At 45.4% G+C, this 288,358-nt stretch overlaps 2 protein-coding genes and 1 non-coding gene across 13 annotated transcripts; 2 read left to right on the forward strand and 1 right to left on the reverse strand.

Moving 5' to 3' along the window:
• Window positions 1-3,511: 3,511 nt before the first annotated feature.
• On the forward strand, window positions 3,512-100,387 carry scel (sciellin). Of its 10 annotated transcripts, none has more exons than XM_078221622.1 (27): window positions 3,512-3,651; window positions 20,693-20,811; window positions 28,822-28,915; window positions 32,326-32,397; window positions 34,482-34,547; window positions 38,795-38,869; window positions 40,239-40,304; window positions 43,241-43,339; window positions 47,944-48,009; window positions 53,439-53,471; window positions 55,472-55,519; window positions 56,252-56,311; window positions 61,504-61,593; window positions 63,675-63,743; window positions 66,095-66,169; window positions 68,008-68,091; window positions 69,896-69,982; window positions 72,266-72,337; window positions 74,996-75,079; window positions 76,762-76,845; window positions 78,079-78,165; window positions 79,190-79,267; window positions 82,970-83,056; window positions 84,555-84,626; window positions 87,408-87,516; window positions 91,968-92,070; window positions 97,904-100,387. In XM_078221622.1, the coding sequence occupies exons 2-27, from the start codon at window positions 20,754-20,756 to the stop codon at window positions 97,918-97,920; spliced, it is 1,935 nt and encodes a 644-aa protein (XP_078077748.1). In that variant the 5' UTR covers window positions 3,512-3,651; window positions 20,693-20,753; the 3' UTR covers window positions 97,921-100,387. The 10 variants fall into 10 exon arrangements, with proteins under 10 accessions (XP_078077748.1, XP_078077750.1, XP_078077751.1 ...); XM_078221624.1 differs by having other exon boundaries at window positions 43,265-43,339; XM_078221625.1 differs by having other exon boundaries at window positions 43,268-43,339.
• An 8,037-nt stretch (window positions 100,388-108,424) lies between these two features.
• slain1a (SLAIN motif family, member 1a) lies at window positions 108,425-230,336 on the forward strand. 2 transcript variants are annotated; one of them, XM_078222739.1, is made up of 7 exons: window positions 108,425-109,125; window positions 143,732-143,871; window positions 200,920-201,069; window positions 203,170-203,502; window positions 211,201-211,332; window positions 223,292-223,574; window positions 230,094-230,336. In XM_078222739.1, exons 1-7 carry the CDS (start codon window positions 108,758-108,760, stop codon window positions 230,110-230,112), a joined length of 1,425 nt encoding a protein of 474 aa, XP_078078865.1. In that variant the 5' UTR covers window positions 108,425-108,757; the 3' UTR covers window positions 230,113-230,336. The 2 variants fall into 2 exon arrangements, with proteins under 2 accessions (XP_078078865.1, XP_078078863.1); XM_078222737.1 differs by lacking the exon at window positions 230,094-230,336 and adding an exon at window positions 227,098-227,754.
• Window positions 143,041-143,113, reverse strand: trnar-ccg (transfer RNA arginine (anticodon CCG)). Its single transcript has one exon. It is a non-coding gene; the product is annotated as a tRNA-Arg (tRNA).
• Window positions 230,337-288,358: the final 58,022 nt, after the last annotated feature.

Below are 288,358 nucleotides of genomic sequence, written 5' to 3' on the forward strand. Positions count from 1 at the left end.
TAGAACAGGAGAAACTATCTTACGCAGAACTGTAAGGCTGTGGAACTTGCTTCCAGGATTATAATTGAGGCAGACATTAAATCAACATTGAAGATTAGGTTGAGGTAAAAGGGATTAAATTTGGAACAGGGGGGCAAATGTGATTAAACCAAATTACTCTCACGGCATGTGAGAGTACTCTCAGCAACAGGATGGGCCAAATGGCCCTGTTTCAATGTTACAACTCCAATCCATGAATTCAAATGTGAACCACAATCTGAATGCAAAGCCACAAACATTATACACTAAGTGTTACACTTCAAACCATAAATGGAAAGATGGGTAAAGATTACAAATTCCTTGTAATTCAATCATGTCATTGAAGACCTTGCTTCAAGAAACAATAAAAGATCCCAAGAAAAAGAAGCAGGAGTAGACCATATGGCCCATCAAGCTTGCTCTGCCATTCAATACAATCATGGCTGGTCTTCAGTTTCAATTCCACTTTCTCTATGTCCTATGTCTCTCAACTCCCGGAAAGAACAAAGGTCTGCCTACCCGTTCCTTAAATATATTCAATGATGGAGAATCCACAGCCCTCTGGGGTAGAGAATCACAAAGATTCACCGCTCTTTGAGTGAAGTAATTTTTCCTCCCTTCAGTCCAAACTGATCAGCCCCTTATCCTGTACCCCCATGTTTTAGATTCCTCAACCAATGGGAACAATCTTCCAGCATTTACCCTTTTAAGCCCCTTCAGAATCTTATAAGTTTCAATGAGATCACCTCTCATTCTTCTGAACTCCAGTGAAAATCGGCTCAATTGTTTGAGCCTCTCATCATAGGACAACCCCCCCCATCCCAAGTTATGGGATCAATTTATGGAAGTCTTTGCTGTATCACCCCAATGTAAGTATATCCTTGTTTAAACATGGAGACCAAAATTGCACACAGTATTCCAGATGTGGTTTTACCAACAACACTCATAATTCATCTCCTTCTCATTGTGGCAAATCTATCTGTCTTCACTTAAATCAGGAATCTGATTTTTAAAAACTTGTTAACATTCATTGCATTGGGCAGCAGTTTGCACCATATGTTAAACTCTGTTTAGATTTATGCCTATTTCCTCGGGTGAATGGAGCGGTAACTAGGGGGCATAACTATAGGGTTCATGGTGGGAGATATAGGAAGGATGTCCGAGGTAGGTTTTTTACTCAGAGAGTGGTTGGGGTGTGGAATGGACTGCCTGCAGGGATAGTGGAGTCAGAAACTTTAGGAACATTTAAGAAGCTATTGGATAGGCACATGGAGTACTTCGGGATGATAGGGAGGAAATAGCTTGATCTGGGCTTCAGACAAAGCTCGGCACAACATCATGGGCCGAAGGGCCTGTTCTGTGCTGTACTGTTCTATGTTCTATGTTCTATGTTCTAGATCTAAATCATGGGATCCCTACAGTGCAGAAGGAAGCTATTTGGCCCATCGAGTCTGCACTGATTTTCTAACGGAGTAACCCACCCAGGCCCTATCTCCGCAGCCCCAGATATATACCTCGCTAATCCCTTTAACCTACACATCTTTGAACACTAAAGCGCAATTTAGCATGGCCAATCCACCTAACCTGCACATCTTTTGGATTGTGGGAGGAAACCGGAGCACCCGGCGGAGACCCAAGCAGATAGGGGGAGAAAGTGCAAACTCTACACAGTCACCCAAAGTCGGAATTGAACCCGGGTTCCTGGTGCTGTGAGGCAGCAGTGCTAACCACTGTGCCACCGTGCCGATCCAAATGTTACCTATTTGTTCCTATATTGTTTCCACTTGAGGATGGCTCATTTCTAAATGGCCATCGAGTAGACAGCACTGGTATAGAGTCTCAGTCCACAAATACCTGTGAGCAGAACTGCACCTGTACCTACAATAGGGTAAATCAAAATTCTCACGGGCAGTGGGGAAGAGAGGCATTCCCTCCCCTCCTTTCCTACTCTTTGCTTTCCAAAGCCAGAGGCCATTCAAAGGCAGGTTGCCCCAAGAATGGCAGCATGCAAATCCACGTTGAAATTCCAGCATGGAAATTGTACAAGCCAGCCCAGTTTTGCAATTGAGTATCATTCCTTTGCACCATGACTCGCGTGTTGAATTTGTACTTTCTTGAGAGCCGAGTGACTCACCAATTGATAATGTATGATGTGTTATTAAGGGAGTCAAGGTTCATGGGTGTAGGCAGGGAGGTGGAGTTATGGCCAGAATCAGATCAGCCATTGCCTTATTGAACGGTGGAGCTCAATGGGCTGGATGGCCTACACCTGCTCCTATTTCTGATAACCTTAGAATGCAGAAATTCACGCACCATCTGCAGAATAAATTACACAACTGTGAACTTTGATGTGGAATATATTTGTTGAATATGTGTTCTACACGAGTAATAACCATCGCACATAACGAAAGCCCTTCAAGGTCGGGTGCTTTGAATGGCGAGGCCGGATCTACTGTGGAACCCCTGGATGTCTCCTATAGAACCCCAGGGTTCCATGAAGCCCATTTTGGGAAACATAGCCCTCGGGGATTTTCAAATCGCCCCTTGGGCGGGATTTTCCTCCCCCTCTGTGGCGTGTTTGTGACGGTGGGAGGCGGCGTATTGCTCACTGGTTGTGGGATCTTATGATCCTGCCATTGTCAATGGAGTTTCCCACTGAACGCACCCCTTGTTGCCGGGAAACCAGTGGCGTGGGTGCAGGGTCAGTGGGACCGTAAGTTCCCGCCGGTGTAAATGGCAGCAAGATTTTGGCGATCTTTTCCTCTGGTTGGCATATCAGTAGCGATAGGTTCTAGATTCCGGGTCACTATCAAATAAGCAAAGGGGCGGTAAAGGGAGATTGTTTTTTTTTAGTTGGAGAGGCCATTTGGATATGGAATGCTTGAGCAGAAATTATTAATCGATCAAATACTATAATGTCATTGAAATTTGAATAGGATAGGTAATCGAAAAGGCGCAGCATGAATGTATTTGGGCAAAGGGCAGGGAAATGGAGGTGGATAGCTCTCATTAAAAATCTGGTATTGGTAACATTTGCTTCTTATTGAGGCAAACGTGCAAAAAATCAACGGCTTGTAATCTTATTTTAAGGTGCAGCTGCCTGTTTAACTGCTCCTTCTGTCTCTGACTTGCAACCATTTTTGGGTATCCATTGTTCTCTTTTCTAGTTAAAGATAGCAATGAGGCTCTGTCAGGGAAGAGGTTGATTCTTGTTGTACCTCAGTGACAGGTGTATTCGATAGCTACACTGCAAATATGTTTGGGTGGTGAAATCCGCTCAGGTGGAGTTGCACTGATATGGAAGGAATGCAGCTGAGTTGACCTGAGAGGGAGTGGTGGAATGTGGAAACTCTGCGAGCTGCCACTCTAGTTTTTTTTTAAAGGTGCTTTCTGCTTGCCGGAGATTGCAATGTACCCTCCCTTTTCTCCACCCAGAGGGAGTGAGAGTGTGAGTCAGTGGCACTGGGGTGGAACCCTGTCAATACAGGAACAAATAAGCTAGGGGTTAGCTCTGCCAGCGTTACCTTCACCATTCCTCTTGTCCGCTGACTGGAGCTCGGCAGTATTCGGCATCCTCTGGAAGCAGAGAAGAAACTCCAAAGGGATTCCTTCAGAGAACAAAAAAGCAGACAGGTGAGTACAAGATATTAGTGCTTGTACTTCTCATAATCCAACCTGACACTTTGATAAGATTTGCTCAAAGTTCAATCTGTTTATGCCCTTTTAGCTTGGCTTTAAGTGCGTAAGATATGAAAATGAATCTTGACACCTTTGAAGTGGCTCAAATGACAATATTGGTTTGTCAGAGGAAACAGTGGGTAGTGTCAATGTTAATCCAGCACCTGCTGCTGGATCATTTACTCTGCTGGTTGTAAAAGGTATTTCCCCCTTTTTAAAAAGAAAGGTCATAAATTTTTAGATAAACTTGAAAGCTGTGAAAACCAATGAAGTTATGGAATTCTTAGGACCAGAGTCCTATGTGCAAAACAAATATTTAGTGTAGATGTTACCAGTAGGCTTGTCGAGGAAGCAAAATTTAATTTATCTTTGTGATTGCAACTTCTTGAACACTTTATGGGGAGCTCCATGTTGGAGTCCTTGTTCAGTAGAATAGTATGACTGTAGCCACCTTTCAAATAAGTCCCGTCATGGAAAAGCCTCTACTTTCACATTGGTATTTTCTTAGTCATTTTGGACAGTTGAGGAAATAATTGGAAAGACAGGTAGATAATAGCGGCTTGTGAAATAGTCAGAGAGCTAAAGGTGTTTTTTTATGTGCAGGTGTGTCTGTGGTTGATAAGGCAGAAACAAAAATGTGTTTGAGGACTTTTTTTTTGTGCTGATGATTCATCATGGATTGAGTGGGCATGCACAAGATAACTCAGGCAGAGATGATTTGGGCAGTCAGGTGCCTAACGTGCATTGACAATTGTCATCATGCTTAGAGTCTCCAAATCAATCTGCTGGGAACTCCAGGAGAGCTGAGTTTTCATTTGCCCAATGTGGAGTTAACACCCTTCTTCTGTAGTGGCATGCCTCACCTATCTCTGCTCAGAGATTATAGGCACAGCTGCAAGTAGACATTTCACAAGGGGGGGCGGCATGGCGGCACAGTGGTTAGCTCTGTTGCCTCACAACACCCGGGACCTGGGTTTGATTCCCAGCTCGGTTCACTGTCTGTCCGGAGTTTGCACATTCTCCCCATGTCTGCGTGGGTTTCCTCCGGGTGCTCCAGTTTCCTCTCACAGTCTGAAAGATGTGCTGATTTGGTGCATTGACCTGAACAGGTGCCGGAGTGTGGAGACTAGGGGAATTTCACAGTAACTTTGTTGCAGTGTTAATGTAAGCCTTACTTGAGACTAAAAAATAAACTTTACTTTACTTTAACCTCAAGCGTATAGCAAAGGTACATTAACCATCTAAAATCACATGGCTTGCTGATAAATTCCTTCCTGATTGCTCATCCATGATCACCATATCTGTTTTGGAGTTAGCTTACAGGATTGTATTTGGAACGAATAAGGAAGAATTTTAACTGCAGTAACAACTCTGCCCCTCCAAATCCCAACATTGAGATGGTCAACCATCCTGGAGTGCTGCTTACCTGACTCCTCAAGTATTGGCTGACTGAGTGTGTCACTGAGTAACAAACTGGTTGTAATTTTCTATGACAAAGTCACACCATCTTGGAGCCAACTTGATCCCAAAGTAATCCCATCAGTTACATGTTGAAGATTTATCTTCAGCAAAGGACCTACATGCAGGACGGCTTGTGACGTGTCAGCCACCTTGATGTTGTGGATGGCCAAGTCCCGAGGCAGCGACAGGTTTGCACATCAACACCTGTTCATGATCAAGGACCATATGGAAGAGGCTTCCACCATGAGGCAGATCTCCCACCGGAGCACCGAGAGAAAGATCCGTTCAGATCATCGACCTCTCCCCCTGAAACAGCCTCCAGTTTTGACCATGACTTCACTTCACAACTTGCTTCGCAAGGACATCGATAAACCAGATGGGTCTTCACAACAATTAGATTTTAAATTTCAGATTTTAAAAATTATTTCAAATTTCACCATCTGCCATGGTGGGATTCAAATCCCAGCCCCCAGAGTATTACCCTGGGTCTCTGGCTCTGGGTGCCGGGTGATCCGGTTCCTTCCCACAGTCCAAAGATGTGTAGGTGAGGTGACTAAAAAAGTAGGTCTGGGACTGAGGAGCTGAGAAAGAGGTGCATATTTTTAGGACTAAATGATACAGGCTGTAATTAATGGAAGACTTGTGTTTTTGATTCATACCAAAATGGTATTTTGCAGTCCACTCCTGACAAGGGTTCCATGCCCTTTTTTTCAGTTTAGATAAAACATCATCAACATCACTGCGAATGAGATGTGCTGTGAAACAAATGTAGGTTTACCTATTCCAGAAGAACCGTTTTGGACTTTAGAAGGGTGGAGTATTTTAACTCCTCCGTGTATTGAAAATAAAATACAATGGACACCTAGGAGGCAGTGTAGTTATTCATTTGGTTGGATCCCATTGGATATCAGTCCATAGCCAAACTGTTTTAAATTTGCCAAGTGAGAGGGGAGTGGGGAAGGAGAGGGGAAGAGGGAGATGGAGGGGTGTGCAATCATTTCATAGAATCCCTACAGTGCAGAAGGAGGCCATTCGGCCCATCTGCACCGACCACAATCCCCATAACCCTATTTATTCACCCTACTAACCACCTGACACTAGGGACAATTTAACATGGCCAATCAACCTAACCTGCACATCTTTGGACTGTGGGAGGAAACCGGAGCACCTGGAGGAAACCCACGCAGACACGGGGAGAATGGGCAAACTCAACACAGAGAGTGACCCGAGCCAGGAATCGAACCTGGGTCCCTGGCGCTGTGAGGCAGCAGTGCTAACCACTGTGCCACCGTGCCGCCCCGTTGGGTGCAGGAGAGAGAGGGGATCAGTGGGAGGCGGAGAAGTGGGGGGACACTGGTGGCTACTAACGTGCTGCAGCTCAATGGGCTGTTCTCTTGCTTTTGAGTCCAGCTGGTTGTGGGTTCAAGTTCCACTCCAGGACTTAACAAGCAAATCAAAGTTGACAATCCAATGTGGTGTTGTATTTTGGGTGGGACATTAAACCGAGCTCCTCATCTGCCATGTCAGGTGGGTGTAAAAGATCCCTTGGACTATTTTGAGGAGTTATTTCTGGTATCTTGGCTAATATTTATTCCACAATCAACATCACAAAACAGAGACATTATCACATTGCTTTTCCTGGAGGCTTGCTGTGTGCAAACTTGCTGCTGCCTTTCCTACATAATAACAATGGTCACATTCCAAAAGTCCCTCGCTGGCTGCAATGTGCCTCGGGATGTTCTGTGGTTGTGCACTAGGTGCTATTTAAATGCAAGTCTTCCTTTTTTGACACCATTGTGTTTGTTGATGAGTTGGAGGTGGGCCGAGACTTACAACTAATTGTACTCAAGAGACAGACAGTGCATTTTATAGTCAACAATTTCCATTTACAGAATCTATTCATGAACAGTTTCCATGAACCTCAGCAAACAAAACTATTGTGTAGAATCAGTTCCAGTCATTTCTGGCCGTGTAGTCTCCAGACGTGATTGAAAAGGAAATTATCCATTTGGCTGGAAATAGGTAGCCCACACAACAGGGGTTTCTAATAGCCAATCTCAGGCACCTTCTCTTTCTCTCTCAAGTGAATTGTAAGCATCCAGTAGAAATTCTGATCATGATGCAGATGCATGTAAGGGACAGAAAGGGTTTTTATTCTGTTGCTGGTAGACTAGACACTTGTTGGATAATCAGAAAATAATATAGCTCCAAATCGGAGAATGGACGAGAGATAGATTGATGGCGAAAGATTATAAGAGTAGAGTACCATATTATGCCCAGTATTTAGCTATGAATGTAATCATATTGATTGGAATCCTGTTTCCTTCCTCCTGTTCAAAGATATGCAGGTTAGGTGGATTGACCATGTTAACTTGCCCCTTAGTGACCCAAGATGTGTAAGTTAAGAGAATGGGGCAGAAGGTTGGCCTGGGTAAGATACTCTGTCGGAGAGTCGGTGCAGACTCAATGGGCCGAATGGTCTCCTTCTGCACTGTAGGGATTCCATGATTCTATGATTCTGTTGGGTAGTTGCCAGTTGGCAAGTTTCACTGTAAACTTATATCTATTAACACTACAATGAAGTTACAGGGGAATTTCACAGTAACCTCATTAGTGTTAATGTAAGCCTACTTGTGACACATCAATAAACCTAGATCCTGCCTACTGTTTGCCACACGGTGGCTAGTTGAAGCCTTGTGCGGAGATACAATAAACATGATGGTATGGAAAATGCAGAGTTTTTCACTGGTGCAGGAAATGTTGGCCTAGATTTCAAGCCTGCTAGCTTTGTCTGGAAGAGAGTGGAATAGTGTACTTGGCACTTGGAGCTCCGCTTGTCTCAAAAGGGACTTAAATGCTGGTTGGACCAAACGCAGTATATCTGGTATAATTCTACATACATATAATACCTGTGCAACTGATACTAGCACTGAGTATTCAAGATAGGCAAGTATCCTGCTTATCTTATACAGATATCTCTTAAAAAATGAACAGACATTTATACAGTGCTTTTTATGACTTTAAAATTCCTGAAAGCTTTTCACAAACAATGAAATACTTTTTGCAATTCAGGAACGACAGTGTGCATCACTTATTTCTTTCCTGTTTGTATCCACAATCCAGCAACAAGATGAATGTCCAAATGATCTGTTTTGGTGGTGATTGATCAGGGATAGATATTGCCCAGGACATTTCAGTAGCGTTCTCCTACTCTTTGAGTAGTGCGTGGGTTCTTCTACATCTGCCTCAGATGACAGTAAGGGCTTCAGTATAGCATCTTCCACATCTGAAAAACGGTGCAATTTTAAAATATTATTCATGAATGTTGGTATCACAGGCAAGGCGAGCATTTATTGCCTATCCCTAATTGCCCTCCTTATTTAGTTTTGTTAACTCCATCCTTAAAGTTACAAAGCCAGTGCTCAGAGTGGACTAGGCAAACACAAATCCATTCCTTGCTTGCTCCAAAAAACAAATTCAAAACCCAATTGAATTCAGTAAGAAGTCTCACAACACCAGGTTAAAGTCTAATAGGTTTATTTGGAATCACGAGCTTTCGGAGCGCTGCTCCTTTCAGGTGACTCACCTGATGAAGGAGCAGTGCTCCAAAAGCTCGTGATTCCAAATAAACCTGTTGGACATTAACCTGGTGTTGTGAGACTTCTTACTGTGCCCACCCCAGTCCAACGCCGGCATCTCCACATCAATTGAATCCAATTCGTGGTGCCCATAAAGTAGACAAACAAAATCCAAGCTGACAAGATGAGGCATTGCACCCCATCTTCGGCTTGATCTGACACAAAAAGGCTCGAATTGTCCTTGTGAAGGCCAAGGTAAGCCATCGTTTGACAGCTCAGTGGCTTGCTAAGCCATTTCAGAGTGCAGTTAGAAGTCAACCACATTGCTGTAAGTCTGGAGACACATGTAGTCTGGTGGGTTTCCTTCTGAATTGGGACACTGGTGAAGCAGATGAGTTTTTACAACAACTAATGGTCACCTTCACTCACCAGCCCTGCACTCGACATGTATTGAATTCATTTTAAATTCCCCCAGCTACTGTGGTGAAGTTTGATCTTTGCCAAATCAACAATCCCACTAGTCCAATAACATAACAATTATGTTATCATCCTTGACCCTTTCGAAAGATAAGCATGGTTAAATCTGCTGCAATTAGAAATACACAGCTGATAATGAACTTAAAAGATATAGCAGGGAAGTGTTGCATTATGAAGCATTTCAGTCAAAACCCTGTCAATTTGTAGTTTTAATTAATCAATGTTCCTTTGTAATTAATGCAAACACATCCAACTTACCTCCTGATCTTTGGCCACCAGGTGCGGAGGGAGGGAGAAAAGAAGATCTTCTCATGGGCCTGAACAACCTGGTCATTAATAGGTCCAGGGGATCATCCATCCTGACAATCTCCCTCTCCTACATGGGTGGCACGGTGGCACAGTGGTTAACACCGCTGCCTCACAGCACCGGGGTTCAATCCCGGCCTCGGGTCACTATCTGTGTGGAGTTTGCACGTTCTCCCCGTGCCCGCGTTGTTTTCCTCTGGGTGCTGCGGTTTCCTCCCACAGTGCAAAGATGTGCGGGTTAAATTGATTGGCCGTGCTAAATTTCCCCTTAGTGTCAGGGGGATTAGCAGGGTAAACGTGTGGAGTTACGGGAATAGGGCCTGGGTGGGATTTTGATTGGTGTAGACTTGATGGGCTGAATGGCCTCCTTCTGCACTGTAGGGATTCTATGGCTATATCAATGCTGGGTGTCCCTAGAAAGGGAGCTCATGGTGTTTGCTGGCACGGTCGAGGCCTCCGTACCCCCAGTGGGCACTATGGGGTGGGGGGGGGGGGGGGGGTGGCTGGGGTGCTTTATCAAGCTCTTTAGTCACACATTGTTTCGCTGTTTTAAGTTTCCTTTGCGATTCTGTTTACTTTGATGCAATATCCCTTTAAGGGAGCTGCCTTTTAATTTTACTCCTTAATTTGTTGATTTAGTATATTTGGTTCATCCAGAAGAAGCACAAATTACCATGATCCAAGCTGAGGACAAACCCAACAGAATTTAATAACAGGGTAATAATAACAGAATAAAAATCACCAAGTTGATTAGAATTAATGAAAGAATTGCATTGGTTATTAGAATAGGAGAATAAAGGTGTAACCATGAGCGCCATTCAGGTGTGCATACAGCCCCACCCAAAACTTGCACAACCGGTTTAAATAATTTGCAAACACACACAAACACCCTGTTTTAAGTTTTCATTTTAAAGAAGCAGCTTCTTCCCACCCAGATAACTTAACAGCAGCGTTACTCATATTAATTGGATGTAAGTAAAATCCCTCAATTTGATGTCACTGGCTGGAAGGAGTTTCAGGTGAAACCAGTCCTGAAGACAAAGTAAGATATGTGAGCAGCGCAATGAGTCTTAAACGTGTGTTTTAAGTGTCAGCGTATTAACTAATGAGCCTTTTCCAATATTCCTCGGGGTTTAAGAAAATGAGTTTCAGGTTGTGACTCCTCAACACAGTTTCACTTCCCTCTTTTCAGTGTTTTTGTGCGCCTCTGATCCTTCTGCTATTTATTTAAGCAAGCTTATATTAACACTGCAATGAAGTTACTGTGAAAATGTCCTAGTCGCCACACTCCAGTGCCTGTTCAGGTACACTAAGGGAGAATTTAGCATGGTCAATGCACCTAACCAGCACGTCAGACTGTGGGAGGAAAGCGGAGCACCCGGAGGAAACCCACCCACACGGGGCAAACGTGCAGACTCCGCACACAGTGACCCAAGCCAGGAATCGAACCCAGGTCCCTGGCGCTGTGAGGTGGCACTGCTAACCACTGTGCCACTGTACAGGGGCAATTGAAAGTGACTCATGTTTTCTCTGCTTCTGATTCCACTTTGGATTATTGGAATATTAGCTCCTTGGAACCATTGAAAGTGCAGATCTTCTGAATCCTATATCGAGGCAAAAAGCTCAGGGAATTTAACATTATTTTTCATGAGAGGTAAATACATCTTTAAACACAAGCCATTGTTCTACGTCTTGCCCTAGTTTTAGAGTTGACAAACAAAGCTATTTTTAATCTAAAGGTAGAGGATCAATTGTTCAACAGTCTGGTGATACAGCAAAGGCAAGTTTTAAGTTTCAGTTCTCTTAAGTGTCTAAGATCACTGCCACTCTATTCAAAGAACAATTAATTACTGTAAGTGTCATCCAGGTTTTGTGATGGAGAAACATTAACTCGATACGTAATGTAATGCAGAACTGTGTTATAACAATGATAGTTCCTCTTAAATTGTTTCATTTGAATGTTGAACATTTATACGCAGTGAATTAGATTGTTGAGGCAAATGTTCCTGCAGTAGGACGTCATAGAATCCTACAGTGCAGAAGGAGGCCATTGAGCCCATCGAGTCTGCACTGACCATAATCCCACCCAAGCCCTATCCCTATAACCCCATGTATTTACCCTAGCTAATTCCCCTAAGGACACACTAAGGGCCAATCCACCTCACCAGCTCGCCTTTTGGACTGTGGGAGGAAACTGGAGCACCCGGAGGAAACCCATGCAGACACGGGGGGAACATTTTGCGGCATGTACCATGAGTTAGACATTTTCCTGCTTCAGCTTGCCAAACTATGGCATTTGGGTAGTGTCTTTAATGTAATAAAGTGTCCCAAGGTATTATAAAACAAAGAATAACATTGAACCATTTGAGGAGATATTAGGCCATTTGACCTGAGACTTGGTCAAAAAGGTAGGTTTTAAAGGAGTGTCTTAAAGCAGGAAAGCGAGGTAGAGAGGTGGAGAGGTGAAGGAAGGGAATTCCAGAGCTTTGAGCCTTGGCAACTGAAGGCATGACTACCAACAATAGAAGAATTATAATTGGGGATGCGCAGATATCTCGGAGGGTTATGGGGATGGAGAAGATTACAGAGATAGGGAGGGGCAAGGCCATGGTAGAATATGAACACTCAAACTAGTAATCTCAAGCATTATTTGAATTTGCTGGAAGAGCGAATGGATAATGATACAGTGATGGCATCCAAAGATGTGCAGGGTAGTAGATTGGCCATACTAAATTGCTCCTTAGTGTCCCAAAATATGCTAGTTAAGGGGATTAGCGGGGTAAATGCATGGGATTATGAGAATAGGGTGGGGTGTGGGCCTGGGTAAAATACTCTGTTGGAGAATGGGTGAGAACTCGATGGGCTGAATGGTCTCCTTCTGCACTGTAGAGATTCTATGATTCTATGGCACCTAGAACCTTGAGGCACAATGAAATCGGCAATCTATTCCTTTGTCTAATATGATTTAAGGATTGGGAAAAATGACGGATATGGAAATAGGGGTGAACTATTGTCAAATGAGGTTTACAAAGAGAAATAAAGTGAGTGGAAGAAGATTGGATGAAGAAAGAGAGAAAAAAGAATTACAAGGAAAAAGTAAGAAAAAATGTAAACCATTCAAATATTGAGTTTCTAAAAATCTCTAAGGATTTGCTGGAGTCAAGTTTAAATGGTTCCCTTTCTGGATTGGAGAGATTGATTGCGATGTTAGTAACAGTGACCATGTTACGCAAGCGGTACCCATGCTGTTCATGATGATCCGTCACCTAATGTGACGTCTTAATGGTAATTAATGTACAAGTGTTGCAAGTTCTAAGGGGGAGACACCAATGTGCATGAGGCCATTAACAAAATGGCATAAATTGACCAGAAAATTTGAGAGGTTTGCAATTTATGGAATATTTCTTATTCCCCTGAACTTGCTAACAGTTTTATGCATCAATAATGGCATATGTTATGAACTCAATGTTATTTTCTTCCAGAAACTTTGTCCCATCCAGTAATATCACCATCATCATCATGTGTGCTCTGCTTGGAGTTCCTTGGCTTGTAGTAACCTTTCCATGTCTTTCTATCCTTGTGCCAGTCCAAAGATGGGTGGGTTAGGTGGATTGGCCATGCTAAATTGACTCATGTATCGGGGGAATTAGCAGGGTAAATGTGTGGGGTTACTGGAATAGGGCCTGGGTGGGATTGTGGTCGGTACAGACTCGATGGGCTGACTGGCCTCCTTCTGTACTGGAGGGGTTCTATGATTCTTCTTTGATGATTTTCATTTTTCAATAACTTACTTCAGTTGACAAGCTACCCAACAGTGATATTCTCTTCCTTTCTCTTCCTCTTTTTCTTTGAAGTCTTCCTTCCATAATGTTTCTTACTAATCTGCTTCCTCTCGTGATGTGCCCACCCAGTCTCAGTGCTTTTTTGCTGATTGCGTTCAGCAAATTCGTTTACTTATTCTCTTTGGCACCTCATCATTTGTCACTTTTTTCTGCCCAGATCCGTTCCATTCTCATCTACATTTCTGAGCTGTTTAACTTCTCTTTCAGTGAAGTCCAAGTCTCACCCCCACACAGAACAACACTCCAAATCAGGTTTCTTCACCAGTCGCTTCTTGAGTTGTGCATTCAGCTTTCCGATTAGTGACTGTCTCATCTTACCAAACACAGTATCTCCCACAGCAATACTCGTTCTTGTTTCTTGTTGTGCCTTCCATCTTCAGATTTACTTATTAAATACTTGAATTCTTGAACCTTTTCTTGTCCTTTTTCTTGCAATGAATTTATGAATATTTTTTGGGAATTTGTAATTTGAAAAGGAGTTTGACAAGAGGGTTATTTATCACCAGTCCTCTTCAATGTGTATGCAGAAGCAATGATCAAAGAAGTGATTGAAGACGTGAAATCTGCCATTAAGATTGTGGGAGTGGAGGGGGTGTTGGGGATGACAACATCGGTTAGATTTGAATATGACTAGCAGCAAACAAGGAAGAAGGATTACAAGAACCAATAGATAGATAAGTAGCAACAAGCATGATCCTTGGAATTAAAGTGAATGTTGACAGAAACTAACATAGAAACAGAAACACAGAAGATAGGAGCAGGAGGAGGCCATTTGGCCCTTCGAGCCTGCTCCACCATTCATTACGATCATGGCTGATCATTCAACTCAATAGCCTAATCCTACTTTCTCCTCATAACCTTTGATCCCATTCACTCCAAGTGCTATATCCAGCCGCCTCTTGAAAACATTCAATGTTTTGGCATCAACTACTTCCTGTGGTAATGAATTCCACAGGCTCACCACTCTTTGGGTGAAGAAATGTCTCCTTATCTCCGTCCTAAATGGTCTACCCAAATCCTCAGACTGTGATCCCTGGTTCTGGACTCCCCCACCATTGGTAATATCCTTCCTGCATCTACTCTGTCTAGTCCTGTTAACATTTCATAAGTCTCTATGAAATCCCCCCTCATTCGTCTGAACTCCAGTGAAAACAATCCTAACCTAGTCAATCTCTCTTCATAAATCAGTCCCGCCATCCCCAGAATCAGGCTGGTAAACCTTCGCTGCACTCCCTCGAGAGCAAGAACACCCTTCCTCAGAAAAGGAGACCAAAACTGCAAATTTCAAAATCAACAAGAAATATTCATATGTTCATGGTGGAAAAGAACCAGGGCAAGTGTAATTGCTGGAATAATTCAGTTTCTATCCAAATCGAAGCCTTATAAGCAGGGAGAGGATTGGCGACACCAAGTTGAGTATTTGATTGTCAATTTCACCGAGGAGTGAAATGTCATTGTGTAAAGGTACATGTGTAAATGATACAATTTATAACCTCCACCTAGAAACTCTTTTCTTAACCGATTGCATGGAACTAGAATCTGAATCACTGCCCTAACTGGTTTAGATATTGACAGTTTATGATGTGACTCAGAACTTCTCACTTTGTTTCATGGGCGACAGAAAAGTTGGCCGTGAGATTCACCTGGGACAGTTGTGCAACGTGAGCAATAGTGTCTCAGCAGCCCTTATGACACAGGGGTTCCTTATCCGCTGACGGGACATGGAGAAGTAAGAAGGGCAGAGTATAAAACTGGCTGCCCATGCCCTATAATAAAAGCCAAATACAGTGGATGTTGGAAAATGGACATCTGGAAAAACCCAGCAGGTCTGGCAGCATCTGTGGAGAGAGAAACAGAGTTGATGGCTGGAATTTTACCACCCCGCCCGCTACGGGAATCGGAGTACGCAAGGGGTGGACAAGGGAAAAGTCCGTTGACCTCGGGCGGGATTTTACGGCTTCGGGATGAGTGAAAATGACTCTTCTTCAGAATCTATTCAATTCAAAGTGTGAACTCCATTTCTCTCTCCACAGATGCTGGAGTATTTCCAGCACTTTGGCATCAATGGCTAAACAATTTTCACCCGCTTCTTAAATAATTCAGTCTTCCTTATCCACGCAAACGATAAACCGTCCATTATTTAGTCAATCTCTCTTCATAAATCAGTCCCGCCAACCCCAGAATCAGGCTGGTAAACCTTCACTGCACTCCCTCGAGAGCAAGAACACCCTTCCTCAGAAAAGGAGACCAAAACGGCACGGTAGCACAGTGGTTAGCACTGCTGCTTCACAGCTCCAGGGTCCTGGGTTCGATTCCCGGCTCGGGTCACTGTCTGTGTGGAGTTTGCACATTCTCCTTGTGTCTGCGTGGGTTTCCTCCGGGTGCTCCGGTTTCCTCCCACAGTCCAAAGATGTGCGGGTTAGGTTGATTGGCCAGGTTAAAAATTGCCCCTTAGTGTCCTGGGATGCGTAGGTTAGAGGGATTAGTGGGTAAAATATGTGGGGGTAGGGCCTGGGTGGGATTGTGGTCGGTGTAAACTCGATGGGCCGAATGGCCTCCTTCTGCACTGTAGGGTTTCTATGATCTTAAGCTGGACAGCATCTGAACAAAGTAACAAAAGTTGAGTTTCCTTTGAGAGCATGTAATCATTTCACGATGAAAGGTGAAATTGATCTTCAGTGGCACTGCAAAATAAGCAATGATGCATTAATAGCTCACGTCATATTCCACCTGTTATTCTCCATTGATAAAAATTGCAAGTATTTTAAGTAGTGAAACGTAACACAGTGCAATACTTCATTCACACCAGCCAGGAAAATAAAACATTCCTGCTCTTTTAGTTGATTTCTTTAACTTATATGTTTTTCAATAGCCTGTTTAAGTCTGAACAATGATTAAGTGAGTGCTGACGACAGCTTGCACGGACCGCAACATAAAACAATCATGTAATATAATGAGGAGAGAGTGACATGTTCTTGATATATCCATTAATTCAGCTACCCATCTCAACAGAATTCCTCATTGCCGTTTGATTACACATCTCAATGTTGAAACAGGTCAGGTTTTTGTGAAATTCAGCCCTGGGGTGTGGGTATTGCTGGCAAGGCTTATTTTTGCCCTCCCTGGTTGCCCCGCAGTGGTTTCCATTTTTACAGTCTGTCTGTGTGGGAGGAGGGATATTCTTAGGTAGGGAATTGCAGGAAGTTGACCTAGTTTGACAATTGAGGAACAATGATACATGTCCCAGTCAGAAGAGTGTGTGACTTGTAGAAATTGGAGTTGATAAGTCTTCTCTTGCCTTGTCCTTCCAATGTGGTGGAGGTCACTGTCTTGGGATGTGCTGCTGAAGAAGCATTGGTAAATGTCTGCAGTGCATCCTGTAGCTAGTACACACTGCAGCCATTATACGTCAATACTGGAGGGAATTGGTGTTAAAACCAATGTATGGGGTGTCAATCTATTTGATTGCTTTGTTCTGGATGTTATTGAGCTTTTTGAGTGTTGTTGGAGTTGCACCCATCCAGGAAAATGTGTGTACTCAATTACACTCCTGGCCCATGCCCCCTGTATAATGAAGGGGCTTTGTAAAGTCAGGAAACGAGTTATTCATAGTGAAATTGTGAGTCTCTGATCTGCAACAATGTCCAGGCATTAACATGGATTTGCAGTTCAGTTTTCAGTCAAGGGTGGGTTCTTGGATGTTGATGGCTCCAAAGCCACAAGTCTTCATGAGATCCAGAGTCAACGAGGAGGACTATCATCAGACTGTATGTCGCTATGCTCCTACTGTTTGTCCTGCTGGTGTGATAAAATATAGTAAGAGCTTTAACAACACTAGGGTTAAACTCCACATCGTGATAAAATATATCCAGGGATGGTGATGAAGAAGTCTGAGACATTGACTGATTCTGATGTCAGGTTAATATTGACTAACTTTTGAGGGACCTCTCTCTCAACTTTGGAGCCAGACTCAAATGTTAGTGAGCAGGATTTTGCGAGATCGCCTTGGCTGAATGTGCTGTCATTGTGTCTTAATTTGATACCAAGGTTGCAGCCAAGTGATCTGCCCATTTTTATTCTTATTCTCTTTCCTAGTGGTTTGATATGACTGAGGAGCTTGCTAGACCATTTCAAAGGAACAGTCAACCATGCTGGTGTGGGGTGTCAGCCTCATAAAGGCCAGGCTAGTTAAAGATGGGAAGTATCCTACCCTAAGGGACATGTGAAAACCAATTTTTCAGTATGAACCATCCAGTTTATAACTCAAGTGAACCATTCCCTTGGTAATTGTTTCACCCTTCTGCCCCTGAGTCTGCTCCTATAAGATGGGTATAAAGGGTTGAGCAGAAAAGGATACAAGCATTTTTAGTTGTTTAATTGGAAATGTCAACCTTACATTTTGTGTTGTGGGTGACAGCTTGCTATGTGAAGACTGGTTACCAATGTACGTTGTTTCTACTGACAATCAATTCATCATTATCCAACTACTTTGTCCAACAGGACAGTCAGAAAAAGTTTATCACCTTAGATCCATTACGAGAATTTATAATTATTAACTGTCTTCAAAATACCGTGGAATGAATTACTGTATCTATTCTTCTTCTGTCCATTTCAGCATTAAAATACTACTCTGACTCACATTAATCCAATAACAAAAAGGATATATCAAAGGGAATTGAGTCAAGGAAAGACATACATTTCTGCAGCACTTTTTGCAACTTTCCAATGTCCCAAAGTGGTTTCCAGCTAATTAAATACTGTTGAGGTATAGTCACTGTTGTAAGGTAGGAATGTAGCAACTGAATTACACAGAGCAAACTCCCTCAAACAGCGATGTGGTAATGGTAATACTCTGTTTATTGTTATCATGATCAGGATATAAATATTGGCCAGGGCACGAGGAACAAATCCCCTGTGCTTCAGAATAGTGTCATTGGATTTTTTTAAACATCCTCTCATTTGAAAATGGGCTCCGCTGACAGTGCAGCACTGGAATGAACCGGAACTGTCAGCCTAGATTTTTGTGCTCAGTACTTTGGAGTGAGACCTGAACCCACAGCCTCCTGACTCAAAAGTGAGAATTCTACCAGTTGAACCACAGCGGAGACTAGAATCATAGAATCCCTATAGTGCAGAAACAGGCCATTCGGCCCATCAAGCCTGCACCAACAACAATCCCACCCAGACCCTATTCCCATAACCCCAGGTATTTACCCTGCTAATCCCCCTGACACTAAGTGGCAATTTAGCATGGCCAATCAACTTTGCCCCCACATCTTTGGACTGTGGGAGGAAACTGGAGCACCCGGAGGAAACCCACGCAGACACAGGGAAAATGTGCAAACTCCACACAGACAGTTGCCCGAGGTTGGAATTTAACCCGGGTCCTTGGCGCCGTGAGGCAACAGTGTTAATCACTGTGCCACCGTGCTACCCTAGAATCGTAGAATCCATTAAATCCCCATAGTACAGTCAGAGGCCATTCAGCCCATTGAGTCTGCACCGACTTTCCAACAGCGCACCTTACCCAAGTCCATACCCCACCCTATCCCCGTAATCCTGCGCATTTACCATGACTAATCCACCTAACCTGCACAACTTTGGACTGCTGCAAGAAATTCCTTTTAATGTATTTTAAGGGCCAATCGGAGGCTCCCCAAATGTTAGATCTCTATGTGGTTCTTCTAATGTCATGCACAAGAAATGTGTTTGGTTGAGACTTACTCCCATGCACTGAGCGCTTGGGCACATAACTAAAAAGGTTTTCTGAATGCTTTTGACACAATGCTTGTACATTAATTCTGAAAAATCAGTCAACATGGGCAAACATTTGTGTGCGTATCAGACATACAGAATTGCAGTGATATTTATCCAGGACTTGTTGCATTACCTAGCTTGAAATTGACGTGTAAACTTTGATTTCCGGAGTTTTGCAGAAACATATACCTTTGTTTGTGTTCAGAATATCCGGTCTGTATGCAAAACACTGAACAGTTTTTTCATGACATAGAAAGGGTGATTATATGGATAACATTTGAGTATTGGACTCTGAAGGTACACAGACAATATTGGAAACGGGAGATAAAATTGAATAACAGTCACCTGATGTTCTTCCTGTAATGTGATATCATAGAATCATAGAATCCTACAGTGCAGAAGGAGGCCATTCAGCTCATCGAGTCTGCACTGACCACACACTCATCCAGACCCTATCCCCGTAACCCCATGCATTTACCCTAGCTAGTCCCCCTGTCACTAAGAGGCAATTTAGCATGGCCAATCCACCTAACTCACACATCTTTGGACTGTGGGAGGAAACCGGAACACCCGGAGGAAACCCATGCAGACACAGGGAGAATTTGCAAACTCCACACAAACAGTGACCCAAGCTGGGGATCGAATCCAGGTCCCTGGCGCTGTAAGGCAGCAGTGCTAACCACTGTGCCACCGTGCCACCGTGCTGCCCACAGAGATATACAGAGATAGTTGGCAATGTATCGCGACACCTCAGGTAAAACACAGGTAACTCTCCAAGAGTTCATACAATGCTGCCTAAAGTTCAGACAATGCTGACATTATAATTCAGACAATGCTAACACTCCCTAAACAAAATACAGTGCTGATGCCCCAAACAGCTCAGTCAATGCATAGCATGAACTGCCCAGCCATTTAGACAATGCACAATTCTAAATTTGGAAGTAGTAACAATCAATGTTAACAGTAGAGGCACCAACACTGCTAGCACACAGTTAGTCATTAGAAGCAGCTGCCTGCCTATGCCAGCTTGAGTCCCAACCATATTGGGCTTTGGCTCAAAGAACTATTGTGTGTTTTCCAAAAGCCCTGTGTACTGTCTGCAGCAGTTGGTAAAGGAAATCTTAATGGTGACAGAAAAGCTGAATCGTTGTTCACAGGGGAAACATATGACCAGTACTACTGTTGATGCTGACGTGTTGTTCTTGCTGGAGGAGGTTGACCAAAGTAGACTGTGGCCAAGAAGACCACTTTTCAGTCCAAGTATACATGCAAGGCTTCCCTTCAACAACTCTTAACAGATTATAAACCCAAATTTATCTAGCATGTAAATTGTGATTCCATAGTTAGAAATGTGTTTCCTCAAATTTGCGGACTGTTGTGCAAATCCTCTTTCACAAAGACAATTCCCATTCCCTACAGCTGTTTTCCGTTTTTCTCTGCAATCTCAACGCTACCGTGGACATTGTCCATTTGATTTGTTCTGATATTATTCCTCCAAATTGTATCCTGTGATTAATAAATTGAACAGGTGATGAACTAGGAATTTTATCTAAACTTTGCCTCTTTTGCTCCTAGGTGAACCTGTTGAAGATTTCATCTTCATTGAAGAAGTGATAGCCAGTTCAAATCATTGGAAATGTCATTCTTTCGCAAACTAGCAGACAGTTTCTCAGATACGCAAAATACTCGTACAGGTTTGTGACTTTGATATTCTTGCTGGGATTTATTCGCAGATAAACAATAATTCTATTCTTGGATCCAGTTGGAAAATGCTGAATGTCTGTTTACTATTGACCTCCAATGAATGTCAGTAGGGATGTCATTGAATGATTAATTAATGATGACAAAGCATCTCGAAAGTGATAGTAGGACTCACCATTTACTGGATTGTGTGAACACTGATGCACCCAATATTCTTTTGTTATCCATCTCTACAAGGCGGCACGGTGGCACAGTGCTCAGCACTGCTGCCTCACAGCGTCAGGGACCCGGGTTCAATTACGGCCTTGGGTGACTATCTGAGTGGAGTTTGCATGTTCTCCCCGTGTCTGCTTGGGTTTCCTCCGAGTGCTCTGGTTTCCTCCCACAGTCCAAAGATGTGCAGGTTAGGTGGATTGGCCATGATAAATTGCCCCATAGTGTCCCAAGATGTGCAAATTAGATGAATTAGCCATGGTAAATCTGTGGGGTTACAGAGATAGGGCGGGGAAGAGGGCTTGGGTAAGATAATCTGTCAGAGAGTCATTGCAGACTCAATGGGCTGAATGGCCTCTTCTGCACTTTAAGGAATCTATGATTCTTATTTATGCACAGAGTTACATCACGGGTCGAAGAAGTACATTTTACCCCTACAATAGTGAGGTGTGTTTTAAGGATAAATGAAAAATAAAAGCTCCCTTTTTTATTTTTGTTGATCTATCTTTTGTGAAAACTTTTGCCCACTGACACAAACAGAATACTATACAAAGCATTGTGAAAGGATCCCAAAGAGATTCCTGTTGTAGGGAATCAACATTCAAAAATTATGGGCTGGACTTACAGCCTCGAGGTAGGTACTGAGAGTTAGAAAAATTATCAGCTCACTCTGGAGAAAATTCTCGCCCGCCTCTGGAGAAAATTCTCACAAGGAAATGGTTTTCATTGTGTAGGGCGGGAGGTGGGGGGAGGTTGTGAGTTTCAGTGTCACCAGTCAAGCGGGGAAAGAGTTTGCAGTCAGCCAGAGGGACTGTCGGGTTAAAGTTTATTTATTAGTGTCACAAGTAGGCTTACATTAACACTGCAATTAAGTTACTGTCGCCACACTCCAGTGCCTGTTCGGGTACACTGAGGGAGAATTTAGCACCTAACCAGCATGTCTTTCGGACAATGGGAGGAAACCGGAGCATCCAGAGGAAACCCATGCAGACACGGAGAGAACGTGCAGACTCTGCGCAGACAGTGACCCAAGCTGCGTCACCGTTTACGCTCACGGTGAACGTGGGCGCAAAATGACACCCTATGTGTTTTATTTATTAAGAGTGGCACATGTGTACATAAATACATGGATATAAAGCTTGAGGGCATCAGCAGCAGGGTTTTACTCCAGGCCAAAGTGAAACTGAGGCTGGGTTACTTGATGTGGAGATGCTGGAGATTGGGGTGGGCACAGTAAGAAGTCTCACAACACCAGTCACCTGATAAAGGGGCAGCGCTCCGAAAGCTCGTGCTACCAAATAAACCTGTTGGACTTTAACCTGGTGTTGTGAGACTTCTTACTGGATCACTTGACACACTTCCCTTAAAGTGATAGCATGCTGCCATCCCTTAAATCCCTTAAAGCATCCCCTTTCTTATGCTCACTCCCCCCACAAAACTATTATGTCCCTGTTTTGTTTCCATTACATAAGTGCATAAGACTTGTGAATCCATGAATCTATGAGGCATAGAGGTAATCTACTGATATGCCCAGATGTGGTGATGGTAACCTTGTCTGGAGGTTTCTTTACTTGTTCCCAGTAATCTAGGGATTGTCATTCTTGCATGTTGTTCCTGGTTTAATTTTGGATCTTGTCCTAAATGCCACAAGACTGCACGATGGTCGAGGAGCTGGAATGGATCTGATTTGTCTTTGGTTACTCCGCCCCATTGTGTCTTTGTGTGTGATAATGTCATAGATCCTTGGTTCTGAACAAATCCTTATCACCTCAGGTGGTTACCATGTAGCTTTTGTGGAATCCTGGATGTGAACTTCTTGTCCCAACCGTAAACCTGGCAATTCTGTACCTACATTTTTCTCGTGGGCATTGGTGATCCTCTTTTGCAGTTTTAACAGTTTTTCTTGAGTTCCTGAGGGAGTAGAATGGGTTGAGAGGAGATAAATTGGTCCACACTGGTCTGCCAAACATGAGCTCTGCCTGTGATTGAATAGTTGCACTTAAAGGTGTCGCTCTACAACATTGTAATGTGTAGACCTGGTTTGGTCTATCTACGTTCGACAATTCACCATGCAAATTATTCATTCGGCCTTCATGCCATAGGAAAGGCCTTTCTCAACAATTCCCTCAGTGTTTGGATGAAATTGGTAATGTATGGATACAAGAAATTAACGAGACCCGGGCATCTTTGAAGATCTTCCTTATGTTGAGGAGATGGCATGGCTTTAATATCTTCTACGTTACTTGGATTGGGACATATGCCAGCGGCAGAATAAAGGGAACCTAAAAAATCGATCTGCTGCACATTGATGGCACATTTCAGATGGTTCAGCTCCAAGCCTTCATCATGTGCTGCTTACATCAGTAAGTGAAGATTATGGTCATGTTCTTCCTTTGTTCTTCCCACAATGACAGCAGCAATACAGATGCACCCTGGCACAGTGCATGTGTTGCTGCTATTGAAAGAAATTTTGGTTAACAGCCCAAAAGGAAAACACTGGAAACAGTATATGATGTACTAAGATCCTGGGACTTTTCCGTGAGATATACTGATCAGTCGTCATGCTTGGCATCATGCTTTGAGAACAATTTTGCACCTGCAAATCATGGATTTAGCTCTTCTAATGTGAGTATTTTGTAAAGATGATGCTTCAAAGCTGTGTTTAATCATCATGGATTAAGGAATACTCTCAATGATCTGTCCTTCTTATGACATGTAACTGAGCTTCACCAGTCTGTGTGCTCTTGTGCTCTTCCAATGATTTGGTCTTTCTCCACTTTGTCTAGTTCAACCTTCAACTTGTTTTGTAAGTGGATGCTGTGCTTATTTGGTGAATCAATGGGTAGACTTGCATTCTTCTAAAAGTGTAACATTGCAGCCAGTTTGGTTGCAATATTCTGAATATTCCAATGTTAGGTCATGAACTGAGGTGTTAGGAGTAGTTTCTGAGTTTTGTCTGCCGTACGAGATCTGACTAATTCAGTAGATTACACTAGTGTGAGGTCACAGCATGCTAGTAGACCTGTGATTGCCGAACCTTTAGACGCCATGATATGAAACATTGTGGCACCCAGGAGGATTGATTTTACTTGGACTGCCAGACTATTGAATCTGCATACGGAATTAATAAACTATTGTAAACTGAAAGTTTCACAATGGTAGGTTTCACCATGGCCTTCCATATCTTTTAGAATTCACAGGGGTAGTATGTTGGCACTTGCCTGTGTCAATCTTGGCCAATCATGAGTAGTTATCCACTTTCTTAGGCTCGATAAGTTTAATCTTGGCATACATTTTGGTTGATGTAATGGCAGCCATGTTTGCCATGGTATTGATGGTGTGAAACATCTGTTCACTGCTTTTTGGCTCATTATGCAGATCATCATTAGTTTCTGGGTTGTCAGTCATCTCGAATATATGTTTCTGACAGGATACCGAATACTTTACTGCTTGTAGGTACGGTTGTGTACAGTCTGTGTGGATCACTGTATAGCTCTTTGTAGCCTTTGCTCCAGTGCATTGTCACTGCCAATGGCCCTTTCTGCCATGTGTTTTGCATTATTGATAGGGAGATGGGCATATCCTTGCTGCCTGCAGAAGGTCAGACCTTCCACATACCTTGTTAGGTTTTGATAGGTATGTCAATAATTAGGATTGTATTTAGGACCTGTCAGCTCTGTCGACCTGCGAGGATCATTGCATGCTTGCATCTATCCTTGAATAGTTCTCGATGCTCTATGTTATGGGCTTCTCCAGCAGATCTTGCTGGAATGATTCCAATGGAGTGGATGCCATCAGCAACTCAGTAATTCTTTTTGCCAGTTCTAAAAAATCTCAGTGCTTACTCTTTTGTCTGCATCCACGGACGAAATGTTCTCTGGATTCTGTAGGCTGTTGTTAAACTGACGTGAACTCTAATCGTTGGATACAGAAGTTTAACCTGATTCTGAACCGGTCTTCCAATGTAGTTCACGACCGGATTCTCCAGTCCCGCCAGCAGCACAGCCCACGGGTTTCCCGCCGGCGTGGGGTGCCTCAATGGGAATTCCCATTGACAGTGACGGGACCAGAGAACCCTGCTGCGAGCAAAAAACGCGCCACCTCCCGCTGGCAGGAAACACCAGATGGGAGAACGGAGAATCTCACCCCATCTCTTTTGGAGATCAATTAACTCTTCTGCTGTCAATCCTGACGTGTCCAATTTGTGCATAAAGAATTCTGCAAACACACAGTGGGTTCATGCATTCGGAACAGGCACATGTGAACATGGATCGAAAGCTTGAAAACATCAGCAACAGGATTGTATGTCTGTGTTCTGTCCCAGGACAAAGTGAAACAGATGGCGGATGACATGACCCACTTGCCTTAAAGTGATAGCATGCTGCTACCCCTTAAAGGCACTTTACAATAATCCCAACTCAAAGCCTAGCCCTATATATTTTATTACCTGGGACTTCCACTGTTAGGATAAAGTGATCAAGACTCAAAAGGGATAGTTGTATTAGGAACAGTCACAGATGTTGTATTATTATTGAATAAGTTAAGATATCACCTTCCATAATTATTGGCAAGAATGTTAACTTTAACTTCAGAGCAATTGATTTTCAGAAGTTAGGAAGAAGTGATTCTCACCTATCACCTTTTTGGGCGGATTTTAATTCCTCCTCTCTCAAGATTTGATCAAACAGCAGCCATGCTCAAAGTGAAAACACGCCAAGGGATCAATCTCTTCAATTACTTCTTTGATCAGAATTTATATTCGTATTTATATTGATTATAAATAATTGGAAAAATAACTGGACTTACTTTAGGTGGGTGTGCAACAGGGCAGGTAAATCTGACACTTGTACTTTGATAGCTAAAGGGTAAACATGAGGGTGGCATGGTGGCACAGTGGTTAGCATTGTTGCCTCACAGCACCAGGGACCCTGGTTCAATTCCCGGCTTGGGTAACTGTGTGGAGTTTGCACGTTTTCGCTGTGTCTGCGTGGGTTTTCTCTGGGTGCTCCGGTTTCCTCCCGCAGTCTGAAAGACGTGCTGGTTAAGTGCATTGGTCATGCTAAATTCTCCTTCGGTGTTCCCGAACAGGCACTGGAGTGTTGTGACTAGGAGATTTTCACAGTGACTTCATTGCAGTGTTAATATACGCCTACTAATAAATATATGTAACTTGGAGCACAAGGATATTGGGCAGATTTTATGAATTACTGCTTCTGGCTCACCTAGATGACATATTGGGAATCTGGGGCTGGAATGCTCCGGTCTCACATGCCCCACTACCGCTGCCAGCGAGAACGGAGAACTTGGCGCTCAGCAATGGGACTGGAGAATCCCAGTGAGGGCAGAGAATTCCGGCCCAGGTAGACAGAGCAGTGCGGCCTACAAGATTTTCCCACCATTTTATCTCGGTTCTGATTTTGACTTATTTCCCTCTTCCACATTCTTGTTGATTGGACTTTTCAGGGCTGGCCTTATGATTGAACTCTTAGGCCGGAATTTTCCGACCCTGTCACGGCGGGACCCAAAAGCGAACAGTTATCCTAAACCAGTGCAGCACATTTGGAGAGTCAACACAAAACATGAAAGAAGAAACAGCTCATAGATGCTACAAAAAGATCAGAACACTTGAAGATCGGCCTTTTATCCTGAAAGGAGCTGTTGACAACATGTCTGCCTCTCATGGCAAAACTGCTGAGATAAAAGCATTCATTTCATCGAATCATAGAATCCTACAGTGCAGAAGAAGGCTATTCGGCCCATCGAGTCTGCACTGACCACAATCCCACCCAGGCCCTAACCCCGTAACCCTACATATTTACCCCGCTAATCCCTCTAACATATGCATCCCAGGATACTAAGGGGCAATTTAGCATGACCTAACCTGCACATCTTTGGACTATGGGAGGAAACCAGAGCACCTGAAGGAAACCCACGCAGACACAAGAAGAATGTGCAGACTCCACACAGACAGTCACCCAAGCCGAGAACCGAACCTAGGTCAGAGGCCAAATATATATTATCATTTACTCTGACCCTTTTGTGAACAGTGGGGGTCTACCAACATCCTGGACGGGTCAAAGCCAAATAAAATAACTTATTTTATGTCCCTTCAGGGACAAAAAAACACAAGGCACTTTTGGGCCACTTGGCTACTGGAAAGAGGCAATCTTGAAAGACTGATATCTCGATGAGAAACTTGTTTCTGGAATTTGAAGTCTGGGGAAGGAAAAGTGATGTGTAGCTGCCTTCTCTCAAGCATAGTCTACCTGATGAGTTCCCAAAGGAGAAAGTCTATCCTAATGACTAAACATTTTTTATTATTCATTCACGGGGTGTGGGTGTCGTTGGCTACGTCAGAATTCATTATCCATCCCTAATTACCCTTGAGAAGTTGGTGATGAGCTGTCTTCTTCAACCGTTGCCATCCATGTGCTGTTGGTACATCCACAGTGCTGTTAGAGAGGGAGTTCCAGGATTTTGACTCGGAGACAGTGAAGGAATGGTCGATGTATTTCCAAGTCAGGATGGTGAGTGGCTTGGAAGGGCACTTGCAGGTGGTAGTCTTCCCATATATTTGCTGCCCTTGTCCTTTGAGATGGAAGTGCTCGTGGGTTTGGAAGGTGCTGTCTAAGGAGCCTTGGTGAGTTCCTGCAGTTCACCTTATGCAACTGAAGCATTAAAAACCAAATCCTTATCCTGTGGTGCTAAAGGGGCTAATGGAGCGTGTTCACAAAGTTTTAGAAGTTATGGTAACTTTCTGGTAAGACCCCATATGGAATAATACTTTCAGTTCTGGCTACTATACCTCAGGAAGGATATATCGGCTGGAATTCAACAGCCGTTCACACCCTGTCACCGCTGCCAGCGAGAACGGAGAATTGGGTGCTCAGCCAAATCTCCGTTCACTGCAGCGGGACCGGAGAATCCCAGCCGCGGGCGAGGTCAGCGAATCCAGCTCATCATCTTTAGAGGGGGTGCACCTCAGATTCTCCAGAACGATACTGGTGCTGAATGGGTTAAATTATGATGAAGGATTGCATTGACTATCCTCCTTAGGTGGATTGGCCATGCTAAATTGCCCCTTAGTGTCAGGAGGACTAGCTAGGGTTAGTGCATGGGGTTATGGGGATAGGGCCTGGGTGGGATTGTGGTCAGTGTGGACTCGGTGGGGGCTGAATGGCCTCCTTTGGCACTGTAGGATTCTATGATTCTATGAAGATATAAGATTAAGGGGAGATCCAATTGAAATGTTTGATCGTATTAAAGTATTTGATATTAAAGGATAGATATTTCCTGTGATGGAGATGTTCCAAATAAGGCAATGTAAAGCCTTAAAATTGGAACGAGGACCATTCAGAAAGCACTTCTTCATACAAAGGGTAATGCGTGCTCCCGAATCAGGAATTCTTTCCTCCAAAAGGCTGTTGGGGCAAGACCAATTGAAAGTTTCAGAACAAAGATTGATAGATTTCTGCTCGGCAAATGTTTTAAGGGTTACAGAACTGAAATTGGGAGATGAGGTTTAGATCCTGGTTGAGCCCTATCTTACTGAATGTTAGAACAGGCATTCCAATGTTCCTACTAAGGTGGAAGAATGGCAAAATACAGAAAACAGAAAGGATAGGAAATAAAAACTTTTGGTGCAAATGAGGACCTGAATGGGATAAACCTGATAATTAAATGGCTTTTTCTTTTACCGACCTTGTTACTTTCTGATGAAACACCTTTGCTACCCTTTGTGATGTGTCTTCAACCATAACTGTTGACAAACTGTAAATCCTCAATTTCAGATGAAGACCGCGATCAGGTCATTCGGGAAGCAAAAAAGAGGACCCGCTTATTGAATGATAATGACTGGATTAAAAGCAAACCAGAAGAATCTCAGTAAGTGTTGAACTGAGTCCTTAAAATGATGCTTCAAAAGGAAAGGGACCATTGCGTCAACATGTGCCACTTTCAATTCATCGTTTTGATTGAATTGAATGTCTTGTAAATGATATTGATTGATTAAATTAAAGGAAATTCTGTATTTTTAGAGTGAAATAAAAGAAACATGTGTATGCCTTTGACATAAATTTTCCTGAGATGACAGGATTCCTCAGATTGGCTCCTTAGCCCCTGCATAAACTATAGCCAAGAGGGCTACAGACTGAATGGATGGAGGAGTCAGTGCGCCAGCATCTATCAACGGTAGCCAGTCTTTGGCAAACGCATGTCAGTAGCTCATGCTAAATGCGTGAGGGTTACAGGGATAGGGCAGGATTAAGATGCTCTTTCGGTGAGTTGGTGTAGACTCGATGGGCCGATTGGCCTCCTTCTGCAGTGTAGGGTTTCCATGGTTCAATGGTGACTCTGAGTCCAGTCACCTAGCACTCCTCCTGAGGACACGTCTGTCCTTTACTCGACATCACTCCACAGCAACTTATTCGGCCTTGGCATCTCAACTCATTTTCTTACACCTCACATAAAGAGATATACAAGGGCAGGTATGCGTGAGGGTTGAGGAAGAGGTTGAAGAAGTTTGGGTGGGAGAAGGATTGGCCTGCTCTAAGAGACAGGGTATTAGGAAAACAGGGAGGCAGTTGAGGCAAAACTGGCTGGTGAGAGAATTCCGCAAAACATGGCTGAAGGATCTGGGTCTACTGGGGGAGCTCAGGTGGTGGGATCAAGCAGTAGTCTGGAGCTAGAAGTCCCAAGGGTGTAGGGCTGAAAAATATCTCACAAGCATCATGGGGTTTAGGTAATGGAGATGGTGGAAGGTGAGGACAGGTGAAAGCACACACAGCTAGCCCCATCATGGAGCTTTGGAAATGGGAGATACATCAGAGACCACAGTTGGATGGGCAAAATTTAAACTGATCAGTGTGGCTACCAGTCGCATGTAGGGGATTTTCACACTAACTTATCATAGAATCATGGAGTATCTTATCATAGAATCCCTATAGTGCAGAAGGAGACCACTTGACCCATCGAGTCTGCACCGACCACTATCCTACCCAGGCCCTATTCCCACAACCCTTCATATTTACCCTGCTAATCTCCCTGACACTAGAGTCAATTTAGCATGGCCAATCAACCCAACCCACACATCTTTTGGACTGTGTGAGGAAACCAGGGCACCTGGAGGAAACCCACACAGACAGAGGGAGAATGTGCAAACTCCACACGGACAGTGACCCAAGCTGGGAATTGAACCCAGGTCCCTGGCGCTGTGAGGCGCGGTACTAACCACTGTGCCACCATGCTGCAACTTCATTGCAATGTTAATGTAAGCTCACTTGTGACACTTGGAAATAAACATTAAACTCTCGACGGTGAGAATTCAGGTCCATAAGTTTCTTTAAAAAAAATTGATGTTTTGATTAATTAATACAAAATCAGACAGGTGGCAACCAAATTATTTTCAACCTGTGGATAAATGGAGTTTAACAATGAGCCAATGTGTGTGCAGTAGTTTCATTAGATTGAAGTGGCAACCTGGACAATTCACCCACCTGCTCTGCTAACCCCCTCTACCCCACCTGTACCAGAAACTCTGGGTCAAACATTGGACTCCTCAGTCACCTGACAATTCATTTTTAGTGTGGAAGCGAGTCATCCTTGGCCCTGAGGGACTGCCAAAGAAGAAGAAGATTGAAGATGCTCATCTGGGATTCATGGACCTTCGGTGCCATTATAGACAAATACCTCTGAACATTGTTCTCCTGAAATAGTTGTGGGCGGCATGGTGGCACACTGGTTAGCATTGCTGCAGTCACAACTGGAAAATACCACCCAAGGTCGATTCCCAACTTGGATTAATGTCAGTGCGGAGTCTGCATATTCTCCCCATGTCTATGTGGGATTACTCCGGATGCTCCAGTTTCCTCCCACAGTCTGAAAGACGTGCTGGTTAGGTGCATTGGCCATACTAAGTTCTCCCTCAGTCTACCCGAACAGGTGCCAGAGTGTGGCAACTGGGGGATTTTCATAGTAACTTCATTGCAGTGTTAATGTAAGCCTACTTGTGGCACTAATAAATAAACTTTAGTTGTGTTTTCAAATCACTCCAACTTGTCTGCTAATCTTCCTCCTTCAACTCAGTCCCACAGACACATATCATCTCTCCAATTTTATTTATTTACTATGTCAATTACCTCCTCAGATCATTATCCTATTCACCTTTTTGCCTCAGGTTCCACTCTACATATACCAATGTCATTCCGATCATGTGCATTCACTGTATACATGTTCATTTCATCCTCAGTGCAATATTGCTGCACACTGATCTTTGCCACACCCTAGTATAGGGCAATGAAAATTCTGTTTCACCTAATACTTGACAGTACAATTCTTTCTCATCCATCATGAGTGTAAAAACTCATTTCTTACTATTGACAGTTCCTTCACTGTGATCATTGGTATGTTTGGATTTACTATCAACTCTGACCACAAATGGAACTTCCACTTATCCATCGCTGAGGCTTTAAAAATAGTCTGCCAATAGATGACGGACCACCTTGTAGCCATCTTCCCCCCCACCCCCTGGCCACACCGCTAACCCACTCTCCCCCTGCCGAAGTTGTGCATCAAAATTGAGGGACAACTTTTATTTTGAGGTGTGCATATTTGATCTGATCTGATTTTTTATTGTCACATGTATTGGGATACAGTGAAAAATATTGCACTAAGCAAAACCTACCATTCATAGAGTACATTGGGGAGAAGGAAAGAAGAGGGTGCATAACATAGTGTTGCAGTCACAGATAGAGTGTAGAGAAAGGTCAGCTTGATATATAATAGGTCCATTCAAAGGTCTGATGGCAACAGGGAAGAAGCTGCTCTTGAGTCGGTTGGTATGTGATCTCAGACTTTTGAATCTTTTTCCCAACGGAGGAAGGTGGAAGAGAGAATGTCCGGGCTGCGTGGGGTCCTTGATTATGCTGGCTGCTTTTCCGAGGCAGTGGGAAGTGTAGAAGGAGTCAATGGATGGGATGCTGGTTTGAGCGATGGACTAGGCTACGTTCATGACCCTTTGTAGTTTCTTAGGGTTGGTTAGGTTGATTGGCCAGGTTAAAAATTGCCCCTTAGAGTCCTGGGATGTGTAGGTTAGAAGGATTAGCGGGTAAATATGTGGGGGTAGGGCCTGGGTGGGATTGTGGTCGGTGCAGACTCGATGGGCCGAATGGCCTCCTTCTGCACTGTAGGGTTTCTATGATTCTATGATTCTTGTGGTCTTGGTCAGAGCAGGAGCCATACCAAGCCGTGATACATTCTTATACTTATTCAATGAAATATGTGTTCTTTATTAACAGATATATGACAAGTGATGTCAACCACGGCAAAACTGCACTAAAGGGAGCTAAATCTGAAGAATACCTGAACAGGTAGAAATATTTCACTGATGGACATTTTGCATCAGAAATTCCAAGTGGAAAAATGCTGCTTATTTTCTGTAAATGGCTTTAATGTATTTTGTAACTGATTCACACATGAGAATTTGTGTAATTCTCCAGGTTTTTGTAAATTGTTTTCATGTTTTTTATTCTGTTATTCTCTGTCCTTTTCTTTCTCAATCTGAATTTTGTCCTTTAACCTTCCTGCTGATTGACATTAGATTGCTGCGGCTTTGCTTCGAGGTGTACTGCAAACACTTGGTAAAAAATACTTCAAGAAACTGACCTTGGTGCACATTTAAAGGAGTTATATGTTACTGAAGTACAAAACGAGCACTATCCACGAAGATGGGTTCCCTCTGGGTGCTCCGGTTTCCTCCCACACATTCCAAAGATGTGTGGGTTAAGTGCATTGGCCGTGCTAAATTGCCCCTTATTGTCCCAGGATGCGTAAATTAGAGAGATTAGTGGGGTAAATAGATGAGGTGACGGGGATAGGGCCTGGGTAGGATTGTTGTCGGTGCAGACTCGATGGGCCAAATGGCCTCCTTCTGCACTGTAGGATTTCTATGATTTCTACGATGAAGATGAGTTATGAAATACTGTGGCATCTTCAACTAGCATAAATATTAATCATCATTTAATAGTATCAGTCTGGTGCTATCTGTGCTTTTTTTCTATTTATGGAATGTAGGCATCACTGGCTGGCCAACACTTACAGTCCTTGAACTGAGTGGCTTGCTAGGCCATTTCAGAGTCAACCACATCGCTGTGGGTCTGGAGTCACATATCGGCCAGGGTATTGGCCAGAATTCTCTGGCTGTTCATGCTGGCGGGGTTCTCTGGGTTTACCGTCAGCTTGGGGTGGCTTCAAAGGGAATTCCCATTGACAGTGCTGTGACCAGAGGATCGCATTGCCAGCGGACAGCCTCCCCCCCCCCCCCCCCCCGCTGAGAAAACACTGAGGGGCAGCCAGAGAATCTTACCCATTATATTAGTGAATTAGATGGGTTTTTACAACAATGGTTTTACAGTCATTAATAGACTTTTTAAATTCTAGATTGTTATTAAATTCAAATTCCACCATCTGCCATGGTAGGGATTCGAACCCAGGTCACCAGTGTACCCTGGGTCTCTGAAGTACTTGTCCAATGACAATACCACTACACCACGACCTCCCCTCAATCGGACAAAGCTAACGAATTTAATACAACAATCTCAAAAGTGTAACATTCTACTGCTTATTCCATTGACAAAAATCAGACCATCTCAGAGACAGAGGGAGGAATCTTCCCATCCCGTCTGCCAAGGAATCATAGCAGGTGGGGGGCGGGGGGGGGCGATGGATGAGGCAAAGGTCCATTGATCTTGGGTGGGATTTTCCAGTTTTGAGGCAAATGCGGCAGGAAAACCGCACCCAGAGGGTTGTTTTTGCTTTGCGTCATCATTCTTTGAATGCTTCCTGTTTAACACCATCATCGGTGAAAAGACCCGAGAGTCATCAGCATTTTTATCAATAAAAATATCTTTGGCCCACCGAGGATGGTGAGCCAGGCTCTATGTATCCAGTTGAGGTTGCAAACATGGAGTTCTGCCTTGTTCAGTCAGAGAAAGGCAAAAGGACTGACTATGAAACGTAGTTACTTTTATTCAAAGTTACTGTGTGCTTTAGTTCTCCTTGCTGTCGAACCCACGTCTTGGATCAATTTCAACAAATGCAGCAGCAAATGTTCATTCAATGAAAATAACTTTAATTCTTCCTCCTCTTTTTTGTCTTTGGTTTAATAGCATGGCCCCAATAATATGCACATTGACAAAAATTCCATACCACATGTCCCTTATGAAAGACACTAATAGAAACATAGAAACTAGAAGTGTGAGTAGGCCATTCGGCCCTTCAAGCCTGCTCCGCCATCCATTTTAATCATGGCTGATCACCGAAATAATTATCTCATTATGATTATGTGTTTTAAGATTCTATGTTCTCTTTTGCTTCACTGGATAGTGTGTAGTACTTTGGTTGCATTATGTTTCTCTTCATGCTTTCTCAACCTACTTTTATCTTGTTTATTCAGTGGCTCGGGTAAGACTAGCAGCCTGAGATCAACTACAAAAGCAGATACCATAGATGGACGAAAACGGTATGGCTTTATTGCAAGTTTTTCCAGTAGCATATATATTGCAGTGTTTTCTTTTAAATAAACAAGTTGTCACGTGAGAGTGGCTCTGTCAGTGTAAATGATGAGCAACACAGATTTCAGCTTCAAAATCCAGGGCTATTGTCTCATGTACTCACTTTCTCAAGTTGAATGAGTTCCCACAGGGAATTCCAAAACCTATCATTCCCACATTGAAAAATGGAATTAATCCAACTTCCCCACCGGAATCATGACTCCTGCTGGGAAAAGGTAGTATAATAATAATGCTGTTCGGACGAAGAAGTCTGTGGCCTCGAATATCTTATCTTCCATTAGAAATGAACAGAGAAGAAAATTACTCTGGTAATTTTGTTATTACAGCCCATTAATATTTTGTGCTCATGAATTTTGCTGCACCCAACTCTTCTCAGATGTGAGTTACAGTGCTGATATTCATTCTTGTTTTAATAAAGCTGAATATACACTCCGACAGACAGCATGGCATAATCTACAAAGACTGACATTACACTTTCATTTGCGGCTAGCCCAGTGAGATGGAATAAAAGCACCTGTCTTCGGGCTGGAAGTCTAAATGTGATTGTTCAATGCCAAGTTGACAGCAATCATACTATCAATTCCAGTGGGTGGTAGGGGGAGCAAAAGAAAATAATTTGGCAATTTTTGCTACATTAACACGAGGGGAATGACTTCATGTTTCGCCAGTTGATACACCAAACAGTCAGTGATCTTAAGCCCAGGCCGGTCAGCAATAAACAGCTTGTTAGACGCAATCTCTTTGTCAATAGTTGTTCATTGTGTAGAATGTCCAGTTTGAAACCCAGCTCCGCAGAAAGAGATTTGGCACTCAGAACTAGCTGAACAGAATTATTAATGCAAATAAGGTTTCTCCAGCCATTCACACCAGTGCTGCCAGCGAGAACGGAGAAGTCGGCCAAATCTCTGTTGGCTGCAACAGAGGGTGGCACGGTGGCACAGTGGTTAACATTGCTGCCTCACAGCTCCAGGCACCCCGGGTTCAATTCCCGGCTTGGGTCACTGTCTGTGCGGAGTCTGCACGTTCTCGCCGTGTCTGCGTGGGTTTCCTCTGGGTGCTCCAGTTTCCTCCCCCAGTCTGAAAGACGTGATGGTGAGCTGCATTGGCCATGCTAAATTCTCCCTCAGTGTATCGGAACAGGCGCCGGAGTGTGGCGACTAGGGGATTTCACAGTAACTTCATTACAGTGTTAATGTAAGCCTTACTTGTGACAAATGAACTTTAAAAAGGATTGGAGAATCCAACCCAAAGTTTTAAGATCGGAATCCTTCCATCACTGAATTCAGTGGAACAAATTGATTAAACCATATAAAGAAAGGAATATTTTATTTGTCGCATTGAAGAAGATGTACATTTCAAATGTTACTTTGTCTGTCCTTCCTACAGATGTTGCCTGACCTTCGTGTCCCCAGCATTTAGGGAAAGTGCAATTTTGGAGGATATTTCAAATCAAAGTTTATTTTAGTATATGAGGACGGCAAGAAAGGCATTTGAGGAATGCAATAATGGTTTTATAAGAAAATAGTTTGGGTTTTTACTGGGAGTGGCGAGTTGAGTGCGGTTTCGATGGAAAACAATTTATATTAAAGCAAAATCTGGAATGGCAGGTTAGACAAAATAAGGAAAAAGCATAGCTGGTTGAACATTGTTTAACAGCAGGCTTTTCGAACCTTCTTAACGTAACGCAGAAGGAAATCATTATGAAATTGAGGAGGTTTCTGAAACTCAGATGCAAGTATAGCCAACTGGATAATATTATGCTGCTTTTCATTCTTTCGTGGTTCATGAGCATCGCTGGCAAGGCCAGCGTTTGTTGCCCATTCCTAATTGCCCTTGAACTGAGTGCTCATTCCAGAAAGGCACAGTAAGAAGTCTCACAACACCAGGTTAACTCCGGAGCAGCGCTCCGAAAGCCTGTGATTCCAAGTAAACCTATTGGACTTTAACCTGGTGTTGTGAGACTTCTTACTGTGCCCACTCCAGTCCAACGCCAGCATCTCCACATCATTCCAGAAGGCAGTTAAGAGTCAACCACATTGTAGTGGGTCTGGAGTCACATGTCGGCCAAACCAGGTAAAGATGGCAGATTTCTTTCCCAGAAGTGCACTGGTGAACCAGATGGGCTTTTACAACAATCGATGATGGTTTCATGGCACCAACTTTTGGTTCATTATACTTAAATTCCACCAACTCTCATGGCTGGATCTGAACCCATATCTCTAGATTACCAGTGACATTTCTCCTTGCCATCTCCCCCTATTGGCATTAAAGTTGCCAGCCTGAGCTGTAAAAGATGCTGTAATGGGTGCTGAGGAAGATATCACACGGTTTTTTGAACATCGCTCCACAGATTCATATTTTAAAATCACATAAGATATGAAAAAATACATCTGAAGCTGGGTATCATCATTTGTATGATGAATCTTGTCATAATTTTTCCTTCAATCTGGAACCTTAGTTAAGTCAAAGTGCGGGAGACATTTAGTTAAATAAGGGGTTCCAATGCAGATCAGAGTTACTTTGAAAGATGGTTAAAGCAGGGGTGAATTCTTCTTCAATACCAAAAATCAATTATAAGGAACGTGCAAAAAAAAATCCAAAGATATTGTATACTTAATAAAGTCAACCAGTTCCAAAGCTTCAGTGAGTGGAACCCGATGAGTTAGGTCTACACAGGGACTTAATTTATGCTGAATTGTACATTATGCATTCCAGTGTGGTGATAATTAGAGCTCAGGTTCCAGGAAATAACTTTGGAAGAGGTAATTATTGGAGAGTATTCAATGGCTGGAGGATATATGAAGATTTTCCAGTGTTTATATCCATTACATTTCTGACAGTTAAGCTGTTTTTAAAAATATTTCCTCTTTCTTATGTGAAGGTAATTGAAATGGAAAATGTTCAACTCCATTGACATTACCTTTCAGTGACTGGGTTCACTGGGGTTAAACTATGTGTTTTTTAATGTTCATTATGAGGTTTTAACTTCCCTCAATTCCCCACATCTCAGGTACTATTGCTAATTGGAGCCGCCCTGTTTGACGTCAACACACACAGTGCTGAAAGCTGGGATCTTCCTGTTTCTGTTTTAGTTGGCTTATTTCCACCCTGATCAGTACATTCGCCATCAGAGCAGTTTCCTCCCTATTATTTGAAAACAGTGGCTGGACTTTGCAGTTTTCAGCGGGGTAATGGAGGCTGAATGGCAATGGCTGCTCGCTCCTGTTCCGCCATCTCAGCTCAGCGAGTCAGGTATCACATGGCCAATTAGCGGCTGTCTGGCAGGAGGGCGGACGGTTAGCGATGCAAGTTTGTGGGTCTCCACGGCCAGTTGGAGTGCTGCGAACAGGAAATCTGTCACGGCAACAAATTTAAAGATCCTCTGTTCTCTCAATCTCTTTTGTTTTACGATAAGAAGTCTCACACCAGGTTAAAGTCCAACAGGTTTATTTGGGATCACGAGCTTTCGGAGCGCTGCCCCTTCCTCAGGTGAGTGCGTGAAGGAGCAGCGCTCCGAAAGCTAATGATTCCAGATAAACTCGTTGGATGTTAACCTGGCATTGTGAGACTTCTTACTGCACCCAACCCAGTCCAAAGCCAGCTTCTCCACATCTTTTTTTTTTACTTATGGCAGGCTCAGAAATATTCATAAATGAAGTCCAAAAACATACAGGTGGTGAGATGGTGACACCAGAATCTGCTGCCCCATGCAGCCATGGTACCAGTGCAGGGTTTTCCTTCTGCCTTTTGTGTGCCACCTCCTCATATCTGGCATAAAACACTCCGACGCCCACACATAGGAGTGGGCAATGAAAAATTACAAACAACTGGCTCTTTAACAAGCTGGATAGCTTGTCAATTGGCTATTTCACCGTGGTAGGTGGACTTCCAATTTTGGTGGCTGCTTACCCACTGTAATATCTGAGACTGGCATGATGATGGTGAATGTTATGTCATCACACTATATTTGATGTCTTGTTGCCATAAATTCCGGCCCAGTGAAGTAACTATTGTGTAAGTAGTGTTGAAACTTTTTATTGAGGGTTTGGTGATGGAAAAAGCCATTACAAAAAAAACTACTTTAAATGTTGCGTTATTGACATTTTAACAAAAGCCCAGATTCACTCCATCAAAGGTGACCAGGGGTATTTTTTCTGTTAAATGCGTTTTAAGGCAGAAATGTTCTCTTTGCCAGCAGCACTTGGGTAATTAATGGTGGCCGTAGCAAAGTTGTTCTCAACCGCTTCAGATCAGAGGAGTTCCTGGACAGGTAGAAATGCTGGTGATACCACTACAGTCGACCTCCACTTGAGTGGCATTGATACACTTAAATTCCTGAAGTGATTTTGTCTTTCCCAATCACCTTAAATCAGCATAATTTCGTCGGATGATTGCTGCTCGATCAAATGAACTTCTTTCCAAACATTTAATACAATGGCTAGTTTCAAACTGAGCCTTCCAATCACACTTACTTGTTGATTTGTCCTATTTAAGACAATTCCCTTCTGTTCAAAGTATATCTAACAAGAGTAATTAATGATCTTTAAATTAATTGAATGAATGTTAAACATAAAATCTTGCAAAATTCGCAACATGAATATCTTTGGCTCAGAACACTTCATTGTGAATGTAACTGGATTAATCTGCTTTTATTTTGGTTAGAATAGGGCTCAGGTAAGCAAAATAGCTGTGATTACTGTGTCCCATTTTGGAATATTTGGAGATAACTATATTTGAAGTAAATAAACTTTATCTTTTTCTTTGTTAGATTAAATAACTTGCATAAGTGTTTGCCACGATCCTAAAACTATAAGCTCCCATAAATGCAGAAAAATAGCTTTTATTATAACATTAATTCAAAGAAAGCATCTGATTTTCTATTGGTATTTCTTGGGGGGTGGCAAAGTGGAACAGTGGTTAGCACTGCTGCCTCACAGCGCCAGTGACCCGAGTTCGATTCCCGGCTTGGGTCACTGTCTGTGTGGAGTCTTCACGTTCTCCCCGTGTCTGCATGAGTTTCCTCCGGGTGCTCCAGTTTCCTCCCACAGTCTGAAAGACCTGCTGGTTAGGGGCATTGGCCATGCTAAATTCTCCCTCAGTGTACCCGAACAGGCGCCGGAACAAAACAAAGAAAATTACAGCACAGGAACAGGCCCCTTCGGCCGTCCATGCTGCCCGGTGGGGATTTTCATAGTCACTTCATTGCAGTGTTAATGTAAGCCTACTTGTGACACTAATAAATGAACTTTTAAAAATAAACTGCAAACAGGCATGGGGAGAACATGCTAACTCCGCATTGAGGCTGGAATGTTACCACTGTTCACGCCAATGGGATTTGCCCATCTGGCTGCAGTGTATGGAGATTTGGTTGGGTGCCAAATTCTCCGCAGCCGGAGCGTGGCGTGAACAGCAGGTAAGGTGGCACCCAAACAATTACCCGAGGCTGGGTTCGAACCCGTGTCCCAGAAAGTTGAAAGGTTACACCTGAAATGATAACCTGTCTGACATAAAATAGGTTTTCAGCGTATCGGACTTTTTCTTTGTTTGATGACTCCAGTTTGCAAATCTAATGAACTAATGTGAAAACGTACGAGCATCAAAATCTCCTTTCTAACGCTGATAGCTTTATTTTTGCACAGGGATACAAGCAGCACCAGTGACCTCAGCAAGACACAGCGGGCTTCAACTCTGGATAGACCTGCAAGGTGAGGTCACAGCAGCAAGTGTAATAATACTGGGCACAGCAACTGTAATAATACTGGGCACAGCAACTGTAATAATACTAGGCACAGTAACTGTAATAATACTGGACACAGGAGCTGTAATAATACTGGACACAGTAACTGTAATAATACTGGGCACAGGAGATGTAATAATGCTGGGCACAGCAACTGTAATAATATTTGGCACAGGAGATGTAATAATACTGGGCACAGGAGATGTAATAATACTGGGCACAGCAACTGTAATAATACTGGGCACAGGAGCTGTAATAATACTGGGCACAGCAACTGTAATAATACTGGACACAGGAGCTGTAATAATACTGGGCACAGGAGCTGTAATAATACTGGGCATAGCAACTGTAATAATACTGGGCACAGTAACTGTAATAATATTTGGCACAGGAGCTGTAATAATACTGGGCACAGGAGCTGTAATAATACTGGGCATAGCAACTGTAATAATACTGGGCACAGCAACTGTAATAATATTTGGCACAGGAGATGTAATAATACTGGGCACAGGAGATGTAATAATACTGGGCACGGCAACTGTAATAATACTGGGCACAGGAGCTGTAATAATACTGGGCACAGCAACTGTAATAATACTGGGCACAGGAGCTGTAATAATACTGGGCACAGGAGCTGTAATAATACTGGGCATAGCAACTGTAATAATACTGGGCACAGCAACTGTAATAATACTGGGCATAGCAACTGTAATAATACTGGGCACAGGAGCTGTAATAATACTGGGCATAGCAACTGTAATAATACTGGGCACAGCAACTGTAATAATACTGGGCATAGCAACTGTAATAATACTGGGCACAGGAGCTGTAATAATACTGGGCATAGCAACTGTAATAATACTGGGCATAGCAACTGTAATAATACTGAGCACAGGAGCTGTAATAATACTGGGCATAGCAACTGTAATAATACTGGGCACAGCAACTGTAATGATACTGGGCACAGCAACTGTAATAATACTGGGCACAGCAACTTTAATAATACTGGGCACAGCAACTGTAATAATATTGGGCACAGGAGCTGTAATAATACTTGGCACAGGAGATGTAATAATACTGGGCACAGCAATTGTAATAGTACTGGGCACAGGAGCTGTAATAATACTGGACACAGGAGCTGTAATAATACTGGACACATTAACTGTAATAATATTGGGCACAGGAGCTGTAATAATACTGGACACATTAACTGTAATAATACTGGACACAGGAGCTGTAATAATACTGGACACATTAACTGTAATAATATTGGGCATAGCAAAATGGAGGTCAGATTATGAAGCCCACATGGTTATATCCCATTGTACTGGACTGACCCAATAAATCTGGAGTGAAAGATTTCACGTGAGTTATGGTCACTGGCACCTGTGGATTAAATAGAAGTAAAAGTCAGGTCTGCAAGTCTTGGGAGATAGACCACAAAAAGTATGATAACCATTGGAGGTATGAATGGTTTATTCTTTATCCACCATCATTCTTGGACTTTTGTTCTAGTTTGTCAATATAAATTATTGCTTCAAAGACAAAAAATGCAATTAACTTTTTGCTATTGAAAATTTAGTATGAAGCTGTAGAGAAGCCTTAGGAGGACATCATGTACATGGGTTCACAGTATAAAAATCTTAACTGTTCATTCTTTATCCACTTGAAATTCTTCCCTTCATGTCAGAAATGAGTATCAGGGGAAAATAACATCTGATTTATATAGCAGTTCTGAAAAGGTACTGGTTCTTTTGCTGACAAACGTGCCCTGTTACTGCAGAGTGGATACAACAACAGCAGAGTATCTATGCATATATATATAAGCATTGCCGGTGTCCTTTTGGCTGTAACCTTCTTTATTGTTGTGAAATGGGCTCTATCAGCCAGCTATAAATAATGATTGTGACGTTGGCAAGTTTCACTTGAGCTGGATCATCCTCCACACGATCAGAGGCATGAAATGATGCCTTCTCGATATCCCTCCGTCTGCCCACCTCCTTCTCTTCCTTTAATACTCTCCAAAAAAATCCACCTCTTTCACCAAGTCGTCAGACATAACCCCCTCTCGTACCATTTTTTGCTTGGAGGGTGATTTTTTTGTCTGATTATTCTTCTATGATGGGCCATGGGCTGTTTTGCTATGTTAGTGGTGCTATACTAATTTTATTTTAGTCATTCATGGGATGTGGGTGTCGCTGACTGGACCAGCATTTATTGCCCATCCCTGAGGGCATTTAAGAGTCAACCACATTTCTGTGGATCTGGAGTCACATGTAGGCCAGATCAGGTAAGGAAGGCAGATTTCTTTCTCTAAAGGACACTAGTGGACCAGATGGGTTTTTCCAACAATTGACAATGGTTTCATGGTTATCTTTAGACTTTTAATTCCAGATTTTTACTGAATTCAAATTTCACCATCTGCCTTGGTAGGATTTGAACCCAGGTTCCCAAGCATTACTCTGGGTCTTTGGATACCTAGTTTAGCAACAATACCACTACGCCACCGCTTCCCCTATATTAATGCAGGTTGTTGTTGTGGAGGCATTCTAAATGCCAAGATGGCAGATCCAACCAAAGTGCGAGTGTCAATACCCAGACAAGCCTCCTTGAGTAAGGTTTGGGTGACTCGTACGGCATGTTGCATTGCTTATTTTCACAGGGTTGTCTTTAAAGCATTCGAACCAGCGAAGGTGATCTGGTAATATAATTGCCTATGAGGGAAGCTTTGCTAATGCCTGGTTTTCAGTTAATGTTAATGTGGTTTTTACATAATGCAAGACGACAGATGTTTTGTCACAGCGGGTGCAACGAGGTGAAGACTTGCATCATTCCGATCTCCATGGTCAGTGCAATGTGAGGTCTGAACCTTTGAGTAAATGTGTTTAGCTTTGTATGTTTCAGGTATAGAACTGTTCTTTGTGTTAGCAGTTCAGAGCCAGCTCATGGGAACCATGAGAACGTTACGCTCAGCCGATACAGATCTGAAGAAATCCTGAACAGGTAGACATTGTAATGCTGGCCAGCTCCATCTGAGCTGCAGGCCAGGCTCCTGCTCATGATTAAATGCAAGAAATTGTCCCAGCAGTCTGAATCACTTCTGAAATAGAGACTATGTGGTGAAAATGATGGAAACATGTTGTTTATTATATGAGTACGATGGCCTGACATTGCAGCATCTTCTGACTGCTCATGCTGTATGCCCGCATCGTTGGATAATAAACAACATGTCACTCCCACCGCGAACAATATACAACTGGTGCTTTGTGAAAGATGTGTTTTTAAGATGTTTTCTTTCTAAATAAACTCCTGCCGAATTCTGAACTCTGATGTATTTGAGGCACATCTGCATCATTTCGGAGATCCAGCACTGATTCAGTAGCATGCTAGGCAATTTCCTTACCCTTACCCTTTTTCCCTTCCCCAGTTAAGGCAATAGGGGAGCTGAATGCTTCATGGATAATGCATGAGCTGTGATTGCGTTTGACCTCCATTGGGGGGGTGGGGGGGGGGGGGGGGCGCTGGATCTTTAAGGATGGCAGTGGGCTGGGAGGGAGAAGGGCAATCCCAAAATGTTGTACCGATGACCTGTTGCCTCCATCCCAGACCCAGGCAGTTTTCATGAGGAGAGGGTGGAGAGTGGGTAGGGTTGCAGTACAAGGGGTGTGATGAGAGAGGGGTAGCCGCAATTTTATCACGCCGCATGCCATAGGAATTGGAGAGGGCGAGGGGCGGAGCATGGGAAGGTCCTTTGACCTCAAGCGGAATTTTACGGTTTTGGGATGAGCGAGGCCATAAAATCCCACCCAGTATGTTACCCTGAACACCCTCATAGGTTCATTGATCTTTTTCCTGGCACCTATCAGCAGCTCTGGGGATGCGAAGCTGCCACTGCCATCACCTTCCACATGACATCAGAGATCTACAGCTTCCTCCCATAGACGCCTATCAGTCTTTCCCTCTATCGTGTCATTTTCTCAGGAGTTTTTGAAAGATAATCTCATTGGAATCTATGAGTACTTCTTTCATATTTACCACAATGTCTTCTTCCCTTCTTTAGATTTTTTTTCGTTTATTTGTTAGCATCATAAGTAGGCTTACACTAACACTGCAATGAAGTTACTGCGAAAATCCCCAGTTGCCACACTCCGGTGCCTGTTCGGATACACTGGGGGAAAATTTAACACAGCCAATGCACCTCACCAGCACGTCTTTCGGACTATGGGAGGAAACCGGAGCACCCGGAGGAAACCCACGCAGACACAGGGAGAACGTGCAGACTCTGCACAGTCACCCAAGCTGGGAACTGAACCCGGGTCGCAAGCATTGTGAGGCTGCAGTGCTACCCACTGTGCCACCATGCCGCTCTTTTGGTGCCTCTTTCAGGTCTCTCAGAGAACAGCCCCCATCACTCCCCTCCCTTCATAATCCCTAGTCCATCATCCAAATGGTTGCATGAAATTTTAGGCCGCAATTTTAAAGTTACCCACGAATTGCGATAACATTCTTATCATATTGGAGTGCAGTAAAGTGAAAGAGTTTTCAACACAAACACCAGTTGTATGAATCAGAGTAATTTGATCATTGGTTTTAAATCAGTGTGTGCACTTTTTCTGGTCAATATTTATATATGATAATGTAATTGATAATGCTTTCCAGTGACATTTACTTGTTGATTTGAGCTACCAAATTGCTTTCCTTCTGACAGGAATTTTCATGACATTGGCTGATAATGCACTTGTTGAAGTGCAATAGGCCCAAGAGCAGGCCATTCGGCCCTTCAGGAATGGTCTACTGTTTTTCTGTTAGCCACTGGAGCTTTATCTTTTGATCTCATGTCCTGAGGACCATTACTCCTCGAGCAATTATCTCTCTTTCAAATCATAGAATCATAGAATCCCTACAGTGCAGAACGAGGACATTTGGCCCATCGAGCCTGCACAGATAGCAGTCCCACCCAGGCCCTATCCCCATAACTCCACATATTTACCCAAATCCCCCTGACACTAAGGAGCAATTTAGCATGGCTAATCCACCTACCCTGCACATCTTTGGGGTGTGGAAGGAAATTGGAGCGCCCGGAGGAAACCCACGCAGACACGGGGAGAACCCAGGTCCCCGGCGCTGTGAGGCAGCAGTGCTAACCACTGTGTCAGCGTGCTGTCAAATCCTTCAACTGACTTGATATCTGTGGCTTTACAACCACATCCATTTTAACCATGAAAATCATGCACAGTCGTGCCAGTAAATTTTGACATCTTCTGAGAAACCAGACAGAATTACTGTTTGCACACCTCAACAAATGTTAATGTTGATGCTGTTGCCGAACATATTTCCCGTCAGAGCATTATTGGGAATATCAGTGGGAAGATTCCTTGGGGGCGGGACGGTGGCACAGTGGTTGGCACTGCTGCCTCACAGCGCCAGGGCCCCGGGTTCAATTCCGGCCATGGTCATTGTCTGTGTGGAGTTTGCACGTTCTCCCCGTGTCTGCGTGGGTTTCCTTTGGGTGCTCCGGTTTCCTCATCCAAAGATGTGCGGGTTAGATTGATTGGCCATGCTAAATTGCCACTAGTATCAGGGGATTAGCAGGGTAAATATGTGGAGCTACATGAATAGGGCCTGGGTGAGATTGTGGTCAGTGCAGATGTGATGGGCCAAATGGCCTCCTTCTGCACTGTAGGGATTCTATGATTATGTGATTATGTGGAAACAAATACCATTAAACCTCAGTCACACCTCAAGGAGGTTTAAACAATGATTTCATGTGAACATTTTAACTCAAAGAACTTGCCAGCAATGAGAACGAGTTTACAATGTCATGGAAATACCTGCAGTGTTCTCAATAATTCAAATTTTATTTAATAAAGTAACTCTCAGTGATGGCCAAATATAGTTTAATGAATTGATATTCCGAACAGCAAATGGGATCGGCACCTGTCATGCATCAGTTGATTTTACTGTTTGTCAAGGACTCGGTAATAAAGTTCTGGAGAGATTCAACTGGGAATTTAAAAAAATTATTGTAATAAACTCAATAACCTTAAATACAAACCAATAATGTGGTTTGGATATATTAACAAACTATGTTCCTCTTGATCTCATAATGTAGTTAAGTTTGCAACCATGTTTGAACGAGCAAGCTAAAATGTTTATTAGAAAGACAAAACAGAAGTTAATGCAGATTAACTACAAAAACCGCCCTCAGGAAGTCCACCCTGTTGAGTCCGGACATGAGCGGTGAATATTTTTAGTTAGTGGCTGTAGCTCCATTTCAGTTTCAGCGCTGCTTTGCTTTTGGTCAGCTGGGTGTCTTAGTACATTGAAACCCGATACCACGGCCGGGATTTTCCTGTCCCCCCGCGGTCTGTTTTCCTGCGGCAGAGGCAGCGCACCATTAGCCGCTTGTGAGATCTTCCAATCCCGTCATGGTCTATGGCGTTTTGTAAGGCACGCCTGCCCTGCCACCAGGGAACCTGTCGCGGGACGTCACCTTTTGTGGGACTGGAAGTGGGAAGGGCTGGAAAATCCCAGCCCATGTTTAAGAATCTCCAAATCACACAGCTGAGAAACCTACAACAATGTATTTCTTTAAACTGGGAATTTAAACTGGTATTGCTTTAAGCTGGAACACATGTTGAAGATGCTTGCTGGGGGAATTTTTGAATATTTGACCCTGACCCAGCTAAAGAGTGATTAGGACAGATGACCAAAAGTTTGGTCAAAGAGGTAGGTTGTCTTAAATGAGGAAAGCAAGATAGAGAGGTAAAGAGTTTCAGAGAGAGAACGTCAAGAGCTTAGGATCTAGGCAGCTAAAGACATGTCTGCCAACAGTGGAACGACTGAACTTTGGATTTTCAAGAAACTAGGATTAGAGATTTGCAGGGCTGGAAGAGATTACATTGCAAGAAAGGGGTAAGATGATGTAGGGATTTAAAAACAAGGATATGAACTGTAAACTTTATTTGGCAGAAACCAAGTGCTAGCGTTGGGTGAGTGAGCACAGGAATGATGGGTGAAGCGAATTTGGTGCAAGTTAGGACAAGGGTAGCAGAGTTTTAGATGATCTCAAGTTTGTAGAAAGAGTCTGGGAGGCCTGTCAGGGGTGCATTGGAATAGTCAGGCCTAGGGGTAACTGAAGAGGGTTTCAGTAGCAGAATGTGGCCAACATTCCCCATTGCAGCGTCCAGTGAGTTTTAGTTAAATCTAGGGTTTTTGCTCCAGTTGACAATCCATTCTACAAAGTGATCACTCTTAGCCTGAAATGAACCTCCTGTCATCTGTCCTTAGATTTCATAGCTGCTACCATTTACTGTGTTATGGATCTCTGCAAGACCACATCTCGGATGCCTTCTTTCAATTCAGTAGAGCACAAAATTTTGCAGTATGAATGATTCTAGCAAAGTAGAAAACAAAAATGATCACATTTAATCAATGCTGACAGCTTCCCAATCAAGATGCTTTCTAAATTTCATGTCTTAGAATTGTGCTTTGCAAATCTTTTTGACTTTCGTTGAAAATTTCCATGAATGTCGTGCTAAAAGAATATTGCTTTATTTTCATATTAACTGATTTTTTTCCCGCATTCTTGTACTTGTTTAACACAGAGACCCAGGCAGCACTGACATCAGCAGCCCTACAAGCAAGTATTCAAGTTTGGATAGAAAGACCAGGTAGGATGGAAATTCCACAGCAACATGGAATATATTTTCCCTTAAAATGGGACTTACTTTAATAACACATGACCTAACATTTATAAATCCACCAAGTTTAACACTTTGATCTTTGGAATTAATATTAATAAAGGGAGTTCATGTCTGGATTATTATTTAATAAGCATGAATCTAGCAGAGGAGCTCCGAAATCATTATAAAAATAAATGCCTGATTTCCATTGCTGTTGACTTCAGATCACCTAAGCTTTCCCAATGTTTTCACAGAATCATAGAATCCTACAAAGCAGTCAGAGGCCATTCGGTCCATCGAGTCTGCACTGACCACAATCCCACCCAGGCCCTATCCCCATTACCCCATGCATTTACCCTAGCTAGTCCCCCTAACAATTAGGGTCAATTTAGAATGGCCGATCCACCTAACCTGCACATCTTTGGACTGTGGGAGGAAACCGGAGGACCCGTAGGAAACCCACACAGACACGAGGAGAATGTATAAACTCCATGCTCTCTTTAGCAAGTGGATGAATGGAATGCTGTACCACCAGGCTGAGCTATATTGACTTATTTTCTATTTTCCCTGCTGGACGATGCTGCAACACTCACTTGACAAGTCCCTCTGCTTAGTACCACGTCATTTTTGAAACTTCTTTCATGTGAGATGGATGTCGCTGGCTAGGTCAGCATTTATTGCCCATCCCTAATTGCCCCTGAGAAGGTGATGGTGAGATATCTTCTTGAATTGCTGCAGTCTATGTGATGTAGCAATACCCTCAGCGCTGTTAGGAGGGAGTTCCAGGATGAGTAGCCACTCACCTGATGAAGGGGCAGCGCTCCGAAAGCTTGTGATTTCAAACAAACATTTTGAACTTTAGCATGGTTTTGTGAGACTTCTTACTGTGCCCACCCCAGTCAACACCAGCATCTCCATATCTGCATCTACCCTGTTTTTCCCCATAAGAATTTTATAGGTTTCTATGAAGTCACCCTTCATTCTTTTAAATTTTAGAGATACAGACACAATCTCCTCAAACTTTCCTCATATCATAATCCCGCCATCACATGCATTAGTCTGGTTAACCTCTATTGCAATCCTTCCATAGCAAGAATATTCTTCTGAAATGACTGCTCAGAGGCCAGTGTCCCTTCACCAGATTCCCACTATTTACAAATTCTATTCCACTCCTCGAGTGCTTCAGGTACAAAGTCAGAATCTGGAGTGTTAGTGGATCTGCCACTCCCATATTTATACACAGGTGAGGCTCCCTGATTGGGCAGGCAATTATGAGCTCAATCAGGGAGCTCATACTCTAAGAGCAGAACCTCGTGGGCCACATTGAAGTCATTACATCTTCCTTAGATAAGGAGACTAAAAACATGCTAAAAATATGGATGTCGCTGGCTAGGTCAGCATTTTTCACCCATCCCTAATTGCCCCTGAGAAGGTGACGGTGAGACATCTTCTTGAATTGACACTTCCACCTCCCCCCCCCAAACGCGTCCCCCACCCTCACCCTCCCACCCCCCCGACTGACCGATGGGACAAATCGCTAAGATCACTCCCTAAGATATTTTTTCAACCATGTGGTAGTCTCTCAAAGTGAGGAGGACGTTTGCCATGGAATACGTTCTGTGGCAAGAACATGCACATGCAGTCTTTTAACATGGGGAGGCTGTTGCATTGTAGCTACTACACACTTCTCGCAGATCAGGAGATCCTCCCTCTCTTAGCACTTGCTGAAGGTGTATGGGTAGGATTTGCAAGTTTTTAAAAATACTTTTCCAATTCAATCAAATCAAATCCAATTCAGAGTCTCAACAAGTTGAGACATTTCAGATCCAGGCTGACAAGATAGGACGGGAGACCAAAACCACCCTGTCCTGGGCCTGATCTACATGAGTCAAGCTGATTGGAGAAGGGGGAGGATCCTCCTCCAAGACTTGAGCTCATTTGCATCTTAGCCAAAAGGCCGAGATGCCGCTTTTAAAAATTGCTTCATATGAAACATATGAAGCCTCAGCGTAACCTAATGACCTCAACCAAGTGCAGGCGATCCATACTACACTTGATCTTAGCCAAAAGGCCGAGAAGCGAAGGGTAGGATTTGCAAGTTGATAATCAAACTCCTTGGCCACATTATGAACACACCTTCTGTGGCCAAAGTCCCTGAGTGGGATTCAAACCTATCACTTCTGACTCAAAGGTGACACTCAAGGAGTTTATTTCTTCTGTACTCCTGGGCTTGTTCTCATATTCTCTTTAATATGGCTGTCAACACATTCAAAATTAATGAGTAAACAATCATATTATAATAGTTCGGAAAGAATTTAATGGAAATATGTTAATAAGTGAGGTAAAAATTAAGAGGTTAACCTCCTAGTTCTCAGACATTACTCAGCCATTATGTCAGGCTGCCACATATTATAGTTTTAATTTGTTTTTTTTTGCACCTGTGACCTCTAGGATTATTTTTAGAAGTGTTTGCCTTTTTCAAGTCAATTAGCAAACAGCAAAACTTATTGAGAATAATTTTGACTTTGGGCATAAGTGTGAAACAAGCAATATTAGATCACTCATCCATTATGCAATTCTCCCATTTTTAATCTTCAATAATCATTAGTGACCGAAACCATTGAGCAATAGTAATGAATTTTCCCCTTATGATATAATTAATTCTTGCCTCTTGTTGCATAATAGCTCACAGGTCACCAAGTCCATGGACCCAAGTTTGGTAGCCTATGATGCAGTGTTAAGGCAGACAATTAATTAAAAAGCCTCATTAAATAACAAGTAATTAAAATTGGATACAGGAAAAAACCCATTTAATCATACTGATCAACTAGCAATAATAAAGAATTATTACCCTCTGTTGTCATTAAGTCTTGTCTGTTGCCTGAACAAAAACTGAGAAGAAGCATTTTCCACTTATTAAAGTAAGTGTCGTTGAAAGTCCCTCTGAAATCCATACTGAACTCAGCGCTCACACTATAAGCAGTAAGTGATTTGCTCCTTGGGATACATAAGTCAATGTGGCCGTGCAGCGGTTCAAGAAGCCAATGCACTCTCACATCATCAATAATTTATTACCACAGCCATCAATCATGGTCAGGTTTTACAAACATATCACTGAATTACATTTTGGTAAGTCGTGTAGGTGGAGGTCTTCTGGGTGCAGAGGGTAGTGTCCCGACCTTTGAGTCAGAAGTGATAGGTTTGAATCCCACTCAGGGACTTTGGCCACAGAAGGTGTGTTCATAATGTGGCCAAGGAGTTTGATTATCAACTTGCAAATCCTACCCATACACCTTCAGCAAGAGAGGGAGGATCTCCTGATCTGCGAGAAGTGTGTAGTAGCTACAATGCAACAGCCTCCCCATGTTCAAAGACTGTATGTGCAAGTTCTTGCCACAGAACATATTCCATGGCAAATGCCCTCCTCACTTTGAGAGACTACCACATGGTTGAAAAAATATCTTATCTCTTAGCGATCTTAGCGGCTTGTCCCATCGGTCAGTCGGGGAGGGGGGCGGGGGCGGGGCGGTGGGAGGGTGAGGGTGAGGGATGCGTTTGGGGGAGGTGGAAGTGTGATGTCCAAGGCAGTGGGGGGAGTGAGGTATCTCTTAGAGCACAAACTGTGTACTCTTGTAAACTGTTACTGCACTGGAGATCAACGCATGCACAATGGCGTCCTCTAGCTGTCAGCAGCCGGCTTCTCGGCGAGAATAGATTCCATCCACTCCCCTCTACTGGCATGAATCACACTTTGCTTCATTGTTTTGCACTAAGTGACATAAGATTGCCTCTGGGAGCTCGCCCAAAAAATGGGAGTGATTCTATCCCGTTTTCACCCTCATTTGGTACTTTTTTTTAGTAAGATTACCCCCACAGCCTTTCATAGATTTTTAGTGTTAAAATTCCTGATGTACATTGAAATCTGTCCACATATAAAAAGAAAATTATATACATCTATATATAAATCTAAAAAAATTCACTTGTAAAAATTTGGTTTGGTAATTCCAAATGCAATAGCTCGTAGCTGACATTGTCGAGATAAAGTGCTTCAAAAGTTAACACTCGCACACACCCCAGGGCCAGCAAAGCACTAACCTCTCTGGTCTTCTCAAACATTACACCAAAAAACACACAGACCACAGCAGCCACAACATTGTCCGTCCTCCTTGTATGTCCTTCTATTATCTAGCATAACAAGAGTATGGCATTCCCAGGCTTTAACTTGACAGTTTATTTTCACATCAAATCTGTGTTAAATTGGTAAGATATTTGAGAAGTCATTAACGTGAAACAGTCTTATGCATCTTAATTCTCTGCACAGGTTAAATTTAGCCCTTGAAATCTGTACATAATCCTGAATGTCCCAATGTTACCATCCCAGTAACTTGGGTTGCTTTGTAAAGGTTTTTACTCCAAGATTCCACTAGAGGGTACTGCCTTCTGAAGTCTCACAGTAAATGAACTTCACTGACTTTAAATTTTCAACCAAGCTTTCCAGCAAATTATTTGTACTTCAGCTTTCCTTATGAATCATAGAATCCCTACAGTGCAGAAAGAGACCATTCAGCTCATCAAATCTGCACTGACAACAATCCCACTCAGGTCCTATCCCCCTAACCTCACATATTTACCCCACTAATCCCTCTAACCTACGCATCCTGAGACACTAAGGGGCAATTTAGCATGGCCAATCAACCTAACCTGCACATCTTTAGACTGGGGGAGGAAACCAGAGCACCCGAAGGAAAGACACGGGGAGAATGTACAACCTCCACACAGACAGTGACCCAAGCCAGGAATCGAACCCAGGTCCCTTGAGTTGTTAGGCACCACTGTGCCACCCCTTCACGAGATTTCTCAATTTATGGTGTTAGAGTGATTTACCCAACCAACTTGGCGTGGGCTTTCCAGCCTATCCTCCAGACTTTCAAAGTTATCTGATGAGACTAAAAGAATTTTATTTGAAAAGTGATGAAGTATGATCATTTTCAATATGAATAAAACATTTGAATAAAAGATCAGTCCTAAATATTAAATTGAAGTGTAGCTCTAGGATTATCTATTGATCTACTGATTTGAGTTGAGGATTATATCAGATCAGTCATGATCTCATTGAATGGCAAAGCAGACTCAATGGGCCGAATGGCCTGCCTCTGCTCCAATGTCTTATGGTTTTATACCGTTGCCATTTTTAATTCATTTAATCTGATTGCAACAGGTTGGCAAAATTGTGAATTGAGCTTTTGATAAAAATGATCTCAAGTGGTTTGGGGCCTATTAATACTTATACTCTTTCTAACAATAAGCAATGCTTTTGTAATCAGCATTTTACGTTAATTATTTAAATGTTACTTTAATGATTGAAATCAATAGAATTAATGACCTGAGAGCTTGCTTCTTTTTTGTACTAATTGCAGGACGACCTACAAAACAGATGATTTGCCAAAGATGTGAGTATTTGGTTTTTGTCTAAATACACCTAAGCTAAAAGAATGTGGGTAGAACTTTACAGGGTTGGGTGAGGTTGGAGGTGTGGGGGTCTCATACCACAGCCATTCAATGGCTATCAGAACATTATTTTGCTTGCAGCAGGACTCACACCCCGCCATCTGAGAAGGAGGTCCCATCTCTGAAAGCTATTGGCCCATCAAACGGCCTGCATATCTCTGTTCCTTGCAGCGCCACTAGGAGTGGTGGCTGCCACTGGGACTGCAGCCGGCCCTGGTGAAACTGTTCATCAATCTGAACCTGGGGGTGGTGGGTTGCCAGGGGTGGGAGGAGAGGGGAAGCATGCTGTGGGATGACCTTAGAATCATAGATTCCTCCAGTGCAGAAGGAGGCCATTCAGCCCATTGGATCTGCACGACCACAATCCCACCTGGCCCCTATCTCCATAACCCCATGCATTTACCCTAGCTAGTCCCCCTGACATTAAGGGGCAATTTAGCATGGCCAATCCACCTAACCAGCACATCTTTGGACTGTGGGAGGAAACCGGATCACCCGGGGGAAACTCATGAAGACACGGGGAGAAGGTGCAGACTCCACACAGACAGTGACTCAAGCCGGGAATTGAACCCGCGTCCCTGGCGCTGTGAGGCAGCAGTGCTAACCACTGTGTCACCCATGTTGGGAATGTGGGGGGTGGGGGGTTGTCCTGATGGGCAAGGGACATACCCACTACTGCTTAAATGACCACTGGTTAGAATCTTGATGAAACTTGATGAGCTGCACATTTGCCCCCACCATGGTTAAAATCCCGCTGTCAGCAGGAGGCGGCCCTTAGGTGGCCATCAATCGGTTACTTAAGTGCCCGAACTGGTACACAAACACCGACCCTGCCATTGGTAGAGTTGCAGTGAGCTAGGGGTGAGGGGCTTGGCGCTCCACGCTACAGCCCCCTTCCCGCCCCCATCCCAATGGCCTGTCAATACCCAGTAAGCTGTAATACCCAGCCCCATGAGTCCATTAATATTGACTTCCTAGAGACCATATTAACTTGTAACATTATTAGTCATCACGACTTGACTTTAATAACTCACAGTTCTGTTCACTATGATCTCAACTGTAAAGTTATGCGGTCTGATTGATCACATTGGCGGGGTAAAATAACCTTATCTTGAATTTTGATCTTATATCAAATCCCACGACTTATGAACCTTTCCCCACTCGCTGATCCACATTAATTATTTTACTAAACTGCAGTCGTTGCCTACTGCATTCACTAATTATTTAATTACTGTGAATCCGTCTACACGATTTCCAATTGCTTGTCCTGCATCCTACTTTTATATCATCGGCAGACTTGCAGATTTAGCTAATGGCACTCTCACCAAGATATTAAATTGTATATTAAAAGTAACAATATTCTCTCCAGCTCACTGATAAACTGTCTATTGGAACATAAGAACAGAAGTAGGCCATTCAGCCCCTCGAGCCTGTTCTGCCAGTCAATTCATGGCTAATTTAATTTACTGGTATCCATCATTGATCTATATCCCTCGATAACTTCATCTAACAAAAATCTATTAGTCTCAGTGCTGGGAGATTCAAGTGACTTGAAGCATTTGGAGGAGAAAATTTCACAATTCTCCTGCACTTTGTGTGAAGAAATGCTTCCTGATTTCACTCCGGGACGGCTTGGCTCGAATCTTAAGATTAGGTCCGGGATTCTCCAATCTCACATGTCCCATCCCCGCTGCCAGCCAGAATGGAGGATATGGCATTCTGCCAAATCTCCATTCACTGCAGCAGGATAGGGAAATCACAGCCGCGGGCGAAGTCGGAGAATCTTGGTGTAAGGCCACATTATTGTGGATTAGGAAATGTTTCTAAATGATTGATTTCCCGAGCCACCATTTGCTCATTTTGAGTTTTGTCAAGCATGTTTTGAAAACTGAATTATTTTAGTTTTGCAAATGCATCTTCTCTAACTTCGTTTTTGTTGCAGGACCATAATTTCATCTGAATCAAAACTGGAGAGTCCAAACAGCAAGAGGTAAGGTCACAACTATAACATTCAACTGAAGATCATAGAATCACAGGGCGGGATTTTATGTCTCGCCAGACCCGAGACTGTAAAATCCCACCCAAGGTCAAGGGACCTTCCCATTGTCCGCCCCTCGACCGCTCCGATCCCCGTGGCAGGTGGGGCACTAGAATTCCGGTATAGAATCCCTACAGTGCAGAAGGAGGCCATTGGGCCCATCGACCCTGTACTGACAACAACCCCACCCAGGCCCTATCCCCGAAACCCCCCATATTTACCCTGCTGATCTCCCTGACACTAGGGGGCAGTTTAACGTGGCCAATCCACCTACCCTGCGCATCTTTGGAGTGTGGGAGGAAACCGGAGCACCCGGAGGAAACCCACGCAGACACAGGGAGAACGTGCAGACTTCGCACAGAGAGTCACCCGAGGTCGGAATTGAACCCGGGTCCCTGGTGCTTAAAGGCAGCAGTGCTAACCACTGTGCCACCGTTGTGGAAAGATTGATGCAATAATCTTGTTGTTTTGGTGCACCTGCCTTAAAAATAAAACTCAAGCCATGCCAACTCTTTGCACACTATTCAATATTTTCTGCTTGATCTTTTGACGTCCATGGTGACTTGGGGAATTAACGCTGTTTATGTAGTAAGATTCAGGAAGTTTAACCTCAGGAGCTAAGCTAGAACGTGAACGTGTTTTACACCATGTGCCAAAGATCGCTCTGTTTTTCTTCTTTCTTAGCCTACAGAGCAGACCCAGTCCTGATGGTCAAGTAACAACACAGGAAAAATCCCCTACCAAGTAAGCATCGGGTTCTGATCATTGAAGAATTTGTTTCACAAAACCAAATATATTCACATTTTTGTTAACTTGCAATTTAACCTCAAATTCCTTGTGTTTATGAAGCTTTAGGATGGTGCTTGGATGTTTCTACAGGAAGGGTTTAATTTATAATATTGTCTTCACACACTGTCCTCCATAGAGCCACCATTTTAAGTGCCCTTGCATGTTTTCTCCAATAATTAGCCCCTGACAGGACCAGGCTGAGGAGAAGGCAGTTGGTTTGTTCACTACATTTATTTATTTATTTTAAGTTAAATTTGTGTAAAAAAATTGGAGGTTTTTTTTAAAACAGGAAGTGGGCCCAGCAGGAGTCTGGGAAGGTTTTTGGAGGGTTTAAAAGTAGGCCGCACTTTTGAGCGGGCAGCGTCGTTAGCGGGCAGCAGAGTGAGCAGGAGGCAGAGTGAAAGCTGTAGGGCTTTGGCTCACAGGGCTTGAGTGAGCAGGGGTGAGTTAATTCATTTTTTGCTGTTTCTACCTGGTACTGGCAAGGTATCTAGAGGGGATGGGTGTGAAGGCAGTGCAATGTTCCTCTTGCACTATGTTCGAGGTGAGGGACGACGTCAGTGTCCCTGCTGATTATACCTGTGAGAAGTGCATCCATCTGCAGCTCCTCCAAAACCGTGTAAGGGAACTGGAGCTGGAGTTGGAGGAACTTAGGATCATTAGGGATGCAGAGATGGCCATAGACAGAAGCTTCAGGGATACAGTTACTCCGAGGAATGAAAATAGATGGGTGACGGTGAGAGGGGCTGGGAAGAAGCAGTCGGTGCAGGGATCCCCTGTGGTCGTTCCCCTTAGCAATAAGTATTCCGCTTTGGATACGGTTGAGGGGGACGACATACCAGTGGTGAGCCGCAGTGAGAGGATCTCCGGCACTGAGTCCGTCCCTGTGGCTCAGGAGGGTAAGGAGGAGAGCGGGAGGGCAATAGTTATTGGGGACTCGTTAGTTAGAGGGATAGATAGGAGGTTCTGTGGCAGCAAAAGAGACTCGAGGATGGTTTGTTGCCTAGCGGATGGCAGGGTCCGTGACGTCTCGGACCGTGTTTTCCGGATTCTTAAGGGGGAGGGGAAACAGTCACAAGTCGTGGTACACATTGGTACCAACGACATAGGTAAGAGAAGGGACGGGGATTTAAAACAGGAATTTCGGGAGCTGGGCTGGAAGCTGAGAGCAAAGACAAAACATGTGGTCATCTCTGGTACGCTACCGGTGCCACGTGATAGCGAGTTGAGGAACAGGGAGAGAGTGCACTTAAACATGTGGTTGCAGGGATGGTGCAGGAGGGAGGGTTTCAGATACGTGGATAATTGGAACACGTTCTGGGGAAGGTGGGACCTCTACAAACAGGACGGGGTGCACCTGAACCAGAGGGGCACCAATATCCTGGGAGGGAAATTTGCTACGGCTCTTCAGGGGGATTTAAACTAATTTGTCAGGGGAGTGGGAAAAGGAGTTGTAGTCCGGAAGTCAGTGTTGAGGGTGGTGAGATATTGGGGAAGGTATCAAGGTCAAGGGTGGGTACCGGTAGACAGGAAGATGGGTTGAAGTGTGTCTACTTCAATGCAAGGAGCATCCGGAACAAGGTGGATGAACTTGGGGCGTGGATTGCTACTTGGGACTACGATGTTGTGGCCATTACGGAGACGTGGGTAGAACAAGGACAGGAATGGTTGTTGGACGTTCCAGGGTATAGATGTTTCAGTAAGTGTAGGGAAGCTGGTAAAAGAGGTGGAGGAGTAGCATTGTTAATCAAGGATAGTTTAACGGCTGCGGAAAAGCACTTTGAGGGGGATATGCACACTGAGGTAATATGGGCTGCAATTAGAAACAGGAAAGGAGCGGTCACGTTGCTAGGAGTTTACTATAGGCCCCCAAATAGTAATAGAGATGTGGAGGAAGAAATTGCAAAGCAGATTATGGATACGTGTGGGGGTCACAGGGTAGTTGTCATGGGGGACTTTAACTTTCCAAATATTGATTGGAACCTTTGTAGGTCAAATAGTTTGGATGGGGCACTTTTTGTGCAGTGTGTGCAGGAGGGTTTCCTGACACAATATGTGGATAGGCCGACAAGGGGTGAGGCCACATTGGATTTGGTACTGGGAAATGAACCGGGCCAAGTGTTAGATTTGGTTGTGGGAGAGAACTTTGGAGATAGTGACCACAATTCGGTGTCTTTTGTTATTGCAATGGAGAGGGATAGGGCCGGACGGCAGGGCAAGGCTTACAATTGGGGGAGAGGTAATTATGATGCGATTAGGCAAGAATTAGGGGGCATAAGATGGGAACAGAAACTGTCAGGGAAAGGCACTGATGAAAAGTGGAACTTTTTCAAGGAACATATACTGGGTGTCCTTGATAGGTATGTCCCTGTCAGGCAGGGAGGAAATGGCCGAGTGAGGGAACCGTGGTTCACAAAAGAGGTGGAATGTCTTGTGAAAAGGAAGAGGGAAGCTTATGTAGGGATGAGGAAACAAGGTTCAGATGGCTCGATTGAGGGTTACAAGTTAGCAAGGAATGAGCTGAAAAAGGGGCTCAGGAGAGCTAGGAGGGGACATGAGAAGTCCTTGGCGGGTCGGATCAAGGAAAACCCCAAGGCCTTTTACTCTTATGTGAGGAATAAAAGAATGACCAGGGTGAGGTTAGGGCCGGTCAAGGACAGTGGTGGGAACTTGTGTATGGAATCAGTAGAGATAGGCGAGGTGATGAATGAATACTTTTCTTCAGTGTTCACCAAGGAGAGGAGCCATGTTTTTCAGGAAGAGAAGGTGTTACAGGCTAATAGGCTGGAGGAAATAGATGTTCGGAGGGAGGATGTATTGGCAGTTTTGAATAAACTGAAGGTCGTTAAGTCCCCTGGGCCTGATGAAATGTATCCTAGGATTCTTTGGGAGGCGAGGGATGAGATTGCAGAGCCTTTGGCTTTGATCTTTGGGTCCTCGCTGTCCACGGGGATGGTGCCAGAGGACTGGAGAGTGGCAAATGTTGTTCCTCTGTTTAAGAAAGGGAATAGAAATGACCCTGGTAATTATAGACCGGTTAGTCTGACTTCGGTGGTTAGTAAATTGATGGAAAAGGTCCTTAGGGATGGGATTTACGACCATTTAGAAAGATGCGGATTAATCCGGGATAGTCAGCACGGATTTGTGAAGGGCAAATCGTGCCTCACAAATTTGATAGAATTTTTTGAGGAGGTAACTAGGTGTGTTGATGAAGGTAGGGCGGTTGATGTCATATACATGGATTTTAGTAAGGCGTTTGATAAGGTCCCCCATGGTCGGCTTATGATGAAAGTAAGGAGGTGTGGGATAGAGGGAAAGTTGGCCGATTGGATAGGTAACTGGCTATCTGATCGAAGACAGAGGGTGGTGGTGGATGGAAAATTTTCGGACTGGAGGCAGGTTGCTAGCGGAGTGCCGCAGGGATCGGTGCTTGGTCCTCTGCTCTTTGTGATTTTTATTAATGACTTAGAGGAGGGGGCTGAAGGGTGGATCAGTAAATTTGCTGATGACACCAAGATTGGTGGAGTAGTGGATGAGGTGGAGGGGTGTTGTAGGCTGCAAAGAGACATAGATAGGATGCAAAGCTGGGCTGAAAAATGGCAAATGGAGTTTAACCCTGATAAATGTGAGGTGATTCATTTTGGTAGGACAAATTTAAATGTGGATTACAGGGTCAAAGGTAGGGTTCTGAAGACTGTGGAGGAACAGAGAGATCTTGGGGTCCATATCCACAGATCTCTAAAGGTTGCCACTCAAGTGGATAGAGCTGTGAAGAAGGCATATAGTGTGTTAGCTTTTATTAACAGGGGGTTGGAGTTTAAGAGCCGTGGGGTTATGCTGCAACTGTACAGGACCTTGGTGAGACCGCATTTGGAATATTGCGTGCAGTTCTGGTCACCTCACTATAAGAAGGATGTGGAAGCGCTGGAAAGAGTGCAGAGGAGATTTACCAGGATGCTGCCTGGTTTGGAGTGTCGGTCTTATGAGGAAAGGTTGAGGGAGCTGGGGCTGTTCTCTCTGGAGCGGAGGAGATTGAGGGGAGACTTAATAGAGGTTTATAAAATGATGAAGGGGATAGATCGAGTGAACGTTCAAAGACTATTTCCTCGGGTGGATGGAGCTATTACGAGGGGGCATAACTATAAGGTTCATGGTGGGAGATATAGGAAGGATATCAGAGGTAGGTTCTTCACGCAGAGAGTGGTTGGGGTGTGGAATGGACTGCCTGCAGTGATAGTGGAGTCAGACACTTTAGGAACATTTAAGCGGTTATTGGATAGGCACATGGAGCACACCAGGATGGTAGGGAGTGGGATAGCTTGATCTTGGTTTCAGATGAAGGTCGGCACAACATCGTGGGCCGAAGGGCCTGTTCTGTGCTGTAATGTTCTATGTTCTATGTTCTATGTTTGAACATGCGTAATGTCTTAACCCACTCGCAAAATCATGAACCACCTTAATTTACTGGCTCTACTCAGCAATCTGTCACCTTGTAATATTTAAACTTCCAGGAATATAGTTGTAGCAGGTCAGAGGCTAGGAATTCTGTGGCAAGTAACTCACTACCAAAGCCTGTCTGCCCTCGACAAGGCACAAGTTGGGAATGTGTGACGGACCATTCCCCACTTGCCTGGATGGGTGCAGCTCCAACAACACACAAGAAGCTTGACACCATCCAGGACAAAGCAGCCCATGGACAGGAGCGGGGGGTGGGGGGGGGGGGGGGGGGGGGGGGAATTATCTCCAGGGGCTGCCCTTTGCAGATGGCAGGCAGCACCCCTCAGATTGAATCCCCCCTTTCTTCCTGCCTGCTTGCTACATGAATAACACCACTGCCAACCCCCACTGCCCTTCTTCCCAAACTCTCCCTGTCCAAGACCCTGGACTTACCTGGCTCCAGGGTCCATTGGGCCTTCTTCCTTCTGGTGGCAGTCTGGTAGTGCGCAGTAATGCGCCCTTGGTGCTGGCGGAACTGATGGAACCACCAGTCAATCGGTTTGGGCCAGCAGCTCCTGAGGGCAGTACTTTCACCCATATTATGACACTCATATCAAATGTATATATTAAATTTGAAATAAAGTAGCTTTACACAATTATAATCTCTTCTCAGATTCAGAAAGTGACATTTTGATATTTTCCATTTACAGGCCAATTTTGAAATGGGGCAGCCAAAAAGATGAAACTTCAGGAAGTGGCTATGTGCCAAAGTCTTCAACACTGGATCGAAATAGATCAAAGTGAGGAGACAAAAAACCTTTTTGAAATTGTTTGTTTTATGCTGCTTATCCTGATTGATAATTGTATTACTGTATGATTATTGTGAGTGGGTGTCATGTTTTCACGAAAACAAGATGGTGCCTTTTTCACACATAACCTCTGTGGGGATTAGGTTGGGGAAGAGGAGAATATGATCTTAAAGGAAAAGGCTGTTCTATAAGAAAACTTTTTATTTAAAATATTCCCCCAATGACGCTCTGTGCATGTTTGTGTACACTTGTGTGTGCGTGTGTGTGTGCATATAAATATTTCCTAGCCCAGTCAAGTCTTAACAAAGAACAAAGAAAATCACAGTACAGGAACAGACATTTCGGCCCTCCAAGCCTGCACCGACCATGCTGCCCATCTGAACTAAATCCCCCTACTCTTCCGGGGACCATATCCATCTATTCCCATCCTATTCATGTACTTGTCCAGACAGCCCCTTACAAGTCACTATCGTATCTGCTTCCACTACCTCCCCTGGCAGTGAGTTCCAGGCACCCACCACCCTCTGTGTAAAAACTTGCCTCGTACAACTCCTTTAAACCGTGCCCCTCATCTTCCCGACACTCTTCCCTCCAGACTGCTCTGGTTGGGTCATGGTGTTGGGTGGAGCTGCATGTGTCCCTGGCCCATTATCCTCACTGTTTTACATTTCAGAATGTGAGGTTGATTGATCTGCGACTGCTTGTCTATACTGCCTGTCAATGTAAACTCAGCAAATTACCATTGTTATGATAACAAGATAGGTAATTATGGATCAAGAAAATGAAATTTCCCTCTGTCTGCACCGTGGGTGATTATCCCACCCCATGCTCTTGTCAAGCTGAGCCGCTAATTGAATAAACTCCTGGGGCTGAGAATTTGGGCTTTGTTAATGCTGGGACAAAGGTAGATGGAGCCTGAAAACTACAAGGCCAATAGGCTTGCAACCTTCCTGCCCCCATTCCCGACATTGGCCATTTTGATCAATGTGTGTTCTGGCTCCAGGAAAGCTGCTCAGCCCCAGTTGTCAGGCAGGGAATCTGACTCAGTAAGAGCCTTGTTCAGCAGGGATTAAGTTTCCTGATGGACTGGGGTAGTGGTGGTGGAAAGGGTAATGGGGTGGCATGGTGTGGGGGCAGGTGCTGAGCAGATCAATTGCCTTGAGATAGGCACCTAGTGGCAGGCTGGAGTGCCAGCATTTCTGGCAAGCATACCAGCCTTCTCTGGATGCCTAGTGGGCATAAAGCAAAAGGCCACTCTATAAAAGGGAAGGCTTCCCCCATTCCCACATCCCCATCCCCTTCTTTCCATAGTTGTAACCTGATTGATTTAAATATGATTTTAATTAATATTTTTAGAAAGTGGCAGAGAGGACCCCTTCTTGTTGAGTACTGGCATGATAGGACCAACCTGGCATGGTAGGGTGGCACGGTGGTACAATGATTAGCACTGCAGCCTCACAGCATCAGGGACCCGGGTTCGGTTCTGGCCTTGAGTGACTGTGTGGAGTTTGCATGAATCCCCCATGTCTGCATGGGTTTCATCCGGGTGTTCCAGTTTCCTCCCACAGTCCAAAGATGTGCTGGTCGGGTGGATAGATGATGCTAAATTGTCACTTAGTGTCCCAAGATCTGTGGGTTAGGGTGATTAGCAGGATAAAATACATGGGGTTACAGGGTAGGGCCTGGGTGGGATTGTTGCTGGTGCAGGCTCGATGGGCTGAATGGCCTCCTTCTGCACAGGGGGAATTCTATGATTCTATGATAATGCAGTCGGGCACCCTCATGAACATCCTCACCAACTTTAATCAGACAGGAAACCCATCTCTGTGCCAATTAAGGGCTCATCAACATGGAAATCTTGACTTTATTTAGTTTCCCATGTGAGGCGGGTTGGGAGTCCCAAAAATATTCCCGAATGCTCTTTCCTGCCTTTGTGGGGAAGAATTCAGCCCATGGAGTCAACTGGAACAACAGCGAGAGTAAGTCTGACACTGACTTGCAGTGAGACTGACATTGACCTGTACTAAGTACCAGGAATTTAGCTATAACTCAATTTCCTCTCCTGTTTAAAGAACATCAACTAAGACTGAACCTGAAAGTCTGATTGACCTGACACCTACTACTGAGAGTACAAACAAAAGGTAAGTGCCACATTCCCTCATCCTGTGGCTAACATTTTGGTGGTGGGTTATTACCAACGCCACATTTAACAGCTTCACAAATTAGCTCAGGCCCAGAGCTTTCCTCTTTCAATTCTCTTGTAGACAGACCTCTGAACATGTATCCTGCTTTCAATGTCAATTGCCCAATACTGCTGAAAAAAAGACACACGCTGTCAAAGTTTTTCTTCTTGCACTCATCTGGACAGATGCAAGAATGCCAAATTTCAGAAAGGAGCAGCAATTTATACTGAGTGAAGAAAAAGGGTGCTAATACGTTGGCAAGTCAAGTCTGATTGATGGAGACGTTGCCATGGAGAGTGCACCAGCGAGATATTGTTACCCATGCTTTGGTTTAATTCAAAAAAGAAGCAATGCCTGGGCATATCCTTTATGCTTGCAGATGGCATATATTCAAGCAACTAATGGCCCAATACTTGTTTCGTGTTATGTCCTGTTGCACAAAATGTTAATTCTTCTACCCCACAATTTTCTGTTCCCTTCTCTCCTGAAAGTATTTCGTATTGCATTTATCATTGCACTGCCCAATCTCTGGTCCCTCAAAGAGAGGCAATTCTTCACATGTGAGCTGTATGACTGGGCAAGCAATTTACCATGGTGATGTTACCTAAATACAAGATCATCCAATTCACCGAGGTCACCCTGTTTAGGGTACACGTCAGTTCTGTTTCGAAATGCAAATATGACACCAGTTTTTTAAAAATTCATTTATGGGATGTGGGCATCACTGGATTGGCCAGCATTTAGTCACCCTTCAGAAGGTAGTGGTGAGCTGTCTTCTTGAACTGCTGCAGTCCGTGAGGTGTAGGTACACCCACAGGGCTGTTTTCTTTGAGTTTGAGGGATGGTGTTGGATTTGAATTGAGTTTGAGGATGGCGTTGAGGGTTTGAATTGAGTTTGGGGATGATGTTGGGTTTGAGTTGAGTTTGAGGATGGCGTTGAGGGTTTGAATTGAGTTTAGGGATGGTGTTGGGTTTGAGTTGAGTTTGAGGGATGGTGTTGGGTTTGGGTTGAGTGTGAAGGATGATGTTGGGTTTGAGTTGAGTTTGAGGATGGCGTTGAGGGTTTGAATTGAGTTTGGGGATGGTGTTGGGTTTGAGTTGATGTGAGCGATGGTGTTGGGTTTGAGTTGAGTTTGAGGGATGGTGTTGGGTTTGAGTTGAGTGTGCGGGATGTGTTGGGTTTGAGTTGAGGGTGAGGGATGGTGTAGGGTTTGAGTTGAGTGTGAGGGATGATGTTGGGTTTGAATTGAGTTTGAGGATGGTGTTGAGGGTTTGAATTGAGTTTGGGGATGATGTTGGGTTTGAGTTGAGTTTGAAGATGATGTTGGGTTTGAGTTGAGTTTGAGGGAAGATGTTGGGTTTGAGTTGAGTTTGAAGATGGCGTTGAGGATTTGAATTGAGTTTGGGGATGATGTTGGGTTTGAGTTGAGTGTGAGGGATGATGTTGGGTTTGAGTTGAGTTTGAGGATGGCATTGAGGGTTTGAATTGAGTTTGGGGATGGTATTGGGTTTGAGTTGATGTGAGCGATGGTGTAGGGTTTGAGTTGAGTGTGAGGGATGGTGTTGGGTTTGAGTTGAGTGTGAGGGATGGTGTAGGGTTTGAGTTGAGTGTGAGGGATGGTGTTGGGTTTGAGTTGAGTGTGAGGGATGGTGTAGGGTTTGAGTTGAGTGTGAGGGATGGTGTTGGGTTTGAGTTGAGTGTGCGGGATGGTGTTGGGTTTGAGTTGAGGGTGAGGGATGGTGTTGGGTTTGAGTTGAGTGTGAGGGATGGTGTTGGGTTTGAGTTGAGTGTGAGGGATGGCGTTGCAGGTTTGGATGTGGGCTCACAGTTACCATACTCTCCCACAATTGAATACAACTGAATGGCTTGCTAGGCCATTTAATAGTCAACCACATTTCTGTGGGTCTGGACTCACATGTAGGCCAGATCAGATAACGACCATAGGTTTCCTTTCCTAAAGGACATGGATGAGTCCGTTTAAAAGTAATTGACAATGGCTTTAGATTTTTGATTGCAGATTTTTTTTTTAAATTGAGCTTAAATCCCATCATGTGCCATGGTGGGTTTTGAACCTGGGCCCCCAAAGCTTTACCCTGGGTCTCTGGATTATTAGTCCCGCAACAATGTCACTGCCTCCCCAATAAAGAAAAATGCTTATATTCTTATGTAATTCAGCAGCCTGTTAAATCAGTCTGCAAAACAAACTGGGAGCGGGGGTCAACTGGGAGCTGTTGAAATCGATGGCCAAATATATATTGCATGAATACTGGAATCTGTGGCTGTAACACAGCTTATTTTCTGTTTTCAGATCTGATTTTCCATCAACTGTTGGAAGCAGAAGTCTAATTGATCTTTCATTCAATCCGGAGAAAACAAGTACAAGGTAAGATCACCAGTCTGGCTAACAGAGTGGGATGTGTCAGTGAACGTTGTACAATTGAGAACATTTCGCATTTTCCTTGTTTCTGAAACTCATTCTTGAGAACTTTCCGAATTCTTCCCATCTCTCAGACAAACGTCCCTACCCTCAAACGTCATGGCCATATTTCTTACACTATTTGCTTTGCCACCACCCTGCTCCAAGCTAACTGTTAATCACCAATTGTACATTGTAATGTTAATGTTAGACCTGAAAGTGTGCTCATAATGGCCACCCCAACTCTGCTAATAATAAAACTTAGCAGCAGCTGAGCAATGAATGATTATTTCCCACTGGGGTTTTCATTTGCGTCTCTTTATTGCTTCGATGTGTGTGGAGTTATTCACAACAGCACATTTTTGTTGACACATACATGCAAAGCTCCTAGAATTTCTAAACCTGGTAGTTTGCATAAATCAGCCATTTCCAGCATGTTCATCAAAGTCCCTTACGCCAAAACCTTGCTGCCATTTATTCCGGCGGGATCTTATGGTCCCGCCAATGGTGCACCGCCGCCCCCCACCACCCCCCCCCCCCCCCCCGACCCCACCCCCCCGCCACAGATATCCCAGCAGCAAGGGTGCGTTCAATGGGGAATCCCATTGACAACAGTGGGACCACAAGACCCCACCGCCAGCAATGCAAAACATTCTGCACATTTGAGGGGTTTGGCAGAATACAATTGGCTTTGTAAAAGGGAGCATAGATCACAAATTCGGGCAAGATATGAGAAACTTGCAGAAAACACTGGTTCGCCCCCAGTTGGATCTGTGTCCAGTTGTGAGCACCATACTTCAGAAAGCATGTCAAGGTGTTGAGTGAGTGTAGAGGAGAATGATACCAGAGATGAAGGATTTCAGTTTGTGCTGATTGTCCCTTTAAGGATCAATCTGCAGCGTAAGGGTTACATGACCCAGGGAGCCAGTCGGGGAGCAGGGTGGGGGTTCATTCTGATTAGCGAGGGGTTCAAAGCCATCTCAGGAGCTGATTGCAGCCACGAGGCTGCACGCCTCTGCATAGTTTAAACCTGTAAATAAAAGAGTTGTGTTTTCCTTAAACTGGTGAATGAACATCTTTACACAGTTATTTGGGGAGTTTGGGGAAATTGGGATTACCCTTTTTCGGGCAGAATAAGTTAAGGAGAGTTTGAAAGGTGTTGTGCAACATTATAACAAGCTTTGATAAGATTAAATAAAAGAAACAATTTCCACCGGCAAGTGGAATTCCCAGGGGGATTTCTCAGAGGATAGATTTAAGGTAAAGTTGACAACAAAAGAAACCAGGCGGGTGATGAGGAGAACATTTTTATCCATTGAGCGGATTGTCTGAGAAAATGGTGCAGGCAGATTGAAAGGCAACTTTCAAAAGGGAATTGGATAAATTCATTAAACTAAAATAAGGACTTGGGGCAAAGGGTGAGGAAGAGAGACTAACATGAGAGGAACTTAGGAGCTCTTCCAGCTAGCCTAGCACAGACACGATGGGCCAAATAGCCTCCTCCTCTCCTCTATGATTTAGTGATTCTATGCTATGATTATATGACAGGCACTTCATTGAATTTTACTTGGTAGACAGTACCTTAGAGAATTTCTGGCCGGAATTCTCTGACCGTTCACTGTTCCCGCTGTAGTGAATGGAGAATCGGTTGAACATCAAATTCTCCGTCCTCGCTTATGGTGGCGGAGAGGTGTGAACGGCTGGAGAATCCCGGTCACTTTCTCCTCTGTAATGTTGAATGAGAATACCAGAACTTTGCAATAATGTTGGAATTGTGGCTTTTGCCAATTCTGCTCTTGTTTAAGAAGTCCGGTTGCTACTCCAACTACTCCAGTTAGAACTTCAAGTCTGGTTGATCTGTCACCATCCCCGCCAGCCAAATTTAAGAGGTAAGTTCAGAAGTGCCCTTCCTATAGCTGACATTTTGGATCAGGTAGTTGGCACTCCTTCATAGTCCTTCAAATTCATGTTTACGTTATTGGTTCCGTGTCACTCTTGGTAATCCTCCAATATGATGATCTGTTGATGACCTTCTCATTCTTTATAGAAATTATAGAATTATAGTGCAGAAGGAGGCAATTCAGCCCACTGAGTCTGCACCGACAACAATCCCACCTAGGCCTTATCCCTGTAACCCCACATAGTTACCCCGCTAATCCCTCTAATTTATGCATCCCGGGACACTAAGGGGCAATTTAGTATGGCCAATGCACCTAACCAGCACGTCTTTTGGACTGTGAGAGGTAACTGGAGCACCCGGAGGAAACCCACACGACACGGAGAGAACGTGCAAACTCCACACAGGCAATGACCCAAGCCGGGAATTGAACCCAGGCCCTTGGAACTCTGAGGCAGCCTAGTGCTAACCACTGTGGCACCGTGCTGCCCATTCTTGTGCCAGCCCTGGATATAGTGGTTAGAACCATTGTCCCCCATTTTATTTTTGCTGAATTGAGGCAGCAGCTGCACCGGAATCATGCAGCATGGTGTACCTGCTCAATGTTAATCTGGTACCTTGCTAACAGGGACCAGACACCTAACAATATGTCTGCCTACTTGTGGGCAGGTGTATTGTTAGTATTTATGTATTAGGGTACTGAGAATTATTAATTCAAAGTCAATAATTATCTTTTAAAAATTGATATAGTCTGCAGTGAAGTCTTAGAAACAGTCTTTAATTTTGTGCAGGGTTGATTTGATTTGATTTGATTATTATCGTCACATTTATTAGTATACAGTAAAAAGTATTATTGCGCCACATACAGACAAAGCATACCGTACATAGAGAAGGAAAGGAGAGAGTGCAGTGTATAGTGTTACAGTCATAGCTAGGGTGTAGAGAAAGATTAACTTAATGCGAGGTAGGTCCATTCGAAATTCTGATGGCAGCAGGGAAGAAGCTGTTCCTGAGTCGGTTGGCACGTATCCTCAGACCTTTTTATATTTTTCCCGACGGAAGAAGGTGGAAGAGAGAATGTCCAGGGTGTGTAGGGTCCACGATTATGCTGGTTGCTTTGCCGAGGCAGCGGGAAGTGTAGACAGAGTCAATGGTTAGGAGGCTGGTTTGCATGATGGACTGGGCTTTGTTCATGACCCTTTGAAGTTTCTTGTGGTCTTGGACAGAGCAGGAGCCATACCAAGCTGTGATACAACCAGAAAGAATGTTTCCTATGGTGCGTCCCAAAGATCGGAAATTCTTACCCAAGCTCAGCGGACCTTCCATGGTCCACCGAATTTTGCGTCTCGCCCTGCGGCTGGCGAGACGGGAAATTTTCGGCCTTTCTCTTTTTAACAGAAGTGGGACAATACCAGCTATTCGACAACAGCGGGCATAAAAACAACCTTTGACCCAACTTCAAAGAGGCCCAGCTATCCTATTATATAAATGTGTCCTTTAATACAATTAATTCTGCCTAAACCATGTAACCAATTGCCTCATTCTTTGAATGGAATGAAAATCACTTGAGATCTATAATGGGTTGGTGATCCGCTTCCCAGGTTACCACCCTGTGATCCTGGATCACTCTTGTGGTCCTTCTCGGCAATGGATCTTCAGTCAGTAATTTTGATCAGGTAAAAAGGTATATGATAAGGGGTGTCTATTTAGGGGCAGGATGGAGAAAAATAGTAAAGCATGAATTTTTAAATGTCACTAAAGCATGTGGTGCATTTGAAACAATGTTTTTTTAACAGGAACACTGAAGATTGGGACAATTCCAACTCGTACACCACTACAATCACTACAAACACAAAATCAACACTTAACCCAAGGAAATCCAGGTACTGTGACAACAAATTCAACACAGTAAAGCTAGATGAGAAGATTTTCTTGTATTTGCCCAAGAGTGTGAATCAGTGTAAATGTGCCTCCCAACATTGGAGCAGTATTCAAGACTGGATGGATAGAATGGCCTTAGACTTTGTTGACCAATTGGTGCAATCTTTGAAGCTCTGAACCAAGTGATGGTATCACAGAATTGTTACAACGCAGAAGGAGGCTATTTGGCCCATTGCGTCCGTACCAGCTCTCCTGATGAGCATCATGACTTAGCACCATTCGCCTGCCTTTTCCCCGTACCTCCTGCACATTGTTTCCATTCAAGTAACCATCTAATGCCCTCTCGAATGGCTTGATTTCCAGGCAGTGCATTCCAGACCTGAACTGCTCGCTGAGTGAGAGAGTTTTCTCTCCCCTCGTATTTGCTTCTTTTGCAAATCGCTTTAAATCTGTGCCCTCCCGTCCGTGATCCTTTTATTGAGGGGGAACGGTTCCTCCCTATCGACTCTGTCCAGCCCCCTCGTGAACCTAGAGCTCGTATCTATGTTTGCTGATGTTCTGAATTCATGATGGCAGCTGTTATGTTGGGACTAACGCAGACAAATATGTTCCCAAGGGGGGGGGGGGGGGGGAGTGGCGGAAGTCGTTCAGTCAGTTGACCCAGCCTTTTATTGTGAGTTTCCAGAGAGCAAGTATAAAGAGCATGGGCATGCTGTGGTGTCATATTGTGTTGCATAGCAGGGCTGGAGTGACTGTAGGAAAGGGATGAAGTCATTCATTTTAAGTCACTGCGCTTTTCAATGGGCTGTCATTAACACTGGCCTTATTCTTCTCTTGGTAAGGACAACAATGTTGTTTGGGACAATGCCTGATGTGGTTCTCGCTCATGTCTACACATGTATCATTGAATGATTATCAGATGTAGTAACCCTGGCTGGATTCACCCTCTCCTGTCCGAGAGTGAGGGACCAGCTGAAGCAAGCCCAGCTTCTTACCTAGATAAGATCTTTTGATATATTTTTAACCTTTGATGGGGAAACAAAGGTTTTTTTTTAACCTTCACTGATACAGAAGTAAATTTTTGTCTTCTCTCCATGCTGAGTCACGCAATGGACGGATTATCTGTCTGTTAGGGAACTCGCAAGGAACCAGGCTGATTCCGGGGATGGCGGGACTGATGTATGAGGAGTGATTGACTAGGTTAGGATTGTTTTCGCTGGAGTTCAATGAGGGGGGATCTCATGGAGACCCATAAAATTCTAACAGGACTAGACAGGGTAGATGCAGGGAGGATGTTCCTGATGGTGGGGGAGTCCAGAACCAGGGGTCACAGTCTGAGGATTCAGGGTAGACCATTTAGGATGGAGGTGAGGAGACATTTCATCTCCCAAATTCGTTACAAACCAATTGGGAAGCGGATCACCAACCCATTATAGATCTCAAGTGATTTTCATTCCATTCAAAGAATGAGGCAAATGGTTACATGGTTTAGGCAGAATTAATTGTATTAAAGGACACATTTATGTAATAGGATAACTGGGCCTCTTTGAAGTTGGGTCAAAGGTGAGCCTGTGGAATTCATTGCCACAGGAAGTAGTTGATGCCAAAATATTGAATGTATTCAAGAGGTGGCTGGATATAGCACTTGGGGCGAATGGGATCAAAGGTTATGGGGAGAAAGCAGGATTAGGCTATTGAGTTGGATGATCAGCCATGATCATAATGAATGGTGGAGCAAGCTCGAAGGGCCAAATGGCCTCCTCCTGCTCCTATCTTCTATGTTTCTATGTTTCTTGTTTTATTCTTTGCAATCAATGCGGGGGAAGTCAGGCAAGCTGCAGAGTGGCTGATGATCCATTTTTCAGATCACCGGCTGTGCAAAAGTAACTCCCCCATGACCCTACCTTACTCTTGTGGCCCTCTGTAATGGTGCGCTTTTCAGAGATTTTATTAGTGCACAAAATGGGATTTATTCCATAATCTTCAAAAGCTACATGTTTGCAGCAAGCTCTAAAATACCTTTGCCCTCAGAGAACTCCCCACTCGGAGCACCCCCCCTCCCCCCACCCCGCATACTCTGCTGTGTTGCCCTTAAAGGAACAATCAACACGCCCTCCTGAACAATTGGCCTCCAGTCATGATTTGACCAGCTAATAGTGTGCGACTGGGAGGCTTTGAGATGGGAAGAATGGTGGAAAATAAATGTAAATCGTTAATTGTTGGAAATTGTTACACTTTGCAGCATGGTATTTAAAACGTCTTTGTTTCTTTTTCACAATGCTTAGTGGAGACTGGGATGAACTCAACTCAAGCACCACAACAAGCACTAAAACAACCTTTAACCCAAGAAACTCCAGGTACTATGATGCGCAACATTGTCCGTTAATGCAGTTGGTTCCTGCTAAGGAAATCTGCAGTTTGTAACGAAATTGCATGCACTTATCAAGATTGCAAAGGAAAGTGTTCAGGACATTTTCTGTTCACATGTTTGGTCATTTCCTCAACATCTTATGTTTTATATTGGTGTTTTCTGATTTTTGTCCTCTCTTCTCTGAAAGTTGCCAGTCTTTGCTCGGCAGCTGTTCCACTGCGAGTGGGACTCCTTCACTTTCTTATTCAAGTGGTTGGGCTTTGAGTTAGCGACAAGTTGGAGGACTTAAAAAAAAAAGCCAAGCCCAGTCCCTTCTCCAGCGCAGAGTGGGAGCCTTGCTTGTTTTCCCATTGCTAGCCCAAGTTTAACCAATTGTATTGTCTTGTCCACACCATTTTTCCATAAAACCGTAAGATATAAGAACAGAATTAGGTCATTTGGCCCATCAAGTCTGCTTCGATCGTGGCTGATATGTTTCTCAACCCCATTCTCTTGCCCTTTTACTTTGATTCTCTTACCAATCAAGAACATTTCTATTTCTGTCTTAAATACACTCAAAGACTTGGCCTTCACAGCCTTCTGTGGCAATGAATTCCACAAATTCATCACTCTCTGGCTGAAGAAATTCCTCCTCATCTCAGTTCTAAAGGGTCGTCCCTTTACCCTGAGTCTGTGCCCTTGGATCCTAGTCTCTCCTACTAATGGAAACATCTTCCCCATGACCGCTCTATCCAAGCCCTTCAGTATTCTGTAATTTTCAATGAGATCCCCTCATCTTTCTAAACTTTATTGAGTAAAGACCCAGAGTCCTCAAAAGCTCCTGATACATCAAGTTTTTCATTCCCGGGATCATTCTCGTGAGCCTCCTCAGGACCCTTTCCAAGGCCAGCACATCTTTCCTTAGATATGGGGCCCAGATTTGCTCACAATATTCCAAATGTGGTCTGACCAGAGCCTTATACAGCCTCAGCAGTACATGCTTGCTTTTGCATTCTCGTCCTCTCAAAATAAATGCTAACATTGCATTTGCTTTCCTAACTATCAACTCAACCTAAGACAGCTGTGAATTTCCATCTTGACCTTGTCCATGAACATTGTGGGCCAGGGAGAATCATTGGTTGAATTTTACAGCCCTTCCTGCCAGTGGGATTATCCCGTCCCAACAGAGACTTTTGAGTGGCTCGCCGTACTTTCCGGCCCCCTGCATTGCGATGGGGCCCTCAAATTCCATCCCATCTTTCTCCATTTTTCAAAGACATGGTTGTGTTGTTCCTCTTAATGTTCAACCAAAAGGTACAACCTTTCATGGTCCAAGCCTAGGTTCCTCCATCATCTGTCAACATTAGTATCCTCACTCATCTCAGAGGGAGCTATCACACCCCCTGCATTCCTAACCATCTCTAAGTGAACTGTGTTGTTTTTTTAATGATGTGGAGATGCCGGTGTTGGACTGGGGTAAACACAGTAAGAAACCTCACAACACCAGGTTAAAATCCAACAGGTTTATTTTGCTACCAAAGCTAGTGGATTTTGCTACCAAATAAACCTGTTGGACTTTAACCTGGTGTTGTGAGACTTCTTACTGTGTTTACCCCAGTCCAACACCGGCATCTCCACATCATGACTACCATCGACACCGCAAACTGCCGGCTCCAAGTGGAGAGGATCTCCAAGAAGATCACGCATATCAATGTGGCTTTTGCTACCAAATAAACTTGTTTTTTTAAGCCAAATACTGCTTTCCCTTAAAAGCTCATTATCTATTCTTTAAATCATAGAATCCCTACGGTGCAGAAGGAGGCCATTCAGCCCATCGAGTCTGCACTGATCACAATCCCACCCAGGCCCTATCCCCATAACCCTACTTATTTACCCTACTAACCCCTTGACACTAAGAGGCAATTTAGCATGGCCAATCAACCTAACCCGCACATCTTTGGAGTGTGGGAGGAAACCGGAGCACCCAGAGGAAACCCACACAGACATGAGGAGAACGTGCAAACTCCACACAGACAGTGACCCAAGGCGGGAATCGAACCTGGGGCCCTGGCGCTGTGAGGCAGCAGTGCTAACCATTGTGCCACCATGCCACCTTTACATAAAGACCAAGATCATCAAATACTTAAAAATAAAAGTTCCCATTTCTATTCAAGCCAAAAAGAACTTGCACGTGTACTGCAGTTTTAAAATGCAAACAAGGAGCTTGTCTTGTATCTTGTAAGGGGGGTGGGAGTCAATGTCAAGGTTCCTCCAAATTTGGGAGCAGAGTTCAGGGTTGGATGAATTGAATGGACTCGAGCTTTGCAGATCTGTTGCTGAAATATTCTGAAGCTCTGAGATGTTGAACCCATTGATGGTAGACCCTGGAGCTCATGTCTTGTGATTACCAACCTCCTGAATTCCTGAACTCAGCTGATACTATGGGACCCATGGAGAGGAAATATGTAGCCAAGAAAAGGGAAACTTGTCACTCTAGCCTATTACTATGAAAGTCCTGCAACCCCAGGTATGGGGAACGTGATAGTTGAAGGTGTAGAACTACTTGCTGGGGGTGAGACTGTCGCGAAGGGAAATGAATACCTCCTTTTTAAATCACCACACTCTTACAATGGGCTGCTTTATTTTTGCTTTCTCTTTTGAACAGCAACAATGAGGACTGGGACAATGACAACTCTTACACCACCACAAGCACAAAAACAACCTTTGATCCAAACTCAAGAACCTCCAGGTATTGCACAATCCAGCCAAGGTAGTCATATCAAACAATATCCAATGTAGCCAATCTTGATTTTTTAAAAATTAATTTAGCTCAGTTGTTAAGAACACATGATGGGGAAACATTTTTCTCCATAATTTTCTGTATAATTTGGCTTCAATGAAAATAAGAATTGGACAGGCTGTTAATTGACTGTCCCCTCTTTTATCAAAATGCACAAAGTAAAAGAAAAACCTTTGTTCCCTTTCTAAATGTTTCTCTCCTCCTCTAAAGGCGTTGACTTTTAATGAAATGTGATATCTGGAGATCTTGTGGTGCATTGGTAGTGTCCCTGCTTGTGGCCCAGAAGCTCTGGGTTCAAGTCCCACTCCAGGAAGATCCGAGCCTATAGATTCTTCCAATATGCCTGATGGCAGGTGGTAAGAGTGGGAGAGTTTCCTGGTCAGCCAGACTGCAGAACGTAATGGCAAACCGCTGCAATACCATGCCAAGAATAATCATGGACCAATCCAATGGAAATCCATGGTCACCATCGTCCTCTTTAGGGCATGGACGAGGAATATGATTTCTTGGGCATCAGCATTGATTCAATTCTTGATTTGGAGGATTATTTTCTGAGTTGATGAGTCTATTTGTTGTTTGTTAGCAGGAGGTTGGTCATGCAGAGGGCTTCAAAACCAAACCCAACACTGTCCTCAAAACATGCCCATTCATGTCCACTGTTCAACAGAAGTCACTGGTTAATACTGTAGAGTAGGATCCAATTCAGGTTACAAACTCTGGATGACCTTTCCTGTCCCTATTGCCAAGGCACTGTGTCAATTTTAGCCTTTGGCTGCTCCCCTAGCTGAGATTTTGCGATTATCTTTCAAGTTATCTATTGGGCGGCACGGTAGCACAGTGGTTAGCACTTCTGCTTCACAGCTCCAGAGACCTGGGTTTGATTCCCGGTTTGGGTCACTGTCTGTGTGGAGTTTGCACATTCTCCTCGTGTCTGCGTGGGTTTCCTCCGGGTGCTCCGGTTTCCTCCCACGGTCCAAAGATGTGCGGGTTAGGTTGATTGGCCATGCTAAAATTGCCCCTTAGTGTCCTGGGATGCGTAGATTAGAGGGATTAGTGAGTAAAATATGTAGGGATATGGGGGTAGGGCCTGGGTGGGATCGTGGTCGGTGCAGACTCGATGGGCCGAATGGCCTCTTTCTGTACTGTAGGGTTTCTATGATTTCTATGAAGTTAGTCTTCTCCATGAGCTGTGGTGGGAAAATCAAATAAATATGACCTAAAAAAAAGTATTTCAATTGCCCTGAGCATTATAAAAAATTTGTCCTTAGGCCTTATTTAAATAATTGCGGCTAGCAACTGGAACCTCTCACCCCTACAGACAAGCTCGCCCAATGAAGGAATCAAATTTTGGCCAGATATCATAAGCAGTAGTTGTAAGGCTACGAACACCAGTGGCTACCAGCTTGGACCCTGCTGGAGTTCGCAAGGCCAATCAAGGGGCAGATATTTTATAGCAGACATGTGGGAGCAATTTAGCATGGCCAATCAACCTAACATGCACATTTTTACTCTGAGGCTATCAGGGAAGCAGCAGGAGACTCTTTAGTAGTGCTGAATGGAGAATTCTAAAAAGTTGTATTCTTATAATTTATGCTACACTGTTTGAGTTGCACCTTGTCTCCTTTTAACAGAAAAAGTGGAGACTGGGAGAATGTCGAATCTACCACCACTACAATCACAAAATCATCTCCTGATTCCATTCTGAGAAGCACCAGGTATTGTCTTGCACTGCAAAGCATTTGTTACAATTCCATTCGCTATTCAATGGATGTCTCAAGTAGGTTGAATCCTACCACTTTCATGGCGGAAGAACAGTGCCAAAATGAGCATGGTCAAATGAGCAGAAATCTCTATATGATCAGGGCTCAAGGAAAGTGAGGGGCTTCTGCAATATTTTGTTTTTTTTTATGCTGGAAGATTAAACATTTGAAGCCCAGCAAAAAAAAGATCTTTCCGGAACAGGCTTAAGAAATTCAATCATGGAGGCCTTTCATTCTTTAAAGTTACTCATTCTGATGCCGTGGAAATGCTTTCAGCGACAAAAGGAACAAAATGGCAGTCTCAGTGAGGAGCAATGAAACAATATGATGGCACAGTGGTTAGCACTGCTGCCTCACAGCTCCTGGGTTCGAATCCCAGCTTGGGTCACTGTCTGTGCGGAGTCTGCACGTTCTCCCTTGTGTCTGTGTGGGTTTCCTCTGGGTGCACCGGTTTCCTCCACAGTCCAAAGATATGCAGGTTAGGTTGACTGGCCATGCTAAATTGCTCCTTGGTGTCCCGGGATGCGTAGGTTAGAGAGATTGGAACAAGCTGCCAAAGGTAGTAGTAAAGGCAGGTACAATTTTGTTTTTTAACAAGTGTTTAGACAGGTACATGGGTAAGATGGTATGGAGAAAGATGGGCCAAATGCGGGAAATTGGGACTAGCTTAGTGGTTAAAAAAAGGGGCAGCATGGACAAGTTGGGTCGAAGGGCCTGTTTCCATGCTATAAACCTCTATGACTCTATTAGCGGGGCAAATATGTGGGGTTATGGGGATAGGGCCTGGGTGGGATTATTGTCGGTGCAGACTCAATGGGCCAAATGGCCTCATTCTGCACTGTAGGGATTCTATGATTCCATGACATCACCATGAAACACCAGAAATATGAGATCGGATCATGCTGAGACTAAAATTTGTTTATAACTGACCTAAATACAGGAAACTCATGTTCCCCAGTCTTTGGGATGGGGGTGGAATGTTGCAATTAAACAGTAGAGCTTTAATGGAATTGGTGCAAAAGACTGTGGGAAAAGCAATGTAAAAAAATGGGTCCAAGTGTCTTTTGCACTGAAAACCAGTGTTTCACAGGATGTACATTGATGCAGGATAAAGTATCAGAAAATGGCAATTAAATTGTATAAACAAAGCTACAGAATAAATCACTCATTGTTTTTTTTTAACCTTAGGTCCACGATCGAGCAAGCTCTTCCCAAAGATGAATCTTCAGCCTATAAGTCACCAACCTCTTACACCAAAACAAGCAGGACCTCCAGGTACTTAATGTGCATCTCTCTCAACATTTCATAGGGGGCCAGCTACAACCAACCCTGTCTTCATTATGGTCTAAAATGAACTAATTAGCATGTGTTTCAAGAACAGCAAGTTAAAGCTTAACTTAAAAAGTGTAAAATCTATATAGAGTTTAGTTGTACTGTAATTTGGTGGTGTTGGCAATTTTCTTTGGCACAAGATAAAGGTGTAGGTTCATTCCAGACCTGGCCAGCTCCATTGTCACAATTTTCATGGAGTTTGGCCAACTGGAACACTCATGGTTCATGACCCCTCGAAAGAGTCACACACCACCGTTTAGATTCAAGCAAGTTTAAAAGATTTTTATCCATGTCCCTTCTATACCTCCATGGACTCCATGTCACAATCACGCCAACTCCATGCCACCTCCAAATCTTTCCTAACCCCTTCACTGCCTCCATGTCATCTCCATGGCATCCATAGCCCACTCATCCAATGTGCACTATGTACCAATGAGCCATTTAACAATGGGAAGTTTTAAAATTCTGAGGAATATAACACTCATTCAGAAATCTGCTTTGAAGAAAACCAATGTTCCTACAACCCTTTAAAATGTCTATCAGATGGACTTTTTTGGGGAATAGAAGCTTTACTTGCTTCATACCTTTTAATCATTAGCCATTGACAAAAGAGATCACAAAAAGAATAATGTATTGTAACTTCATAAAGATGTCAATCAAAGTAAACATTCCGATTCATTTTGTCCAAACTAATGAGCTAAAGCTTTTGTAAATCACATATGGGGGTAATTTTAACCATAATATAATTTTTATTATTCTAACTCTATTATATGCCCTCAGTTAATCTGATATCTTCCATTTCACACAATTGACTGAAGCTAACATTACCCCTCAGACTCTTGGTAAATCCTTTAATAATTCAGATGTGGGATGTGGCGACACTTCATCAGTTTATAGTAAATGTGTTCAGCGAGATGTACACATGCAATTAGCGTGGAAAATCTTCATGGATGCTTATCTGTTTCAGCTCTAATTCACTCAATGAAAAAAGCCCAATTGCAGAACCAGAACAGAAGATTTCTCGGTCATCCTACAAGGAAAACAGGTATTTATATCAATCCCCATCTGCTATTTCTCCTCTTCTCTCTGTGTGCCTTCTCCATTCTGGGCTGTGTAAAGACATAGGTGGGGTGAAGGAGTCGTGCATTACAGTTAATCTTTTCTTGATGAATAAATGTTTTATTCCTTGTTAAAAGTCAGTTGGCAGTCCGGTAACGATGTTAATTTACATCTCTAAACAAAAAATATGTGTTACGGTCAATTGAGCCAGGGTTCCATTCTGGGACCTGACTGGGATTATAACATACCTGTGTATCTTCATACCAATACAGCCCCATCCTTTCTGGTGGATCAGTGGTTTTTGCTGAGTCAGCAGACTGCAGCCGGAGTGGTGAAAACCTCATTGTCCCTGGGATGCAGAAAAATCCTGCGTGTGCCCGATGACCCCTTGATATGTCAGCTTCTTGGGCGGCACGGTAGCACCGTGGTTAGCACTGCTGCCTCACAGCAACAGGGAGCCTAGTTTGATTCCAGCCTTGGGTGACTGTCTGTGTGCAGTTTGCATGTTCTCCCCATGTCTGCATGGGTTTACTTCGGGTGCTCCGGTTTCCTCCCACAGTCCAAAGATGTGTGGGTTAGGTTGATTGGCCATGCTAAATTGCCCCTTGGTGTCAGGGGGATTATCAGGGTAAAAACATGAGGTTACAGTGATGCGGCCAGGGAAAGATGCTCTGTCGGAGAATCGGTACAGACTCGATGGGCTGAATGGCCTCTTTCTGCACTGTAGAGATTCTATGATTCCTGATCAGTTTTACTCTCAGTACCTCTGCACGTAGGAATAATCTTGATGACACTCATTGGTTAGACTCACACATGAAGAATGGCCACTGGATTGCCAATAAGACCCATAAAATGCTTTGTTTCTTGTCAGTTCAACCCACTGTTTTTTTTTCTTACGACATTAGAATCCAACTAATGTCTTAGCAATGGAGGAAAGTGTAAATAGAATTTTGGGCTCATTAATGCTTCAAAATTCTGTTGAAACTCTTTATTCAAAGCTGATACCATGTTCGGCTGGATGTTCTTTCTGTGGAGGTAAATGTTATAATCATTTAATATTGCTGATGAGGTGCTTCACAAAATGGGTATCTACATTTTGGGTATCTACATCTTAGAGATTACTTGACATCGGTCATCATTTCACCAGTACTGGTGTTAAGATCACTTAAGTATATCGAGGAATGTGTGGTGCACAAAACAACGAGCTTGGGTCCATCCACCTTTCCTAGTGTAGACTGAAGTTCTGTATGCCTGTATGGTTTTGCTAATGTGAAGATACACAGGTAATGTTATAATCCCATGTGGGCGGCACGGTAGTTAGCACTGCTGCCTCATAGCACCAGGGACCCAGGTTCGATTCCGTCCTTGGTCACTGTCTGTGTGGAGTTTGCACGTTTTCCCTGTGTTTGCGTGTGTTTCCCCCGGATGTTCCAGTTTCCTCTCACAGTCCAAAGATGTGCAGGTTAGGTTGATTGGCCGTGCTAAAATTGATCCTAGTGTCAGGGGGATTAGCAGGGTAAATGTGTGGGGTTATGGGAATAGGGCCTGGGTAGGATTGTGGTCGGTACAGACTCGATGGGTTGAATGGCCTCCTTTTGTACTGTAGGGATCCTATGATCTATGATCCCAGCTGAAGTTAATCCTGGACAGTCAGGTCCCAGGATGGAATCCTGGCTCAGTTGACTGTAACTTATATTTTTTGTTTAGAGATGTAGATTAACATAGTTACCGATCTGCCAACTGACTTTTAACAAGCAATAAAACATTTATTCATCAAGAAAAGCTTGACTGTTATGCACTACTCCTTCACCCCACCTATATCTTTACACATGTACACAGATTTGAATAGATAACACCAGATATAAAACATATCTTAAATTCTAATGTTCTCAGTAAATACACAGTCCATGTAAGCCCATAAGTGAAATGTGGTCAGACACACCACACTCTGACAGGTGCCACTCAATGCAATTTGTGCAGATCTTTCATCAAAATCCCTCCACCAGAATTCTTAACACACTGAGCCGACTGGTTTCCCTGGAACTCTAACTTCCACACAAGTGTTTCCAAAATCCACTCTCAGAAAACCAAGCCTCAGAATCATTTCGCAAACAAAGCATTCTCTCAGATGCCTTCACCAAGGATCCACTTCCAGGCCTTCAATCCCTCCTTTCTTTATTCCTATGCTTTGGATTACCATGTGCTTTCAAGCTTCCACACAATCTCTCAGGTACCCAATCATACCAATGGAACACTCCTGCTTCACAGGCTGCATTAAGATATCACCACACTTTTGATTTACCTCAGATGCCTGGCTTTTTATTTTAAATCTGGGTCTTGCAGCTGTCTCTTCAACTCAGAGCAATTCCTTTGCTTTTTACTTTAACTTCACCCAACAGGACCTTGTTCAGCTTCTTTGTTCCTTTATCTTAACTGTCTTCCTGAGACATCTTTTGTCCCAACTCACTGGTTTTTGGATTTTCCTTTGTTCTTTCGGGAAGTTTGATTTTTGCAGCTCCCCTGTCCTGTCCCAGCTCTTTCTGGGTCCAGCTTAAAATTAAACTCAAAACTTCTTTCTAACATAGGGTGCCTTCTGGTTCCTAAGCAACAACCTAGTTTTTCTTTAAATCTTATTTTTTTCACATCGTAAACTATCTATTCACAATGCAGGCAATGTTTAGAATCATAGAATCATCATAGAATCCCTACACTACAGAAAGAGGCCATTCGGTCCATTCAGTCTGCACCAACCACAATCCCACCCAGGCCCTATCCCCATAACCCCACATATTTATCCTGATAGTCCCCCTGACACTAAGGTGCAATTTAGCATGGCCAATCAACCTAACCTGCACATCTTTGGACTGTGGGAGAAAACCGGAGTACCCAGAGGAAACCCACGCAGACACGGGGAGAATATGCAAATTCCACACACACATTCACCTGAGGCCGGAATTGAACTCGGATCCCTGGCGCTGTAAGGCAGCAATACTAACCACTGTGCCACCATGCCACCTCACGTTTAAAGTGACCAAGTCCTACAAACATGCAGCACCTTGGTTTAACATGAAACTAACTAAAGTTTAACCCTTTCTTACACATAAACGCAAAATTAAACTTGCTTAAAGCTATACCTCGTTTCTCATACTCACAAATACAAATGTAGATGATTTAAAGCTACTTCTGTTTTCTGGCAGTAAGCGGCACCAAAACTGACAAATAAACAATAAATGGTGGAAAGAAAGCAGCACGTAGAAGTGATGAATGTCAAACAAAATAGCTGAATGGTTGATGTTAAAGATGCAACGTTCATACTGTAACAATTCCATTGACTACATTGCAGGAAGACTGTGTTATACTTACTTCACTCAGGTTGTTAAGCACACAAGGCAAAACCCAAATAGTTCTGTGGAGGGAGGGATGGAAGTTGGCATCCTATTGCAATGGCTGACTTGTACCATGATACACTTTGATTTCTATGCATAACCGTGTCTGAAGATTTGTCGAGGTAAAATTACCAATTGTGTTATCAGCTGAGTGATAAGCAGATAAATATTAATGAGGTGAATCTGGTCTGATATGTTGAAAACATTAAAGACAAAGAAAAATATGCGAATATGAAAGGGAATACTGAGCAGAATATGTTTTACTGAGACACAACAAATTATCAATTATGTTTATATCGCAGCCTTCCAACTAAGCAAATTGCTGATGCTGATGAACCACCATCCTACCAAGCACCGAGTTATACTCAGCAGAAGAATAGGAATTCCAGGTACTCCCTTTGTTGGGAATTCTTTACGCCTTAAGCATCTAACTACTTTAGAATCTGAGATGCCTACACTTCATTTCTGATCAAAAAGCCAAATACGTTAAAACGTCCTTGCAATGCCCCACAGAGTGGAAGCTTGACAAAGAGCGGCAACTGGCCATTCCGAATGGAGTTTGTAGTAGGATTTAATGACACAGAGGAATTTATCGCAAATTAAAAGTGCCATGTTGATATTTCTCATCTAAAATGTGTTTCTAAAATGACATTTAACGCTGCCATATTTCTTGGTGAAGTTTTTTTGCCAATGTGTCTGCTCAGAATTTCTTTAGTACCAATTTCTCCCTCAACCCCATCCCCCTCTCTGAACCTTGCAATACCTCCCATCTCACCCCCAAGACTCTCAGTCCTTCAATTGCCGCAAGGGCACTAGCAACGGCCCATTTTTTCTGCCTTCGCATTGGCATCCCCCCCCCCCCTCTCAGCACTAACATGATGGCAATGAGTTAAAGGGCCCAATATTTGGGATTTCTCCAATCACTCCATTCTGGTGCAGCCTTCCAGGTTTCTTGGCCACTAAACTCTCTTGGAGATGGAGATAATTCTAGACAATTGATAATAGATGGTTGTGTGCATTCAGGAGGTCAGAGTCAGAGGAATGGAAATTCCTTACAACTGGATCTTGTTGCACCTGTTTTTGGGTGTTCAAGGTCCCGATTTCTCAGGCCAATGCCCACTGTCCCAAACAAAACCCTAGAAAATATCCGATCTAAAATTGAACCAGGGCATTTCACATGTCTGGCTCCTCTCAGGACTCTACAGCCTTTGCAAATAAAGGAGTGAGCCACCAATTGCCCCAACAGTTGGGCGGCACAGTGACACTGTGGTTAGCACTGCTGCCTCACAGCGCCAGGTACCTGGGTTCAATTCCTGGTTTGGGTCACTGTCTGTGTGGAGTTTGTAAATTCTCCCCATGTCAGCATGGGTTTCCTCCGGGTGCTCCGGTTTCCTCCCACAGACCAAAGATGTGTGGGTTAGGTGAATTGGCCATGCCAAATTGCCCATTAGTGTCAGGGGACTAGTTAGGGTAAATACATGGGGTTATGGGAATAGGGCCTGGGTGGGATTGTGGTCGGTGCAGACTCGATGGGCTGAATGGCCTCCTTCTGCACTGTAGGATTCTATGTTAACTTCTCTAACTGTCACCAGCCACCGCAATCCCCCCACCCCTCACTCATAATCCCATCCTCTACGTCTGCCCCTCCATCATCTACCCACCTACCTTCTAACATTTTGGCTGCTGCTGAGGGAAGCAACCTCTAGCAGCTGAATTTCTAACAAGACCAAAGGCCTGGTTTTGTACTAACCTTGTCTTTCTTGATGGGGATATGTGCTGCCTGCAAGGTGCCAGATGTAGGTCCAAAAATCGGCTCGTGAAAAAGAAATATAGATCTTAAAAGATAATCACACAATAACTAATGCAATTCACTGTTTTTTTCTGTAGCTCATCTCTTTCAGATGGCAAGATTCCCGCAAAAGTGATCAGTTTAACTACTGCCTTCACCAGCGCTGAACAGTAAGAAAGAAAATCATTATTATTGAACACTTCGATTTTGTACCATCGAGACTTTGCCCGATTTATTGACGTGCTTGTTCAATGTTCTGACCTACTTCTCTATTGCTGATAAGAATATAATTTATGGTCCAGTGCACAATCACATGTAAATGAAGGTTGTCTGAGTTTAACTCATTGGAACGAAAGTTTCATGGGGCACTTCAGATTTTAAAGGCTTTCTTCCGGCCAATAGATGCAAAAGCACCAACCATCCCTTTCGAAAAGGTCATGAAACAAGGGTGAAGCAGACTTAGTCTGGATTTTGAGCCCCCTGCATACCTGTTCCCCAGTTCCAACCTGCCTGGGCCATTTTCCCAGAAGGAATTGAGGAGATGGTGGGACTGGGATTTTCCAGTTAATCTCTAGGTTCCCAGAGATGGTGGAGGCCAGTTTTTCTGCTGGAAGATGGCAGACTGGAGGCCAACACTCCCGGCAGGCTTAGAGGTTCCTATATCTGCCCGGATACATGCCGCCCGATAGAAGGGTTTCCCCAACATCATTTTTTATTTCAAAGTTTTAAAAGTTGGAGAGAGGATGTCTTGGTAACTTGCTGTTCCTTCCAAGCTGGAAGGTCTCTTGGCCATCCAGCCCAACCAGAAAACAACATGTGACCATTTGGTTCTCCAGGGAAGGTCACATTGATTCACAGCTTCCCACACAATACGGGTTTCTGATCCACACCTAATGGCAGGGTTCTGAGGCCCACTGGAAAAATCCAGCCCCAAGATGTTTCCATCTGATTAGTCATCAACATGGATTTCAGGCAGGAAGGAACAGAATTTATGTCCCCTTACCCCTTCTGCCCCCAAATCCTCGCTCCCTGGCCAAGCATGTACCCTGGTGCTGCCCTCCCAGATCCACGATAGCTGTGAGAATCCTAATTTATACTATTTTGTGCTTGTTTAGATAATACCTGGAATACAGCTTCCGAGCACGTGGAATTATTTTTTGTTAAAATTATTGGTTAAATTGCAGTGATTGGTACTTTGGGCTGGATTCTTGCGGAGTCATGAGGTCTCTGGAGCCATTTAAAAAAGATTGGCAAGACCCGATTCCAGGAGTCCTGTCTCCTTCTCGCACTGTCAATTTTCACTGGTGCAGGATAAGTGTGTGGATAATGACCCCAGTACCTTTACATCTCAGCTGGACTTCCCCATTGTGGAGGGAGGCATCTCCAAGCACCCACCCCTCTCGGGAATTTTAGTAGTCGGGCAGCTTCTCCATGACTGATGGTTTATAGACCTCAGAGGACTTATAAACCATAGTCTAGATTTGGGGAACTTTTGAGAGCTAACTTCAAAAGCCTTACCTATGCTTGTTCCATGCCAACTAATGGTGCCACCCAACAGCTCCTCACTATAGCTGCTTAGCTGAGGTGCTCAGACTCTTAAAAGGATTAGGTAAGTAGAGTTTGTTTCCACTGCCTAAGGAAATTAATAACTTGATTGACATCTTTATGTGGTTATAAAACGTTATGTGTCTTGTGGTCTCTTTTGTCAATGTCGTAATGCTTATTTGCACATGATTAAGAGATGTTAAGTTTGTTATTGATACTTAAATGGATACTTAAATGGATTTTTTTACACTGTTATAGGGTTATAGATTTATGATTTGGTGGTATTTTTAACCATTTTCATACATGTCATTGTCACTATAGACTTCATTGATTTGATACATAATGTATACTGGGTTGATGGCATGAAAGGACCGTAAGTTGGCATGGACAGTATGAGAGGCCATTGGGGGTCGGTGGAGTCTTAAGTTGGTATTGATTTGGGATGGGGGTGATAAGTGGACATTGGGAGTGACATGAGTTGGCATGGATGCATGAAGGTGGCATAGGAAATAGGTGGGGGGTGGGATGATGGAATGTAACAGGTTAGGGTTAGACAGCCTAAAATGTAACCAAATAACTGGGATGAAGCACCAGAAAACCGAATCAGGCCTTGTAATCAAACTGCCTCGGCCAGTGGCTGCCTTTGCTCTGCTTCCCGGGGGAGAGGGCCTGAATCCATCCCGCCCTCTGTCCCCAGAGCAAAGGTCACGCCATCTGGGGCACTTTCTGCTGAGGTAAGTGTGGCGAGTCGGGAAATTTCCTGGCTTGAGTTACTGGCCTCGGTGGCGAAAATTCAACCCTTTGCCATCATCAGGTGGATAAATTTGTCTTCAGTTTTCCGGATTTTGTTTTTACTTCTTTCTTCTTTGACTGCCTGCAATGATGCTTGTGACTGACATGGCTGGCATATGATATATACCAGTGCTGCTCTCTGATCAGAGAAGTCAGGGACCCCCGAAGCAGGATTATCCCACCCCATAGTTATTTTTTCCCTTTGTTCTTTGGTTGGCAAATGTGGCAGTCTCTGCTTTGCACTTGCAGCTCAGACAGGGGACTGTCTGAAGTAAGATTCAAATCTGTACCCAGCATGTGGCAATGGCAAATGCACGGTGCCTATCTGTGCCAGTTTCATTCTCAGCCACATTTCACAAAACGATTTGCGGTTTGTAAATTTTTCACCCTAGACTACAAAATGTGTCTCCACACGGGATAGCAAATGCGATCAGAAAAAGATAAAATTATGCTTCACCTTCACTTTTTTCTCTCCTTGATCTTCTTGTCTTGGAAGCAGGTGAATTGCTTTGAGTATAAGGGCAGGCACCAATGGTGATCTTCCAGTGCCTTGCCAATAACTTTGAAGTCATGTTTGATTGTGCTCGTATTAAACTCTGGTGTTTGGTTTGCAGGAGATCCAAGGATAAAAACCTATGCAGCCATTGCTACAAGCCCATCAATCAGACTCCCAAAATGATCTTGGAGGAACTGAACATTAATTGCCATGCAACGTGCTTTAAGGTACAAGATGGTGTTGTGGAATAATAAAATTGCTTCTTATAGATTCACGTGCTGTCATAGCTAACCCTCACTAACAACTAATGTAATTTTTGAACTTTAACATTGTTTTCAAGCCCAGCACGATGTCACAGTAGTTAACACCGCTGCCTCACAGGGGCCTGGGTTCGATTCCCGGCTTGGGTCACTGTGTGTGCAGAGTCTGCACTTTCAATCCGTGTCTGCGTGTGTTTCCAAGTGCTCCAGTTTCCTCCCACAGTCTGAAAGACGTGCTGGTTAGGTGTATTGGCCATGCTAAATTCTCCCTCTGTGTACCCGAACAGATGGCGGAGTGTGGCGACTAGGGGATTTTACAGTAGCTTCATTGCAGTGTTAATGTAAGCCTACTTGTGACACTAATAAATAAACTTAAACTTATTTGCCAAGTAGTGCACAGCAATATGATGAGATGTGCTCACCTTTTCCCAGTCACTCCATTGGGAAAATGAAGGATATCTACTCAGGATTAATCAATCCCTCCTTCAAAACTTGGTCACTATCGAGAAACCACCATGTGTAGCGCCACAGACTCACATGTGAAGTATAACATTTTGCATAATTTTGACTTTGGGCTCACAGTATATCACAAGAGGCAGAATTTGATCCAAAGTCAAAATTAACCCCTTTATGTCTGTTTAACCATCTGCATCAGGATTGTTCCACGTTCTTGCATGGAGTGGGGGGGCAAGGGGATGGGGGGGATCACACTTCCATTTTTTTCTCATTCAAGGGGCCAATGAGCAGATTTTGGAAAAATATGAACATAGGAAGATACAGGATTTTTAAAAAAAAGTTGACTATAAGGAAATGAAACAACTTGCTGAGCAAAAGTAAAGAAACATTAAAGCAATGAATTGATAATTTAAAGAAAAGAATAATGAATAAAAATGACCATTAAAGTAAGACGGTGTGTGTGTGGCACCCCCAATCTCAGGCCACAGTCTGGGCTGTGAGTTAGATACGCCTGATCTACATGAAACAGTTGCAAGTCAAGCGTACATCTGTCATTCCACAGGCATTAAACTGCAGGCATGATTTTGACAAAAGTGTTTCCCTGAAGAGAAAACAAGCCAGGGATTTCCTGACTGTTCTTCCTCACTTTGATATCTAATCACTTCCCAATAGACTGAGTTTGGGGAATTACAAGCATTTGCCAATCTGTAAATTCTCTTCCCAATTGTTAACCAATAATTGACATCAAGTTTATTTTTATTTTTTGATGCATCATCAGCAAGGCCAACCTTTGTTGTCCATCCATAAGTGGCCTTGAACTGATTGGCTTGCTAGGCTGTTTCAAAAAAATAATCGAATCGTAGAATACCTACAGTGCAGAAGGAGGCCATTCAGCCCATCGAGTCTGCACCGGCCACAATCTCACCCAGGCCCTATTCCTGCAATCCCACATATTTGCCCTGCTAATCTCCTGACACTAAGGGGCAATTTAGCATGACCAATCAACCCAACCCGCTCATCTTTGGAGTGTGGGAGGAAATTGGAGTACTCGGAGGAAACCCACGCAGACACGGGAAGAATGTGCAAACTCCACACAGACAGTGACCCAAGCCAGGAATTGAACCCGGATCCCTGGTGCTGTGAGGCAACAGTGCTAACCACTGTGCCACCGTGCCGCCCCATGCGGTGTTATGATGATGTGATATGTGCATGCAGAATATTAATATTTAATTTCATCGGCTGGTCAGATACACATTAAACTATTTTAACGAAGTTTTGCCAAGCAAGGCACTAATGTTTAAAATGGCTGTAGAAATCATCTGACTTATAGATTGGTCAATTCTGTAAATGTCTGAATGTGGATTTGCCAGGAGATATGGCAGTTATCCTGATGGACTTTACTCTGTCCATCTGCATTCTCTCCGAAACAGAAGGAAATGGGACATTATACTTTTTGACTACAGAAACTGCCAGGAACAATGAGAGATTAGCAAAGCTTTAATGCAAGAAGGATGTTTAGGATCCCTATCTGCTATAATCACATCCTGCTTAGTTGAGACACTGATCTTTAGTTATCACAATGCCTGACAGGATGCAAGACATTCACCTTCTCATTAGTTGGAGGCCACTATTAATCTGTAGATCTTCTAAAACAGGTAAGAGAAATCCCACTGCCAGGGCGAACAATGACTGTGCGGTGAAGGCCAATCACATGATATAGAAGCCATCTTAGATATGTAGAGATAGAAGAAACATTTGGTGCGCAAAAGACAGGCAAAAGAAGAAGTCTGCATAATGGACAAGTAACACCATCGCTCTCCCTGCTGTTCTCAAGTTCAAGACCATTTCCCTGTTACATTTTGAAATTAATCTCAATTGAACCAAACTTTGCCTGATTATTTCATGCTGGTGTCAAATGCCAGAAAAGTTCTGAAGGAGATGTTGACTGGTATCAACTACATTTGGAAATACCAAATGTAGTTGAGGCCAAAACATTGTTTGATTTCAAGAAGAAATTAGACATAGCTCTTGGGGCTAATGGGATCAAGGGATATTAGAGGAAGGGGGGGAATCAAGATATTGAATTTGATGATTGGCCATGATCAAGATGAATGGCGGGGCAGGCTCGAAGGGCCAAATGGCCTTCTCCTGCTTCTAGTTTCTATGTTTCGATGTCAAAATTCCAAACATCCCAGGTAAAAAAATAGTTAGACTTTTGAAGGAATGCCTCAACCATAAACAACAGTGAAGGACTCATACAGCAAACTCTCTACTTTTTTGCTTTTCATCGCTGAATCTTAATTTGACCAAAAGTTACCCTCCTTTATATATGACTTATAATTTTGCATGGTAAGTGCAGCAGATTACTTTCCATCAAGGACACTGGTGAACCAGGTGGGCTTTTACGACAATCGATGATTGTTTCATAGTTACTATTGCTGAAACTACTTTTCAATTCTAGATTGTAATATAATATAAATTGGAACCCATGTTCCCAGAGTATTAACATGGGTCTCTACATTCCAATTGGTTCACTAGAGCTTTGCTGTATTAAGGTACGCACCGGAAATAATGGCCGGAATTTTCCGGTTCATGCCAGTGGGATTCTCTGGTCCCGCTGCAGGGAACGGAGGTTCAGATGAGCATCAAATTATCCGTCCTCGCTTACTGCGGCAGCAAAGTGTGAACGGCCAGAAAATTCCAGCTGTTATCATTGATCTAGCGTAGAAAACAAAGAGAGAAGAAGCAGCCATGGAAGACACCATTAATAAAGCTCTGTTCATTTTTAACCACAAGATCATAAAATATAGGAACAGAATTAGGCCATTTGGCCCATCAAGTCTGCTCTGCCATTCGACCGTGGCTAATATGTTTCTCAAATTTCATTCTCCCACCTTTTCCCCGTAGCCTTTGATCCTTACCAATCAGGAACCTATCTATCTCTGTCTTAAATACACTGAATGACCAGAACTCCACAGCCTTCTGTGGCAATGAATTCCACAGATTCATCACCCTCTGGCTGAAGAAATTCCTCCTCATCACGGTTCTAAAGAGTCGTCCCTCTACTCTGAGAATGTGCCCTCGGATCCCAGTCTCTCCTACTAATGGAAAACTCTTCCCCGCATCCACTTTATCCAGGCTTTTCACTATTCTGTAAGTTTCAATCAGATCCCCCTCATCCTTCTAAACTCAAACCAATGTCTGTTCCACATATCATGTTTCCAATACACAAGAGAAAAGGCTGTAGACTATTCCACCATTGCAGCTTAAGATCAGAACCATACTTTGACCAGCATGGGATATGACTGACATAATGGGAGATCATTTATAGCATCATAGAGTCATAGAGGTTTACAGCAGGGAAACAGGCCCTTCAGCCCAACTTGTCCATGCCGCCCAGTTTTACCACTAAGCTAGTCCCAATTGTCCCATTTGGCCCACATCCCTCTATACCCATCTTACCCATGTAACTGTCTAAATGCGTTTTAAAAGACAAAATTGTACCTGTCTCTACTACTGCCTCTGTCAGCTCGTTCCAGACACTCACCACCCTCTGAGTGAAAAAAGTGCCCCTCTGGACCCTTTTGTAAATCTTCCCTCTCACCTTCAACCTCTGCCCTCTAGTTTTAGACTCCCCTACCTTTGGGAAAAGATATTGACTATCTAGCTGATCTATGCCCCTCATTATTTCATCGACTTCTATAAGATCACCTCTCAGCCTCCTACGCTCCAGGGAAAAAAGCCCCAGTCTATCCAGCCTCTCCTTATAACTCAAACCATCAAGTCCTGGTAGCATCCTAGTAAATCTTTCCTGCACTCTTTCTAGTTTAATACTATCCTTTAGTTCCAATTTGAAGAAGTGCGCTCATATTTAATTTGCTCTTGCTGCAATAGTTCATTGATTGCAAAGGAGTGTTCTCTGGTTCACAGAATAATTAGAATTACGTTTTATTTTACTGCAGTGTCAAGTTTGCAACTCTTCTCTCGAAAATCTGAGTGCTGGCGACAGCTTCTGGGTTCACCACCGTACCGTACACTGCGAGCCCTGCTACGATAAAGTAAAGAGTAAGTGGCAGAGTTAACTTTGCTTCATAAAATATTAAATCTTGCTCTTTTAATCATTGAAATCTCAGTAAAAGCTCCAGCTGTTGTGGAACAGTCCGTAGAAGCTATCGCAAATCACAAGAAAGCAAATGTTACATCGGAACATTCAGCCCATCCAGAAAATCCCCTGCCCTTTGTCAACTTGTATTTATCCAGTGCATTTTTCAATGCAGGGATGTCCAAATTAATTTTTATTCAATGCTTGAAGAAGCCAATTTCTCCACGGCAAGCCCCCACAAACAGCAATGAGATGCTGGCCCGGCAAAATCTTTTTCTGATGGTGTTGGAGGGATAAATTGAAAACCAGCACACCAAGAACAACATCTTTGTTCTTCTTCAAAACAGTAAGAAGTCTCACAATACCAGGTTAAAGTCCAACAGGTTTATTTGGTAACATGAGATTTCGGAGCACTGCTCCTTCATCAGGTGAGTGGAAGTTGGGTTCTCAAACAGGGCATATATAGACACAGACTCAATTGCAAGATAATGGTTGGAATGCGAGTCTTTACAGGTAATTACGTCTTTACAGGTACAGACAATGCGAGTGGAGAGAGGGATAATGACAGGTTAAAGACGTGTGAATTGTCTCAAGCCAGAACAGCTAGTGGGATTTTGCAAGCCCAGACAAGTTGTGGGGGTTACAGATAGTGTGACATGAACCCAAGATCCCGGTTGAGGCTGTCCTCATGTGTGCGGAGCTTGGCTATCAGTTTCTGCTCAGCGATTCTGTGTTGTCGTGTGTCGTGAAGGCCGCCTTGGAGAACGCTTTCCCGAAGATTAGAGGCCGAATGCCCATGACCGCTGAAGTGTTCCCCAACAGGAAGAGAACACTCCTGCCTGGTGATTGTCGAGTGGTGTTCATTCGTCCGTTGTCATAGCGTCTGCGTGGTCTCCCCAATGTACCATGCCTCGGGACATCCTTTCCTGCAGCGGATCAGGTAGACATCATTGGCCGAGTCGCAAGAGTATGTACCGTGTACCTGGTGGATGGTGTTCCCACTTGAGATGATGGCATCTGTGTCGATGATCCAGCACGTCTTGCAGAAGTTGCTGTGTCAGGGTTGTGTGGTATCGTGGTCACTGTTCTGCTGAAGGCTGGGTAGTTTGCAGCGCACAATGTCTGTTTGAGATTGCGTGGTTGTTTAAAGGCAAGCAGTGGGGGTGTGGGGATGGCCTTGGCGAGATGTTCGTCTTCATCGATGACATGTTGAAGGCTCCGGAGAAGATGTCGTAGCTTCTCTGCTCCGGGAAAGTACTGGACGACGAAGGGTACTCTGTCCTCCGTGTCCTATGTTTGTCTTCTGATGAGGTCGGCGCGGTTTGTCGCTGTGGCGCGTCGGAACTGTCGATCGATGAGCCGAGCGCCATATTGTGTACTTATGAGGGCATCTTTCAGCGTCTGTAGGTGTCTGTTGCGATCCTCCTCATCTGAACAGATCCTGCGAATACGGAGGGCTTGTCTGTAAAACAGTACAATGGGATCTTTCACGTCTGTTTGAGAGGTTCAAATGGAGCCTCAACATTTGCAACACTACCTCAACACTGCAGCTGTCATTAGTGACCGATTGCTTTGAGGACAGGCATGTTGGGTAGACTAATGGCGGGAGAGCAGGGGGGTTGGGGGGGAGGGATGGGGTGGGCAGGATAGGATTGTAGGAGGTGGAAGACATTGCGATGAAACCTCCGTGGGACACAGCCAACCAAAGTGGCCAACGGCAATAGTTTAATTTAGTTTAATTTATTTATCAGTGTCACAAGTAGGCTTACATTAACATCGCCATGAAGCCACTGTGAAAATCCTCCAGTCGCCACACTCTGGCGCCTGTTCGGGTACACTGAGGGAGAATTTAGTATGGCCAATGCACCTAACCAGCACGTCTTTCAGACTGTGGGAGGAAACTGGAGCACCCGGAGGAAACCCACACAGACGCGGGGAAAACATGCAGACTCTGAACAGACAGTGACCCAAGCCTGGGATCTAATCTGGGTTCCTGGTGCTGTGAGGCAGCAGAGCTAACCACTGTGGCACCGTGCCATCCGGCTAGGCTGTAGGGTTGCCACTTTTACCCACGTCCATAAATCGATGAGGGCACGAATGGAACAAGATCTGGGACATTGACATGAGATCTGAGGGCTGATGTGAACTTTCATCAGAGGTGGAAAACTCGGCCGATTTTCCTGCAATTGGGCAGTCAATCCAAAGAGGCTTGCAGTATGGTTGAACTTCAAACTGACCCTCTGATATTTGGTTTGCTGCTGGCAAAAATTCTTATAAACCTTAATGTTAATAAGGAATGACTTTGCATCCTCAAGTACAGACATGGACGAAAGAAAAATATCAGGCAGAATTCTCCGGCTCCGCTGGTCTAAAAGCCGGAAAGTCACGTCCAACTGTCAATGGGGTTTCACATTGTCCGCAAACGGGAAATTCTCCCATCCCGTCACTGGAATTTTAGCAGGCGCGATGGAAGAATTCCGGCCATCGTGTTTTTTTTCAAGAAAGACTCATATTACGTACGTTCTGAAATTTCTTTCCATTCAATGTTCTGAACGAGGCTTGTGGCTGCCCTAACTGGATTTAAAGTTTAAAGTTTTAACGTTTATTTATTAGTCACAAGTAAGGCTTACGTTAACACTGCAATGAAGTTACTGTGAAATTCCCCTAGTCGCCACAGTCTGGCACCTGTTCAGGTCAACCAGCACGTCTTTCAGAATGTGGGAGAAAACCGGAGCACCCGGAGGAAACCCACGCAGAGACGGGGTGAATGTGCAAACTCCACACAGACAGTGGACCCAAGCTGGGAATCGAACCGGGGTCCCTGGCGCTGTGAAGCAGCGGTGCTAGCCACTGTGCTACCGTGCCGCTCACAACCTGTACACACGATTCTACCTGTACACATAGCCAATACACATTTTTTTAGAGAGAGAATATTAAATCAGCATCTCATTTCAGACTCCTGCTGTGCTGTTATGAATGTCCTTCTTTGTGGGAACGGTTAAAAATTGTTGACAGTATAACAGATTCTATACTAAAGTTATTTGCATCAATCCCATTGTCCTGATTTGAAAAGGAAGAGTTAAATTCTGCCTTCCCCTGCTCAAACTGAGCTAATCCAAATTTCAGAGCAAGTGTGTTAGTTCTCTTGTTTAAAAATATTACAACCCCTCTTAAACATATAGATTTCTTCATGAGCTGGGCCAAAGATGACTCTACATTGCCACACAGACTGTTCTGTATTGTGCCAGGCTCGATTTCTGTGCCAGATGATATTGTTGCAGAGAAAAATAATAGTTGCTGCACATGATACAAAGCTTTCTATTGTTCTCGTGCTATAATACCTTTGCAGCATTGTAGAATAGTAGGCTACAAAGTTTATGGAATAGATCTAAGCCAAAGGCTCCTTCTATGTGTTTTTTTAAACACATTTTATCTGTTGAAAAATATTTTCTCCAAACTCACCCACTAGTGTAGATCTCGACCTTTGCGTGACAATGTAAAACAGGCGAGTGAATTGGTTTTCCATTTTACATCCCTTCCCATCTTCCCTTCCATTAAAGCCAATTTACACAAATATTGGAAGCGATGGTGATTCACCATCACCTGTTTTCTACTATCCTACGGAATCAAGGTCTGCCCCTTTCTTTCCCAGAATCGTGGAATCTTTTGCCATTCTAGCTTTACTTCTCCTAACAATCTTCAAGGTTTTAAATTCAAGCCTGGTGCCAATTAAGCATTACTTACCGATTTTCTTCTCCACTCTTCATCTTTGTTATTCACGCTGGAAACCTCCGGCCGTGCTCGTGGCTGGGGTTCTTCAGTGTTGCTGCAGCGAATGCAGTTTTGGCTGGGTGCCAAATTCTCCATTCTTGCTGCCAGCAGGGCTGGAATGGGCGAGGTTGAAGAATCCTTCCCTTAGTGTATTATGGACCTCGCCAATACACATAGATTTTTTTTACAATTCGCTCAAGGCATGTGGGCATCACTGGCTGGCCCAGCATTTATTGCCCATCCATGAGGGCATTTTAAGAGTCAACCACATTGCTGTGGATCTGGAATCACATGTAGGCCAGACCAGGCAAGGACGGCAGATTTCCTTCCCTAGAGGACATTAGTGAATCAGATGGGTTTTTCCAACAATCAACAATGGTTTCATGGTCATTTCTTAAGAAAAAACAAAAACACATTTCAAGCTACTTGTTTGACAAGTCACCTACTTTGCAGTTATATTTGATCTTCTGGAAATGGTATCAATTTACAAAAGATGTATAGATTATTGGGCCAAATTTTGCAGTGAGTCACTAATTCATTAGTAACTTTGGAAATAAAGATGACCATAAGTATACAGTAATCTCTGTGGTGTGGATATCCCCTTTCCCAAAGTGAGTTTAAATCTGGCACCAAATTGAAGGGATCGCCAGGATCTCCAGCAAGAGTGATGTCACCAAGCAAGGTAAACAGCCAATCAAACTGAAGTATTCTCATAGACAGCAAGCTAGTAAGTGAAATGCACTGGTGGAATTTTCCCATCCTGCCCACTATAGGAATCATAGCAGGCGGGACAGAAATTTCTGCGGACCATGCAAAGGTCCATTGACCTCGGGCAGGAAATTCTGGTCTCGGGACAAGCATGGCTGGAAAATCCTGCCCACCGATTTCCCTTCACTTTGCAATGCAGGTTCACGGAGAGTGATGTAAGTGGTTGGGACAGATACATGAGGTTAAGGTAGAAGCTGAATTATCATTTTTTTAAAAACTTGGGAAAATATTTATATTTAAAAATTTTTTTACATAACGCAGAAATTTGCCATCCAGTAAACATAAAATTAGTTTTCAGGGCCAGAGAGATTTTTCAACAGTAGTTATGACTTTAGTATATTTCTAAAGACCATGGGTACACTTCATTCAGTAAGGTGTTTCTATTGTGAGACTATTGCATCAAAAGGGCAAGGACTCGACAGTTCAATGATTTAGAATAGATTGAAACAATGGTGACTTCAGCAGCGTATGCAATGGAAATGTGTAGGCTCACAGAAAGTTTCTGGAATTCTCTGTTGAACTGTACATGCACAAACTCAAGGAGCGAGATTCTCCGGCCTCCCAGCCCCCTGTTTCTCGCCAACAACTAGCATTGTTTGCTAGTGGTGGGATTCTCTGGTCCCGCTGCTGTCAATGGGAACTCCCATTGTCATCATCCCACGTTGGCGGGAAAGCCACGGGCGAGGGTGTGCTGCCGGCAGGACTGGAGAATCCTGCCAGCATGAGAATTCCAGCCAAGATATTGCTGTCTCTTTCAAAGTAGGATGACAGTGAATGCTGGCAGTTACCCCATCACTGGCACTGCCATTATGTTCTCATTTTTTATTGGGCGCCATGGTGGTACAGTGGTTAGCACTGCTGCCTCACAGTGCCAGGGAGCCGGATTCGATTCCCGGCTTTGGTCACTGTCTGTGTAGAGTTTGTACATTCTCCCTGTGTCTGTGTTGGTTTCCTCCGGGTGCTCGTTTCCTCCCAAAGTTCGAAAGACCTCTGGTTAGGTGCATTGGCTATACTAATTTCACCCTTAGTGTACCTGAACAGGTACCAGAGTACGGCGACTAGGGGATTTTCACAGTAACCTCATTGCAGTGTTAATGTAAGCCTACTTGTGACACTAATAAATAAAAAATGTTCATTTCTTAATATTAAGTATGCTAATGTTCCATTTGCAAAATAGAATGTATATATAACTACAAACATGCAGATAAGAATATTTTAATGGTTTTAAAATTTGAATAATATTTCTTTTTTTTGCAGTCCAACGGTCATACTAAGTTGACTCAAACAAACGTATCTGCTGAAGAATGACAACTCTACACTTTAAGATTTATTCGGGTTGGGAGGGTATATATTTACGTTGCTTTACGAATTTTAGAAAAATCTCTTATACAAATTATAATTGCTTTTTCTAATTGTACTTTCTGAATTGTATTTCAAAATAAGGAATAATGTTTCCTAAATACTCCTTGTATGTTATATTCTGGGGGCAAACTGCAACAAAGGTGCTGCATCACGTGAAAATGAAGTCATTGCTTAAAGAACAGCCATGAAATTATTTTTCTGTTTGATCAACGTACAACTGAATAAGCATAATAAGACCCCCTGTGGCTGCTTTTGCCGAACAATGTTCACCAGCCTGTGTTATTTCAAATTCTCTGTTTTTGCATCCTTACCTGTATCTAAAGAGCAGCATGTGTTCCCCAAATGATAAAAGATTGACAGGTTAGGTGACAAAGCAAAATCAATAGAGATGAAATCTTCAATGTTTAACTTGGAATACAAAAAAAATGTATCCAGTTTTCCAATTGCAAGACTTAAAAATGAAACCAAGCCACTACATTGAAAGGGTGGCATTTGAGGGGGGGGAGGGTTCAGACCTTTTCAGTTTCTGAAGCAACCACTACTTTGCTACAGAAGAGATTTGTTTGGCATCACAGCTTATTCGGTAATATGTGAACCATTTTTATTTTAATTTGAGGCAACTAGGTCATAGCGGAACCCAATTTGCCACACAGTAACTATCAGGACATTGATGATTGTGTCAAGCGCCACCCTAATTACTATGACAACACTGCATCTTTAAGAGGCAAGCACTGTTATGAATTAAATATTATGATGTTTCTGAATTTTAGCCATTAGCTTTCAGGCAAATTGAAGATTTATGAAATTCTTCTTAAATGTAATCTCAGAAAGAAAAGATTCTTTAACAGCAAGCAGCAGGAATTCAAAATGAACATTGAAGCTAATGCCATCTCTTTTATATATAATTTCTTTACTAAATTGTGATTTTAGGGAGGTTTATGTTTTTGTATGGTGATGATAAATCTGTAAATGACATTATCATTTTATTTCAATTTGTGTGGATATTTGTGCAACAAACCATCTGGGCCAGGCTTTCCTCTTGCAGTAATAGTTTGACAGTGGATTATATCGACAGAAGATCTTTCTCCTCACATCACTGGCTAGGTCATTCAAACATGCTCACAAAAATGTCTACTCCATGAAGTTGTGGTAATGCTATGTAATTTATGGAGATTGTTTTGGATGCAGAGAGACATTTTTCTGGCCTTTTGGTGAAGATCAATCATCGTATCAAGTCCAAGATAGAGCGTAATGCCTCTTCTTGTCAGCTTGCATCTTGTTTGTCTCCCCTGTAGGGACCATGAATTGGATTCAATTTGAATTATTTTTTTGGAGCAAGCAAGGAAATGGATTCGGGCTTGTCCCGTCCACTCTGTGCATTGTCTTTATTAGAATATAGTAAAAGAAGATTAAGATTTCAGGACTGGCTGGCGGTCTTAACATTTGATTTGACCTAAAATCATCTTCTGTTTAAAAACAGAATACTGCGGATGCTGGAACCCGAAACAAAAACAGAAAATGCTGAAAAATCTCAGCGGGTCTGACAGCATCTGTGGAGAGCTCCGATGAAGTGTCATCCAGACTCGAAACGTTGGCTCTATTCTCTCTCCACACATGCTGTCAGACCTGCTGAGATTTTCCAGCATATTCTGCTGTTGTTTCACCTTCGTTCCTGCTGCTGGCAACAACAAGCAAAACAAGGAAATATATCTGGTATCTGCCACTTGTAACATCACATCTGAATGCTGCAAGCGAGAAAATCTGGCCCACTGCGTTTCACATTTTTAGAGATAGCTTAGGTTTCAATGTACAAAAGCATGATTTAGATTCGTTGGGATTTAAAACGAAAGGGGAATCAATGGGTCCAGGGCAATCATAGCTTCAGAATTTTTAAATATCACACACATACACATATACATATATATATATATAGCATCATCTATAGAAGTGTACACTTTATGTTCACCGGAAGGTTAACCTGAGAGATTCAATTGTGATTTATTACTTTATTGAACTGTTGGTTGCATCACACAAAATATACAGTGAAATTGAAGACACAAGCGTTTATACAATCTTTAAAAATTTGGCCTGCTTTAAATTCTCAGCACCAGTTGTAATTGAGTGAATTTAGATTTAAGACCAAAACATCCAGTGCTGAGAACAAGCGGGACAATATTCTGATGGCTCTATCATTTGTCAGAAGCAAGCAACAAGAGCTCCCTACAAAATGATATTTTATATTTGAGCAATATGTTAAGTAAAATGTGCTCTGTACTCATGCATGAACATTTAGCAGGAGGATATGTCGGTACGGAGGTAGTTTGTTAATGAGCTGTAATGTTGTGTTAATAAAAAAGGAAGAACTGACCTATTGGTAAATACTGTTGTTCTTAATTATGCAGATGTTCCATTAAAGTTAAAGTTTATTTATTAGTCACAAGTAAGGCTTACATTAACGCTGCAATGACGTTACTGTGAAATTCCCCTCGTCGCCACACTCTGGCACCTGTTCGGGTCAATGCACCTAACCAGCACGTCTTTGGACTGTGGGAGGAAACCGGAGTACCTGGAGGAAACCCATGCAGATACAGGGAGAATGTGCAAACTCCACACAGACAGAGATCCAAGCCAGGAATTGAAGTTGGGTCCCTGATGCTGTGAGGCAGCAGTGCTAACCACTGTGCCAACCTGCCACCCTTTAATTACTTGGAAATCATTACTTCTGTTTTATTTTCATTTAATTTTTAAAAAGTTCTATTTGATATCTTGAAAGACTCCGGAGTATGGTGACTTCTTGCAAACTATCCCCAGTATACCCTCTAATTCTATCTTTTACTCCCATTCTATGCTCTTAAAACTCGTAAGTCAAATACTCTCTTACAATGCTCCAGTTCAATCTCTTACAGATTTGGTCTTCCCTGCTGCCATCAGACTTTTGAATGGACCTACCTCGCATTAAGTTGATCTTTCTCTACACCCCAGCTATGACTATAACACTACATTCTGCACCCTCTCCTTTCCTTCTCTATGAGTGGTATGCTCTGCCTGTATCGCGTGCAAGAAACAATACTTTTCACTGTACCCCAATACATGTGACAATAATAAATCAAATCAAAAGACACTCAAATTCTTTCTAATATCATATCCACACATACACAAATTTGTGTCAGATCATTTGGTCAATTTTATGCATTAGCCTACCTTGCATATCTTTTCTATTTTAATTCATCATTCAGTACTTTTATAAAAAAATTAGCCAATGTTTTCATTCTATTCATGCATATTCAGTACCTCAAAAAAGCATTGGTTTTAAGTCGATGGAATATTGCCCAACTTTCAAATTCATGCCTCTGATGGGTGAGACTAATTATACTTTAATCTCCAAACCTTGGTCTTCAATATAGAAACATTTAAAAATGCTTTTAAAAAGCATTTAGACTGTTACATGGGTAAGATGGGTATAGACAGATATGGGCCAAATGCGGGCAATTGGGACTAGCTTAGGGGGTTTAAAAAAAGGGGTGGCATGGACAAGTTGGGCCGAAGGGCCTGTTTCCATGCTGTAAACCTCTATGACTCTATAATGTAGAAGATAGAAGCAGGAGGAGGCCATTTGGCCCTTCGCGCCTGCTCCGCCATTCATTACGATCATGTTGATCATCCAACTCAATCGCCTAATCCTGCTTTCTCCCCATAACCTCTGATCCCACTCGCCGCAAGTGCTATATCCAGCCGCCTCTTGAATACATTCAACACCCATTGGGCAATGAAAATGTAGCGACCAAGTTCCTTCATGTCTCTTGTAAATCTAACCAACTCATATCAACCATTTCCAGCAATGGTTCCAGCATCAGTTATCCTTCATTAATTCTTGTCCTTACTGTGAGAGTAAAATTCCTTCTTTGGATAACTCTACAGGAAATTGTTTGGTAAAATGATCAAATCTGACATCAAATGGCCCTCTCGCATCTCTTCTGCTATGACTGCTGTCTCCAATAATTATTTATTTTGTGACAAACACCTTTTTTTCTCGATAGCACAGCTCTCAAAGGCGATCCTGACAAAGACTTCATAGAAAGCCTGCAGTGCAGAAAGAGGCCATTTGGCCCATCGAGTCTGCACCGACCACAATCCCATCCAGGCCCTACTCCCTTATCCCTACATATTTACCCCTTTAATCCCTCTAACCTACGCATCTCAGGACACTAAGGGGCAATTTTAGCATGGTAAATGAACTTAACCCACACATCTTTGGACTGTAGGAGGAAACCTGAGCACCCGGAGGAATCCCACGTGGGGCGATTCTCCCAGCCTGGGGGAAACGGGCCAGGAGACTCAAGTAGAGGCCGTGTGGCAGGCTTCCCGCTGGGCGCCACGGCCTCCGTGCGTCTCTGGCCGCTGGATTTCCAGCACCGTCAGCTCCGCGGAGCTGTATAAAATATGTAAATTAAGATTTACATCATATTAGCGGGCCCAGGACTGAGATCTCCACTAGCCTCTCCACTCCCCCCACCCTACCCACCAGTACTGTTTCACTTCAGCGGGATTTACAATTGCTCCCCACCTGTGGCGAGCTACCGGCCCGACTCCGCTGGAGTGAAGAGGGGCCATCGATGCCCCCTAGGAGGTTGGAATGAGGAGGGGTGCCCCCCAGGCATTGCAGGCTTGGCAGTACCAGCGTGGCCCCTTGGCACTGCCCAGGGGGCAAAGTGGCAATGCCCAGGGGACATATCACCACTTCTCACTGGGCATCGGCAGTGCCAAAGGGGCCAGGCCTAATGGGGCAGGACCTATAGAGGCATGGCCTCTGGGGGGGCATCGGTGGGGTGAGGGTCCCACTGCCACTCTGCACTGGGATCAGTGACAGAGGGAGGGAGGCCAGGATCAGGCTGGCCATTGGGATGGTGGGGGGGTGTTGCCCTGCTGGGGAGGAGTCGGGGCTGCAGGGGGTGAGGAGCAATTGAGGCAGGCTGAGTCACTGGGTGGAGATTGGGGCTGGCTGGGGTGGGAGGGGAGACAGCGTGCTGGCCTGGGGGGCTAGCTATCAGATTGGGGGGGGCTAGTGATCAGGATTGGGGGCTCGTATGGCCAGCAATCGGGCCATGGGGGGGATTGGAGGGGCAGCGATGAGGGGCCGCGGGGATGGCCAGCAACTGGGAGCCCGGCAGTGCAGGCCACTGTACATTTGCCAATCTCGGCGCTGTGAGGTCGACGCCTACGCAATGGCTTGCTCAGCGCTATGCTGCCAGCCTCTCCAGTTGGAATAGGCCTCACCCCCATATTTTTTGCATGCATCACGTTAGCGCACTCTGCAGTGCAGAGTGTGGGAGATACATTTTGAAAATTCAGCTGAAAAAAACCCAGTGGGATTTACTCCAGTTTTTACGCGAATTCGACACTTAGAATTTTTTTGGAAAAATCGCACTCTTGATTATTCCCCCATATCTTAGGGAGGTTCTGTTGCCAACCTTTTTTTTGTATGGCTGGACAGAATGCAAGAAACGGCTGACAGTTTAGTAAGCAAACCCCGTCAGCTTCTGACCCCAAATTCGACACAGTGGTTAGCATTTGCGCCTCACAGAGCCAGGGACCCGGGTTCAATCCCGGCCTTGGGTGACTGTCTGCGTGGGTTATGCACGTCCTCCCCAGGTCTGAGTGGGTTTTGTCCGGGTGCTCTGGTTTCTTTCCACACTCCAGGTTAGGTGGATTGGCCATGCTAAATTGCCCCATAGTGTCCCAAGATATATAGGTTAGGGGGATTAGTGGCATAAATATGTGGGGTTAAGGGGTAAGCCTGGGTAAGGGTCAATGCAGATTCGATGAGCCAAATGGCCTCCTCCTGCATTGTGGGGATTCTATGATTTGATGAACTCTACACTACAAACATTCTTGTTTTTCACTGTTTTATAAATATCACTGTAGTCTGTGTTCCTCTTAACTTTCCTCTCAGTTCCTTTTGAGCTCCGAATACCTTTCCTCTGCTCAACACCCTTACTGTATTGAAATCAAGATTTACAATACAGTCTTCTCCTACCATCCCATTCATGAAGGCCCCACCATCTCAACCTTGTCCCTTGCCTGAGGTGTGGTGATCCTCAGGTTAAATCACCACCAGTCAGCTCTCTCCCCCTCAAAGGGTAAAGCAGCCCGTGGTGATCTGGGACTGTGGCCACTTTACCATCCCATTCTTTTCTCGTTGTTAAAACTGTGTACGACGTATCTCTAATAATCTCCCTCCCACAATTTTCCATGCTTTTTGGCTTTGACTAATCCACGCGACATGACTCACTTCATCTTCTATTTTGTTCTTTTCAGACTTGCTGGCTTTCTATATAATCGGTCTTTGGCCGGAATTCTCCCAATTTGTCCACCACTGGAATCCTAGCGGGTGGAGGGCGGACCATTTAAAGGTCAGGCGGGGACCTCCGGTTTTCAGGGGAGTGCGGCCGGAGAATCCCGCCCTTTATACTTCATCTTAGATGATCAACTGAATAGACAAAAATCTATGACATATGTAATAGATATGTGCATAGATATAATAAAGCACATAAAATATATACACCCACATAGCTGAGCAAGTTGAGATTAGTCTCTGTGGGGAAATATAACCATTTCCATTTCAGGCCCTAATACAACATTGCTGCCAAATGCAACATTAAGAACCTTCTGCTTTGACCTCAGCAAAGAGCCTTCGCACATTTTTCCATTTCATCTACAAATCTTTTCTGTGCCATTTTCGAGTAAGATTTCCAATCTTTGCTAACTTTATGCCAACAACACAAAACCAAATGCTGCGCATGCTGGAAATCTGAAATGGAAACAGAATGCTGAGCAGGTAGATTCCCTACACTGCAGACAAAGGCCATTCGGCCCATCGAGTCTGTGCCAACTCTCTGACAGAGTATTTTACCCAGACCCTCTCCCCACCCTCATCCCCGTAGCCCCACATATTTGCCCCTTCTAATCTCCCTAACCTACACATCTTTGGACACTAAGGGACAGTTTAACATGGCCAATCCACCTAACCTGCACATCTTTGGATTGTGGGGGGGGAATCTGGGGCACCTGGATGAATCCCACACGGACAAGGGGAGAATGTGCAAACTGCACACAGACAGTCACCCAAGGCCAGAATTGAACCCAGGTCCCTGGTGCTGTGAGGCAGCAGTGCTAGTTAATGTGCCACCCTGCAACCCCTGGCTGCATCTGTGGAGAAAGGAACCGTGTTAACATTTCAGGTAATGACCATTCACCATAACATATTGTTTATGTCATTGGCATCAATGCACTTGGAACTGGATTGAAACTGGCAAACTCAATCTCTCCTTTCCTTCTCCCCTATGCACTCTATGAATGGTATGCTTTGTCTGTATAGTGTGCAAGAAACAATACTTTTCACTGTATCTCAATACATATGACAATAATACATCAAATCAGAACTTACCAAGTAGTTGTAGAAATTGAATTCTGTGATATATATACATGGGTGTTTATGTGTGTGTACATCTATCTTGAATTATATGAACTCTGCATACAGGGGGAGGCCTTGTGGTACAGTGGGTAGCATCCTTTCCTCCAAGGCAGAAACTCAGGACTCAATGGCCAAGAAAAATGCATTCATAATGTGGCCAAACAGGTTGAGTGTCAACCTTAAACTCCTCCCAACATGCCAATGACAGGAGGTAAGAGTGGGAGAGATTTCAGGTCAGCCATTTAATGGGAAGAACTTTGCACCCTCTACATATTGAAGTAAGTATGCACAGGCATCTGTATCCTAACATCTCGTGGGCTGGAATTTTAACCCCCCCACCCCCAGCAAAGGAATTGGAGCGGGTGAGGGGCGGACCATGGAAAAGTCCGTTGACCTCTGGCAGGATTTTATGATTTCGGGACGAGTGAGGCCATAAAATCCCGTCCATGGTGTCACTGTTAGTTAGACTTACCCTCGTATGTTTAGGTTTTTGAAATATCTGAGAGGCAAGTTGCTGAAAGTGCAAGTTGATAACTGGGCAGCAAAGGACTCACATGACATTGGGAGCCCAAACGAACAACGCAAGCAACAGTATACCTGTTTAAGCAGTCAGCTTGAGTGATTGAGAAATTGACAGCACTAGGATAGAGAGGAAGGTCGAATGGGAGAATTCAATGCGAAACCAGATACAAAAGGAGAGAGTCGAGCAGAATGGGCAGGTGATTGGCAGATGGAGTTTAATATAGACAAGTGCGAGGTGACGCAATTTGTCAGAAGGGATAGGGGGAGGCATGATAGACATCATGGTACAGTTCTAAAATGTGGTGCAGGAGCAGAGGGACCTGGGAGTGCAAGTGCATTGATCTTCAAGGATGGCAGGATATAGTGAGAGAGTGGTTAGCAAAGCAGATGGGGTCTTGGGCTTCATTAATAGAAGCATTGAGTTAAAAAGACAGGGAAGCTATGCTGATACCTTCAAAAGCTCTGGTTAGGCCATAACTGGACTATTGTAACCAACTCATGTCACACACTTTGGCGAAGGGTGTGAGGGTCCTTGAGAAGTTGAACAATAGATTTAGTAGAATGGTTCCAGTTATGGGGACTTGAACGCTACAAGGTTAGGTTAGAAAAGCTGGGGTTGTTTCCATTGGAGCAAAGTAGATTAAAGGTGGCACAGTGACACAATGTTTAGCCCTGCTGCCTCAAAGCGCCAGGGACCTGGGTTTAAATGCGGCCTCGGGTCACTGTCTGTGTGGAGTTTGCACATTCTCCCCGTGTCTGCGTGGGTTTCCTCCGGGTGCTCCGGTTTTCTCCCACACTTCAAAGATGTGCGGGTTAGGTTGATTGGCCAACCTAAATTGACCCTCAGTGTCGGGGGGGACTAGCAGGTTAAACACATGGGGTTATGGGGGATAGTGCCTGGATGGGATTGTTGTTGGTGCAGGCCTAATGGGCTAAATGGCCTCCTTTTGCATTGTAGGGATTCTATGAGAATGGGCAGATATTTTAGAAAGATACAAGATCATGACAGGCTTGGATAAGGTAGACAAGGTAAAACTGTTCCCATTAGCTGATGGTACAAGGACTTGGGGACACTGATTTAAGGTTTTCGGTAAGAGATACAAGGAGGATGTGAGGAATGCAGTAAAACTGCGTGCATGGGTGGTGGAGATGGAAACAAGCTGTGATTTCAAAAGGAAATTGGATAGGCATTTGAAGAAAATAAGCCTGCAGGGATATGGAAATTGAATGGGGGAGTGCTACTGACTGGGTTGCTCCATGAGGGGGGTGGGGAGGGACAGAGGCTGAATGATTTCTTTCTGAATTGTCATTGACTCTAGGACTCTATGAAAGATAAAATCAAGAGAGAGGGAAATAAATAGAAAATAACTTGTTTTTACTTTGAAGTTTTATATGTTAAAATCTCTGACAATGATTAAAAGTTAAACGAATGAGACTTCACACTTGTAATGATCAATTTTCAGTACCAGAGTGATTGAATCACATTATAAAAGGATTGAAATAGGCATGACCTTACATTCTTTGGTGAATTTAGTTTATATATGTAACTTCATACCAATGACATCAGCTGCACATCGCTCAATGCATATCAATGGTGAGCCAGACAATAATGAAATGACATTTTCATGAAGATCATGATACTGTGATTGGTCTGGTGGCTACTTTTCAATTTCTGCAGTTAACCATGTATATGCCCTCACTGGAATTTGGCGATATCAACTGTGCATTAATCACCACCTTGCTGCGGTTTTTTTTACAGCAAACTGTGGTCCACTGAAGCATAGCTATGCACATGCACAAACATGTTGCAGCATATTCCCAGCAGTAAAACAGTAACAGATTAAAACATAGGGTGGTACAGTGGCTAGCACTGCTGCCTCACAGTTCCAGGGATCCGGGGTTCAATTCCTGCTTAGGGTGGAGTTCGCATGTTCTCCCAGTGTCTGCCTCTCACATCCTCCCACACCTAAAGATGTGCAGGTTGGGTGGATTGGCCATGCTAAATTGCCTCTTAGAGTCCAAAGGTGTGCAGGGTGGGTGGATTTGCCATGCTAAATTGCACCTTAGGTCCAAAGATGTGCAGGTTAGGTGGTTTGGCCATGCTAAATTGCACCTTAGGTTCAAAGATGTGCAGGTGAGGTGGATTGGCCATGCTAAATTACCCTTAGTGTCCCAAGATGCATAGGTTTGGGGGGGATTAGCAGGGTAAATTTGTGGGGTTACGGGGTGCAGACTCGATGGACCGAATGGCTCACTCTGTACTGTGAGCATTCTTATGCCTTGAAAACATCCAGATGAAGGAACGATGCGTCAGTAAGGGTGTTTACAAGCCAGTTGTGGTCCAGTGGCTAGACTCCATTGAAGTGGGCGGCGCTTTGGTGGGACACCCATCGCCCCCCTCCTCAAAGAAGAAATACCCCTTCGGATAAAAGCTTTGAGGGATTGAGAGAGGGAGAAAACAAGTGTCGCCTGATGGTGTTAATAGGGAGAGAAGGCAGAAAGCTAGCACTCATTGTCAGAGTAAGAAGTGGTGCTGCTTGAGGGAGAGACACAGAGAGAGAGTTGGCACAGATTGTGATGGAGAGGAGGGTTCCGCAGAATCCCAGTCGCAGTATTCGCCAGCTCTTTGTTGTGTAGGAGAGATTGAGAGAGAAAGCAGAGAGCTGCGGTTTATCCCAGCCACACACACACACACACACAAAAGGCTGAGCATTAGGAGTGTGTGTGTGTTACTGGGGGCTGGGACAGGGCTGAGGATGGAAGCTCCTCTGCTCAAGGTGCTGGGGGCTGCAGGAGGGGATGTCAGCTCCAAGGTGAGCGCCGAGCTGGAGGTGAAGAAGCTGCAGGAGCTGGTGCGGAAGCTGGAGTGGCAGAACGAGCAGCTCAAGAGCCGGGCGAGCGCCGCCTCTCTCTACCCTGCCGCCAGCCCGGCTTACTGCCCCGGCCCCGGTCCCGGCAGCGGCAGCTATCACCCCCCTGCAGCCAGCCACTGCCGCCAGCCTCCCGGCGCCAGCGAGGCGGCTCCCCGGTCACTGGGCTCCTCCGGCTCGGCCAGGCTGCTCCTGGAGGAGGTGGACACTCTGGATCTGGACAACGGCCGCTGCAGCGGGGACGAGGACAACTGGTACAGTTCACCTCTCCCTCTCTCTCTCTCCTTACACTGCCTTTGTCACCCACTGCAGAGCCATTGTCTGATTTCAAGCTCAATGCCTCTTCCTCTTATCTTCACCCTCTCTCCCTCTTCCTCTCTCCCTCTTCCTCTCTCCCTCTTCCTCCATCCTTTCTCTCCCTCTATCCACTTTCCCTCCATCCTCTCTCCCCCTTCCTCTCCCATCTTCTCTCCCCCTTCCTCTCCCATCTTCTTCTCCCATCTTCTCTCCCCCTTCCTCTCCCATCTTCTCTCCCACTTTCTCCATCCTCTCTTCCTCTTCCTCCATCCTCTCTTCACCCATCTTCTCTCCCTCTTCCTCTCCCATCTTCTCTCCCTCTGCCTCTCCCATCTTCTCTCCCCCTTCCTCTCCCATCTTCTCTCCCCCTTCCTCTCCCATCTTCTCTCCCCCTCCCTCTCCCCCTCCCTCTCCCATCTTCTCTCCCCCTCCCTCTCCCATCTTCTCTCCCCCTTCCTCTCCCATCTTCTCTCCCCCTTCCTCTCCCATCTTCTCTCCCCCTTCCTCTCCCATCCCCTCTCCCTCTTCCTCCATCCTCTCCCTCTTCCTCCATCCTCCCAATCTCCCCGTGCTCTCTTCTCTCTCCTTCTCCCCATCCTCTCTCCTTTCATTATTTTCCTTCTCTCCGTCTCTCATCATCTTTCCTCCCTCTCTCATCCTCTTTCTCTTTCTCCCGCTCATGCTCTTCTCTCTGCTTTTCATTTCCATCTCCCCTCGTGCCTCCTCATCCCCTCTCACCATTTGTTTAAATTCAGAGCTTCACCATATTCCACCAGCATTTGACAACAAGTGCCGTATTGCCCAAGCTTTATTCTTATGTTTGTGTTACAAGTCCACACCGTGTACAAGGCTGTATTTCATCACTTAGATGTTGTGTCTGTTGTGTTTAATAGTAACTGCCAATGACATGTGATGCTGTTTAATAATAAAACAGCTGCATCCTGTCCTGGGTCTAGGTTGACTGGTCTAAGGTGTATTTTTCTGATGCTTTAATATTGTGCCATTTGATATTAATCTTCCTGTTGATTGAAAAGGAGGTCAATGACCATAGTGAAATCAGATTATTATTTACCAGTTTAGCTTTCTCATTAAAAATTAAAACACAATTTAAAATCTTTGTGTGTTGGAAGTGGTCCTCAGCCCATCACAGTTTGACATGATATAATAACAGTCCTTGGTATTTATAAGTCTGCAGTGACTGACTTTATGCTCGAATATAATGGCAAATAAGAATGTAGGAATCATTTAATTAATGCCAGGTCCCTAAATCCAGTGTACAGTGGCACAGTGGTTAGCACTGTTGCCTCACAGTGCCAGGGATCTGGATTCCTGGCTTGGGTCATTGACTGTGCGGAGTCTGCACATTCTCCCCATGTCTGTGTGGGTTTCCTCTGGATGCTCCGGTTTCCTCCCACAGTCTGAAAGACGTGCTGGCTAGGTTGATTGGCCATGATAAAGTAACCCTAGTGTCAGGGTAAATATGAGGGCTTATGGGAATAGGGCCTGGTTAGGTGCATTGGCCATGCTAAATTCTCGCTCAGTGTACCCGAACAGGCACTGTAGTGTGGCGACTAGGAGATTTTCACTGTAACTTTATTGCAGTGTATGCCTATTTGTGACACTAATAAATAAACATTTTAAAGCAAACTACTGGATGTTGCACAATAACCACTGTAAGATAATATACTAGTTTTGTGTTTTGTACTATTTTGCTTTGTTGATGGTTGTGTTTTTTGGCCTTTTTAAAACAAGCACGGGGACATTTGTTTGCTCCAGTGTCATCAAACAGGAATATAAAAGCAGTGGCAAATTCCCTACAGCATCAGTAATACAATGAACAAACAAAGTCAAATTAAACAGTACGCTTAATAAAGCAGCAGAGCTCTAATTACATTTTGATCGTATTGGCATTGGTAACAAATTCTTCATTCCCAGTGTCCGCTGATCGTGAAACATTTTTATTGATCATCAGAATGTTATTTTTCAATTTCATCCTCTGCCCAATGAGATAAATTTCTGAAGAAATGCTGTGTGAAAATTGGCTAGGAATGTAGTTATACTGTAGGTACTGGTACCTGTTTTATACAATACATAGTCGTCATCAAACTCAAGCTATCACATCATTCTCTCAACGGGGAAGAGAAATCTAATCACTAACAGCCAGATGCTGCTAAATTGTAATGTTAACAGATTGCTGGTAGGGCAACGTTCTTGACAATCGTGTTAACGTTGGGACAGCACGGTGACACAGTGGTTAGCACTGCTGCCTCACAGTGGCAGGGACCCGGGTTCAATTCTGGTCTCGGGTGACTGTCTGCCTGGAGGCTGTACGTTCTCCCCGTGTCTGTGTGGGTTTCCTCCTGGTGCTCCGGTTTCTTCCCACAGTCCAAAGATGTGCGGGTTAGGTGCATTGGCAATGCTAAATTGCCCCTTAGTGTTGGGGGGGTCTAGCTAGGGTAAGTGCATAGGGATGGGGTCTGGGTGGGATTGTGGTCGGTGCAGACTTGATCGGCTGAATGGCCTCTTTCTGCACTGTAGGATTTTATGATATGATTCTAAATTTCCCCTTAGTGTTGGGAGATTAGCAGGGTAAATACATGGGGTTACAAGGATAGGGCCTGAGTGGGATTGTTGTTGGTGCGGGCTCGATGGGCCGAATGGTGTCCTTCTGCACTGTAGAGATTCTATGACAAGCGACAGAAGAGACCCTGAAAATAAGTCTTTACATTTTATTTTCTGGCTCTCCTTGTGGACCAGAGGGAAATGTAACTGCTCCTTCGGTTTCCACAATGAAACCACGGGTCTCCCTGCCTCAGGCTTCCAAACCTCTCCTCCAATGATTGGAAATCTCCTCTCTGTGCACTTTCCTTGTGCCGGGGCCTGTTTCCTGGGTCGGGCTGCCACCTCGATCTAACGGCCAGGGCAGCTGCTTCCTGCTGAGTACTTGGCCACTTTGGCCAAGTGATTAAAATTAATTGAGTTGCCTGGTAACACCTCGTGGATGGGCTGGCCGCCCATTTCCCCTTGTTCCTGCCCAGATGATAAACTCACGCCAGAAGGTGCGAGTGCGATCATTGAACCTAGCTGACAGGAAACAGCTTCAAAATGGTGCTGGCAATCTCAGTGGCTGACTGCTTTCTCGATGTAATCTCAGGAATTGGACGGACAACTAAAAAATGGGGGACCTAATTTTACTGTTATTGATCACGTGCTGGTGGACATTTTTTGGAAACAAAAGGTGAACGTAACGATTGGATAAAGTGCTAAATGGGCGGAAATCTGATGTGAGGAGTTGCTGCCATTTACCCCACGTTATACCTGTTGATCAGATGCTTTCATTCATAAAATCTGTTATAACGTGTTTCTAACATCCCTTGGTAAAGTACAGATGTACATTGCATTTCCAGAAGCTTGGGGCAGAGTCATGAACAAAACGTGTCTGAACAGGAGTACGATTGAAAAGAAGCAAACACAATACATTTTAAAAACCAGGAATATTTTACTCCCAGAATTTCCGGCCTTGAAGATTGCACCAATCCTGGAAATTGCCTGCGGGCCTAACAACGTGTTTCGCGACCGGCGCCCAACGATTTGCAATCGTCCCGGTCCCTTTATACTGGGTGCAAACCGGACTGGCCCAGAAAAGGCGTGAGGCCAATTAGCATATTTGAAGTAGCATTTAAATATACTTAGCCTGCTCGACGCCGTATTCTCCCTGCTGTCGGGCTTTCCAGAACCTCAGGCGCAGCGCAAGCCCGGCGATAATCACTACTAGTCTCCACGAGTGGAGACCAGGCGTGATGGCTATGTTGGGGGGCTGCTCGGAGGCCATTTAAACCCCCTGGTGGTTGGGAACATGTCTGAGCAGTGCCTGCCTGGCACCCTGGCAGTGCCCATCAGTGCCAAGAGGGGGGGGGGGGCGAAGAAGGGTGGAGCCTGAGCAGAGTTGGGGCTTGAGCAAGGGTATAGGGGAGGGCTATGACAGAGGGGCTGTAATAGAGGGACTATGTGGGTGGATGAGGGGAGGTGGATGCTTGGAAAGGGAAGGGCTTGTGAAGGGTTAGAGTTAGATGAATTGGGCATGGTATATGCCCCTTTGTGTTGGGGGGTTAGCAGGGTAAATACATAGGATTACGGGGATCGGGCCTGGGTGGGATTGTTGTCAGTGCAGGCTCGATGGGCCAGATGGCCTCCTTCTGCACTGTAGGGATTGTATGAAGGGAGGGTCATCAAAAGTTGGAGCCTGAAGGGGGCGTGTTGGGGCTCATTAAGAGGGGGGCATGTTGGGTGACCCAGTGGGAGGGCCCCAATGCTGGCGGTCAGGGAAGGGGTGGGGAAACATGCTGCAGATGAGGGGGTGTCCTGATGTCCGTGGGGGGAGGGGGGAATCTCCCAGTGCACTGTGAGATCGGGGCACCCATCAAAACAGTGCCCGATCGCAGCCGGGCTCACCCATGTGTTTAGGTCCCGCTCCTCCCAGAACTGGCACAGAACTCACCACTCTCCCAAAAAAATGACTAAGTGTGGGTCCCATGATGTGGAGATGCCGGCGTTGGACTGGTGTGGGCACAATAAGAAGTCTCACAACACCAGGTTAAAGTCCAACAGGTTTATTTGGAAACACAAGCTATCGGAGTGCTGCTCCGAAAGCTCATGATTCCAAATAAAAGTGTAGGTTCGGTGCGGATTGTTGCGGTTTTCTCACCATTACGACGCTTACTCATTTTTTGAGAAAATTGCGGCCTTAGTTATTATCAGTCTCCGAAAGAAAAGGTTTGCAGCTGTAGTGAATCAAATGAATTCCTATCCAAATTGTTTTGTTTCATTTTATCATTTCTCAGTCGCATGTCTTAAAGAAGAGTCACATGGATTCATAAGTGACCGATAATGCCATATCTATGAGCCACTACATCATCGCAAGAGCAATTAGGAATTGGCAATGAATGCCCATTAAATTAGCCAACAGAGCCCACATCCGTTGAATGAATAAAGGAAAATAAGCTTTCTCACAAGAATAGTCAATGTAATTCGAACAAGGGAACAATTGTTTAGTCTTCAATGTTCTTCCCCTGGATATAAAAAAAATATATAAACTTGGGGATTGTATGGTGTATGGACCATGCTGTTTTGGATCTTGGATTGAATCCAGGTCAGATGGGCATAGAACAATTTCCCCTCTCTGCTAACTGTTATGTGGGTAACCTCAATCAGGTTTACAGGACCACAGATATGGTGCAAGTTGGCAGCTCCATTGTGAGGTTACAAAGATGGTTAGTGTGATGTGATGGAAAGAGAATCAAAATGTTGTTGCTCTTCTGAGGCAGTGCCTGGCACATTTTTGAGGTATACTTGCAGGGAACCTCACTTGAGTTTTGGCATTTAGTTAGGCTTACTGGTTTCTGGCAATAGCCTCTCTTATTTAATTGTGGAAATTGGTGGGGGGAGATAGTGCCCTGTGACCCAATGAGTAAACCAATTGTCATTTTACTCCATAACTTGGGCTCGACTGGAGACCACAGAAGTAATTGGGTTTCTGCACCCATTCTGTACCCTCTGCATGTGTGACTCCCCCAGCCTGATTTTGAGGCCTCCAGCTGGTGATCTGCAGTATGATGCCTGCCTGACTTGTCAGATTCAAATGTTATCTGTGAATTCCTTAATTCATCATCTAAAGCAAGGGCGTGACAGTCATAGAATCATAGAACCCCTACAGTACAGAAGGAAGCCATTCGACCTATTCAGTCTGTACCGACCACAATCCCACCCAATCCCTATTCCTGTAAACCCACATTTACTCTGCTAATCTCCCTGACACTACAGTCAATTTATCATGGCCAATCCACCTAACCTGCACATCGTTAGACTGTGGGGGGGAAACCGGAGCACCTCGAGGAAACCCATGCAGACACGGGGAGAACGTGCAAACTCCACACAGACAATGACCGAAGCCGGAATTAAACCTGGGTCCTTGGCGCTGTGAGGCAGCAGTGCTAACCACTGTGCCACTGTGCCACCCTAGAAGCAAGAGAAGCAGAATAGAAAGGACAATCAGTGAAAGGTGCACCAAATGAACTGAGAATGGGAATAAAGCAGGCAACGAGTTAGAGAAGGAATGCCACCACAGAGTAGAAATTTAGATTTTTGAGGTTGGGAAATAGTTTTTGAATTTCAAAACAGAATACCTATATGGTGACTGTCTGAAACACAAAGTTTTTTCCTTCATCTTATTTGGGATTTTCAGTAGGTACAATCCATTGGTGAGGCCGCACTTGGAGTATTGTGTGCAGTTTTGGTCACCCTGTTATAGGAAAGACACTGGAAAGAGTACAAAGAAGATTTACAATGATGTTGCCAGAACTCGTGGGCCTGAGTTATAGGGAGAGGTTGGCAAAACTCGGACTTTATTCCTTGGAACGTAGGAGAATGAGGGGTGACCTTACTGAGGTGTATACAGTCATAAGGGGCATAGGTAGGATGAACGCACGAAGGGCGAGATTTCCGGCCTCGCTTGCCCAGAAACCGGAAAAGTCTGCCCGAGGCCGACGGATCTTTCCATAATACGCTCCTTGTCCGCTACAACTCTCATGGCAGGTGGGACGGTAAAATTCAACCCATTGTCTTTTTCCAAGCGAAGGGGAAGTGAAAGCTAGAGGGCATAGGTTTAAGGTCAGAGGGGAAAGATTTAAAAGGGAACTGAGGGGCAACTTCTTCACGCAGAGGGTGGTGCGTATATGGAATGAGCTGCCAGGGAAAGTGGTTGAGGCAGGTTCAATAGCAACATTTAAAAAGCATTTGGATAAGTACATGGATAGGAAAGGATTAGAGAGATATGGGCCAAACATGGGCAATTGGGACTAGCAGGGAGGGCACTATGGTCGGCATGGACTGGTTGGGCCGAAGGGCCTGTTTTCATGCAATATTACTCTATGGCGGAACTTTACTGCTCCGCCTGCCACGGGGATTGGAGTGGGTGAGGGGTGGATCATGGAAAGGTCCGTGGATCTCGGGCAGGATTTTACGGTTTCGGGATGAGCACGGCCGTAAAATTCTGCCCTCGGACTCTTCTTGCTTTCTGCCAGGTGTTCTGTCAGAACACTGGCTGACTATTTCGACCAGATTTCAAAATTAAGACTGCAGTGTAGCCATCTCCAAGAACGCAGGCCACATCGTTTGATCTCTCAGTAAGATGGATTGCAGTAATTTGATTCAAGGTACTAATCATATAGAAGGTTTACCAGGATGTTGCCTGGTATGGAGGGTCTTAGCTATGAGGAGAGATTGGGTAGACTGGGGTTGTTCTCCCTGGAAAGACGGAGAATGAGGGGAGATCTAATAGAGGTGTACAAGATTATGAAGGGTATAGATAGGGTGAACAGTGGGAAGCTTTTTCCCAGGTCGGAGGTGACGATCACGAGGGGTCACGGGCTCAAGGTGAGAGGGGCGAAGTATAACTCAGATATCAGAGGGACGTTTTTTACACAGAGGGTGGTGGGGGCCTGGAATGCGCTGCCAAGTAGGGTGGTGGAGGCAGGCACGCTGACATCGTTTAAGACTTACCTGGATAGTCACATGAGCAGCCTGGGAATGGAGGGATACAAACGATTAGTCTAGTTGGACCAAGGAGCAGCACAGGCTTGGAGGGCCGAAGGGCCTGTTTCCTGTGCTGTACTGTTCTTTGTTCTTTGTTCTTTGTTCCTTTGAAGGATAATGGTATTTTAACTCTGGCTTATGCCAATCAGACACAATGGTTTCAGTTGCTTGTAAACAAAAAAACGTATGCAATCTTACAGATATTCATTGCATCTTAAATGATTAGTTGATCAAGGTGGTTTTTATCTCAGAGGGTTGGTTGTGTATTGTTCAAAACCATTAACCAAAACCACCAACTCCAATGCAGCACTGAAGGAGTTCTTTCACCATTGGAGGTGTCCCCTTTCTGATGAGATGCCCTGTCAGGTGGGCACAAAGTACCATGTGGAGCTACTTGAAGAAAGGATCAAGCTGCATTTCGATGACAACTTTCATGAGCACAAGACCGCCCAATTATAGCCAATCAAGTATTTTGAATTGTAGTCACTGTTGTAATGGATGAGGAAGAATGGAGGAGTTCTCCTTGATATTCAGGCCAACTTTACTTCCTCAATCCCACTGTTACTAACAGATGGGGTATCTGTCCATTATCACACTGCTGCCTCTGGGACCATGTTGTTTACAGCTTGATTGCTGTCTTTCCAATGTTACAACAGTGAGTATATTACTGTATTGGCTATACAGTGTCTTAGTTTGACTTGAGTTTGTGAATGGCACTATATATATATGTATGTTTTGTACCCTTTTGCATCACAGAAGAACATCAAGTACGATTTAGAGTGGATCCTGTAGATTTTGAGTCTTTGAAATGGCTCGGTAATGTGAGGGCACTTACAGGGCTCAATGTAAGATCCTCTTCCTATTTAAAGCCCATTGCAGAGGTTACTGAAAGGAACTAGACCATTCCGAGTTTCTCGTGTTGAAGGAGTCAGCATATTTTGAGGTTCCTTTTCAAAATTTTAGAAGTTCAGGCTCCTTCCCCTATGTTTGGTTTAAGGTAATGGATGGACTATCATAGAGAATGGCTTCCCAAATTCCCATCATGTACTCCCCAGTGAACAATGTTCTGTGATTGGAGTGGAAATGTGTAAAATTACCCAATTTAGTAAATCTGATGACATACTGTGAGTATCTTGTTTCAGTGTAACATTTTGCTTCTCCATTGAACCATTTCTTCTGGGCCGAACGTAGTGATATTTACTGCCTGGAATATTGTGGGGCGGCACGGTGGCGTAGTGGTTAGCACAGCTGCCTCACAGCGCCAGGGACTTGGGTTCAATTCCGACCTCAGGTGACTGTCTGTGTGGCGTTTGCAGGTTCTCCAAGTGTCTGCGTGGGTTTCCTCCGCATGCTCTGGTTTCCTCCACAGTCCAAAGGATGTGTGGGTTAGATGGATTAGTGGGGCAACTAAGACGGGCTGCGGGGATTGGGCCTGGGTGGAATGCTCTGTTAGAAAGTCGGTGCACTCAATGGGCTGAATGGTCTCTTCCTGCACTGTCGGGGTTCTATGGGGGATCTCACACTGTATCTCGTTTATTGTAGTTAAAGAGTAATTGTTCTGTAACAAATTACCCAATTCCTGTCAAGGGTTTTACGTGTGGACACAGGCATGAAGTTTTTGACGAAAGATCCATTTCCTTTTCAACCTTAGCCCGTGTGCATTACCTACTTGTTTATTGTGCACTCGGAGCTGATTGGTATATTTTATACTTCAAGGAAATCTCTTTCGTATTCATGTTTAAAGGGAGAAACATTTTAAATTCACTGAGCACTGATTGTACTCATGCTGCCCCTGGTGGCAATGGAGCCAAATTACAAAGGAATAAATGGGACTATTTTCTGGAGAATGCCTTATGAGGATATCATGGCTTATACCTTATACACCATTTTTCATTCTAACCACATGTTGTGACCAATACTTCCTTGGGATATCCAATAGGGATAGCATTTTCTCTACCTCTTAAAATGGGACTGAGCGCTGTACTGGACATTACCATCAGTTGTTTCAAAAATCACTTCTCTATAAAGTGTGCTCCAGTGGCTTATAATTAATGTGGGTAACAGTGAACCAAAATGAATTATTCTTTGAATGTAATAAAGCCAGGCATGAGAGGGGTGGCATGGTGGCACAGTGGTTAGCACTGCTGCCTCACAGCACCAGGGACCCGGTTTGATTCCCGACTTGGGTCATTGTCTGTGCAGAGTTTGCACATTCTCCCCGTGTCTGTGCAGGTTTCCTCCGGGTGCTCCGGTTTCCTCCCACAGTCCAAGACGTGTGGGTTAGGTGGATTGCCATGGTAAATTGACCCTTAGTCTCAGGGACACTAGCAAGGGTAAATGCATAGGGTTATGAGGATAGGGCCTGGGTGGGATTGTGGTCGGTGCAGACTTGATGGGCCAAATGGCTTCCTTTTGCACTGTAGGTTTCTATGGATTCTATGAGAGAATGCCATTTGATGCATTGTGCCTTTTTGGATTTTGAGGGCGTTTGTTTCCGATCTCCCACTCAAGACATTTATAGTCATGTCATCATTAGACAATTGCAGGATTATGATGAAGTTTCTTGGACCTCCAAAGGAGCCCAATGCAGAGCCTTGTGACTTCTTAAATCAAATGCTTATGTCAGCTCGCTGACTGCAATGAAGAGTTCTTGGCGTTATTCTTGACATTCGGCTGGCAACATGTTGTAAGTCGCTCTGAAAGGTCTGAGGCTGCACACTGTGTGTCCGGGGGGATTTTGTAGGATGCCCATGTGTGCAGGATGTCCGAGCGTACAGAGCCGTTTTAGTCTCCATACTCTTGTGCCACAGCAAGACACAGGAGCACTGGATAAATTCTATCAGCAACGCCTGCACCGTATCCTCCAAATTTAATAGGAGGATCGTCAAACAAATGCTGGTATCCTTCATAGAGCCAGATCCACAAGCGTTCAGGCAAAACTCCTGCAAAATCAACACTTTGACTGGAAACTGTTGCCAGAATTTTCTAGAAGCCCACCGTGGGTTTTCACGTGGTGGAGGCGGCTGATCATTGACCACCGGTGAGATTTTATGGTCGTACCGAAGTCAAAGGCAATTTGCATGGCCTGTCTTTCCTGCGGGGAACCCGCGGCGTGGGGTCGTCTGCAGTAAGACAGGAAGATCCTGCCAGCGGGAAGGTCTGGAAAATCCTGCCTTCTGTCGGATGGCTGCAAACAGGCTCGCCCGTTTTTTTCAACTCTGAAATGCCAATGTTCCTGAGGAGCACAAAATAAATGCTTCAAAGACACTCTGGAGCATTCCTTAAAGCACGACAACATTGATGTTAATGACCAGGAGGAACATGCTGCCAATCATTCAGAATGGTGACAACTTATCCATCGAGCTGCGCCGCGCTTTGAGTCAAAGCGTCTTAATGCTGAAGCAGAGTGGCAGCAGGGAAGGAATGAAAAGGAAGCTAGTCCTCCACTCCGGATCCCACTACCCCGAGGGACATCCTGCCCAATGGGCTCAAAGATCTGCGCATTGAGAATTGGTTTTCCAGTGACATGAAGACCCATGGCAGAAACTCATGGCCTTGAGTAGATATCATCCTCTAATCGAGAGACACTGGAAAACGGCCTTTGCCATCCAGAGTTCATGTTGTGCATATTTGATCTTGGATTTAATCCGGACCATTTGTTGCCATTGTTGATCTCCTGCTTTACAGGATGATAAATTCTGCTGCTAGGCTGGAATTTGAAAATGAAAACAGAAATTGCTATAAATAGGCCAGACAGCATCCATGTAGAAAACAGGCAGGTTGTGATCTTTTGAGTGTGAATTGATCTGAAATATCAGAATCCCTTGTTTTCCTCTTTGTAGTATTTACTAATTTTATTGTACTGTAACAGAGTCCATTAAACCTGATTCAGAGTTCTCTGTGTGCTTATTACCCATTGGAGCAGTCGAAAAGGTATTTTTGTGATTTATGTATGAAAGTTATAAACTCTTGTAAAGATGTACACTCTCGCCTACTAAGGTGCACTGTCCAAGTTCAAGACGCATGCTTACCATATTGTATTTTAAAAATTGATTTGATTTATTATTGTCACTTAGAACATAGAACATTACAGCGCAGTACAGGCCCTTCGGTCCTCGATGTTGCGCCAACCTGTGAAACCAATCTAATGCCCATCTAACCTACACTACTCTAATATCATCCATATGTTTATCCAATGACCATTTAAATGCCCTTAATGTTGGCGAGTCCACTACTGCTGCAGGCAGGGCATTCCACGCCCTTACTACTCTCTGAGTGAAGAACCTACCTCTGGCATCTGTCCTATATCTATCACCCCTCAATTCAAAGCTATGTCCCCTCGTGCTAGCTATCACCATCCGAGGAAAAAGGCTCTCTATGCCTATCTAATCCTCTGATCATCTTGTATGCCTCTATTAAGTCACCTCTTAACCTTCTCTCTAATGAAAACAACCTCAAGTCCCTCAGCCTTTCCTCATAAGACCTTCCCACCATACCAGGCAACATCCTAGTAAATCTCCTCTGCACCCTTTCCAATGCATCCACATCCTTCCTATAATGCGATGACCAGAACTGTACGCAATACTCCAAGTGCGGCCGCATCAGAGTTTTGTACAGCTGCAACATGACCTCCTAGCTCCGAAACTCAATCCCTCTACCAATAAAAGCTAACACTCCGTAAGGCTTCTTAACAACCCTATCAACCTGGGTGCCAACTTTCAAGGATCTATGCACATGGACACCGGGATCTCGCTGTTCATCCACACTACCAAGTATCTTACCATTAGCCCAGGACTCTGTAATCCTGTTACTCCTTCCAAAATGAATCACCTCACACTTTTCTGCATTCAACTCCATTTGCCACCTCTCAGCCCAGCACTGCAGCTTATCTATGTCCCTCTGTAACCTGCAACAAACTTCCGCACTGTCCACAACTCCACCGACTTTAGTGTCATCTGCAAGTTTACTAACCCAATCTTCTACGACCTCATCCAGGTCATTTATAAAAATGACAAACAGCAGTGGCCCCAAAACACATCCTTGCTGTACACCACTAGTAACTGAACTCCAGGATGAACATTTCACTTGTACTGAGATACCGTGAAAAATATTGTTTCTTGCATACTATACAGACAAAGCGTACTGTTCATTGAGCACATAGGGGAGAAGGAAGGATAGGGTGCAGAATTTAGTGCTGCAGTTACAGATAAGGTGTAGAGAAAGATTAGCTTAATATCTGGTGGGTCCATTCAAAAGTCTGATGGCAGTAGGGAAGACACTGTCTTGAGTCAGTTGGTACATAACCTTAGACTTTTGTATCTTTTTCCCGATGGAAGAAGCTGGAAGAGAGTATGTCCAGCGGGGTGCATGGGGTCCTTGATTATGCTGGCTGCTTTTCTGAAACCGTTGGAAGTGTAGATGGAGTCAGTGGATGGGAGGCTGGTTTGCTTGATGGACTGGGCTACGTTCTCACACCCATTTGTCGTTTCTTGTGGTCTTGGTCAGAGCAGGAGTCATACCAAGCTGTGATATATCCGGATGTAAAAATTGGTCAGAGTCGTAGTGGGCATGCCAAATTTCCTTAGCCTCCTGAGAAAGTAGAGGCATTGGTAGGCTTTCTTAACTATAGTGTTAGCGTGTTGGGACCAAGACAGGTTGTTGGTGATCTGAACACCTAGAAACTTGAAGCTCTCGACCATTCCCACTTCATCCCCGCTGATGTAGACAGGGGCATGTCCTCCACTCTGTTTCCTGAAGTTGATGACTATCTTCTTCATTTTAATGACCTTGAGGAAGAGATGATTGTCGTTGCACCATTTCACCAGATTCTCTACCTCTTTCCGTACTTTCCTGTAATTGTTTTAATGATCTGTGTTACATCTGATTGACTCAACTAATTTTAAATGGATTATAGACACTTGAGCCTCTTTTCATTACATCATCCAAAGATATCTAAAATCACCTTGGTCATCTTTGTTAAACAAATATTTATGATTGCCCAAAATTGGATCCTGTACTCTATGCTTGGTCTGGCCCATGATTTGTACAGTATTGGAATAACTAAACTGTAATCAGATGCTCTGTAGATGGATCCCATTATGCGACCTGCTTTAGTGGTAACTGCTTCACAGTAACCTGGTGCTTTTGGGATTTGATAAAAGATTCATTTCCTGTTTAGCCTCAGCCTGTCTGCATTACCTACTTGTTCATTGTGCACTCGAAGCACAGAGTAAACTGATTGGTCAAATGTTTGATGGATCTGCTCTTTGGCCTAGCAAAATATCCAATCATTGTCCAATGCAGGTCCATGATTCGTAAGGTCATTGGGTCAGATTCCTCTCTACCTTTATAGAGTTTTAGACTAGATGACAGAGTGTCAATATGCAGTGTTGTGGCCAGATGATCAACAGCCTGAATCGTAGGCCCAGTGGACAATTGGACACTCTGAAGTAAACTGCTGCAGTGAACAGTAACAACGCTGGCAACTTGGACGGGCCAAGACCAAGAACGATACAGGTCAGGGCAAGCCAGGGTGTGCCCTAGAAGCAGAGATCAGAAGGACTTGACCCTGACCATTTTTGGCAGGTAGTTATGTATTCCCTGGTTTCAGCTGGACTCTCTGGTGCCTAGAGTTCCCGCCACGGCATTATGTGGAAGGGGGCTACGTGGGATATGCATACCTGGTGATGGACACCAAGTGTGGAATTTTCCCATCTCGCCCATCAAGGGAATCGTAGCAGATGGGAGCGGACCATTCAAAGGTCCATTGACCTTGGGTGAGATTTTCTGACTTTCGGGTGAGCGCGGCTAGAAAATCCCATCCCTAGGTGCATCTAGCGTCCCCCCAATAAGGAATTTGCAACCTCATTGGGTGCTGCGACCCCTACTGGGTAACTCCATTGGCTGAAAACCAGAGAACCTTCTGGAAGGGCGTGAAGAGGGGGATAAGAAGAGACACTTGGAGGCCACCCCCACAATGACTCAGCATGACCGCCAGCGAAGAAGACTACAGATAAGACTTGGCGGCAACCAAGAAATAGACATGATGTGGAGATGCCGGCGTTGGACTGGGGTGGGCAGGTTCCACCATCTGATGAAGGAGCAGTGCTCAGAACTTCGAGAACTCAGAACTTAAAGGACTTGGAGTCATTTGGACTCGAAACGTCAGCTCTTTTCTCTCCTTACAGATGCTGCCAGACCTGCTGAGATTTTCCAGCATTTTCTCTTTTGGTTTCAGATTCCAGCATCCGCAGTAATTTGCTTTTTTACTGAGTCTTGTCCTTTTGTTCATCTTGGAAATAAGGGCACTTAGGGAAAGTGTTGAGAAATACGAACATGTCAAAGTGTCTATTTTTTTCTTGACGGCATGGCCTACTGGTTCTCTGAATTTCTTTTTGTTTTGTTGAGGTCTGTTTGAATAAAGCAGCTTCCTGAATTTTTCATGGTGTCCTCCTTTTAACGGGATGTATCCTGTTAATATATCCTGGAAGCCAGGAGCTGACAACAAAATAAAGCTCTTGCATGTTATGCATATTTATAATCCTTCAGTTTTGATTAGCATTATCTTCCATTTATCTATGTTAAAATCTCTTGGGCTTTAAATCATTTTTATTGCAAGTCTCCACCAAAATATGGGCAGCATGGTGGCACAGTGGTTAGCACTGCTGCCTCTCAGTTTGATTCCTGGCTTGGGTGATTTGTATGTGTGGAGTTTGCAGGTTTCCCCCGTGTCTGCGTGGATCTTCTCCGGGTGCTCCGGTTTCCTCCCCCAGTCCGAAAGACGTGCTGGTTAGGTGCATTGGCCATGCTAAATTCTCCCTCAGTGTACCCGAGCAGGCGTCGGAGTGTGTCGACTAGGGGATTTTCACAATAACTTCATTGCAGTGCGAATGTAAGCCTACTTGTGACACTAATAAATCAACTTTAAATAAGATAGTTATTCTTGGCTTTTTCACACCTGCCATTGAAGAAGTGTGTCTGTTTAACTTGTAGGATTTTGAATACCTTCAAACATAATAGGCCTGGATTGTCACCCAATTGAGGTGATTTAGGGAGCTCATTCACAATAGTGGGTGAGACCCATAACTCTCAAACATACACCTGGCCTGTCTGCTTTTCAATGTTGTAGGTTGGTTAGGCTGGAAAGTCCATACCCTGCACTCCTAGCCTGGCTGGTTGCATAGGCACATCCTACTCCTCCACTATTTCCTTAGAGTCAGCCGACTTTTAAAGGATTCCTGGTTGGCAGCCCTTCAGAGAAGTCATGAACTTACCTTTTAAAGGTAATGCTGCCATGCCACGCTATAGCACTTCCATGCCAATTGACCATCTGTACACTGTATAGATGCAATGTTAGAAAAAGCTTTTAGAGATGTTATTCATTATTTACAATACACCATGTTTAAAAACAGTCTTTTCGCTATAACCCAATAAAAGTGCCAATCATCCAGACCCTTTAAAGTTTCAACAGCGGAAACTGCAAGCACTTGAAACTTCATAACCTTCTGCCAATAAACATTGTGGGGGTGATCTTACCAAAAAAATTCTAAGTCCCGTACGAGCATGAAATTGGCGCCATTTCATTGGGCAACTTAAAAATCAAATCTTACCTGACTTCATCAAAAAAATCAAGCCAATCTTGGAATTCACCAGCAGAAGGGCAGGGTGTAAATTGCCTGAAAGCTGGCTGATTGTATCAGAGAACGCAATTGCGCACCTGCAGATTATGAGCACACAAACATGTCACTGCCTGCCCCAGCTATAGCCAGTCACTGTGGCCCATCACCCCCACACTACCACAGGGCTCTGCACCCAATTGCCACCCACTACTGAATTTGACAGAAGAGACCAGAGAGTCAGGAGTTGTCAATGAAGCAATGTTTTTGTGGTGAACCATCGTTGGTTCCCACCAGGTAGTACTGAGCCAGGGTCTGGCCAGTACTATGAGTCTGTATATATGTTGCTGTTCGGGTTAGGGTTGGGTTGTTCTACTTGTTACTGTTGGGGTTAGGGTTAGGCTGTTCTACCTGTATGATAGTTATTATGGTACATCCCAGTCGGGCTCCGCCTCCTGGGAGAGGTATAAAGGTCACTGCTCTGTCTGGGACCCCTCAGTCTGGGATCGTGTATTATATATGGTAGCTCCATTGTAATAGTAAATAAAAGCCCTTATTTCCTCGAGCATCTCTAGCCTCGTGAGTTATATCGCGCATCAATTTTATTAACTATTAATTGAACTCTCGTCGTTGAAAAAAAAAGGAAAACGATACAGAGAGTATGGAGCAAATGTTAAAACCCGAACGTCTTACGCTGGACCCACGTGCGGCGGGCGCCTCTAACACCTTCGACCACTGGTTGAAATGTTTTCAGGACTACCTCGCAGCCTCCGCAGCGGTCACCACAGACGACGACAGATTCCGGGTCCTCCACGCGAGGGTAAGCGACGCTGTATATCTAGCGATCCGTGCGGCCACTGACTACAAAGGGGCCCTCGAGCTTCTTAAGAAGCGCTACATTAAACCGCCAAACGAGATGCACGCTCGATATCTTTTAGCCACTCGACGACGGCAGCCCGGCGAAACGATGGAACAGTACGCGTGCGAGCTCCTACAGCTAGCCAGGGGCTGTAACTGCAAAGCAGTGTCGGCAGACCAGAACATGAATGACCTCGCTCGAGATGCGTTTGTGGCGGGAATTGGATCGTCTTACATCCGACTCCGACTGTTGGAGCATGGTAATCTCGATCTCACTAAGTCTATAGAACTAGCGGATACGCTAGAAACGGCCTCCAAAAGCCTAGCGATGTATCCCGAAGACCACGTGGAGACAGCGTGGCAGGAGCAGTCGCAGATCCCACCTCGTCCCTCGGGTCCGAAAAGCTGCGGGATGGCGTGCCCACACTCGGGCCTGACGACGGCAGCAGCTCCAGGCAGCTGTGGGGGAGTGAAGCACACTCGGCAGCGATGTCCCGCTAAAGCGGTGTTGTGCTCCGCCTGCGGCAAGAAGGGGCATTATTCGAAGGTATGTCGATCCAAACTTACTTCCAGGAACAGCAGTGCGGCCTGCGACTCCCTGGAGCCGGGTTCCTCGTCGTCGGCATCGTCAAGGGTTTCTTCCACGTGCGAGGCCAGGACGTCGCCATTATAGACGACGGAGTCGCAAGAGACGTGCGACCACCAGGGGTCGCTGATTTTGGCGCCATCGCCCACGTGCGACCTATGGGAGCAGCCATTTTGGTCGGCACCGACCGCGAATGACCAGCAGGGGTCATCATCATCCATCTCAGCTGCCTGCAGTGGCGCTCACGAACCAACGGTGGCGTCGATCATCCTAGACCAGGCAAAGCCTCACAGACTCGACAAGTCCATGATGGACATACACGTAAACAAACGCTTGATTTATTGTCTGTTTGACAGCGGGAGCATGGAGAGCTTTATTCACCCTGACGCTGTGAAGCGGTGTGGCCTCCAGATCCAACCTGTCAAGCAGACGATTTCGATGGCATCAAGGTCCCGGTCTGTCACCGTGCTAGGGAGTTGCGTGGTAAATTTAACGGTGCAGGGCACGGTTTACGAGAGCTTCAAGCTCCTGGTGCTACCGCACCTTTGCGCGCCAATACTCCTCGGACTAAATTTCATGGTCCACTTGAAGAGTGTAACCCTACAGTACGGTGGGCCACTCCTTCCGCTTTCAGTGGGAGAACAGCAGCCTCCAAATTGCCCAACGCGCTCCACCTGTAGCCTCTCGACGCTTAAGATTACTACACCCTCCCTATTCCAGAAACTTGTGCCAGCGTTACAGCGCTGAGGATCGGATCTTCATTCGATCTGAGGTTCAGCGGCTCCTCAAGGAAGGGATCATACAATCTAGCGCTAGCCCTTGGAGAGCGCAGGTCGTGGTGGTCAAGAGTGGGAACAAACCCCGGATGGTCATTGACTATAGTCAGACCATTAATAGATACACGCAGCTGGAGGCGTAGCCCCTCCCGCGCATTTCTGACATGGTCAATCAGATTGCGCAGCACCGGGTGTTCTCCACCATCGACCTAAAGTCTGCCTACCACCAGCTCCCCATTCGCCCAGAGGACCGACAATACACGGCTTTTGAGGCGGATGGTCGCTTGTACCATTTTCTAAGGGTTCCTTTTGGTGTCACCAATGGGGTCTCGGTCTTCCAGCGTGCTATGGACCGAATGGTGGACCATAACGGACTGCGGGCTACCTTCCCGTACCTGGATAACGTCACCATCTGCGGCCATGACCAGCAGGACCACGATACCAATCTCCTTAAATTCCTACGCACTGCATCTCGCCTGAATCTGACCTACAACAGGGAGAAGTGTGTATTTCGCACGCGCCGCCTAGCTATACTCGGATACGTGGTGGAAAACGGGGTCATCGGCCCTGATCCAGACCGTATGCGTCCCCTCCTCGAACTTCCCCTGCCCACTAGTGCAAAAGCACTGAGAAGATGCTTAGGCTTCTTCTCTTACTACGCACAGTGGGTTCCAAATTACGCGGACAAAGCCCATCCGCTTATCAGGTCTACCTCTTTTCCCCTAGCACCAGAGACTCGTTTGGCCTTTGAAAAACTAAAAGCCGACATCGCGAAAGCTACGATGCACGCTGTCGATGAGTCCATCCCCTTTCAGGTGGAGAGCGATGCATCTGATTTCGCCGTGGCCGCCACACTTAACCAGGCGGGCAGGCCCGTCGCCTTTTTTTCTCGCACCCTCCAAGGCCCCGAAATTCGACATTCAGCGGTGGAAAAGGAGGCCCAGGCCATTGTGAAGGCCGTCCGGCATTGGCGCCATTACTTGGCGGGAAAACGGTTCACCCTGATCACGGACCAGCGGTCCGTGGCGTTCATGTTCAATAACACGTTACGGGGCAAGATCAAGAACGATAAGATCTTGAGGTGGAGAATCGAACTCTCCACCTATAATTACAACATTATGTATCGTCCAGGGAAACTCAACGAGCCCTCGGATGCCCTGTCGCGTGGAACATGCGCCAGTATGCAGGAGGACCGTTTGCAGGCTCTCCACAATGACCTCTGCCATCCAGGGGTCACTCGGCTCGACCACTTCGTAAAAGCCCGGAATCTACCCTACTCGGTGGAGGATGTCAGGTCCATAACTAGAAGCTGCTGGGTATGCGCGGAATGCAAACCGCACTTTTACCGACCTGACAGGGCACAACTCGTTAAGGCCACTCGTCCCTTCGAAAGACTGAGTGTGGACTTTAAGGGCCCCCTTCCCTCGACAGATCGGAATGTGTACTTCCTCAACATCATTGATGAGTACTCGAGATTCCCTTTTGTCATTCCCTGCTCTGATACAACCGCTGCCACGGTTATCAAGGCATTTCGTGATCTTTTCACCCTGTTCGGGTACCCCTGCTACATCCACAGCGATAGGGGCTCGTCGTTCATGAGCGATGACTTGAGGCAATACCTGCTCTCATACGGGATTGCCTCTAGTAGAACCACGAGCTACAACCCTAGGGGTAACAGACAGGTGGAACGTGAGAATGCTACAGTCTGGAAGGCTGTCTTACTGGCGTTGAAGTCAAAAAGCCTTCCAGTCTCCCGTTGGCAAGAGGTGTTCCCTGATGCGCTCCATTCCATACGCTCACTCCTGTGTACGGCAACCAACGCTACTCCCCATGAGAGGCTGTTTTCATTTCCTCGGAAGTCTTCCTCTGGGACCTCATTACTGTCTTGGTTGACGTACTCAGGACCTGTCCTCCTGCGGTGACATGTTAGGGCCCGCAAGTCCGACCCTTTTGTTGAACAGGTCCATCTCCTCCACGCCAACCCTCAGTATGCCTATGTGACATACCCTGACGGGCGAGAGGACACGGTCTCGATTCGAGACCTGGCGCCAGCAGGGGACTTGGAAACCCCTGTCGCTCCCATACCTCCTGTTAGAGATCCCCCAACTATTGTTTCCCCTCCTGACACGGCGCGGGCAGCATCGGGACCATCACTTAACCCTTTTACTCCCGTGTACAGCTTGCCCGAGTCCAGGAGATGGTCGCCACTTCAAGGCGTGTCCGAGCTCAACGGATTGTCATCACCTCGGGGTCAACCGGCCCGTGAGACAGTGGAGGAGCCGTTGGACACCGCCTTGGGGAGGACGCCACCGCGAGTGCCTACTCCGGTGTCATCGCCGGTGTTGAGGAGGTCACAACGACGGTGCGGTCCCCCCGACCGTCTGAACTTATAGACTGATGACCAATTATTCTGTGTTTTTTTGTACCCCGCCGGCCTTTGTCTTCAAAGGCGGGGTGAATGTGGTGAACCATCGTTGGTTCCCACCAGGTAGTACTGAGCCAGGGTCTGGCCAGTACTATGAGTCTGTATATATGTTGCTGTTCGGGTTAGGGTTGGGTTGTTCTACTTGTCACTGTTGGGGTTAGGGTTGGGCTGTTCTACCTGTATGATAGTTATTATGGTACATCCCAGTCGGGCTCCGCCTCCTGGGAGAGGTATAAAGGTCACTGCTCTGTCTGGGACCCCTCAGTCTGGGATCGTGTATTATATATGGTAGCTCCATTGTAATAGTAAATAAAAGCCTTTATTTCCTCGAGCATCTCTAGCCTCGTGAGTTATATCGCGCATCAGTTTTCTTTGGGACTCAGGTATTTTAGAACTCCTCTTGTCGGAGACTCTAGAACTAAGCGTCATTGTTTAAAATGAATTTACCCAAATTGGAGCAGGTGGGAAATGCTGTGTGAAACACGGTGGTATCACAGACACCTTTCTTGCCCGAGTAAACAGCACTCTGTGCAATTTCAAAGTGCTGGTGAGGATTACACAGCCAGCTGGTGGGCCGGGCCTAAACAGGCTGACAAAGCAGGATCCTGAGATCGGGGTGCCCCAATTTCAAAGTTACATTTAAGGCCACCCACGTCCCACGGAGATTGGGACCCTCTTCCCCCCACCACCCAATGGAGATCTGAACCCCTCCCAAGCATCATAGCACTCTCCACAACGCCAACATCGGGGCACACCCACTCACAGGCATCAGGATTTTCCCCTTTTTCCCCTACCTCACAGGCATTGGGGCTCACTCCTCTCTATCCCCCCTGCCCATGTAAGGGGGCCCCTCCTCCATTGGAGGGGGATTCCCTCTAACACCCCAGCCAGAGCCCCCTTTATGTTTATATCCAATCAAAGCCCAATCCAAAGTCTCAGCAAGTGAGACATTCCAGATCCAAGCTGACAAGACAGGCAAGCCTCTTCCTGTCTTGGGCTTGATCTACATGCCCCAAGCTGATTGGAGCAGGCATTGCAGCTTCTCCAAGGCTTGATCTCATTTGCATCTTAGCCAAAAGACCTAGATGCCGCTTTAAAAAATTGCTTCAAATGAAGCCTCAGTGTAACCTCATGACTTCAGTCAAGCGCAGAATGCCAAAACTATACTTGATCTTCACCAAAAGGCCTACAGCCCCCTTTATGTACCGCCTTTGGCACTGCCAGTGGGCAATGCCCAGCCTTATCCATCAACCTCCCCAGCATGGTCATCATGACTGGTTTTCACTTTGCAAAACCTGCAGTGATTTGGGGGGTGGAGGGTGCGTGCGCGTGTGTGCGTGCGCGCGTGTGTGTGGGGAGGGTGTCACGAGGGATATGTTGTGGATGGATGTAATAGCATCAAGCCCATTAATTATATTAAAATTTATTTAACTCTCTGAATATCAGCTTCACGTCCAGCAAGGGTGTGAACTTGATTACATCACTGGTGGAGGTGGAAAGGATCTCAAGATGAGATCTCGCTGGGGCAAATCTCGATTTTTGGCTACCTCATGAGTCTTAGCGGCCATGACGGGGTTTGCACCAGTGGCTGATGGGGCTGCTAGATCACGCCCAACATGTCAGTATTTTAAGATGGAGACTGTGGGGAGTGTGCCGAGGTGAGGATTGTTGAGGGATGGGAGTTGGTGGGCCTTCCTGTTTTTACTTTAACGGGGACAAAGTCCCACAGCATTGCATGATGGTCCTGAGCACCCGGCAAAGCCTATGGCTGACTTGACTCCATCAATGAAGGTCCTGTCCTTGCAGGCACTCTCTCCCGAGGTGGGTGTGTCGAGCCGGTCATATTCCCAACTCCTGCTATTTGCCTCGGTGATGTAAATCTAGGCTGCTGTGTACTTAGGGAAACTACATCGAATCATTAAATCCCTACAGTGCAGAAAGAGGCCATTCAGCCCATTGAATCGGCACCGATTCTCTAATAGTGTCTTTTCCAGGACCTCTCCCCACCCTATCCCCTTCACCATGACTAATCCACCTAACCTACACATCTTAGAACATAGTCAATTTAGCATGGCCAATCCACCTAACCTGCACATCTTTGGAGTGTAGGAGGAAACCCACGCAGACACGGGGAGAACGTGCAAACTCCACACAGACAGTGACCTATGTCTGGAATTGAACCCAGGTCCCTGGCGCTGTGATGCAGCAGTGCTAACCACTGTGCCACCGTGCCGCCCAAACTTCTGTGAAGCAAACTATGACTTACAGGTTTGAGTTCAACAAATCAGTGCTACCTACGAAAATGAGGTGGGTAGGATATTAGGCAGAGATGCTGAAGAACCACGCCACTGGGATTTTCACAGTGACTTCAATGCAATGGTAATGTAACATGTGACAAATAAATAAATTTTACTTTACTCTGCAGTCAACAACTTGTGACATCTTCATTTTCATTTGTGTATTCTATGTGTGAATGCTGTTTAGGATTTGACCTGAAACACTTCATTTTTTAGGAATGGGCAATGGACATTACACCCCCTGCAAAACAAGTTGTTCCTTCCTCCACCTGCACAGTATTAAGCAAATATAGCAAGACTTGGGTACCCTAACAGAGAACCTCGTCATTGTACTATGGCTGCCTGGAATACGTCACGTAGCCCTGTGTTTTGTCTGGTTTTCATTGAGAACAAGAATATACCAGCAAAGAATATAGACCACTCGAAACACTTGCTGAATGTCAAACCGGCAAATGATAGAACATGGCACAAATGCTGCAGTTTCCCCTAGCTTGTGTGAAAAGAATCATGGAATTTCAGGCCCAAGTTACACCCAGTAGAAATGAGCTTGCTGCAATCTTTTGTGTTGTGCTGGAAACTAACCGTTACTGCAGATCAATCTGTAGCATGTTTCTGCTGCTTTGTGGCTGCACAAGGCGGCTCCTAATTTTAAGCATTTTTGTTTGGCGCATGGCCACTAATTGGCATCCTTTAAAAGCTTTTAAATAATTAAAGGATACTTAATTTACTAAGAAACCGACTACTGTATACTAATTAATCTAGTAAGTGGTTTTGAAAAGAAAGACATTTTCAGTTATTTGAACTTGGATTTTTTTACAGGTGGTAGTTTCTGTGAGAAAACCCCATGTTGGTTGTATTAATACAACTGCACCAAGTTATTATGATTAAATATATTTAATGCAAGAGAAACTTGGGCCAGGATTTAATGGCCCTGCCACAGCGTGTCTCCCTGTGATAAATCTTCGGAGACAGAAGTCCCTTCACCAAAATCCCTTTATTTACTAACTCTAACAGCAGTACACAGAGTGTTAGCAGTCAGCAGTCTACCTCGGCGGGGTGCCAGAGGAACTGACACTCATGGTTAAGTACAAGGCAAAGACACCTTGATTGGCCCACCAATTGGATCCTTAATCAGAGAGTTCATACTCCAATAGGCCAACACCAGTGGCCCGATTGAAGTCATTACACTACCCCACCCCGCCTCCCCCCGCCCCTCCCAGTGGATGTAGTGAGCCATTCTGTTCTGCGGGACCACAATATCCCATCAGGCAGGAAGGACAGTAAAATTCTGGCTCTGATTGCTGACTCAGGGTTGATTTTTTTTCATTTGTGATACGCAGATATTTTGAATGAGAGCTCAATTTTGGAAAACTTCTGCAAATTTGACTACAATTTTGAACCTCTTGCTGATTGTGCCCAAAGGAGAAACTCTAACCCTGCAAACACAATCATTACCAACTCAATTACAGCCCTGCAAACACAATCATTACCAACTCTCTAAGCCTCCTGAGGATCCAAAAGCAAAAAGACGCAGTGATGTTTCTTGAGCTTTCAAGGTACACAACTCCCCGACAGTGTCTGCCATTATTAATTTTTAACCCACTTCTTCGGCGGAATTTTCCATCCTGGAGACTAAGTCCTGTGGTGGAAGTGGAAATCAGAGTGAATTCCGCTGGAGGGCAGGGTGGTGGGAACATGTGAGACCTTGTGCTGTTGAGTTAATTAATTATGCAGCCATGAAGAGCACCTTGAATCTCGTGGCGAGGCAGGCAGGAAATAGCCCGTTCCGCCATCATCTCATCGTCTCCAACATCCGAGCACTGTATTTGAATGGCACCCGGACAGCCATTCGTTCTTCCACTCTGCCCCTTGATTTCACAACGCCATCCCCTCTCCGGCCATTGCCCCACCTGCCAATCCTGCCATAGTCCCTGTGCCCAGCCTTGGCATAGCGTTTGTGACAGGCAGCTGGGACCTCTGTGATGATTTGAAAGGGGGACGAAAACAGTGTCTGCAAGTCCAGGAAGAAGTGCAACTTGCCAGGTGCATGCCCCTTGGGTACAGTGAAAGAACAGAGAACAAAGAAAATTACAGCACAGGAACAGGTCCTTCGGCCCTCCAAGCCTGCACCGACCATGCTGCCTGTCTGCCCCTACCCTTCCGGGGACCATATCCCTTCATTCCCATCACATTCATGTATTTGTCCAGACGCCCCTTAAAAGTCACTATCGTACCTGCTTCCACTACCTCCCCTGGCAGCGAGTTCCAGGCACCCACCACCCTCTGTGTAAAATATTTGCCTCATACCTTCAAACCTTGCCCCTCGCACCTTAAACCTATGCCCCACAGTAATTGACTCTTCCACCCTGGGAAAAAGCTTCTGACTATCCACTCTGTCCATGCCTCTCATAATCTTGTAGACTTCTATCAGGTCGCCCCTCAACCTCCATCGTTCCAGTGAGAACAAATCAACTTTCTCCAACCTCTCCTCATAGCTGATGCCCTCCATACCAGGCAACATCCTGGTAAATTTTTTCTGTACCCTCTCCAAAGCCTCCACATCCTTCTGGTAGCGTGGCGACCAGAATTGAACACTATATTCCAAGTGTGGCCTAACTATTGTTCTATAAAATGGCAACATGACTTGTCATGGAAGGGTTCTAAATTGCCGCTGGCAGGGCGCTTAATTTGGACGGGGAAGATTCCGGTTCATTGGCCTTTTAATAAGCATTCATGAGTTGCAAAATGGATTTCTGATGAAGCTCCACAGGGCATTCGATCCTCCGTTAAGCTGCCATGAAATTCAGGAGAACATTCCAAGCTAATTTCTTGCCGTCTGGAAGCTGATTTTTGGTTTCTCGTAAAATCTTGCTCAGCCGCCACCTGTCACAATTCCCATTGTTGGTAGAATCGGGAAATTTTGCCCTTTATTTGTGCTGGTTTATAGAATCGTAGAGGAGAGGTGTCAGCAATTCTGCCCATCATGTGTATACTGGCCATTTGAAAGAGCAGTCCTATGTTGAGTCCCATTTCCCCTTGTCTGCAACCTTGTAAGTTTCTCACCCTTAAATACCCGTATGACTCCCTTCTAAAGTTATTTCATAGAATCCCTGCAGTACAGGAGGAGCCCATTCAGACCACAATCCCACCCGGGCCCTACTCCCGTAATCCCACACATTTACCCCACTTATCCCCCTGACTTTAGGGTCAATTTAGCAGAGTCAGTCAACCTAACCTGCACTTCTTTGGAGTGTGGGAGGAAACCGGAGCACCCGGAGGAAACTCACACAGACATGGGGAGGAAGTGCAAACTCCACACAGACAGTGACCCGAGGCTGGAATTGAACCTGGGACCCTGGCGCTGTGAGGCAGCAGTGCTAACCACTGTGCCTGTCTATCTACATTTACAGAATCTGTTTCTACCACTGTAGAGTGCCAGATTCTGATAACTCTGAGTGGAATAGAATAACTCCTCAGCTCCTCTGTAGACCTTTTTCCAGTGATCTTGAAGCTGAGATCTCCAGTTACTGATCCGTGTGCCAACTTCTCTCCGATGTACCCTTTTCAAAACTTCTCACCAGCTTGAAAAACCGTTTTTAGCCGCTTCTTAACCCGCGGTTCCAGGAGGCACAGTCTCTCATTTCTCCTGGTAAACCTCTGCTGTACCCTTTCTAATGCAGGGGTGGCACAGTGGTTGGCACTGCTACCTCACAGCACCAGGGACCCGGGGTTCGATTCCCGGCTTGGATCACTGTTTGTGTGGAGTTTGCATGTTCTCCCCGTGTCTGCGTGGGTTTCCTTTGGGTGCTCCAGTTTCCTCGCACAGTCCAAAAGATGTGCAGGTTAGGTGGATTGGCCATGTTAAGTTCTCCCTGAACATGCACCGGAGTGTGGCGACTGGGGGATTTTCACAGTAACTTGCAGTGTGAATGTAAGCCTACTTGTGACTAATGGGTAAACTTTATTTACTTTACTTTATTTTAATTTTTGTCATGCCCAGAATTGCTCACAATTGTTCCAGCTCAGGTCTTACCAGTAATGTGTAAAGGTCTTTAATTACATATTTTGCTTTTGTATTCTACATTCCCCTATTTATGGGTGCAAGCAACCTAGATCCATTTTGGAACCACCTTATCAATTTGCCCTGCCATGATTAAAGAAATTCTAACTGACTGCTGTCTTGCTGCAATACAGCTAAGATAAATAGATCTGAATTTCATTGATGTGGTCACAGAATAGAGGCAATTAAAAACTTCATATCTTGTAACTATTTTTAGGTAACCCACTCACTCTATATGAACTGAATAGCTTCACCTCTTCCTGAGAAATCCACTGATCGGTTCTAGCCCCTTTAAACGTATGATTGAAGAAAGATGAACACGTATCTGATGCACTATCAATCAAGCAAAGACTAGTTTGTATGCAAGAACAAATAGGCTTTTATTCGCAAAAGACTTGGAGCACACCCATGCTGATGAGCTGGTGGAACTGGTCCAGAGACTGAGGCAGGAGGGTGGGGAGCAGTCACCTTTATACCTGGACCGGGGGGGGGGAGGAGTCTCAGGCAGGGCTGGCAGGGGCATGTCCAGGCATGTCACACACACACAGGCAATAAGCTAACAGTGGTTTACCACAGTATCCAGGCTTTAATCAGAGTAACAGCTATGTCAGAATGTATGTGTGCTCTTGCTGCCTGTAATTAATATGCTATGTGTGGAAAGAGACATGGCTTCTCTTACCTTTGGAGTGTGTGTCCCAATTAAGTAATCCAGCAACAGTCTTTTGTGAGTTTAACATTGTAAGAAAATTATTTTATTCTGACACATGCACCCTGAATCAATGCAACATCACGCACTCGGTTTCACACACAGGTACATAAAGTTGTGTACAGGAACAGATAGTGCACTTTTACAGATTGCACTTGCTTCCATTTCTGATTTATGGTTTCTGGTCTCCCAAGCCGCATCTTGAATGGATTTAATGATTGGAAGGTTGTAATGAGGGCCATGTAAAGCAAAGAGTTCACAGCAGATTGCAAGATTCCTGGTAGTGGAATATCTTGGAGATTGGTTCTCAGGTGAACCTTGAAACTGGAATAGGTTGGCTGCCTGATGACTCGCAGCTGTTTCTCGGACTGGGTGACAACTTGCGGTTCTGGTGGATCCGCTGGGTCCTGGGGTAATCAGGATATCGTCCCTGAAACCAGGTTTGATCACATAACTGCTGGGTTAACACTTCTGAGGCCCACTCAGTCTAGTTTGGATGGGGGAGGTGCTTGTGATAACAGTGGCAAGTGGCCATTGAGTTTATTTCTTCACTTCTGTTCAGTCTGATACATGAAGATAGGCAGTCCAGAAACTCCATATTCTTCAGGGGCTGGCCCATCCTGAAACAGCGGGAAGTGTGAATTCCAGAAATGGCCGAGAGGTACCCTCACTTATGTCCACGTTCAATTAGGTATTTGCTGGAGACTTTGGGAGTCTGTAGTCCAATTGTCAAATGTCATATGGTTTACAGCAGCCAACCCAACAGTTTGTGTTCAATTTTGAGAAGTATTGATTGTGTATTCATAACATGACATGCCTGTACTGGGCGTGACAGTTATAATGGTCAGCACATTACTCACATTAGCAGATTAAACCAGAGCTTGTTCCACAGGAACATTATGTGTTCTGTTTCAATGGAGTTTATTCTATTTGGTCCAATCTGAGCATGTCAGTGCTTCTGCTGCACTTGAGCCTCCTTCCATTCTTCCTTAATAACTCCATCAGCAAAACCCTTTCTTTCCTTCTCCCTCATATAAATACCTGGCTTCACCTTAAATACAGCATGGTGGCACAGTGGTTAGCACTGCTGCCTCACAGCGCCAGGGACCCAGATTTGATTCCCGGCTTGGGTCACTGCCTGCGCGGAGTCTGCACGTTCTCCCCGTGTCTGCGTGGGTTTCCTCCGGATACTCCAGTTTCCTCCCACAGTCCGAAAGGCGTGCTGGTTAGGTGCATTGACCCAAACAGCGCCGGAGTGTGGCAACTAGGAGATTTTCACAGTAACTTCACTGCAGTGTTAATGTAAGCCTACTTGTGACAATAAATAGATTAAGCTATAAAAATAATACATTGAAATGACTTGTCTCAACAACTCCCTGTGGTAGTGAGTCTCAGATTCTAAACGCTCGCTGGATGAAGATGCTCCTTCTGACTTCTCCATTTGAATCCTCGGTGACTATCTTACGCTGGTGGCCTTGAGTTTTGTTCTTACCTGCAAATGGAAACACCCTATCTTAATCTGTCAAAACCTTTTGAAATGTTAAAGATCGCTGTTGGGTTGCTACCTCTCTCCTGCCTTCCTGTTTGTCGTGATGAGTACAACTTCACAGTTCTGATATAATCCTTGTAAATCCTGTTTGCTTCCTCTCCAGTGCCGTAACCCAGCTCATATTAAGGTGAATAGGCTGCACAACACATAGAGTCATAGTCATAGAGTCACATGTGGCCTAAAAGATTCAGTCAAGTTCAGCACAACTTCTCTACTTTTCAATTCTGTTCCTCTAAAAATGATTTTTTTTTGAAGTTTTTATTTATTACTGTCCCAAGTAGGCTTACATTAACACTGCAATGAAGTTACTGTGAAAATCCCCTAGTTGCCACACTCCAGCGCCTGTTTGGGTACACTGAGGGAGAATTTAGCATGGCCAATCCACTTAACCAGCACATCTTTCAGTCTGTGGGAGGAAACTGGAGCACACGTGTGTGTGTGTGTGTGTGTGTGTGTGTCTGTGTAGAAATTTATGGCCTCGTTAATCCCAAAACCGTAAGGTCCCATCCGCAGTCAACGGACCTTTGCATGGTCTGCCCCTCGCCTGCTCCGATTCCCGTGGCAGGCAGGACGGTACAATTCCGACCAATGTGTCTTAGTGCATTTCTATGTGCCTGTGTGTGCGTCTGTGTGCGTCTGTGTATGTGAGTCAGTGTGTGTGTTTGTGTGTGTCTCAGTGTGTCATTGTGTCTCTGTGAGTGAGTCTGTGTGTGTATGTCAGTAAGTGTGTGTCTGTGCATGTCAATGTGTGTGTGTGGGTCTGTGTGTGTGTGGGTCTGCGTGTGTTAGTATGTGTGTGCCTTAGTGTGTTGTTGTGTGACTGTCAGTGTGTCACTGTGTGAGTCTGTGTGTGTCTCAGTATATCTTAGGGTGTCGCTGTGAGTATGTGTGTCGCTTTGTGTGTGTGTCTGTGTCAGTGTGTGTGTGCCTCAGTGTGTCACTGTGTGTGTGTGAGAATGAGAGTGTGTGTGTCACTTTGTGTGTGTGTCAGTGTGTGTGTGCGTCAGTGTGTCACTGTGTGTGTGAGAATGAGAGTGTGTGTGTCACTTTGAGTGTGAGTCTGTGTGTCTGAAGGTTCTTGTATTTTTTGTTGCCTTCCTTTTTGCAATGATGCAGCTGGTTCTTCCAATGACCAATTTCGAGAGTCACTGCATGAATAATTCAATACCTTTGAGCTCTGAGTTTTCCCTATGTGTTAACTTAAAGCTAAAGACCATAATACGCTGTTCTGTGCACACTTTCTGGGTTGAAAATGACATTATCTGGTGCCTGAAATATATATTGCACATTTACTCAATGTGTAATTAATGTAAAACCTGATAACATTGCTAAATTGTACAGTGTAGATCTCTGGGTGGATTACAGCAGGCAAGGCAGCTGATTTTAACCTTATAATTGCATCAATAATGCTGGCGGGTGACCTGGTGCACAGCGATGGTGTGCCCTCTATGCTGTGCTGCCAGGTGAGAAACAGGTGCCCTGCTGTCACTCACCAACTGTGAGTGGTGCAATATTAGACAGCATTAACTCAGAGGCTGAACTGACTGGCATCAAGGCAAGACCCATTGAGGTGGCGTGGGGTGGGGACAAAATTGGACGGAGTGTGGTGGGGGGCTGTGATGGCAGCAATTCACAGAATTCTTGTGGAGCCTGTTCAAACACTGGCCATGCTGCCAGGGTGACATGGTGGCACAGTGGTTAGCACTGCTGCCTCATAGTGCCAGGGACCTGGGTTCAATCCCTGGCTTGGGTCACTGTCTGTGTGGAGTCTGCACATTCTCCCCGTGCCTGCGTGGGTTTCCTCCGGGTGCTTTGATTTCCTCCCACAGTCGGAAAGACATGCTGGTTAGATGCATTGACCATGCTAAATTTTCACTCGGTGTACCCAAACAGGCGCCGGAGTGTGGCGACTGGGGATTTTCACAGAAACTTCATTGCAGTGTTAATGTAAGCCTAATTGTGACTAATAAACTTTAAAAAGGTAAAAGAGGGCGGAGAGTGCATGGTACACGCTCTGCCTACTTATCTCCCAAATTAACATTTGGAGTAGATACATCATAGAATTTGCATAGAAATTTGCACTGAGACACACACACAGACTCCCACTCACAGTGACACTCTGAGACACACATACACTGGCACACACACACACACAGTGACACACACACTCACAATGACACTGTAAGATATACCGAGACACACACATACACAGACTCACACAGTGAGACACACAGACAGTCACACTCTGGGTGCTCACTGACCCACCCCTTGTAGGTTGGTATCAGTCAGATTAGACTCTGAATATTTGACTCCTCATTTTCAGGTTATGATCATCAAAGCATCGGCTGGGATTTTTACTGATATCGGCAAAGGCCGACATTGGGCGATGGAAGTGATTTGATTGGATTTATTATTGTCATATGTATTAGAATACAGTGAAAAGTATACGAAGCATTGATGCCGCCAACAGCAATTGCGGCTTTCTCCGCCATACAGTGCAGCTCTTTGTAAAAAAAAGTTCAATGCATGGGTACCATGACGTGTCGCTGGCAGGCAACCTCTGGTTTGCCCCCCCCCAATCCCCAACCCCCATCACCAATCCCCGCCCCCTCCCTGCCAGCGGCTCAGACACTCGATGGTCAGGGGCACCATTTTTAAAGGCCGCCCGAGTTCACCCAGGTGAACCCCTACGGCGTGCTCCCGTGGCACTACCCAGGCACTTTACCTGGGCACATAGTACCAGCTTGATGTCAGGGTAGTACCCAGGCAGTATTTGGGCATGACCCTCTCCCCCCTGATCACCGCACTCACCCGAGCTCCCCTGGGACATCTTGCTCAGCAGGTACGTGTCTTCTGAGACCAGTGGTGCTTCATGCCATTCTGCCATCATGCCATCTTGGATGGATGTTTTGATGTCGGGGGGGGGGGGGGGGGGGGGGGGGGGTGATTCCAGTGTTTGGGCCTGATAATGGAATGTTGATTTATTATAATGGTTTCTTGACACTATTGTGACTGATGGGATGGTTGCAGTAAACTTTCGCACCAACTGAAAATGCGACGTCATGATATTTTTGGCTTCTGCCACTGAACCCGCCCGATGGGAATGGGACTGGAAAATCTACCTTGGTAGTGACTCTCATCCAGATAAGAAGGAGGACTCATCGCAGGTTAGCCCAGGACCATGAGAAGCAAATGCCTGAATGGCAAGAGGCAGCACTCTCGCCCTATCCCCATAACCCCAGGCAGTTGGTTGTGTCAATGTTATTGCATCCCGGCTCTCTGGCTGAACTTGCCGTGTCGCTAATGCAATGAGATTATTCCCGAGCAGAAATGTTAGATCATTAAAGGTCAGATAAATTCACGTTAGGATGACTCATTTTCTGTGTGAGGGCTGATTTTTCCCAACACGAGCTCCTATCAGGGAGCTTTGCCTCTGGACTTGGCACATCAGAAACTGCAGGTATATTGGAAAGGAAATGGAATTGTTCGGCACGCCCACCCCGGAATCAGGTTGGACATTCTGTGTTGGCCACGGGCGGGATCTTACGAGCCTCAGGTGAGGGAGGAGGTAACATTCCGGCAGTGGTGTTTAAGTTTATTTATTAGTGTCACAGGTGAGCTTACATTAACACTGCAATGAAGTTACTGTGAAAATCCCCTAGTCGCCACACTCCGGCGCCTGTTCGGGTACACTGAGGGAGGATTTAGCATAGCCAATGCATCTCTAACCTGCATGTCTTCTGGAAGATGGAAGTAAGCCGGAGCACCCGGAGGAAACCCACACAGACACGGGGAGAATGTGCAGACTCCGCACAGACAGTGACCCAAGCTGAGAATCAAACCCGGGTCCCTGGTGCTGTGAGGCAGCAGTGCTAACTACTGTGCAACCCGTGGGCAACTATGTAGTTTCTCAAAATCTTCAGCCAGAGGACAGTATCCCTCACTGGCAGCAGTATTTGGTCGATCAAAGCTCCTGCCAATTTGCTTAAGCTATTATTGTTGAACTCACTTTTAGTAATGCAATTTTGAATATAAGAATTCATATTTGTGGTTTTTCTTTTCAAGTTTTTATTTCTACCTGGTGCAGAGTTTTTTCTTGCCTGAAATGTGATTGTTTGCGCTTAATTTGAAAGTGGATATGCACACTCGGGCATTTCTGCAGCTTGAGATATTTTCCTTCTCAACGCATAGAGATTAGTTGATTAAATGAGCCGTGTGTTGTTTCTGATAAAACATGTGCCATGATTAATGCCTCCCAGTTACGTCCCAGATCTGAATTTTTATGCAGGGCAAAAATGATCTGGCAGTGTGGCATAATCGTGGATATAGAAACACTACAGCACAAACAGGCCCTTCGGCCCACAAGTTGTGCCGAACACATCCCTACCTTCTAGACCTACATAGAAAAAACACCCCAGGTGGGACTCGAACCCACAACCCCTGGCTTCGGAGGCCAGTGCCTTATCCATTAGGCCACTAGGGCTACACATTAGTTTATACATTATGTACATTATACATTACTTAGTGCTAAGTGAGTTTCCTTCAGATTCCTCTTTGAATCGCTCTGCTTTGATTCCCTCCAGTCCAGCTTCCACCCTACTCCCCACACGGTGGCACAGTGGTTAGCACTGCTGCCTCACAGCGCCAGGGACCCGGGTTCAATTCTGGCCTCAGGTCACTGTGTGGAGTTTGTACATTCTCCCCATGTCTGCATGGGTTTCCTCTGGATGCTCCAGTTTCCTCCCTCAATCCAAAGAGGTGCGGGTTAGGTTGATTGGCCATGATAAAGTGCCCCTTAGTGTCAGGGGGACTAGGAGGGTAAATATGTGGGGTTATGGGGATAGGACCTGTGTGGGATTGTGATGCATGCTTGATAGGTCAAATGGCCTCTTTCTGCACTGTAGACTCTATAATATACTGTGATTAAGAACCAAAATCATACCCTGGGACTTCAATTTTTATCTTACAGTGTTTGTGGAATGAGATTGCTTAAGGACAACTACTTTTATTCTCCACATAAATTTGTAGAAATGAGAATTAAGTGTGGTAAAGATCCACTTATTATGTTAAGTGACGATAAATGTTGTACTTTTCATTACAGGTTGTATGTTTCACCAAGGAAGCAGCCCACATTGGAACAGAAAGCTCGGAGTCCTTTAGAATGGTGCAGACAGGTGCTTGATCACCCAGGTCATGAGATCGAGGCAGCGAAACGCTCATTGTGTTTTAGACTTGATCAAGGTAGGAACAAAGTGCTCAAAGACTTCCTAAGACATGTTGCCAACAGCAACCTCATCCTTAAATACACCGTAACTGCTGACATTGATCAGCCAGACGCCAGGGATATGCACTCGGCACGTACTGTGTCCCTCGGCACATGCCCCCTTTCTCCCACCATTGATGTGTGCCCATCAACTGGTGCTAGTACTGGTGTGTGCCCCCCATGTGCTTGGTTCCTGTCCGCCCCTGGTTCCTTCCCTCCGCTGTCCCTTATCCGTCCTTTCCTGCGCCCCTCGCTGGTGTGTGCCTCCCATCTTGCCCACCCCTAGCTCCTTCCCTCTGCTGCTCCTCACCCTGCGTCCCTCGCTGCATGCTGCTCCTGTCTCCGGGCGTTGCGAGCAGTGATTTACCTGGAATGGCATGTTGGGGATATACAAAGCCTTTCCCACACTACCTTATCTATAATGTTCTGAGTGATTTTAGCTGGAATCTTATCACCGTTCACCCCGGTAGGATTTTATCAGCTCGCTGCAGTGAACAGAGGTTTGGCTGGCTGCCAAATTCTCTGTCCTTGCTGCAGTGGGAGCGTGGCGTGAACGGCCGGTAAGCTCGCACCCTTTGTATTTTGTAACAGTTTCCTCTATCAAAATAAAACTGCTCATTTTTCAAACAAAAATACAAGCAAATCTTCGCTTCCATGGTGACCTATAAGAATAATCTGTCAGTTTGTCTGTGAAGGAACAAGTTCAAGAGGTTGTAGGTTGCAGTTTCAGTCACTGGATTTGACGTCAGTTGTAATGCAAATACATGTGCAGGAAGTGCACCCCTACAGTTGTGGTACCATCTAACTCAGCCCATTAAATTAGCCTATAATTTTAAAATTTGTTTTATTCTGAGCATTTGTTCCACTTCTCATTAAGTTCTTCTCCCTCCCTCCATTATTCTAAATGATCCTTTGTTAAAGTTTTAATGAGGTATTTGAGGAAGTAAAGTTACATTAGAGAGAAGATAAAAAGGGAGTGTTTGCAATAATGCAATGCGTATTGATGGCACTCAAAGCAGCTTATAGGTTGCATAGGTTAACAACAGCCCTGAAGTGTTTGCTATCCTAGAATCTTGTTCAGGGAGTCCACCTTCTTTCTTTGATAGTGGGCCAGCGATGTTGGGTGCTGTTTCAATATGGCAGCCGGATGCAAATCATGGAGTCCCTACATTGCCGAAGGAGGCCCATCGAGTCTACACCGACCACAATCCCATCCAGGCCTTCTCCCAGCAATGCCATTTATTTATCCTCCTAGTTCCCCTGACACTAAGGGGCAATTTGGCATGGCCAATTAACCTAACCCGCACATCTTTGGACTGTGGGAGGAAACTGGAGCACCCGGAGGAAACCCACGCAGACACAGGGAGAACGTGCAAACTCCACACAGACCCGAGGCCGGAATTGAACCTGGGTCTTGGTGCTGTGAGGAGGCAGTGCTAACCGCTGTGCCACCGTGCCGCCATTTGTGCCACCGTGCCGCCATTATGACTGAGAACTACGCGCCATCAGACCTGTCCCGCCACCGAATACAACGCAAAATACCCAGTTGCTTAATTGAAGAGGTTGGGGCTGGAAGATTTCCTGCCAGCCTCCATGCTGGGAAAAGACCCCACGCTCCCGCCATGAGACTTAGCCCCAGATTGGGAGAATTCTGCCCAATGTTTTAGATTGGTGATCTTTCTTCAGCATTCATCAATAGAATCATTCAGCCTTCAAAAACTCAGAGGTGGTGATTTACAACATTCATGGGCTGCTTTTGTTTCCTGAAATATTAAACTTAGATTTGAAATATAGAAATTGGATAGGATAGGAATTTCAGAAATGGCACTGGCGTTTTACCTTTTGACTTCTAAAGGATCACCCAAACCTACTGAAAGCAGCTCTGTGACGTCAACTCTAAGTCGAATGATCCAAACTTGTTCATGTTTGGAAAGGTTAACCACAATGATACAAAGGGGTTTGCAGTCTCTGATTCATTTTGAATAGCAGTGTTGTTGCTTTGCATGATTGGTTCTTTGTGAAAGGCTAGAACTGCAGGCTGCTGTTTAGTGGATCAAATAACTCTTTTGTTTCTTTTTAACTTAGCTTTGCTTCTTGCTGTGTTGTGTAATGATACATTTATATTTTAAGCCATTGTGTGGTCTTCAACTACAAGGAACGGCGGGCGGGCAGGGTGAGAAATGCTCTAAGTAAGGAATTAAAGGGTTTTGGTCGCGGTTGTGGTTGATGAGTATTTTGAATTCACCCAGAGCTCTATCCTGCAATTGGCTATTTATATTTACAGGTGCTCAGACCTGCATGACTGAGCTTTGAGATAATCAACATCTGAAGCGCACCGCATCATATCGGAGAGATCAGAGATTTGATTCATTAACTTGTTCAATTTTACCTGAGATGTCAAAACTAACATCCACTTATTAAAGAACAAAGAAAATTACAGCACAGGAACAGGCCCTTCGGCCCTCCAAGGAATTGTGGGAAGGGACAGCTACACAGCTACATCACTTGCCTATGTTGCTAGCATTTTAGGCAGCAGATATTTCACAGGAACAGTTGATGTTCTAGATGTCTCAAGATGTAAGTTTGAGAAATGGTACATGAGAGGCCACACGAGATGTGCAACAGGAAGACGTTTTTGTTATGTATGTCATTTGGGGGTGCGTGCTGCCCCTTTAAGAGAGTGGGTCAGGTGCCCCAGTGGGCAATCTCCATCCAGGGTGGAGCTTGGGGAGTCAGTCTAGGCCGAATGTGTAGCTGTGAAGACACAAAATAAACTGCTCCTTGTTTAAGTTCTACGTGCCTACCTCGTGGTCATTTTATAACTTATAATTAGACCCAAACATAATAGTTTTATTGTTTGAAACCCTGTGTATCGGAGGTAGAATAAGAATCTGCTTTGGTGCTGCATTGTGGAGTCTTTGGGCCCCATTTCTGCTTCATTGCTGTTCCAAAATGAGGCAGTAAAGAGAAAGAGAAAAACACTGGGAAAGATTTAAGAAGTATTCATTCTGAAAGCCTGACTTTTCCAGAGATTTGAATGGACATTGATTAAGGTAACCAGCCACCTTAGTCCCCAACACCTCCCTGATCCACAATGCTATTTACATAGAACATAGAACATAGAACAGTACAGCACAGAACAGGCCCTTCGGCCCACGATGTTGTGCCAACCTTCATCTGAAACCAAGATCAAGCTATCCCACTCCCTACCATCCTGGTGTGCTCCATGTGCCTATCCAATAACCGCTTAAATGTTCCTAAAGTGTCTGACTCCACTATCACTGCAGGCAGTCCATTCCACACCCCAACCACTCTCTGCATGAAGAACCTACCTCTGATATCCTTCCTATATCTCCCACCATGAACCCTATAGTTATGCCCCCTTGTAATAGCTCCATCCACCCGAGGAAATAGTCTTTGAACGTTCACTCGATCTATCCCCTTCATCATTTTATAAACCTCTATTAAGTCTCCCCTCAATCTCCTCCGCTCCAGAGAGAACAGCCCCAGCTCCCTCAACCTTTCCTCATAAGACCGACACTCCAAACCAGGCAGCATCCTGGTAAATCTCCTCTGCACTCTTTCCAGCGCTTCCACATCCTTCTTATAGTGAGGTGACCAGAACTGCACGCAATATTCCAAATGCGGTCTCACCAAGGTCCTGTACAGTTGCAGCATAACCCCACGGCTCTTAAACTCCAACCCCCTGTTAATAAAACACTATATGCCTTCTTCACAGCTCTATCCACTTGAATGGCAACCTTTAGAGATCTGTGGATATGGACCCCAAGATCTCTCTGTTCCTCCACAGTCTTCAGAACCCTACCTTTGACCCTGTAATCCACATTTAAATTTGTCCTACCAAAATGAATCACCTCACATTTATCAGGGTTAAACTCCATTTGCCATTTTTCAGCCCAGCTTTGCATCCTATCTATGTCTCTTTGCAGCCTACAACAGCCCTCCACCTCATCCACTACTCCACCAATCTTGGTGTCATCAGCAAATTTACTGATCCACCCTTCAGCCCCCTCCTCTAAGTCATTAATAAAAATCACAAAGAGCAGAGGACCAAGCACCGATCCCTGCGGCACTCCGCTAGCAACCTGCCTCCAGTCCGAAAATTTTCCATCCACCACCACCCTCTGTCTTCGATCAGATAGCCAGTTACCTATCCAATCGGCCAACTTTCCCTCTATCCCACACCTCCTCACTTTCATCATAAGCCGACCATGGGGGACCTTATCAAACGCCTTACTAAAATCCATGTATATGACATCAACCGCCCTACCTTCATCAACACACCTAGTTACCTCCTCAAAAAATTCTATCAAATTTGTGAGGCACGATTTACCCTTCACAAATCCGTGCTGACTATCCCGGATTAATCCGCATCTTTCTAAATGGTCGTAAATCCCATCCCTAAGGACCTTTTCCATCAATTTACCAACCACCGAAGTCAGACTAACCGGTCTATAATTACCAGGGTCATTTCTATTCCCTTTCTTAAACAGAGGAACAACATTTGCCACTCTCCAGTCCTCTGGCACCATCCCCGTGGACAGCGAGGACCCAAAGATCAAAGCCAAAGGCTCTGCAATCTCATCCCTCGCCTCCCAAAGAATCCTAGGATACATTTCATCAGGCCCAGGGGACTTATCGACCTTCAGTTTATTCAAAACTGCCAATACATCCTCCCTCCGAACATCTATTTCCTCCAGCCTATTAGCCTGTAACACCTTCTCTTCCTCAAAAACATGGCCCCTCTCCTTGGTGAACACTGAAGAAAAGTATTCATTCATCACCTCGCCTATCTCTACTGATTCCATACACTGTTGCTCTGTTGCTCTGTCCTCAACCTGCCTATTAACCTGGGTAAATACACATTGGGTAGCTGCTATTTGTAGCACTATTTTAAAGGGAGTCTCGGCAGTTCTGATTTAAAAGGGAGAAAAGGCAATATTTTGGTGGTAATTTAAAGCCGTCTTTTGGTTACTTCGACAATTTAAATTATTTATGGTGACCATAGTCTTGAAATTTGGTGACACAGCTTTATATAATTGGTGCAAACCGACAAGACGATGAGGAATGAATGAAGTGCAGCTGGCCAGAGACTCGATAGAAGGGAGGGAATTTGATTGACAGCCAGCTTGTAGTTCCTGTCTTTAATTGATACCTTGCTGTGAAGTGCATCGTCTTAATGGCTGCTTCATGGGAGGCTGAAGGTTGCTGCAACTCAGACACAGGCTCTTCATCTGCTGGTAGTTGGCGTCTTCTTGGATTGAGGGTCTCAGATGTCCCCGCTGGAAAATTTAGCAACTTGGCTACCAAAGCAACCGCGCCTGGCTACTTTCCTGGCACTTGGGTGGGTATTGGTATGGTGGTTGGTGAGGGTGCAGATGTCCAAGGTATGTTCAATTCTCATTAAAGTTTTTTCATTAGTGCCACAAATAGGCCTACATTAACACTGCAATGAAGTTACTGTGAAAATCCCCTAGTTGCCACACTCCGGCGCCTGTTCGGTACACTGAGGGGGAATTTAGCATGGCCAATGCACCTAACCAGCATGTCTTTTGGACTGTGGGAAGAAACCGGAGTATCCGGAGGAAACCCACACAGACACAGGGAGAACATGCAGACTCCACACAGACACTGACCCAAGTGGGTATCGAGCGCGTGCCCCTGGCGCTGTGAGGCAGCAGTGCTAACCACTGTGCCACCGTGCCGCCTCATCTCACCTGGCTGAACGCTCCTGTCAATCGACAGGTAGGCTGTAGGATTTGACAAAGCCTTTGCTGTCTACCAAAGGTGGATGAGATGGCGAAGCCTACAGCCTCCAGGTTCCCAATACGAGCATCTTTGAGAGATTGGTTTCAGAGCCTTCGACAAGGAGGGACCAAGTACAGTATCCACTGAGGTGACCACGTGCTCCAAAGTTAACCGCAGATAATACCAAGTGCCAGAACCTCGCACTGACTCCTGCATCATCTCTGATATGTTCGAGTAGCTTGCTGGTAGATATTCCAATGCAGTCAGCAGTTGCCGGAGTTTAATAGAGTTTTGGAATTGAAGGGATTTGAGATATGGTGTTGAGTGGGAAATTGGAGTCGAAGTCAAAGATCAGCCATGATTTTATTGATTGGCAGCAGGCTCCAGAATGGACGACCTTCTCCTGCTCCTGCCTCAAAGCTTTCATTAATTTTGATCTCCTAAAGTTGGCATCACAGTGTTAGAATCACTGGTCTGATTCTTGAGCCAGGCAGGTCACAAGTGTTGAATGTTGACCAGTTGGCTGAACTCACTAATGGGGCCCACAGGGAGTGGGGGTTGTTTTCACCCAGCAGTAGAGAGCACTGCATGCCAGCCGCCTATCATAGAATCCCTGCAGTGCAGAAGGAGGCCATTTGGCCCATCAAGTCTGCACTGACCACAATCCCACCCAGCCTTTAATCCCTATAACCCCACATATTTACCCTAGCTAATCCCGCTGACACTATGGGGCAATTTAGCATGGCCAATCAACCTCATCTGCACATCTTTGGACTGTGGGAGGAAACCGGAGCACCTGGAGGAAACCAACGCAGACACGGGGCGAATGTGCAAACTGCACACAGCCAGTCACCTGAGGCCGGAATCGAACCCGGGTCATAGAAATCATAGAAACCCTACAGTACAGAAAGAGGCCATTTGGCCCAGCGAGTCTGCACCGACCACCCAGACCCTACCCCCATATCCCTACATATTTTACCCACTAATCCCTCTAACCTACACATCTCAGGACACTAAACGGCAATTTTAAGCATGGCCAATCAACCTAACCTGCACATCTTTGGAATGTGGGAGGAAACCGGAGCACCCGGAGGAAACCCACGCAGACACGAGGAGAATGTGCAAACTCCACACAGACAGTGATCTAAGCCAGGAATTGAACCCAGGTCCCTGGAGCTGTGAAGCAGCAGCGCTAACAACTGTGCTACCGTGCCGCCCCAGTGCTGTGAGGCAGCAGTACTAACCACTGTGCCAATTTTGAAGCAAAGAACGCCAGGTAAAAGTTTAATACTGTGGAAGGTAAAGCACACAAGTTTAAAAATAGGAAATGCTGCAATTACATTGCAGGCCACGTAGCATCTATAAAGTGAAAGGACAAATTAATCCTTTGGGTGGAACAGAACCAAAACTGAGAAGATAAGCAGGCATTTTAGGAATGGAAAGATAGACAGAAAAAAGGAGGGGCAAATTTGTATCCAGTTGCAAAGAGGGAGTTACTGGGTTGCATGACTTGCAAACTATTAAATAGAAGACAGTTAGGTCAAATACAAGATCATCTCACTGAAGCAATGAAAAGATGAAACAAATACCCAATTAGCTAAGAGGGTTAAAAATAATAAAAAGAGGAATCTGCAGATGAAAAGATGGGGAATATCTGAAGGAGAGAGAAATTATAACTGTAATTAATGGTCCACATTCGAAAGCTATCTGGCAAAAATAGACTCGTAAATCTGGGCTATTTCTCTTGTTTTTATTAATGTTTCAGCTATCTTTAGCATGTGCAGCATTATGACTTAACTGCCCTTTCTCTTGACAGTGATGGCACAGTGGTTAGCACTGCTGCCTCACTGTGCCAGGAACCCGGGTTCAATTTGGGCCTCGGGTCACTGTCTGTGTGGAGTTTGCACGTTCTCCTCGTGTCTGTGTGGGTTTCCTCCGGGTGCTCCGATTTACTCCCACAGTCCAAAGATGTACGGGTTAGGTTGATTGGCCATGCTAAATTGACCCTAGTGTCAGGGGATTAGCAGGGAAATAAGTGGGGTTACAGGAATAGGGCCTGGGTGGGATTGTGGTCAGTGCAGACTCAATGGGCTGAATGGCCTCCTTCTGCACTGTAGGGATTCTATGATGATTCTGTGCACGGCACGGTGGCACAGTGGTTAGCACTGCTGCCTCACAGCGCTAGGAACCTGGGTTCAATTCCTGGCTTGGATCACTGTCTGTGTGGAGTTTGCACATTCTCCCTGTGTCTGTGTGGGTATCCTCCGGGTGCTCCGGTTTCCTCCCACAGTCTGAAAGACGCGCTGGTAAGGTGCATTGACCCGAACAGGCGCTGAAAATGTGGCGACTAGGGGAATTTCACAGTAACTTCATTGCTGTGTTAATGTAAACCTTACTTGTGACGAATAAATGAACTTTAACTTCGATGAAAACTGTAAAGTACAAATTCCATCAGTCAAGCAAAACTAACTGAAACTGAAGTTTCTTTTTGTAATTTTCTTCCTGTGTGTGGAATGGGAAAATTCTGGTTGGACAAACACACCTGCAATACACCAGGGACGGAACCTGGACCTCACTGTTGTTGCTAGTAAAGCATTTAACAGTTTAGACAGGCAAAAGTAGGCTCTGTCCTATGGAGGTGGAGGGGTGCAGGGGGTGGGTAATAAATTCCTGGACAGAAACCCCACTTGTGCAGATTTCTCAGTAGCTTGGTTTGGAGACTCCGAAACGTGGTGATGGATTTTCACTTGTGTCACATACCCAGCTGACCAATTGGGGCAAATTTTCCCATTCCGCCTGCTACGATTCCTATGGCAGGGGTGGGTCATGGATAGGTCCATTGACCTCGGGCGGGATTTTCCAGTTTTGGGGCGAGCGTGGCCAGTTTCATCCATCAAACGAATCTAAAACTATGGAATTCTTTTTTTTTAATGACTCATTTGCCGGTATTTTCTTCAATATACAAGGAATTTAATCTTTGTTAATAGTTAAAGAATGTCTTGAGCTGAAATTCATCAGTGCACCGCTCACAAATTGTTCAGCTAATTGGAAATATTAGACATACGTCCAAGTTAACACAGGAACATGGAACAAGGCACTTCATGGCAATAAAGGAGAAAGCAGCAAACGTTTTTAGCAGGGCTAGGAGAGATGACTGGAAACTACTTCTGTTGTAGAGGAATTTTCAATGTGGCGAAGAAGGTAGGGAAGTCTAAGGATTTAGGAAAAATAGAACTGAGACAGTTCCCTGCCAGTGAAGAGAATGTACAGTATGCCAGAACTAGAGGTTCAAAGAGAAATAGAGCTGGAGACAATGGGGCTGTGAACTGATTTGTAGATGAGAATGAGAATTTTAAGTTCACTCCATTGGGAGTCAGCGTAAATGGTAAGATTTGTTTCATTCATTTATAGGATGTTGGCATCGTTGGCGAGGCCAGCGTTCATTGCCCATCCCTCTTGCCCCTCAGTAGATGGTGGTGAGCTGCCTTTTTGAACTGCTGCAGTCCCTGAGGCGTAGGTACATCCATAGCGCTGTCAGGGAGGGAATTCCAAGACTTTGACCCAGTGACAGTGAAGGAACAGCGATATATTTCCAAGTCAGGATGGTGAGTGATCTGGAGGGGAACCATGTGGTGGTGTTCCCAGGTATCTGCTGCCCTTGTCCTTCTAGATGGTAGTGGTTGTGGGTTTGGAAGGTGCTGCCTACAGAACCTTGGGGAATCCTTGCAGTGCAAGTTGTGGGGTGGAGAGTGACTAAGGTTTATTGTAAGATAAAGTCGTTGATGGGTCTGGTACATGGTTAATAAGGGACTGAATACAGTACCACCCACACAGTGATGCAAGAAGGCACATGACCTGGACTCTGTGCTGTTGGCCAGAGATTTGTTAAGACCTAAGATGGAGTTAACTCCATGCTGGTCCCCTTAATTGTCTACTTGTCTATAGTTACAAGTATTTAATAAAGATTTGTTGTTAAAATATCAAAGACTACAATGACTTATTTAACAGACGTGTTCCGTCACTAACCCCATCCCAACATAGTGGAATTGCCTCCATTGCCTCCACAGAGATTGTAACCTGAACATAGCAACCATGCATTAACACAACAGCTGAACTGACCAGGTTCAACATGAAGCAATGGAAAAAAAGAGTGAAACCATCCCCAAATGCCAATCTAACCACCAAGCCAACAACAAGAACCAGAGCCAACAGAGCCTACCACTCTCCTGACAGAATGGCGAATGTGAATCGGAGGGCCAATAAGGCCTCCAGACGGTCTGCATCTCTAACCTCAAGGACTTAAAGCGGGGAGATGGTTTCGTGAGAATGTTGTGATGCGCGATTAATTCTCTCGGGAGGCTGGATCGTACTCGGGAAATAAAGGCTTTTATTAGCAACAAGAATGGAGCTTACTGCTTAACAATACAATTTTGCTACCAAATAAACCTGTTGGACTTTAACCTGGTGTTGTTAAACTTCTTACTAACAATACAATCTCAGACTAAAGGGTCACTAGGAAGTGCAGTGACCTTTATACTCCTATAGGAAGGCGGAGCCAACCGGAGTGTACCACAGAACAATACCAACAGGTGGAACACCCCAACCCTAACCCCAACAGTAACAAGAGTAACATATGTACAAGTACCCATAGTAATAACCATCTATGGTTCAGTACCCGTAGTGGTAGCCATCTATGGTTCACCACATGTTGTTAATGATAATACTGTAACGGCAATACTGATGGGATAGCATTAAAATTGTAACAATAGGGTAAATGCATGAGACCTATAACAATGTAAGACCTAAAGTAAGCTGATACAACTCTATGGACGGAATTTTCCCATCCTGACCGCCACGGGAATCATAGCGGGTGGGACACGGACTATGCAAAGGTCCGTTGACCTCGGGCAGGATTTTCTGGCCTTGGGGCGAGCGCGGCCAGAAAATCCTGCCATATATCCATGGGTTAAAGACTTGGGGGAGGTGTAATAGGAGCGTTTGGTACATAACAGGGTTAATGTGGGACTGAGTACTGTACCCCTACACAGTGGGGGCAGTTTAGCTCAGTTGGCTGGGCAGCTGGTTAGTGATGCAGAGCGAGGCTGAATTCCTGTACCGGCTCAGATTGTTCATGAAGGCTCTCTCAACCTTACCCCTTGCCTGAAGTGTGGTGATCCTCAGGTTAAATCACCACCAGTCAGCTCTCCCCCTCAAAGGGGAGGGCAGTCTGTGGTCATGTGGGACAATGGCGACTTTACTTTTGCTTCTGTAAGGAGGCACATGACCCAAATTAGGTTCAGTGTGGTGTTGGCCAGTGATGTGATATGACCAAGGTTGTAGATAGTTCCATGCCTGTACCCTTCACTGTCTATTTGTTTAGAGTTATAAGTAGTTAATAAAACCTTGCAGTTAACATAAAGAAGTCCTTGTAGTCTTCTGTAACAGAACGTGTTCTGCAACTAACACCATCTCAACAGATAGGATAGGAGCACTGGTAATTTGACAATTTGAAGCTAATAGCAGGTCGGAGACAGCAAAAATATCATCAGTCAAGTTTACAGAGAGCAACATTGGTGACTTTAAGTGTGAGTTTTATATTTCTCAATCAGATGCATTAACACCTCATTGTATTTTGACAGGAAGAAAAGACTTGTGTTGATAGATTTTCATAACCATCGAATCCCTCAAAGTGCTGACCAGCCAATAAAAGTGCAGTCACTATTTTAATGTTGGAGACATGGCTGCTAATCTGTGTTCCACAAACCTCCACAAACAGATAATCTGTTCTTTTTGTGTGATGTTGAGTGAGGTATGAATATTGGGTATCCAATATTCCAATGAATATCCAAGGGACAACTCCCAAGCTCAACTTTAAAATAGTCCCATGGGATCTTTTACATCCACTTGAACAGGCAGATGGGGCTTCAGTCTAACGTCTCACCTGAAAGACGGTTCCTCCAACAGTGCTGTGCTCCTTCAGCGCTGCATTGGAATGTCAGCCTTGACAGTGCATTAGGATGTTTTAGTCAGAATCATGGTTAACCTCTGTGACAGCTGTAATTGTTTGGCTTGAATCATATCTTTGGTTTTCCTCTTCCACACATCTGCCTCTCCTTGATTTTTTTTCTCCAAACTTATCTTGTTTTACAATTGGATTAAATTTAAATCCCAGTTTTAACTTTAGGCTGGAGTCAGGGGGTCGGGGTCGGGGTGGGGGTTGTGTCGCATTGTGAAGCAGACTGTGATCCCCCAGGAGTGTGAGGACCTTTACTCTTTACCGCGTTCCAATATCAACTCCTGCTTGAAGCTGGTATCAGTGACAGTGCTGTTGCTGCTGACAAAGGGTCATCCAGACTCAAACGTTGGCTCTATTCTCTCTCCACAGATGCTGTCAGGCCTGTTGAGATTTTCTGTTTTGGTTTCAGATTCCAGCACCCGCGGTAATTTTGCTTTTCTCTGCTGCTGCTGGGTCACGCTGTCATCGGGGACCCCCAGGCAGTCATTGACACGGCACCTTAAGGGTGGTGGCTTGGGAGAGGAATGGGGAAAGTTGACGTAGGGGCAAACCTGGGAAATGCCTCTGGCAGGGGAGGCCCAAACTATCCACGGGCTGCTAAGAGGAGCTACAAAGTTAACTTTATTCTGAGGAAACAACTGCTGGGAGATACGCCAAGGCACCAGAAGGAATTCCTTCCATAGAATCCCTACAGTGCAGAAGGAGGCCATTCAGCTCATCGAGCCTGCACCGACAACAATCCCACCCGGGTCCTATCCCTGTAACCCCAAGTATTTACCCTGCTAATCCCCCTGACACTAATTGGCAATTTATCATGGCCAATCCACCTAACCTACACATCTTTGGACTGTGGGAGGAAACCAGAGCACCCGGAGGAAACCCACGCAGACACAGAGAGAATGTGTAAACTCCACACAGTCAATGACCCGAGGCCGGAATTGAATCCAGGTCCCTGGCGCTGTGAGGCAGCAGTGCTAACCACTGTGCCACCGTGCCATCCTCTGATGTTAATTGCTCTCTCCCCTCCTGTTGAGGGTAGAAACTTGGGTTTCCCTTTCTTTGATGTGGCAGTGGCACGTGTGGGGCAAAATTCTGCTTTCAAAATTTAATTGTAGAGTTGGTGCAAAGCAGTAGAAAGCAGCATAGATTATTGCGTAGATGTCGCCTTGTTCATGTTGACTGCCAAACATCAGAATTTCTGACAGTGTAATTGTGAAATGGAAGAAAGCATCTTTGTCTTGATGCTTTTCATTTATGCTGATGAGTCTTTTGCTTTTCCATTTAAGAATTTAATAGGAGTTTGTTAAGTGCTTGTACCTGAGTACTCAGTCATTTTTGCAAATTAATTTGGCAAATGTACATTGGTTGTTGATAATGGTGGGAAAGCTGTCCGTCTTCCAGAGCATGCTTATCATTACTAAATATAACCTCTGTTTACAGATAATGTGCAGTCAGATCATTGCTCATTTGGGTGCTGATTATTCGCTGCAACTATATGCTAACCCAGTTTAATTACAGATCTCTGTACAGTGCATGCAGGAATGACATGATAATCACTGTGTTCCTTGGCATTGCCCATTTGCAAATAAAGGAACAGATGGTGGAAGGCTTTTGAAGATCTCAATGCTCAAACTAAGACTTGTATTGTTCAGGAAAGCATTCATTGTCGACATAGATGTTTCTCTTTCATATTAGAGCTGCCTCCCAAATTACATGGTGAACGTAACCCAGGAAGTAATGTTATCGTTTCATATTTCAAAACTTTCTGGGCTTACCTTAGTTAGAAGCACCTTCATAACACACCAATTCATTATAGAATCATGGAAACCCTACAGTGCAGAAGAAGGCCATTTGGCCCATCGAGCCCAATAAACCCCATCCAGGCCCTATTCCCGTAACCCCACGTACTTACCCTACTAATTCCTCTGACACGAAGGGGCAGTTGAGCATGGCCAATCCATCTTAAGTTAAATAGGCTTTACATTAACACCGCAGTGAATTTACTGTGAAGATCTCTGAGTCGCCACACTCTGGCGCCTGTTTAGGTACACTGAGGGAGAATTTAACATGGACAATGCACCTAACTAGTATGTCTTTCAGACTGTGGGAGGAAACCGGAGCACCCAGAGGAAACCCACGCAGACGCGGGGAGAACGTGCAAACTCCACACAGACAGTTACCCAAGCCGGGAATCCAGATCCCTGGCGCTGTGAGGCAACAGTGCTAAGCACTGTGCCACCATGCCACCCAACCTGCACATCTTTGGACTGTGGAAACCGGAGCACCCGGAGGAAACCCACTCAGACACAGGGAGAACGTGCATACTCCACACGGACAGTCACCCAAGGCCGGAATCAAACTTGGGTCCTTGGCGCTGTGAAGTAGCAGTGCTAACCACTGTGCCACCATGCTGGCCGAGTAAAGAACTTGTGAAATGCAATACATCCTTGCCATAGCTACCAATAAAAATACCTTTTAAATGTGATGTGTGGTACAATTGGAATGGTGGAAACTGGTAGCTGGTAAATGAAGGAATTTGCACAGGTTATGTTTTATCATGCCTTGAATTATATCAGAATAGTATACCAGGACAGTGCCCTGACAAAGTTGCACCTTAAGCTTTGAAACCGCATATTTTGGGAAGGAAAGGCTGGTATAAATTATTGGTAAAGACGCACCTTTTTGTCAAAGCATGAAGCGTTTGATATTTAACATTGTGAAGGAACTCAGCGCATTTGTGGCTTAAGATGATTGAAAGGCAAATGAAATGCTGGGTTGTGCAGAGTTTGGCCGTTCCTAGGGCAGCACGTGGGGCTAATATCCAACGTCTTAACAAAATCAGGTGGCAAATGCTCAATATGAACTGAAACTGATCTTCGATAAGTGTTTTTTTTTTGCAGCCCTCTGATGACTTAACACAGGGTGAAAGTCTAATCCACTGTTTCATTGTTGGAATCACAATGAGGCTTTCTCCCTGCAGGGACTCTTTAAACCGGCTGCACTGAGCAGTCACAGGCGGCCAATGATTTGTACCTTTTGTAATACTGGCATTAAATGAACCAAAAACATCATCTAGTTTATTTGATTCTAAATATGCAAGCTAGTTAACACTCGGAAGTGTAAATCTATTAAAATATCTTGGTGATATTAAATAGGTTGAGGGTGAGTGGGCGATTGTTGTAATAATACTTGGGTTGTACGTTAAGATGTTATGTTTAGAAGTGGAATGCATCAAATATTAAGAAGGCAGAATATAATGGCTAATGTGCAACAGCATTGAAAGGACTCTTGAGATGAATGGGGAAAAAGACCAGCATTTCCACTACCTTTTACAATCACCAAACTCCTCAAAGTGCTTCACCGCCAATGGATTGCTCCTGAAGAGCAGTCACTGCTGTGAAGAAGGAAAGGGGCACCCAATTTCCACGCAGCAAGTTGCACAAACAGCAATCTAATAATTTTTTGATTTGAGGGCTCAATATCGGGCAGCACATTGTGGGTAACTCCCCTGTTCTTCGTTGAAATGGTGTCGCGGGATCTTTTAAGTCCACCTGACAGGATAACTGAGGTTTCCAGACAACCAAGAACAAGGAACAGTACAGCACAGGAACAGGTCCTTTGGCCCCCCAAACCTGCGCCGATCGTGATGCCTGCCTAAACTAAAACCGTACGCACTTACGGAGTCCGTATCCTATCATTCTCATCCTATTCATGTATTCGTCTAGACGCTCCTTAAATGCTGCTATCGTACCTGCTCCCACCACCTCCCCGGACAGCACGCTCCAGACATTCGCCACCCTCTGTGTTAAAAAAAAAACTTGCTTCGCACATCTCCTCTAAACTTTTTCCCACGCACCTTAAACTTATGCGCCCAAGTACTTGACTTTTATACCTTAGGAAAGAGCATCTGACTATCCACTCTGTCCATGCCACTCATAATCTTGTGAACTTCTATCAGGTCACCCCTCAACCTCCGTCGTTCCAGTGAGAACAAACTGAGTTTATCCAACCTCTCCTCATAGCTAATACCCTGTAGAGCAGGCAACATTCTGGTGAATGTCTTCTGTACCCTCTCCAAAGCGTCCACATCCTTTTGGTAGTGTGGCGACCAGATGTGTACACAGTATTCTAAATGAGGCCAATGATTCTTTTTTTGTTGGTGAAACTGATTGTTTGAAAGGAACCTGGGCTGCGCACCGGGAGAACATTTAAAACAGTGCTATAAGATATTTAAAAGCCGCCCGAGCCACTTGGTGTTTAGAAATCGATATTCACGGGCAGGTGGCAGTGGTTGGGGCAGAGCGTGTTTGCACGGGGAACCCGGGAGTGCTGAGGTCATGTGCCAATCAGCTGGAGAGGAGATTGTTCTGGCAGTTGGCAGGTCAGAAAGGAGGAGGGGTGGCATATTGTGGCAGTGAACAGAGGGCCAGGATTGGCAGAAGATTGGCTTGAAGGACTTGGGGGGAGCCTTCCTGCTCCTCCCAGCTCACAAGCAGTGCTGTAAAAATACTTGACTGCTGGGACCTGACTGATATTAACTTGATTTGATTTATTATTGTCACATTATTAGTATACAGTGAAAAGTATTGTTTCTTGCGAGCTACATAGACAAAGCATACTGTACATAGAGAAGGAAGGGAGAGGGTGCGATAGTCATATCTAGAGTTTAAATGCAAGTAGGCTTACATTAACATTGCAATGAAGTTACTGTGAAAACCCCCTAGTCGCCACACTCCGGCACCTGTTCAGGTACACTGAGGGAGAATTTAGCATGGCCAGTGCACCTAACCAGCGCATCTTTCGGACTGTGGGAGGAAACCAGAGCACCTGGAGGAAACCCACGCAGACATGGGTAGAACGTGCAGGCTCCGCGCAGACAGTGATCCAAGCCGGGAATCGAACTCGGGTCCCATGCGCTGTGAGGCAGCAGTGTAGAAAAAGATCAACTGGGGAACCTGACCAGGAGGCCATTGGTAAACTTAAATCAGGCTCCCAACTGCACCCTGAGACTTTGAACTAAAGAATTAAAGATGTTTTCCATCTCTTGAATGGGGCACAGTCCAGGAACACAACCCGCCAGCACATATGTGATGGGGTCGCATCCAGTATCATTAATTTTTAAGCCGTTTCTCACCCCTTCCACCTCCCATTGCTGAGGGGAGAATTAATATCAAGCCCAAAGATACTACTCGTAAAATAAAGGGAAGCTGAAAGCTTGAGTGCACCAATGTAAAAATCACAGATATTTTGCCTATTCCATCAGCTGTACTCCAGCAAATAAAGGTTCAATCCAGGTTTAACCTTGAGTTCATGAGTTTGAGTCTGTAAAACAGTTCACATTTACCACAAGTAAGGGATGGCATGGTGGCACAGTGGTTAGCACTGCCTCGGGTGACTGTGTGAAATTTGCACATTCTCTCCATGCCTATGTGGGTTTCCTCCGGGTGCTCCGGTTTCCTCACACAGTCCACAGATGTGCAGGTTGGGTGGTTTGGCCATGCTGAGTTGCCTCTTAGGGCCCGATTTTACCATTGCGCCCGTTTTCGGGTGTGAAAACTTGGTAAAGTCGGGCGTGAAGCGAGTAGTGCGATCCGTGCCCGCCTCCACGCCAGTTCCCCTTTCCCATGGCCAGAATCGGGACCGCAACCGAAACAGGCCCGACAGCCATTTAAATGCATTTGCATGCATTTAAATTGACTTGATCAGTCTGGGTGGCGGGGGGAGGGGGTGGCGGTGGTGGTGGTGGGTGGAGGGATAAAAGGGGGTCAATAATGTTGTGGGGTGAGGGCCAGGAAGAGGCGTTACCTGGCCCGGAGGGATGTGGCGGGGGAGCAGCATTCTATAATTATTTTGCTGCGTGTGCCCAGTTGGAGGTGCCGATCAGAGCTGCAGAGTTTTGGGTGCATTAAGGCCCTCCTACAGGCTTGTGCAGCGCAGTCGGGAATTGCCGATAATTTTTCAGGTAGAGTGCGTATAGGGGCACCTGAGAACGGGCATAAAAGTCGGATCTGAAACACTCCCAGTTTCAATTCTGCCCAGCACTCAGAATCAAAATGGTAAAATAGGGCCCTTCTTGTCCAAAGATGTGTCAGTTAGGTGGACTCACCATGGTAAATGCACGGGATTACGGGGAGAGGGCGGAGGGGACGTCCTGGGTGGGAAGCTGTTTCGGAGGGTTGGTGCAGACTCGATGGACCGGATGGCTTCTCTCTGCACCGTAGGGATTCTATGGTCCAGATCGTTAAGCAGTATGGACTTCAGTGACGCCATTCTTACCAGCTTGGGTTAATACTGAACATTGAGATGCAACAGCCCAAATAGGGAATTGGCACAATCAAATCCTCAGCTCCCATTTAAACGGATGTGTGTGATTGAGGTCAATTATGTTTTCAGCCTGCAGGAAGCTTCAAAGTGAATCTTTGTCAATCTCTGCCAAGGCTGCAGGGAGTGGAGGAACAAAGTAAAAGTCTGAAGCTGGAGGCGATTGGGTTGATTGACCTGTTGTTTGGGAGCTGGCAATGTGAAGCTGCTGCCTCATGAGTTGGGTGTGAGGGGAGCTGTCTTGTTTGGAACCTCGCCCGCCCTCTCGACTCAGCTTGCTGAGTTAGCATGAAGTGGCGGCCAGACTCAGCCTGTCGAGTACTCCATTATCATTGTATACCAGGAATGTTCTGTGCCCCGATGAACACAATGTTGATGAACGCAATGAATAAGTTGACCTTTTGTAAATAAAATCTCTCTCACTCAATGCAGTGGTGGACAAATTGACTGAATGATTGTGACACGAGTTACAAGTGGAATGAAGCAGTAGTGTTAAGGTTTAATTTGTACTCCTGTGGTGTAAGCTGTCTTCAGGTTGACCTCTTGGCACAGCTACGTGCCAGTCCCTCCATCAAGGAGGGGCACCAATACAAGAGCCATCAGGGCATGTCATCGTATATCCGCCTTTATGACTGTGCGGCCAAATTCCCCTCCAATTCGATTTTCAAGTTTGCTGACGACACCACGGTAGTGGGTCGGATCTCAAACAACGATGAGACAGAGTACAGGAATGAGATAGAGAATCTGGTGAACTGGTGCGGCAACAATAATCTCTCCCTCAATGTCAACAAAACAAAGGGGACTGTCATCGACTTCAGGAAGCGCAAAGAAGAACATCAACGGGGACGAAGTAGAAAGGGTCGAGACCTTCAAGTTTTTAGGTGTCCAGATCACCAACAACCTGTCCTGGTCCCCCCATGCAGCCCCCTATAGTTAAGAAAGCCCACCAACGCCTCTACTTTCTCAGAAGACTGAGGAAATTTGGCATGTCAGCTACAACTCTCACCAACTTTTACAGATGCACCATAGAAAACATTCTTTCTGGTTGTATCACAGCTTGGTATGGCTCCTGCTCTGCCCAAGACTGCAAAAAACTACAAAAGGTCGTGAATGTAGCCCAATCCATCACGCAAACCAGCCTCCCACCCATTGACTCTGTCTACACTTCCCGCTGCCTCGGCAAAGCAGCCAGCATAATTAAGGACCCCACGCACTCTGGACATTCTCTCTTTCACCTTATTCCGTCGGGAAAAAGATACAAAAGTCTGAGGTCACGTACCAACCGACTCAAGAACAGCTTCTTCCCTGCTGCTGCCAGACTTTTGAATGGACTTACCTTGCATTAAGTTGATCTTTCTGTACACCTTAGCTATGACTGTAACACTACATTCGGCACTCTCTCGTTTCCTTCTCTATGAATGGTATGCTTTGTCTGTATAGCGCGCAAGAAACAATACTTTGCACTGCATGTTAATACATGTGACAATAATAAATCAAATTAAATCAAATCTTTAGCACTTTCACTTCATGAATGTTCTCCCATTTTGTTCGTCTCAGGTGCCCTGATTAGCAAACATCTTCTGTAAGTCTGAATGTATGGCATGTCTTACCTTTATATTAGCAACGTGTTTGATGTTTGTTGCATGTCACCATTCCTGGGCCACAGGGCAAACACGTTGTCAATAGAGAGAGCTGTGGTGTTTAAAAAAAGTCACACCTCTGCATTTGAAAAGCAGCTGTTGGACAGAATTTGATGCCCCCTCATATGGTGTTTGGTGGGAGGTGGCTTTGATCAGGTAGGAGCGTGGCGGGTGGTGACCCCACTGTCCTCCCATCTCCACAACGAGCCTTTGGTGGGAAGACTCCTGGGTGGCCTTTCTGCCCTGCAGTCAATTGAGGCTCTGAAATTGGCAATTAATCCTGCAAGTCCCTTCCTAACAGCACTGTGGTCGTACCTGCACCACACGGGCTGCAGCCATTCAAGAGGGGGGGGGCTCACCACCACCTCCTCAAGGGCAATTAGGGATGGGCAATAAGTGCTCACCTAGCCAGAGATGGCTGCATCCTGTGAAAGAATAAAATAAAAGCTTTAACTACAGGTGAGTTGGAAAGAATAGCAGGAATGGTCGAATCAGCCTTGGTTCAATAGTAGAACACTTTTTTATTCACTCGTGAGACATGGGCCACCCCTAGTTGCCCCGAGAGCAATTCAGCGCCAACCACATTGTTGTGGCTCTGGAGTCATGTAGGCCAGACCAGGTAAGAATGGAAGATTTCCCTGAAGGACATTAATGAACCAGATGGGTTTTTCTGACAATCGACAGTGGTCATCATTAGATGAATTCCGGATGTTTTTTATTGAATTCAAATTGCACCACCTGCCATGATGGGATTTGAATCCAGGACTCCAGAACATTAGCTGAGGTTTTGGATTAATAGTCGAGCGATAATACCACTAGGCCTCGCCTCTAGATCAGAAAGGTGTGGATTCAAACCCCATTCTGGAGACTTGCACCGGAACTCTACAGCCTCGCCTGCCCCGGAATCGGAACGGGCAAGGAGCAGACAAATGTCTGTTGACCTCGAGCGGGAATTTCCGATCTCGCTCGAGCGAGACCGGAAATTCCCGCCCTTGATCTTGTAATCCAGGTTGGCACTTCTGTGCAGGAAAGGAGTGTTTCACTGTCTGAAGTGCCATCCTTCAGGTGAGAGATTAAATTGAGGCCTTGTCAGCTCTTTCAGGCGGGTAGAAGATTCCCGGGAAAGCAAGGGTGTCCTCCTGGTGTTTTGTCAATCTTTATTCCTCACTCAACAGGTGACCTGTTAATTTATTTCATTACTGATTGTGGAATCTTGCTGTGTGTAAACTGGCTGTGGCGTTTCTTGCATTGCACCAATGGTTATACTTCAAATCCACTTAATAGGCTGTATGGCACAGTGTGACATCCTGAGGTGATGAAAGGCGCGATGCAAATGAAAGTCTTTCAGTTTCTCATGGTCAGTTCTCAAGTTTGGTTTCAATTCTGTGGCGTTACACAGCTTTCTTCAGAGATTTCTCCCGGGGATTTGAAACATCAGCAGTGTCCTAGGAAATGGTTGTCTTGTAATACCTGTGAATGGACAAAACACCTTGAGGCCTTGAGGAGTTGTAACAGTTACTTCCTCATCAGTTATCAACTCTTGACCCTGTTTCATTAACTGTTGAAACATGTTCGATGTGAGCTTGATCAGGATGCTTTCAAATCATTGTAATAGTTTTTTACAAATGGTTCTTCGCTGACAAGGCCAACATTTATTGCCCATCCCGAATTGCCCTTAGGACGTGCGGCCATCTTGAATTGCTGCAGTCCATGTGGTATTTGGCTTTTGTTGTAGTGGTTTGGTACAACTGAGTGGCTTGCTAGGCCATTTCAGAAGGTGGCTCATAATCAAATATGTTGCTGTGGGTCTGAAGCCACATGTAGGCCACATCAGGGTCAGGGCAGCAGATTCCCTAAATTCCTTTCCCTAATAGACCCCAGTGAACCACATGAGTTTTTATAACAATCTGGTGGTTTCATGGTCACCGCTACTGGGACCAGGAGCTGAATGTTGTGGGTCATCCATCGGTGGGAAAACAGGCGGGTGAGCACTGCCCAATAAGGGCCTCATCCCACTGCTGCTCTGGTATAATGGTCAGAGAGAAAGGCCTGTACCCAAAGTGTAGCCTGGCAGGTTTAACACTTGGGGATGCCTCCTTCCTTCCATGCCAATTGGAGAGTGCCACCCCCCGCTAAAGTTTTTCCTCCCCCCCCCGCCACCGTACACCTTTATAACATGACTCACAACCAACCCCGCCCCACCTCCCTCCAAGTCTTTGGACCCAGAGCAATATGTTTGATTGTTAACCACCCCCTGAAATGGCCTAGCAAGCCACCCAATTGTATCAAAACACTACTGAAAAGTTAACCACCACATGAGCTGCAGCAATTCAAGAAAGCAGCTCGCCACTACCTCCTCGCATCAATTAGGATTTGGGAAGTAAATGCTGGGGCATGTCAGTTTAGCCCTACAGAGAGCTGGTACTTATCTTAATGTCCGGGCCAATCGCTGATATAACCTCCTGCCTTCTCTGCAGCACCTGGTGTTGTTAAACTTCTTACTGTGCGCACCAGCATTGGCCAGGGTTGCTCTTGGAGGTGGACTCCAAGATTAAAGGGCTGTTGCCCAAAAAATGGAAGGGTGGTGAGACGCCCATTTACACTGAGGTGTGCGCAACCCACCCGTTCTCCCTGTGTTTGCGTGGCTTTCCTCCGGGTGCTCCAGTTTCCTCCCACAGTTGCGGGTTAGGTTACTTGGCCATGCTAAATTGCCCCTTAGTGCCAGGGAGATTAGCAGGGTGAATAGGTGGGGTTATGGGGATAGGTCCTGGGTGGGATTGTTGTTGGTTCAGGCTCGATGGGCCAAATGGCCTCCTTCTGCACTGTAGGGATTCTATGACACCCTCATTGTGAATTCAGCCCTTGCTTTTTATTGCAGATTTATTAATGAATTGAATTTAAATTTTCCAAGCTGCCATGCTGGAACCTGAATTTAGGCCTCGACAGCAGTAATCCAGGCCTCTGAATTACCAGTCCAGTAACATTACCACTTGGTTACCATCGCCTCAGTGAAAGTTCCTGTGATTTTTATTCTTGTGGTTCAAGCCCATACAGACTTCCTTTCCATTCACTTTGTGACCTGCTTCTAAAATTTGCAAGGATATTGTGAAATCTTGGCCCTTGGCCAACATTCCTCATGGGTCTGGTTATCTTATTAGTTTTGGGTTTGTTAATGTTGTAAGGAGCAATGTTACTGTTTACTAACACATCTCGACACTGACTGGTGGGAAGTGGAACCTGTTATATATTTAAATGGTTGCATGATTGCTTTCAGAGCCAGTCACATGATTTGATGATGTCATTGGGGTATTCCACAGGCTCCTGCTTTAGTTTTGTTTTCTTCTCCAGACAGGCAACAAATCCAACCATGAATCTATTGCTGTTATTTTGGGCGGGGTTTTACAACCTCACTCATCCTGAAACCATAAAATCCCGCCCGTGCTCCGCCCCTCGCCCGCTCCCATTTCCTTGGCAGATGGGTTGGTAAAATTCTGGCATTTGAATTTACGTGTGCAACCTGCATCTTTTTCTTTTTGTTTGAAACCCCCAACTCCAAAAATAGTAAGGACATTACAGAACCTGAGGAAAAATCCCTTGGAATTGAGCAATTCTAATGCTCTTCTTTGCCAGATGTTTGTCGGGACTTCCTTTGGCATTTTGGTGTTTTCACCCTCTGAAGCAGTCTTCAAACCATTCTGTTCAGGTTTTACCCAGACATGATTGAGCTTCCCCAGTCACTATCGCCGACTTTCTTGATTATACCCTCGCGGTTCATGAAATTTAATCCCCTGACATGCTTCCTGATCTTTTGCCTCCAATTTTCTCTGTCAAGACAGTCTCTCACTCTGGTTGACAGAACAATGGCCAGTTGCCTTCTGAAGCTTCCTGCCTCCATCTTGGTCTGTATGTCTAGTCTATACGTTCGGCTTGAAGAGCTCAATGGCCTCCTCCTGCTTCTATGTTTCTATGTTACCTTCCTGCAACCAATTTTGGCTTGTTATTGGGTGGCACGGTGGCACAGTGGTTAGCACTGCTGCCTCACAGCACCAGGGATCCGCGTTCGATTTCCAGCTTGGGTTGCTGTCTGCGTGGAGTTTGCACGTTCTCCTGTGTATGCGTGGATTTCCTCCTGTTTCCTCCCACACTCCAAAGATGTGCGGGTTAGGTGGATTGGCCATGCTAAATTGCCCCTTAGTGTTAGGGGGACCAGCTAGGGTAAATGCATGGGGTTATGGGGATGGGGCCTGGGTGGGATTGTGGTCGGTGCAGACTCGATGGACCGAATGGCCTCCTTTGGCACTGTAAGATTCTATGTGCATAATTCCGTTGAAGAAATAGGCCTTCTTCACTCTATGAAGAGAGTATAATTTTTGTAGTACTTTGCGAATTGAATGTTAAGTTTTCTGTTGTGTGGGGGATGGAGGATTACAGAGCATATGATCGGTATTAAATAACCCTGTAATAAGCTCACCCGGAAACACATAATCCACTTAGCCTGTGTGGGAGTTGTGCATCTGGTTCTGTAAATCCCACATAAATGAGACAACTTTCCTGTAATAAATCTAGAACACCAGGACTGCTCTTCATATATGAATACACATGGACCTTTGGGTAAAGGAGAAAACCCAGCCTCCCATCCATTGACTCCATCTACACTTCCAGCTGCCTCAGAAAAGCAGCCAGCATAATCAAGGACATACTCTCTTCCACTTTCTTCTGTCGGGAAAAGGTTACAAAAGTCTGAGGTCGCGTACCAACCGACTCAAGAACAGCTTCCGACCGACCAAACAGCTTCTTCCCTGCTACCATCGGACTTTTGAATGGACCTACCTCATACTAAGTTGATCTTTCTCTACACCCTGGCTATGACTGTAACACTACATTCTGCACCCTCTCCTTTCCTTCTCTATGTACGGTATGCTTTGTCTGTACAGCGCGCAAGAAACATTGGCTGGGATTCTCTCAAAAAAATTCTAAGTCTCCAATTTGTGTGAAAACTGGAGCAAATTCAACTGGCGTTTTTAGTGGGATTTTCAGAATGAATCTGAGCACTGCAGAGTGCCCTAGTGGGATTTACTCTGAAAAATCAGGAGGCAGGGCCTATTCCCGTTGGAGTGTAGCGCTAAGCAGGCCATTGCGCATATGCTGATCTGTCAGAACAGAAATCGGTGCATGTGCAGTGACCCCCATCATTGACCTCCAGATTGCTGGCCAACTCGAACGCCGGCCAGCCTTGCAATCCAGGATCGCTGCCCCTCCGAACCCCCCACCACCCCCAACCTGGATGGCCAGTACCGATTGCTGTCCTCCTTTCCTCTGCCACTAATCCCGAATGCAGAGTGGCAGCGGGATCCCCCACCTCCACCGATTTCCCTCCAATAGGCCCTGCCCCAGTAGGCTCTGCCCCCTTGGCACTGCCCGATGCCCGATGGGCAGTGCCAAGGTGCCCCCCAGGGCATTGCCAGTTTGCCCCTTGGACACTGCCAGGGGGCCAGGCTGGCAGTGCCCAGGTGACACACCTCCCCTTACCCCCGACCTCCTGGGGCAGCCTCCCTGGCCTCTGTTCCCTTCAGCAGGGTCGGGCCGCCTGTTCCCCATTCGTAGGGAGCTGTTGTGAACGCCGCTGGAGGGAACCACTCCTGGCCGGGGAGGTGGGGAGATGCTAGCGGGTCCAGGGACATCAGTCCCAGGCTCGCTGCCTCTTGATTTAAACCTTAAATCAGCTCTGCGCCAATTTCCACGGAGCTGATGACGATAAAATTATTTGCTGCGGAGACACATGGAGGCCGTGGCGCCCAGCGGGGAGCCTGCGAAAAGGCCTCCGCTGATGTCTCCCGACCAGAGCAGCACAACAGGCTGAGAGAATCGCCCCTAATACTTTTCACTGTATCCCAATACATGTGACAATAATAAATCAAATCAAAATCAAATCAAATATCCTAGATTTATGAAAGGAATGATTGGATTCCACAATTATTTATTTCTTTGTAACTGAGCTAAGACAGGCCAGAGGAATGGAGATGTAACGGTGAGAAAACCCTGAGCAGCATGCATCCAAATTTCCAATCTGAGCTATTAGGAATTCCAGTTGTTCTAAAATGAACCACTACTCAGTGAAGCAGTTTTGGGTGAGTGATAGGAAATCAGTGGTGTATCCACAAAGATACAACTGAAGACTAAGTGCCCAACTTTACCAATTTGTCAAGTGAGAGAGCTTGAAGGGTTGATTTAGTTCCAAAATCTAGTTAATCTTGCCTTGGCACTAACCTTAACAGCGACAGTAATTTTATGTTTTTTTTCCCAGTCTTAGTCGGTGATATGAATAAGGTCAGCGCTAGAGATAGCTGTGGTTAGTTAATATTAGGTAGGTCATTTGAATAGCTTCCCTAACCAGCGGTGGCTGACTTAAGTCACTGGAATTTCAGTTGGTATACACGCATGAGGTTTAGCAGATGCACAAAGTAAGTCACATGAAGATAGAGCTGGAGACGGAGTTCTGCACGACTCCGTGCTGGACTTTGGGAATTTGGTGAACAAGGTGTTGTTGGTGTTGTTCTGGTCTATGACAAAAAAATGAGTTGTCCAGGGATGGATAGCACGGTGACACAATGGTTAGCACTGCTGCCTCACAGCGCCAGGGACCCAGGTTCAATTCCGGCCTTGGGTCACTGTCTGTGTGAAGTTTGCATGTTCTCCCTGTGTCTGTGTGGGTTTCCTCCGGGTGCTCCAGTTTCCTCTCACAGTCCAACGATGTGCGGGATTGGTTGATTGGCCATGCTAAATTGATCCTAGTGTCAAGGGGGATTAGCAGGGTAAGTATATGGGGTTACAGAAATATGATCTGGGTGGGATTGTGGTCGGTGCAGACTCGATGGGCTGAATGGTCTTCTGCGCTGTTGGGATTCTATGATTCTAAGAAAGGGAGCCAGAGACAGTGAACTCGAGAGCTGAAACTCAGAGACATAAATTAGGTGAGCGGGTCAGGTGATTGTGAGATTTTTTGTCTCTTTCTAAACTAGATTAGTTATTTAAACTGGTACTGGAGATATTCAAGTATTATATGAAATTTATAGTGTAACTAGTTCAATTCCGTAATATTGCTATGAATAATAATGTGATATTTCTGAAATTGAAATGTAAGTCGTTAAATAAAGTACAATAAAGATGGCAGGAAGGGTGCAATGTTGCAGCTGTACCATGTAGAAGCTGGTGGATACCTTTGTGATCTACAGTAAGTTTCAGGGGGAGGCGATGGCCTCGTGGTATTATCACTAGACTATTAATCCAGAAACTCAGCTAAAGTTCTGTGGACCGGGATTCGAATCCCGCCACGGCAGATGTTGGAACTTGAATTCAATAAAACATATCTGAAATTAAGAACCTGTTGATGACCATGAAACCATTGTCAATTGCTGGAAAAACCCATCTTGTTCACTGATGTCCTTTAGGGAAGGAAATCTGCTGTCCTTACCTGGCCTGGCCTACATGTGACTCCAGAGCCACAGCAATGTGGCTGATTCTCAACTGCCCTCTGATATGGCCCAGCAAGCCACTCAGTTCAAGGGCGAATAGGGATGCGCAATAAATGCTGGCCAGCCAGCGATGCCCATGTCCCACGAATGAATAAAAAAAAAGTGTCTGCAGCTCGAGGAACTTCGGCTCAGAGTTGATGAGCTGGAGTCTGAACTTTAAACACTGTGATGCATTAGCGAGGGGGAGAACCACGAAGGTAATAATATCTGGATTACAACCTGAGCCATGACCAAACTGGCATCAAGTGAATAAGCTGAATGTGTGTGGCTCAAAGGTCAGTGTGGGAGAGATGGGTTTTGAGACAGTGGCACCAATATTGGGGAAAGATGGAACGACACCATTAGGGCAGCCTTCATCTGAATCACACTGGACGGATGTTCTGATGAATTGTATAGCTGGGGCTAAATAGTTGAAAGGGAGTTAAGGTGTCAGAGGGAGGTGTGGGTGGGTTCATGTGAAGGGAGATTTGGAAAGTTAGAGAAAGGATAAAGCAATCGTGCAGGGTAGCAATGTGGGTAACGATAACCAGAGTGTGACGGGAAGGACAGAGCATATAAACATACGGGTGTACTAGCAAATACATTCAGAGTAAGGTACAAGGATAGAATTAAAGGCTCTATATCTGACTGCATACAGCATTTGTAACAAGATGGATGGATTAACAGTGTGAATGGAAATAAATGAGAGAATAATATGACAGCTACTGCAGAGACATGGTTGCAAAATGCCCATAACCTGAATATTCCAGGTAATTTGACACTTTGGAAGGACAGGAAGAAAGGAAGAGGTGGTGTGGCAGCTCTGTTGATAAATGATGAGATCCGTACAGTAGTGAGAAATGATCTTGGTTCAGAGGATCAAAATGTAGAATCAATTTTGTTGGAGTTAAGAAAGAGTAAAGGAAATAATTCACTGACAGGAGTGGTTTATAAGCTCACTGACAGTAGCTACACTATAGGATAGAGTGTAAATTAAGAAAAATGGGCTTGTAAAAAGGTACTGTAATAATCATCGGAGATATTAATCTTCATATAGATTAGATGAAGCAAATTGGCAAAGGCAACCTGGAGGAAGAGTTCATGGTGCACTTTGGAATGTTTCCTCGAATGATCTGTTCTGGAACTAACCAGGGAATAGGCTATTTTGACCTGCGAGGATTAATAGGGCAGGATTATTCAAAGACCTCATAGTAAAGGATAAAAAAATATATATATTCAGTTTGACGGTGAGAAATGTGGGTCTGAAACTAGTGTCTTAAGCTTATAAAAGGGCAATTGCAAGGACATGAAGACAGAGTTGGTTAAAGTGGACTTAGAAAATAGGTTAAAAGGAAAGATGGTAGAAAAGCAGTGGTAGACAGTTAAGGAGACATTTGATAACCCTCAAAAAAAAAATTTCATTGAGAAAGAAATACTCTACAAGAAGGATGCATCATTTGCAGCTAAGAAGTTTAAGATATACACAAAGATTGGTGACAGTCTAGAAGTTTGGGAAAATTTTAGAAACCAGTAAAGGATGACGAAAAGCTATTGAGGGAGAAATTGAAGTATGAGGAAAAAAAGGCAAGAAATAGAAAAGCAAACAATAAAAGCTTCTATAAGTATGTACGAAAAGGAAAATAGTAGCAAAAGTAAGTGTCGATAATCCCTTGGAGGATGAGGCTGAGAAATTAGTATTGGGAAGCAAAGGAATGGCAAAGGCATTGAACAAAAATATTTTAACCCTCCTCACAGTAAAATATACAAAAATATCCCAAGAATAGTAGAAAAGCAGGTGGCAAAAGGGAAGGAGTTACTTAAAAAAGTCCCAATCTCGAGGGAAAAGTTGCAAAAGAAGATCCTTGGTCCTGGTGGCCCGCATCTTAGGGCCGTAAGAAATGTGGCTACAGAGATAAAGGGTATATTTGTTGTAATCTTCCAAAATTTGTAAGATTTTGGAAAGGTCTCAGTAGATTGGAAAACTGCAAATGTTGTAACACCTCTGCTCAAGGAAAGCAGGAAACTATAGGCCAGTTAGTCTAGCAAATTGCTACAACTTATTATTCAGGCAGTTACAGCAGGACATTGAGAAAATCATAGTACAATCAGGCAGACATTGTTTTGTGAAAGGGAAATTTTGTTTGACCACTTCATTCGAATTCTTTCAGGATGGAACAAGCAGGGTGGATAAAGGAGGGCTGGTAGATGTAGTAGGTGGAATTTATCCATCCCGTCCCGCCCCGCCCGCCACGGGAATCATAGCGGTTGGGGGGCAGACCATGCAGAGGTCCCTTGACCTCAGGCGGGATTTTCCAGTTTTAGAGCGAGCGCTGCTGGAAAATCCCGCCCAGTGTATTTGGATTTCCAAAAGGAATTTGATAATGTGCTACATAAAAGGTTACTGTACAAGATTGAAGCTCATGGTGTTGGGTGTGTTGTATTAGCACGGATAACACATGAAGGCAGCATGGTGGCACAGTGGTTAGCACTGCTGCCTCACAGCGCCAGGGACCCGGGTTCGATTCCCGGCTTGGGTCACTGTCTGTGTGGAGTTTGCACGTTCTCCCTGTATTTGCGTGGGTTTCCTCCGGGTGCTCCGATTTCCTCCCACAGTCCAAAGATGTGCAGGTTAGGTGGATTGGCCATGCTAAATTGCCCCTTAGTGTTAAGAGGACTAGCTAGGATAAATGCATAGGGTTATGGGGACGGGGCCTGGGTGGGATTGTGATCGGTGCAGACTCGATGGGCTGAATGTCCTCCTTCTGCACTGTCGGGATTCTATGATTCTATAAAGGATTGATTAATTAGCAAGATCCAGCAAGTTGGGAAAAATGGGTCATTTTTGGCAACTGTAACTAGTGGACTGCCACAGGGATCAATGCGGGGGCCTCAATTATTTATGATTTACATTAATGACTTGTATGAAAGGACTGATTTAATGTAGTCAGATTTGCTGATGATACAAAGATAGATAGGAAAGCAAGTTGTGAGGAGGAGTCTGCAAAGGGATGTGAATAGGTTAAGCAAGTGAACAAAAAGTGGGCAGATGGAGTATAAAGTGGAGTATAATGTGAGGTTGTCTTCATTGGTAGGGATAATAGAAAAACGAGGCGGTACAGAAGGATGTGGTTGTCCTTGTACATGAATCACTCAGTCAATATGCAGGTACAGTAAGTAATTAGGAAGACAATGGAATGTTGGACTTTATTATGAGGTGGATGGGGTATATAAGTGGGTAAGTCTTGCTGCAACTGTTCAGGGCATTGGTGAGTCTGCACCTGAAGTATTGTGTACAGTGTTAGTCTCCTTACTTAAGGCAGAGTAAGAAGTCTCACAACTCCAGGTTAAAGTCCAACAGGTTTATTTGATAGCACGAGCTTTCAGAGTGCTGCTCCTTCATCAGGTGAGGGGCATCACTCACCTGATGCAGGGGCAGTGCTCCAAAAGCTCGTGCTACCAAATAAACCTGTTGGACTTTAATCTGGTGTTGTGAGACTTCTAACTGTGCCCACCCCAGTCCAACGCCGGCATTTCCACATCATACTTAAGGCAGGGTTTACTTACATTGGAAGCATTTCTGTGGTCTTATGTATTTGGGTGCACATTTTTAGGAAGCCGAGAATTTTCAGCGGAAGAATGGGTTCATTGTAGCACGTTAACGTAGGCACTGCTCTAATCATTTATTTATAACAAATGGAAGCTGTGAATTCATTTGCGTTATGTTGAAGATTTAATGACTGTAGCATTGTGTTTGGGAAAAATAGATGCTAGACATTGCAAGTTTCTGTGGTATTTTGCATTTAAACAAATTGGTATATTTTATGATGCAATGTTCCCAGTGCAACGTGGGAATGACTGGTTTTAATAGACAAGCTAGATTCCCAAACTGCAAATTGGCTTTAAGATGCCCTGTATCGGATGCAATAACAAATGATCAGAAGGTTTTGTGCAAAATGTCTGATGCCAGATGTGCATATCAGGAAATTGGGCATTATCTGTCGATGGCTTTCCATCTATTTTAATGGATGGATGGAGATTAGTGGGCAGCACCAGCCCAGATATTATATTTCCGTCCATCTGTTTAGTAATAACAATGGAGCTCAATAAATTCTCTCTGCCACCATTGGTTCTGAACCGCTGCCTCAGTCACCTGCATGGCTTTCTGTGACAAGTCACTCTTGGCATTGTCCATCCAACACTACTTTCGATCTTACTCATTGTCTTGCTCTTTGCAATCTGGATACAGAGGCACAAAAGGTGTTCCATAGAATCCCCACAGTGCAGAAGGAGGCCATTTAGCCCATCAAGTTTGCACTGACTCTTACCCAATCCTACCCTGTAACCCCACGTATTTACCCCACTAATCCCTCTAACCTACACATCTTTGGACACTAAGGGGCAATTTAATATGGCCAATCCACCTAACTTGCACATCTTTGGACTGTGGGAGGAAACCAGAGCACCCAGAGGAAACCAACGTAGACACGGGGAGAATGTGTAAACTCCAAACAGACAGTGACCCAAGCCGGGAATCAGACCCGGGTCCCTGGTGCCTTGAGGGAGCAGTGCTAACCACTGTGCTGCTATGCAGCCCGCTATTCCAGCTGTTTTCATTCCATCTCAACCAATCAGAATCATCTTTCTTGGATCCTCCAGGCGGGATTTCTCCCCCTGCGGCGTGTTTTCCAGCAATGGAGGTGGCTCGCTATTGGTGGGATCTTCTGGCCCCACCGAAGTCTATGGCATTTAGCATGTCTCATCTTTAAGTTTTAAGTTTATTCGTTAGTGTTGCAAGTAGGCTTACATTAACACTGCAATGAAGTTACTGTGAAAATCCCCTAGTTGCCACACTCTGGCGCCAGTTCAGGTACACTGAGGGAGAATGTAGCATGGCCAATGCACTGAACCAGCGCGTCTTTGGACTGTGGGAGGAAACCAGAGCAACCGGAGGAAACCCACACAGACACGGGGAGAACGTGCAGACTCCGCAGAGACAGTGACCCAAGCCGGGAATCGAACCCAGGTCCCTGGCACTGTGAGACAGCAGTGCTAACCACTGTGCCACCATGCAGTTCTGGATTCAGAACCGTGAAAGGTATTCCAGCTGTTTCCATTCCACCCCAACCAATCAGAGTCATCTTTCTTGGATCCTCTGGTCAGGATTTTCCGGCTACAATGATCCAGCACTGATTATTATAATAATAATGTGGGGATAGCTATTGCCTCGTAAACCTTAACTTTGTTTTTACCACAATATATTCAGAGGTCCCTTTCCTACTCAATCGTACAAAACAGTAGAAGCAAGACCAGTTCTCATTTTGGTGCTGGTTTTGTTCGGAAGTTGAAATGAAATGAAAAGTAAAGAATTGGACAAAAAGAACCTGCTAGGGTTTTTGAGGACTTGTGAGATGCAGTTAGCCTAGTAGCAGGGTGAAGCAGATACTTTGTTAAGTGGCATAGAGACTAGCAGACTAGGGACCTAGATTATAGCCACATCCAGCTGCAAAGCAGAGCTCTCTCTCTCACAGAATCAAGCTGTGTGCAGAAAGAAAACGCAACAGAAGGCTTTGACAAAGGATCATCTGGACTCGAAACGTCAGCTCTTTTCTCTCCTTACAGATGCTGCCAGACCTGCTGAGATTTTCCAGCATTTTCTCTTTTGGTGGCCACAGTAAGAAGTCTCACAACACCAAGTTAAAGAGTGTGAGTCACCTGATGAAGGAGCAACGCTCCGAAAGCTCGTGATTCCAAATAAACCTGTTGGACTTTAACCTGGTGTTGAGACTTCTTACTGTGCCCATCCCAGTCCAACGCTGACATCAGTGGTCTGTCTTGTTAGACGCCTAGTGGTTCTACTCTAGAAGAATGTTTCCCAATAGAAAGCTACCAGTTCTGTATGGTAATTATTTGGCTCATGGTGTTAAAACCTATGGGATGTTATTTTGGGGAAGGTGGAATCTCAGAGTTTAGGAAAATAGATAGATTTGGATTAGGGGTAATTAAAGCATGCCATCTGGGTAACCATTATTGTGGTTAATTGTAGATGTTGGTCTTTACTGTTGCTTTTCTTGTTGAGTGTTTTAATGTTTAATAAACATTTTGTTATTTGAATAATTTACAACTAGACTTTCCTCACTGACTTTCATCTCTTTTCTCACATTTTTTTTCCAAATTACAAAAATAGTTAAGAAGCAGTGTTTCCCTTTTGGGATTTGGGATGCCCTAGCATTGAACAGCAGCAGGTTTCATAACAAAATTGAAGGCTTTCATAACTCCCAATCTCTGGCACTAATCCTCCAAGGTATACAAATCCAATTAAGTGTCCAATTGTGTCCAACTGTATCGTGCACATGTTCTTGATGCTGCTGTAGTAACAGAACACTTGTTTGCTCTGTGTTAACACAAAAATTCAATTGGGCAACTCTTCATGTATGCTTTGTCACTTGGTTTCCGCAAAACTGTTTGCGGTGGTGCTATACAACAACAACTTATATTTACAACTGGCGCCTTGGCAACTGAAGGTGCAACCAATAATGTTGAAGCGATTAAGTTCAGGAATACCCCAGAGGGCAGATTTGGAGGAGCTTTGCGGGGCTGGGGGAGATTACAGAGATACACAGGGACCATGGAAAGATTTGAAAACAAGGATGCAAATTTTAAAATTGAGAAGTTCTAGATCACTCTAGGTTAATGAGCTCAGCGATGATAGTTGAATGGAAATTGACATGAGGTGAGACACAGGCAGCAAGTTTTGGATGACCTCAAGTATCGGAAAAGTTTATTTTTTAATCACAAGTAGGCTTACATTAACGCTGCAATGAAGTTACTGTGAAAGTCCCCTATTTGCCACACTCCCTGTTCGGGTACACTGAGGGAGAATTTAGCATGGCCAATGCACCTAACCTGCATGTCTTTCGGACTGTGAGAGGAAACTGAAGGAAACCCACACAGACACGGGGAGAACATGCAAGCTCCACACAGACAGTGACTCAAGCCGGGAATCGAACTGGGTGCCTGGCACTGTGAGGCAGCAGTGCTAACCACTGTGTCACCGTGGCGACCCAGGAAGAATAGAGCCTATGGGCCAGACTTTACGGCCTTGCTCGGCCTGAGACCAGAAAATCCCGCCTGAGGTCAATAGATATTCCCATTGTCCTGCCCCACGCCCGCTCTGATCCCGTTGTTGACGGGGCGGTAGAATTTCAGCGACAGAATCTTACAACACAGAAACAGGCTCATCAGCCCACAATGTCTATGCTGACCATCAAATACCAATCTACAGTCATTCCATTTACCAACACTTGTCCATAGCCTACTCTGCCTCGGTGATTTAAGTGCTCATCCTGATGCTTCTTAAGTGTTGTGAGAATACCTGCCTCCACTACATGCTTAGGCAGCGTGGTCCATATTTCCATTACTTTCTGGGTTAAAAATTATTTCCTCAGATCCCCACTAAGCCACTTATTCCTGGTGCATCCCCTCTGCACCCTCTCCAAGTGCAATCACATCCTCCTGATGGTGTGGCGATCAGAACAATACTCCATCTGTGATTTAACCACTGTTTTATGAAGTCGTACCAAGACCTCCCTGCTCCTATATTCTATGTCCCGGCTAATCATAGAATCATAGAATTCTTACAGTGCAGAAGGAGGCCATTTGATTTTGATTTGATTGATTTATTATTGTCACATGTATTAGTATATAGAAAGAAGTATTATTTCTTCCGAGCTATGCAGACAAAGCATACCGTACATGCAGAAGGAAAGGAGAGGGTGCAGAATGTAGTGTTACAGTCATAGCTAGGGTGTAGCGAAAGATCAACTTAATGTGAGGTAGGTCCATGGTGCAAACCCCACACAGACCATCACCCAGAAAAGAAGAAATTGAGAAACGAGGAGAAACTTTTTCACACAGCCAGTGGTTCGGGTCTGGCACGCACTGTGTGTTGGAGGGAGTTCAGTCGAGGCATTCAAGAGGGAAATGGATAAGTGGCCAGAATGTTCCAGCCATTCACATTGGTGAGATCTTTTGGTTCTGCCAACGCACACCCTCCCCACAGGTTTCCCAGTGGCATGGGGTGGTTTCTATGGGAAATCTTCAATGGGAAACCCCATTGACAGCAACGGGACCAGAATAGCCCACTGCCGGCCAATGACGGGCCACTGATGAGAAACACACCACAGGGAGGCCAGAGGATCACGCCCATTATCTGAAAAAGAAGAATGTGGTGCAGGGTTACAGGAAAAAGGCTGGGGAATAGCACTAAGTGACTTGCTCTTTCGGAGAGCCGACACAGATATGAAGGGCTGAATGGCCTTTTTCTGTGCTGTAACACAGTGCCCTGGGACCTGGAACTCACCACCTACTAAGATGGTGGAAGGGGAGGCAATCTGTGGTCTCAAAAGGAAATTGGATGGACACTTGGGGGAAATAAACTTCCAGGGTTACAGGGATAGAGTGGGGAACAAGATAGGCTGGATTGTCCTGCAGAGAGCCAGGTATGGATCTGATGGGCCAAATGGACTCCTGTGTCACAATAACCTTCTGGCTATGATAACTAGAGCATGACAAAAATAGCACCAAGCTTCAAAAATAGGAGATAAGAATCCACGTGGTCACCACAGAGGCTTCCTTTTAGTTAATTATTTATAAATGTACTGAAGAGGAGAGTGAAAAGATATATAGAAGTGTCACTTCACGAAGGACAAGTTGGTTTTAGACCAGAGAGAAGTAGCAGAGCTCAACTGTTTGTGATAAAACAGATTTCAGGGGAATTTATAGAACACAACACCCATTGTTACAACAACTTCATAGTTTTTCCGCAGAGCTTTGACAATGTCTTGAGGATGCATAGTATTCCATGTTTGCCATGTCTTCAGGATGTCTAGTATTCCTAAGCAACCTGTCAGACTGACAGAAAGTACCAGTAACAAATCCCCAGCATTGTTAGATTGGGTAGAAAAACTAATGGAATAGTTTTGGGCTACAGTTGGGGGAAAGACAAGGGCCGAATTCTCCGGCCACTCACGCCCCACCGCCGCTGCCAGTGAGGACGGAGAATTTGGTGCTCAGGACAGCTGCCTCATAGTGCCAGGGTCCCAGGTTCGATTCCGGCCTCAGATGACTGTCTGTCACGTTCCCCCCGTAACTGCGTGGGTTTCCCCCGGGTGCTCTGGTTTCCTCCCACAGTCCAAAGGTGTGTAGGTTAGGTGGATTGGCCACGCTAAATTGCACCTTAGTGTCCCAAAATATGTAGGTTAGATGGGTTAGCAGGGTAAATGTGTGGAGTTATGGGGATAGGATTAGGGCCTGGGCAGAATGCTCTGACAGAGAGTCGGTGCTGACTCAATGGGTCGACTGGTCTCCTTCTGCACTGTAGGGATTCTATGACACTGTGAATGTTTATAATCTCTAGTATCTAACAGATAAGTGCTAGATTAGATAAATACATTTTTCAATGCTGCAGCCACAGCACAGAGCATCAGTGGCATCATAAAAGTAACAAACCTGGAACAGGGACACTCTGGCCGGAATTCTCTGACCTTGCCCCGCGGCTGGGATTCTCCAGTCCCACTGCTGTTGAAGGGGATTTGGCTGAGCACCAAATTCTCCGTCCCCGCTGGCAGCGGTGCAAGACCGGAGAATCCCAGCCCATTCCTGAGCCAAGGTCCCTGTGCTGTTGTGGCAACAATATTTTCATGTCTTTGTTCAGGTGCCCTGCTGGCATATGGATGCCTTACTGGATATCTCATCTTCTTGCACTGTGTTCTCTCCTGTAGCTCCCCACAAGCTCACACAAAACAGGCACCTGTGTTTGTCTGGCTTTGCTGTTGTCCTTTAAAGGTGTATTGAAGTTGTGATTGCATTTTTTCCCCTCCATTTTCTGGCTGGCTTCACCTGCATTTTCATTACGGTTCCTTCCGGAAAGTAGCTGCATTTTCATTACAGTTCCTTCCGGAAAGTAGCTGCATTTTCATTACAGTTCCTTCCGGACTCCTTATTCACCACTTCTCTTTCTTCAGGTAGTTTAGTTACAGTTCCAATTTCATTTGCACTGAGAATGCTATTTCCTGTTGTGTTTGAATGGTGCTTTAAGTCAGAAAAGGGCATCCATAAGGAGTCAAGAAAAGGTCACAACTCCTCCAGATTTACAGAATTTATTTTCATAGAAACATAGAATCCCGACAGTGCAGAAGAGGCCATTCGGTCCATCGAGTCTGCACTGACTCTCTGACAGAGTATCCCATCCAGGCCCTCTCCCCTGCCCTATCCCTGTAACCCCACACATTTACCCTCCATCTAACCTGCACATCTCGGGACACTAAGGGGCAATTTAGCATGGCCAATTTGCCCAACCCACATATTGGGAGGAAACCGGAGCACCCGGAGGAAACCTACGCAGACACAAGGAGAATGTGCAAACTCCACACAGACAGTAACCCGAGGCTGGAATTGAACCCAGGTCCCTGGCGCTGTGAGGCAGCAGTGCTAACCACTGTGCCACCCTGCTGCCCTACAGGTTTGCACTCTTGACATGGGACTTGAGCACAAATTTGTAAATTTTTTCCTGATGCGCACACACCCGTTCATTACTCAGAACCCACATGAACTGTCTTTCTTGCCTCCACTTCACAGCCGAGGCTGTCATTGAGTTATACCCCATTGTCAAGGCAAAGGGATGCAGAGAACGTCTGCCTTTCTGAAGACAGTTCTTTGTATAGACGCGAATGTTGGCATTGCTTTCAGTTTTTGTGACATTCATTCCTTCCTAGCCATCACTGGTGATGGATGCCAAACCGACCACCAGTCCACAGATACATTAAGTAAATGTCCGGCCCATTGGCATGAGGCATAGAAATCATAGAAACCCTACAGTGCAGAAGGAGGCCATTCGGCCCATCGAGTCTGCACCAACCACAATCCCACCCAGGCCCTACCCCCACATATTTTACCCACTAATCCCTCTAACCTACGCATCCCAGGACTCTAAGGGGCGATTTTTTTTAACCTGGCCAATCAACCTAACCTGCACATCTTTGGACTGTGGGAGGAAACCGGAGCACCCAGAGGAAACCCATGCAGACACGAGGAGAATGTGCAAACTCCACACAGACAGTGACCCGAGCCGGGAATCGAACCCGGGACCCTGGAGCTGTGAAGCAGCAGTGCTAGCCACTGTGCTACCGTGCCGCCCATATCCTAAAGAAAAAGGCCTAATTCCACCAGCGGCACAGGACCTTTCCTTGTGGCAGAGTACCCAAGATGGCAGGATATTGTCAAGCACACACTTGTAGCCATCTGAGGAATGTAAGCACACTGCAGGGTTAAGTTCTCAGGACTGAATGAATTAACCTGCATCGTTTGCCCCTTGATGCGTCCTGTTGCTGAAAGCAAACATTTGGACAAAAGCATCAGCTTTGAGATTGAAAATACTAATGTGCAAGATAATGACTCTAAGTGTTAACTGAGCCAAAAGTTTACATTTTCCCGATAACTATGACAGGGCAGACACAGTGGCACAGTGGTTAAAGCACTGCTGCCTCACAGCACCAGGATCCTGGGTTTAATTCTGGCCTCGGGTCACTGTCTGTGTGTGGAGTTTGCACCTTCTCCCTGTGTTTGCGTGGGTTTCCTCCGGGTACTCCGATTTCCTCTCACACTCCAAAGGTGTGCGGGTTAAGTGGATTGGCCTAATCCACCTAAATTGACCCTTAGTGTCAGGAAGATTTGCAGGGTAAATACTTGGGGTAGGGGGATAGGGCCTGGGTGGGATTGTAGTCAGTGCGGGCTTGTTGGGTCGAATGGCCTCCTACGGCAATGTAATTCTGTAGAACTCTATGATTCTATGCACTCCAGCTAACATGGCATTACCTGAATCTTTCCATCTCCATTCTTATTACCACAAAACACAATTGCCTGAATAAATTTTAACAGATTTATGAAAGACCAGATATGCAGATGTTTCTAGTAAAGATGAAGAATTATTAGGAGTTTTCAGACTAAACTATGCGTGTGGTATTCGGGTTGAGGTCTTGTTTCTGACCAGGCTTTGCCTGTTCCAAGTGTCTGCGTAATCATGAATGTGTTTCTGTTTTAAATTATATAAAAGCCTCAGCCAGTTGTTTTAAGACCCAGGACTCCAGAGAAGCAAGTGACAGTATGTGATCTGAGTCAGCTGTAAGAGGCTTGGCTACGTAGCAAGCTTTTGTGAAGCGCATTACATGTTGCCAGCTCTTCACATTGCCATGGTTACCTTCAGTGCTGGGGTGCTCACTACAACTTGAATGCCTTCCTCATTCATGTTCATGCCACGCAAGCTCGGTGCAGTCTTGACTTTTGAGAAAAGCCACCAAAATGCCCATCACATGCTGCAAGTCAGGCAGAACTGTGCATATGTTAATTCCAGTCAGCACCAAGAGGCCATCGGTGCTTGGGGGGCAAAGGCAAGCCAGTAAGTGGAAATGAGTGCTGTGATGTACATTGAAATTTGGGAGATTGTGTTTTCACAGGCAGCACAGCGACACAGTGGTTAGCACTGCTGCCTCACAGCGCCAGGGACCCGGGCTCAATTCCGACCTTGGGTCTGTGTGGAGTTTGCACCTTCTCCCTGTGTCTGTGTGGGTTTCCTCCGGGTGCTCCGGTTTCCCCTCAAATGTGCAGGTTAGGTTGATTGGCCATGCTAAATTGTCCCTTAGTGTCAGGGGGATTAGCAGGGTAAATATGAGGGGTTATGGGAATAGGGCCTGGGTGGAATTGTGGTCGGTGCAGACTCGACGGACCAAATGGCCTCCTTCTGCACTGTAAGGATTCTATGATTCTTTGCTCCAATTATCCAGTAGAAATGGCTACACAAATATGAAATAGAAATTACTGTAATTGTATAACAGTCCAGTCAGCAAAGCCCCATTTTCTTCTTTCAATGTTCATCGTAAGGTGCAGCATTTGTGGTTTGCATCGTACCTGTTTGTGTAAAAACAAAAATGTGATAAATTGTTTGATCTTGGCTTTATTTACAAGATAATTTAAAATATAGGATGGGATTCTCCAATCTTGTCCGTTCCTGCTCCGCTGCCAGCGAGAATGGAGAATTTGGCACTCAGCCAAAACTTCATTCACTGCAGCAGCACCGGGGAATCCCAGCCGCGGGCGAGGATGGGTGTTTTCAGCGCTAATCTTCTTTTCGTGGATTGTGTAGGCCCAAACTTTCTGGCTGTGCACACCGGCAGGATCTTCCAGTCCCGTCAATGGCACATCCCCTGCCGCGGATTGTCCGACGGGTTCATTCAATGGAAAACCCCGTTGATAACGGCCAATGATGGGCCATCTCCGCTGCCACAAAACAAGTGGCGGGTTGCGTGGAAAATCCCAGCCTTAGATTATACAGCACAGAAGCAGAGCATTCAGTCCAGGTATACTCCACTTGAGTCTCCATCCATTCTTCCTTATCTAACTCCATCAGCATAATCGTCTTTTCCCTTCTCCCCCGCCCCCCCCCCATGCCTGTCCACCTTCCCCTGAAAGGCATCTATGCCACTCTTGTGGTCATGGCTGTGTGCCACTAGTAAGCTTCATCCGTGGCCTTTGTCTGCAGTTTAGTAATGCAGATAAAATTACAGAATGATGTGGTAAATCTTGGCATCCCTAGTGCAACTGCGGAGGCTTTCACCGCATGGCTACTGCAGTAAAATACAGATGACTTTTAAACAAAGCTATTATTATAGTGATATTGCAGAGGTTCAATGGGGAATAATGTAGGATTTTGCCCTGGTGCTGTGGTAGATTCGATGTGGGGGAAAGGATTGCTTTCTGGGTCATTTATTTTTGTTGCAATCTTGAGTCAGGAGAATTATCCACGTACTTTCTTTTCTTGTGCTCTGCGCAGTTACTGTCTACACTGTAGACGTAACAATCATTTCAGTTGGTGAGCTTCAATTGTCTTTCAACAGAAATGCATCAAATTCTTTCTGCAGTGGAAGCTGCCTTAATTGCCGAAAGCTTTTGTAATTTCGGCTTTTTGCCCTTTAAAACTGTTTTGTTGATCATTAGATTTTCTTGTACACCTTGTCGTGTGACTTGTGAACCTTGGTTCCTCATATAATGTTCTATTTGTGACGAATGACTCATTCACTGTAACGTGAATCTGACTGTAACTCAGATTGCTTGTGTTCTGAAGATTCTGTTGTTACTTAGAATGGAGTGTGTATGATAAGCATACCTGAGTGGTTTTTTTTGTAACTGATTCCAGGCAGGCTATTACAAATTCGGGATCAACTACACTGCATTTTATTTTAAAAAATTGTTTTGATATAAATTTGTTGAACTCAGCGTCCTCCACTATTATCCAGCTATGGACAGGGACGTTAAAACCAATGGGTGATGTTGAAATGCAAAGGAACAAGATGGAATTGAGAGAGGGCGATAGAAGAGAATTGGAAAGCAAGGTTTCTGTTCTAGGATTGTGGGCAGAATTCTCCGAGCCCTGGCAGACGGGTCCAATAGTAAGTGGGTTGGTGGGGTCCAAAAATCGGTCTTACACCAGCGTGACTTTGCAGCGGGATCTTCCGGCATGGTAGATCAGGAAACCCGCCAGGGGTCAGCGTGAAACGTTTTAGCATCCTGCTAATGGGATGCAGACAAAGGTCTGATCCCTCAAGCCTAATTCTCCTCAGTGCCAATGGGAAAACACACCAGTGCGAAACACATCCAGGGGAACGTGGTGTGCAGATGTTGGGGCGCACCTGAACAATGCCTGGGATTGCCTCCGGAGTTCAAGATGGAAGCTGCCCGTAACCCTGGACTCTGCAACACCACAGCAGTGGATTGGGGCAGCCTCTACAGGTGGACCTTCCATATTTGTGTCCTGGCAGAGGTCCATCTGCCAGCCTCAGAATATTCCTGGAGATCCCTCTTCCCTCTCAGGGGTTCCATGTTCTTGCTTCAGAGTGCTCCCAGAGACCCAGCTTCATTTTCAGGACATCCACCTTCCATCTTCAGGAGTTGGTCAGTGATATTGGGCCCCTTTTCAATCTGGTGCCTGGATAGGATGGCGGACTATGCGCCATATGGCCTGTCTCACTACGGAATGCAGCGCAAAACACCCGGTTGCATGATTGATGAGGTCAGGGCTGGAAGATTTGGGGTGGAATTTTCCTATCTCACCCATCACGGGAATCATTGAAAGGCAGGGGGCTGCGGACCATGCAAAGATCTGTTGAAATGGGGTGGGATTTTCCAGTTGGGGTGAACATGGCCAGAAATTCCTGCCCTTGGTATCTTTTCCCACCAGCCTCTGCAGCGGGAAACACTTCAGTTCTCTCCGCTGCCATGGCCCTTCATCCCAAAAATGGGAGAATTTGGCCCTGTAACCTCTGTACATCAATGATTTGGATATTGGATGAGGGAAATTGATAACCAAATTTTCAGATGATCCTAAAATGGGAGGCCTAGTAAACAATTCTGACAACCAATGGAAGCAACAAAGTGACATTATTAAGGTTGCAAACTAGACAAAAAAGAAATAGCAGATGGAATTCAACTCTCAGGAAATGTGGCCTAAGTTATTTTAAGCAAAGTAAAAGAAATGGTGAAAGCTGGATTATGTGAAGAGGCAGAGAGAGTTCAGGTCCACTTTGTATCAGAAGATCCTAAATAGCACACTGGGATTTCATAGAATCCCTATAGCACAGAAGGAGGCCATTTTGCCCATCAAGTCTGCACCGATCCACAATCCCACTCAGGCCCTATCCCCATAACTCCCCTTATATACCCTGCTCGTCCCCCCGACACTAAGGAGCAATTTACAATGGCCAATCAACCTAACCCACACATCTTTGGACTGTGGGAGGAAATCGGAGCACCCGGAGGAAACCCACGCAGACATGGAGAGAAAGTTCAATCTTCACACAGTCACTCGAGGCTGGAATTGAACCCGGGTCTCTGGCGCTGTGAGGCAGCAGTGCTAACCACTGTTTCACTGTGCCGCCCTTTATAGGTCTGAATACAAAAGTTGAAGCGTAATACTGAACTGGTATTAAATGTATTGGAGATGATTCGATATAGTTTTCAAAGTAATAAATAGATAGAGCATTGATATCTTGTGGCAAGGCTGATTGGAGAGGAACTGGAGAACAGCTATTAGCCAAAATTAAAAGCAATTTATTTATTCTGAATGATTCCTTTGTCGACTAGGTTAGTACTTAGTGTAGTGAATGCTGATTAAGTTCCTTAAAGAACACCAAAAGATTAAAAGTTGCATTTCTTGGATGGAAAAGAAATGTAATGCAATGCTATTAATACGTTTAACTGGGTAAAAACCTGATGGTGCATTTTTAGAGATGGAGTGCCTCGTGTTTACTCCAGTGTTAGAAGCTCATCTTAGCGATCTCCATTATGGATCCATTTGGCCTCTCAAAGGTCAGTCTCAGGGGAGCTGTGATGGTGATGTGCTGAGAACATCTGAGCCAGTTCTTTATCGGAAGCAAGATCCTTTATTACTGGATGTCAGAACTCCCTGATAGATGTCTGGTTTTCCTGGGAAGTGAGGAAGAGTGTGGTTTGGCTTGACCTTTTATTCAACTTGTACATTCTAATTAATATTTATTCAGCAAAGTGAGGTCAAGCCAGCTTTTGCCTGGGTAATTCGCATTTTTGGGTATCTTTTAAAACTCTCTAATGTTAAAAGGGGAGCCATCCACTGAATTCAAATACCAAACGAGTCTAATTTACTTGGTGGAGAGACTTGACTCAAAAAAGCCCATGTTTTACAAATGGGCGCCATCTGAAACGTTAGCGTACGAGTTATTTGTCCTCTTCCTACAAGGGTCTGATTCTGACGTTTAAAGGGTGTGATGGTTTTAGGGTCATGAATATGAATGGTATTATCCGTAATTTGGATTAGTTTGCACGAGGTCATGCTTAATCGCTTGTTCTTTTGGGAATACAAGATGATGCGACAGATGGGCTTAGGAAGGGGCTCTTTTGTGAATTGTTCTAATCCTGAGGTAATCCCAGCATATGTAATATTGGCTCTCGGCCTGCACGTTTTCTTTGTACAAAGCAAAGAAAAATGTGATCCTTTATGGACACCGAGCAAATGAGGTACAGTGGGAACAAGGAGTTATATCATACAAATGTACGCTCCCACTGCAAGTCATGCTGGGTGTTCTGTGAGGGGGAGCAGTCCCTGTGATTTTATATTCAGCCCATCATTGGGAGCTCAGGTGTACCCTCAGATGTAGCCTTTTTATGGCAAGAATGCTAAGGTTTCGAGGAGACATTTTCCTTTTATTGCATTTGAACATCAAGGATCACTTAAGATGAGCACAGAGAGGAACTGTTTGGGAGGGAGGATCACAACCCCTGTAGAGGATAGATGGAAAGTTGTGTGGACTCCATTCGTCATGTACTACCCTTGCTACCTGCATTTTCTCTGCATGCAGTGAGCACCTCATCCTTAACTCGCAGGATTTTCCGCACCCCCCCCCCCCCATGGCATGTTTTCGCAGCCCTTCAGGTCTCGCCGCTGGGGTTTTAATGGGGTTTCCTATTGTTTGCACCCTGCGGGGGAGGGGTCACTATCGGCAGGACTGGAAGATCCCCACCGGTGGAACCGGCCGGAAAAACCCCGCCCAATGTCTATCCCTAATGAGCCGAATGTCCAGTGGTTGATGGGCAGCACAGTGGTTAGCACTGCTGCCTCACAGCGCCAGGGACCCAGGTTCAATTCCGGCCTCAGGTGACTGCCCGTGTGGAGTCTGCACGTTCTCCTCGTGTCTGTGTGGGTTTCCTCCGGGTGCTCTGGTTTGTTCCCACAGTCCAAAGATGTGTGGGTTAGGTGGATTGGCCATGCTAAATTGACTCTCGTGTCAGGGGATTAGCAGGGTAAATACATGGGGTTACGGGGATAGGTGGGATTGTTGTTGGTGCAGGCTCGATGGTCCGAATGGCTTCCTTCTGCGCTGTAGGATTCTGTGAATTATAAATTGCTCCTAAAGACTAGATTTTCAGGAGAGTTTGGGCACTGGCGTGGTAGAAATCAACCACAAAATGTGCCAGTCTTATTGGATCAAAACAAGGCATTTTGTGTACCTGAAAGTCCAATCTGTTCTTTATCGGTACCTTGGATATGTTAGCATTTAATCTGCTGAGGATAAATGAATGCACTGCCCATCTTGAAAAGGATTCCCCCACTCCCCCCCCTTTGGGATGTTTCTTTATTAAAACAGGGTGAAAATCTGAGGGACTTTTCTGGAAATTATCCACTTCATCTTAAAATAAAAGGAACTGAAAGATTAGTTCTGGGAATTCCCTCCCCTACCATAAACAGTAAAATCCCAGGGGTTTGCAGATGTTGGAAGTCGTGGGCAACTCCAAGGCGGCCTTCACGACACACGACAACGCAGAATCGCTGAGTAGAAACTGATAGCCAAGTTCCGCACACATGAGGACGGCCTCAACCGGGATCTTGGGTTATTGTCACACTATCTGTAACCCCCACGACTTGCCTGGGCTTGCAAAATCTCACTAACTGTCCCGGCTGGAGACAATACACATCTCTTTAACCTGTGCTTAACCCTCTCTCCACTCACATTGTCTGTACCTTTAAGACTTGATTACCTGTAAAGACTCGCATTCCAACCATTATCTTGTAAATTGAGTTTGTGTCTTTATATGCCCTGTTTGTGAACACAAGTCCTCACTCACCTGAAGAAGGAGCTTGAGGCTCCGAAAGCTAGTGCTGCCAAATAAACCCGGTGGACTTTAACCTGGTGTTGTGAGACTTCTTACTGTGCTTACTCCAGTCCAACGCCAGCAACTCCACATCACATTAATCCAAAACCAAGATGCAATGAGGAGGATGCAAGTTGACCATTGTGGTCAGGAAGACCACAACTATTGAATAGCCTGTGCATAACCTCTTGGATAAGATAATAGTCAGTGATGTGTACTTCAGACGGCAATGGAGGGAATCTAAGTGATAAAAGCATTTCATTCTCTACAGATAGAGCTACGCTTTACCAAGCCTGAATGGGGGAGAATTTTCCCATCCCGCGTGCCACGGGAATTGTAAAGGTCCATTGACCTTGGGCGGGATTTTCCGGTTTTGGGACGAGCGTGGCTGGGAAATCCCAGCCCATGGTATTCATAAACACTTTTCCAATTATGAACTTGAACACCAAGTTTTGTTGAATTTATAAATTATTGGTAAAGTTATAAAACTTCAGAGTGTCACCCTGGATCTTAAGAGTTGGAAACCAGATAGTTATAATTGGCTGTTGCCTTTGAATGTTCTGCTGCATGAAGCTACTCCATGCTGTATGTGTATACTTTATTGTCTTTTATTTAAGCTAACGCTTCAAGCGGAGCTTTGTCAAATCTAACTGTGTCTTTGCTTCTTTCCCTCAAAAGCCAAACGATGGAAAAACCTCTTTTCGAATTCTTACACTTCTGGCCTTCCATGTAGCTCGTTTGCAGGATATAATCCATATACCATTGGGTTTAGCTCTCAAAGCCTCTGCAAACCTGTTACTAAACAATTACTAATCTCTAAAAGAACAGGTAGAGTATAAAACTGGAACAGCGTGAATGTTTGTTTCTCTCAATGTGAGCATTGCTACACATTCTGCTACCTGCATGCATTGCTTAATATAATTCTATCAAGGAAAACCTGGGTAATCTGTGAAAAAAACAATCTTGATTGTTTGGATGCTGATTTCTGTAACAAAAAGTGCAATATGAAGAATAATCCCTTCATGAGAGTTATTCAAGATTAAATGAAGCATCATGAAAAATATGTTTGGTAGGGGTGATTTAGGCTAATATCCTCTTTGATAGGGTTCTTCCTGAAGAAAGTCTGCTCCAGGCATGTATGGCTTTAACTGCATTAAATTACCTCTGAATATAGTCATTGGAAATGGTGTTACTACTGTCGGCATAGCAACCAGTTTAATTACATTCCTCCCCCACTCCCTGAAGTAGAATCTTTAAAGCGCTCCTTCTGTTGTGTATTTTTGGCACGATATTTAGTCAGCAAGGGCACATGCAAAATTGAAACTCAGATTAATTCACATTGCGAAATACAACACATTTGTCTAAACTTTCCTTTTTTAAACGAGACATTAACCTATTTATGTTAAAAGGGCTAACGTAGCACAATAAGGATTGGGATCCACGGGTTTGGCCATTTTAATGACATTGCAATCCTGGCTGCTGCCCAGCAGTATGCTATTTTCTTGTGGTGGTGGTCGGGGGAGGGGGGGTGGTGGTTGTTGGGGTGGAGGTTGTTAGGGATGGCCTCTGGAAGCAGGCAGTTGCTAAGGCGGGAAGGTTAGAAAGCCCGACTCAGTTCACTGTGACATTGGCCCAGTTCTGTGAGTGGTTGGCACCCTAACCCTTAACCCCAATTTACAATCATAAGAACATAAGAACATAAGAAATAGGAGCAGGAGTAGGCCATCTAGCCCCTCGAGCCTGCCCCGCCATTCAATAAGATCATGGCTGATCTGACGTGGATCAGTACCACTTACCCGCCTGATCCCCATAACCCTTAATTCCCTTACCGATCAGGAATCCATCCATCCGCGCTTTAAACATATTCAGCGAGGTAGCCTCCACCACCTCAGTGGGCAGAGAATTCCAGAGATTCACCACCCTCTGGGAGAAGAAGTTCCTCCTCAACTCTGCCTTAAACCGACCCCCCTTTATTTTGAGGCTGTGTCCTCTAGTTTTAACTTCCTTACTAAGTGGAAAGAATCTCTCCGCCTCCACCCTATCCAGCCCCCGCATTATCTTATAAGTCTCCATAAGATCCCCCCTCATCCTTCTAAACTCCAACGAGTACAAACCCAATCTCCTCAGCCTCTCCTCATAATCCAAACCCCTCATCTCCGGTATCAACCTGGTGAACCTTCTCTGCACTCCCTCCAATGCCAATATATCCTTCCTCATATAAGGAGACCAATACTGCACACAATATTCCAGCTGCGGCCTCACCAATGCCCTGTACAGGTGCATCAAGACATCCCTGCTTTTATATTCTATCCCCCTCGAAATATAGGCCAACATCCCATTTGCCTTCTTGATCACCTGTTGTACCTGCAGACTGGGCTTTTGCGTCTCATGCACAAGGACCCCCAGGTCCCTTTGCACGGTAGCATGTTTTAATTTGTTTCCATTGAGATAGTAATCCCATTTGTTATTATTTCCTCCAAAGTGTATAACCTCGCATTTCTCAACGTTATACTCCATTTGCCATATCCTCGCCCACTCACTCAGCCTGTTCAAATCTCTCTGCAGATCTTCTCCGTCCTCCACACGATTCACTTTTCCACTTATCTTTGTGTCGTCTGCAAACTTCGTTACCCTACACTCCGTCCCCTCCTCCAGATCATCTATATAAATGGTAAACAGTTGCGGCCCGAGTACCGATCCCTGCGGCACGCCACTAGTTACCTTCCTCCAACCGGAAAAACACCCATTTATTCCGACTCTTTGCTTCCTGTCGGATAGCCAGTCCCCAATCCACTTTAACACACTACCCCCAACTCCGTGTGCCCTAATCTTCTTCATGCCCCCTCCCTAATGCCATCCCCGTACCTACTCACCCAGTATCCACCATGGACAGAAGTATAATAACAATCTTTGAAATGCTCATACAAGAAATAAATAATCATCAATTCAAACTTCACTTGAAAAACATTGCTCCCCTTAAGTGTTCGTAGAAGACCATATGACCATAAGACATAGGAGCAGAATTAGGCCACTCGGCCCATTGAGTCTGCTCCGCCATTCAATCATGGCTGATATTTTTCTCATCCCCATTCTCCTGCCCTTTCCCCATAACCCTAACCCCCTTATCAATCAAGAACCTACCTATCTTAAAGACCCTCAATGACCTGGCCTCGACAGCCTTCTGTGGCAAAGAGTTCCACAGATTTACCACTCCAGCAATCAAGTGCATGGCATTCAGACTTCCTTGAAAAAACTCATTCCTGTTCAGTACTCTTAAATCTGTCAGAATAAGCAAACAGCCATTCGAAAATCTCTTCAAAATACAAAACAATCCCTTCTGAGCTAAATTCATTGGTGGGGTTAGAACTCAGCCAAGAATTCATTCTCAGGATTCATTGCACAATGGAATTAACAAACCCTCCAAAACTCAAAAAAATTGTAACTTTGAAGTTGATTTAATAAATGGTTATCTGTTTAAAGGCTTAACATATAGACTTTCAATCAAAAATGTCAGGTATCTATTCAAATATTTCAAATGGTCAGCATATATCTGAACTTTAAATCAATTTAAAAATCAAAGCAGTAGGTTTAGATAACTTGGTAATATCTGATTCTCATAGAATCATAGAATCCCTACAGTGCAGAAGGAGGCCATTCAGCCCATCGAATCTGCACCGACAACAATCCTACCCAGACCCCATCCCCGTAACCCATTCTGACACTAAGAGTCAATTTAGCATGGCCAGTCAACCAGTGCCGCACGTCTTTGGAGTGTGGGGGGGAACACCGTAGCACCCGGAGGAAACTCACGCAGATACGGGGAGAATGTGCAAATTCTACACAGTCACCTGAGGCTGGAATTGAACCCATGTCCCTAGTGCTGTGAGGTAGCAGTGGAACTACTATTGCCGCCGTGCTGCCCCTCAATACTGGTTGATTCGGAATAGCACTATATCCATTGGAGAAATTACTCTAATGCATCATACCACTTACACAAATCTATACAATTTATTGGTCGCTTACCTCTTTACAACAGAGGCCAATCACTGCATCATACACATACTTAAATTACCACACAGCACCCAATTATGACATTTGAAGTTGGCAATACCTATTTACATTACGTGGCAAAGATTTCAGACTTCAGACTAGGCTTTCCCAAAGGTTCACAAGTTCTCTTATTGTCCTGAGCTGTATTTCCTGATAGAAAAATGGGTTAGCATTGGAAACAGCAAGCGGGTCTAAAATACCCACCTCCTAAATGGAGTGGCAAGGGCAGGGTTGCAGTATGTGGGCTCGCTGCCTGCATCCTTATCCGGAGGCCATACAAATTTCACAACGGGGGCGAGAATCCTGGAATCTGGTCCCACCCATCATTTTTAAGCAAGCCGGCTCCATTCCAACATGGACGGGGGCGTGAAAATTCGACCTTGGTTGTGCTCATATTGCTTTATTCCATAAAATAGTTTGAGAAGTCAACTCTGACTGTACTTTATACCAGACTAATAAATACCATTACCTGAACTGACAGTGATACTATCTGGTTATTATTTAAAATTATGCTGAGTCTCACCAGCGTAGTCTCCTGTGAATGTTTTGTTTCTGGCCTGAGTTGAGTTTTTAAATTGAGAAACTTTGGTAAACGGCCAAACTTGAGATCGCACAACACCACAAAAATTTAAAGAGAGTAGGGGAATTAAGACAATAAATCAAGAATCAGCAGTTAAATGACATGAATTTTGGCTTCCATAATCCATTCGGGTTTAAGATAACAAGAGTTGTTAGGGATGAGGCATTCCAGAGCTTTTAGTCCTTAGACAGATTAGAGCCGATTTCACTCTGTGCTACTCCCGGATACCATCTGAAGAAGGGTGCAATGCAGAGACCATTTAAAGGTGGCAGGATGCCACAGTAGTTAGCACTGCTACTCACAGCGCCAGGGACTCGGGTTCGATTCCTGGCTTGGGTCACTGTCTGTGCGGAGTCTGCACCTTCTCCCCGTGTCTGCATGGGTTTCCTCTGGGCGCTCCGGTTTCCTCCCACCGCCTGAAAGACATGCTGGTTAGGTGCATTGGCCGTGCTAAATTCTTCCTCAGTGTACCCGAACAGGCGCCGGAGTGCGGTGACTAGGGGACTTTCACAGTAACTTCATTGTAGTGTTAATGTAAGCTTACTTGTGACACTAATGAAAAACTTTAAACTTTCCTGAATCATACCGCAGCCATGTTTCCACATGGATCCAAGTTTACACTTGAAGAACTGAAGATTTTAAAATATCATTCAGATGAGCATCAGAGGCTGCTGCATGCAACCTGGTTCCAAGAACATTGAATGCAAACCAGGAGCAAGCTTTCCCAAGGTGTATCTGCTTCTAGAACTGTCATTTCAGCTCAGGTTTTCTTCAGTGCAGTGTCAACAACACTTTTGAAAGAAATGCTTTTGCTGTTTTTTTTACTTGTTGCTGCCATTAATTTTACATTTAATGATACGGGGGCCATGTTCACAGACTGCTGCACTTTTCCCCCCCCCCTTGCATTGTGAGTCATTTCAATGCAAGGAAGGGGAATGGGTGGCACGGTGGCACAATGGTTAGCACTGCTGCCTCACAGCGCCAGGGACCCCGGTTCGATTCTGGCCTTGAGTGATTGTCTGTGAGGAGTTTGCACATTCTCCTCGTAACTGCGTGGGTTTCGTCCAGGCGCTCCGGTTTCTTCCCACAGTCCGAAGATGTGCAGGTTAGGTGGATTGACCATGCTAAATTGCCCCTTAGTGTCCAAAGATGCATAGGTTAGGTTGACTGGAGCGGTAAATATGTGGAGTTACGGGGATAGGGTCTGGGTATGTTGTTCTTTCAGAGAGTCGGTGCAGACTCGATGAGCCGAATGGCCTGCTTCTGTACTGTAGGGATTCTATGGTGAGTCCTCTGGTTCGCAGTTGAAAGAATTATTTCCCCTAAACCTCAAACTATGCTTTTCCTACCACAGAGGAGGAATGCCTGCTTTCTTTAAACGTGCCTTTGCTCTGTTCCACCTAGAATAAATTGAAGACTCCTTTTAGAACCAGCACCTTCCTCCCGTACTATCATTCTTCACACCGAGACTTGCTTTACCGGCACATCCCCCTGCTGTTGGCACCACTAACTCCCAGCAAAACAGACCTCAGGGGGCACTGAATGGTACTGCCATCCCAGCCATGGCACAGCCAAACAAAGTCCTCCACAGGGATAGATTGTTTTATCTGTGTACTTGACAAATACATGATCAGTGTGTACTATCTACAAGATGCACTGCAGCAATTCACCAAAGATCTTTAGACAGCACCTTACAAACCCACGTCCACTTCCACCTCGAAGGACAGGGGTAGCAGATACATGTGAACATCATCATCATCACTCAGCATCCTGACTTGGAAATATATCACCGTTCCTTCATAGTCGCTGGGTCAAAATCCTGGAATTCCCTCCCTAACGGCATTGTGGGTCAACCCACAGCACATGGACTGCAGCGATTCAAGAAGGCAGCTCACCATCACCTTCTCAAGGGCAACTAGGGATGGGCAATAAATGTTGGCCAGCCAGCGATGCCCATGTCCCACGAATAAATAATAAAAAATCTGAAGGCCACCAATATGCAAATAGCAATTGGCAAATTAAGTTGCAAACTTGCCCCAATTCATCAAAATCCTGGATACCGCAATGATTTTCACAGGGCCATTCATTTTGACAATGCTACTATCTTTTAAGCTTAGGCAGCATTGGTACTTAATGCCAACGGGACATTTCCAACAGTGTTTGATGGTTGTCCTCCTCACGGTAACTAATCTAGCAGGATATCCTAGAGCTAATCTTTCCTAAACTCAGTGCCCTCCTTGTATGCTATGCCCTTTATTGCTTGCATGTCAATGCCCAGAATGGAAGATCAACTCTTGTGTCTTGGCTTAGGAGATAGTAAAATGACTGTTCTCCTTCGAGCGGAGTTGAGTCAGGAGAGATTTAATCGAGGCATTCAAAATCATGAAGGGCTTCGAATGAACATATAATGAGAAACTCTTTCCACTGACAGAAAGATCAGTTTAAGAAGATTAGCACAAGAACCAGAGGTTGGATGAAAAGGATTTTGTTTTTAAAGGCAGCAATTTATTGTAACTGTCTGAAAGGGTGGCGGAAAAGGATTAAGTTGTCATTTTTAAAAGGTATTGGTTAAATACTTAGGGACAAAATTTCAGGATTATGGGGAAAGAGCAAGGGAAGTGGATCTTTTAAAGAGCCAGTACAGATATGATGGATCGAATGGCCTCCTTCTCTGCTGATAGATTCTATTTAGGAATGTCCATTTCAATGTAGTGTGGGTACAGAGATGAGAAAGAAGCAAATAGGCTGGACTTAAGCTTATGATGAGTGAGAGGAAAATGCGAAGGAGTAATGATCATGTCGATAAAATGAACAACCAAGATTGAGAAGAAATAGTTGGGCAATAAGGGAGAGATGCACTCAACGCAAAATTCAAAACTACAACAGAAATCTGTTCATTTTTACACTTCCCCAGGCTGTGGCTAATTTGCTTCAAGCTGCTTCAAAACCTGTCAGCAGCAGTAAGGTCTTTCCGATGAACCAGTCGCACATTCTGGCTGGAGCTCTCCGGCTGTTCACACCTCACTGCCGCTGCCAGCGAGAACCGAGAATTGGGCTCTCAGCTAAATCTCCATTCACTGCAGGGGGACCCGGAGAATCCCAGCCGCGGGCGAGGTGGGAAGAATCCGGCCTTGTGTCAATTTTGCCCAAGTCTTCAGCGACTCCAAGAGCTAATCCAATCCAAAAGGCTGAGGTGGCAGTGGCCTCTGGGTGACAATTTGGTAATTTAGTTCGTAAAGCTTTCTCTGAGGCTGTAAAAGGAGTTGGGGAGGAGACACGACACCAACTAAAAATGTTCTCCTGACCTGTAAGCAACATTGTTAACGGTGATTACAGAACTTGTAACGGACATACATAAATCTGTACAATCAGATATGGCACGGTGGCACAGTGGTTTAGCACTGCTGCCTCACAGTGCCTGGGACCCAAGTTCAATTTCAGCCTCGGATCACTGTCTGTACAGAGTTTGTACTTTCTCCCCGTATCAAGGAACAAAGAAAATTACAGCACAGGTCCCTTTGGCCCTCCAAGCCTGCACCGACCATGCTGCCCATGCCTGCGTGGGTTCCCTCCAGGTGCTCTGGTTTCCTTCCACAGTCCAAAGATGTGCGGGTTAGGTTGATTGGCCATGCTAAATTGACCCTAGTGTCAGGGGGATTAGCAGGGTAAATATGCAGAGTTACGGGATAGGGCCTGGGTGGAATTGTGGTCGGTACAGACTCAATGGACCGAATGGCCTCCGAATGGTACTGTAGGGATTCTATGATTCTTTGATAACCCAGTGCAAGCTTGCATTGTTAGCTGTTTGTGATGACTTCAGCTGCATTCTACTGTAACGATCTTCTCATTAATTTTTTTTATTCATTCATGGGACATGGCTGTCGCTGGCTGGCCAGCATTTATCCCATCCCTAGTTGCCCTTGGAGGGCATTGCTGTGGCCCTGGAGTCACACGTAGGCCATACCAGGTAAGGATGACAGATTTCCTTCCCTAAAGGACATTAGTGAACCAGATGGGTTTTTCCGACAATGGTAGATTCTTAATTCCAGACTTTTTTAGTGAATTCAAATTCCACCATCTGCCATGGCGGGATTCGAATCCGGGTCCCCAGAACATTATCTGAGTTTCTGGATTAAGAGTCTAGCGATAATACCACTAGGGTTACCGCCTCTCTACAGGGATGTCAAGCAGAAAAACAACCGAGATGAACTCCTGGACAATGCTGTCACCACACAGGTCTAAGCAAAACAGAAGTTTCAATATCAACCAATGTTCAGCTTCTATTCTGCCGCAAACAGGCAAAAGTATTAACTTTATTTTACCTCCACACAGACAGGGGTGGGGGCTATTTGGTTTTGGCAGGGATGTGAAATTCATGTCAGTGGAAATTCAAATTAAACGGGATGTATAGTGGGCAGAGCCAGACCGTGATCTCAGGTCTGACCATCCCACCAAGATTGAAAGTTCATCCCGTGGAATTTCGCGGTACGATTACTTTGGTTTTCCTGTCACCTTGTTGCTCACATCCGCATTTTCCCCCCGCTTCATATTGGCTTTTGGACTGAAATGTACCTTTTGCTTGGCTTCTTTGCATCAACTTCTGAGAGGTCTTCCAGGTTTCCACAGTTTTCCTTTTTGTGCTCGAGCAGATAAGGCCAGCGTTTCCTTTTGGCAATATTGATCACGATCATTCGACGGGCTTGAATGGCATTTCATTGTCATTTCAACGCAGGTGGTTACTCATCTAATTCACATGTGTAATTCTTTTCCCAAAAGAGGGCAGGAGAATGTCAAATGAGCATCTGAAGTTTTTCCGTTAATCTTGGTTATGGTAAAATCTAATTAATATACATGGGTTTCTGCACGCATGAAAACTTAGGTTGCAATTTTAACCCATATGTGGACTATAAGGATGCATTTTTACTGCGTCTACCAGTCTAAGTTGAAAGTTGCCTCATTTATACTGCTTGCTTTCAATTGTAAGTCACTTGCTCAGGAGCAACTTCTACCCTGGCACGTCCAAAATTCCTCTCCTTACACCCACAAAACTCCAGAACTAGTTTTGATTGCTATCCAGGAGTTATACTTGTATGTGGCTTCAACCCTGAGTAATGAGAGGCTGCCTTAAGGAGACAGATTGGCCCTGATTGTGAAGCTTTAGCATTCGTCAACACAGAGGTTGCAGGACACAGGTCAAAGAAACATCTTTAGGCACCTTTCACTACAGTGGCTATTGTGAGAATTGGTTACAGCCACAGAACTAAATTTAATTTTAGTATTATTTCTCTGGACCCCTCAAAACACCCAATATCTCTCATTGCTCTACAGTGAAACACCTGTTATTAATCATGATCCAACCTATGTTAGTGCAGTAACATGGTGGCCATTAAGAGATGTGTAAGAAATGGTGTGGGACGGCTGATTTTTAAAAATACTTTTCAACTAGGGGGACTAGTTAGGGTAAATGCATTGGGTTATGGGGATAGGGCCTGGATGGGATTGTGGTCGGTGCAGACTCGATGGCCAAATGGCCTCCTTCTGCACTGTAGGGATTCGATGAATTTTGCTCTTTGTTTTAGCTGAGATCGGTTCCATCATTGCGATACATGTCTACTGCTTTAGAGTACAGTATATCTGTTGCCCAATACATCACACTTTTAAATTCATTAACTTACCAACAAAATACTTAAAGGAATAGGCCGGACTGATCCAGGTAAGATGTTTCCCTTGGTCGGGGAGTCTAGAACCAGGGGACACAGTTTCAAAATAAGGGGGATGTCACTTAGGAATGAGATGAGGAGAAATTTCTTTACACAGAGGGTTGTGAATCTTTGGAATTGTCTACCTCAGAGAGCTGTGGAAGCTCAGCCATTGAGTGTGCTTAAAGTGGAGACTGACGGATTTCTGATTCACAATAATGTAAAGGGTTCAGGGATAGTGATTGTAAATGTCTCTGATCAGCCATTGAATGGCGGAGCAGGTTTGATGGCCTGAATGGCCTACTCCTGCTTCAATGCTCCTACTTGGAAAACTGAAAGTAAAAGTTCCCTTAGTGGTGTTTACTGACTGAAAAATTAATTGTCCTTGTGAGTTGGTGGGTGGGAGAAACGGAATGCACAAAGTACTTTTAATCAGTCTCCATAATCCACTGTACCTTAATGGAGGCCTTTTTTCCCCCCCGCAAGTGCCTCTGGATCTATTGCTGGCTCCATCTTGTACACGATAACTAATTGTCTAATTTCTGTGGCAGACCGATCCTGTAATTCTTGTCAGATTCCTCCTTTTCCGAGTCAGTTTTCAAAAGGGGTTTAGAACCATATGTTTGTACAGTTGGGAGACTGATTTTAGCATCTCTGATAAAAAGTTTAATTACCCATACAACACCTGTTTTTGTTTGCATGTGCTTACAGGTTATGCAAGTAGAAATCTTCCACTCAGCCCACAGTCATCGATTGACAGTGAACTGAGTACTTCTGAGCTGGATGATGAATCTATCTCTATGGGTTATAAACTGCAGGACCTGACAGATGTCCAGATCATGGCAAGACTACAAGAAGAAAGTAAGTATGTGATGAGCTAAGGATACAGTTAAACATGACCTGTAGTAGCCAAAGTAAATATTGTCAAAGAATGTTAGCATCTATAGCGGGCAGAATGGGCTCAGATAATTTCCTTATTTCCCCCTCTTAAAAGAAGCCCAATTATATTGTCATGAACTTGACCCCATTTCACAGATCTGGTCACAAATGAGCAACAATAATGGATTTCTCTTGAATTACTTTTCAATAAAGTGGAGTATGCGAGAGATATTGACAGGAATTCTCCTGCGGCTGGAATTTTCCGGTCCCGTCGCTGTGGATGGAGATTTGGCTGAGCACCAAATTCCCACTTGGCTGTGTTGTGCATGTTGCTGACTTCAGATTATTGGCTATAAAAGTTTTATCATGGCAAACTTGTTGTGAATAATCAAGGGTGGATCCTCTTTGTGCGCCACCATTACAGTGAATGAATGCCTGCAGAACCAATGCTACATCCCATATTACATTCCCCCTCCAGCTCCCCCCTTCCCCCATTCCAACATCTCCTAATAGCTATTTGCAGCTTTCTCCAGTCTGTTTCATAAGTGCTTGATAGATCACGGTATTGGGTCTATCAGATTTCTGCTTCTGATGATACTTATATGTCTGTTCAAAGTCATCCATTGGGAATTGTCCGTGCAGACCATTTTTTGTTTTGCTGCAAGATCTGTTATCGGCTGTAAAGAAAATTGACCAGAAACTGGATTTTAATCTTGATGGGTTTTCCCAGTTTGTTCAACTGGAAAAATGGAGATGAACAAGTCGCTCACTTTCTGTCTGCATAAATAGGGCGGCACAGTGGTTAGCATTGCTGCCACCAGGGACCCGGGTTCGATTCCCAGCTTGGATCACTGTCTGTGTGGCGTTTGCACATTCTCCCCATGTCTGCGTGAGTTTCCTCCGTGTGTTCCAGTTTTCCTCCCACAAAGTCCAAAGAGAACGTGCAAACCACACAGACAGTGACCCGAAGCCAGAATTGAACCTGGGTCCCTGGCACTGTGAGGTAGCAGTGCTAACCACTGTGCCACCGTTCCGCCCCCAATTATTGACCAGCACAGCACAGAGAAATCCCTTGTACTTCTGTGAAATCGTGACTTGGGCCCTGAAAGGGCAGACCGGGCCACAGCTTAATGTCTGATCCAGAAGACGGCACCTCCAACAGTGCAGCACTCTCCCAGTACATCCCTGGGATGTGTCGGTCTCGATGTGCTCAGGTCACTGAAATGGTTTTTGAACTCAAAACACTCTGACCGAGAGGTGGGATTGCTACCAGCTGAGCCATGGGTAACACTCTAAGTCACATTATTTATTGAATAGCATACATCTTTATGCATCATTCCGTGAGCAGCCTGTAAATCGTGGCATGTAAGCTGACCCTTGAAGCCTTGAAAAATCCTTTCAAAACAGGGTTGTATTATACACCCTGTACAGTATAAAATATGAACCTTCAGGGTTAGTGTTGGTGGTTGCAATTTTAAAATGTGTGGGTGTGTCCTAAACTTCAGCACATCTTCTCAACAACCTGGCCTGTATCACCTGACAGATCGAAGACGCTGACTTCATAGGCAACTATAACTTTAAACATGTGTCTCTGTGCTGAAACATTGAGACTGACTCCAAATGTGAGTACTTCACCCTGAAAAAACATTTATAAGCTGTAAAATGGAGACGTTGACTTACACGCCAAGTATTGGCCGAATTATGCACTTTGGCGCTAAAAACTGGGATCATCTCATGTGCGGGGTCAACTTATATACTGCAATCTGTGCTAATTGTTTTCCAGGTTCTATTTTACTATTGCGTGCAGTGTGTCAGGATTTAGGGTGAGATTTTCCAGCCTCGCCTGCCGCTGGGATCGTCCGGTCCTGCCGAAAGTCAATGAGATTTTGGCTGGGCTGTCGAATCTCCCCACTATGACAGGGCCTGGAAAATCCCAGCTTTAGTCTCTGGATCGTATGCATTTATTTTATGTTCAGTTACAAATCACCTCAGCAAAATGCTTCCTAATTCTCTTTGTATATTCCCCCCCCCCCCCCCCCCCTCCCCCCTCCCCCTGCCCCGCCAACCCCCGCTGATTTCTAGGCCTGCGGCAAGATTACGCTTCCACTTCAACAACCATTTCTCAACGCAGCTCCAGTACCTCATTATACTCGGCAAAGCGAGGGACGAGCAGTGACCAGGAGTACGACTGCTGCAGTCTGGAAGATGAAGAAGAGTTTGACCAACTTCCCCCGCAGCCTCGCCTCACGAGGTGCTCTCCGCCATTGCGAAGTATGCCACACTCACAGACTTTTGCCAGCATCAGAGAATGCAGAAGAGGCCCTACCCCTTCCTCCTACTTGCAGTCCAGTGGTTACCCATCCTATTACTCGCAGGGACACACGTCCGATCATCATCAGTACCGAACAAGTACAGGTAAGATTTTACAGATTGGCACGCAAATGCTTTTTATCCTTAACTTAAATTTCCAGCCACGGCAAAGATGTTTGAGTTGGGAATTGGAAGCTCCTTTGTTATCCAACCTCCAGCCATCCCAAGTCAGGTGTAGCATGGATGCGAATCTGAGTAAAACCTCCCACTCTGACCTGGACAATACCGAGATTTTCCACTTTCATCTGTGGCTGGGATCATTTAGTCCCGCCCAAAGACTAATGGACTTGTAGCTAAGCCATCGCATTCTCCGTAGAGGGTCCCACCATGAGGGGGCCAGAAAATCCCGGCCAATGTGTCTTTTAGTCTGAACTACGATTAGTGGGCACTCTCTCTCAATCTTGTGAATGCATACCTTCAGTTATTGTTTACTTGTTAACCATTTCAATGAAGAAACCACCAGTGCAAGTTAAAAGATGGCTTCATTCTACTTGTAATTATGAATTATGATGTTATTATCTGGTAAGGGTCATCGCCAAGATGAAACATTATCTCTGGCATAAGGATTGGAATAGATTTTATCAATCAGCACTCCCAACACCTGTTTAAGCCTCATGCCCTGAGAGTACATACTGAGAATCCAGGCTAACCAGATGGGTGGATGGATACACTGTCTTCCGACTGGAATACTTGATATGTCTGCCCATCTCCTGAAGTTTTGCGCTAGATTTGGTAGGTCACAAAATCAATATAAATATGCATCAAAGAGTGGCATGGTGGCACAGTGGTTAATACTGCTGCCTCACAGTGCCAGCCTTGGGTGTCTGCCTGTGTAGTTTGCATGTTCTCCCCGTGTCTGCATGGGTTTCCTCCGGGTGCTCCAGTTTCCTCCCACAGTCCAAAGATGTGCGGGTTAGGTTGATTGGTCATGCTAAAATTGCCTCTTAGTGTCAGCGGGACTATATGAGTAGATACATGGGGCTATGGGGATAGGGTGGGATTGTTATCGGCGAAGGCTTGATGGGCTGAATGGCCTCCTTCTGCACTGTCAGGATTCTATGATCAATTTTTTTAACTGCATTCTTCAAGGCTGTTAGGGGCACAGACTAGGAAATCAGTCATTTGCAGCCTACAGTTTTTGAAGTTGTGGACTGTGTGGATCATGAGTCCCAGTATATTGGATCTTGGCTAAGCTCCATGCAGGGAATACAATTTCAGAAGGTGTACCACCGTACTAGGGAATTTTCACAGTAACTTCATTGCAGCGTTAATGTAAGCCTATTTGTGACGCTAATTAATAAACTTAACCTTGATTTCTCATGGAAATACATAGCATTAAATGCCTGAAGAAAAGTTCATTATTTTCTTACTCTAGAGATCTGGAAAGAAGTGAACTAACACCTTCTGTTAAAGAAGCGAATCATTTGATTGGAATGAGGCCAGAAGTGAAAAATGGAAGAGTACAAGTTTCTCTGTGTAATCAATAACCTGTTTGTGAAACTGCCGAGGCAACTTTGAAATTACAGGCAGCACGATGGCACAGTGGTTAGCTTTGTTGCCTCACGGCGCCAGGGTTCGATTCCTGGCTTGGGTCACTGTCTGTGTGGAGTTTGCACATTCTCCCCGTGTCTGCGCGGGTTTCCTCCGGGTGCTCCGGTTTCCTCCCACAGTCCAAAGATGTGTGGGTTAGGTGGATTGGCCATGCTAAATTGCCCTTAGTGTCAGGGGGATTAGCGGGGTAAATGCATGGGGTTATGAGGATAGTGCCTGGGTGGGATTGTGGTTGGTGCAGACTTGATGGGCCGAATGGCCTGCTTCTGCACTGTAGGATTCTATGAATCTGTGTGATGCGCGATATAACTCACGAGGCTAGAGATGCTCGAGGAAATAAAGGCTTTTATTTACTATTACAATGGAGCTACCATATATAATACACGATCCCAGACTGAGGGGTCCCAGACAGAGCAGTGACCTTTATACCTCTCCCAGGAGGCGGAGCCCGACTGGGATGTACCATAATAACTATAATACAGGTAGAACAGCCCAACCCTAACCCCAACAGTAACAAGTAGAACAACCCAACCCTAACCCCAACAGCAACATATATACAGACTCATAGTACTGGCCAGACCCTGGCTCAGTACTACCTGGTGGGAACCAACGATGGTTCACCACACTGTGCACGCAAGGATTAAAGAGAAAACAGTAAAACTCCCTTGATTGTTCAGAGATTTTCCTTCCAACTAGTGATTGACAATGCTTTACAAAATGATTTCAGTTTTTAGTTTTTCTCTTTTCATGATACGCAGAAATTTGTCGATTGTATATTTTGTATCTCATACCATGCTGCTGCTTTTGAGCTCCAAAGAACAAATTAATGGCCATGAAATGTCAGTACGCCTTTGAATTTTGCTGAAGTAACTGAAATTTGATCTATATTCAATGTTACCCTTCTTTATAGATCAGAGCTTTCAATATCCTTGACAAATGTCCCAGTAGATTTGCAATCAGACATTCACCGTGGATCATTTTACATCATTTTAATGCTATTTGCAACCACATTCATCATAACAATATATAACAATACATATTGGTTCCCAAACTGTATTAATATTTAAATGCAAAGTATATTAAGAAAACTGGTGAACATCAAGGGCAGGATTTCCCCCCTCCCCTCTCCTCCCTTCCCCCTCCCCTCCCCTCTCCTCCTTCTCCTTTCCTCCCATCCCTTTCCCTGTTTCCTGGTGATGGAGGGGACTTGCCGTTGGCTGGCGTCAGGGGGATCTTCTGATTTCACCAATGTCAATGGCCTTTTGCGTTGTTTGCCTGCAACACCGCCGGGAAACCCAGGGCATCGATGTGATTGGAAGATCCCACCGGCAGGAGGAGCTGGAAAATTCAGCCCCAAGTCTTAGAATCGTAAAATCATAGAATTCCTACAGTGCCGAATAGGCCATTTGGCCCATCGAGTCTGCACCGACTCTCTGACAGAGTATCTTATCCCGACCCGCCCTATTCCTGTAACCCCACACATTTCCCCTTGCTAATCCATCTAATTTACAAATCCTAGGACACTAAGGGACAATGTATCATGGCCAACCCACCTAACCTGCACATCTTTAGAGTGTGGGAAGAAACCGGAGCACCCAGAGCAATCCCATGCAGACACAGGGAGAAGGTGCAAACTCCACACAGAGGGCCCGATTTGACCATTTTCATTCTAAGTGCCGAATCTGGGCGTAGTACAGGTCCGACTTAGAAAGCTGCTTTCAGGCGCCCCCATACGCTCTCAGTCATCTCCAGTCCCATTCGCGCTGTCGGCGGGGCTTAGTGCGGCCAGACGATCGGAGCTCTGAACTGCGCATGCGCAGTTAGAAAAAAATTGGAAAAAGCGCGCCCATGTCAGATCGCTCCCGAGCCGGAGAAAGCGGCCCAGGAGCGAAAAACGGGAGCAAGGGTGTATCTAGGGGGCAGTGGGGGGGGGGGGGGGGGGGAGGAGGGAGGCGGGTAAGATGTATCTCGGGGGGTGGGCAGATGGATCTCTGGTGGGGGGGGCAGATGGATCTCTGGTGGTGGGGGGCAGATGGATCTCTGGTGGGGGGGGGGGCAGATGGATCTCTGGTGGGGGGAGCAGATGGATCTCTGGTGGGGGGCAAGATGGATTTCTGGTGGGGGCAGGGGGGTCCACTGCCATTCTGCGGGCGATTGGTTGGGGGGAGGGGGGCAGGGGTGGCGATCGGTCTGGGTAGTGGGGGATGGATAAGTGAGGCAGTGATGTGCGTGGGTAGTGGGGGGTGGATAAGGGGGGCAGTGATGTGTGTGGGTAGTGGGGGGGTGGATAAGGGACACACACACACATCAATGCCCCCCTTACCAAACCCCCCACTACCCAGACCGATCGCCACCCCTGCCCCCCTTCCCTCCCACCGATCACCCGCAGAGTGGCAGCGGAACCCCCTGCCCCCCCAACAGAGATCCATCTGCCCCCCCACCAGAGATGCATCTGCCCCCCCCCCCCCCCCAGATACATCTTACCTGCCTCCCTCCTCCCCTCCCCCCCGCCAGGACAACGATCTGGCCTCACTCCCCCCTTCCCCCGACACCGAACTTGCCTCACTCCCCCCCCCCGCCCCCCCAGAGAATGGTCTGGCCTCACTTCCCCTCTCCTCCAGAAGAACATCTGACCCGCCTCCTCCCCCCCCACCACCGGACAACGATCGCCCCCCCCCCCCGCCCCCCCCCCCCGCCAGAGGCACATCTGACCCGCCTTCTCCTCATCACACCCCCCCCCCCCGCCCCCAACCAGACAGTGATCTGACCTCCCTCCTCCCCCCACCACTGATCTGAGTCAGAGAGCCGTTGGAAACACTGAACGCGCTCTTCAGAGGCTGGAGCATGCGACTCAGACTTTTATTCAGCAGGTCCCTAAAAGCACGGTTCCGGATTGGCAAACGCAGTGGTAAAGGGTGAAATGCTGATAGAGTTGGGCGGGCAGTTCATTAATTCAATTTAAATGCATGCAAATGCATTTAAATCGTTGTTGCGCCCGATTTGGGTGCGGAACGGATTCCCGCCATTCGCGGGTCTCAGTAAAGTGGCAATCTGCGCAGACGCGGGTGCAGATCGCGATAAAGGCCTCACACCCGACTTTACCACGATTTTGCACCCAAGAATTGTTGGTAAAATCGGGCCCAGACTGTCACCTGAGGCCAGAATCGAACCGGGTCTCTCAAGCTGTGAGGCAGCAGAGCTAACCACTGTGCCACCCAGACTAAACGAAAATTTAAGGTTTTGTGCTAAATTATGCATCCACAACTTTACATGCGTGTGATTAAGCTGGCAGAATAAATTCACTCCCAGGCTGCATCTCATAGAGTCCTACAGTGCAGAAGGAGACCATTTGGCCCATCAAGCCTGCATCAACCACAATCCCACCCATAAACCCATGCATTTACCCTCGCTAGTCCCCATGACACTAAGGGGCAACTTAGCATGGCCAATCCACCTAACCTGCTCATCTTTTGGACTATGGGAGGAAACCCACGCAGACACGGGGCGAATGTGCAAACTCCACACAGACAGTGGCCCGAGCCGGGAATCGAACCCGGGTCCCCGATGCTGTGAGGCAGCAGTGCTAACCACTGTGCCACCGTGCCGCCCTATCTGAGATGTTGAGTATTTCAGATTAGCACAGATGCACAATTAAAACCAGTGGGAACAAGTGTAACCATTTTAACAGCCTCACTGATATTTTCACATCTCTTTTCCCTTTTTTTTACTAACTTGTTAAATAGTTGCCATCTGAACCATTCTGTGTATCTTGTTTCCAATCTCAATTTTCACGAGAAAAAGTGAAATCTCTTCAGAGCTAATGGTAATTTGATAATTCCCGTAAGATGAGCTGTCTCCTGCCTGGGCAACCCACAGGAAATTAAATAGGAGTGCTGTCGTTTTAAATTTAACAATACAAGCATATTCTAAAATTAAATAGAGCTGCTATTACCTATTTATCTAACCTTTCACGCTCTTTGCTCCTGACAAGGAGAAACATTCAAACACTTCGTTAAAAATTTTCATTTGTAGAAACATTTAGTGCAGTTTTAGTTAAAAAGTAACTTTAATATTTTGAGTTTGACTGATTATCTCAATGTTTTAAGAATATACTTTGATTCCTAATCAGCCATTTCTAATTCATTATACCATCCAGGGAATTTCTTCAGAAGTGGTACAATATAACTGTCTTATGTAATGAATGTCCTCAGTATTGCACTGTTGACCCACTCATTGCTTTAGTGCAATGCACAAATGCCCTCAGAAGAATAAGATGAGAGTTTTTATCTAAAATGCATCTATTGATTACAATATATTGGCCCAGATCTTCTGGTTTCCGGATCGTCGAGGACCAGATGTACTGCGGAAGATGTGCTATGGGACCCCCTCCTCCAAAGTCTCAATGCGCCGCTTCTATGATAATTGCTTAAGAGGTTTAAACTTCTGATGGACAATTCCCTTGCTCCCTGGGGCCCTCCTTTTGACTTACTTAGCTGAACAGTTACCAAGGAAATGTGAGGCAGAAAAATCCTAGTCTAAGTCCTGGATAACTATACAACTGATCACCCAATCACTCACACTGACCCCCCAAATACCCCCATTGATCCCTGATTGTCACCTCTACTGCCCGTCCCCCCCTCCCCACTACACCACTGACCATCTAACTCCCCGACTTGACCCAACTTGACCCCTCCACCTCTCTGACCCCTGCTCCATATGACTCTCTCCGCACATACCACACCTCGCCCGTCCCCCTTACCCTCCATGACTCCCCTGCCTGGCACTCTTACCCCACCTCTGCCTTTTGGTGGAACCCGCACCACATATGCTACATAGAAGTTCACACAACTACACTGGGCGCATCTTCCAATTTAAAATGCAAGTTACCACTAGCTTCATTCACCGGAATTTTCCAGCCGTTCTCACCCCGCCGCGGCTGGAAGTGAGCATGGAGAATTTAGCGCTTCGCCAAATCTTCGTTCACTGCAGCGGGACAGGGGAATCCCACTGGCGTGAATAGCTGGAAAATTCTGCCCATTATGTTTAAAAGAAGTGATAGGAGGGCTTCTTGGCCTTTACCTGGGAGATCCGATCCACAGAGAACCTGGGAAATTGGCTGAACATTTCTGACCTTGTTTACTTTGTACGCACTGGTGGATGTGATTGGTGTTCCCCATGTTGTGTCTGATGGAGAATACATCTAACTGCAGTGTGACCACAGTCTCAGATAAGACATGTGGATAGCAACAAGTCGAGGAAACCTTGCTTCCCTCATTGTCAGGGGATCCTGAAGAAGCTTCAAATAAAAACGTGGTGATGAATCTGAACAATTGTTTGCCATGGAATTAAAACAGGAAGTAATGAAAATATACATCAGTTCCCATCGAAGCTGATGAGAAAGAAGATGGGCTCATGTGTGGAAAGTAAACCATCTTCTAGATAATTCTGATAAAGTGTGACTAATTAAATTGCTGATCTGTTAATTCCTTCTTAGAAACCACCTTGCTGTGTTTTTAAAGCAATTTTTGTTTCCTATATCGTATTTGCAATGTTTGCATCTTGTTCATAGAATCTCCAGAATCTACAGTTCAGAAGGAGGCCGTTTGGCCCATTGAGCCTGCACCAACAACAATCCCACCCAGGTCCCATCCCTGTAATCCCTCATATTTACAGTCCCAATCCCCCTGACACTAAGGGGCAATTTAACATGGCCAATCAACCTGACCCACACATCTTTGGACTGTGGGAGGAAACCGGAGCACCCGGAGGAAACGCACGCAGACACGGGGAGAACGTGCAAACTCCACACAAACAGTGACCCGAGGCCAGAATTGAATCCGGGTCCCTGGCGCTGTGAGGCAGCAGTGTTAACCACTGTGCCACCATGCTGCCTTAAATTCATTTCCATCTTTTAAATATTGGGCGGGTTTTTCTGGCCCCCAATGACATATGTTCTGGCGATGGAGGATCTTACTGTCCCATCACTGGGGAACGCAACATGGGGGATGGGGGGAGGGGGTTGTCACTGGCAGGACCGAAAGATCCCACTGGCAGGAAGGACTGGAAAACTTTGGTCATTAAGTAGCACGATCCTTTTCTGCACTCTGAATGCATTTGCTCCAGTTTTAGAAGTATGTGGTTGCGTCAGTGTTAAGTTTGCAACTGAATTAGATGTGACTATATCTGTTGCAGAAAAACTCCGACGCAGTATGCCAAACCTGGCGCGATCATTCAGTACCACGAGTTCACCGGACTCCTTCAAGAATAGCAGAAGTTTTGATTCCAACCTACAGAATGGAATTTCCCGACTCCAATCACCAGCATGTGAGTATAAACCATGCCCGTGAGAAGCCTTCAACACGCCTCCACATTTAAGAAAAGCTATACTTGCATCGGAAACGGTACAGCGAAGGCTCACTTAATTGGTCCTTGGGACGAAGGGGTTGTGCTGTGCTGAGAACTGAGTAAATTGGACTTGCATTCTCTGGACTTTAGAACAAAGAACAATACAGCACAGGAACAGGCCCTTCGGCCCTCCAAGCCCGCGCCGCTCCCTGGTCCAAACTAGACCATTCTTTTGTATCCCTCCATTCCCACTCCGTTCATATGGCTATCTAGATAAGTCTTAAACGTTCCCAGTGTGTCCGCCTCCACCACCTTGCCTGGCAGCACATTCCAGGCCCCCACCACCCCCTGTGTAAAATATGTCCGTCTGATATCTGTGTTAAACCTCCCCCCCCTCACCTTGAACCTATGACCCCTCGTGAACGTCACCACCGACCTGGGGAAAAGCTTCCCACCGTTCACCCTATCTATGCCTTTCATAATCTTATACACCTCTATTAAGTCTCCCCTCATCCTCCGTCTTTCCAGGGAGAACAACCCCAGTTTACCCAATCTCTCCTCATAACTAAGCCCCTCCATATCAGGCAACATCCTGGTAAACCTCCTCTGTACTCTCTCCAAAGCCTCCACGTCCTTCTGGTAGTGTGGCGACCAGAACTGGACGCAGTATTCCAGATGCGGCCGAACCAACGTTCTATACATCTGCAACATCAGACCCCAACTTTTATACTCTATGCCCCGTCCCATAAAGGCAAGCATGCCATATGCCTTCTTCACCACCTTCTCCACCTGTGACGTCACTTTCAAGGATCTGTGGACTTGCACACCCAGGTCCCTCTGCGTATCTACACCCTTTATGGTTCTGCCATTTATCATATAGCTCCTCCCTACATTATCTCTACCAAAATGCATCACTTCGCATTTATCAGGATTGAACTCCATCTGCCATTTCTTTGCCCAAATTTCCAGCCTATCTATATCCTTCTGTAGCTTCTGACAATGCTCCTCACTATCTGCAAGTCCTGCAATTTTGTGTCGTCCGCAAACTTACTGATCACCCCAGTTACACCTTCTTCCAGATCATTTATATAAATCACAAACAGCAGAGGTCCCAATACAGAGCCCTGCGGTACACCACTAGTCACAGGCCTCCAGCCGGAAAAAGACCCTTCCACTATCACCCTCTGTCTTCTGTGACCAAGCCAGATCTCCACCCATCTAGCCACCTCCCCCTTTATCCCATGAGATCCAACCTTTTTCACCAGCCTACTATGAGGGACTTTGTCAAACGCTTTACTAAAGTCCATATAGATGACATCCACGGCCCTTCCCTCGTCAACCATTTTGGTCACTTCTTCAAAAACCTCCACCAGGTTAGTGAGGCATGACCTCCCTCTCACAAAACCATGCTGACTATCGTTAATGAGTTTATTCCTTTCTAAATGCGCATACATCCTATCTCTAAGAATCTTCTCCAACAACTTCCCCACCACGGACGTCAAGCTCACCGGCCTATAATTACCCGGGTTATCCTTCCTACCCTTCTTAAATAACGGGACCACATTAGCTATCCTCCAATCCTCTGGGACCTCACCTGCGTCCAGTGACGAGACAACGATTTTCGTCAGAGGCCCAGCGATTTCATCTCTCGTCTCCCTGAGCAGCCTTGGATAGATTCCATCAGGCCCTGGGGATTTGTCAGTCTTTAAATTCTCTGACAAACCTAACACTTCCTCCTTTGTAATGGAGATTTTCTCCAACGGTTCAACACTCCCCTCCGAGACACTCCCAGTCAACACATCCCTCTCCTTTGTGAATACCGATGCAAAGTATTCATTTAGGATCTCCCCTACTTCTTTGGGCTCCAAGCATAATTCCCCACTTTTGTCCCTGAGAGGTCCGATTTTTTCCCTGACAACCCTTTTGTTCCTAACGTATGAATAAAATGCCTTGGGATTCTCCTTAATCCTGTCTGCCAAGAACATTTCGTGACCCCTTTTTGCTCTTCTAATTCCCCGTTTGAGTTCTTTCCTACTTTCTTTGTACTCCTCCAGAGCTCCCTCTGTTTTTAGCTGCCTGGACCTAACATACGCCTCTTTTCTTTTTGACCAGTCCCTCAATTTCCCTGGTTATCCACGGTTCTCGAATCCTACCCTTCGTATCCTTCTTTTTAACAATCCTTCTTTAGAACAATGAGAGGCAATCTCATTGAAATACTTCTGAAGGAGCTTGATAAGGTAGACACTATTTTTAATTTATTCATGGGACATGGGCTTCGCTGGCTAACCAGCATTTATTGCCCATCCCTAGTTGCCCGAGGGCAATTGAGAGTCAACCACATTGCTGTGGCTCTGGCGACACATGTATGCCAGGCCAGATAAGGGTGGTAAATTTCCTTCCCTAAAGGGTGTTAGTGAACCAGATGGACTTTTCCGACAATGGTTTCATGGACATCGTAGATTCTTAATTCCAGATATTTTTTATTGAATTCAAATTCCACCATCTGCCGTGGCAAGATTTGAACCCAGGTCCCCAGAACATTAGCTGAGTTTCTGGATTAATAGTTTCTGGCAATAATACCACTAGGCCATTGCCGCCCCTGTGTGTTTGTTTCCATTGGTCGGGCAATCTAAAACATGGGGGCACAGCATTGGGATAAGGGGCTGATCATTTAGGACTGAGATGAGGAGAAATTTCTTCACTCAGAAGCTTGTAAATATTTGGAAATCTCTAATTTTTTACCCCAGAGAGTTGTGGATGCTCCATCATTGAGTACATTTAAGGCCGGATTAGACAGATCTTTGGTCTCTCAGGGAGTTAAGGGAAATAGGGAACAGGTAGGAAAATGGAGTTGAAGCCTAAGACCAGCTATGATCGGCCGGGGCATTGAGTTTAAAAATTGGCAAGTCATGTTGCAGCTTTATAGAACCTTAGTTAGGCCGCACTTGGAATATAGTGTTCAATTCTGGTTGCCACACTAACAGAACGATGTGGAGGCTTTGAAGAGGGTACAGAAAAGATTTACCAGGAAGTTGCCTGGTATGGAGAGCATTAGCTATGAAGAGAAGTTGGCAAAACTTGGTTTGTTCTCACTGGAACGATGGAGGTTGAGGGGTGACCTGATAGAAATCTACAAGATTATGAAGGGCATGGACAGAGTGGATAGTCAGAAACTTTTTCCCAGGGTGGAAGAGTCAATTACTAGGGGTGCATAGGTTTAAGGTGTGAGGGGCAGGGTTTTAAAGTGATGTACAAGATTACACAGAGGGTGGTGTATGCCCGGAACTCGCTGCCGGGGGAGGTAGTGGAAGCAGGTACAATCGTGACTTTCAAGGGGCATCTTGACAAATACATGAATAGGATGGGAATAGAGGGATACGGTCCCCGGTAGGGTAGGGGGGTTTAGTTCAGTCAGGCAGCATGATCGGTGCAGAGTTGGAGGGCCGAAGGGCCTGTTCCTGTGCTGCAATTTTCTTTGTTCTTTGAATTGTTGAATGGTGGAGCAGGCTCGACGGGCCTCCTGGCCCATTCCTGCTCCTATTTCTTATGTCCTTATGTGAGGTTAGTCCAGCTTTGTACTGATTACATTCCTTATTTGACTGCGTGATATCTACTACTCAATCTGAACAAATCAGACTTCCCTTTTCTTATAAATCCCTTTCCACTCCAGTTATTTTAAATATTCACCTCATTCAGCCATGTGCCATTCTCGGGCTAAAAGGACGAGTAAGTGAATTGCCCACCAGCCTGTCTCAGGATTACCTCACTAATATTTTCTCAGAGACCCACAGGAGCACCACGATTGGGAGAAGTATTTTTCAATTGTTCACGGGATAGCTAAGAATTGACTGAGTTGTCAGCATAAATCTTTTGATCTTGTAGTCCACAGAGCTTGTTTTTGTGCATTTGAAAATTTTTTACACAGTCTTCCTGACCTTTTCATAACACCCGAGACAAACCTAATAACGTGTTAAATAAGGAGAACTTTGTATTTGTTGCTGTAACCCAGCATTGCAATTAGCCACAACAAACGGGGAAAATTGAACACACAGTGACCAGACCTTACAAATGTTGCATTTAAAATCTTTCAAAGGCAACTTTGTCTTGGAAAATAAGAAGAGAGCATGAGATCTGAGTTAATAGGTCCTTGTAAATTTGAAGTCATATTGAAAAGTGCAACATCAGTCCCAGGAGAGAGGGATTGGAATGCACCGTCTGAGAGTATGGTGGAGGCAGCTTCAATCGAGCAATTCATGAGGGAACCAGACTGATTCCTGGGATGGCAGGATTGCTATATGAGGAGAGATGGGTCGACTGGGCCTATATTCATTGGGATTTAGAAGAATGAGAGGGACTCTAATTGAAATGCATAAAATTCTGATACAACTAGACTGACTGGATGTAAGGACGTTGCTTCCTCTGGCTGGAGGATCTAGAACAAGGGGTCACAGGCCCAGAATGCAGGTTAGGCCACTTAGGACTGAGTTGAGGAGAAATTTCTTCACTCATAAGGTGATGAACGTGTGGAATTCTCTACCACAAGAAGTCTGTGGAAGCCAAATCATTGAATATATTTAAGAGGATTTCTAAACTCCACAAGCGCCAACGGGAGTGTGCTGGAGTATGCCATTGAGATAGAAAATCAGCCTTGATCAAGTTGAATGGCGGAGCAGGCTTGAAGGGCTGAAGATGTGCAGGTAGATGGACTGGCCACGCTAAATTGACGCTTAGTCATCCAAAATGTGTAGGTTAGATGGGATTATCCATGGTAAAATGTGTTGGATTACAGGGATAGGGCCGGGGCGAGGGCCTGGGTGAGATAGTCAGAAAGTTGGTGCAGATTCGATGGGCCCAATAGCCTCTTCTGCACTGTGGGGATTCTATGATGTGCTGAGCTTGTTTTCTGGGAGGGGCGGATCTTGCTGTCATGTGGTGTGGCTGAGACAAAGAGCATAAATGCATTTCAGGAAAAGCTTCATGAGGGAAAATGGAATGGAAGGACCTTCTCATAGGGAGATGAAGGGGGGGTCGGAGGAGGCTGGAATGGAGCATAAACACAGACCCAGTACTCACCTATAATTGGGTGTAACTTCTAAAGCTGGGGCCCGTGCACACTGTTTTGATGGAGCTGTTTCCTGAAGTCCTCAAGTTGAAACCATCCAGGCCAATTTTTACACCGGTTGTGACAGCAACTGCTCAGCTTGGCCGTGAGATATTCCAGGGAAGGAGTAATAGTGAAACGACAACACTGTACAGTGTATAAGGCTGGCTTCAGTTCTTCTTTTGTTCCAGGCAGCTGGCTGATTGATTCAAGCAGTCTTTCTCGAATAGGCACGGATTTACTCATTGTTTTCCTTTGTGCAATCATGGAATCCTGCTGTGCGGAAGGAGGCCATTCAGCCCATCGAGTCTGCACCGACCACAATCCCACCCAGGCCCTATCCCCATAACCTCATGCATTTACCCTAGCTAGTCCTCTGACACTAAGGGGCAATTTAGCATGGCCAGTCCACCTAACCACATATCTTTCGGACTGTGGGAGGAAACCGAAACACCCGCAGGAAACCCACGCAGACATGGGGAGAACATGCAAACTCCACACAGACAGTGACCCAAGCCGGGAATCGAACCCGGGTCTCCGGCACTGTGAGGCAGCAGTGCTAACCACTGTGAGTTCTACAACTAAACGTTGGAAGCATTTGGACCAATCTATGCAAATGAGAAGGTTAAGAGATGACTTAAAAGTTCTCAAGGTGGAAGATTTTGATCGAGGGGGAGAAATATTTCCTCTGGCAAATGGGTTCACAAACATGGATTCAAAGTTATTGGAATAGTATCTAGAGGGAGTTGAGGAGACACTTTTTTCACTCAGACTGATTGGAATCTGGAATACACGACCTTAAAAGCTGAATTTAAAATGAAGTTGGGCAGGTATTTGAAGATTAGAAATTTACAGGATTACGGACAAACACAGGAATGTGGAATTAAGCATGGTGGCTCATTCTAAAAGCCAGCATGATTGGCTTTTCTATGAGTTCATGATGAGATGAAGATCAGGTTGTAAAGTACAGTTGGGCGTGAGTTGTACTCCAAAGCAAAGTTCTGATAATTGGGTTTAGCATAATATCCTTTAACATAAAACAGCAGAAAACTGGAAATCTGAAACAAGCACACAATGTGCTGGAATTCTAGCTTCTCAGCTGATATCCATGGTGAGAACAGGTGAGTGAATGTTTCAGCCCCACTGAAAACAAGCCTGATGCACAAGCATTTCAGTCCAATCCAAACAATGGAAAGCACTGGCATAATTATCTGCAACCTCCTTAATAGAAAACTGGAGATAGATAAACAACTAAAATGATGGAAAAGTACATTAAAAATTGAGGGAACAATAGCTAACAAAATTCGGCACAATTCAAGGCAGAGATGGTGAGAAACATTGAAGTAAAACAGGAGAAGGGGGTAAAATAGAAAACTGTTAGCAGGTTGGGGCGTTAGCAGGGAAAGGGGCAATCATCAAAGTTATGTACTGTCCTGCAGTTACTATGTTCTGTCCACCGTTTCCACCCTTAATATCAACTCATGACTAATAACGTAACCATCCCATATCACCAGCGCATCGTACTGGGAAAAGGTGGAAGCTATGCTTCAGGACTGAGGTGACTGAATTCATTGTTCAAACCAAAGGGTTGCTTGAGAAAGATACTGCGCTGTTCCTGCGATTTGCCTCGAACCTCATTGGAACAGTGCAGAGGGGGTGGTCAGAATGGCAGTGGGATGGTGCGTTGGACCCGCAGGGAGTTCAGGACCTATTGTGGACAGAAGAGTACTTGGCAAAGCAGTCATCTAACCTGCATTTGTGTCATAGAGTTTTACAACAGGGAAAGAGGCCCTTCAAGCCATCGTTTCTGGGCCCACCATCAAGTACCTACCTATTCTAATCCCATTTTCCAGTCCTTGTTCCACAGCCTTCTATGCTATGGCATTTCAAGTGCTCATCTAAATGATTCTTAAATGTTATGAAGGTTCCCATCTCCGCTCCTCCCCCTCCCCACTTTCAGGCAGTGAGTTCCAGATTCCCACCACCCTCTGAGTGAAAACGTTTATCATCAAATTCCTTCAGAACTGCACACAGTACTCTAACTGTGGCCTCATGAGTGTTTTATACAGCTCCATCATAATCTTTTTAAAGTTCATTTATTAGTGTCACAAGTAGGCTTACATTAACACTGCAATGAAGTTTCTGTGAAAATCCCCGAGTTGCCACAATCCAGCACCTGTCCGGGTACACTGAGGGAGAATTTAGCATGGCTGATGCACTTAACATCTTTCAGACTGTGGGAGGAAACCGAGCACTCGGAAGAAACCTACGCAGACATAGGGAGAACGTGCAGACTCTGCACAGATAGTGACCCAAGCCGGGAATCGAACCCAGGTCGCTGGCACTGTGAGGCAGCAGTGATAACCACTGTGCCAATGTAACCTCCCTAGTCTTAGATTCTATGCCTCAGCTAAAACAGGCAAATATCCCATATGCCTTATTAACCAACTTATCAACCTGTCCTGCTGTCTTCAGAGATCTTTGGGCATGCATCCCAAGATCCCTCTAGTCCTCTGTACTTCCTAGTGTCTGACTATTCATTGTGTAATTAGTCAGTCATCGTGGTGAAGAGGAGATTGCAGTTTGAGCAATAAATGTAGTATTCTGTATTGATGAAAGGGCTCATGTCTCTCATGGAAACTGTGATGGCAGCCCAGCAGAATAGGGCAGGAGAAAGGGAGTGAACAGGCATCGTATCTTCTGCTCTTGCAGCTGAAGGTGCCGGGGAAAGGCAGCCGAAGGAAGGGATGGTAGAAGATTGAAAATAAGAGGGAACATCCCATCCACAAAACAGAGTGGAGGGAAGCAGGAAGCTTTGTGGTTGCAGGTGGCAGGAGCAACAGGAGACGATTTGGTGAATGCAGAGAATCTTACATGCGACAAAGATTAAGACAGTCTTTTAGTGTTTTTCTCCTTGCTGCACTGAGAGCAGGAATTTTATTTTAAACTGGAGCAGTTCTCCTATTGGAGCACAGTTCTCATCCTATCCATCTCCGTGGTAACACAGCGGATGGCAGGCTCGTCTGCCATCCAATCCAAATAAAGTTCACCTCCAAAAACCCCACTGGCAGAATCAGCCGATTTACCAGTGCCAAATGAAACAAGCTCTGCTGTGCCTCGACATCTATGTAGACAACTAATATTGAGGGGAGAGACACATGTCGACAGGATGTGACCTGCTGATAGAGGCTGCTTATTGCTTTGTTTGCCTTTATTCTTTGCCAGTTTGTCAAAATCCAGTATAACCAGGCTGTGAAAGATCAAACACTGACATCAAGTCTTTTCTTAGACTTATTAGCTTTTAATTAAGGGTACTGATTACATATTGTGTGCCTCCAATAGCGAAGCCCTCTTTCAGCCTGCTTTTACATGTATTAATACAGATAAACCCGGAGTTAAACCCTCTACCTGAATACAATTAACACCCAATGAATATGCAATTCGCAAGTAGATAAGCTACCAGCACGTTTTAAGAGAAACTATGGAAAAATTTGGGAATATTTTGATTCCATTGGCAAATGTGCAGCAGAGTGACTGGAATCATAGGATCCTCAGTGCAGAAGGAGGCCATTCAGCCCATCGAGTCTGCACCGACCACAATCCCACTCAGGCCCTAGCCCCGTAACCCTCATTTACCCTGCTAATCCCCTTGACACAAGGGTCAATTTAGCATGGCCAATCAATCTAACCCACACATCTCTGGAGTGTAGGAGAAAACCGGATCACCCGGAGGAAACCCACGCAGACACAGGGAGAATGTGCAAACTCCACCCAGACAGTGGCCCAAGGGTGGAATTGAACCTGGGACCCTGGTGCTGTGAGGCAGCAGTGCTAACCACTGTGCCATTGTGCCACAGTAATGCAAGCTAATGGTCTCGGGTGGGGATTTTCTCGTCCCGCCCATCATGGGGGTCGTAGCGGGCAAGAGGGCAGGCCATGCAAAGGTTCATTGACCTCGGGTGGGAATTTGAGGTGAGCGCAGCCAGAAAATCCCACCCCTCATGTTCTTTTGGCCACTTATTGCTGAGTTGCTGCAAGATTCATATTTATCACTCACAGTGGGATGAATATAACAGCAATTTAGCTTTCTGTGGCAACTTCTAATGTGCAGAGAGAAGCTTGAGTGCTTTGCAGGAATTGATAGTCGGCAATGACAAGCAGCAAAACAGAAAGCTTGGGATAAGAACAAGAACAGGGCGGCACGGTGGCACAGTGGTTAGCACTGCTGCCTCACAGCGCCAGAGACCCAGGTTCAATTCCAGCGTCGGGTCACTGTCTGTGCGGAGTGTGCAAATTCTGCCCATGTCTGCGTGGGTTTCCTCCAGGTGCTCCGATTTCCTCCCACACTCCAAATATGTCCGGGTTAGGTGGATTGGCCATGATAAATTATCCCTTAGTCTTCCAAGATGTGTAGGTTAAAGGGATTAGTGGGGTAAATACGTGGGGTTGGGGGCGATAGGATGAGGGTGTGGCCTGGGTAAGATGCTCTGTCAGAGAGTCGGTACAGATTCGATGGGCCGAATGGCCTCTGGCACTGTGGGAAATTCTATGATAAACAGTTGAAATTAAGAGTTCTTTGGGATATTTTAGAAGTGACATGAGCGTTTTGGGGAAGGAATTTCAGAAAGTAGGGTCCCCTTTTACGATGTAAAATGAAGTGATGCTATGTGGGCACTTGTTCCTATGTTGAATTAACAATCTCGTTTTGTTTGACTTACTGAACTGTTTTGACCAAAGGAATCGCAAATGAAACCTGGTGATTTTCTACTCCACAGCTCAAATCATTGGAAATGATATGTCAAATGCTCCCGTTGATTTCACACTCAGTTTAGATTTGTCAGGAGAAGCTGTACAATTATTTTGCATTTTTGATCCTTATACCTTTGTTGCCATTTAAAACCTCCTGTGGCAAAATACAGACCGAGGGCGGGATTTTCCAGCCGCGCTCACCCCGAAGCTGGAAATTCCCGCCTGAGGTCATGCCGCTGCACGGTCCGCCCCCGCCCGCTACCATTTCCGTGGTGGGAGGGACAGGGTACAATGCAAGACAGCAACCTGATTCATCTAACTTTCAGACTAAGCCGAGCAGCTTGTAACATGCTGGTAGCTGATCTACTTGTTAATTGCATATTAATTGGGTGTTAATTGTATGCAGGTTGTAGTAAGTCTTCGGAGGCAGAAGTCATTTCATCAGAATCCCTTTATTTACAATTCCAACAACAATGCACAGAGTGCTATCAATCACTCCTGGTTGAATACAAGAAAAAGACTCCCTGATTGGCCCATCAATGACTCCTAAATCAGGGACTTCTTTTCGTGTCCCAACCAAATAAACAAAATCAAATTAACTTAGGGACAACTCAAAAAGCACCGCTCCCTAAAAGGAGGGGAACCACCCGAAACAAAAAACAAAGCGGAAAGGAAACTTAAAACATCAAATTAAAATGTGATTAAAGGGGTCAATAATACATCCCAGCTCCTGCGGTGCCCAGCGGGCACGGAAGGTGTCAACTCTGCCCCCCGGACGTCGCATGCTTCCTTTCCAGGTACACCTGGCCGTGAATATAGTGCTCCTTAATCAGGGAGCTCATATTACATAGATGATTTGGAGTTATAGTGTGTCAAAATTCGCAGATGACACTAAGATGGGTGGCAGTGCAAAGTGTGCAGAGGACGCTGAAAGTCTGCAAAGAGATACAGATAGTCTAAGTGAGTAGGCGAGGGTCTGGCAGATGGAGTACACTGTTGGTAAATGTGAGGTCATCCATTTTGGTAGGAATAACAGCAAAATGGACTATTATTTAAATGGTAAAAAATTGCAGCATGCTGCTGTGCAGTGGGACCTGGGTGTCCTTGTGCAGGAATCTCAAGGAGTTGGTTTGTAGGTGCAGCAGGTAATTAAGAAGGCAAATGGAATTTTGTTCTTCATTGCTAGAGGGATGGAGTTTAAAAACAGCGAGGTTATGTTGCAGCTGTATAAGGTGCTGGTGAGGCCACACCTGGGGTACTGTGTACAGTTTTGGTCTCCTTACTTGAGAAAGGATATACTGGCACTGGAGGGGATGCAGAGGAGATTCACTAGATTGATTCCAGAGTTGAGAGGGTTGGCTTATGAGGAGAGGCTGAGTAGACTGGGGCTATACTCATTGGAATTCAGAAGAATGAGGGGAGATCTTATAGAAACATATAAGATTATGAAGGGAATAGATAAGATAGAAGCAGGGAAGCTGTTTCCACTGGCGGGTGAAATTAGAACTAGGGGGCATAGCCTCAAAATAAGGGGAAGGAGATTTAGGACTGAGTTGAGGATGAACTTCTTCACACAAAGGGTTGTGAATCTATGGAATTCCCTGCCCAGTGAAGCAGTTGAGGCTACTTCATTGAATGTTTTTAAGGCAAGGATAGATACATTTTTGAACAGTAAAGGAATTAAGGGTTATGGTGAGCGGACGGCTAAATGGAGCTGAGTCCACAAAAACATCAGCCATGATCTTATTGAATGGCGGAGCAGGCTCGAGGGGCCAGATGGCCTACTCCTGCTCCTAGTTCTTATGTTCTTATGTTCCAATTGGCCAGCCTCAATGGCCTGATTGAAGTCATTACACAGGTAGAGGGTTTAATTCAGGATTTAACCTGTGTTAATATGCAAAATGCTACAACTGTATGGCTACCACTGCTTTGCACTGAAGTTCATCAAAGGGCAACATTTCAGAGATCAGTGCAGTTGAGTGTAATGCCTGAGCAGTCTTCAAAATGTGCCAAGTGAAGGTTAAAATTCCTATAGGGAAATAAATACACATGTTTTAAAATGAATCCTCAACTTCACTTTCCTTCCAGGTCCTTCTCTCAATAAACTTCAACATCGAGTCAACAGCATCAGCCATTTCCCACTGTCAGTCAGGCAGCCACCCAAAGCAACAGCGTACGTGAGCCCGACTGTGAGTAACACGAATGGGATCCATAGTTCCGTCAGTTTGCATTCCATTTCCAGTACTGGCATCCCTTTACCGAATAGGCCTGGAAACACGGGAATACCAGGTCGGAGTGGCCTTCCCAGACCAACATCTACCATCGGAGGGAGCGGAATACCCAGGAGCAAACTGGCACAACCTGTTCGAAGGTAAAGTCTTATTGCGAGAAGTGTTTTTAATTTGTGAAATAAAGGTTTGTATTCTTTTCCATGTGTTTTTACTCTTAGTACAGTCAGCTGTTAACTAAGTTAAATTTAAGTTTATTTATTAGTGTCACAAGTAAGGCTTACATTAACACTGCAATGAAGTTACTGTGAAAATCCCCTAGCCGCCACACTCCGGCACCTGTTCGGGGACACTGAGGGAGAATTTAGCACGGCCAATGCACCTAACCAATACATATTTCGGACTGTGGGGGGAAATCAGAGCACCCGGAGGAAACCCACGCTGACACGGAGGGAGCGCTGCAAACTCCACTCAGACAGTGACCCAAGCCGGGAATCGAACATGTTTCGTGACTTGTCCAGAGAGAGTTGAGGATCAGAGATTTGAGTGCAGCTGAGTTTCTTTATGCTCCCGTCACAATGAGTTAACATCATTTAACTTTTGTTTCAGGATCTGGTGAAACCTAATCCCTGTTCCACATGTGTGTTTCATGGACTACACTGTACAGAGTTTAGTGGAGTCCATTAAACCTTTCACTCTATCTCGATCTTTAATGATATAGAATCCCTGCAGTGCAGAAGGAGGCCATTCGGCCCATCCAGTCTGCACCGACCACAATCCCACCCAAGCCCCCATCCCATACCCATGCACTTACCCTGCCAGTCCCCGTGACAGTAAGTGGCAATTTTTAGCATGTCCAATCAACTTGACCCGCACATCTTTGGACTGTGGGAAAAAACTGGAGGAAACCCACGCAGACATGGGGAGAACGTGCAAACTCCACACAGACAGTGATCGAAGCCGGGAATCGAACCTGGGTCCCTGGCTCTGTGAGGCAGCAGTGCTAACCACTGTGCCACCATGCCACCCACTCAGAATCTCCTGATGCCAACTCGAAAGTATCTTTGCGCATGCGTACTCGCCTTACTTGAGTTGCGTTGTGTACACTCACATTTCTGTACATTTGGATACATGATATTGGTGTCGGGGGGAGTTGGGGTTTACCTTGCTGTTTTTAATCAGCCCCAGACAGAGATGATCAAGCAGTAACCTGGTGCCAGATTTGCGGAATTATTCGTGAATAATCAATTAACTGTACCACAAACCATACAAAATATCCCTTCAAATTCCAAAATGTGCGGATTAGGTTGATTGGCCATGCTAAATTGACCAATGTCAGGGGGATTAGCAGGGTAAATATGAGGGGTTATGGGGATAGGGCCTGGGTGGGATTGTGACCGGTGCAGACTCGATGGGCCGAATGGCCTCCTTCTGCACTGTAGGGATTCTATAAATAGCGGGATACAGGCTTCTAATCAGCCTGCATTAGTAACTTCTAAAACAGCGAAGAAAAAATGATGTGAAATGGATATTGTTGATTGTAGGTTTATGAGGATTAAGAATACAATATAATGGTGTAATGGGAAGTATATTAACGAGTGTTAAGCACAGTATGTTGTGGTAGAGTGGAATGTAGATTAATGCGGATTAAATACGGTAAATGTAATGGGGATGGGAATGAGAATTATTGGAGATTAAGCATAACATGTGGTACATTAGATTATGTGGGCTGTATCATTAATACAGACCCTGCGATTGTATAGGAGCAAGAAGCATGCCCCTTGCATGTCCGGCTTCACCAAATGTAACCAACTTAAAATGAAGCCCAGTTTCAGTAGTTCATTTGTCCTCTCATACCATGCTCCAGCAACAAGTCATTATTTTGGTGTGGGCACACGTGTGTGCATTTGTGTGCTGTGTGTGTGTGTGTGTTAATATGTTAGGGTCTGTGCATACTTCAACCTTTTCCATTTCATTGTTCTTATGGCCACGATTATAATGCAACTACCTGTGCAAACTTGTCATGTAATTATAACCTCTTGTCAGTGAAACACTTGGGCGTGGGAAGGTATAATTACTAAGCAACAGCTTTACATATGTATTAGCGTTATAAATGTCGTCATAATTCATAATGGCAATATAAAAATAAGGACTAACTTATTACTTTAAAGTAGGTGGTGAATTATGTTAGCCCACCCTGATCTCAGTGTTCATCATCCTGTAACCTCGTTTCAATTGGAGGTGACGCTTCTCCTTGACTCTCCATGTTCAGCACGACAAGAGATTGATGAGTCTTCTAAAGTAGTCATTGTGTTACTTACCAAGCGTCACACCACTGGACTGAAGAGTGCAAATGCTAGAAGATCCATATTGTGTTGAAAATAACAGGGCCAATTCTCCCAAAAAAATTCAAAGTGTCGTATTTGCGTGAAAACTGGAGTAAATCACGTTCTTTTTCAGCAGGGGTTTCAAAATGAATCTCCCACACTCTGTGCACTGCAGAGTGCCGTAGCGTAAATCCCGTTGAAAATCTGGGGTTGGGGCCTATTCTTACGAAAGAGACTGGCAGCATAGCGCTGAGTGGGCCACCGCGTATGTGCGATCTGTCAGCGCCGAGATTGACGCAAGCTCAGGGGCCCTGTCTGCTTGATCATTGGCCAGCCCTGTGACCCCTGCATCGCCGGCCCTCCCATCCCACCCACGGCCCGATCGCTGGTCTCCCGGACATGTCTGGGCCAGCCTCGACCCCGCCCCCTCACCCCAACTTAATCTCCTGCCCCCCCCACCCTCGAGCCTCCCCCCTTCCCCCAATCCTCCCCCCTCCCCCTCACCGGCAGTCCCAACCACCCCCCCCGGCAGTGCAGTGCCGACACCACCCCCTGCCCCGCTCAGTGCTGACCCTGCAGCCTCGTCCCCCGAGCAGACTGCCCCCCCTCCCCCCAAGTGGGCAGTGCCCAGGGGACCAGGTTGGCACTGCTAAGGTGACAATGCTCAGGGGGTATCCCCCCAGGGCCCAACCCTCTGGGGGGCCTCGATTGCCCCTCCTTCACTCCAGCAGAGTCAGGCAAGTGCCAGCGCTGGGAGATGCGCTCAGGGCCGGATGCAAACTGTGCCAATCGGCCAGCACTTGAACTGCCCAGCCCAAAATCGCCCCCAACATATTTCCTTCTCAGTAAATTGACTTCACTGAGTCCCACTACTGCCTCACAGCACCAGCGACCCGGGTTCGATTCTCGGCTTGGGTGACTGTTTGTGTGGAGTTTGCACTTTCTCCCCGTGTCTGCGTGGGTTTCCTCTGGGTGCTCCGGTTTCCTCCCACACTCCAAAGATGTGCTGGTTAGGTGCATTGGCCATGCTAAATGTTCCCTCAGTTTACCCAAACAGGCGCCGGAGTGTGGTAACTAGGGGTAACTTCATTGCAGTATTAACGTAAGACATGTAATGAGACACTAATAAATAAAGTTTAAACTTTAAAATATTGTTGGATAATAGTGGACATGCAGCTAAGTCACAACCCAATATGTTATCCTGGAAATGGCTGTTCATGATGTTAGCGGATGAATGGAATGTACTCCTACGACCTTCATGCTGTTTAAACTGGAAGTGAAAACCTTTGCGGCTTGTGAGTTAACTTGCTGTGTATCTCTTGTCTTTTTCTCTCCCCAGTTTTCTTCAGCCCCCAAAGCCCCTCGCTGCACTCAGTTCTCTTAAAGATGGAAGCTGGAGAGACGGCTGTTACTGACCTTCGCTGCCCCAGAGACTGCTTAAGCAGGAGGGAGCGGTTCCACCATGAGACCCAGCTGGCTGGGTTTACACATGTCACAAGATGTTTGTACCTACAGTTGGTTTTAGTGAAAAATGCTCAAGTCTGGGCGAGGCACACGATTACACGAGTTTTGTTAATAAGTAATATAAGTGAACTAACTGTTGTAATATTGTGCTTTTATTGACTCCTGTAATAATCTCAAACTTGCAGATGCAATACCTACCAGTGCAAAATGCCTCTCGACCATATTTAATTTGTTTAATGTTAGGTTTGCATTATTCATGTTAAAGACTGCAATCAATATTACGATGAGTGTTTTGCCACAAGGGATTTTCTTTTTTTTTATTTAGGAAATTAAATTAACTTTGCCTTTGTTGAATTGCATTTGGACAAAAAGATACTGTTAACCTCTTGAGTTGGGAACACTCCATGTTAAGTGTGTGCTGCAAGCTAATACTTGTTGAACAAAACTGTGATACCTCAACTCAAAGCAATAGTTATTAACAACTCCAATAGTGCTGCAAATGAGATTTAATAATAAACTCTCCACAAACTGGAAATAAGGAGTTGAAACTGCCTCATAAATGAGCACATGTCGATGCTTTTGGGTATAAACCATGTGTATAACTGTTGCCCAATATTTGCTCATTTAAGTGTTGGAAAGAGGTTTGAATACATAGAATCCCTACAGTGCAGAAGGAGGCCATTCGGCCCATCGACCGACACAATCCCACCCAGGCCCTCTTCCCGCAACCCCACTTATTTACCCTGCTAATCCCCTGACATTTAACATGGCCAATCAACCTAATCCGCACATCTTTGGAGTGTGGGAGGAAACCGGAGCACCCGGAGAAAACCCACGCAGACACGGGGAGAATGTGTAAACTCCACACAGACAGTGACCCAAGGCTGGAATTGAACCCGGGTCCCTGGCGCTGTGAGGCAGCAGTGCTAACCACTGTGCCAGCGTGCCGCCCCAAACAGGGAACATCTCAGCCAATCTTCTATGACATTACAGAGTATTACAAAGTATTTACAGCACAGAAACAGCCTGATAAGCGTATGCCCATGTTGATGTCCCACATGAGCCTCCTCCCACCCTTCTTCATCTAACTCCCTTTCTTCCCCTTGCGTGTGTAGCTAGTGTCCCGAGTTGGCTGGACAGCTGATTAGTGAGACAGAGCAATGCTGGTTTGGCTCCCATACTGGCTGAGGTTATTCATGAAGGCCCTGCCTTCTCAACTTTGCCCCTCATCCGAGGTGCGGTGACCCTCAGGTTAAATCCCCACCAGTCAGCTCTCCCCCTTAAAGGGGAGAGCAGCCTATGGTCTTCTGGGACTATGGTGACTTTACAGATATCACCGTTTTTGTGGAAGCAAATTCTCCTCCCTCCCCACTCTCTGGGTAAAGGTTTTTCTTTTGAGTTTCCTGTTGGATTTATTAGTCACTATTAATATCACACTCTGAAATGCGTGTCTTTTCTGAGAATTTACATGGCCCGTTCACAAGGTCATGTTAGGTGAAATTTCATCGCCCAGGACAGGGTGTTGAAAATAAAAACAGCAAGTGCTGGTAAATCTCAGCAGGTCTGGCAGCATCTGTGGAGAGAGAAACAAGAATTGACATTTTGGGTCGAATATGAACAAAGAACAGCATAGCAGAGGAATAGGCCCTTCGGCCCACCAAGTCTGTGCCGACACAGATACCTCTCTAATCTAATATTTTCTTGCCTCTACATGGTCCATATCCCTCTATTCCCTGCCTATTCACGTATCTATCCAGATGCCTCTTGAACGTTGTTATAGAATCTGCTTCCACCACCTCCTCCGGCAGCACATTCCAGGAATTCACCACCCTCTCTGTGAAAAACTTGCCCCTTACATCTCTTTTAAAATTTCCCCCTCTCACCTTCACCCTATGCCCCCGAGTAATCGACCCTTCGACCCTGGGAAAAAAACTCTGACTATCCACTCTATCCAAGCCTGTCATAATCTTATAAACCTTTATCAGGTCCCCCCTCATCCTCCGACATTCCAATGAAAACAATCCAAGTTTGTTCAACCTTTCTTCATAGTCCATATCCTCCAAATCAAGCAACATCTTGGTAAATCTCTTCTGCACCCTTTCCAATGCATCAACATCCTTCTGGTAGTGTGGCGACCAAAATTGTATGCAATACTCCAAATGCGGCCTAATCGAAGTCTTATACAGCTGCAAAATCATTTTCCAATTCCCATACTCAACACCCCGACCGATGAAGGCCAGCATGCCATATGTCTTCTTGACCACCTTGTCCACCAGAGTTGGCACCTTCAGGAAACTGTGGATCTGCATGCCTAGATCCCTCTGTTTGCTAATATTTCTAATGGCTCTACCATTTACTGTGTACTTTACATCTGCAATACACCTTCCAAATCGCATCACCTCACATTTGTCCGGGTTAAATTCCATCTGCCATCTTTCGGCCCAGGTCTCCAGCTGATTTATATCCTGCTGTTTTCTCAGACAATCTTCCTCACTATCTGCTACTCCCCCAATTGTTGTATCATCTGCAAATTTGCTAATCAGACCACCTATGTTTTCCTCCAAGTCATTTATATATATCACAAACAGAGGCCCCAGCACCGATCCTTGTGGAACACCGCTTGTCACAGACCTCCAGTTAGAAAAGTACCCTTCCACTGCCACTCTCTGCTTTCTATGTCCAAATGTGGAGATGCCGGTGTTGGACTGGGGTAAACACAGTAAGGAGTCTAAGAACACCAGGTTAAAGTCCAACAGGTTTATTTGGTAGCAAACGCCACTAGCTTTCGGAGCGCTGCTCCTTCGTCAGGTGAGTGGGAGATCTGTGGAAACTCTGTGGATCTTTGGAAACTCTGTGTTTTTCTCTCCACAGATGCTGCCGGACCTGCTGAGATCTCCCACTCACCTGACGAAAGAGCAGCGCTCCGAAAGCTAGTGGCGTTTGCTATCAAATAAACCTGTTGGACTTTAACCTGGCGTTGTTAGACTCCTTTCTATGTCCAAGCCAATTTTGTATCCATTTTCCCAGCTTACCTCGGATCCCATGTGACTTCACCTTCTGTATCAGCCTGCCATGCGGAAACTTATCAAAGGTTTTACTAAAGTCCATGCATACAACATCCACTGCCCTGCTCTGGTTTGGACTTGAAACATTAACTCTGTGTTTCTCTCTCCACAGATGCTGCCAGACCTGCTGAGATTTTCCAGCACCTCTTTTTTTATTTTGGATTTCCAGCATCCACAGTATTTTGCTTTTATCAATACAAGGGGTAGGAGGTTATCTGAGCTTGGGGATAATATAGGGAGTTATATCCTTAAAAATTTGTACATCTCATTATTCCATTAAGAGATGAAACCAGACCTGGTGGGGCACATGGTTTTTTAGCGTTGTTTAACCTTATAGGCTTGACATGGTTGCAATCTCATTATTTTAACTTACAAATATGCCTAACACTTATTTTAACTTGTACAGAAAATGACAAATGTGTCAGTGCAGACTCGATGGGCCAAATGGCCTCCTTCTGCACTGTAGGGAATCTATGGGCGGAATTTTATCGGCACGTCCGCCTGAGGTTCATATGACCCTGTCCAAGGCCAACGGAGAATGCCGTTCTCTGTGTCTCACTCGCCCCCGGAATCGGGGCGGCGTGCGGGTAACATTCCGGCCTATGATTCTATGATTTACATGTGACACCGGGGAAAGCAAGGGTGTGATAAATGCTTTACATTTTGGAAATTATTGAAATGATTTGCTTTCAAGATATTTCTTCAAGAAATGTGTTGAGCGCGAGATTTGTTTATGCTGACCTTTGGGTACGGGGCCACAGTTCCTGAGGTGCCTGCGCTTGTTGGAAACAATGTGAGTAGCACGTAAAATACATGTGCCCATCTAATTTCCTTGTCTGTAATTGCTCCACTGTTGGTGGCCGTGCCTTCGATGGTCTAGACCCTGAGCTTGGTCATTTGACCCAATATCTCCCAATGTGGCCAAGTGTCATACTTGTAGAATGCTCTTCTGAAGCACCTTGGGGCATTTGGGCAGCTCGGTGGCACAGTGGTAAGCACTGGTTTGATTCCAGCGTTTGGGTCACTGTCTGTGTGGAGTTTGCATGTTCTCTTCATTGTGTTTTCTCCGGGTGCTCCGGTTTCCTCCCACAGTCCAAAGATGTGCAGGTTCGGTGGATTGGCTGAATTGCCCCTTAATGTCCCAAGATGTGTAGATCGGGGGATTAGCAGGATAAATATATGGGGTTATGGGGATAGGGCCTGGGTGGGATGCTCAGTCAATGTAGAGTCGATGGGCCGAATGTCCTCTTTCTACACTGCAGGGATTCTATGATTTCATTGTTAAAGGTGCTATATAAATGTAAGTCACTCAGTGTGTTGCCTGGTTTCTCATGGTCACAAGTAGCCCTGGACTCCATTGCACTGCTGTTTGTGCTCTGCATGGGTCTGACAGATTAGATACTGGGAGGATGCTTCCCCTGGTTGGGGGGTCTAGAACCAGGGGATGCAATCTCAGGATATGGGGTAGACCCTTTAGGATGGAGGTGAGGAGAAATTTCTTCGCTCAAAGGATAGTGAACCTCTACCACAGAAGGCTGAGGAGACCAAGTCACAGAATATATTCAAGAAAAAGATAGATAATCTTTTAGATTTTACTGGCTTCAAGGGGTATGGGGAGAAAGTGGGAATATGGCATTGAGATCGAGGATCAGCCACGGTCATATTGAATGGTGGAGGACCAAATGGCCTATTCCTGCTCACACTTTCTATGCTTCTATGAGTTGTGTTGTGAAGAAAGAACAAGCTTCAAACAGTCACCCCTTGTTAAGCTGCACTGCATTCAGTTGGCATTTAGGAGTCACCTCAATCATCCAACCTCCACAACCCCTCACCCCCATACTCCTTTCAGTCATGTCAGCCGCACACACACACCTCCTCAAATCTGCAGTTAGTCAGCTTCACAGGCATGTCACACAAACACACGGTCACACAAACACACGGTCACACAAACACACGGTCACACAAACACACGGTCACGCAAACACACTGTCACGTAAAACATATGGTCACGCAAACATACCGTCACGTAAACACCATCACGTAAACACACCGTCATGCAAACACACCATCATGCAAACACACAGCCACACAAACATGCCATCACGCAAGCACAGCATCGCACAAGCACAGCATCACGCAAGCACACCGTCACACAAAGACGCCGTCACACAAACATGCCGTCATGCAAACATGCCATCACGCAAACACACCATCACGCAAACACACTGCCATGCAAACACAGTCACACAAACACGCCGTCACACAAACATGCCGTCACACAAACACACCATCAGGCAAACACGCCATCAGGCAAACATGTCGTCAGGCAAACATGCCGTCACGCAAACACACCATCACGCAAACACACCATCATGCATACACGCTGTCTTGCAAGCACACCGCCACGCAAACACACGATCATGCAAATATACAGCCACGCAAACACTCAAACACACCATCATGCAAACACACTATCATGCAAACACACCATCATGCAAACACACCATCATGCAAACACACCATCATGCAAACACACCATCATGCAAACACACCGCCACGCAAACACGCCATCACGCAAATGCACCGTCAGGCAAACACATCGCTACGCCAACACACGGCCACACCAACATGGCCACGCCAACACACAGCCACGCCAACACACGGTCACACAAACACACGGTCATGAAAACACACCGTCACGCAAACACACCATCACGCAAACACACCATCACGCAAGCACAGCATCACACAAACACAGCATCACGCAAGCACACCATCACGCAAACACACTGCCATGCAAACACAGTCACACAAACACGCCGTCACACAAACATGCCGTCACACAAACACACCATCAGGCAAACATGTCGTCAGGCAAACATGCCATCACGCAAACACACCATCAAGCATACACGCTGTCTTGCAAGCACACCACCACGCAAACACACGATCATGCAAATATACAGCCACGCAAACACGCAAACGCACCATCATGCAAACACACTGTCATGCAAGCACACTGCCACGCAAACACACCATCACACAGACACACCATCATGCAAACACACCATCATGCAAACACACCACCATGCAAACACACCGCCACGCAAACACGCCATCACGCAAATGCACCGTCAGGCAAACGCATCGCTACGCCAATGCACGGCCACGCCAACATGGCCACGCCAACACACAGCCACGCCAACACACGGTCACACAAACACACGGTCATGAAAACACACCATCACGCAAACACACCATCACGCAAACACACCATCATCCAAGCACACTGTCATGCAAACACACTGTCATGCAAACGCACATCACACAAACACACCACCACGTAAACACGGCACCATGCAAACACGGTGCCATGCAAACATTGTGCCATACAAACACACCACCATGCAAACACACTGTCACACAAACACGCCGTCACACAAACACGCCATCACACAAACACACCATCACGTAAACACACTGCCATGCAAACACACCATCATGCAAACACTGCCATGCAAACTAACTGCTACGCAAACACACCACCACGCAAACACACTGTCATGCAAACACACTATCACGTAAGCACACTGCCATGCAAACACACCATCACGCAAATGCACCGTCAAGCAAACACATTGCCACGCAAACACAAGGCCATGCAAACACAAGGCCATGCAAACACACCACCATGCAAACACACAGCCACGCAAACACATGGCCACGCAAACACATGGCCACGCAACACACTGTCACGCAAACACACCATCACGCAAACACACCATCATGCAAACACACCGTCATGCAAGCACACCATCATGCAAACACACCGTCATGCAAGCACACCATCATGCAAACACTGCCATGCAAACAAACTGCTACGCAAACACACCACCACGCAAACACACTGCCATGCAAACACGCCATCACGCAAACACACCATCATGCAAACACACCATCATGCAAACACACCATCATGCAAACACCCTGTCACGGAAACACACCACCATGCAAACACGCCGTCATGCAAACACACCATCATGCAAACACACTGTCATGCAAGCACACTGTCATGCAAACACACCATCATGCAAACACACCGTCATGCAAGCACACTGTCATGCAAACACACCGTCATGGAAACACACATCATGCAAACACATCGCCATGCACACACACCATCACACAAACACGCCATCACATAAACACTGCCATGCAAACAAACTGCCACGCAAACATACCACCATGCAAGCACACTGCCACGCAAACACACTGTCACGCAAACACACGGTCATGCAGACACACCACAATGCAAACACACTGCCATGCAAGCACACGGTCATGCAAACATGCTGTCATGTAAGCACACCATCACACCATCATGCAAACACACCACCATGCAAACGCACCGCCATGCAAACATAGTCATACAAACACACGGTCACGCAAACACACCGCCACACAAACACACCACCACACAAATATATGGTCATGCAAACACACGGTCATGCAAACACACCGTCACACAAACACACCGTCACACAAACACACCGTCACACAAACACACCGTCACACAAACATACCGCCACACAAACACACCGCCATTCAAACGCACTGCCACGCAAACACACTGCCACACAAACACACGGTCACACAAACATGCCATCACGCAAACACACCGTCACGCAAACTCAGTCACGCAAACACACCATCACACAAACTCGCCATCACACAAACACACAGTCACGCAAACACACCATCATGCAAACACGGTCACACAAACACACGGTCACGCAAACACACTGCCATGAAAACACACAACCATGTAAAAACACCGCATGCAAACACATGGTCACGCAAACACATGGTCATGCAAACACACCACCACGCAAACACAATGCCATTCAAGCACATGATCATGCAAACACACTGATCATGCAAACACACTGTCACGCAAACACACATCACCCAAACACACTGCCACGCAAACACATGGTCACACAAACATGCCATCATGCAAACATGCCGCCATGCAAACACACCATCACGCAAACACACCGCCACGCAAACATACTGCCACACCAACACAGCGTCACAGAAAGACACCGTCACGCAAACACACCGCCACGCAAACACACGATCACGCAAACTCGCTATCACACAAACACACAGTCACGCAAACACACCATCATGCAAACATGATCACGCCAACACATGGTCACACAAACACACGGTCATGCAAACACACGGTCATGCAAACACACTGCCATGAAAACACACGATCATGTAAACAAAATGCATGCAAACACATGGTCACACAAACACAGGGTCACGCAAACACACGGTCATGCAAACACACCACCACGCACACTGCCATGCAAGCACATGATCATGCAAACACACTGGCCACTCAAACACACTGTCACGCAAACACACATCACCCAAACACACTGCCACGCAAACACACGGTCACGCAAACATGCCATTATGCAAACATGCCGCCATGCAAACACACCATCATGCAAACACATCATCATGCAAACACACCGCCACGCCAACACACCATCACGGAAAGACACTGTCATGCAAATACGCCATCACACAAACACACGGTCACACAAATGCACCATCACGCAAACACACCATCACACAAACACGGTCAAGCAAACACACCATCATGCAAACATACCATCATGCAAACACACGGTCACACAAACACACCGTCACGCAAACACACTGCCATGAACACACATGGCCATGCAAACACACAGTCATGCAAATACATGGTCATGCAAACACACCACAACACAAACACACTGCTACGCAAACACATAGTCGCGCAAACATACGGTCACGCAAACACACCATTATGCGAACACACTGTCACGCAAACACACATCACACAAACACACCGCCATGCAAACATGGCACCACGCAAACACGGTGTCAGGCAAACACACCGCCACACAAATACACATCACGCAAACACAATGCCATGCAAACCTACGGTCATACAAAAACACGGTCACACAAACACATGGTCATGCAAACACACCACCACACAAACACACTGTCATGCAAACATGCTGTCAGACAAACATACCATCATGCAGCACACCATCACGCAAACACACCTCCATGCAAACACACCGTCATGCAAACACACATCATGCAAACACACTGCCTCGCAAACACACAGTCACACAAACATGTCGCCATGCAAACACACCATCACGCAAACACACCGTCATGCAAATACATTGTCATGCAAACACACCGCCACACAAACACATCATCATGCAAACACACCATCATGCAAACACGCCATCACACAAACACACAGTCATGCACACACACCATCATGCAAACATGCCATCATGCAAACACAGTCATGCAAACACACGGTCATGCAAGCACATGATCATGCAAACACACTGTCCACGCAAACACACCATCACGCAAACACACATCATGCAAACACACTGCCATGCAAACACACGGTCACACAAACATGCCATCATGCAAACACGCCATCACACAAACACACAGTCATGCACACACACCATCATGCAAACATGCCATCATGCAAACACAGTCATGCAAACACACGGTCATGCAAGCACATGATCATGCAAACACACTGTCCACGCAAACACACCATCATGCAAACATGCCATCACACAAACACACAGTCACGCAAACACACTGCCATACAAACATACGGTCATGCAAACACACGGTCATGCAAGCACATGATCATGCCACCCAAACATATGGTCATGCAAACACGCAAACGCACATCACGCAAACACACTGCCACACAAGCACACGGTCACACAAACATGCCATCATGCTAACATGCTGCCATGCAAACACACCATCACGCAAACACACCGTCACTCAAACACACTGTCATGGAAAGACACCATCACGCAAACATGCCATCACACAAACACATGGTCAAGCAAACGCACCATCATGCAAACGTGCCATCATGCAAACACACTGTCACGCAAACATACATCACCCAAATACACTGCCACGCAAACACATGGTCACACAAACACACATCATGCAAACACACCGCCATGCAAACACACCACCATGCAAACATGTTGTCAAGCAAACATGCCACCACGCAAACACACCATCATGCAAACACACGGTCACACAAACATGCCGCCATGCAAACACACTGTCACACAAGCATGGTCATGCAAACACACCGCCATGCAAACACACCACCATGAAAACACACTGCCATGCAAGCACATGGTCACGCAAACATCCTGTCACACAAACACACCGTCATGCAAACACACCACCAAGCAAAAACACATCAAGCAAACACACGTTCACGCAAACAAACGGACACACAAACACACGGTCATGCAAATACACTGCGGGGGGAATTTTACCATTTTGAGTCTAAGTGCTGAATCCGGGCGTCAAATAGATCCGCGCCTGGAATCCTCTTTCCAGCGCGCCCATACACGTTTTGCCGGCTCCGGCCCGATCCGCGCTGTGTGCGGGACTTAGCGCTGGCGGACCGATCGGAGCTCTGAACTGCGCATGCGCTGTTCGAAAAAAATCCGACAGCGCACCCGGACGTGAAAGAAAAAGCAAAAAGGGGAGAGAGCGGCTCTCTGATGGTCATCCTCTGGTCGGGGGTGGGGGGGGGGGGGGGGGGGCGGTGGGGAGGGGGGAATGGTGGGAGGGGGGGTGTGATGTCTCATCCTCTGGGGGGGGGGAGGAGAGGGGGTGTGACCGATCATCCCCTGGGGGATGGGAAGGGAGGGGGTGTGACCGATCATCCCCTCGGGGTAGGGGGAGGAGAGGGGCTGTGACGTCGCATCCTCTGGCGGGGTGGGGGGGGGAGAGTAATCTGTGGCTGGTAGTGAACCAGTGATGGTGCCAGGAGGGATCGGCCACAGACAGGCAGTGGAACCCCCCCGACTAGAGGATGAGACGTCACACCCCCTCCCCTCCCTGACCCCCCATCCCCCCAGGGGATGAGACGTCACACCCCCTTTCCTCCTCCCACCCCCCTCCCGCCCCGACCAGAGGATGGCCTGGGTCAGAGAGCTGTTGCAGTCTCTGACCCCGCTCTTCGGAGGCTGCAGCAGCGACTTCAGACTTGTATTTTGCAGGTCGGTAACAGCGCGGACGCGGATCGGGCCAGAAGACGGTAAAGTGGGATTTGGCGGTAGAGTTGGGCGCGCGGTTCATTAAGTCGATTTAAATGCATGCAAATGCATTTAAATTGTCGGGCCGCCAGATTCGGGCGCGTGCCGGACCCGCGCCTGAATCGGGTGTCTTTAAAGCCGCGATCTGCTCGGAATCGGGTGCAGATCGTGGTATAGGCCCAATGCCAATGGTGCGAAGTTTTGGGAAAATCAGGCCCTGCCACGCAAACACACCACCACGCAAACACACATCATGCAAACACACTACCACGCAAACACACCACCACGCAAACACACATCACGCAACACACCGCCACGCAAACACACATCATACAAACACACGGTCACACAAACACACCATCACAAAAACACGCCATGATGCAACACACGGTCATGCAACACACGGTCATGCAAACAATGGTCACGCAAACACACCATCATGCAAATATACAGTCACGCAAATGCACCGCTACGCAAACACACCATCATGCAAACACATATCACGCGAACACACCGCCATGCAAACATGGCACCATGCAAACACACATCACGCAAACACGGTGTCACGCAAACACACCACCATCAAACATACCACCATCAAACATGCTGCCATGCATACACAGCGCCACACAATCACATGGTCACGTAAACACATGGTCACACAAACACATCATCACGCAAACACATCACCATACAAACATACCGTCACACAAACACACATCAAGAAAACACACTGTCATGCAAACATGCCGCCACGCAAACACACGGACATGCAAACACACCGTCACACAAACACGCATCAAGAAAACACACTGTCATGCAAACATGCCGCCACGCAAACACACGGACATGCAAACACACCGTCACACAACCACACCGATGCATAAACACATGGTCACGCGAACACACAGTCACACAAACACACGGTCAACTAAACACACCTATGCGCCAACACATTGCCATGCAGACACACTGCCACGCAAACATACAGTCACGCAGACACACCACCACACAGACACACCGTCACGCAAACACATGTTCACACAAACACACAGTCAACTAAACACATCGATGCGCAAACACATTGCCATGCAGACACACCACCATGCAAACATACAATCACGCAGACACACCGCCACACTGACACACCGTCACGCAAACACGGTCACGCAAACATGCCACCATGCAAATACACAGTCACGCAGACACACTGCCATGCAAACACAGTCACGCAATCACACGGTCATGCAATCACGTGGTCACACAATCACACAGTCATACAAACACACGGTCACGCAAACACACTGTCATACAATCCTTAACAGTTTACTGTCTCAGTTGCAGGGGAGGATTGCCCACAACAGACAGGAGAACAAGAGGACAGTCCGTCATTCTCATAGCACCCGCACGCAAACACATGGTCACGCAAACACATGGTCACGCAAACACACCACAACGCCTCAAGATGGTGCAGAGGATCTTGGTCACCACTATCACAGATCCAGTGGCACCCGATGCTGTTGATGCATTCGAGGGTGAAAGTAAGTTGCTGCTTTCGGCCCCTTTTCCACTCACTCTCATTCCAAAGGCTACGATGAAATGAGAAACTGCAGATGGAGTGACTGAGGACCTCATGCTTTCCTCACTATCCAGCCTCCCCTCGGCCCTAACCTTCTCTTGTGCTTTCAGAGGTTCAGGGACTGCTACCTGACCGGCCAAAGCAGTCTCGGGCAGACGGGCCGGAGGAAGAGGAAACCTCTGAGGAAGAAGCCCTGTCACTTGATGCTCCAGTCACACCCACAGCTCTGACACTGGCGCTTCACACACCTTAGCAGCTCGGTTAGTGTTAGGGAAGAGTCATGTGATGAGTCACTGGGCACAGGGGATCTGCAGTCAGGCCGGAGAGATGGGTCATCTTGTGTGCAAGCTCCCTGGAGGGCAAGGCTACAGACCAGATCAATTACAGGGAGCTCAGAGGAGGAGCTCACTCGGGTGAACGACAGGAAAATGCAGATGGCCATACAAAGATGCATTGATGAATCTGCCGGATAGCTGTCACGGTCTGGGAGCATGCAGTAGTCCAACTCCACCGTGGCACAGGACATCACAGCCAGCTTAGCGCCCATCCTTTCCACAGTGGAAGCTGTGGGCCACTTTATGGCAGTGCTGATCCAGGAATGAATGACTGCTGCCATCCATCTCAGCTTTCACAGCTCACTGGCAGAAACCTCTTGATGTCTCGGTGCTGAAGTAGAAACGCCCAGAGGTCGCAAGTCTCTAGCTGCGGGTCTGCAGGTTCAGACTGTTGCTATCATGGAAGTGGATCTCGGTGTTGAAGGGGGAATGCTCTTTACAAGCAATGCACATTATTTGGTCTACAGGCTAGTGTGTACCCACTTCACCCAGCTTGTAATGTTGGCATGGTGGCACAGTAGTTAGCACTGCTGCCTCACAGCGCCAGAGACCCAGGTTCGATCCCTGGCTTGGGTCACTGTCTGTGCGGAGTCTGCACGTTCTTGCCGTGTCCACGTGGGTTTCCTCCGGGTGCTCCGGTTTCATCCCACAGTCCAAAGACATGCTGGTTGGGTGCATTGGCCATGCTAAATTCTCCCTCAGTGTACCCGTACAGGCGCCGGAGTGTGGCGACTAGGGGATTTTCACAGTAAATTCACTGCAGTGTTAATGTAAGCCTACTTGTGACACTAATAAATAAAGTTTACTGGATAGTTGTTGGGCTTTTGTGTTTAGTCTCACTCTATTGCTTTTCTCACTGCTCCACTGTCATTTCCCTCTGTTTCGATGTTAAATTCTTGCTTTCTGAAGGTATATTGAGGCTAATTTTTTATAAAATGGAAGATTTTGAATGGCTTTCAATTCACTTAAAACTTTTCTTCCTATAGATTTATCAGCATTACTATCTTTATGGTCATCACATGCTGGAGAATGGTCAGTGCAGACTCGATGGGCCGAATGGCCTCCTTCTGCACTGTAGGGATTCCATGAAACCAACTCTCGGGGCAGAATTTTCCAGTCCCGCCTCCCATGGGAATCGTAGTGAGTGGGAGCAGACCATGCAAAGGTCCATTGACCCGGGGTGGGATTTGGCGGTCTTGGGGTGAGCGCACTGGAAAATCTCTCAATCTTTAACGGCCAGAATTGGAATTCTACAAGGAACCTGAAATGATCTGATACAGTCGAACCTCATTGGTTTGGGAAGATACACATTTCGGCAACTTTTCACCAGCGATGCAGAGCTAGGCGCCTCTTGGCTTTTGCACTTGATGCCGGTTGTCACTTGAGGAGCAGAAGCCTTGGCCCAACTGGAGCCCCTAAAACTCACGGGGATGACTTCTTCTTTGACTTGAAACTTTACATCTCTCAATCTGCAGGGAGCTTATTCTCTACTCAGACCACTTTCGCTCTATTGACAACCATCTAACCAAAGTGTTGTTTTTTTCCCTCAATAGTGTCATGTAGAGGTACAATTCTGTATGACTCAGGAATCGGGAGGGCCACAGCTAATCTAACCGATAGCCCAAGCACAATATGACTGCCGGCTATTTTAATACATTCATGGGATAGAATGTTCCATTCTTTTTGTGTGTCGGTACAATGCTCCTCCATGATTAGCCAGTCGTAACAGGCCAATGGTGGGCAGCAGCTACTCTGGCATTGTGGATATCCGGATAGATCTTGTTTCTGTGATACAGGTGACCTTCCAATTTCACAAAGCATGAAGTCCACCACCAATGGAGAGACACAAGTTATTTTCAAAGGGTTAGTGAGTATCAGACCAAATCTAGAAACATCATTTGGTGCTTCGCTTTATTATGTTAAATGTACATCAGCAATCAGAGAATCTTACAGTACTGAAGGAGGCCATTCGGCCCTTCGAGTCTGCACCGGCCACAATCCCACCCAGACCCTATCCCCATAACCCCATGCATTTACCCTAGCTAGTCCAAAGATGTGCGGGTTAGGTTGATTGGCCATGCTAAAATTGCCCCTTGGTGTCCTGGGATGCGTAGATAGAGGGATTAGCGGGTAAAATATGTAGGGATATGGGGGTAGGGCTTGGGTGGGTTTGTGGTCGGTGCAGACTCGATGGGCCGAATGAACAAAGAACAAGAACAAAGAACAGTACAGCACAGGAAACAGGCCATTCGGCCCTCCAAGCCTGTGCCGCTCCTTGGTCCAACTAGACCAATCGTTTGTATCCCTCCATTCCCAGGCTGCTTATGTGACTATCCAGGTAAGTCTTAAACGATGTCAGCGTGCCTGCCTCCACCACCCTACTTGGCAGCGCATTCCAGGCCCCCACCACCCTCTGTGTAAAAACGTCCCTCTGATATCTTTCTGTACTGTAGGGTTTCTATGATTTCACAGTCCCCCTGACACTAAGGGGCAATTTAGCATGGCCAGTCCACCTAACCCGCACATCTTTGGACTGTGGGAGGAAACCAGAGCACCCAGAGGAAACCCACGCAGGCATGGGGAAAATGTGCAAACTCCACACAGTCACCCAAGCTGGGATTCGATCCGGGGACCCTGGTGCTGTGAGTCAGCAGTGCTAACCACTGTGCCACCATGCCGTCCAATGAAACAGAACAACTGAACTCCACATTAATGCAAGGTTACTGTAGTTACTGACGGATTGCATTGTGTGTCTCCTGGTCAGATAGCAAGAGCTGCTTCCTTCTGTGCTCAATATGACCTCACTAGCTAGGAAAGCTTTTCATGGCCCTGAGTTCTTACAGACATCTGAAATAGGAGTAGAAGTAGGCCACTCAGTCCCTCGCTTCTCGATTCAATGAGATCATGGCCAAGCTGTTGTGTTTAGAGTTCCACGTTCCCATCTACCCCCCGATAACCTTTGATTCCTTTGCCTAACAAGAATTTATCTACCTGTGCCTTGAAGATATTAAATTGCCCCACTTCCACCACCTTCCAAGGCAGAGAGTTCCAAAGCCTCACAACTCTCTGAGAGAAAGAAATTCTCTTAATTTCTATTGTAAAAGGGGAACCTCTAATAGTGCCCCTTAGCTCTGAACTCACCCACAAGAGGAAACATCCTTTCCAAATCCACGTTGTCAAGACCATTCAACATCTCATATACGTCAATCCAAGCACCCCTCACTCTTCTAATCTCTGGTGGAAACAAGCCCAGTCTGTCTAACCTGCTCATTCCAGGCTCTTCTGACCCACCTCCAACACATTAACATCCTTCCTTAAATCAGGAGACCAAGGGCGCAATTCCCTGGCCTCCCAGCCATGTGTTTCCCAGCAGCGGGAAGCAGTACACCGTTCACTGGTGGCGGGTTCCACTGGCCCTGCCACTGTCCATGGGAATTCCCATTGAAGCCATCCCATGCCACTGGAAACCCACGGCAGGCGGTGCACCGCCAGTGGGACCAGAGAATCCCGCTGGCATGAATGGCCAGAGAATTCCAGCCCAGAACCTCATTCAGTATTTGACTTGTGGTCTCACCAATGCCCTGTATTACTGACGCATAACACCCTTACATTTTGTGCCTAATTTTGCTCATAATAAAGGATAGCATTCCATTCGCCTTCTTAATTACTTGCTGTACCTGCATAATAACTTTTAGTGACTCTTGCACCAGAACACCCGGATCCCTCTGCACCTCGGAATTCTGCAGTCATTTTCCACTGAATACTCTGCTTTTTTATTCTTCCCGCAAAAGTGAACAACTTTACATTTCCCCACGTCATACTCCATCTGCTGGATTTTTGCCCACTCACTCACAGTGACACAGTGGTTAGCACTGCTACCTCACAGCTCCAGGGACCTGGGTTTGATTCCCGGCTTGGGTGACTGTGTGCAGTTTGCACATTCTCCCCGTGTCTGCGTGGGTTTCCTCCGGGTGCTCCGATTTCCTCCCACAGTCCAAAGATGCGCAGGTTAAGTGCATTGACCATGCTAAAATTGCCCCTTAGTGTCCCAGGATGTGTAGAGGGATTAGCATGGTAAATATGTGGCGTTACGGGGATAGGGCCGGATGGGATTGTTGTTGGTGCAGACTCGATGGACTGAATGGCCTCCTTCTGCACAGAAGGGTTTCTATGATTCTTTCTATATCTGTCTGCAACCTCCTTATGACCACTTCACAACATACTTTCCTACCTATCTTTGTGTCAACTTCAAATTTAGCTGCCATGCCTTTGCTCTGCTAACCTAAGGAGTTGATATTAATTGTGAAAGATTGAGGCCGTCGCACAGAATCCTGCAGGACTCTCTGACACCCCCAATCAGAATTGCTTGGTCCTTGCATTTGATCCTGAGTTACCCAACATGGGTGACAGTTGAGCACATTGTTAGATATTATCTTGCTTCTAACCTCATTTGCAATGTCATAGTCTAAGTTCTTGTTGCCAAACCTGCTGCGGTGAGTTGTCTTGTACGGATCTCCTTGAGTCTTCCATTTTGATGACTTGTAAATAAGAAAAAGCATATTTTTTCTTTGCTGCCCGGTCTGGAGGGAATTGACCGATGCAGATAACCCTAACGTGTGTTCTCTGAGCAGTCATTTTAGCCAACATTCAACAGTGTTTTTGTCAGCAGGCCCACATATAGTCGTGACGTACTGTGACATGGAGCACACCAAGTGGTCATGGTTTCAGTAACTAGGGGGGAGGAATTTTCCCATCATGTCCACCACGGGAATCGTAATGGAGGGGAGGGGGGGGGGGGGGGGTAGAACTCCCACCCTCGATCTCTTTTGCAAATTGAAGTCCAGTAGAGGAATGTTTTAACAACCGTAAACAACCTGACTCCAAACCAAAGGTGCTTGAAGAATCCATAGCAACTTGTTATCCAGAGTCTCAGCCCCCTGTATAAGCATCATAGTTGCCCCTACCTTGAAAACAACTCCCACAGGAGTGTCTTTTCCAAGTATTAATGTGACTTATCCATTATGTCAAGTCCATGAAAAGCTGAGGCAAGTAAGGGCAAGGAGGGAACATGAGATAGGAGGAGAAAGGAATTAAACAAGGGCAACTTATATGACTGTAAATGACTTTCACCATCGGTAAGTTTACTGTGAAGAATTTTTCCTTACCTTTATCGATCAACAAGTGTAAAAGCTTTCTCCTGGTCATGGATTTATTATTCTTATGGGTTCTCAAAAAGGTCTTGTACACAAAACTTACCGGAAAGATTTCAGTGAGGATTCCAGGGATTGGCAGAAGCAGTTCTAGCATCCTCATAGTTTATTTTCATCGGCGAAAAGCTATCACTAACATGGACGTTGTACACCTACCTGGGCCTGATTGGAGAGGGTCAATCTTGCCACACTGTCCAACTGTTTTACGAGAGAATGCGTCGCATTCTGCTGGGAACTTGGTCTAAGCAGACCACCATGCCGATATGATTTCAGTGCAAGAGTCAATAAAGCCAACACAGATGTATTGTTTTAGTGAAACCATAAGAAAGTCCAACTTACCATGGGTGAGCGATCCAGAGTACCAGAACTATTCCTATTAAAGACACAAGAAAATTGTACTTACTTCCACCTGTATATAGAAACATAGAGCAGGAGGAGGCCATTTGGCCCTTCGAGCCTGCTCCGCCATTCATCACGATCATGGCTGATCATCCAACTCAATAGCCTAATCCTGCTTTCTCCCTATAACTTTTGATCCCATTCGCCCCAACTAAATCTAGCCACCTCTTGAATACATTCAATGTTTTGGCATCAGCTACTTCCTGTGGTAATGAATTCCACAGGCTCACCACTCTTTGGGTGAAGAAACGTCTCCTCACCTCAGTCCTAAATGGCCTACCCCAAATCCTCAGACTGTGACCCCTGGTTCTGGACTCCCCCACCACTGGGAACATCCTCCCTACATCTCCACTGTCTAGTCCTGTTAGAATTTTGCAATTCTCTATGAGATCCCCCCTTCATTCATCTGAACTCCTGTGAAAACAATCCTAACCTCGTCAATCTCTCCTCATACATCAGTCCCACCATCCCGGAATCAACCTGGTAAACCTTTGCTGCACTCCCTCGAGAGCAAGAACATCCTCCTCAGAAAAGCCCCTCGTTCTGATTTCCTTTCAAATGGAAAGGGGATTCTCTACATCTAAACTGTCAAATCCTTTTAATTTTTTTCAGGAGCTCTATGAGGGCGAGTCTTGGCTTTCTCTTTACTGGAGAAAAGAGCCCAAGGCTGTTCAATCTTTCCTGACCGGTAGAACCTCTGGTGTCTTTTTATAACTTCTCCAGTGCCTCTATACCCTGTTTATAATGTGGAGACCGGGGCAGAATTTTCCTGTCCCGCCCACCATGGGAATCGTGGGCACGTAAACCAATACTTCTGTAATAAAACAAAAACAGAAAAATGCTGGAAAATCTCAGCAGGTCTGACAGCATCTGTGAAGAGAGAACAGAGCCAACGTTTGGAGTCTAGATGACCCTTCGTCAGAACCTATACTTCTGTCTTTTTTATGTTGGCCACACTATCTTGCATTCCTTTCAAGATTTCTCCCCATTAATGGATGTTCCTTTGGATGGATGTATTGCAAACAATGCTACTAACATTTTCTTTTACAAATATGCACTGTAAATTTCACCAGCCATTTATACGCTGGCTATACAGTCATATTTAGAAGTACATTGGAATATTAACTATGAAAGTCAACATGCTTTTAATAATTGGTCTATTACAGTTTTGTTAAACGAGTATAGTTTCTGAAAACCACTTGACTGTTGACTAATGGAGAAATCTGGACTGCAAATTAAGCATCAAGCCAACTACACTGAGCAGTGCAGCAATATTTGGTTTCTGTTTTCACAATACCTGTATGGTTAGCACATCTGCAAAAGTCAAACGCAAACATCTTTTCTCGTGCCATAATTCACATCATAAAAGCCAGTAAAGGTTAACACGAATGGAGTTTCACAGCATTTTGGGGGTAAGGAAATTCACATCGCCCCTGCCGGTTTCTTTCTTTTTTAATGTTAATTTATTATTGGTAAATTATTTGTCCTACCCATTGGGATGAAGCACATTGCACTTAACCCAGCAATGACCATGTATGCGACAGTTTGAGTCGATTTTTTTTAGAAGAATTAAGTGAATGTTTTGAAATGTTTTATTAAAATTAGTATTGAGAAAAAAAGGTGCACTTTTTAATGGACACTCAACATAATTTTTATAGCGGTTTTACAGTACAACTTAAACACAAATTCATGTAATAATGCTGTACAAAGGGTATTACGGAAATGCCAAATACATTAAGCAAATTACTCTTGCGTTTTACTAAATATTGCCCATAAAATATAATACATTATTGCCATTTGATGTAGGAATGTATTGGTGATTTTATGCAATAATTTCTTTTCCTCCCATTTTGGATGGGTTACGCTATATATACTTCCAATGATAGCTTAACTTAACCAAGACCAACACAAGATGTTATTACCAACATTTCACTTTCGCGGTTCATGGGTCTGAATCACTGAAAATAAAAAAAAAATAATTCATGTTGCAAATGTAACTTGCTTGCACTGTTCAATGATTTATTTTCCGCAATCCTCCACTTCTCTTTATCCTCTAGGACGCTTCCAACACAAATTACATCAATTCAGTGCCCTCTTCATTTTAATTTTTTTTACACAAGAATAATACAGAGCAACAGGGTGGCACAGTGTTAGCACTGCTGCCTCACAGCGCCAAGGACCTGGGTTCGATCTTGGGTTGCTGTCTCAGTGGAGTCTGCACATTCTCCCCGTGTCTGCGTGGATTTGCTCCGGTTTCCTCCCACAGTCCGAAAGACGTGCTGGTTAGGTGCATTGACCACGCTAAATTCTCCCTCAGTGTACCCAAAAAAGCGCGACTAGGGGATTTTCACCGTAGCTTCATTGCAATGTTAATGTAAGCCTACTTGTGACATTAATAAATAAACTTAAACAAGGTACGAGGGACTATGGCTATCCGATGAGACTAGACATTCTGGAGCTCTTTTCCCCAAGAAAATCGAAGACTGAGGGGGTGACCTGATAGTTGTTCTTTAGGCTATGAAAGAGTTTGAAAGGGTAGAGAGAGAGCAAATGCTTCCACCTGCAGGGGAGAAAATAACTTTGGAATATAAGATTCCATTCCAATTCCCTTTCTGCAAATAGTGGCAGACTTTCATCTCTTTCCAATGGGGCGGCATGGTAGCACAGTGGTTAGCATTGCTGCTTCACAGCGCCAGAGACCCGGGTTCGATTCCTGGCTTGGGTCACCGTCTGTGTGGAGGTTTGCATGTTCTCCCCGTGTCTGCGTGGGTTTCCTCCGGGTGCTCCGGTTTCCTCCCACATTCTGAAAGACGTGCTGGTTAGGTGCATTGTCCCAAACAGGTGCTGGACTGTGGCGACTAGGGGAATTTCACAGTAACTTCATTGCAGTGTTAATGTAGGTCTTACTTGTGACTAATAAATAAACTTTACTCTTGGGCGGTACAGTTGTTAGCACTGCTGCTTCACAGCTCCAGGGACCTGGGTTCAATTCCTGGCTCGGGTCATTTGTCTGTGTGGAGTTTCCACGTTCTCCCCATGTCAGCGTGGGTTTTCTCCGGTTTCCTCCCAGTCCAAAGATGTGCGGGTTAGGTTGATTGGCCATGCTAAATTGCCCCTTAGTGTCTGGGATGTGTAAGTTAGGGGGATTAGCACGGTAGATATGTTGGGTTTCGGGGATAGGGCCTGGGTGGAATTGTTGTCGGTGCAGACTTGATGGGCCGAATGGCCTTCTTCTGCACTGGTAGGGATTCTCTGGCTAGTAATTCCTGGAACAGATCCTTTGTCTGCACGGACCGGCTGGCGGGGATATTCACAGACATCTTCCACCTCTCTTTACAACAATCTGAGCTCCCTATCTGCTTCAAGAAAACGACCATCATACCAAAGAAAAGCCAGGCAGCGTGCCTTAATGACTATCAGGCGGTGGCTCTGACAGCCATCATTATGAAGTGCTTCGAAAGGTTAGTCATGGCACAAATCAATTCCAGCCTACCGGACTACCTGAATCCACTACAGTGTGCCTACCACAGCAACAGGTCCACAGCAGACGCCATCTCCCTGGCCTTGGACTCAACCCTGGAACACCTAGATAACAAGGACACCTATGTCAGACTCCTATTTATTGACTTCAACACCATTATTCCTACGAAACTCATCTCCAAACTCCGTGGCCTGGAGTTCTGCTCCTCCTTCTGTCACTGGATCCTGAACTTCCTAACCCACAGTAAGTAAGTAAGGATAAGCAACAACACCTCCTCCAAGATCATCCTCAACACCGGTGCCCCACAAGGCTGTGTTCTCAGCCCCCTACTATACTCCTTATACACCTACGACTGTGTGGCCAAATTCCTCTCCAACTCGATTTTCAAGTTTGCTGATGACACCATTGTAGTGGGTCGGATCTCAAACAATGACGAGACAGAGTACAGGAATGAGACAGAATCTGGTGAACTGGTGCGGCAACAATAATCTCTCCCTCAATGTCAACAAAACAAAGGAGATAGTCATCGACTTCAGGAAGCATAGTGGAGGACATGCTCCTGTTTACATTAATGGGAACGAAGTAGAAATGGTTGAGAGCTTCAGGTTTTTAGGTATCATGATCACCAACAACCTGTCCTGGTCCCCCCATGTCGACACTATAGTTAAGAAAGCCCACCAACACCCCTACTTTCTCAGGAGACTAAGGAAATTTGGCATGTCAGCTACGACACCCACCAACTTTTAAAAAGCATTCTTTCTGGTTGTATCACAGTTTGGTATGGCTCCTGCTCTGTCCAAGACTGCAAGAAACTATAAAGAGTCATGAACGAAGCCCAGTCCATCATTCAAACCAGCCTCCCATCTATTGACACTGTCTACTCTTCTCGCTAGCTCGGAAAAGCAGCCAGCATAATTAGGGATCCCAGACACCCTGTACATACTCTCTTCAACCTTCTTTCGTTGGGAAAATGATACAAAAGTCTGAGGACACGTCCCACCTGACTCAAGAACAGATTCTTCCCTGCTGCCATCAGACTTCTGAATGGACCTACCTCTCATTAAGTTGATCTTTCTCTACACCCTAGCTATGACTGTAACACTACATTCTGCACTCTCTCCTTTCCTTCTCTATGTACGGTATGTTTTGTCTGTATAGCGCGCAAGAAACAATACTTTACCCTATAATAATACATGTGACAATAAATCAAATCAAATCAAATAATCTGTTGCCAGGGGCTTATAACTTGAGGGGTGCCACTTTGTATCAATGTGTGTCCCATTCTTACTGCCAGCCACTGGCATGTTTGGAAGGATTTGCAAGTTGACACTCAACCTGTTTGGCCATGTTATAAACACACCTTCCTCGGCCATCTCATCCTGGAGTGTGACTTAAACCCGGGGCTTCTGGCTCAGAGACAGGGACGCTACCCACTGCGCCACCAGACCTCCTCAATATGTCATAGTCACTAACAAATCTAACAGGAGAAACATCTGCACCCAGAGAAAGGTTAGAATATGGATTAGTTGAGGAAAATAGCATGTGAAGCTAGATAAACATATAAGCGAGAAAGGAATAGAGCGTTCTGTTGATAGCATTTCATGCTATTAGCGGGGCCCGGGACTGAATTCTATGGGCCTGCTAGCCTCTTCCACACCGCCAGAGTGTTTCACTCCAGCGGGGTTTACAGTAGCTCCTCACTTTCGGGGAGCTGGCAGCCTGACTCTGCTGGAGTGAAGAGAGGGCAATCGGTGCCCCCTCGGGGGACAGGTGGTGGGGGGTGGTTCCCTGGGCATGCGCACCCTGGCAGTGCCCAAGCCCATGCCGCCAGCACTGCCCAAGGGCCAAAAGTGTCAATGCCTAGGGGGCACCTTGGCACTGCCCAGGGGGCAGGGCATATGGGGGTGGGGCCTAGGGGGAAATCAGTGAGGGTGGGAGGTCCTGCTGCCACTCTTGCCATTGGGATCAATGGGGGAAGGAGGGAGGCCAGCGATCGGGGCTGGCTGGGGAGGGGGGATTTGCCAGTGGGGTTGTCTGCACTACAGGGGGGTGGGGGGATTGGAACTGCGGGGGAGGGTGCGGCGGGTGGGGGGGGCGGGGGGTGGAGATCAGAGCAGTCTGGGACGGGGAGGCATCAAGGCTGGCCCGGCAATGATTGGGGAGGCCACAATCGGGCCGTGGGAGGGTTGGAGGAGCAGCACTGCAGGGGTCCCGGGCTGGCCAGCGACCGGGAGGCTGACAGTGCGGGGCCACTGCGCATGCGCAAGAGACCCACTGGTTTCAGCCTTCCAGGCGGGAATAAACCCTGCCCCCTGAAATCTAATGGTATTCGTGCTGGTGGCCACTGCAGTGCACAGAGTGTGGGAGATTCTAGTGTAAACTCCCACTGAAAAAAACAGCATGAATTACTCCAGTTTTCCAGCGAATTCAACACTTAGAATTTTTTTGGGAGAATTCCGCCCTAGATGTTCGATAGCACTGCCCACTTGAGAGTATTGCATCAGTGTTGCCCCAGGACTGAAAGTAGAAGGAGTTCCCAGGCCTGAAGCAGCTGATCGAAGAAGCCAGTTGTCATTTTGATGTATGCAGCCACCGTACCATCACAGGAAGCTGCCCTCTCGTGCAGAAGATGTTGAGGACAAACAGCTGGTGTCTCACGATGCAGTGTGCAAGGCTTCAATCACAGTTGGCTTGATAAGAATGGCCACTCAATTCAAACATTGCTTGAACAGGAATATAGAACACAACGGTGGACATTTTAATTCTCAACGGGTTTTGGATGGGCAGTGCAGGTGAAGTGGCTTTTCGCGTTTGGGTGTCAAGGAGTTACGGTTGGCCAGCTGCTTGCAGGGTGGGCTTCTGCCAGGTTTACAGGGGGTGGGGGGGGGGGGGGGGGGTTGCTACTTGCAATGCAAACGCTCTTCAAGGTGGATTCACCTCACCGATGTCGACCTCTGCACTTACTGGAAAAATCTCAACCTGCAAGACAAATCAGAAGCCTCGGGTTTTCTGATTCTAACTGAGGATGTAACAGTACATAAATATATCCCCTTTCCATCGGATAGAAAATGATAGCAAGGCTGAAGCTTCGATAGGAGAGAAGTTGCAAAGGCAGCTAACGCTTCAGAGTACCTTAGCTTCAGGACCTGGATCGATGACATGATCAAAGCAGCAAGGTCGGATACAGGTCCTCATGTTGGGATCTATCGTGACTTCTAAAAAGCTTTTGACAAAATTCCATATGAAATACTTCAGTAGGAATTCAAAGTAAATCCTCGAATTGGATAATAAACTGATGGAAATGTCGAAACCAGTGAATATTTATTGGAGGGGTGATGTCAGATGAGGAATGTAAGGAATAGTGACAGGGGTCCAGCATTATTCCTAATTTGCATTGATGAGCTATATTCAGATACTCAATGCAAAGTGTTTCAATTTGTAGATGATAAACTTGGAATACTATATCCAGCTATGATCTGCAAGACAAAGGGAAATATTCAAGTCCTCGAGGTAGAACAGAAAAGAGCAATGAAGCAGGCCGGATATTAATGAAAAGGATGTGATCAGCCCAGCAAGGAGGTGAACTTGGCAGCCCTGACAATCTTTAATAGCAGGGCTTCCCTTAAAAGAAATGTTGCAGAGTCCCAGCTGACAGCTGGATTGATAGCCTGACGAGCAGACGGGAGAACCGAAAAGCTTACCTGAGCCATAAGGAAAACGGAAACTTACCTCCTAGGCTTCTTCTGGCTACTGGCATGTTTTACCCGACAGGGAAGGCAGAAATTTACCTTCTTGGGCCTCTGGATGATAGCGGACCTGAATTACCCATTCTGCACATTTAAAATAAGATGGCCTTCCTCCCTCTTAAATATCTTAGTGTCAGGGGGACTAGCTAGGGCATAAATGTATGGGGTTATGGGGATAGGGCCTGGGTGGGATTGTGGTCGGTTTAGACTCAATAGGCCAAATGGCCTCCTTCTGCACTGTAGGATTCTATGATTCTATCCCACTCACCTCCTCGAAAGAACAGATTAATATGGGGAGATACCAAAAAGGCAGCAAGATAAAGTTTATTTATTTATTAGTCACAAGTAAGCTTACATTAACACTGCAATGAAATTACTGTGAAATTCCCCATTCAGGGGCGGCACGGTAGCACAGTGGTTAGCACTGCTGCCTCACAGTGCCAGGGACCTTGGTCCGATTCCCGACTTGGGTCACTGTCTGTGTGGAGTTTGTACATTCTCCCTGTATCTGCGTGGGTTTCCTCCGGATGCTCTGGTTTCCGCTCACAGTCCAAAAATGTGCGGGTTAGGTTGATTGGCCGTGCTAAATTGCCCCTTAGTGTTAGGGGGATGTCAAGGGGATTAATAGGATAAATATGTGGGGTTACAGGGTTAGGGCTTGGGTGGGATTGTTGTCAATGTAGGCTTGATGGACCGAATGTCCTCCTTCTGCACTGTAGGTATTCTATGACCACTGGAGATAACTAATGGAAAGGACAGATAAAATAACCTGTTATTACATCTGTCCTTTCACACCCACTTTCTGCTGGGCTGGGGGACAGTTAAACTTCAGGCCCCTGTCTCATGGGTGTAAATTATGAAAAGATTTGAGACTGGGCTTTTCAAAGGGCAAAACTGTGACACGCCTTTATTGAGGTAGTATAATTTTTAAAGGTGTATGTTCTGTTTAAACATTAATTTGCGGGCATGGTACTCGGGGAGCACAGGTTTCAAACTATAGGAGCTCAGGAACCCTTTCACACATCGGGCGGGATCTTGAGCCCGCACTTGCTGTCCATGGGAATGTCAGCAAGGGCTCAAGATCTGGCGAAACCCAGAGATCACAAACCTCGCTGGCCATAATGGGCGTGAACCTGATTTAGATTCATTTTAATATATTTACATCTTATTAAAGACCCCACCTCTGCCAGACATTGAGCCCCCGGAAGTATTTTCAGTAAGAAGTCTCACAACACCGGGTTAAAGTCCAACAGGTTTATTTGGTATCACGAGCTTTCGGTGACTCACCTGAGGAAGGAGCAGTGCTCTGAAAGTTTGTGATTCCAAATAAACTTGTTGGACTTTAACCTGGTGTTGTGAGACTTCTTACTGTGCCCTCCCCGGTCCAACGCCGGCATCTCCACATCATGGCTACCACCGAAGTATTTTCAAACCATGCCGATGTTTACAGACATGAACTTGTGGGAATCTCCCTCGGGGAAATAAAGGTTAGTATAACCTCCAGGGGTGAGGGACATGACCAGGCAATGGCCTGGCAATGGCAGCCTGGCACAGGTTGACACTGACAGGTTGGCACCATGATGTCAGCCTGGCAGTGTCAACCTGTGCCGAGGGCAGTGTCAGGGGCGGACCCCAGTGAGGGGGGGGAGGGGGGGGGCGAATCATTTATATGTGTTGGTGGACAGAAGCAGACATGGGAACTAGGGATGCCAGCGATGGCGGTTTGGAATTGGGAGGGTTAGCACCGGTGATGTTATTGTGGTTGGGGGGGTTGGGGAGATGGGGTCCAATGTTCGGGGGAAGGGGAAGACGGTGGCACTGACTGCTGGAGGTGGGGAACGGTCCGATGTTCGGGGGGGGAGGGGGGTAGAAATGCTTGCTCTGATTGGTGGGGTGAGGGATGAATGCCAGCTCCGATCATGGGGCAGGGGGATGGGGGGTGTGGGGTGGTGGGTGGGTGGTGGGTGGGGAGAGCTCCTAAGATCTCCGTTGTTGGTGGGGGGAAGGTTACTTTCTGCTTTGATCAGGTGCCCTGTAAGCACTGTGCTCTGATCTCATGGCACACGGGCTTTGCCAGCGAGTTGAGGCCCCACCACTCTACATGACGGCGTTAAACGCACCTAGCTGTTTTTTGTGACAGAGTGTGGTAAGACCTGGAGAGAAAACTGATCTATTTCTCTGGAGAGAAACACGTCTTTTTTCTCACTAGAGCCATTTTTTAGGTAAAACTCCCTCCATTGAGTTATCAGCATTGTACAGAAAGGGTTAATGGACTGGCTTACATGCTTATGCTCAAGACAGTGTTTGGTACGTGGAAACAGAATGGGTACAGTACAATGATATGTAACGAATTGAAGAGGATATTCATTCACCTTGGTCTCTGAATCTAAGGAAGACCAAAACTCACACACACCATGTGGAATCAACATTTGGGTGCAAGAAATGGTTGGATGCTGCAATGAGATGGAATTTGGGTCTTTTTGGATGAATGAAGCTGTGCTGAATGACCTTCCAGTTCTGAGATTATCCGTAATCTTGTGAATCTTGGAATCTTTAAATGTAAATCAGACCTCATTGCATTTGTTTCTTGAGGAAACTGAATACAACAAGAGTTAGGCGGGACAGTAAGTTGCAATGAGGAAATGAGAACCTTACAAATGGATATAGAAAGGTTAGGAGAGTGGGCCAAAATGTGGCAGATGGCAATGCATTTTGGTCGGAAATGGGGAGAGTCTTAGGTTGCTCCAATGCAGAAGGGTCTGGGTGTCCTCATTCATGAGTCACAGAAAACTAGCATGCAGGAACAACAGATAATAAAGAAAGCAAATGGAATGTTGGCATTTACAGCAAAAAGAATAGAATATAAAGGTAAGGAAATATTGCTGCAATTATACAAGGCATTGGTGAGACTACACCTGGATACTACAGAACATAGAACAATACAGCACAGAACAGGCCCTTCGGCCCACGATGTTGTGCCGAGCTTTATCTGAAACCAAGATCAAGCTATCCCACTCCCTATCATCCTGGTGTGGTCCATGTACCTATCCAATAACCGCTTAAATGTTCCTAAAGTGTCTGACTCCACTATCACTGAAGGCAGTCCATTCCACACCCCAACCACTCTCTGCGTAAAGAACCTACCTCTGATATCCTTCCTATATCTCCCACCACGAACCCTATAGTTATGCCCCCTTGTAATAGCTCCATCCACCCGAGGAAATAGTCTTTGAACCTTCACTCTATCTATCCCCTTCATCATTTTATAAACCTCTATTAAGTCTCCCCTCAGCCTCCTCTGCTCCAGAGAGAACAGCCCTAGCTCCCTCAACCTTTCCTCAGAAGACCTACCCTCCAAACCAGGCAGCATCCTGGTAAATCTCCTCTGCACTCTTTCCAGCGCTTCCACATCCTTCTTATAGTGAGGTGACCAGAACTGCACACAATATTCCAAATGTGGTCTCACCAAGGTCCTGTACAGTTGCAGCATAACCCCACGGCTCTTAAACTCCAACCCCCTGTTAATAAAAGCTAACACACTATAGGCCTTCTTCACAGCTCTATCCACTTGAGTGGCAACCTTTAGAAATCTGTGGATATAGACCCCAAGATCTCTCTGTTCCTCCACAGTCTTCAGAACCCTACCTTTGACCCTGTAATCCACATTTAAGTTAGTCCTACCAAAATGAATCACCTCACATTTATCAGGGTTAAACTCCATTTGCCATTTTTCAGCCCAGCTTTGCATCCTATCTATGTCTCTTTGCAGCCTACAACAGCCCTCCACCTCATCCATTACTCCACCAATCTTGGTGTCATCAGCAAATTTACTGATCCACCCTTCAGCCCCCTTCTCTAAGTCATTAACAAAAATCACAAAGAGCAGAGGACCAAGCACTGATCCTGTGGCACTCCGCTAGCAACCTGCCTCCAGTCCGAAAATTTTCCATCTACCACCACCCTCTGTCTTCGATCAGATAGCCAGTTACCTATCCAATCGGCCAACTTTCCCTCTATCCCACACCTCCTCACTTTCATCATAAGCCGACCATGGGGGACCTTATCAAACGCCTTACTAAAATCCATGTATATGACATCAACTGCCCTACCTTGATAAACACTTCTTTACCTCCTCAAAAAATTCAATCAAATTTGTGAGGCACGACTTGCCCTTCACGAATCCGTGCTGACTATCCCGGATTAATCCGCATCTTTCTAAATGGTCGTAAATCCCATCCCTAAGGACCTTTTCCATCAATTTACCAACCACCGAAGTAAGACTAACCAGTCTATCATTACCAGGGTCATTTCCATTCCCTTTCTTAAACAGAAGAACAACATTCGCCATTCTCCAGTCCTCTGGCACCATCCCCGTGGACAGCGAGGACCCAAAGTTCAAAGCCAAAGGCTCTGCAATCTCATCCCTTGCCTCCCAAAGAATCCTAGGATATATTTCATCAGGCCTAGGGGACTTATCGACCTTCAGTTTATTCAAAACTGCCAGGACATCCTCCCTCCAGCCTATTAGCCTGTAACACCTTCTCTTCCTCAAAAACATGGCCCCTCTCCTTGGTGAACACTGAAGAAAAGTATTCATTCATCACCTCGCCTATCTCTACTGACTCCATACACAAGTTCCCACTACTGTCCTTGACCGGCCCTAACCTCACCCTGGTCATTCTTTTATTCCTCACATAAGAGTAAAAAGCCTTGGGGTTTTCCTTGATCCGACCCGCCAAGGATTTCTCATGTCCCCTCCTAGCTCTCCTAAGCCCCTTTTTCAGCTCGTTCCTTGCTAACTTGTAATCCTCAATCGAGCCATCCGAACCTTGTTTCCTCATCCCTACATAAGCTTCCCTCTTCCTTTTCACCTCTTTCGTGAACCATGGTTCCCTCACTCGGCCATTTCCTCCCTGCCTGACAGGGACATACCTATCAAGGACACCCAGTATTTGTTCCTTGAAAAAGTTCCACTTTTCATTAGTGCCTTTCCCTGACAGTTTCTGTTCCCAACTTATGCCCCCTAATTCTTGCCTAATCGCATCATAATGACCTCTCCCCCAATTGTAAACCTTGCCCTGCCGTACGGCCCTATCCCTCTCCATTGCAATAACAAAAGACACCGAATTGTGGTCACTATCTCCAAAGTGCTCTCCCACAACCAAATCTAACACTTGGCCCGGTTCATTTCCCAGTACCAAATCCAATGTGGCCTCACCTCTTGTCGGCCTATCCACATATTGTGTCAGGAAACCCTCCTGCACACACTGCACAAAAACTGCCCCATCCGAACTATTTGACCTACAAAGGTTCCAATCAATATTTGGAAAGTTAAAGTCCCCCATGACAACTACCCTGTGACCCCCACACATATCCATAATCTGCTTAGCAATTTCTTCCTCCACATCTCTATTACTATTTGGGGGCCTATAGTAAACTCCTAACAACGTGTCCGCTCCTTTCCTATTTCTAACCTCAGCCCATATTACCTCAGTGTGCAGATCCCCCTTGAAATGCCTTTCCGCAGCCGTTAAACTATCCTTGATTAACAATGCTACTCCTCCACCTCTTTTACCAGCTTCCCTACACTTACTGAAACATCTATACCCTGGAACGTCCAACAACCATTCCTGTCCTTGTTCTACCCACGTCTCCGTAATGGCCACAACATCGTAGTCCCAAGTACCAATCCACGCCCCAAGTTCATCTACCTTGTTCCGGATGCTCCTTGCATTGAAGTAGACACACTTCAACCCACCTTCCTGTCTACCGGTACCCACCCTTGACCCTGATACCTTCCCCAATACCTCACCACCCTCAACACTGACTTCCGGACTACAACTCCTTTTCCCACTCCCCTGACAAATTAGTTTAAACCCCCCTGAAAAGCCGTATCAAATTTCCCTCCCAGGATATTGGTGCCCCTCTGGTTCAGGTGCACCCCGTCCTGTTTGTACAGGTCCCACCTTCCCCAGAATGTGTTCCAATTATCCACGTATCTGAAACCCTCCCTCCTACACCATCCCTGCAACCACATGTTTAACTGCACTCTTTCCCTGTTCCTCAACTCGCTATCACGTGGCACCGGCAACGTACCAGAGATGACCACATGTTTTGTCTTGGCTCTCAGCTTCCAGCCCAGCTCCCGAAATTGCTGTTTTAAATCTCCATCCCTTCTCTTACCTATGTCGTTGGTACCAATGTGTAACACGACTTGTGACTGTTTCCCCTCCCCCTTAAGAATCCGGAAAACACGGTCTGAGACTTCACGGACCTTGGCATCCGGTAGGCAACATACCATCCGTGAGTCTCTTTTGCTGCCACGGAACCTCCTATCTATCCCTCTAACTAACGAGTCCCCAATAACTATTGCCCTCCCGCTCTGTCCCTTACCCTCCTGAGCCACAGAGACGGACACAGTGCTGGAGATCCTATCACTGCAGCTCATCACTGGTATGTCGTTCCCCCTCAACCGTATCCAAAGCGGAATACTTGTTGCTAAGGGGAACGACCACAGGGGATCCTTGCACGGACTGCTTCCTCCCAGCCCCTCTCACCGTCACCCATCTGTTTTCATTCCTTGGAGTAACTGTATCCCTAAAGCTTCTGTCTATGGCCACCTCTGCGTCCCTAATGATCCTAAGTTCATCCAACTCCAGCTCCAGTTCCCTAACACGGTTTTGGAGGAGCTGCAGATGGGTGCACTTCCCACAGATGTAATCAACAGGGACACTGACGGAGTCCCTCACCTCAAACATAGTGCAAGAGGAACATAGCACTGCCTGCACACCCATCCCCTCTAGATACCTTGCCAGTACCAGGTAGAAACAGCAAAAATGAATTAAACTCACCCCTGCTCGCCCTGTCCCCCGAAGCCCTGTGAGCCAAAGCCCTTATAGCTCACACTCTGCTTCCCACACACTATGCTGCCCGCTCCCGACGCTGCCTGCTGTATACTGCAGCCTACCTTTTATACTTCGCGCGCTTAAAAAACCCTTCCCAGACTCCTTAGCAGCCCACTTCCGGTTTTCACTTTAAACTTAAGAAAAATATTACTACAAAAGTAAAGGCCAAAAAAAACCACACACTAACTGACTAATTAAATAAATAAATAATATCAATCAATCTCTCACCAGCACTCCTGCCTCCAATCACTCCCTCTCTGCTTGCTCCAGTGGAACAATGAGTATTGTGAACAGTTTAGGCCTATACTTTCTGTAATTTAGAAGAAAGGGGAGATCAAATTGAGGTATACAAGATGATAAAAGGTATGGATAAAGTAGACGTGGAGCGGATGCTTCCTCTTGTGGGACATTCTAGGATGAGAGGTCACAGTCTTAGGATAAGGGGGAGCAAATTTAAAACAGAGTTGAGGAGAAACTACTTCTCCCAAAGGGTTGTGAATCTGTGGAATTCACTACCCCAAAGTGCGGTGGATACCGGGATAGTGAGTAAATTTAAGGATGAATTAGACAGATTTTTAATTGGTGAAAAGTTAGGGGAGAAGGCAGGAAAATGGGGATGAGGAGCACATCAGCCATGATTGAATGGCGGAGCAGACTTGATGGGCCGAATGGTCTAATTCTGCTCCTATATCTTATGAACTGATGAGTTACTTCTGAGGACCAATGTCTTGGGCCCCATATCTAATTGAGCTTTCTAATGCCTGTCTTAAGGCTTCTCCACCGAAATGGGCAGCACTGTGCAGAGCCAGGCCTTAACAGTAAGGTTTCTTCAACAGCCATTGTGATTCAACCAACCACCACCAGAAGGTCAATTTAAAAAGAAATAATATGAAAGAAATTCCCTTGGAGCGAGGAAAATTAGGAGTGATCCATCAACTCCATAGCTCCCCAGTCTGCCTCCCTCCTCCAAATTAGTGGCTCAATATTCATCCCTTTAATGTGGGCCTGTGGCTGCATGACAATTTTCAGTCCAGTTCAGAGTCATGCCGCCCATGCTGTGTGACTTCCAACCTTCGGGACTGATAATCTTTGTGGGACTACAGATTTAGGTAGGGTGGGATTTTCTGGTTGTGCCAGCCCCGAGACTGGAAATTCTTGCCCCAGATCCTCCAAATATTCTGGCCCACCCATGATGATTCCTGCAACGGTCGTGACTGGAAAATTTACCCAGTAGATATGGGTCAATGGTGTAGTAGGGCAAATCCTGGGAGTGTGGGCTGCAGCAGGACAGGAATGTACGGAAAGGGATAAACAGACAGCACTGTAGCATCCACACTCACTAAAGGCAGCCATGACAAATTACAATTAACTATATCTCAGACAGCACTAAAACAGTCACACTCCAGATGAGATCGTTCCAAGGTTACAGCAATCATAAGAGAATTGATATCACTTACCAAGGCTCCAAAAAGTCTAGAGGAACAATTGTACCTCTGAAAAACTAATTGAGCATCCGGGAGATGGGGGCAATTGACACCCCATCAAAATCAATTTGATAAACACAACGCTATGATATTGTAAACAGGTAGATAGAAGATGCCCAGCAAACAATTAAAAGCCAAAGTACACAAGACAATAGAACCGTATAATGTAATCAAAAACAGAACTGTAACCAATTCAAAGAAACAACATGATGATCTGATGCAAATGTAATGCTTTGTAATGTAAAGAAGGGGGTATACGAATCTGTAAGAACCAATGCTCAGTAGAGTAGCTCAGAAGCAAGCTGTAGCTACAGCCACGAGTTCTGCTCTCCCTCATACATGTTGAATAAAGCTGTTCTTGTTCAAATTTTACACGGTCTCGGAAGACTCAGTTCGTTCATTCCCTCCAACAATGGTTATCTAATTAAATACTGGGACAGGCTCGAGGGACAGAATGCTAATATTTTTATTGTCCTCTCAAATTGGGGACCCTCAGTTTAGTTGTGCAACTCCTACCATTGCTCTGGCTTTAGCTTTCTAAGTAAGGATGTCCTTGCCTGTGTGACTCAGTGTGATTGTATGTTATGTGCATTCACACAAAGCTATGGAGGTACTAGATATATCAGAATAAGGTTTCCACAAAGTTGCATTGGCTTAACCAGCGCAAATCGCCTGAAACCGGCCAAACCCACAAAAGATTGCAATTTATTTTGCACAAATACACTCAAGTGTAAATCAGATTTCATCTTCTTTAATGTTGGTTTTAAAAAAAATCACATTGCTAATTGCCCATTCCCCAGATCAATATAAATGAGCAGGACAAGTTTCTGCCAATTTAGCGCAAGTTAAGCTTTTCATGTTCTTTAATGCTTTAAAAAAAAATCACATTAGGGGAGAGGGAAAGGATGGTGCTGGAGCTGGGGAGGAAATGTCTGGGGCTGGGTATGGGGCTGAAGAGGGGATTTTGTGTTTAAGTGTGAGGGTGGGGATTGGATGTTGGAGGTAGGGATGGGTGTGGGGAGGGGATGTTGGGGGTGGAGATAGGGATGTTTGGGGGTGGGTATGGGGATGTTTGGAGGAGCCAAATGGGGAGAACGGAATTAGGGATCATTCTTTTGCTGCACCACTAGTTGGGGTATCTGTGGGGGTGGTGGGGGGGGGGGGTGGTGGAGGGTTGTGTTTGTATGAGGTGCCCCATGGGGGAGAGGGCTTGAATTTATTTTCTCTTTCTAACTCTTTCAGAGTAACTATTGGTGTAAAACTGGCAGAACCATTTGAGGTTACCGACTGAAATGGCTTTGTTAGACTGTTCCCAGCCCAATGCAATTGTCCAGGGGAAGTTAGTACTTCCGGATAATTGCGAGGTAACCCCTTACCAGGGAACCTCCAAGAGGAATTCCCAAACATCATCAGGATACCCTCCCAAATACAACACTGAGGAGCCAGGAAGTTATCCCACCCACCCCTCTCAACACCTCTGGCACCCTATTCAGAGTACAGTAAGAAGTCTCACAACACCAGGTTAAAGTCCAACAGGTTTATTTGGTAGCAAATACCATAAGCTTTCGGAGCAGAGCTCCTTCGTCAGATGGAGTGGATATCTGTTCTCAAACAGGGCACAGACACAGAAATCAAATTACAGAATACTGATTAGAATGCAAATCTCTACAGCCAGCCAGGTCTTAAATGTACAGACAATGTATTCAGAGTAACAGAGGTTGTGGTTTGGGAACAAGGTGGAGGGTGCCATTTGCAGTGATAACCCCCCAGGCAGCTCGGTACATCTCTGGTTCATTTATCTGGACTGCTCACGTGCTGCTTTGGATTCACTGGGAGAGTTTTGGCCTTTGGTGAATCAGCAGAAGATGTTAGAATGGAGGCCTGCTGGAAAACCTTTGTTTGGTTTCTATGAGCTTAGTGCTGGAATGCCATTGGTGTTGGAGAGATGGTTGAAGAGGGGAAAGATCAGTCAAGGGTCCAGGGATTGAATCTGACTCCCACAGATGTACAGGCCTGGACCACAGCAGTTCACCAAGCAGCCTTTGTTAAGTAGGTCCTGCATTAACAGGAAGGCCACTACACTAACTGCAACCCTGTACAACAAAACAACTTGCATTTGTGTAACACCTTTATTAGATTTGATCTGATTTGATTTATTATTGTCACATGTATTAGTATACAGTGAAAAGTATTGTTTCTTGCCTGCTATACAGACAAATCATACCATCTATAGAGAAGAAAACGAGAGAGTGCTGTATATAGTCATAGCTAGGGTGTAGAGAAAGATCAACTTAATGCAAGGTAAGCCCATTCAAAAGTCTGACAGCAGCAGGGAAGAAGCTGTTCTTGAGTATGTGACCTCAGCCTTTTGTATCTTTTTCCCGATGGAAGAAGGTGGAAGAGAGAATGTCCGGGGTGCGTGGGGTCCTTAATTATGCTGACTGCTTTGACGAGGCAGTGGGAAGTGTAGACAGAGTCAATGGATGGGAGGCTGGTTTGCGTGATGGACTGGGCTTCATTCTCAACCTTTTGTAGTTCCTTGCAGTCTTGGACAGAGCAGGAGCCATACCAAGCTGTGATACAACCAGAAAGAATGCTTTCTATGGTGCATCTGTAAAAGTTGATGAGACTCGTAGCAAAATGTAAAATCATAAAATCCCTACAGTGAAGAAGGAGGCCATTCGGCCCATCGATCCTGCACCAATAACAATCCCATCCAGGCTCTAGCCCTGCAACCCTACTCATCCACGCTGCCAGTCCCCCTGACACTAAGGGGGAATTTAACATGGTCAATGAATGACTTCATTGGAGAAACTGGCTTTTTAAAACCCTACCTCCTGCAATCGCCCCCCCCCCCCCCCCCCCAACATTCCTCCTATCCCTTAGCAACGTTAGATACCAGGGACACACCGTGATTCTTGAAGTTCACTGCTATGATGCAAAAATATCAGAAAGAGACCATAGGACATATTCCAGGCCACTGGCTTTCATTAGCATAGGTTTGTCCACATTTGCCTTGAGATAGGATACAATTCCAGCAAAAAAAAGATACCAATTGTGCTGTGTTGATAATTCAGACACGGCGAGCTATCCAGGTGGGGGGAAGAGATGGACGACACGGCAGCTCAATGATTAATACAAGGATCCAGGTTCAATTTCCGGGCCTCGGGTCACTGTCCATTGGAGTTTGCACATTCTCCCCATATTTGCATTTGTTTCCTTCGGGTGCTCCGGTTTCCTCCCACACTCCAAAGATGTGTGGGTTAGGTTGATTGGCCATGCTAAATTGTCCCTTAGTGTCAGGGGAACTATCAGGGTAGATACGTGGGACAACGGGTGGGATTGTTGTCGGTGAAGGCTCGATGGGCTGAATGGCCTCCTTCTGAACTGCATTCTTCAAGGCAGTTAGGGGCACAGATTAGGAAATCAATCACTTGCAGCCAACAGTTTTTGAAGCAGTGGGCAATTTACAAGGTAAATACATGGGATTACAGGGATTGGACCTGGATGGAATTGTTGTCAATGCAGGCTCGATGGGCCAAATGGCCTCCATCTGCATTGTAGGGATTGTATGATAACTATATAAGAGCTCGATAAGGTCCCCCATGCAAGACTTCTCGAGAAAGTGAGAGGGCATGGGATTCAAGGGTCTGTTGCCTTGTGGATTCAGAACTGGCTTGCCTTCAGAAGGCAGAGAGTGGTTGTAGACGGGTCTTTTTCTGAATGGAGGTCGGTCACCAGTGGAGCGCCCCAGGGATCTGTTCTGGGACCCTTGCTGTTTGTCATTTTCATAAATGACCTGGATGAGGAAGTGTAGTAAGTTTGCCGATGACACGAAGGTTGGTGGTGTTGTGGATAGGTTGGAGGGATGTCAGAAGCTGCAGCGTGACATAGATAGGATGCAAGACTGGGTGGAGAAGTGGCAAATGGACTTCAACCCGGATAAATGTGTTGTGGTCCATTTTGGCAGGTCAAATGGGATAAAGGAGTATAATATCAAGGGTAAGACTCTTAGCAGTGTAGAGGATCAGAAGGACCTTGGGGTCCGGGTCCATAAGACTCTTAAATTGGCCTTGCAGGTAGAGGAGGTGGTTAAGAAGGCATATGGTGTGCTGGCCTTCATCAATCGAGGGATTGAGTTTAGGAATCCGGAGATAATGATGCAGCTTTATAAGACTCTCGTCAGACCCCACTTGGAGTACTGTGCTCAGTTCTGGTCGCCTCATTACAGGAGGGATGTGGAAATGATTGAAAGGGTGCAGAGAAGATTTACAAGGATGTTGCCTGGATTGGTTGGCATGCCTTATGAGGATAGGCTGAGGGAGCTTGGTCTTTTCTCCTTGGAGAGATGAAGGATGAGAGGTGACCTGATAGAGGTGTACAAAATGTTGAGAGGTATAGGTCGGGTGGATTCTCGGAGGCTTTTTCCCAGGGCTGAAATGGCTGCTATGAGAGGACACAGGTTTAGGGTGCTGGGGAGTAGGTACAGAGGAGATGTCAGGGGTAAGTTTTTCACTCAGAGGGTGGTGGGTGAGTGGAATCGGCTGCCGTCAGTGGTGGTGGAGGCAAACTTGATAGGGTCTTTTAAGAGACTTCTGGATGAGTACATGGGACTTAATAGAATTGAGGGTTATAGGTAAACCTATATATAAGCCTAGGTAGGTAGGGACATGACCGGCGCAACTTGTGGGCCAAAGGGCCAGTTTGTGCTGTATTTTTTCTATGTTCTATACCTGTGTGGAGTCTGCACGTTCTTCCCGTGTCTGCATGGGTTTCTTCCGGGTGCTCCAGTTTCTTCCCACAGTCCAAAGATGTGCAATTTAGGTGGATTGGCCATGCTAAATTGACGCAAGTGTTCCAAGATGTGTAGGTTCGAGGGATTAGCTGGGTAAATACTTGGAGTTACGGGAACAGGTCTGGGTGGGATTGCCCTTAGTGTCAGGGGGATTACGTGGGGTTACAAGGATAGGGTCTGGGTGGGATTGGTGTCGGTGCAGACTCGATGGGCCGAATGGCCTCCTTCTGCACTGTAGGGATTGTATGGATTCTATGAATTCTATATAGAGGAAATTTTAGCTCTTAAAAACCCACTTTTAAACTACAAGTTATGTTCACTGCACACAGTAAAGGGCAAGAAGTCTCACAACACCAGGTTAAAGTCCAACAGGTTTATTTGGTAGCACAAGCCACTAGCTTTCGGAGCACTGCCCCTTCATCAGGCGAGTGGGAGTTTCACAAACAGGGCATATAAAGACGCAAACTCAAAGATCTTGGGTTCATGTCACACTATCTGTAACCCTGCCTGGGCTTGCCTGGGCTTGCAAAATCTCACTAACTGTCCTGGCTGGAGACAATACACATCTCTTTAACCTGTGCTTAACCCTCTCTCCACTCACATTGTCTGTTCCTTTAAGACTTGATTACCTTTAAAGACTCGCATTCCAACCATTATTTTGTAAATTGAGTTTGTGTCTTTATATGCCCTGTTTGTGAACAGAACTCCCACTCGCCTGATGAAGGGGCAGTGCTCCGAAAGCTAGTGGCTTGTGCTACCAAATAAACCTGTTGGACTTTAACCTGGTGTTGTGAGACTTCTTACTGTGTTTACTCCAGTCCAACGCCGGCATCTCCACATTACAGTAGAGGGCAGCAGAGGCTTATGTTCCCGAAGTCTGTTGCACTAGGCTTCGTAAAGGAGTTGAGTATTGTCCAAGCTTTGTATCTAGCTTTATATTTAACAGTAAAAAAAATGATAATTCCTCCTGGTACCCTTTTTAATTCTGCAGTTTCTCACGATGTTGAGATGTGTAGGTTTAAAACATACATTCGAAAGGTTAATTTATTAGTCACAAATAAGGCTTACATTAACACTGCAATGAAGTTACTGTGAAATTGTCCTAGTCACCACACTCCAGCGCCTGTTCGGATCAATACACCTAACTAGCACATCTTTCAGACTGGGAGGAAACCGGAGCACCCGGAGGAAACCCATGCAGACACGGGGCGAATGTGCAGACTCCACAGAGAGAGTGACAAAACCGGGAATCGAACCCAGGTCCCTGGCGCCGTGAGGCAGCAATGCTAACCACCGTGCTACCCCTAACAGGTTTTGATAATTTTACCATACGATTGGGGAGCTTTTGCATTACACAATATGTACCACTCCATCTGCTGAATGGAAAGACTAATTTACTTTGTGATGTGCACTCATGCCTGTCCAAATCGAAATATTTTGGGCGAGCAATCACAGTAATTTGCTTGCATCCGAGTCCAGGATAATTTGATTTAATCTTAAACAGGAGGATTTTTACAAATAAAAATCACCAAGCGTTGGTGCTATTCAAGTTCAGGATAATAATGGATGCGTTGAGGAGAAAGAAGCATCTAATATCATCTGAAACAAAAGATATGGGAAAAGGCAATAGAGAAGGATGAAGATGGTGCAGTTTGGGTAGATTAGACTTGCAGTCATTTTCTAACTATACACCGATGACTATTAACCTATGATGTAGCAGGCTATTTGGCTAAACAAATTCCCTAACCTAAACGTACTTCAGTATTACAGGAGATCAATTCTGTCCAGCGAACTTCCCAACTCCCCCCAAAATAAAATGATTTATTGTCACAATGATGTGTCACATGCATGAGTGATATTAATCTGTACTTTCACCAGCTGACCAAATATACGGACCTGTTCATAAAGGATTTTTTAAAAACCAAGATAAGACACCAATTTGCGATGGCTGCCACAAGTCATCTGACATCTGGTATTGAAATTTGGCCAGGTTCTGGAGAGTTCCAATATGAATTGCAATTCAGACATGCCACAATGGACTTCTCTGCAATTTCACACACAAGGATGTCAAGGACAATTTCAAAGGGATTTACTGAAAGGTATTGGAAATAGTATTTATATCTCTATAAGACTGCTTCTCCAGCGCAGACAGAAAGTTTACTACAACAGTGGTTACCTGGAGATATGTCTTTCTATCTCAGCAAGATGAATGTTGGGTGGGATTTTCTGTGCCTCCCGCCGTGTGTTTTGTAAAGGCGGAAGCAGTCCATCAGTGCCTGGTGAGGGGATCTTCTGGTTCAGCCACTGTCAGTGGGATTTCCCATTTTATGCAGGCTCTGCTGTCAGGAAACCCGTGGCCGGGGTTTGCCCTCAGCAGGATTCGAAAATCTCACCAGCGGGAACAACCAGAACATTCCGGCCAATGACACATTTAGGGGGATAATAGCTGAGACATTACAGAGTCTACTAAACCCCCATTCTCCCCATGACCATGAAATAAAAACAACAATCAGTTCATTCATCAGATAAACAAATCCCTGCTGAAAGGTCATGTGAGAAAATTAACCATTTTGAAATCTCTTTAATACCAGTAGTGAGAAGTCCAAAAAGGCTGCCAATGAAGTAGTAAGGAGCTTCCTTATCTTGTTTGCCAAGTTAAGACTCTATATCTTACAGTTTTAAAATCCAACACAGAGATATGGAATTTCCATTGAAAGGAATTTCAGGGGCAACACTCATCGACTTCCAGAAGAGACGGATTATATGGACTTCAACACAACTGCTGGAATCTAAAGGAACTTGGAAAAAGTTTAACCACAGAAACAGTAATGCAGTGGTGTTATGGTATCATCACTGAATTGGTAATCCGGGGACCTACGGTAATATTCTGGGGATCTGGGTTTGAATCCCACCATGGCAGATGGTGAAATTTGAAATCAATAAAAAATCTGGAATTAAAAGTCTAATAACGAGCACAAAACCATTGCCGTAAAAACCCATCTGGTTCACTAATGTCCTTTTGGGAAGGAAATCTGCTGTCCTTACCTGGTCTGGCCTATGTGTGACTCCAGAGCCACAGCAATGTGGTTGACTCTTAACTGCCCTTAGGGATGGGCAATCAATGCTGGCCTAGTCAAGGACACATGAATGGATATTTAAAAAAGCATTCATAAACCATGAAATCTCAATTTCTCTATCTTTCAGCGTTGAACTTATAATTTGGTGAGGAAAGTAAGTACCTCCGGCTTAACTTGTAAATTTTGCATTAATGTGGATTGCGAAAATTCAAAAAGTGTGGGTTTCCCTTTTTAAATAGTACTGGTATCTCTGGGTGGGTTTTTAGCTCAATAAAAATGAACCCCCTTTTTGTTTTACACTTCAAGAAAACCTGTCAGACTTGTTTCTTTGTATTTAGTACATAAATGGTTAAATATCGGCATTAAGAAAATTCCATTATCTTTCTAAATTTGCAAAAAATCCTGTTATGGTCAAATTTGCTAGATTTGTTAGATATATCTAGGAGTCAGATTTTACCCTTCCTCACATGACCGTAATATTAGATCTTCAAACCATGCATTTCCTTTGTCCCTAAGATTTTCCCTGTTATCTTATAGATACATCTACGAGCCTATAGTAGTTCAGGGAAGATTTACTAGATTAATATCTGGAACGGATGGGTTGTCTTATGAGGAAAGTCTGACAAGGTTAGGCCTGTATCCACAGGAGTTGAGAAGAGTAAGAGGCAACTTGAAGCAGATAAGATTCTGAGAGAATTGACAGGCTGAATGTAGAGAGGATGTTTCTCAAACTCTAAAGCTCTTGTGGGGCAATCCAGAACTCAGGGTCACTGTTTCAAAATGAGGGGTCGCCACTTAGGACAGGGCTGAGAAAAAAACATTTCCTCTCAGAGGGTTTTGAGACTTTGGAATTCTTTTCCTCAGAAGGTGGCTGAGGCAGAGTCCTTAAGTAACTTTCAAGGTTGAGGGACATCAGTTTTTGATATGCAAGAGGGTGAAAGGTTATTGGGGGGTAGGCAGGAATGTGAAGTTGAGGTGAAAATCAGAAAGAGCCATTGGTCGGAATTTTCCGACCTCACCCGCAGCTGGGATTTTCCAGTCCCGTTGCTGTGAATGGAGATTTGGCTGAGCGTCCATTTCCTAAAATTAAATTCAGTTTAAGTATTAGTGTCACAAGTAGGCTTACATTAACACTGCAATGAAGTTACTGTGAAAATCCTCTAGTCGCCACACTCCGGCGCCTGTTTGGGTACACTGAGGGAGAATTTAGCATGGCCAATGCACCTAACCAGCAGGTCTTTTGGACTGTGGGAGGAAACCAGAGTCCCTGGAGGAAACCCACGCAGACACGTGGAGGACGTGCAGACTCCACACAGACAGTGACTCAAGCCAGGATTCGAACCTGGGTCCCTGGCGCTGCGAGGCAGCAGTGCTGACCACTGTGCCACTGTGCCACCCTATCGCAATCATGGGCCATGGGCGTTACTAGTTGCCCGAGGGCAGTTGAGAGTCAACCACATTGCTGTGGCTCTGGAGTCACATGTAGGCCAGACCAGGTAAGGGTGACAGATTTCCTTCCCTAAAGGACAGTAGTGAACCAGATGGGTTTCTCCGACAATCAACAATGATTTCATGGTCATCAGTAGATTCCTAATGTCAGATGCTCTCCTTCCCGCTGGCTGCGTGTGAGACTGGATAATTCCGGCCACGATTTTATTGACTCAAGGGACCGAGTGGCCTACTCCAGCCCCTAATTTGTATGTTCGTAATTTGAGTGCACCACTTCCACCAGATTCTCATAAAAGATGTTTCCTTTGAAGAAAATGAAGGCCCACTTATAATTCTTCATTTCCAAAGTGCGGAAATTGCTGGAATGAGGTTCCTTATGCACGTAAGCAGATTTGTTTTCTTGTGATATTCTCCTGGGAGCATAATCAAAAGAATGATCTTCATGTTATTACAAATAGAGATGTTATAAACAGTCCCTCATGTTAAATCTAAACTGTTTGTAGAAACCGTGTTAGGATTGCGCTGTCTTGCACCTGCAATCCGTGTTTGTTTTTCCAGCTGTTTATGTTCCTCCGGGAAGCAACTTCCGGAGCAGTGCACGATTTGGGTCATCAGTGCCAACGCTACCTCACTGCTTCATCCTCATTCCACTCAGAGGCCGTATTAAAAGGCCGAGAAATCAGATGATCATCTTGCGTGCGTGTTTCTGGAATTTTTAAATAAACCAACTCGTGATGTCAAGCCTGGGGCCCAGTGATCAGAGACAGAACTGTCACTGATGAGGGAAGGGCTGGCTGCAGTTTTTCTCCACTGAAAGCCCTCCAGAGCATATGGTATTTGTAGGAATATGGCTCATCTCTACTATTCTGAGCCGCTTTGATTAACCGCCTTGTACATTTGTACTTTCAAAAAGATCAGAATCTCCTCTGTCAGTAAGGCGCTTCCAGCAAGATGTTTTTTCTGGCTTTGTTGCCTCTTGTACAAATCCTTCTTTTATTCAACTGAACAAGAATTATATCACTTCATCCCATCTGTTGTGCTTGAGATAAAATGGATGGTTCACGTGCATCTGGATGTACTTTCTTCATTTCATTGTATCGGTGCGATTATACTTCGCGCTGAGGTTAGCGGAGCACCCTTTATTTTATTGAAAGAAGGATTTGTATTTACAAAGTGCTCCTCACAACTGTCAGACATCTTTATAGCCAATTAAGTAAGCATAGAAACATTGAAAATAGGTGCAGGAGTAGGCCATTCGGCCCTTCGTGCCTGCTCCACCATTCAATATGATCATGTATCCCACTGCTGCTTTCTCTCCATAACCCTTGATCCCTTTAGCCACAAGGGCCACGCCCAAGCCCCTCTTGAACATCTCTAACCAACTGGCCCGAACAGCTTTCTGTGGTAGATAATTCCACAGGTTCACAACTCTCTGAGTGAAGATGTTCTTCCTCATCTCAGTCCTGAATGACTTATCCCTTATTCTTATACTGTGACCCCTAGTTCTGGACTTCCTCAACATCATAAGAACATAAAAACATGAGAGTTAGGAGCAGGAGTAGGCTATCTGGACCTTTGAGCCTGCTCCGCCATTCAATAAGATCACGGCTGATCTTTTCGTGGACTCAGCTCCACTTACCCCCCCGCTCACCATAACCCTTAATTCCTTTACTGTTCAAAAATCTATCTATCCTTGCCTTAAAAACATTCAATGAGGTAGCCTCAACTGCTACACTGGGCAGGGAATTCCACAGAACATTCTTCCTGCATCTAGCCTATTCAGTCCCATCAGGATTTTATATGTTTCTATGAGATTATAGGGAACTCAAGGTCGCAAAAAAAGGAAGAGAGAGAGGCTGCAATAGGTTTGTTAAACTGGCGGCGGACTCAATTCGAAGAGCAAGGTTAACTTAATGGCATCAGAACAAAACATGAGAAATCGGAAAGAGGTTTTCCACATCTTAGTGACTTGGAATGAAACAGCTGATTTGAAAGTATCAATAAAGTTACATGTAGGGACGTAAGCCAAGGGACAGACCACCAGATGTTGCTGACTGTGAAGTATTCCTGGAAGGTTAAGCAGATTTTCAGGAAGACAGACCATGGAGGAGTCCTCCCAGCTTGTAAAACTAAATTTGTCATGACAGAACAGAAAGACCTTAGCAGCTATGAGCATATTGAAATAATAGAGAATCAATTTGATATCAATGGGCTTTGGACAGTTATCGGATGAACAATCATCAAGCCAAAACATAAAGTTGATTTACTAGTGTCACAAGTAGGCTTACATTAACACTGCAATGAAGTTACTGTGAAAATCCCTGGGCTGCCACACTCCGGCACCCGTTCGGGTTCACTGAGGGAGAATTTAGCGTGGCCAATGCCCCTACCCAGCACGTCATTCCGAGTGTGGGCGGAAACCAGAGCACCCGGAGGAAACCCACGCAGATACGGGGAGAACGTGCAGACTCCACACAGACAGTGACTCCAAGCTGGGAATTGAACCGGGGTACCTGGCGCTGTGAGGCAGCATTGCTAACCAACTGTGCCACTGTGATAAAGGGACAGTTGCGTAGCATTGAAAAGGATCCCAAGTGCTGACAGCATAATAGGAGGAGGTTTAAATCGACTAAAATTATTAAAATGTTGCCAACTGCAATACGTCTACCACCTAGAAAGCCAAGGGAAGCAGATGCATGAGAACACCATCAGCAGCAAGTTCCCCTCCAGGTCAAACATCATCCTGACTTGGAACTGTGCTGTTGTACATTCGCTGTTGCTGGGTCAAAATCCTGGAGATCCCTCCCTACAAGCACTATGGGTACATGCAAATTAGGAACAGGATTAGGCCACTCGGCCCCTCAAACTTGCCCTGCCATTCAATAAAATCATGGCTGAACAACCTGTAAATTCAATCCCACATTCCTGCTGACCCCTGATAACCTTTCACTCCCTTGTTAATCAAAATATATCTCGCTCTGCCTTAAAAATATTCAAGGACTCTGCTTCCACTCTCTTTTGAGGAAGAGAGTTCCAGAGGTTCACGACCCTCTGAGAGAAAGGAATTCTCCTTATCTCCATCTTAACTGAGCGACCCCTTATTTTTAAAAAGTATTTAAGTTTATTTATTAGTCACAAGTAGTCTTACATTAACACTGCAATGAAGTTACTGTGAAAATCCCCTAGTTGCCACACTCCAGCGCCTGTTTGGCTACGCTCTGGGAGAATTTAGCATGCCCAATGCACCTAACCAGCATGTCTTTCAGACAGTGGGAGGAAACCAGAGCACCCGGAGGAAACTCACACAGACAAGGGAAGAACATGCAGACTCCGCACAGACAGTGACCAAAGCCAGGAATTGAACTCAGGTCCCTGGTGCTGTGAGGCAGCAGTGCTGACCACTGTGCCACCGTGCCACCCTAGTTTTCCAGCCTCCTAGTTCTAGATTCTCCAACAAGAGGAAGCATCCTCTCCACATCTACCCTGTCAATACCCCTCAGGATCTTAAAGGTTTCAACCAAGTTTCCTCTTACTCTTCTAAACTTCACACAAACCTGATCTCTCCAACCTTTCCTTGTAAGACAACCCGCTAGTTCCTGGTATTAGTCTAGTAAACCTTCTCTGAACTGCTTCTAATGCATTTACCTCTTTAAATAAGGAGATCAGTACTGTACACAATACTCCAGATGTGGGTCTCACTAATGCCCTGTACAACTGGAGCAGAACCTCCCTATTTTTGGAGTCAGTGCTCTAAATCATATGGACTGCAGCAGTTCAATAAAGTTGCTCACCAACACCTTCTCATGGGCAACTAGGGATAGGCAATAAAAATGCCTTGCCAACGACACTCATGTCCTGTGAGAGAATAAAAAAGTAATTGTTTTGAAGAATTTTGTCCGTGTTTCAAATATTCTACTCATTCATAGTATGGTTTCTGGATACAAGTTGCAAGAAAAGTAATATGTAAAAGTAAATAATCCCATTTGCAGACATTCCACAAAATAAATAAGAGACATGCTGTAAAATGTAAAACATGCATATTTTTATTGCATGTGAGGAAACGCAGCCATCATTCCATGTTCCAGTGGTATTGGCGTTGTGAGGGAAAATCTTCTTGGAAAATGAAATGGCATGGTTTCAATCTCCGAGGTACTTTCACATTATTTTAAAAAAACATTCAGAACTGCAAGCAAATGGTTCTTAATGTTTACAGTTTTAGTGTTGGACAATGCTTTCACAGTTGGGGGAGGGGTGGGGGGGGGGGAGCGGTTCTGCAAATCGTTTATTTGTTCAACTGCTCGGACGCACGTGAAAGTGACCCAGTGTGACTTGAAGGTTTCCCTCCTGTGTTGTGTTGTGTGAGACATCAAGACCATGCTTCCTGTTAATCACAGTGTTAGGACTGAAACTTGTTTGCAAATCCGCTGCTTAGTTATGGTGCAGCGGGTGGGGACTTCAATCTAACATTGCTGCTCCCATTCTATGGACCTAAAACTGGTTCAATCTAACATTTGTAAGCCGATAGCGGCCTTTAAAATTATGAATGGACATTAAGATGGGGTAGGCAGAGGAGGCATTTCCACTTGTAAGGGAATCCATAACTAGAGGGGAACAAATATCGGATAGTTACCAACAAATCCTGTGTAGAAATTCAGGAAAACCTCTTTACTGAATGGTGAAAATGTAAGACTCACTACCACATGGAGTGCTTAAATCGAATTGCATAGATACAATATTTTTACTTAAGGGAGAAAGGGATGGAAGGGTGTATGAGTGGGGTGGGTTAATTAAAGTGGAAGGAGGCTCATGTTGTGCCTAAACACCAGTGGATGGCCTATCAACACCAAATAGCCTATCTGCGCACAGTAACACTCTCCATAATTAAATCTTGTGTGTTCTGACGGTGGCCTCCTTCTGCACTGTTGGAATTCAATTATTCTATTCTACGAATTTAAATAAGAAGGTCCTTATTTTATAGGCAGCACGCACTACACCATCATTGATATTGAGCTCCCTGTGGTACTGAAACCAAAATCTGACTTTGAGTATCTGTGTGCGTATTAACTTCTGTTCATAGCTGTGTGGAGTTAATCTTAGATTAGGGACACTGTGTAGAATTCTCCAGCCGCGCTGGTCTAAAATTCCCGCCTGACCATCAATGGCGTTTCACGTTCTCCGCAACCTGCCCGCTAAAATTCCAGTGGCAGGTGGGATGGGAGAATTCCGGCTACTGGGTGGTATTGTTATTTGCGTGTGATGAAATGTGTCCAATTCTCTTCCTGCACTTAGTGGCACACTAAGGCAGCCTTTCATCTGTTTCCATAGCTGGTTATTCCTGGAATAGGTTGCTAGTCTGTCACCTGAGACGTATAGCTTGAGGGGCGTCACTCTGCATCAAGCATGGCTCACCAGAAATCGCTCCCACTCTTACTGCCAGTCATTGGCATGTTTGGAAGGATTTTGCAGGTTGACACTCAACCTGCTTGACCGCATTATGAATGTGCCTTCTTTGGCCACCGAGTCCTGGGGTGGGACTCGAATCCAGGAACATCTGACTCAGAGGCAGGGACGCTAACCCACTGTGCCACAAGAGCTCCATGTCCAAGTGTAGACAGATCTATACTGTTGACAAAGGTCTACATTTATTACCATAATTTTTGACTCCGTCTTCAATCTGGTTCTGTAGTGAATATAATTTCAGTGTCATTTTGCCTTATAAAAGGAGTTAATAGGGTTTCAGAAAGTAGTACAAAAATGTCAGAGAATTGCAATCGAAACTCTTAAAATTGTACAATTTTTCTCTTGAAGGGCCCATTTTGAAAGAAAATCTATGTTTGATTAGGGATGCTTTCTGTTCATAGAACAAAATTTACTGTGTTCACAGTGAGTGATCTATCTAATTAATAGAGCGAAATGCAGATTTTGTACTGAATTCATTAAATATTTATTGCCAATGCTATTACACAGTTATTAAAGAACTGTTACTTTTAACGACGAGGACATTATTGCTTTGTTAAGCATCGAGTATTAGTTTATAGCAAGCACTTAAAAATGAAATGTTGCACGGTACTGTAATTGGAAATGGGTTTGTAAGCTAATAGCATTACGTGGAGGCATTTGCCTACACCAGGGCTGTTCTCTCTGTGTGCCCCTACTGCAAAACCTTAATCAGGATGGAAAAAGTGATGAGCTGGCAATCTCCAGATCGAGATTTGTGCCATTATAACCTTATCATAAATCACTATTACATACTTTTAAAAGCGTGCAAATGAAAACACTGACTTTTTCTTTACCGATACCAATGATAAGACCAATTTCTTGGCACCTTTCTAAGTTAGTAAATAACTTTAAGTGCATGGGCTGCAGCCAAACTTAGATTGGAGACAGTGGTTGAAGGTAATACCAGTTATAAGGGTTATGATGCTTGTGGGCAGGAGATAGGTCCTGGAGATAGGAATAGGGATCCAAAATCAAGCTGTAAGCCTCAGGTGACAGACTAACAACGTATTCCAGGAATAACTAGCTATGGAAACAGATGAAAGGCTGCCTTAGTGTGCCACTAAGTGCAGGAAGAGAATTGGACACATTTCGTCACACGCAAATAACAATACCACACAGTGGCCGGAATTCTCCCATCCCATCTGCCACTGGAATTGGCACTGGAAGTACACCCCAAGCAAAACTGTGTCACATGACTTTTAGTTGCCCAGCGACACTGGTCTAATTTGGTTACGCAAATTAGAGTTCTCTGCTAGCAACCTGATATGAAATTGGGCAGCAATGCAATGAGCCTGGTGCTGTGCAAGCTCCAATCTCTTGCATTTAGGTCACCACAGGGTCAAAGGGCCAAATGGCCTCCTCCTGCTCCTATCTTGTAAAACCAGGAATCAGGAAAAAGGCCACTGACTACATGTCCAAAAATGTGGTAAAACTTTGCATTTTGCGGTCTTGTACTATTCCTGTTACCCACCCCAAAACAAATGCGGCCCACTTAGAGGTTAGGCTAACCACCTCTCCAGACCCGATCTGAATGTCTTCCCCCTCCAATCACCTTCAATCCCCTGCTTACCTGAGGGCCTCCCTCACCTGTCTCTCAATATCGTCCCCCCAACAGGAATTACCCAAGAGCCTCTGCTAACATCATAACAAGCCTGGATTGCTGCTGCTGGTATCAATGATGGGGTTGCTTATCTCAGTTGGCTGAACTGAAGGTTCATGATGCGGAGTGACACCAACAGCATGGGTTCAATTCCCCTACAGGTTGAGGTCCCACATTCTCAACCTTGCCCCTTACCTGAAGTGTGGTGACCCTCAGGTTAAATCATCACCAGTCAGCTCTCTGTCAAAGCCTGTGGTCCTCTGGGACTGTGGTGACATTTCATTTTGGTATTGATAAGCTTCTTATGCCAAGTTGGTTCCAGCAGTTTACCAGCTAAATGGACCTGAAGATGGAACTGGACCTACTCAGGGATTGGCCACCATGCATTGTGATTGCTCCATTGACTTTTGCCATGTTCAGTTTCTTTCCCCTGACTGCGATGAAAACCGAGATGGCTGTTAAAATGAAGTATTCAGTCTTATTATCATATTTAAATGACTTATCATAAGATCATAGAATCCCTACAGTGCAGAAGAAGCCATTTGGCCCATCGAGTCTGCACCGACCACAATCCCACCCAGGCCCTATTCCCGTAACCCCACACGTTTACCCTGCTAACCCCCCTGACACTAGGGTCAATTTAGCTTGGTCAATCCACCTAACCCGCACATCTTTGGACTGTGGGAGGAACCGGAGCACCCGGAGGAAACCCATGCAGACATGGGGAGAATGTGCAAACTGCACACAGACAGTGACCCAAGGCTGGAATTGAACCTGAGTCCCTGGTGCTATGGGGCAGCAGTGCTAACCACTGTGCTGCACGCAGGATCATACAGTGCAGAAGGTGGCCATTCGGCCCATCGAGTCTGCACCGACCACAATCCCACCCAGGCCCTATTACCATAACCCCATACATTTACCCTAGGTAGTCCCCCTGACACTAAAGGGCAATTTAGCACGACCAATCCACCTCACCCGCACATCTTTGGACTGTGGGAAGAAACCGGAGCACCCAGAGGAAACCAACGCAGACACGGGGAGAACGTGCAAACTCCACACAGACAGTGACCCAAGCCAGGAATCGAACCCAGATCCCTGGAGCTGTGAGGTAGAAGTGCTAACCACTGTGCCACCGTACCTCCCCCATGACCTACATGCTGCCCGCGAGTGGACTGGGCACCTGCCCCTCATACTGCCCAGGTTAAAAATGAAAGGAGGCAGGTTTGATGCAGATTGAGTTCCTGTTTCAGATTTCTTGCATTTTAACCTTTAACCCACCCATTCTTAGGAGTTGAAATTTACCCATAGGGGACAGGGACAATGAGTGTAGAAGTGTAACAGGGTTAGAAGACAAGGTAAAGGACTGTATCAGGCAAACATAGAAGATAGGAGCTGGAGAAGGCCATTTGACCCTTCGAGCCTGCTCTACTATTCATTACAATCATGGCTGATCATCCAACTCAAAAGTCGAATCCCATTTTTTCCCCATAACCTTTGATCCCATTCACCCCAAATAATATTTAAATGACCTATCATAGAATCCTTACACTGCAGATTCGGCCCATTGAATCTGCAACAACCACAATCCCACCCAGGTCCTATTACCATAACCCCTCACATTTACCCTGCTAATCCACTGACACTAGGGCCAATTTAGCATGGCCAATCCAGCTAACCCGCACATCTTTGGACTGTGGGAGGAAACCGGAGCACTTGGAGAGAACCCACACAGACACAGGGGGAACGTGAAAACTCCACACAGAGAGTGACCCAAGCCAGGAATCGAACCCGGGTCCCTGGAGCTGCGAGGCAGCAGTGCTAACCACTGTGCCATCATGCAATGAAGTGTAAGAGGTGTAGGGCCTGGGAGAAGCAAAGGCGCACTGTAAGCACCGAAGAGTTCTGGAGAGGGGTGGCTGGCAATCCAATAGCCAAGGCCTGACGAAGTCAGGAAAGAAGATATCTGTGAGTAACTTTGGACTAAAATACATTCGTGGGTAAATAAATAAAGTGTAAATAGTTTTAAAATGTAAATAAAATCAGATTTTTAAAAATGAACTGGACATTTATTTGCAGAAGAAAAAAATCACAAAACCAAGATGGAAGATGTAGTCCAGGCTGACTAAATTTAAAAGCATCGCTATGACCCTGGTGGACAGAGCTTGCAACTGCATGCAAAGCAAAGGATTATTTTTCAATGCTTCAACTGCAGAGTATCTCCAGCTTTTGAGACAGTCTCAATATGTGCCAAGTCCACTAAACTGGGAACGTTCTTTTACATTTGTAATTGTATATGATACTTGTGAATATATCAGATAGGTGTGGACACATGTGGAAGGATCCATAGGAATGTATTTATTGATGGGGGAAATGCTACAAATGTACTGAGTTAATAATATGTAGAGAGTTGGTTCGCTCAGTTGTCTGGATGGCTGGTTTGTGATGCAGAACGACACAGTGTGAGTTCAATTCCTGCACCAGCTGAGGTTTTCCATGAAGGACCCGCCTTCTCAACCTTGCCCTCACCTGAGGTGTCGTGACCCTCAGGTTAAATCACTCTCAAAAGGGTGAATGGCCCATGATCCTCTGGGACTATGACGACATTTTCATTTTATATAGATAATGAGAATCTTGTGTCCAGCGCATAATTCTTGTAATCTTGGCTGGGTCAGCCATGTAAGTAATGTGGCTACAAGCGACCATGTATTCTCACTCACTTCCTGACCCCCTAAAGCCATACCACCTCACACGAGGCACAAGTCAGGAGTGTGCTGGAATACTCTTCAATGATCTCGATGAGTCCAGCTCCAATGTCACTTGGGAAGCTCAACAGCATTGAGGACATGTGAAGCAATGATTTAAAACCGCATCTAGGTCTTTTGACAAAGATGCAAATTAGATCAACCACTGGAGGGGGTGCAATGCCTGCTCCTATCAGCTTGGATCATGTAGATTAAGCCCAAGACAGGAAGAGGCTTACCTGTCTTGTCAGCTTGGATCTGGAATGTCTCACTGGTTGAGACTTTGGACCTGATTTTACCATTTTCATTCGAAGTGCTGAATCTGGGCACAATTCAGATCCAACTTGAAAACATGTTCTCAGGTGCCCCCAAACGCACTCTGCCTGAAAATAAAACTGTGAGCTTGAATCGCGCTGTGGGAGGGGACAGAAACGATCGGAGCTCTGAAAAAAAATTGAAAAAGCGTGCCTGTGTCAGATCGCTCCCGGGCCGCAAAAAGCAGAGAAAGCGGCCCAGGAGCGAAAAGTGTGAGCGATGGCCCCCACAGACATCTCTGTCCCACTTATCCACCCACCCCCCCCAGCTACCCAGACCGATCGTGACTCCCTGCCACCTTCCCCCCCCACCCGCCGATCGCCCGCAGAGTGGCAGTGGACCCCCCTGCACCCCCCTGTCCCCCCCGACCAGAGATCCATCTGGCCTCCACCCCCCTCACCAGAGATACATCTTACCCACCTCCCTCCCCCCCCTCCTCCCCCCCCCCCCCCGCTCCCCCCAGAGAATGATCTGGCCTCACTCCCCCCCCCGCCCCACAGAGAATGATCTGACCCGCCTCCCTCCTCCCCCCGCCCCCCGCCCCCCCCCCCCCCCCCACCACTGATCTGAGTCAGAGAACCGTTGGAAGCGCTGAACTCACCTTTTCAGCAGCTGGAGCGCCCGAACCAGACTTTTATTCAGCATGTCCATTTTGGCGCGATTCCGGATCGGCGAACGCAGTGGTAAAGGGGGAAATGCTGATAAAGTTGGGCGGGCAGTTCATTAATTCAATTTAAATGCATGCAAATGCATGTAAATCGCCACTGCGCCCGTTTCAGGTGCAAATCGGATCGCGGCCATTCCCGGGTCTCGGTAAAGTGGCGATCTGCTGCGGATGTAGGCGCGGATTGCATTAATGGCCTCACACCCGACTTTACCACGTTTTCACGCCCAAAAACGGGCGCGACGCATTGGTAAAATTGGGCCCTTTGAATTGGAATTTGATTGGATATAACTAAAAAAATGAGTTCACCTTATTGCCACCCCATCCATCACATTGAATATTCATTCCCCCATCACTAGCGCATGTCTGCAGCCTGTATCATTTATAAGATACACTGCAGCAACTCTTCAAGGCTTTTGCGAGAGCCACCCTGCAGATCCTTGATCTTTGCTCTGTAGCAAGATAAGGGAAGCAGGTGCATAGAAAACCAAACACCACCAACTCCAAGTTTCCCTCTGAGTCACACACCTCCTGACTCGGGAACATTGTCCCTTCATTGTCTCAAAATCCTGAAACTCTGGGTAAGCTTTTTGGAGAGTGTGGATGACTTCGGAACCATCTGTAAATGGTGGGTGGGACCCCAGTTTGCTAGCAGGGGATACGGTACCTATAGTCAGCACACACCCTGCATTTATAAACTGACTGGTTCCGTTATTGGGGTAGGTTGCCCCTTTGTGTTGAAGGGTTGGAGGTGTTCCCTTTGTCTGAGCGTGGAGGGGGGGCCTGTCACTGTTCTTTAAATCATCGAATTATAGAATCCTACAGTGCAGGCTGAGGTCATTTGGCCCATCAAGTCTGCAGTCACCACATTCCCACACAGACCCTATCCCCATAACCCAATGTTTTTACCCAGCTAGTCCCCCGACACTAAGGGGCAATTTAGCATGGCCAATCCACCTAACCCCGCACATCTCTGGACTGTGGGAGGAAACTGGAGCACCCAGAGGAAACCCACGCAGACACGGGGAGAATGTGCAAACACCGCACAGACACTGACCCAAGATGGGAATTGAACCTGGCTCCTTGGTGCTGTGAGGCAGCAGCGCTAACCACTCTACCACCGTGCCAGCCCCGATATCTGAGGAGCAGGAACTGTCAACGGGTGGGATTTTACGCCGTCGCTCAGGTGGACCGGAAATTCCCATCTGGGGTCAGCAGAGATTTCCATTGTCGGACCCTCACCTGCTCCAATTCCATGGTGGGCGAGGTGATAGACTTCCAGCCAGCGTGTTTATGCCTCGTGTCTCTCAGGGCAAAACTCGCCCCTTTCCAAAAAACATTTCCAAATGCCGTTGAATAGCACCTGATTAGCACTGCCGGGGCCAGAGGGAAAAGCATTGATTTTCCTATTGGTGGCAGAACTTTGTTCTGTTTTGGGAGAATCGTGCCCACAGTCAGCAAAGAGGAGATTCACCTAAGCTCAGGTCAAATCAAGAATCCAGCAAGCATGGGCCGATAACAATTACAACTTATCTCTCATCTTCCTTACCTCGGTGCAAAGTCATTGCACTGCTGGACTGGTTGAAGTCGGTCATGTTCTGTGCTAGAGTTACTCCTTCTGTAACATAGAATCCAGTCATAGAATCCCTACAGTGCAGAAAGAGGCCATTCGGCCCATCGAGACTGCACCGACCACAATCCCACCCAGGCCCTATCCCCATAACCCCTTATATTTATCCTGCTAATCCACCTGACATTAGGGTCAATTTAGCACGGCCAACCAACCTAACCTGCACATCTTTGGACTGTGAGAAGAAACCAGAGCACCCGGAGGAAACTCACACAGACACGGGGAGAATGTGCAAACTCCACACAGATAGTGACCTGAGGCTAGAAGTGAACCTGGGTCCCTGGCGCAGTGAAGCAGCAGTGCTAACCACTCTGCCGCCCCAAAATTATACCTGATCTGTCATCTTGCCCACTCATTAAAGCTGTCTGTATCTCCTCCCAGTGTCTGTGTCTTCACTGCAGCTCCCATCAGGTTAAAGTTTACCCACAGGCTCCAGCAAGAAATGAACTCACGACCCCTGGTTTACAAGACCAGTGCACTAACCACTGAGCTACGGAGCCAATTTTTGAGACATGTTTGAGCTCTTGGCTCTCAACAAGATCGTTATGGATCGAGAACAGAAACATGTTCTGCTGTGTAGGCCAGACCTTGATGTTAATGCCAGGAACACAAAACCTTTTGCAGCTGGATCTCAACATCCTGCATGTGTTTAAAAAAAAATACTCTTATAAAGTTGCTGCACTGAGTAATCTCACTTAATCTCCCTCCTACATGTGACCTATTGACCCTGATTATGTTGCTCAGTATAATGAAACCATAAGAGACATTTTCTGGTTCAGTGAAAAAGAAGTGGATTTATTTTGTCATCTATATTCAAAATCTGTGGAAATGATAAATGGTGGATAATCCCAGTCAGTTCTTCACATGTGGTCTATGCCACATTACTGTGTCCGCTGTAAAGGATCATATCATACATTGCACTGGATGAGGCTTTTCAGTCCATCTTGCTTGTATGGCACTTTGAAAGAGGTACCCAATTTGTCCCACTCTTACACTCTTTCCCCATCAACCTGCAAAAGTTTTATTTCCACACACAAGGATCAGGGAACACAGATTTAGTGTTGTGGGAAACGGATGCAAGGCCGATGCAGGGAAGGACTTTATTACACATTGAGTGGTACTGGCCTGGAAGTCAATAGCCAAGAAGGTGCTGGAAAGGGTGATGATCACTGATATCAAAAGGAAATTGGATGGGCGCTGGAGGGAAATAAGTTTGTAGGATTAAGGAGTGTTATGATGGCCGCGGTTGATCGCCTATCGATCTCCCTATGGTTCTTGTAGAATACGAGCCCCCCTATTAGGTGAGTGGATGCTCTTCCAATTGGGAAGGGGAGCAATGGGGGTGGGGGGGCGGGAGGTGTGGGGTGGTGGGTTTAAAACCAGCCGGCCCTACTCAGGCTGGTAATCGAAAGACTTGGGGCTGACCTGCACTCTGTATCCGCTGAATGGCATTCCAAACACACTGTAAATAAAGAGTGATTGGTAACAGAAGACTGTCCTTGGTAAATTTAGTACAGGGAGATAGATCAGGGAATGGCACCTGACTGGATTATCCGACAGAGAGCCAGAATGGACTCAATGGACTGAAAGGCCACCTTGTGGATCATAATGGCTGGGATCTTACAATCTCGCTTGGGCGAGGCTCATAAATTCCTGCCCGAGGCCAATGGAGAATTCTGTTGTACGAGCCTCGCTCGCCCCGATTCCAGAAAATTCCAATTGGCTGTGCATTTCCAAACTATTCTTAGGTGGCCTCTTGAGGGTTGGGACTGCTTTGTGTGTGAACAATGCATGCACCTCTGCTGAGGCCAGGGTCAACATTGCGAGAACCATAAAAACATTAAATTTCTTCCCCTATGCTCTTTTTGTGCGCTGGTGAAAGTTTTGGAAAAATTAAAAGATCCGGCCAGTTTGGAGTTTGTGACGTTTGGGAAGCTTGCTGAGGGGCTGAGAATATTCTGAAGTGTTAAATGTTTGACACCTTCACACGTCACTATTAGATCTTGTTTTGTAAAGTTATGTGTTTTTAATGCAATGATTGATCATCAGGCTTTGTTCTGCAAAGGAAGGTTGACCATTATAGAAACAGAAAATGTTGGAAAACCTCAGCAGATCTGGCAGCATCTGTGGAGCGAGAAACAGATTTAATGGCGGGATTTTCCAGCCACACTCACCCCAAGACTGGAAAATCCCGCCTGGGGTCAGCGGACCTTCACATGGTCTGGTCCCCACCTGCTACGATTCCTGTGGTGGGTGGGATGGCAAAATTCCGTCCAATGTTTTGAATGCGCCAGACTCAAAACGTTAACCCTGTTTCACTCTCTGCAGATGTTGCCAGACCTGCTGAGTTTTTCCAGCATTTTCTATTTTTACTTTAGATTTCCAACGTCTGCAGTTTTTTGGTTTTGTTTTAGGTTGACCATTACATTGACCAGTTCACTGCATACATGCCGTGATGCATTACAGTACTTTTCCCATGAGAAAAGTGCCTTAAAGCTTTCAAACCTGTGGAAAAATGTGATGGGAAACTCTTGTATCATGATTTCGACTGTGGTTTAAATATGCAGAGGTCTTTGGTTTTGGAAAGAAATATGCCCAGCTGCTGAAAGGTTTAAAAAAAAGTCCAAGCACCTGCTCTATTTCATCTGCTTTGAAATGGAAAGAAAACATCATCTGTCTTTCAGTTTCGGTGTCAGGGACTGCAAGCTAATTTGATATCTTTGGCCACAATGGATGTGTGGCTGAGTTCCAAACTCTGATGGAGTACTCAGCTTAGTAGGTGGTTTTTTCAGGGGAGGGATTGACAGTTTTAAGTGGTTGTAATAATATTAACTGTCTTTCATGTGCTTTCTGAAGACATGGTTGTTTGTTCGCACAATTTAAAGAGATTTAATGTTTTTCCAGAGGCCTGTGGGTTTCTTCTTTGTGTTATCAATGATAGATTGTTGAATGAGAATTTTGTTCGGTAGTTACACGTTATTTTATCACTAGAATTCTCATTGCAATCACATGGTTCCTGAGGAATGGAAATGGTGGATATTAGATGAAAGGGCGGCACGGTGGCACAGTGGTTAGCACTGCTGCCTCACATCATCAGGGACCCAGGTTCGATTCCGGCCTCAGGTGACTGCTTGTGTGGAGTTTGCACATTCTCCCCATGTCTGCGTGGGTTTTCTCCGGCTGCTCCTGTTTCCTCCCACAGTTCAATGATGTGCAGATTAGGTTGATTGGCCATGCTAAATTGCACCTTAGTATCAGGGGGACTAGCAGTGTCAATACATGGGGTTTCGGGATAGGACCTGGGTGGGATTGTTGTCAGTGCACGTTCTAAATGCACTGTAGGGATTCTATGATTCTAAGAATGGCTGTGGAGGATACATGGGGGGCTTGGAGGGGATCATGGTTTAGCATGTGGTTAATGAGGGAGAACAGAGGGGGTATGGGATATGTTGGGGACATGGAGGGACTATGGGAACACAGAAAGGCTATGGGGTCTGGGCAAAGGGGGTGAGGGTTAAGCTTTAGGGCATATAAATGATTTTTTAAAGTTTTAAAATTAGTGTCACAAGTAGGCTTATATCAACACTGCAATGAAGTTATTGTGAAAATCCCCTAGTCACCACACTCCGGCACCTGTTTGGGCACACTGAGGGAGAATTTAGTATGGCCGTTGATCTGACCAGCACGTCTTTTGGACTGTGGAGGAAACTGGAGGAAACCGGAGAAAACCCATGCAGACACAGGAAGAACATGCAGATTCCACACAGACGTTGACCCAAGCCGAGATTTGAACCTGGGTCCCTGGCGCTGTAATGGAGCAGTGCTAACCACTGTGACACCGATTTTGAGAGCTGCGCTTCTGTCCTCGAGTATTGACGCGGGCCTTTTAACCAGCCTACCTCATCACACACACACAGTCCTCCTGCACATCATTGCAGCTTCCAATCCTTGCCCGCATATATCTCTCAGAGACTAAAAGATGGCAGGACTGGGTTTTGGAACTGTGCTAGTCTTTCAGAAGCTACAAAAGAGCCTGATTTGCATTTCGGAAGCTCATGAGGAAAATCCTGCTCTCCGACTCGATGAGTATATATCTGATTCCAAAGTATGTATCCAAAACATCAGGGCCAGAATTCTCCAGCTGTTCACACCAGCGGGATTCTCCAGTCCCGCCGGCTGTGCACCTCCGCCCGGGAGTTTCCCACCGGCATGGGGTGACATCAATGGGAATTCCCATTGGCAATGGCGGGACCAGAGAATCCTGCCACTAGCAAACAAGGCGCCACCTCCTGCCGGTGGGAAACACACGACCGGGAGGCCGGAGAATCTCGTTCCAGATGTTCATAACTTTACTGACTTGATTTAGTGACATCTGGATTAATATTCCACAGAGATAGCATTGAAAAAATACATGATTTTGATATAACAAAACTTAACTTGTTGACCAAAGAAGACTAAAGCAGTTGAGAGGAAAAAAACAGTTTTCACAAGTTAATTGGGTGATGGTAAAAACATTGCAAGTTTTTAGAACAATTTATTTTAGTTTAGGGTATGTACCTCAGAGTAAATTACTTGAATAAATAGCTCTTTTAAATTTAGCACAATCTGTCCCGTTGATCTGCAATTGTGGGATCTTTGCTTGAAAAGTTGAGACATGAAGAGGGAACAGGCAGACAGGCTGGTTGTACGTTGGGTTGTTTGTAACAGTGAGGGTTTATTCATAGTTTAGGCTACAAGTGGAAATAGCAGCTGTGTTGCCTTACATGGACTTTGAATCCCACAAAATCCTGTGATAATTAATTCTTGATGTAAGAATGACATCAGCAACATGCCCTTCTGGCTCTCGTTCAGCAACTTTCCTCTTGGCCAAGGGACTGTGAATTGCTTTTGTCATGTTTTTGCTTCAGGGGTCATTCACAGTTGTTATTTACCAGAGAGCAACCATAACTCTTTAGCTCTCAAAGTTTGAAGAGAAA

Source organism: Mustelus asterias, chromosome 10, assembly GCF_964213995.1.
Source record: "Mustelus asterias chromosome 10, sMusAst1.hap1.1, whole genome shotgun sequence".
Lineage (NCBI taxonomy): Eukaryota > Metazoa > Chordata > Chondrichthyes > Carcharhiniformes > Triakidae > Mustelus > Mustelus asterias.

Bases quoted from the DNA above. Each gene is read 5' to 3' on its own strand.
- slain1a (XM_078222737.1), top strand. From the start codon at position 108,758: ATGGAAGCTCCTCTGCTCAAGGTGCTGGGGGCTGCAGGAGGGGATGTC. The intron at 201,070-203,169 runs GTAAGTATGTGA...GCTGATTTCTAG, and splicing joins GGCAAGACTACAAGAAGAAA to GCCTGCGGCAAGATTACGCT. The intron at 211,333-223,291 runs GTGAGTATAAAC...CTTTCCTTCCAG, and splicing joins CCGACTCCAATCACCAGCAT to GTCCTTCTCTCAATAAACTT.
- scel (XM_078221622.1), top strand. From the start codon at position 20,754: ATGTCATTCTTTCGCAAACTAGCAGACAGTTTCTCAGATACGCAAAAT. The intron at 40,305-43,240 runs GTGAGGTCACAG...TGTATGTTTCAG, and splicing joins ACTCTGGATAGACCTGCAAG to GTATAGAACTGTTCTTTGTG. The intron at 76,846-78,078 runs GTATTGTCTTGC...TTTTAACCTTAG, and splicing joins TCCATTCTGAGAAGCACCAG to GTCCACGATCGAGCAAGCTC.